Source organism: Ursus americanus, chromosome X (assembly GCF_024610735.1).
Source record: "Ursus americanus isolate L20-20 chromosome X, mUrsAme1.1.p, whole genome shotgun sequence".
Lineage (NCBI taxonomy): Eukaryota > Metazoa > Chordata > Mammalia > Carnivora > Ursidae > Ursus > Ursus americanus.
Genome location: NC_142164.1, coordinates 80,868,715 through 81,157,072, shown reverse-complemented (window position 1 = coordinate 81,157,072; position 288,358 = coordinate 80,868,715). Strand labels below are relative to the sequence as shown.

The window sequence follows — 288,358 nt, the reverse complement described above, 5'->3', positions numbered from 1 at the left end:
TCATCAGGACCCCAGTGATGTTATGCAGGTTCTTCATGCAGGAATCAATCAGATCAGACACAATTTCTTTGGTGTGTTTTAACAACACCCTCTTCAGGACCACACAGGCCGGAATCGGCTTCCCGGAGCTATGTATTTTCAAGGTCTTCATGACAGAGACCATCATGTCAGAAGCCACCTGATTGGCATAAACCATGAGCCCTTTGCTGATAGAATCTGCAAATTCTTTACTATCCCTTTGGCACATCTGTTTGTCCCCCACCTTGTTCTTGTTGGATAATTCACTATACAGAAAGGCTTTCCGGCCACCTTCCCTGCTCTCCTCCCCAGTGCCCCGCATTTCGGCCGAGGTCAATTCCACAGCATCATGGGCCATTTCAGAAGCAATCTTGCTCACAGCACTGCGGGGGCTGTTTTTCCCTTTGTCCCCAGGGGATGGGTAGAGAGAATGATGGAGGCATTTGCTTCCACCTTCCAACTTCTCCTTGATTTCCTTACGGGCCATCTGGATTACCAGGGAAGATAGTCGATTGACATAGAAGGAAAGGTCATCCATAGAACATTCACCATCAGGGGAAATCACTGCCCTCTGAGTGCTAGGAGATTTGGCTGGAGGAGTGGAAGGACTCTGGTTATTGTTGGTGTTTTTGGCTGCTGTCATTTCTAGATGCAGGCTTTGAGGTCCATTGGCCATATAATCTATGTTCAGTTGATCAGCGTAGACGCTGAAACAGTTCCCGGAGGGTAATTTGTGATATTCGCCTTCTGCGTCTCCTACTTTATGTTTACAGCTAGAGGCCGAGGGGCTCAGTGCATGTTGAAAACCCAAGGCATACTTCTGGAGATCATTAAGAAGCCAATTGAGGACACTTATGGGATCAGAGGGAGCTTGTTTGAAAAGGCACACAGATCCCTCGGTCTAAAAAAAGAAGAACACCTATCCATAAGAGTTTGGGTAGGGTACTTCTTTCCCTTATTTTATTTAGAAGATATATCTTCTAAACTGCATAGATTAGGGATTTGGTCTTTAGAATTTGCATAGGAACATAACATACAATTATCACCAATACACAGTCAAACACAAGTGGCAGCAGCAAAAGCTCAGAGTATATGCATTTGTGCACTTAACTATATATATTATCAATTTGTCAATTTCATCTGCATAAGTGTTCTTATCTCAATATGTGTCAAAAATGTATCCTTGTATCCATTGTGTGCATATGCCCATCAATACAGCAATTTGTAAGTGTGAACATCTCAATAGATGTGAGAATTTGTCAGTCTGTGTTGTGAAATGCGAAAATGTGCCTGCGTGTATGTGTGTGTATACGTGTATGTCAGTGTCCGTGTGTGAGTATGTGTAAGCATGTGTAATAATATGTTGACATCAATACTCATTGCCTACTGTATAGGCCAACATGTACATGTTAGTGTGTGCATTTTGTACATGTGTGAGATTGTAACCATAAGTGTGTGTATGTCAGTGTGTCTGAGAATATGCAAATAAGCAAGAGTCAATTGGAAATGATGCGCATGTATTTATGATATAAATCCAGTAGCATGTATCACACAGCTATAAATGCATTTATGTATATTAGAGCATACATTCACATATTAACATACATACTCATTAATAATAATTAATGTATGATATTTTAATAAATGTGTAGGTTAAAATATGAATTGTATGTGTAAATAGGTGATCGTATAATGATTGTGTAGTCTGTCAATACATTGGGTATCATCTATGTTATATTTATATGCTGTGCATGCTTGAGAATGTATGTCAGTATTGCACACACCCCGGCATCTGAGTTTGTGTGTGAGTATGCGAGTGGGGATGTTACTGCATTTGTGTCGATGTGTGTATCAGTGCATACAAACAAGAGTTAGTGACTTTGTGTTATTTTAAGTTTCTATGTGTGTGTATCAACATGGAGTATATTTGTAAGTGTGTATGCCTATACCTGAGTCTGTATGTTACTGTGTTTTGATCAAAGGTTGTGGGTGTGTGAGTAAGTGTTTATGCATGGTGTGCATGGATATATTTACGGTTGTTTATGTGTGTCATCTGTGCGCATGTCAAAGTGTCTGGCTGTATAACTGTATATCTTTGTGTATGTGCATAAGTCATTGTTTATGAATAGGCCAATATACCTAAGTTTGTTATATTAGTTCTTGTGTGTTTGTCAATGTCACGTGTAGCCAGACATGAGTATGTCTTTGCTTGTATAAATTACTTTTGTTAATGTATATAAATGTATGTATCGCTGTGTGTGTCACTTTGTATAGATCTGTATGCTTGTGACCGTGTGTGCCCATGTCTGGATATGTGTATATGTATTGTGCACATCTTCTACTCGGCGCTAAGTGTCATTGCATTCTTTGCCCCTTCCACTGCTTCATCTCCTGTCTTTTCACAGAATTCCTGGAAACGTGAGGTCATGAGAAGGTCAACTTTTTGTGAACGGGCTTGATACAATCAAGGAGATCTGCCTAGTGTGCAGGAAATATGGACTGCTCTTTTCAAAAATAAACACCAGGTATAATTTATCCCTTTCTTGAGACTCCAAAATGGAGTTGGCCACCCCTAACTGAACCCAAAACTACTTAGAGAATATTTTGTAACTGGCTTTTCCTTCCTTAGAGCCCACTCTCATTATTCCAAATGTGTCTGGGGCCAGAAATGATGTTTCTCATTATAACATGAGCCCAGGCAGATAGAACAAGAAATCTTTGACTCTTTTGCACTAAAGCAAAATATCCTGTTCCAATACCAGCCACTCCAGGCTTGTAGGACTGTGGGGGTGACTTCTCTTGTGCTCTAATGCCTACCCCAAATCAGGAGCCTAACAGATATAATTTAGAATACTTACACAAAGACAAAAGATTCTGTATGTGACAGTGGCATGCAAGTCTAATTGGTTCTAATTTTATGCTACTCAACAGCCTAGGTAATCTCTTAGACAACAGGGCAGGAACAAGGCAACTATAGTTCTCGGTCGTTGTGGATTCTCTCTGCTCCATATCCTCATTCTTCCCTTTTGGTCTCCGGGCAACAGGTCTATTACAAGCCAGCAAAGAACACTGCAAAGGATCTTGCTTATAAGCCCATATCTTGATTAGGATAAGAATAGCAAGGTTATCTTTGCAGTAGGCCCCTGAAATCAGGAAAGGGCATTCTGAGCCTCTGTGATTAGTGCCATTGTTAGATACCCGGGCATTGAACTTACCGTGACTCTCAACCTAGGACTGTGTTCTCTAGAATGTCATAGTGTTCAAATTTATGGGCTTATTTGACAATAGTTGTCTTACTATCTCTGAACCAGAGTCCTCAGACTCAGCTTTGGCCTCTGAGAATTAGAAAGGGTGAGCTCAGAGGCTAAGTATACCTTAGACTGGTCTTGCTTCTCGGTATCCTTGATCACAATAATCTCTTTTTCTTCCAGATTTCCCAAGTTTAAGTCACCTTCCAAACTGGAACCAGCAGCATCCTATGGAATTAAGGGGTAAGATTTTTATGAACAGTTAATTTTTGAGACTTCTTTAGGCCGCCCTCCTAGGCTACCACTTCAAAGTATGAATGTTATGTCCCCTATTATCCCTCTTCTTTCTGAAGGAGAGGTAGCACTGTGCTGCTAGCTAGTCTTTGAAGAATGATAGAGTTCCCACCGCAAATTACTACTCCCCTCTCCCCAGCCCCACTGAAGGTATTCACAAAGCTGTCAGTCTCAGGAACCATATCCCATTAGTCATCAAACTTTTGGACAGGGTTTTTTTTTTTAATTTCACTTTTCTGACATGCTATTTTCCATGCTTTAATTCTTTCAGCCTTACGAACAACTTAAGTGGCTTCTAAAATGAGATTTGGTGTCAAGAGTGACAGTAAATTCTGAACCAAGGATCCTGGGCTTCCAAGAACAATGGCTTTCCACTTGAGGCTCCTCCACCTTTCCGATCGCTGCCACAACCTTTCCCTTTCCTCATGCTGTCCCTGATAACCCTCTCAGCAGTTTCCCACCCTTTCCGAGTGAGGGGAGCAGAGAACACCCACCTTGCAATCTTTATCTTCCACATTCAGGGTGGACACGTCAACAAAGCATATCTGCATCAAATTAAGGAGAGTGAATTTAGAAAAACTCTAAAGACCGTAATTTCTTTCTGGGAGATGACAATACCTACCTTGTAGGGTTCTTGTGAGGACTGATTGAGATACTGCATGTAAAGCTTTTAGCAGAGTGCCTGTACATAGTAAGTACTCAATAAACGTTAATATGATTATTATGAGGCAGACAGAATCTTAGCGTTACTATATTTCCTAAGTGAGAATACCAGAGAGAGGCCCAAAGTATGATATCCACATTTATTGAGAAAACTGAGAAGAGAGGTGGCTTGCCTGACTAACAGAAACTCAAAGGTGGAATTTTCATTAGAAGTTGATTCCCTGGCTCTCAGTTTAGAGCCCTTTCTGCTATAGTGTTCCCAAAGTGTGGTATTTTTACTATTGATGATGTAGAATATTTTTGGTGGTATGTAAATAGATGTTTGTATTTAATAGGTGCATTTGTCGTTGTTTATTTGGAAAATACATCCTAAAATGTCAAATCTGTGGTTTTGCAGAAAATAATGCTTAGGGTGATGGTAATTTTTGAATGTATTTGAATTTTAAATATATTTGTTAAAACACTGCAAAAATACATATCAAGTAAATCATAGTATGAGTGGCACTTGAACATGATGAAAAATGTGAAGTACTATGCAAATCACTCAAAGTTCAGGAAACAGCATGAAGTATTTTGTCCTCCTGAGGGAGTCCCACTTTAGTGTAACTTACTGGTAGCTAGGTGACATTGTGACCTCAGAAGTGTTAGGTAATAGGGGCTGGTAACTAGGCAACCACCACTCCTCCCTCCCTGCAAGCTCCCCTGTAGGCCCCCCCCCCCCAGGTCCTTTACATCACATTTGGTCCTGCCTCTCCCTTAATTTGTCCTTGTGTGATGTATAAAGCACGCTGGTCCCTCACAGACCTCCTTGAGCTTGGTTGCTTGGAGACATCACAGTATTGCTCTCCATTAGTCTATCCTGGGCTCCAGGATATCTATACTCATACACCAATCGTTTCCACTCCTTGGTAGGGGTAATTTTGTATCTTACCACTTTCCGGTCCTGATCTTGCTGTCCTTTTGGGCTGTAGAGATCTACTTTGCACACGCCCCTGCGGCTGTGTAACCAGTCAATACCATCAGACATCTGTAAAGAGAAAGGAAAGAGAGAGAGAGAGAGAGAGAGGGAGAGAGAGAGGGAGAGAGATGGTTTTTAGAGACTGGCTGAGTTTGGATAAGAATCTCTGAAGGGCTTCCTGAAACCCATCTCCGTGTTTCAATCAGGTTTAGACTAGGGACTGATGGGGTGAGCAAAAGGGGAAGGACACTATGAAATGTTTGAACTTGATAATCAAAATTATCTTTTATCACAATCCATAGTCTCCTTAAATTAAACTCCTCACACTAAGTATTTGGAATCATGGAAATATCATATTAACTTGTAAGAAAACCAGTCAGGAAAAATGGCAGGCTGGGAAGCAAACTTAAAAGTCTAGAGACTCTGGGGATTAAATTTAATGATTTACTTCTACCCAAACTCCACTAAATCTCATTTGTCTCCACTTTTGTTTGCCTACTTGGGTACCTCAAAGAATAGAGCTCACCTCATCCTCTTTAACTGAATTTTAGTTAACTTCAGTTCAACCAGAGTCTTTCTCATTACATTAAAGAAAGAGAAGTTAGGTAAATAGCTCTAATACTTATTACCTAGGGCCATTGGAAAAGACTAGGGTCAATACCAGTACAGTGAATAAATAGCCATTTTTATCAAAACAACATACAAGATTCCAACATGCCGACTTCCTTCAGCCTCGGCCACCACCCCCGCCCCCTCCCGCCCCCCTCCCGCCCTGGCCACTTCACACCCTGGCCTGGAACTAAAAGTAAAAAAGAAATGGCAGAGCCACTGACTGATTTTTGCTATGTAAGACCTCAGATCTATGTTCAGGAAGATACAGTTAAGAGCTCAGTAGAATCGTTTCGGTTTCTGGGGCTTGAATTTGATTTCATTTTAAAATTTAACAAGAGAAGCCTTTTTGCTAAGTTATTAGAGGGCTGTTGAATTCCTTCCCCCAACTTCCTTCAAAATTGACACCCCTTTTAACCTCTAGCTCCCTCTGTCCCTCTGTCCCTTCTTCTATTCCCCCTCCCTCCCTCTCTTCTTTCTTCCTCCTCCCTCTCTCTCCCCCCCTTCCCTCCCTTTCCCCCTCTCTCCTCCCTCCCTCTCCCTTGCCCTCCTCTCTCCTTCCCTCCCTCTCCCTCTCCTTCTCCTTCTCCCTCTCCCTCTCCACTTTTTGATAACAGCTATTCTCTGGTGGTTATCTTTTCACACGATAATACTACATTTCTACCCTTTGCCCCCCCCCCATCTTTTTGGGTTCTCACTTAAATAATGTCTACATTTTCCTGAAAAAGTTTTAGGAAAGGGGTTCCCATACCCACTCAGAAGAGAGAGTTTCTTTTAAAAAAAAAAAGCTAGAGATGACTAACCTCTAAAAAAAGAAGGGGAGTCATAGAGGTCCCTCATATGATTTGGACACAGCCTCAGTCCAAATCCTAAAGAATTTAAAAAAATTAAAATTTGTGAACTCATTACCTTGATAATGAAGATATTTTAGACTTTTGGTTGAAATTGTGCCACCCAGAAGGGAGATGTGCCCCTTTAGATGGAACTGGGCAGTGCCAAGTTCTTGGGCACCTGCAGCTGGCTGCCACCCCCGTCAGCTGTTGGACGAGACTGATGGGCCAGGCTTTTCCCTGCTGCCTCTGACCCTGGGGTATGACAAGGGAGTTTGTTGAGTCACAATGCCTGAAACTAGCGACCTCAGCAAAGGCGTGGCAGTCTGGCAAACTCAGTAGCCCTTCACATCAGAAGCACATCAGGCTGTAGACTGTATAACCACCCTTTTCTGTTCTCTCTAGGAGGATATGCATATTTATTTCACATTTTGTCCAGATTACAATCCCTTGAGACCTCCTTTCTCTTTCCTCTTCTTGTTTCCAGAACAATCTAATCATATTAGTTACCAGTTTGGTGGGGGTCTGCATTTTTCACATACAGAATTACCACCAGCCTTTATGAATAAGACAGTATTAATTTTCCCATCTTAGCTTATTTCTCTTTGGGTTTCCCACTAGAGATTCGGAGTTATGTGGCAAGAGATATTTGGATTTATGTAGAGACAGAAAAAATGGTAAAGTCCTTTCTGGTTATCCTGAATAAAAGCAAAAATAGAAAGTTTCACATCACTATCAAGACACCCCCTTAGCTAGTCAAAAAGAAGTCAGAAGATGCTCCTACCTTTGTAGAATCAGAGTACGCTGTTTTGTAGGACCTTGGAATGATGGCTTTCTTGTTAATTGGGATACTGTGATGACCCTTCCAGTCTGACCCAAGATGTTGCTTCTTTGCTCAACCCTCCATACTCTCCTAAAGCCTTCACTGCCAGCTGGTACCAGAATTTCTACTTCATGACATCACTGTTTCTATAGAGAACAGTGACAACACAAAGTTGGGGGCTCCATTCTTAGGATTCTGGATGTGTAAGTGGTCTAGCAAGCTCTAACCTTCATCATGAGACATAATTATCCCAGAAAAAAGGCCAGTCTACTTGGGACAGGGTCAGCCTTTCACAGACTTTTTTAAGCTATGAAAGGACCTGAGCCCCACTTATTCTTTTTCATTATATGGCCAGTGCTGGATTGCTGGTGACTGTATTCTTTAGGGGATTATCCATTAGACTTTGAGATGCCTTCAGTTTTGACCCAGTTTGGAAACATTAGCCCCTCACCAAATAGCTTACACTGTGCCCAAGACTCGTCTTGTCTTCCCCCTGTCCTTTCTCCACATATTTCCACTTTAATCTCATGCATGTGAATAAATGCATCTGAATTAAAAATAAGTTGGAATGATCCCCTGAATAATAGAGTTTTGTATTCCTGGTCTACTTCAATTCCTTCTTTTCCTTGTTACCCCTGAGACTACATGTCTTAACCCTGCTGTACAATTTTGATCTTGTTAGTTCATGGCATCAAAGAGAAACAGAGCTAGACATTTGTTAAAAGTGGCAAGACAGATTGTATTCAATTGCAGCAAGGAAGAGAGTCTTCCTTTTTTTAAAGGATTTTATTAATTTATTTATTTGAGAGATAGAGTGAGACAGAGAGATTGAGAGAACAAGTGGGGAGAGGGGTAGAGGGAGAAGCAGACTCCCTGCGGAGCAGGGAGCCTGATGTGGGACTCGATCCCAGGACCCTGGGATCATGACACGAGCCAAAAGCAGATGCTTAACTGACTGAGCCACCCAGGAAGAGAATCTTTCAATGAACAGAGCTCAACTTCACTGAAATGAGAAGCAGAAGGCTTTTTAAATGCTGGGGTATGCTAAAGGGAAAAGTGCTGAGGGAAATGTGTACGTGTTTGTGTGTGTGTGTGTGTGTGTGTGTGTGTGTGTGTGTGTGGTTGGGGGGTGATCAGTGTGATTAGGGCAACTGTGTGGGCTAATTGGCACTTATCAAAGTTAGGCTCCTACCCTTTCCTAGAGATTAGGAGACAGGGGTTCTTCCTTCTTGATAATTACATTTCAAAGGGATGGCTCCCAGGTCCTTGAGAAAAACATTTCTGGGTTGTAGAAGATACATATCAAAGGAAGGGAGAAAGGATTTACAATGATAGGTTTTCTAAAGTAAATGTTCTAAGAAAAGGGAGGTCAGGGGCCTGTAATCAGGTTTTGGCTGAAACAAACAGTAAATTCTTCTGGCAGTGTTGAACTTTCCTAGGCAGGCCTCTTAAGGAGGCTGGGGTCACCATCCTAGGGACATGGCCTTGAGCTGATAGAAACTGTGTGTTTGTTCAAGTCTCTTAATGTAGGGAAAGGATGATATTGTTTGTGCCCAAAGTTGCAGTTCTATAGGCCAAGGTTGAGGCCTAGTTGAGAAGAAGTCTCAGAGGAGCCTGACTATATCAAATCATCATGTTGTATACCTTAAATACATATGAGTTTTATTAAAAGATGGCTTTTGGTCAAGGAGGGAGTCTTTGTCCGTGGTGATGAGCTAAAATCTATAGTACAAGACTTGTTTTTCCTGTATCACCTTTTTGTCAAGAACTTTTGATGATTAAAGAAAAAGCTGGAGCTCCTGGATCTGGCTCACGTCTGTAGAATAAGAAGCAAAAAAAAAAAAAAAAAAAAAAAAAAAAGAAAGCATGTATTTATTCTCCAAGCACAAGAACGTATATCCCTAAGATTAAAAAACAAAAAGCCTCTATGTCTCTCAGCCCAGAAGGGAACGACTATGATCTGGGCCTGGAAAATGTCTTACCAAATCCCCTGAATGACAAAAAGAGGACTATTATGGATGATTAGAGCCCTGTCCCATGTAGCCGCAATCCTGTCATCCTGGAGGCTAACCAGGAGCAAACAAGAGCAGCATTTGGATGGGAAACCAACAATGAAAACGTGAGGAGGCTCAGTCATAGCTTAAAGCATCTGCGAGGCTCAGTCATAGCTTATAGCATATCCTCTGCCTTTTCTTTCTCTTAAGCTGCAGAGAGTCTCAGACCAGCCTGTACTGACTAGAGGTGGGAACAGATGGGTGGGGGAGAAGGATGTTCACAGAGTCAAAAGAAGGAATATGCCATGTTAGTGTGTGTATATGTATGAAGTACTATGCACTTAGCCTTTAAGAGCCAAACATGGAGATGTTTAACATAGAAGCTTTGTCTTTTTTTGGAACCATTATCATCCATTTCCTAACTTTGTTTATTCTGCCCAAACATCTCTTCCACACGAACTTGTGAATAATTGTACAAATCAACACTTTAAATATGCTTTCCATTTACATTTGGTTTGAAAGAGCTATTAAGATAATAAAAATGGGACCTGTGTTTGTAATGTAATTGTTATGAATAATGGCAAAATGAAATTTAAGTGGACTGAACTATCAGCCTTCATGAAATCACTGTCTGCCTGTTAGTCTCACTAAATATCTTCCAGTCTCAGATTAGGCTGCCTAATTTAGTTTATGGGATGACACCATGACCATTTGGAAAATGCACAGTGATACCAGTGATTAACAGACATTATTTATTGTGGACCAAACAAATGGGAGCGCCCCTTCTTTTTTTCCCTGAATTATTTTCCAGACATGAAAATACACAATGTCATTTAGTGCAGCTTCATGCAACCATGCTAAAGTGAAAAATTAAATAGCTATTTTGAATATCTCGGCATTGGTGCTGCATAATTACTTCTGTCAAGCACTTATGTTATGTCTGTATTGTGTATATCTGTCTGGCCTTTTCTATAAGTGATTGAAGAAGTGGCGGGAGAAAATAAAGGACTTTAAAAATGCTATAAATATGCTCATTTTTTAATTCCAGAGGGAAGCTGTTAAAGAAAAGAGGACTCTTAGATAATGTTGGGCTTTCCTTTTGGGCAGAGGCTTAATTGGGTGGCTAAGGTCTGTTCTATTGCCTTGTTGTCGAAAATGACTTAATAGCTATTTGTGAAAGGTGGGCCTGGCTTGGCAGTGGCCATTTCTGGTCAGGCTCCTCCCTCTTATAATTGGGAAATTTCCCTCCCCTGATTTCCTAGAACATTTGCTTCTTGTCTGTCTAATTCATCTGACATTTAGTAGATCTGGCCTTGTAGAGTTAATTAACTTTTCCTATCCCTGGATCACCTGCGTCGAAAGCCTGGCGGGCGGTTTCTCCGTCTCTCATTGCATCCGCCGCCAATCCTGGGCGCACAGACGGGCTCAAGGAACAAATAAATGACGGTTTTCGGAATTTCAGGCAGCAAACAGTTCAGAAGCCCCGCAGTCCTGGCATCTGTAATAATATTTCAGGGGCAGCCTACTTCTGAGAGCACTACTTCCCACACTCAAGTGCGCCTCAGAACCACCTGGAGCACTTGCAGAAATCGTGGGGCTCCATCACAGAGGTTTGAATTCTGCGGGTCTGCAGTGGGGCCTGAACATTTGCCCGCTACTGTGTTCTTCGTGCATCATCTCATTTAAGTCTCACGGGGCCTTCGGAAACGGGTGCTGTTTTAATCCGGGCTTTTTCAATGGGGGCTGGATCACGGGGCGGGGGCGGTCCGGCCTGACGGGTCACTACCCACTTCCATCATTTTGCAGGTGGGTGTACGTGTGCGCGCGCAGAGAGTGGTACCCCTTCTCTCTCTTCGAGGCTCTGAAGAGAAATTTCCTGAGTAAAAGAAATGGCTAAGGGGTACCTACTCTGATCTTTTGGCCCCATCTGGTGGTTTTTGGTCTGACCGAGCAAAGCGCTGATCCGTTAGCTCCCTCTGCTGGTGAGAATGGTGGGGTCCGACGGCGGCCTCCGAGACCCATTTGCTCGGGCCCCTTTTTCCAGAGATCGTTGGCCTGAGGCGGTTGCTCTGAGGACGTTATTCTGAGACGGTTAGTCACTTCTTCGGGCCCTCGTCTGGGTTTTGTCTGGTTTTGTGTTTTGTTTTGTTTTGTTTGTGCTTCCTACTACTCGGGGGGAGTCCCTTTACAAAGCCGAGTGTTTGTGTCAGTCCGTCTATGGTTTGTTCGATGTGCGAGTTGATTTTCCAGGCGCTAAAAGAGCCTCTTGCTGTCGGTCTGAAGTACGTAGACGTATTTTGTGTCCGAGCTAGTGATGTAGCCCGGACGCTAGGCTATGAATCGCGCTTTTCCGCCTGTCAAAACAACAAACGTGTCTCGAATGTCGGACGAGAAGTACTTAAGTATAGAATTAACTGGCGACAAATTTTTTTAAAATTTATTTATTTGACAGAGAGGGAGAGCGAGAGCGCGCACGAGTGAGGGGGAAGGGCAGAGGGAGAGGGAGAAGCCGGCTCCTCCTAAACAGGGAGCCTGATGTGGGGCTTGAACCCAGGACCCTGGGATCATGATTTGAGCCCAAGGTAGACACTTGACGGACTGAGCCACCCAGGCGCGCCTGGCGACAAAGTTGTTAATCCTCTCCTCAGTTGGTATCTTGGTCAGTGAATGACCGTTTTAAGCCAAGACTCTTGGAGGACGGGAAGGGGATCTGGAAGCGGGAAGCCTTTCGAGTTCCCTCATAGCATTGGTAGGCATTACCCACCCCACCCCCCTACGCCCCCACCCCCCCACCCCCCAGCCCCGCGACTCTGTTAAGGATCCACCAGGTTTTAGGGACGTTAAAATGGGATGAAGACTGGTGTAGTCTTCAGCCTGGTCATGTCCTTGCCCCGTGGGGGTGTCAGGCTGAGACCTGTGCCTGTTGCTCTCAAATCAATAGGGTAAATGGAAGTCATGAGTCCACGTGGCCACTAGGAGGTCACAGCTGCTTGGAAAACGTGCTTCCCATACGGTAGGAGATCACCCTTTTACCGAAGCCTGTTTTGCCAAGGCATTCCTCAAATTAGAAGGGAAATTGGTGATTCCTCCCCCATAGAATCACTCCCCACCCTAAAAACCGCATTTTTGTGTGTGTGTGTGTTATATTTATTGATACATTTCCTTAAGAAAAGTTGTTTATAGGTTCAAGGAAAGCAGTGTCTGTTCTGTTTCATTGTGAGCTTTATCTTTCCAAATGCTTGGGGAGAAAGACTGTGTTTTACTGATTTTCATTTATCCTGCAAGGGATAGCACTAGGTTCAAGAATTGCCATGCTCAGAACCATATAGAAGTGCTTGGCCATACCCAAGAATGTTAAATCACCTTGGTCCAAACTGCCTGGCTTATTGCAGTACCTTCCTAACTGGTTCCACTGAGTCTTTTCTTGCTACTCTTAAACAGAATTTTTTTTAAAAGAACCAATATATTTTATTAGCTAGTTATTTTTAAAACAGCTTTTTTGAAATATAATTCAAATACATAAATCACCTATTTAAAGTGTACAACTCAATGCATCTTAGTATGTTTACAGAGTTGTGAAACTATCACTATAGTCAATTTTAGAAAGTTTTCATTACCAAAAATAGAAACCTCATACGCTTTAGCTATCACATCTGACTCCCCTAACCCTATACTTACCCAGCTTTAGGCAATCACTAATTTTCTTTCTGTCTCTATAGCTCTACTTATTTTGGACATTTCATAAAAATGTAATCATTTTGTATGTGGTCTTTTGTGACTGACTTCTTTCACTTAGCTTAACTTTTCCGGTATAGAGTTGTGACATGTGTGAAATGATGTTTATGAGGGACTCTCATTAGATACTTGGTGCCAAGGATTTTTACTGGAGGCTGGTCATGTAGGCACTCTCTGCCTAGTACATACCCAAACTCCAAAGTCCCAGGAGGAAATCTCGTGTTCACCGTAAGCCACATTGTTTGCACAGTTAAGGTGCAGTGAGCTACTTTTCTGGGTTACGGTGGTGGGAACTGTCCCCAAATCCAAGTTCCCAGATCCTAGCCAAGGGCCAGCCTTGCCTGCAGGATTTTTAGATGATAACATTTTCAGGTCGGCTATGTGAACTCTTCTCACACAGATTGTGATAGGGATTTAGTTGATTCTGTAGATCAATTTGAGGGGGATGCCATCTTAACAATATTAAGTATTTCAATTGATGAACATGGGATGTCTTTACATTTATTTAGGTCTTTAATTTTTCTTAATGATGTTTTGTGGTTTTCAGTGTACAAGTCTTATACTTCTTTTGTTAAATTTATTTCTAAGTATTTTATTCCTTTTGATGCCATAATAAGGGGAATTGTTTTCTTAATTTTATTTTCAGATAGTTCTTTGCAAGTCTATAGAAATACAATTGAGTTTTGTATGTTGGTTTTGTATCCTACACCTTGAGCTCATTTGTTAGCTCTAATAGTTTTCTTATTTTTGTGGATTCCTTAGCCTGTTAATATGGCAGATTATGTGGATTGACTTTTTGAACCAGCCTTGCATCCCTGTAATAAACCCCATTTGATCATGGTATATAATATTTTGCTAATATCTTGCTGAAGATTTCGCACCTCTTTTCATGAGGGAAGATTGGTATGTGGTTTTCCTTTTTTTTTGTAGTCTTTGTATGGTTTTGGTATCACGGAAGTGTTGTCATATGAGTTCGGAAGTGTTCCCTCCTCTTCTATTTTCTGGAAGAGATGGTACAGAATTGGTGTTAATTATTCTTTACACATTTAGTTTAATTCTCCGGTGAAATAATCTTGCCCTAGAAACTTTTTTTTAAGAACTTTAAAATTACAAATTGAATTTCTTTAAAACTATGGAGCTTTCAAATGATGTATTTCATATTGGGTGCATTATGGTAGTTTGTGATTTCTAAGGAATTTGTCCATTTCAATTAAGTTATCAAATTTATGTGTATAGAGCTCATAGTATTCCCTCATTATCCCTTGGATGTCAGTAAGGTTGCTGTGTTTTCTTTGTGGATTGACCCTTTTATCATTATGTAATATTCCTCTCTGTCTCTGGTAATTTACTTTGCTCTGAAGTTTACTTTATCTGATATTATTATAGCTACACTTGCTTTTTCTTTTTAAAAAATTTATTTGTTTTGCCAAATTTTCGATTTTTAGCTATTAAAATTTATCAAGGCTTTTGCTATCTTTAATTTTTTTGTCCTGTTTAGAAAAGTGTTTCCTTCTGAAGGTTATAAAACTATTCTTTTATATTTTGTCTAGTATTTCCATGGTTTCATTTTCACAATTAAATCTTGGATCCACCTGGAGTATATTTTCATGTAAAAGTAAAGTAGATGATAGCAGATCTTTTCTATCAGATTTTAATACAGGGATGTGGGGGGGGAGGAGAAAGCAGAGTTTATGAGAATGCTGTGTGCCTGGTAAGAGGGAAATATTGGAAAGTGATAGACTCAAAGGGCTATTTCCTCTTTTCTCCATGTTCTCTCAGTGCAACACAAAGGAGAGATTAAGTCAACTGGAGGTGTGAAGGTTGAGAGAAAAAACAAATTCAAAAATTTTTGGAAGTGTTCTTTTGCTCAATAACTTTGTTTTTTGAAAAGCTTGGAAGAAATAGGAAAAATGAAATGGCTTCTTTTGTAATTTTTATATTGCTGTTGTCTTGGTGGATAGAACTTTTCCTCTCCTGACTAAAGAGAGGCTTTCAGTCTTTTATTTACTACAGTACTGGAAGTCTTAACTTATAGAAATCAGACAAGGAAAAGAAATATAAGTCACCAAAATTGATAAAGAAGTAAAACTGTAATTATTTGCAGATGGCATGATACTATGTGTAGAAAACTCTAAAGACTCCACCAGAAAACTATTAGAACTAATAAATTTGGTAAGGTTGTAGGATACAAAATTAATGTACAGAAATCTGTGGCATTTCTATACACTAATAATGGAGTAACAGAGAAATTAAGGAAAACAATCCAATTTACACCAAAAAGAATAAAATACCTGGAATAAATTGAACCAAAGAGGTGAAAACCTATACTGTAAAAACTATAAAACATTGATAAAAAAACTGAAGACAACACAAACAAATGGAAAGATATATCATGATCATGGGTTGGAAGAATTAATATTGTTAAAATGTCCGGGGTGCCTGGGTGGCTCAGTTGGTTAAGTATCTGACTCTTGATTTTGGCTCAGGTCATGATCTCAGGGTTGTGAGATTGAGCCCTGTGTTGGGCTCTGCACTGAGCTTGGAGCCGGCTTGAGATTCTCTCTCTCCCTCTGCCCTTAACCCTGCTCATGCTCACTCTCTCTCTCAAAAAAAGATATTGTTAAAATGTCCATACCCACCCAAGCAATCTACAGATTCAATGCAATCCCTATCAAAATACCAACAACATTTTAATTTTTTTAATTAATTATTTTTTTATAATAATTTTTATTTTTAAATAATATTTTTATTATGTTAGTCACCATACAGTACATCCCTAGTTTTTGATGTAAAGTTCCATGATTCATTACTTGCGTGTAACACCCAGTGCACCATGCCATACGTTCCCTCCTTAATACCCATCACCAACAGCATTTTTAAAAGATTTTATTTATTTGACAGAGCGAGAGAGCACAAGCAGAGGGAGCAACAGAGGGGGAGGGAGAAGCAGGCTCCCCACTGAGCAGGGAGCCCGATGCAGGGCTCTATCCCAGGGTCCCAGGATCATGACCTAAGCTGAAGGCAGATACCCAACTGACTGAACCACCCAGGCACCCCACCAACAGCATTTTTTACAGAACTAGAATGAAGTCTTGAGGAAGAAAAACAAAGTTGGAGGTATCATACTCCCTGATTTCAAACTATACTACAAAGCTAGAGTAATCAAAATGGTATGGTACTGGCACAAAAATAGACACATAGATCAATGGAATAGGATAGAGAGCCCAGAAATAAACCCATGCTTATTTGGGCAATTAATCTATGACAAAGGAGGGAAGAATATACAATGGGGAAAAGACAGTCTTTTCAATAAATGGTATCAGAAAAATGGGACAGCTATATGCAAAAGAATGAAATGGGGCCCCTTTCTTACACCATATACAAAAATAAATTCAAAGTAGATTAAAGACCCAAATGTGAGACCTGAAACCATAGAATTCCTGAAAGAAAACATAGGCAGTAATATATTGGGTATCAGTCTTAGAAATATTTATGTTTCTTAGGCAAGGGAAACAAAAGCAAAAATGAACTATTGGGACTAAACCAAAATAGAAAAGGTTATACACAGTGAAAGAAACCATCAACAAAATGAAAAGGCAACCTACTGAATGGGAGAAAATATTTGCAAATGCTATGTTTGATAAACAGTTAATATCCAAAATATATAAAGAACTTCTGCAACCCCACACTAAAAAACCAAATAATCCAATGAAAAAATGGGCAGAGGACCTGAGTAGACATTTTTCCAATGAAGACATACAGATGGCCAACAGACACATGAGAAGATGCTGAACATCACTCATCATCAGGGAAAAGAAGGTTAAAACCACAATGAGATCTCACTTTGCAACCAGTCAGAATGGCTAGTATCAAACAAACAAACAAACAAACAAACAAAAAATGAGTATTGGCAAGAACGTGGAGAAAAGGGAACCCTCATGTGCCGTTTGTGGGAATGTAAATTGGTGCAACCACTGTGGAAAATAGTGTAGAGGTTCCTCAAAAAATTAAAAACAGAAATGTCATATTATCTATTCCATTACTATTTACCTAAAGTAAATTAAAACACTGAAGAGATATATATGCACCCCTATGTTTATTGCAGCATTATTTACAATAGACAAGAAATGGAAGCAACCTAAATGTCTACTGATAGATGAATAAAGAAGATTGTGTGTGTGTGTGTGTGTGTGTGTGTGTGTGTAACAGGATATTAGCTGTAAAAAAGAATGAGATCTTGCCATTTATGATAACATGAATGAATGTAGAGGGTGTTGTGCTAAGTGAAATAAGTCAGACAAAGAAAGATACCATATGATTTCACTTATATGTGGAATCTCAAAAACAAAACAAATGAACAAACAAAAAAACAGAAACAGACTCAAAGAAAGAAAAAATTGGTGGTTGTTGGAAGGACAGGATGGGTACAAGTAGGTGAAGGTACAAACTTCCAGTTTTAAAATTAAAAAGTCAGGGAAATTAAAAGTACAGCACAGGGAATATAGTCAATAATAGTATAACCATGTTGTGTGTTGACAAATGGTAACTACAGTTATCATGGTGATCATTGTGTAGTGTATAGAATTGTCAAATCACTCTTTGTACACCTGAAACCAAGATAACATTGTATGTCAACTATATTTGAATAGTAAAAATAATAGTGTATTTCTTCTTTAGTGCATCCCAGTGGGGCACTTGTCCACAGTGATTACCCTTAAAAGAAGATACTAATTTGCTTAGTTAACAAATATTTTTTAATCATTTATCAAAGAGGCAGGTAATGATTATGTGTTTGTCTCTGGAATCAGATTGCTTGGGTTTAAATCCCAGTCCAATAACTTACTAGCTGTGTGATCTTGGGCAAGTTACTAAACTTCTCTGTACTCCAAATTTCTCTTCTGTAAAGTGGGGATATTAACTCCTCTTTGTATTATTGTGAATCTCAGAACGTCATCAAACATATAGTAAGCAATTGATAAATGTGAACTATAATTAATGCTAATGACTGGAGATAGAGCACAATGAATATGGTCCATATAGTTTTGGGCCTTGTATTCTTTTTGTTTTTGTTTTTTTTATTGTACATTTTAATTTTTTTATTTTTAGAATTTTAAAAATTGTAATTAAAGTATAGTGACATATATTAGCTTTAGGTATATGACATAGTGATTCAACAATTACATAATACATCATAAAATGCTCACCACACTAAGTGTAGTTACCATCTGTCACCATACAAAATTATTTCCAATATTATTGACTATGTTCCCTAAGGTTTACTTTTCTTCCTTGTGACTTATTTATCTTATAACTGGAAGTTTTAGCCTCTTACTCTCCTTTATCTTCCCCCCACACACATGTAACTACTAGTTCATTCTCTTTATTTATGAGTCTGTTTGTTTTTTTTTTGTTTGTTCATCTGTTATGTTTCTTAGATTCCACATATAAGCGAAATCATAAGGTATTTGTCCTTCTCTGTAGGACTTATTTCATTTAGCATAATACTGTCTAGGTAAGAACCTTGCATTTTTGAGTGAGTAGATAGATTAAAAAATTACAAATAGCAATAATTACTCTAAAATAAATGTAAGGTGCTGAGATAGAGTATAAAGGAGTGGGAGGAGAATCCTACTTTATTTTTTTTAAAGATTTTATTTATTTATTTGAGAAAGAGAGACAACACAAGCAAGGGGAGTTTGAGAGGGAGAAGCAGGCTTCCTGCTGAGCAGGGAGCCCAATGTAGGGCTGGATCCCAGGACCCTGGTATCATGAACTGAGCCAAAGGCAGATACTTAATGGCTGAGCCACCCAGGCACCCCAGAGAATCCTACTTTAGATAACATGGTCAGGGAAGGCCTCTCTGAAGAGGGGGCATTTAAGCTGAGACTTGAAGCATCGGAAAAAAGCAAGTAATTTAAAGAATGGAGGGAAGAATGTTCCAGGCAGTGGGAACATCATGTGCAAAGATCCTGAGGAGAAGGATTTTATTATATTCAAAGCCTTGAAAGAAGACCATTATGGCTGGATTTAGTAATTGAGAAAGAGTGGTATGAGGTGAGGTTGATGATATAGGTAAGACCTTGTAGATCAGAGTGAGGAGTTTGGATATGAAGTTCTGTGGGAAACCCCCAAAGCATGAGAGAAAGATGATATAATTTTTGTTTTTTAAAAAAGATTGATCTTGTATTTATGTTAGAGAAGATCAAGATTGGAAAGGGGGAGAACAGCTTGGAGGCTCTTGACAGTGGTCCAGATGAGAGACTGTGGTGGCAGTGGAGGTGGAGAGAAGTGGATGGATGTAAGATATAGTTTTAAGGTAGAATTAATAGGACTTGCTGAAGGATTGGATATGGGAAGGTAAGGTGATGGAAGAGAGTTTGAATCAAGGATGATACCCAGGTTTCTGGCTTGATTAACAGGTTTGATGTGGTATCAATTTTTGAAATGGGAGATATTGGAAGAAGGATCAGGTTTGGTAAGCACTGTGAACATATTGAGTTTGAGGTGTCTATCAGACGTCCAAGTGGAGATGTGTCGTAGTCAGTTGGATTCATGAATCTGGAGTTCAGGGCCAGCTTTTAGATGATATTTAAAGTCGTGGATCTGGATGAGATAACCCAGGGAGATTAAAAAGAGAGGAGGGCCTGGGATCATGTGAATATTCCACCTTTAATGTAGGAGCTGTGAGATACTAAAAGGAGAATGGGCTGATAGTAAAGGCAGGGATGTAGTTTAGTGGTAGCTAGCTGCTTGTATATGCGGCAGGTCCTGGATTTTATCCTTGGTATCTCCATTTACTCTTTGCATCTTCAGAGGACAGGGCAGGGCTATTAATTCTTCAAGTCTTTTGTCAGTTACTCATATATAGTTTTTCTAGCTCCTGGAACAAAGCAGGTGCTCAATAACTGTTGGATGAATGAATGAGTGAATGAATGAGTGAGTGAAATGAATGAGACTATGTGAATTGTAATACCTGCTTTGCCACGAAGCAGGTTTGTGATATTGGGCTGTTAGAAAGCTACAATTTTCTTATCTGTAAAATGGCACTAATAAAAGTACCTATCTTTTTGGACAGGATTTAAAATAATAAAAATTTATAGCATTTAGCACAGAACTAGTGGTAAATGAATGCTAGCTACTATTAGCTCTACTGCGCTTTGGGTGCTTATCCATAAAATAGGGGCAATAATTTCTGCCCTGATTCCCTCACAAAGCGATTTGTGAAGCCAGCAGTAGTTAACATTTGCGTCTACAACGGGTTATTAATATTAATGTTTTAATTGGTCTGAATCTGCATTATGCAGCCACTCTTGCCCCCATCCTCCAGCAGGAGTATTTAAATAAAAACGCCTCTTTAAATTGACCCTGTACGCGGCTGGTCAGCCCTGCCGGGTTCGACCAATTGTACTCGAAACCACGCCCCAATGCGAGGTCTGTTAGCCGCAGAGTTCAATTTAAAAATACCCAGCCCCGCCCTTCCTTGCTAGGGGAGCACACGCCCCAACTGTGCACGCTGATTGGTCCCTGCTGGCCAATCACCACTGCGCTTCCTTCTGGGGCTGTAATTTTCAAAATTCGCTACTGGGCAGATTGGAGCGAGCACAGGCCAGGTTGAGAAGGACACAGGTCGCTACAACACGGAGCTCCGTTCATTTCCCGGGCCTCTCCTGGTCTAGGAGTGCGTCCATGATCTTTCCTGTTCTGCCCTCAATCTCGGTGTGAGGTAGGCGCCTTTGGGCTTATACTGCCCGCTCGAATGTCCGGCCCTGTCGCAAGCGGGTTGATGCTTGAGCACCACTCCAGCCCCTTGTTAACACGCTCTCTTCTCTCGCGGGCAAGCTAGGCATCCCTGCCATGAAACCTTTGTTTTGTTCTGCTTTCAGTCAGCAGTTTGTGCGAAGTTGGGCAGGGAGTGTGTTTTAGAGGGTGAGATGGCAAAAGAAATGAGACTGTGCCCTAGCTTTTAGATAGAGCGACCAGTACACATGCCTGAATCAGAGTACATTTACAAAACGTCTTTTCACAAGTGGAAGTGGAAGTGTGGAGGATCAATTTCATCCACAGGACGTATTTAAGTCATAGAGTGCTACTCGTGGGATGTCTTTTAAATTACAGGTTGGATGATATGAAGGAGGATGGAAACGTGTGCTCTCTCCCTTGTTACCGCTTTTATCTCCACTGGTTCTCTTCTAGCCCCTACTCCAACCGCTGCGGCTCTGGCTTTCCCACTGCTCTGTGCTTTGGTCCACTTGGGATCCTAGAATGTCAGAGGTCAAAGGACTCTAGAACAGTGCCTCTTAAACTTTGAAGTGCATACAAATCACCTGGGGATATTGTTAACTTGTACTTTCAGATTTGGAAGGTCTAGCTTGGGGCCTGGGATTTTAAATTGCTAACAAGCTCCCAGGTGATGCTAATGTTGCTGGTCTGTTGATCATGGTTTAAATAGCTAGGAGGCGCTGGTTCCATTGCCTCATTTTCTTAGGTGGGGAAACAAAGGCCTAGGGAGGGAAAAGGGACTTGCTTAGCATCATCCAGCCAGCCAGGGGCAGAGTCAGAGCTAGACCCTAGACATCCTCCCCAGCCCAGTGCTGCTTTCATGGACACCATACTGCATTCTCTCCCCAGTGTCTTGCTGTCTGTAACCTGCTTTTAGATACAAAATGAAGTTGCTGTTGTTTCCTGTAGACTGTCTTGATCTATAGTTTTGGAGTCTAAGCAGCTGGGCTTCTAAATGAGCCAGCTTGCCCCTCTTTGAAGAGGTTTTAGCCCCAGCCCTGGGATGCTCAGTGGGGTCTGAGCAGTGTGTATGTAGGGAAGATGGGAAGTCTGGAAAGTGGAAAGCATTCAAATTTTCTTGCCCAAGTAAGGCCCCATTCTGTAGGTGGTAGAAGTCAAGAATGTTCTTCTGAATGTCCCTTAGTGAAAGCTTGTTTTTAGTGGTGTCAATCCCCTCCCCCTTCCTAATGGTAGAGAAATTAGTTACTTGAGTCACTGTGTGTATCCCCCCAAAGGAATTGATTAGTGTTCGGGATAATGAAGGTGGTATATGAATATCATCTGAATAACCTTATTCTCGCTGAGGTTTAGTTACCCTGTGATGTCATCAGCTGAAAGTTTTCTAGCCTGTTGAGTCCAGTCTTTCCCCTTGAAAGATAAAAGTTTCAGAGCATGAGTCTTTGGTCATCCATAAAAAAAAATTGTCCAAGGTGTGAATAATAACAGCAGAGTAAGTGGTTTTCATACAGTGCAGTTAAGTGCGGGTGCACCCAATTTGGCTTTATTGCCGCTTGGCTGAGTTTGGAAAGATGAGATGGAAAATAGGTTTGGATTTGGCGGAAGGTGGGGGAAAGTAAGATGCACCACTTATTTTGAGGGCCTACTGTGGGTTAGGTTTTGCACATACAAATTTACTTTTGAGCCATATGATCCTTCTGCACGTAAATAGTGGTATTCCTCTATTACAAATGAGAAAATTAAGGCTCAGAGATGCTAAGTTGTCTGGTTTAGAAACCCAGTTGCTTCTTTAAAAAATCTGCTTCTTTAAAAAATCTGTCTCCTTACACTACCACTATACAGCCTTTCACTTTGGACCAAATTTTGACAAAATGTTTAATACTTTTTCATCCAAAATCAGCCTTTCTCCTTTCTTGAACCTTCCCCTCAAGCTGCAGTCTTCTCTGCTTCCCTTTCTTACCAGCCTGGCCCCAGCCTAGCATTCAGCCCCTTTCTAACTCCTCCCCAATACGGTCTTTATACTCCACACTCCAGACAACTGGGGTGTCCCTGCACCTGCTGTGCTCGACATGTTCAAGCCTCTGCCTGGGCTCAGGCTTTCTTTGCCGGGAAAGCGCCCCAGTCTACTTGGGAACCTCTCTGTAATTTAAGTCTAGATTATATATTACCTCTGCTATGAAGCCTTCTCCCACCCCTTTCCCCGACAAGATTATTGACTTTCCATTGTGTTTCTGTAGTACTTGGTATTTACTTTTATTGAATCATTCACACATTTTTATGCTACATTTAGATCTGTGCATGTGAGTACTTATAAGATGCATGATTTGTGTTAATATCTCCATTGCTGGAAATATTTGGTAGGGAATGGTAAACTTGTTGCATTGCCTTTAGGGTCTCACTTAGAGGAGCCTGTTCTTTGTCAAATGCATTTGAATTTGAAGATTGAATGTGGCTGAGGTTGGAAGGGAGGGGTCTCTTGTATATCCAAAACTGATTCCTCCTAATAATGCATTTGCTCATAAGACATGTAAGTGTATCCTAACTATTGAGGTCTCACAAAAAAGAACCTTAAGGAATGTAGAATGGGGCCCCCCACCGAGATGGAACAAAGATAGGACTCTCCCAAGGGCTGTAATGACGGTTAAATTTTTATGTCAAGTGATTTTCAATAAGTTAGTTCCTTCTATTGTTATCTCATCTTTTGCTTTTTATCCCCCCTCCCAGGTGTCTCTGGAACCGCATTACAGTTTCTTATTGAACACAGTCTTTGAATACTCTGGCCTAGCGTGCATACGTGTATGTGCAGTGTATTCTTGCATCTTCTCTGTAGCATCTTTGTAATTGCTGTGCCAGGACCCTGTGCCTTTTAAAGAACATTAACCCTTCCAGCTGGTTTCCATACTATATGATCTGTTATGTTCTTGATCATTTTTAATGCTAAACACTCATGTGACTTGTTCCCACCGTTCCCAGGCCTAAACTAGGTGGTCGGCCACAGTTCCAGTGCCCACAGAGGATGACAGGCACTGTGCTGGGCTTTTTAGATAGAATGTCTCGTTTAATTTGAACAGTGCCCTGCAGAGGTAGGTATACTTATCTCCATTTTACAGATGAGATAACGGAAGAGTTTGTCACTTCCCCAAGGTTAATTGTGGTAGAACTAAGACTTAAACACAGATCTGCCTAACTCAAAGTATATTTTCTTCTAGAGATGCTATAGAGAGACTGGGTATTCTCGGGAGTTTTTAGAGAATTCTGCGATGTTTCTGGTGAATGGTGTTTTGAAGAGTCCCCTTCTGATTACAGCCCTATCTGGATAGACACTGCCGAACCTGTGAGAAATGCCACTGCCACTACCATCCCGAACCTCCAAACCCGAGACTAAGAAATCGCAGTCTAGCAAAATTGTGCCTAGTGATCATGGCCAATCTGAAAAGGTTAGAGCAAGCTGTCTCTCCCAACAGTGTCTCGAGTAGCTTCTTCCTGTGTTGCCTCAGTCCCGATCCTCACCCCTAAATCTTTCTCAATATGTATTGTTTAATTTGAGAAATTGGGAAGGAGTGGTAGCCCTTGTAGTTTAAGAAGAACAGCAAATTAGAACTTGGGTTCTAAGTGTGAAGCCTCCTTTCCCATAAATGCATAGCTGAGATGAAGGGTGTCCTTCACAACCTTCAAAAGCAAACAATACTCACCTCTCGTTAATGATCATGTCTGTAATCTTAGTTTCTGGGAGATGCTAAAGTACCTTGCTGGGAGGCTGCTTAGTGCATCCTGGGCAGACTGTGAAGATTAGGTCAACAAATGTATTATGCTTTTTATAGCTATTAAATTTGAAGAAGGGGTCCATTTTGATGTTGTTGTTTTGACCTTGTGGATAGTTTGACACTGTCATTCCGAACCTGGGATGTTCTTTGTTCATCACCATACATATTTTAATTAGAGTTTTACTACACTGATGAATTGTCATTAAGGGAGTATTTCCTGGAGCAAACATCATTAGGCCAATTTAATTTCCTTGATTGGTTTTCTCTCAGCATAGATAAACATTTTCTAATCATTTTCATTTTTTGTTTTACTAAAATGATTTTCATGGAGGGGCTAAATGTTTTTTTAAATATAAATTTGGCAAGAAAGATTTGATACATTGATCAGATTTTTGTCTATCTCGAATTTGCTGATTAGAGTTCTGTCATAATAAGTTTTCTTTTGTGGCAGTTATTTTTCCAAATCCAGCTTTTTGGGGGCACATTTTGTAAATCTAAGTTTTATTGAGTTCAGTTTTACCTGTGAATTTTATTTGGGGCTGATTATTTCTACTGGTAATATTAAATGGATATTGGATAGCAGACTGACAGTTTATTTCTGAGCTAATTTGTGAGATTTGTGTAACCACCAAACATTTTATTTTTGCTAATTATTTCCACTAGGCTTATTTATCATGAACTAGATAAAAGACTAATAGTTTTCTGATTTCTTAGCTTAATCAATTAAAATATAGAAGTAATTCTTGCCTCTTTCAGGATTGCTCTGCTGTGCTAGATTGGTCTGTTGTACTATGAATCCAGTTCTCTAAACTTCTGATCACTTACTGTGTCATGTACTAACTATTCATGACGTAGATGAAGAACAGAGCAAATAGATGGTGTGACCCTAATGCTCTGCTTCACATTATAGCAACTCCCTGATATAAGTAGTGCAGGGTTCTCATTTCATAGAGGAAATTTGATACTTAGGAGGCTTTCACCAAAGAAAAACTGTTAGTGAGTAGAAGAGCCATACAGTGTGATTTACCCCTAACCTGTAGCCCCATAGAAATGGGGAGTTGGGTAAGGCATGCACAGATAAACAATACCTAGAAAGAAAGCCCCTTTGCTCCAAAATATTCACCTCTCCTCCTGTCTACTACCTCTCCTTCATAGACACTAACAGTTAGAGGTTAATATGGATTACCAAACTCCTTTCTTAAAACACAAAATTTGGGTCACCCAGGCACCTCTAAACAGACTTTTAAAAATATGTATTCTCTCATTTGATCCTCAAATAAAGTAGGTTATCATTCCAATTTTACTGATAAGCAAATTGAGGCTGAAAGAGTTAGCAATTTGTTCAAGGTCAACAGCTAGTAAAGAGGTGATCCTGGACGAGTATCTAGATATGTGTGTTATTGTCCTTATTGGGGATATCTTAAATACTTAACATAAGAGATACTTAAATATTTGTTAAATTCTTGAAGTGAAATTTGAGAGCATCCGTATTAAAGGAATGACTAGGAATGCAGGGTGGTGGTGGTGGTGGTTAATCTTGGATCAGATAACCATAAAGATGAGAGAACTAAGAGGGAAAACTAGCTTTACCAAGCTATTTTGCTCATTCTAGGGGTTACACTGAAAGTCATCATCCTAGTTTTGTCCCCATGATCAATGATTACCTCCTTCAGGGACTCTCTAAGCAGCAGTGAGTGCCAAAATTTCCTTTTGTTGTAGTTTATTGGGGTTTATTATATACATCTCCAGTTGCTTGGAGGTCCCTGAGCTCCAAAGATGACCCAAAGCCCCTGAAAAGTGTTCATGATTGGATGTACTCATTTACCTCTTTCACTTTTTTAGGAAGGGGAGAATTACCAAGCAAAGATCTCTTCATCTTCACCTAAGAGACGATGCAAAAAGAGATCAGCTTTTGAAGATCTCACCAATGTGAGTATGCTAGGCCAATCCCCTGCTGTGGTTTTGCATATGACTGAGATAACCTCTTCCTTAAGGGATCTTTCTGGATTACCAGACCCTGACCCTCTCTAGAATGTTGAGAGCCAGTTTTACTTGGAATCAATGATCCAATTTCAGAAGCTGCAGAAACTCTTCTGCTGGCACATAGCATCTGGATTAACTGGTTGAACTTTCTGGAAGCAGCAGACAGAGTGATTAACAGATATGAAATTGTAGATAAATATAAGAGCTACGGGATCTTGCATTTAGATTAAGTCCAGTTGTGGCTCAACTAGCTGCCTAGGCCTTGGAGGTAAGTATCTTGGTGGATTCATTGTAGTTCAAGGCAGTGTTTATCAATTCAAGCACTATGGGCATTTGGTGCAGTAGTTTTTCTATTGTGTAGGACTGTTCTCAGCCACAACCTTTCTGGCTCCTGGCGTTAAATTCCAGCAGCAACCTATTTGTAGTGACAATAAAAAATGCCCCCTGATGTACAGAACCATTGGGGATCACTGTTCCATGATCTGGTCTTCAACCGTGGAGACTGAGAAACTCAATTTTGATGAGAATTGTTGAGTTTACTCCCTTCTGGTATTATTTAGATACCAGCAAAACCCAGAATTGATAGTTAAACTGTTACTAATTGAATGTAGAATTGGGCCAAAGATAATCTTTGGTCTTAGAGAATAATAACTGGTGACTCCTGAGGGCTTACGAGGTGCCTGGCACTATTCTAAGCGCTTTTTCCTATATCAACTCCCTTAATCCTCATTTATTTCTATAAGGTAGATACCATAATTATGTCTACAGATCAGGACTTGCCCAATGTTGCTTTCGAAATCTGTTTCATCTAGAATACAGAGAACCCTGGTGAACTATTCCTGCCCTCCATGATAGAGTGTCCTCTGTAGCTACCAGAATACTTGTATCTACTAGATAATATTTTACCCCCTTGAGCAGGGTTGGTTAAGCATCGGCAAAGTTCTCTCCTTTGGATCTCTGCTCTTTAGATGCTGCTATGTGACCATCTTTGTACTAACATAGTCTTCCCCATACAGATTACAACATAAGTGATTAGGTTACAGCTTTCTGAATAATTTCAGATTTACTGTAGATTGGTTGAAAGAGACCCTTCCCACACAGACCTGTAAGGCTAGATTTGTTTCCTGACTTATTTAACCATGGATCTAGAAACTTGGCTGAAATAAGGTAGCCACACAAATTGGAAGCAGATGCAGCTCACGTTAGTGTAGCTTCCCTTGGCCCCCAGAGTCCCTGATGGAAGAACGGTGATATTGTATAAAGCAAGGTCTCACAGCATATGAGATAATTTCTTGCTATGTCTCAGTCCTTTTTTTTCATGAACTTTATATTGCCACTCATAAAGAACAAACACAAACTAACAGGAAATACATGCAGATATCATCCAGAGCCCTTCTGGTTCTCCAACTGAATGCAGTATCTGTTAGGCCACATCCGTATCCAGGGTGGAAGTGGGAGAAGCAAGGCATTTCTGAGCTGTAGCTCTGCTTCTAGCTTTCCAGAAACTCAGAAAGCCCAATTCCCTTTTGCATTCAAGTTTTGAAGATTCACTTTGGTAACCTTGAATGGTCTTTGGTGTTTTCCAGAGAAAGTTCCATCATTATGATGTGCCTAATCCATTCCTAGGATTGGGCATTTCTGCAGATGTCTGAGTTCATCTATTTGAGGGGTGAGGGCTCCTTTCTCTCTGAATTTTGGGGGTTCCCTATATGATTATTTGCTTCTTCCTGTCTGTATTCCTGTCAACATACTAAGTCTCCATGTTCACACATCTGTTTTTTTCCTCAGCATTCACCAGTGAGGTCCTGGCATGTCAAAAGAGTTGATCTGTTTTAATTAATCTGCTGTGTTTGTCTTCCCCTCGCCTTTATCATTCCAGCATGGGAAAGACTTTTGATGTGTAAGAGCTGGTCCTAAGCCAGTAGACAAGGAGATAGGGTCTATATTCATGTTTACCTAAGTGATTTTGTGTCAGTAGGACACAATTTTCTTATTTTTTTGGTGAAACAGTTGTAAGGAAATGCAGATTAAGGTCCCTTCCCCTGTGCTTAGTTAGATTTGAGAATATTAGTGCTTTGAACTTTCACATATGGCAAGTAGAGAATTTCACCCTGGGTGTTGGGATCTCTACCTCTCTCCTGCCAATAATGCAATTCTTTTCTTATTCTGAATCTCAGTTGCACATATAGGGAGTTTGTAAAACTTTAGGTAAGAAGTTAAAATGAAAACGGTGCCAAACTATTTGAGAAGTAGAGGTAGATGGCTTGAAGCCCTAAGAAAGAATTCCCTGTTGGATTGCAGTTGCTTATCATGATCTGATGATACAAAGGCGTATTTTTTAAATATTTCATTTGGAAATAATTTCAGGTTTACAGAAAGTTGCAAAAATAAAAAGTAGTACAAATAATATACATATACTTTTCACCTAGATTAGCCTATAGTTAACATTTTATCCCATTTGCTTACATATGTCATGGCTCTTTACTCCTAAGTACTTCAGTGTATATTTCCTCAGAGAAATTGTCATTTAAAAAAAAACCAGATTTATTTATTTATTTTAGAGAGAGAGAGAAATAGCATGAGTGTGAGCAGGGGGAGGGGCAAAAGGAGAGGGAGAGAGGGAATCTCAAGCAGACTCCCTGCTGAGCGTGGAGCCCCCTCTCAGGACCCTGAGATCATGACCTGAGCTGAAACAGAGTCAGATGCGCAACTGACTGAGCCACCCAGGCTCCCCAGAGAAATTGTCTTATATAACCACAGTACTGTTAACAACTTTATAAATTTACATTGATACAATATTTTTATGCAATCTATTATCTGTATTCCATTTTTTTTGTTTGACCGTATAAGGTCAATGTTATAAGTAGTTTTACCCTCCAGTAAAGGATACAGTGCAGTATCATTTACTTGTTTCTCTAGCTGCTTTTTAAAAATACACATATTTTTAAATTTAGATTCAATTAATTAACATATAATGTATTATTAGTTTCAGAGTCTCTAGCTGCTTTTAATCTGGAACATTTCCATAGCCTTTCTTTGTTTTTCACTGACATTACCATTTTTGAAGAATACAGTCCCACCTAACACCCTTTTAAAAATAGGACATTCCTCATTTTATGTTTGTCTGATATTTCCATGTGACTAGATTGATGTTATACATTCTTGGTTGGAATATTGTGTAGGTGATACTCTGTCCTTCTTAGGATATCACATTTGGAGGCACATGATGTCCATCTCTCCCTCACTGGTGATATTAAATTTTGATCACCCAGTCAAGATGTTATCTGGCTTCCCACTGTATAATTACTGTTTATTTTTTTCCTCTTGCAACTAATCATTGGTGTGTGGGACACACTCCTAAGAGCCTGCAAATAACCTCCTCTTCATCAAAATTTACCCTAGATTTAGCATTCATTGATGATTTTTGTCTAAACCAAATCTTTTATACGCATATACATATACATATATGTGTACTTATACATATACATACATCTATATACACAGATGCACACACAGGTATACATATACCTATATACTCAGATGTATATATATTTACACATACACCTATTTAAGAAATCGTGAATTTGCACAGCTCCTATTCCAATATACAGGGTTATCCCTTGCATTCCCCAATCCATATTTGTATGTTCCTTCTTCTACAATGAGGACATCAACACATTTACTCAGTACTATAACACATCTAAAAGGGTTTCAAAATTACTTCATCCATACCACCATAATAAACCTGTTAAAAAGAGTTCCAGATTTATTTGCAATATTCTCTGCCACCCCACAAACCCATCCTGACTGAGGATGTGTATGTTGAGGGTATATAGTCCAAAACTTTGTTTACTTGAATTAGTTGTTTCTTGTATTTTCTTCTGTTTTCTTTTTCCCTTAGTGTGATTATGGTATTTATTTGAAATATAATTAGGTTCAGTTTGTTTCACTTTAAAGGCATAACTTTTAAATTTATTTTTATTGATGTTATTCACAATCTCATGATCTCTTCTGTTTGATAGAATTAGTCATGGTTAGAGTCTATTTATTTATTTATTTTTGAAGATTTTATTTATTTATTTGACAGAGAGAGAGAGACAGCCAGCGAGAGAGGGAACACAAGCAGGGTGAGTGGGAGAGGAAGAGGCAGGCTCCCAGCAGAGGAGCCTGATGTGGGGCTCGATCCCAGAATGCTGGGATCACGCCCTGAGCCGAAGGCAGACGCTTAACGACTGAGCCACCCAGGCGCCCCATGGTTAAGAGTTTATGGTGGAGCTCCCCAGAGCCCCATGTTAAATAAATGTCCCCTCAATGATGAGATAGATGTATCACAGATAGTGTTGTGTTAGAGGCCTACCCTGAAAAGGTAGTTGATCTTGGTATAGCCAGGTAGCAAAGCCAGTTATATTACATTCCCCCCCCCCCCCCCGAATATCTTATGGAGTCAAAGTAGAATGTGGTATTAACAAAAAATCTTTTTGGGAATTTGCCAGGCAGTATAGGTGACATGGAGATCAGAATTACATTATGTGTATTTTGGAATCACTTAAGGCTGCTATTTGACTAATATGTAGCAGTACTACTATACTGCTAGCTTCCATTGTAATTGGTTGGCACCAGTGCCACACTGGTTGTGGGATGTTTTGATTATTACTCCTGGGAACACCCAAACAAGGTGTCCAAGGTGGGGATGTGGGTCAGAACTTTCCTAAAAGTGCTACCTATTATGTAATTTGTGGTTCTCTAGATTTCCTTGCTTCCTTCTTCCCCTGCCAACCCCACCCCCATGTTTTTTGCAGGCTTCTCAAACTCAACCTGCCCAGCTCAAGAAAGAAGCCAATAAAGAGTTTGTTAAAGATGTTTCCAAGAAGATAAAAGGGAGCACATCTGCTCTTGGATTAGCCAAAAACAATGAGATGAATATGGAAAGGTGAGTAAGGAGGAGACTCAGATGGCAGTGTTTTAGTTGGTAAAGGAGGGTATGTGACTTCCTTTGACCTCCTTTTGTCCCCCATTGAGAACATGTTTAGTGAGCCACAGTGGTGATTACCACATTAACCGCTGGGTGCTGAGGTGGGCCCAGCTGTGGTTGCTGAAGTGATATAGGCCTCTTCTCTCTCTTTCCATGGCGTGTGCATATTGAAAGAGCTGTTGTCATCGGGAAGTTTGCCAAAAGATCTTGTGCTCATCTTTTCTCTTTTTTAGTAATTCAGTCCCTGTTTGAGCTAGTCTGCTTAAGATTGTGGGGGCAACTTTTCAGGGGATGCTCAGTAGCTGGCTGATAGCTTGCCAGTCAACTTATCTCATTAGAAGCTTTTGGGAGAGGTTTGTCCCTTGTTACTGGAGAGAAATTATCTCTCTAGGCCAAAAACCTATGTTTTCCAGATGTTACAGGGAACTGTTCACAGGTTCTGCAAGTAGATACAAGTATTATCATTTGGGTTAGAAAAAGGATTTACCCGTAGGAAAACTATTATTAGAAGAAGAGTTAGAGAGTGGAATGAGTCCTTTCTATAGCCTCTCCTCATTCCGGTGGGAATTACTTTCAGGAAAGAAAAGAATAAATTAGCTAGATAGCTATAGTAGGCTTAAGCAGGGATGCCAAATGGTAAGAGAAAAAGGTTGGGGAATTCCAGAAAATTAACATGTTAGGTCCACAGGACACTCTTCTAATTACCTAACCAAAAGAAATCAAACCAGATTAGCATTTATCCCTACTTAGTTTCTTGCTGAAATGAAATTCCTGGGATTTCTCTGTGTATTTTGACTTTAATTCCCTGCATTATTTTCTTCTGAATTTCTTTTATAATTCTGACTTTAGCAGGGAAATCCTCACAAAATACCAGAAACATTCTTGCCTTCATTCAGGGTGCAGTGGAATGGACCTTAATAGCACTAGAACTAGTGGCTGACATTTATTGAGAACTCACTATAATCACACATTATTCTAAGTGGGTTTTTTTTGCGAACAGCTTTATTGAGATAAAATTTACATACCATACAATTCACCCATTTAATGTGTGTAGCTCACACATTATATACGGAAAGGTTTCAGTATATTTGAAGTTATGCAGCCATCACCACAATAAATTTTAGAACATTTTCAGAATCCAAAAAGAAAAAAAAAATAAGCCTGTATCTTTAGCTATCACCTCTCAATTCCCTCATCCTTCCCAGCTCTAGGCAATCACTAATCTACTTTCTGTTTCTATAGATTTGCCTATTCTGTGCATTTCATATAAATGGAATTATACAATGTGTGGTCTTATGTGTCTAGCCTTTTTCATTTCATATAGTGTTTTCAAGGTTCATCCATATTGTTTTAGGTATCAGTACTTCATTCCTTTTTTGCTGACCAATAATATTCCATTGTATGAATATACTGTCCTTTCTTTATCCATTTTTCACTTGGTGGACATTTGGATTGTTTCGACCTTTTGGTTATTGGGAATAGTGTGGCTATGAACATTTGTGTACAAGTTTTTGTTTGAACACCTATTTTTGATTATTTTGTGTGTATACCTAGGAATGTAATTGTTGGGTCATATGGTAATTCTGTGTTGAACTCAATGAGGAACTGCCAAACTATATTCCATAGTGATGGCACTATTTTACATTCCTACCAGCACTGTATGAGGGTTTCCAATTTTCTACATCCTTGTCAACCCTTACTATTTTTTTTATTATGGCCATTCTAATGGGTGTGAAGTGGTATGTCACTGTGCTTTAGATTTGCATTTTTCTTTTTTTAAGAAAATATTTATTTATTTGACAGAGAGAGAGAGAGCACAAGCAGGGGAAGTGGCAGGCAGAAGGAGAGGAAGAAGCAGGCTCCCAGCTGAGCAGGGAGCCCGATGTGGGCCTCGATCCCAGGACCCTGGGATCATGACCTGAGCTGAAGGCAGACACTTAACCGACTGAGCCACCCAGGCGCCCCTAGATTTGCATTTTTCTGATGACTAATGATGTTGAGCATCTTTCATGTGCTTATTGTCCACTTGTATACTTTTTTGGAGGAATGTCTATTCAGATCCTTTTCCCATTTAAAAAATTTAGTTGTTGAGCTTTTCATTATTAAGTTGTAAGAGTTCTTTATATTTTCTAGATACAAGTCTCTGATCAGATATGTAATTTGCAAATATTTTCATCTGTTCTGGGAGTTGTCTTTTCATTTTCTTGTTGGTATCACTTGAGGCACAAAAGTTTTTAATTTTGATGAAGTCTGGTTTATTTTTTCCTTTGTTGCTTACGCTTTTGGTGTCCAATCTAAGAGACCATTGCCAAATCTGAGGTTACAAAGATTTAAGATTTTCTTTGCAGACCTTAAAAGTTTTAGCTCTTAGGTTATTGATTCCTTTTGAGTTAATTTTTGTTGTTAGTGTGTGTTAGGGGTCTAACTTCATTGTTTTGCATGTAGATATCCAGTTGTCCCTGCACTATTTGTTAAAAAGACTAATCTTTCTCCACCTAATTATCTTGGCATCCTTGTCAAAAATCAAACGACTATAAATGCAAGTGTTGTTTTCTGAAGTCTCAATTTTATTCCATCGATCTACGTGTTTGCCGTTATGCCAGTACGACATTATCTTGATTGTTGTTGCTCTGTAGTGCATTTTGAAATTAGGAAGTGTGACTCCTCCAACTTTGTTCTTCTTTTTCAAGATTGTTTGGCTATTCTGGGTTCTTTGCAATTCCTTATAAATCTTAGAATCAGCTTGTCCGTTTCCACTAGTAAGCCAGCTGGGATTCTTACAGAAGTTGTCTTGAACCTGTAAATCAGTTTTCAGAGTATTACTATCTTAATACTAAGTCCTCCAACCCAAAATAATGGGATGTCTTTTCATTTATTTAGACCTTTAATTTCTTTTCTTTTTTTCTTTTTTTTTTAAAGATTTTATTTATTTATTTGACAGAGATAGAGACAGCCAGCGAGAGAGGGAACACAAGCAGGGGGAGTGAGAGAGGAAGAAGCAGGCTCATAGGGGAGGAGCCTGATGTGGGGCTCGATCCCATAACACCGGGATCACGCCCTGAGCCGAAGGCAGACGCTTAACCACTGTGCCACCCAGGTGCCCCTAGACCTTTAATTTCTTTCAACATTTTTGTAGTTTTCGGAATATAAGTTTTGTACTTCTTTTGTTAAATTTATTTCTAAGCATTTTATTCTTCTTGATGCTGTTGTAAATGGAATTTCCTAATTTCATTTTCATATTGTTCGTTGCAAGGATATAGAAATACATATGATTTTGGTTTATTGATCTTATATCACAGAACCTTGCTAAACTTGTATATTAGTTCTAATAGTTTTTGTGTGGATTCCTAGGATTTTCTATATGTAAATCATGTCATCTGCTAATACACATAGTTTTACTTCTTCCTTTTCAATCTGGAGGACTTTTATTTTATTTCTTGCCTAGTTGCCCTGTCTAAAACCTTTAGTACTAAGTAGAATAGTAGTGTCAAGAGTTGGACATCCTTGTCTTCTAAGAATTGGGTCAAAACCTTATTCTGGTTTTCCTAAGATTTGCCCAGTTTTAATATGGAGAGTCTTGCATCCCAGGAACCCTCTCAGTCACAGACAAAGACAGTTGGTCACTCTATCAAGGAAGTCTACTCTGATCACCCCACACCTATGGTATCATAGATACTCAATACCTATTTCCTATACTAATATTTCTTAAGAGATCGATTTGGAGAGGCAGACAGGAGTCAGATCACCAGGGCCTTGCAGATCATGGCAAAGAGTTTGGAATTTATTCAGAGAATAGAGGGTTTTTGTCCTAAAGCATCAGCAATGTTATATGAATTATATATTGCTACACTACAGATCTCCCACCCTCTAAAGAAGAGTTGGATATCCTTGTCTTTTCCCTGATCTTAGGGGGAAAGCATCAGTCTCTCACCATTAAGTATGATGTTAGCTTTGGGTTTCTCATAGATGCCCTTTATCAAGTTGAGGAATCTCCTTTCTATTCCTAGTTTATTGAGTGCTTTGTCATGAAAGGGTGTTGTATTTTGTCAAATGATTTTTCTGAATCTATTGAGATGATCACGTGGCTTTTGTTTTTTTATTCCATTAATATGGTTTGATACATGAATTGATTTTTGGATGTTAAACTAATCTTGTATTCCTGGGACAAACCCCACTTGGTCATGGTGTATAATACTTTTATGTGTTGCTGGATTTGGCTTGCTAGTATTCTGTGGAGGATTTTTGCACCTATATTTTTAAGAGATACCAGACTATAATTTTCTTGTGATATCCTTATTTTTGGTATCAGAGTAATATTGGCTTCATAGAATGAGTTGGTAACTGTTCTTATATCTCCTGTTTCTTGGGGTTGTTTAGGAGGAACTGGTAGTAATTCTTCTTTAGATGTTTGGTAGAATTCCCCAGCAACACCATCTTCTGGGCCTGGACTTTTCTTTGTGTGTAGTTTTTGTATTAATTCAGTGTTTTTGGTTGTTAGAGGTCTAACTCAGATTTTCTATTTTCTTTTTAAGTCCATTTTGGTAGTTTGTGTCTTCTTAGGATTTTGTCCATTTCATCTAAGTTACCTGATTTATTGGCATACAGTTAGTTTTGAACTCTTCTTTGTTTTACATGTTATTATTGCATATTAATTCATCTTCACAACAACCCTATGAAGGAGGTAATATGATCCCCACTGTATAGGTGAAAAAAGTGAAGCACAGACAGTTAACTTGCCCAAGGTTACCCAGCCAGTAAGTGGAGGAGCCAGGATTGGAATCCAGGTAGTCTAGCTCCAGAAGGCATACTCTTTATCATAACTAGATTATCTGAAGACTACTTTTAAAAGTTCTCATCAGAAGGCACCTGGAATCTATCTGGTCATGTGGAACAGCTCTAGGCACTTCCTTTTTAAAACAACAACAACACAGTGTTTTTAAAATTATATTCATAGAGTTGTACAGTCATCACCACTATCTAATTTTAGAACTTTTCAACACCCCCCAAAAAACCTGAACCCATTAGTAGCCCCTTTCCTTTCCCAGTCCCCCACTCTACCCCTCCTTCCCCACCCCTTTCCAGCCACAGGCAACCACCAGTCTACTTTCTTTTATGGATATACCTCTATGGGTATTTCTATTCTGGACATTTCATATAAATGGAATCATATGATATCTAGTTTTGGGGGCACTTACTCTTGTTCAGACTGATGATTGTATTTGCCTTCAATTCTCTCTTATTCTGATTTCAAGTCCTCCAGTGATTTGGTCACACTAGGTTAGTTACTAATTGGATCTGAAATCCTATTCAAAACAAAGCTTTGAATCTGACTCATGTGAAAAAATGTCTATTGTGGTCTTTTTATTTTCTCCATTGGGAAAGTATCTCATGAATAGATTAGGTTGAAGGGAATGTGGTTAGATACCACTAACATTAAGTACCAGCCCACCTTTCTCTTCTAAGCCTTCATAAGCGTCTCTCTTATAATTTTCTCATAAGCCTTTAAACAATATTGATTTCAGCCTGCATTTTACCACATGCCTGGTGCTGATAGACAAAGATAAATAAATGCGGCTCGTGAGGGAGACTTATATAAGAGCAGATAACTCATATAGTGTGGTATTAGAATAAAGACTTCATATATAAATAAAGGAAATAATTGATATATAGTAAAGCATAACATGGATTTTAGGGGACATTTTTCAGGAAAGTGTGAGAACCTAGGCCATGGAAACTACAGTGTGCTACTTAGTTGATTCACTATGGTACCTACTGATTTTTACCCTTTAATCTGTCTCTAGAGGTTGAATCCCTTTCTCCTTTTATAGCTTTGGTAAATATAGCAACAAAATGAGATGGTTGGTGAGGATTCTAGGAACTTCATTCTTCTTACTCAGGCGTTGTTTCCTTTACAGTTATAAGCTGGAACCCTCCCCAGTAGTAGTCTCTACTACCTTGGTACCAAATATTATGGAGAAACCACACATTCTGGAGGTATCTACCATCTCTAAAACAACCACTACTGAGGAGGTATCATTTTTCAAAAAACCATTAATTTTAAAAGAGGAACTCACTACTGAGGACACAAGCTTTTTCAAGAGGTCATTATCTTTAAAGAAGTCCACAAATCAGGGGGAGGTATCCCTCATGGAGAAGCCACCATCCTTACAGGAGGAGGCTGACAGCAATGATGAGTTTGTTGTAGAGCCAATGACTTTTGGGAAGAAGCATAAAACTGAGGAGGCAGCCATCACCAAAGGAACATTATCCTTAAAGAAGATGTGCACGTATCAGGGGGACTTGGCTTTGCAGGACATCACTGTTGAAGAGGATTCCTTCTTAATGGAGCCAACAAACTTTAGAAAGAAGCCTAAAACAGAGGAGGCAGCCCCCACCAAGAAAGTGTTATCTTTAAAGAAGAAGAATTATACCACTCAGGGAAAGGTGTCCCATGTGAAGAAACCACTAGGATTGCAGAAGACCACCTCTGAAGAGGAGTCCCTCATTAAGGAGCCACTGGCTTTCAAGAAGAAACCTACCAGCAAGGAGGCAATCTTCACCTTGAGACCATTATCTTTAACGAAGTGTACTACTAACGGGAAGATAGCTGACTTGAAAAAGCCATTAGAATTGCAGAAGGCCACCTCTGGAGAGAAGGCACTCATTAAGGAGCCATTGTCTTTTAAAAAGAAGCCTACCTCTAAGGAGGAGTCTCTCTTCCAGGAGCCATCTGCATTGCAAGAGAAGCACACCACTGATGGGAAGGTGGTCCTCTTGAAGAAGCCACAGGCATTGCAGGAGGAGAACGATAGTAAGGATAAATTTCTTATGGAGCCAATGTCCCTTAGGAAGAAACATACTACCAAGGAGACAGACCCCACCAAGAAGCCATTACCTGTAAAGAAGAAGAGTACCATTCAGGGGAAGATGTACCACTTGAAGAAGCCACTAGTATTGCATAAGACCACCTCTGGAGAGAAGTCATTCGTTAAGGAGCCATGGTCCTCTAAGAAGGACACAACTGAGGAGTCCCTTTTCCATGAGCCATCCATGTTGCAAGAGAAGCACACCACTCAGGAGGAGGTGTCCATCTCGAAGAAGGCCTTGACCTTTCAAAAGACTCTAACTGAGAAGGAGTCACTTTTAAAGGAGGCTTTGGCTTTTAAGAAGAAACGTACCATTGAGGAGGCAACCCCCACCAAGAAGCTATTATCTTTAAAGAAGAAAAAGTGTACTAGTCAGGGCGAGGTGTCCTGCTTGCAGAAGCCACTAGAATTGCAGGTCACCTCTGGAGAGAAGTCACTCATTAAGGAGCCATTGTCCTTTGAAAATAAGTCTACCACTGAGGAGGAATCTCTCTTCAAGGAATCACCTGTGTTGCAAGAGAAGCATACCACACAGGGGGAAGTGGCTCTTTTGAAGAATCCAGGGGCGTTGCAGGAGAATATCGATGGTGAAGATGAATTTCTTATAGAACCAGTTCCCTTTAGGAAGAAGGATACCACAGATGAGGCAGTCTCTACCAAGGAGCCTTTATCTTTAAAGAAGAAAAAGTGTGCCACTCAAATAATGATGTCCATCTGCCAAGAACTGTTGGACTTGCAGAATATGATTAGTAAAGATAAGGATTCCTTCCTTATGGAGCCAGGGTCACTTAGGAAGAAGTGTTCAACTGAGGAGGCAATCCTTACCAAGACACCGTTATCTTTAAAGAAAAAGCAAATCACTCGGGGGAAGATGTTCCTCTTAAAGAAGCCACTGGTCTCAGAGAAGACCACCCTTGAAGAAGAGTCACTCTTTAAGAATTTATTGCCCTTAAATAAAAAGTCTGTAACTGAAGGGGATATCCTCTTCCAGGATCCATCTGTACTGAAAGAGAAGCACACCACTCTGCAGGAGATGTCCCTCTCAACTAAGTCATTGGCCTTGCCAGAAAAGACCACCACTGAAGAAGAATCATATCATAAGGAACCATTGACCTTAGAAGAGAAGCCTACTACTGAGGAGGAATTCCTTTCTCAGGAGCCATTTTCATTGCATGTTAAACCTACCAACAAAGATGAGTCCCTCTTCTGGAAGGCTTTGGGCTTGCAGAAGAAGACTGATACCAAAGAGGAGTCCTTGAAGAAGCTGTTGGCTTTGCAGGAGAAATGCACTACTGAAGAGGAATCCCTTTTAAATAAACCATCGGTTCTGAAGGAGGAGCTCTCCACTGAGGTGGCAACAAGCATTGAGAAGCAATTACCTTCAAAGAAGAAACCCACTGCTCAGGGGGAGGTATTCGTCTTGAAGAAGCATTTGGCCTTGCAAGAGAATATCACCAATGAAGAGTCCCTTATTAAGCAACCACTGGCTTTTCAGAAGACCAGCATTGAGGAGACCATCCCAAGGGAGTCCTTGGCCTTGCAGGAGAATCCCACAGTTGAGGAAGAAGCTACCCTGAGCGGGCCCTTGGCCTTGCAGGAGAAGCCCAGCAGTGAGAAGGAGACCCTCTTCCAGGAGCCATTGTCCTTTCAGGAGAAACCTACCCTCAATGAGACATTCCATGTCAAAGAGACATTTGCCTTGAATGAGAAACCCACCACTGGGAAGGAGCTGTCCCTGAAGGAGCCATTGGCCTTGCAAGAGAATCCCACCCAAAAGGAACATAACTCTCGCAAAGATTTCTTCATCCTCCAAGTTGAAAACAGCTCACATGTGTTCAGCACTGCCCCCGAATCCAGAACAGGCATGTCCAGTGTGGGCGAGTTCAATAACACAAGCGAGTCCAGTGCTTGTGAATCCAGTTCTGATAAGCCTTCCTCACCTTGGGGCAAGAGGTCACAGAAGGAGGTATTCTGTTCTCTTTCTTCTTAAATTAGATTATGTGTTCTTTGTTGTCCTGTAGGTGGCTGCTAGCAAAGAGATATATATATATATTTTTTGCCTTCTTAAGCAATTGATCTGTATATAGTAAGCTATAGTACATCAGGTTGGCCTGTGGGATCTCTTGACTTTCCGACTGGCACAGAAATACACCCAAACAGTTAGAAAGAATTTATTCCAGGAATACCCACAAGGATCTGGAATATACTCTCTCTCTCTCTCTCTCTTTCTCTCTCTCTCTGTGTGTGTGTGTGTGTGTGTGTGTGTGTGTGTGTGTGTGGAAATTGCCTTTCTTATTAATTGCAATCTGCATTTCGGTGGACTCCAGTGAAAAGTGAGTAAGTTCCACAGAGGCATCTCACAAGGAAGATGGTGTTTAAGTTGAAAATTGGAAGGATGAAGGAATGGAATTTGGTAAGCAGGAGGAGAAATACCCCTCTTGTAGGCAAAAGAAACTGGGTAGAGATGTAGAAGGGAGGAAAAGGCTACCAAGAAAATGAATTGGGTTAGATCAAAGCACTGAGACAAAACAAGTGACCTAAGAAGATAAGTGATGTAAGTTGAAATAGTAAAATAAGAGTGTTTTTCCTGGAGAGTCTTGAGCTTACCTGTAAAAATGGTGCCTAGTTCCTAGGGCAGAGCAGGCATGTACAAGAAGGACTAAACATTTCTTGGTCACTTAGCAGTATGAGGATGGAAGGACCACAGAGTGCTCTGTTGTGGCCCAGAATATATGACGCTTGAGGAACCTTAGCAGAAGACGACAGTGGGAAGAAAGGAGTGCATCCTTTATGTGTATGTGCTAAGCCTTCCCTGGAATCTTTCTCCTCCTAATACCTTTTTGGTGATTTCCAAGCAGATAATCCCATTGGAGGATATTGACAAGAACCACAGTGATCCATTTTTCAACCCAATATATGCCAAGGATATCTTCAGTTACATGAAGGAGAGAGAGGTATGTAGGTGGCTGTTGGAGGGGAAGGATTTCTAGGTCTCATTTCCTCATCATTCCATCCTTCAAATGCAAGTTGAAAGGGATGGTAATAATGATTAAAATAATAACAGCAATAACTGGCATCTACTGGTAGCTTACTCTAAGTTAGACATTGGGGCTAAGGAGTTTATAGACATTATCTTGTTTAATTCTCCCAATAACTTCATGATGGTAGATACTATTATCTCCTTTTTATAGATTGGAGAAACTGCTCAGAATCACACAACTAGTATATGGTAGAGCTGGGATATGGGCTAAAAGTCTGATTACCTTGAAGACCTCTAATTGTTGAGGAGACAGTCTCAGACACAAAAATAATAGTCTTCTTCTGAGTGCCTGCTCTTAGAGATCTTTTCCCTTTTCTATGCAAGTTTCTGGCATCATATGTAAAATCACTCTCCAACCTGGTGACATTTTCTTCATCCTTTAAAATCAGCCAGTCTCCTTGACCACTAAAAATCATTGATTCCAAATTTTCTTCTCTCTCTCTCAACGGAACAGATGGGACCAAGGTTATCTATCAACTAAAAGTTTTAGCAGGCCATGCATAAGAGGGAGGATGAATATCTTGTCTTTTCTCTAGAGACATAATGTTTGATTAACTGACTCTAGATCCTTCACTTTTTCTACTATAGCTCGGAGGAAGTCAGGGATAACTTTGTTATACTACAAGTGTGGGCCTTAGCTCAGCAGTGTCAGTTTCACTTGGGATCTTGTTAGAAATGCAGAAACCTAGCCCCACCCAGACCTTCTAAATTAGAATGTGAATTTTAAAGATCCCCAGGTGGTATATGTGTTAAAGTTTGCCAAGCACTGCTCTACACAGCATGGCATTGTGCTTTAGATTGAATTGCAAAGAAGGGGCAGAACCTCTTTGGTATTCATCTATAGTCATAGGTGTATTCCTGCCCATATTCCATATTCCCCCTGGACTCCTCCATATCTGCTCTAACGCTTGAATATGATGTGCATTCATTTCCCAAGGATAACTAGGACTTGTCTGGAAAAGGAGACTTTGATCTGCCCCTATCTAATACAGCTGAAAATAATGAGTTAGAACTTATGAAGTTAATTATGTTGTTACAATTTCTTTTTCTGAGTTACCAGTTGCAAGTATTTTTTTTCCTAAGTTACAATTTTTGAACTATAAGAAGAGTTTATGGATTAATATTTCTTTTTTATTGCTGCCAGGAAAAGTTCATACTTAAAAAATACATGAACAGGCAGACTGACATCAGCAGTTGCATGAGGGCCATTCTTGTGGACTGGTTGGTAGAGGTGCAGGTAAGCCTGACAACTGCTGCTTTAAGGGGCTGCTCTTCTCTTTATTGATTATTCATTCAGTATCACCAGGTACCAAGCATGGTAAAAATTCTCTGGGTCTACAGAGCTGAGCCATGGTTCTTGCCTTCAGGGAGCTTATGATCTAGAGGGCAAGATAAGACATGCAGACAGAGAAGTACAATAAAAAGTAGAATACACTAGGTACTATAAGAATGTTATACATAAGATACTATGAGAACCCAGCAGAAGGAGAGACTATTTCTAGAAAAGGCAATGATGGTATGATAGTTTAATCATTCTCAAAATTTTGTAAAATTCTGTCTAGTGCTTTGGATAGGGGTCAGTGACAAAGTCTTTCAAGCTTAGGGTGAGATCGGTAATAGGGAGGACAGGATGGCAGACATGGCAGGACCAGACATGGCAGGTAGCTATTTGTCCAGGGTTGGATGTTGAGGGAATACTGCTATGAATACTTAATTATTTACACAAAGGAAGGAGAGTCTGGAACAGTACCTGGCACATAGTGGAGTATCAATAAATATTTGTCAAATGAATGGAATTGAATGGCTTGGTATGGAGTTTGCAAGAAAATACAAGGCATAGGCTATGCCCAGACGAGTCTTAACTATATTATTGGGAAGAAAAGGTAATAGAGTTTAATATCCTTTATTGAGTACTAGAGGAGTTGTTCAGGGTCACTTTAAAATAACAGACCAGGAAAATGTGGTAGACATGATATATTTGGATATCAGTAAAGCATGAAAATGCCTCTCATCTTATGAAACTAATGAAGAATAGTAAATTAGGTAAGAATAGAATTTGGCAGATGCCTGGGTGGCTTGGTCAGTTGTGTCCAACTCTTGGTTTTGGCTCAGGTCATGATCTCAGGGTGGTGAGGTGAAGCCCTGCGTTGGGCTCTGCGTTCAGCGGGGAGTCCACTTGAGATTCTCTCTCTCTCCTTTTCTCCCTGCCCCTCTCTCCCCCACCCTCTCAAATAAAATAAAATAAAATAAATCAATCTTTAAAAAAGTAGAATTTGGGTAGATCTTACATAAGTAAAACTGATCCCAAAGATTACTTTGTGTGTGTGTGTGTGTGTGTGTGTGTGTGTGTGTGTGTGTGTGTGTGAATTTATTTATTTATTTATTTATTTTTTGGATATATATATATGTGATTTTTTATTATGTTAGTCACCATACAGTACATCCCCAGTTTCCGATGTAAGGCTCAATGATTCATTAGTTGTGTATAACACCCAGTGCACCATGCAATACGTGCCCTCCTTACTACCCATCACTGGTCTATCCCATTCCCCCACCCCCCTCCCCTCTGAGGCCCTCAGTTTGTTTCTCATAGTCCATGGTCTCTCATGTTTCATTCCCCCTTCTGATTACCCCCCCTTTCTTTATCCCTTTCTTCCCCTACCGATCATCCTAGTTCTTATGTTCCATAGATGAGAGAAATCATATGATAGTTGTCTTTCTCTGCTTGACTCATTTCACTTAGCATTATCTCCTCCAGTGCCGTCCATGTTGTAGCAAATGTTGAGAACTCGTTCTTTCTGATAGCTGAGTAATATTCCATTGTATATATGGACCACAACTTCTTAATCCAGTCATCTGTTGAAGGACATCTCGGCTCCTTCCACGATTTAGCTATTGTGGACATTGCTGCTATGAACATTGGGGTGCATATGGCCCTTCTCTTCACTACGTCTGTATCTTTGGAGTAAACACCCAGTAGTGCAATGGCTGGATCATAGGGTAGCTCAATTTTTAACTTTTTAAGGGACCTCCACACTGTTTTCCAGAGTGGCTGTACCAACTTGCATTCCCACCAACAATGTAGGAGGGATCCCCTTTCTCCACATCCTCTCCAACAATTGTTGTCTCTTGCCTTGTCTATTTTTGCCATTCTAACTGGCGTAAGGTGGTATCTCAGTGTGGTTTTGATTTGAATTTCCTTGATGGCTAATGATTTTGAACATTTTTTCATGTGTCTGTTAGCCATTTGTATGTCTTCATTGGAAAAGTGTCTGTTCATATCTTCTGCCCATTTTTTGATTTGTTTATTTGTTTCTCGTGTATTGAGTTTGAGAAGTTCTTTGTAGATCTTGGATACCAGTCCTTTATCGGTAGTGTCATTTGCAAATATATTCTCCCATTCCGTGGGCTGCCTCTTAGTTTTTCTGACTGTTTCCTTGGCTGTACAGAAACTTTTAATCTTGATGAAGTCGCATACATTCATTTTATCTTTTGTTTCTCTTGCCTTTGGGGATGTATCATGAAAAAGGTTGCTTTGGCCGATGTCGTAGAGGTTGCTGCCTATGTTCTCCTCTAGAATTTTGATGGATTCCTGTCTCACATCGAGGTCTTTCATCCATTTGGAGTTTATTTTTGTGTATGGTGTGAGATAGTGGTCAAGTTTCATTCTTTTGCATGTAGTTGTCCAATTTTCCCAGCACCATTTATTGAAGAGACTGTCTTTTTCCCACCGGATGTTTTTTCCTGCTTTATCAAATATTAGTTGCCCAAAGAGCCGAGGGTCCATTTCTGGGCTCTCTATTCTGTTCCATTGGTCTATGTGTCTGTTTTTGTGCCAGGACCATGCTGTCTTTGTGATCACAGCTTTGTAGTACAGCTCGAAATCCGGCATCGTGATGCCCCCAGCTTTGTTTTTCCTTTTCAACAGTTCCTTGGAGATTCGGGGCCTTTTCTGTTTCCATACAAATTTAGGGACTGTTTGTTCCAGTTCTTTGAAAAATGTCCTCGGTATTTTGATCGGGATAGCATTGAAAGTGTAGATTGCTCTGGGTAACATGGACATTTTAACTATGTTAATTCTTCTGATCCATGAGCATGGAATATCTTTCCATCTTTTTATGTCTTCCTCAATGTCTTTCAAGAGTGATTTATAGTTTCTAGAATATAGGTCCTTTACATCTCTGGTTAAGTTAATTCCAAGGTAACGTATGGTTTTTGGTGCTATTGTAAATGGGATGGATTCCCTAATTTCTTTCTTCGGTCTCGTTATTCGTGTATAGAAATGCAACTGATTTCTGAGCATTGATTTTGTATCCCGCCACGTTACTGAATTGCTCTATAACTTCTAATAGTTTGGGAGTGGCTTCTTTTGGGTTTTCCATATAGAGTATCATGTCATCTGCGAAGAGAGACATTTTGACTTCTTCTTTGCCGATTTGAATACCTTTGATCCCTTTTTGTCGTCTGATTGCTGTTGCAAGGACTTCTAGTACTATGTTGAATAATAGTGGCGAGAGTGGGCATCCTTGTCGTGTTCCTGATCTTAAGGGAAAGGCTTCCAGCTTTTCCCCATTGAGAATAATATTTGCAGTAGGCTTTTCATAGATGGCTTTTATGAGATTGAGAAATGTACCTTCTATTCCTACACTCTGAAGGGTTTTAATCAGGAAAGGATGCTGTATTTTGTCAAATGCTTTTTCGGCATCGATTGAGAGGATCATATAGTTCCTGAGTCTTTTCTTGTTGATATGATGTATCACGCTGATTGATTTGCGAATATTGAACCACGCTTGCATCCCAGGTATGAAACCCACTTGATCGTGATGGATAATCCTTTTAATGTACTGTTGGATTCTATTAGCAAGGATCTTGTTGAGGATTTTGGCGTCCATATTCATTAGGGAAATCGGTCTGTAATTCTCCTTTTTGAGGGGGTCTTTGCCTGGTTTGGGGATCAAGGTAATATTGGCCTCATAGAATGAGTTTGGTAGGTTTCCTTCTGTTTCTATTTTTTGAAATAGCTTTAGGAGAATAGTATTATTTCTTCTTTGAATGTTTGGTAGAATTCCCCAGGAAAACCGTCCGGGCCTGGAGTTTTGTTATTTGGAAGGTTGTTTATCACTGACTGAATTTCTTCATGATTAATTGGCCTGTTTAAGAAATCAGTTTCTTCCTGTTTCAATCTTGGTAGTTTATAGGTTTCCAGGAAGGCCTCCATCTCTTCCAGATTGCTTAGTTTTTTGGCATATAGCTGTTGATAAAAATTTCTAATAATCCTTCCAATTTCAGTGGTGTTCGTCGTGACCTCTCCTTTTTCATTCATAATTTTAATAATCTGGGTCCTTTCTCTTTTCTTTTGGATAAGTCTTGCCAGTGGTCTGTCAATTTTATTGATTCTCTCAAAGAACCAGCTTCTAGTCCTGTTGATCTGCTCTACTGTACTTCTGGTTTCTGCTTGATTGATTTCAGCTCTAATTTTGGTCAACTGCTTCCTCGTGAGTGGATTAGGCCTGTCCCTCTGATGCTGTTCCAGCTTCTTGAGGTGAGAATATAAAAACTGCATTTTAGATTTTTCTATTCTTTTGAGTGAGGCTTGGATGGCTATGTATTTCCCCCTTAGGACTGCCTTTGCAGTATCCCATAGGTTTTGGACTGTTGTATTTTCATTCTCATTGGTCTCCATAAATTGTTTAATTTGATTTTTGATTTCCTGGTTTATTGAGTCATTCCTGAGCAGGATGATTCTTAGTCTCCAAGTGTTTGAGTTTGTTCCAAATTTTTCCTTGTGGTTGAGTTCCAATTTCAGAGCGTTGTGGTCTGAGAACATGCAGGGGATAATTTCAGTCTTTTGGTATTGGTTGAGACCTGTTTTGTGTCCCAGAACATGGTCTATTCTTGAGAATGTTCCATGGGCATTAGAATAGAATGAGTATTCTTTGGTTCTGGGGTGTAGTGTTCTCTATATATCTATGAGGTCCAACTTGTCGAGTATGGCATTCAAAGCCTTTGATTCTTTGCTTAGTTTTTGCCAGGGTGTTCTGTCTATTTCTGATAGTGGAGTGCTGAGGTCCCCTACTATTAATGTATTTTTATCTATATGTCTCTTTATTCTGGTTAAGAGTTGGCTTGTGTATCTTGCTGCTCCCCTGTTGGGGCATATATATTTATAATTGTCATATCCACTTGTTGACTACTTCCTTTAAGAATAATATAGTCCCCTTCTGCATCTCTAACTATAGTCTGTAGTTTAAAATCCAATTTCTCTGATATGAGAATTGCTGCCCCAGCTTTCTTTTGAGGTCCATTTGCGTGAAAGATGGTACTCCATCCCCTTACTCTCAGTCTGAATGCATCTTTGGGTTCGAAATGAGTCTCTTGTAGACAGCAAATGGATGGGTCATTTCTTTTTATCCAATCTGCAACCCTGTGGCATTTATGGGAAGGTTCAAACCATTCACATTAAGACTGAGTACTGAGAGAGATGATTTTAATGATGCCATGTTGCCCGTAAAGTCTTTGTTTGTATTGGCTGTGACTTTCTGTTCTGTATCACTCTTGGGGCCTTTTTACTTTTATAGAACCCCCCGTAATATCTCCTGTAGGGCTGGTTTCGTGGTTACGAAATTGGTTAATGACTGGCGATTCTGAAATGTCTTTATTTCTCCATCAATTCTGAATGATAGCCTTGCTGGATAAAGGATCCTTGGCTGCATGTTTTTCTCTGAAAGAGCTTTATTTTTTTTTTTTTTTTTAAAGATTTATTTATTTATTTATTTGACAGAGATAGAGACAGCCAGCGAGAGAGGGAACACAAGCAGGGGGAGTGGGAGAGGAAGAAGCAGGCTCACAGAGGAGGAGCCCGACGCGGGGCTCGAACCCGGAACGCCGGGATCACGCCCTGAGCCGAAGGCAGACGCTTTAACCGCTGTGCCACCCAGGCGCCCCTCTCTGAAAGAGCTTTAAATATGCTCCCCCAACCCTTTCTCTCATTCCAGGTCTGTGTAGACAAGTCTAACGTAATTCTGATGCCTTTGCCTTGGTACGTGAGAAATTTCTTTGCCCTGGCCGCTTTCAATACTGTATCCTTGGATCTAATATTTGCGAAATGCACTATGACGTGACGTGGCGTAGGTTTGTCGTGGTTGAGCTTGGGAGGGGTCCTCTCTGCCTCTTGGACACGAATGTTTGTTTCCCTTGCTAGATTAGGGAAGTTTTCAGCTACAATTTGTTCAAATATCTCTTCTAGACCTCTGTTTTTCTCCACCCCCTCGGGGATGCCGATGATTCTAACATTGGATCGTTTCATTGAGTCAGTAATCTCCCGTAACCTACATTCGTGGGCTTGGATTTTTTTAAGAGCAGCTTCTATTTTGGTTTTTTCCTCTATTAACCCATCCTCCAATTCACTAACCCGTTCCTCTGCTTCTGTGACCCTGGCCGTCAGAGCCTGTAGTTTTGCCTGCATTTGGCTCATAGAATTTTTAATTTCTGTCAGATTCGCTCTCATTTCTGTCCTTAGGGATTCTATATTCTCAGTAACCTTTTTGTTAATAGTTTTTTCAATTCTACTCATCATTTTGACCATCATTACTCTGAATTCCATTTCTGATACTTTGGTTACATCCACATCCATTATTTCTGTGGCAGAGGCCACAGACTCACTGTCTTCTTTTTGCTGGGGGAGGGGGGCTTCTCCTTCTTGTCATTCTGATGAGGAGAGGTTGCGGGGTTGTCCAGAGCCCAAATTATTGACTGGGTCCCAGGCTGTGCCCCTGTTTTTTAGGGATCTTAGGGATGTGGGCTTCTTCTTTAAAGATTTTATTTATTTATTTATGTGGCAGCCAACCGGCGAGAGAGGGAACAGAAGCAGGGGAGTGGGAGAGGAAGAAGCAGGCTCCCAGCGGAGGAGCCCGATGAGGGACTCCTTTCCGGAACGCCGGGATCAGGCCCTAAGCCGAAGACAGGCGCTCCATGACTGTGCCACCCATGCGCCCGGGTTGTGGGCTTCTTGATTTTTCAACCTGCCTTCTGTGTTCTGGGGGAGGGGCCTGCCGTGCCAATACTCAGGCAACCCTGTTTGGGTAGAGTCTCCGTGTCCCCTGCGAGGGGGGATGGGGATGGGCACTCTCTGAGCCGGTATTTCCAGGCTTTTGTTCTCTGGCGGCTTTCCCTGGCGGTTTGCTGTGCCTATTCTGAGCAGCAGTGGCCGAATTTCAGCCTCTGTCACAGAACAGAGGGATTGTGGCCCGTTCTCCACTGATGTTCTGGCCACTTTAACTCTGTTACTGTTGGTGCTGCTCAACCGTGCAGCGTCCCAGGATGTGCGCCCCACACCCGGCGTCCCAGCCCTCACTTCCAGGGCCGGCGCATCTCTGTCCTTTGTGTTTCTAACACCGCCAGCCGCCAGCCACCCCGCACGCGCTCCGAGAGCTCCTGGTCTCAGTCTGGATCCAGTGAGTGCACTGGGATTCCCGTGTTCCGCGAGATGCCTGGTGGCGCGCTTCCGGCTCACGGTCTCAGTCAGCTCTCTCGCGGGTGCCGACCGCGAGTCCGCCCGCTCCCCTGGGCAGGTGGCTACCGCTTCCCCGCGCCTGAACATGGCGTCTCCCTCCCCTTCCGTTTATCTTCCGATATCTGTGCACGGTTTCATGACTCCCCACTTCGTACCTCAATACTCTGCGCTGGAGATGTTCATTTGTAGAGATCCAGATGCATCTTCCTGCGTCTCAGGCTGGTTTCGTGGTTGTTTAGGCTGGTCTGGTACCTATCCAGCTCGACTCGGGGGACCGGCTGAAAAAGGTGTCTCCTACTCCTCCGCCATCTTAACTCCTCCTGATCCCAAAGATTACTGATCATTATTAATCTAGAAGGATATTTCTAGAAGATTGCCAGTGGACTTTGTTCTAATCAGCATTTTTATTAGTGGTGTAAATGAGAACAGAAAAGATATACTCATCAAATATTGCATGGCATGAGACTAGGAATGGGGATAGGAAATAAATGGGTATCAGAGATAAAATATCTCTACTAGCTGGAATGATGAACTGAATTTTTTTTAAAAAGCTTTTTTTTTTAAAGATTTTATATATTTATTTGAGAGAGAGTGAGAGCGTGAGAGAGAGATCAGAAGCAGGGGGAAGGGGTAGAGAGAGAAGCAGGCTCCCTTTGAGCAGGGAGCCCAATGCAGGGCTCAGTCCCAGGACCATGGATCATGACCTGAGCTGAAGTCAGAGGCTTAACCAACTGAGCTACCAAGGCACCCCACTTAAAAAAGCTTTTGTTGTTATTTTTATTGCACAAAAATTCACATTTGTTATAGCAAAGTAATTATAATTACCTGTGATCCCACAACTCACAAACACTGTTAATATTTGTGTGTGTACATGATTCCTCCACTTAAAGTGGTGGTCTTCTACTTTAAGGGTTCACCTCTAGTGCATGGATCATAGAATCACAGATGCCCAGGTCCCATCTCATACTATCAAATCAGAATTGTGGAGGTGTGGCCCAGGCATGCATATAGATATAGATATAGATATAGATAGATAGATATAGATAAATGTAGATATATGTAGATATAGATGTAGCTATATCTCTATATATTAGGTTTTTAAAATTTTTTAATTTATTTTATTCATCACAGTAAGTGTACTCTTTAATCCCCATCACCTATTTAACCCACCCCCTCTCCCACCTCCCCTCTGGTAACCATCAGTTTATTTTCTATAGTTAAGAGTCTGTTTCTTGATTTGTCTTTCTTTTTTTTCTTTACTCCTTTGTTTTGTTTCTTAAATTCCACATACTAAGATCATATGGTATTTGTCTTTCTCTGATGGACTTACTTCGCTTAGCATAATACTCTCTAACTCCATCCATGTTGTTGCAAATGGCAAGATTTCATTCTTTTTTATGGTGAGTAATATTACATTGTGTATATATACCACATCTTTATCCATTTGTCTATCAATGGACACTTGGGCTGCTTCCATAGTTTGGCTATTGTAAGTAATGCTGCAATAAACATAGGGGTGCATGTATACCTTTGAATTGGTGTTTTTGTATATTTTGGGTAAAGGGGCACATATATTTTTATAAAGCTCCACAAATGATGTTAATGTACACCTTTGGATAGAGAATCACAATTTTAGAAAACATATGTAGTGTTTTTATAACTTTAATTTTTGTGTATTTTTTAAAGATTTTATTTATCTAACAGAGAGAGAGGGCACAAGCAGGGGGAGCAGCAGAGGGAGAGGGAGAAGCAGGCTCCCCAGTGAGCAAAGAGCCTGACGCGGGGCTCGATCCCAGGACTCTGGGATGCTTAACTGACTGAGCTACCCAGACACCCCAAATTTTTATATTTTTAAATAAACAGTAAAGTGGACTGTGGACTTTTGGGTATATAGTTCCATGAAATTTTAACATTTGTTTTGAAATAAGATTCACAAGAAGTTGCAAATAACAGTATAGGGAAGTCCTGTGTACCTTTCACCTACTTTCTCCTGATGGTAACATTTCACATAACTATAATATAGTGTCATAATTAAGGTCCACGGGGGTTATTTAAATTTCATAAGTTTTACATGCATTTATTTGTTGTGTGTGTTTAGTCTATATAGTTTTATCAAACATAAAAATTTTGTAAGCACTGCCACCACAGTTGAGACACAGAACTGTTCTATTACCACAAGGATCCCTCATGTTACCCTTTTATAGCAACAGCCATCTTCCTCCCCTCACCTTCCTGTCCCTGGGAACTACTAATTTGTTCTTCATGTCAATAACTTTGTAATTTCATAAATGTTATATAAATGGAATCATACAATACATAACCTTTTGAGGTTGACTTTTATCATTCACCATAATTCCCTTGAGACCCACCTGTAGTGCATGAGTTCTGGTTGCTCTGTATCCTTGTCAGCACTTGGTATTAGTATTTTAAAATTTTAACCATCTAATAGGTGGGTAGAGGAATCTCACCATAGTTTTAATTTGCATTTCCTCAAGGGCTAATAATGTTGAACATCGTACTTACTTGTCATCCATATATCCTTTTTGGTGCAGTGTTTCAAGTCTTGCCCATTTCTTAAATGGGGTAGTTTCTTTTCGTTTTTTTTTCTTTAAATTCTGTTCAATTAGCCAACATATAGTATATTTTCTTTGTGTCAGGTTATTGAGAGTTCTTTACATATTCTGGATACAAATCCTGTGTTGGATATGTGATTTACAAATATATCCTACCAGTCTGTAGCCTTTTTATTCTCTTATTTGGGTCTTTCACAGAGTAAAAGTTTTTTTTTTGTTTTTTTTTTTTTTTCAAATTTTGATAGTTTAGTTTTTCAGTGTTTTGTGTTATGGATTGTGCTTTTTAAGAATTCTCTGCCTAAACCTAGGTCATGAATATTTTCTCTTATCTAAAAGTTTTATAGTTTTAACATTAAATCTGTAATCCATTTTGAGTTAATTTTTGTGTGGTATGAGGTTTTTGAGGTCAAAGTTCATTTTTTTTTTTGCATATGGATGTCCAATTGTTCTAACACCATTTGTGGGAAAATATACTTTTTTCCATTAAATTGCTTTTGCACCTTTGCCAAAAATCTGTTGACCTTATTTGTGTGGATCTATTTCTATACTTATTTCTATACTTTATTCTGTTTTATTGATCTCTGTCTGTCACTTTGCCAATATCACACTGTCTTTATTCCTGTACTTTTATAGTAAGTCTTAAAACTACGTGGTGTGATCCTTCCAACTCTATTCTTTTTTTTTTTTCAGAATTGTTTTAGTTATTCTAGTTCCTTTGCTTTTCTATATAAATTTTAGAATCAGTTCGTTTATATCTACAAAAAAATCCTGCTGAGAGTTTGATTGGAATTGTGTTACATCTTGTGCAGAAAAGAGTTAACAGTCCAAATACTGCTATCCTTAGAAAGTCTTCTTTGCAAAGTTGGCCCTTGTCTGGGCATCTGAGAAGCTGACTGGTAAACAGTTCCCTACACTACTATAAAACCCTCCCTTAATGATAACTGTGCCTAAACTCTTTGTATGAACGATGTAGTTTATTCTGAACACCTGATTTTCTTTTGTGAGTCTGAAATTTTGGTACATGCTAGGCAGAGAGTGTTTACATGATCAGCTCCCAATAAAATCATAGGCACTGAGTAATTAATGAGTTTCCCTGGTTGATAGCACTTTACATATATTGTCACATCTCATTCCTGGAGGAATTAAGTGCATCCTGAGCGACTGACTCTATTGGGATAAGACTCTTGAAAGCTTGTTTCTGGTTTTGGCAGGTTTTGCCCATGTTCTCATTTTCTTGATTTTTGCTTTCTGTCTTTTGTTATAATAAATCATAGCCGTGAGTTTGACTATATGCTGAGTCCTGTGACTAGGAATCACTGTACCTTAGGGTGGTCTTGGGGACCATCAACACAATTCATCTATAGGTGAATTTGAAAAGAATTAACATCTTTTCTGTGTTGAATCTTCCATACCAATTAATGTGGTATGTCTTTCATTTATTTCAGTTTTCTTTGATTTCTGTCTTTTTATCATATAGATTCTGTACATGTTTTGTTAGATTTATACCAAAATATTTTCTTTTCTTGGAGCTACTGTAAATGATATATTTTTAAAGATTTTATTTATTTGACAGAGAGAGAGATTGAGCACAAGCAGGGGGAGCGAGAGGGAGAAGCAGGCTCCCTGCCGAGAAGGGGGCCCGATGTGGGGCTTGATCTCAGGACTGATCATGACCTGAGCCAAAGGCAGCCACTCAACTGGCTGAGCCACCAGGCACACCAAATGATATTTTTTTAATTTAAATTCAATTATCCAGCATATAGTACATCATAGTTTTCAGATGTACTATAAATGATATTTTTAAAAATGTAGTTTTCCATTTATATACTACTAGTATGAAATACTGATATTTGTGTATTGCCCTTGGATTCTATGACCTTATTAAAACTTACTTATTCTTAGGAGTTCTTTTGTTGTTTTTATAGATTTCTTGAGATTTGCTACATAGACAATTACGTCATTTGCAAGTGGGGACAGTGTTATTTCTTTCTTTCCAATATGCGTGCTTTTAATTTCATTTTTGTGTTTCATTGCACTGCATAGGACATCTATTATGATGTTGAATAGCAACAGCGAGAGTGGACAACCTTGCTTTGATCTTAGGAAGAAAGCAGTTAGTCTTTCACCATTAGTATGACCTTAACTGTAGAGTTTTTGTAGACACCTTGATCAGGTTGAGAAATTTACTTTCCATTCCTGCTTTGCCGATGTATGTTTATCATGAATGGATGTTGAATTTTGTCAAATGCTTTTGTCCCTGCATCTGTTGATATAGTTTTGTTTTAGATTATTAAAGATAGATTATTATTATTATTAAAGGTAGATTATATTGATTGATTTTCAAATACTGAAGCAGCCTCATTCCTGGGGTAAACTCCACTTGGTCCCAGTGTGTTATTCTTTTTATATGTTGCTGGATTTTATTTGCTAGTATTTTGTTGAGGATTTTTCATCTGTGTTTATGATGGACATTGTAGTATTTTTTTTGTACTGTCTTTGGTTTTGGTATGAGAATGATGCTGACTTCATAAAATAATTTGAGAGTATCCCCCTCTTCTATTTTCTGGAAGAGATGTGTAGAATTAATGTTATTTATTCTTTAAATGTTCTCTAGAATTCACAAGTGAAGTTATTTGGGCCTCAATTTTTTTTCTTTTTCCTGAAGGATTTTAAGAATATTATTTCTTTTTTTAAAATTAATTATTTTCCTTATGTTCAGTTAACCAGTATATAGTACATCATAAGTTTTTGTTGTAGCATACAATGATTCATTAGTTGTATATAATTTCTTTAATGGTATAAGATTATTCAAGCTACCTATTTCATTTCAGGTGACTTTTGGTTTGTGGTTTGTGGTTTTCAAGAAATTGGTCCACATTCCCTTATTATTCACTCTTTCATCCCTGATATTTGGTAATTTGTGTCATCTTTTTGTTTATCAATCTTGCTAGAAGTTTATCAATTTTATTGATCTTCTCAAAGAATCAGGTTTTCATTTCATTCATTTTCTTACTGTTTTTCTGTTTTCAATTTTATTGGTAGCTGCTCCAATTTTTTACAGTTTCCTTTTGCTTTGGGTTTAATCTGCTCTTCTTTTTCTAGTTTCTTAAGGTAGAAGCTTAGGTTATTGATTTAAGACCCTTCTTCTTTTTTAACAAAAGCATTTAATGCTATAAATTTCTCCCTAAGCACTGCTTTAGCTGCATGCCACAAATTTTGGGAGACATTCTCTCTGATCCTTGGACTATTTAGAAGTTTGTCGTTTGATATCCAAGTGTTTGAGTATTGCTATTATTTTTCTTTTATCAATTTCTAGTTTAATTCCATTGTGGTCAAAGAAAACACTATTCATTATTTTAATTCTTTAAAATTTTAAAGGGTCTGTCTTGGTGAATGTTTCAGATGCACTTGAGAAAGTGTTCTATAAATGTCAGTTGGATCCAGTTGGTTAATGTTATTAATTTCTTCATTATCCTTGCTGTTTTTCTGTGTACTAATTCTGTTGCTGAGAAGAGTACTGAAATTTTCAATTATAATTGTGAATTTGTGTATTTTTTCAGTTTTGTCATTGTTTGTGTATTTTGAAAATCTGCTAGGAACATACACATTGAAGATTAGTTATATCCTCTTTATAGTTTTTTGTGACTTGTTTTTTTTCTCATGTAACAATGTTCATGTAATTGTGACATCTTTCCAGTTAAATTGACATATTTCTGTATCATTTATGTTGACTACATAGTGTTCTGTTCTTCAACTGTCATTATTTATCCAACGCCCTATTAATGGACATTTAGGTTATTTCTAAATTTTGCTCTTAGAAATAATCCTATAGTGAACATACATATGCTTCCATTGTTCATAATTGTACTTTTGTTTTTCTGTATTAAATTACTAGGAATAGAAGTTTTAGATCAAAGCAATGCACATTTAGAAGTTTTTTACATACAGGCACTGTCCTTCTGAAATAGTACATTGTACTTATACTAAAGAAAAGTGATTTTCTCATAACCTTACCAAAATAGTGTTATATTTTTTGCCATCTGATAAATGAAAAATTTTAATGTGTTTTTTTAAGGTGATGTACAGTAGCATTGGCATTTTAAGTAGTTAGGTCCGTCAGTTTTTTTCTTTATGGTTTTAAGATTTGTTTCTTGCTTAGAAAAGTCTTATCCAGTCATAATTGTATAAAAATGTCTCTGAATTTTTTCTAGAACATTTATAGTTTCATGTTCACATTTAAGTCTTTTTCTGGAATTTATTTTGATTTTGGTGTCAGCACCTTTATACCTTCCCCCAATGATTATCCAGTTATTCTAATACCATTTATTGGTTTTCATTATTCACTGGTTTAACATGGCATATTTTTTTTATTAGCGAAGTAAAGTTGACGTACGATGTTATATTAGTTTCAGATGTACAACATAGTGATTCAACAACTCCGTACATTACTCCATGCTCACCATAGTAAGTGGAGTTACCATCTATTGCCATACAGCGTTATGACAATATTATTGACTGTATTACCTGTGCTGTACTTCTCATCTGTGTGACTTACTTGTTTTATAACTGGGAGTTTGTCCCTCTTAATCTATAATCACATATACTTGGGTTTGTTTATGGTCTTTCCAATTCTCTTCTTTAGTACGTTTGTCTATTTTAATATCAGTAGTATGCTGTTTTTATTATTATGGTTTGTAACACATTTATTGCCTCTTTACTTATTTTACACAAAATATTCATGGCACATTAATTCTTGTAGGTGAGCTGTAGAATAGTTTTGTCAACTTTTCAAAAATAGCCTGTTGGGATTAATTCCAGGAGAATTCACAGATTTCACAATATCAAACTTTCCAAGCCAGTTATATCTGTTTAGTTACCAGGTCTTCTTTTATAATTTTGAGTTTTAAAAGATTCCCTTCATATTGGTCTCACTGACTTGAAAGGTTTTTCTTGGGTATTGAGGATTTTTTTTAATGTTATCCTTTTTTCTTTAATTTTTGAATTTATTCATATATTGAGAAAACAATATTTTTTCTGTGCTTATTTTGTATTCATCTACTTTGCTGAACTTAGTCACGGTTTATTTAATTTCCTCTTGAATTTGATTGCTTATACTTTATTTAGAAATTTTGCTTCTGTATTCACAAATAAGATTCCTTTGTAAGTTTTTGGTGCTGTCTTTATTAAGTTGTGGTACTAGGACTGTTGTAGCCTAACATAATTAGAAAAATTTTCCTATAGTACTAAGTTTAACACAGGAATTATTTTCCTTGGTGAACTGGCCTATGAATTTATTGATGCATGGTACCATTTATGTGTGTCATTCTTTGATGACTCTAATAGCATTGATGATTATTGGCCTACTAAGGATTTATTATTCTTCTGGAGTCATTTTTGTGCTTTTTATCTTCTTTAAAAATCATCCATTTTGTAGGTTTTTCACAGTTATTGTCATAGACTGTACATGGTATTCTTTTTTACTTCTTTGTAATTATTTCTTTTTTCATTTAAAATGTGTGTGATATGTTAGCTTGCTTTCATGTGTTTGTATACATGTGCGTACTGTCTTCAGTGTTCCTTGAAAAGTTTCATTCAGTTTTCTGGTCAAAGAACGAGCTCATGGATATATATGTATAACTTTTCCATTTAAAAAAATTTGGGGCGCCTGAGTGCCTTAGTTGTTAGGCGTCTGCCTTTGCCTCTCTCAGGTCACGATCCCAGGGTCCTGGGATCGAGCCCCACATCTGGCTCCCTGCTCAGCGGGGAGCCTGCTTCTCACTCTCCCGCTCCCTCTGCTTGTACACTCTTTCTCTCTCTTTCTGTCGAATAAATAAATGAAATCTTAAAAAAATTATTGACATCTGCTTTCATATTTGTTATTTTACTCTTAGTTTATTAACTTATTTTGTTCTTTTCCCTAGCTTCTTAAAATGCGTGCTTAGTCTATTTTAATTATTTGACTTCATAATAAAAGCTTTAAAAATATACATTTTCTTCTACATAACAGTTCTGATTACATCCCATTAATTTTGAAAGAGAGTTGTAGCTATCTTGTTTTTTTTCCTCAGTAATCTGTGATTGCAATTTTTATTTCCTCATTGACCTAGGTTTTGTTTTTTCTTTGAGAATAGTACTTACCATTTTTTTTCAAATGCCTTTCTTTTCTTTAGTTTGCTTGGTTTATCCTTTTATTGCCAATTTCTAGATTTATTGTACTGTGTGTTGAGAATGTGACCTGAATGATAATTTCTGTTTTTCTTAAGTTAATGAGATTTTCTTCATGGCTTCAGATATAATGGGTTTTTATAAATGATTCACTGATGTTTGTAGAAAGTAAGTATTCTCTATAGAATACAAAGATCATTATATCAATTAATTTTGACTTAATTATTATATAATTTATATGCTAATTTATTTTTCTGCTTATCACAGGTAAGAGCAAGGTGGTAACCATCCACAATCATTGTTTAGTTAATTTCTCCTGGCATTTCTTCACCTCCTCCATCTCACCTTAAACCCTCTGCCCCATACAATTTTTAACTACAAAATTAATATATATTTATAATATGTGTGTATGTATTCATATATATTTGTGTATATGTATATGAATAAAATCAGCCATTTTCTTTTTATTTCTCAGAGGTAACAACTATAAATAATTTAGTGTGTAACCTTCCAGATCCTTTTGTGTGTATGTTATCACTTTTATTAAGTTTTGACTACCCTTTCTTTAAAAATCTTAAATTTTATGAGTAATGCATGAATGTACACACATATAGGCATATATGCACATAAAAATGCAGCTTTTTAATGAGTGTAGGTTTTATGATATTTTTGTTATATGAATGAGCCATGTACACATTGCTCTGTATCTTGCTTTTTAAGAATGTCTTAGTATTCTTTCCATATAATAATAGATCTACCTTATTCTTTTAAAGTGTTGCATAATATTCTATTAGATGGATGTAGCCCATTATTTAATCAGCCTCTCTAGTGAACCTGGTCTATTAATTGCCTCTCAAGTACAGTGAGATAATTTGCACACTTTTAGTTTATTCCTGCTTCTACTTTTAGTCAAGATAACTGAGACTTTTAGCCATAATTATTGTTTAATACATTACCTTTCCTACAAATAATTATTTTTTACATTTCCAGATGTAGATATGTTTTCCTTAATTTTGTCCAGTATATTGTAAGTCCTTTCAGTCTGAAGATTCAATCTTTCTTTGGCTCAGAAAATTTTTTTGAAAGGTAACTTTTTATTACTTTTATGTTCAGAAAATTCAACAGCATACATTTAGCCCAGTTTGGTGGCCAGTTCTTAAGCCTTTGCCTTTTCTAACTTGGCAGTGCGAACCACCAACTTTAGACCCAGGATGTTGCCTCTCATTATACTCGTCATTGTAATTGGCTTAGCCAGAGCTTCTTTGTCTTCTGAGTTAGCCTGTGCGAAGGCGACAGCGGTGCAGGTCTTCTTGTGGACCAGACACCTCAGCCTGGCCTTCCCCTTGATAATGCAGTAGGGAACCCCTGTCTTCTGACACAGGGCAGGCAGGAAGACAACCAGCTCAGTGGGATCCACATTATGTGCAATCATTACCAGCTGAGCCTTCCTGTTTTCCACCAAGGTGGTGACGGTGTTAACCCCTGCCTGAAGGACAGGCAGCTTCTTAGTGGGGACATCCATTTTGCCAGCAGCTTTCTTCTCAGCCTGGGCCAACAATCTCTGCTTCTTCTCTTGCTTGGTCTCTGGTTTGTATTTGTGGGCTAGCTTAAGCAGTTAAGTAGCTCTTTGGTGGTCCAAGGCCTGGGTGAACTGGTTAATCACAGGAGGCACTTTTAGACATTTATAGTGAATAGCCCTTTGCCTCTGCAGCCTGATGTAGAGGGGCCATTTGACAAAGTGGGAGAGGTCCCTTTTGGGCTGGATGTCCTGTCCAATGCCAGAATTCTTGGACCTTCCCTGAAATGGGGGATTGACCACCTTCTTGGCTTCCTGTTCCTTCACAACAGCAGGGGTGGGGGCCACCATCTTTCCCTTAGCCTTCTTTCCTTTTGGCATCTTGGATGGCTAGAGGAGAGACTGGCTCAGAGAAATTTTTATCATTTATTATTTCTCTTTGGCCTCTTATCTCATCCTGAGTGTGTGTGTGTGTGTGTGTGTGTGTGCGCGCGCGCGCGCGTGTGCGTGTGTATCTCCAGAGTCTGTTCTTGTGTCTCAGATTTTCATCCATTATCTTCAACTCTCTGTTACCTCTCAGTTCTGGGAGAATTTCTTGAAGCAGCCTTTGAAATCATTGATTTGATTTTTGTCATAACTGAATGTACTATTCACTTCCTCTGTTACATTTTTTAATTAAGTAATTGCTTTTTCACCAGAAACCAGTCATTCTGGATCCCAGAGTGTTCTGTTTTCACAGATTCAGTGTCCTCTCAGATCTTGTTGAGAGTATACTTTTTAAGTTTATTTCAGTTCTTTGAAGTGAAAAGGTTTCATAAGTAGACACTTGCTCTGGTTTCTCAGAACATTTCTCCTTGAAAAATTACTTGTTCTTTTTCATATAAATGGGTAATTTTCTCCATTTATTCATCTTTGCAGAAGATGGTCTTTGAGTTTTGGAATTTGAGATAAATTTTGTCAAATTTGTCTCCTCCTTTGAGACTAAGAGTAATCTTTATATTTTCTATAGTTATTTATTTATTTATTTATTCATTTATTTATTATTTCCTTTTTGTTCCTTCTTACCCCTCCCCAGAAAAGGAACATAATCGTTTATGAAGAATTAGAAGGGTGTGCTCGCCAAGGGCAGTTGTGAGGGAGAGACCCTTGCTACAGTGCTGAAGGGCTTCTTTGTTGTAGCTGCTTGAATTATCTAGAGCACTGCTGCTTTTCTCTAACTGGCACAAAGTCAGGCTCCTCATCTGGAGCCTGATGCTGAGGGGACAGAAGACTGTATCATGTGAAGAATCGTTACAGGAAGTCAAGTTATGGTCTAGAATGGAAATTTATAGGAGACACGATAACTGTCTTCAGTAGCTGTAGGGCTGTCACAAGAACAAATAGACTTGCTCTATGTAGTCCCGAGTGGTAGAATTATGTTAGAAGAGTACTGTCTTACGTTCAAAGGAGGAGGATTGCTATCACTGATACTGCTGCTGATTCGAATATTTATTGACTCCAAATTTTCAAATGTTCATTCAGATATTACCCACACTTTAGATGTTAACCGTTTCATAACAACATGTTACATGGGTGGCCACGTGCCTATGAGAGCTACTGGAAAGAGGCTATGTAAGCATTGGCTTTGTCATTTACTCACAGAGGTATACATTCTCAGGGAACCGCCAGTTGCCATTCTAACTGTCTTTTTTTGGTAATTATTTGATCTCAGTTTCTTGATACTTAAGGTGGTAGTCCTTACCCTTTATCTGCATGAACTCTCTCCATCTCTTTCTTATGACATTCCTTTGGAAAATGTGGTAGGAAGAATAAAATGTTCACATCCTAATTCCCAGAATCTATGAATATGTTACTTTACGTGGCAAAAGGCAATAAAAATAGAATATGGAATTAAGATAGTAATCAACCAGATTTAAGATACAGTGATTATTCTGGATTATCCAAGTGGACCCAGTGTAATCACAAGTGTTCTTAAATGTGGAAGAGGGAGGCAGAGAGTAAGGCAGGGTGAGAAAGACTCTGCTGGTCATTGCTAGCCTTGAGGATGGAAGGGACCACAAACCAAGGAACGTGGGCAGCTTGTAGAAGTTAGAAGGGTTTTCTACTAGAACCTCTAGAAAGAAACACAGCCCTGTTAACACCTTGATTTTTTTTTTTAGCCCAGTGAGTCCCGTTTTGCATTTTTGACTTTGAGATCTGTGAGATAATGAATTTGTGTTGTTTTAAGCCACTAAGTGTGCGGTAACTTATTACATTGCAATAGGAAACTGATAAGGATGGATTTCTGAGAAAATCCAAGGCCATATCCCAGGAACAATAAGAAAAACTTCTTGGTATTTCTGTTATTCAGAAATTTAATGCATCTATTGCTGAACTGATGTATTCCGCCATCTTCTGATAACCATCCATTTTTCCAATGCTTCTTACTGGCCTACTTTTTGGACATCTAGGCTTCAGTCAATAAGAGTAGCCTACATAAAAGGAGGACCAAGGAAGTAAGCGAATGTTACCAGGAAGGTGATTTCTACTCAGTATAAGGAAGAATTTTCCGTTAAGACCGTTCAAAGAGAGATCAGGCTGTATTTGGAGGTTCTATAGCAGGAACTGAGCAATCACTGGGTGGAGACATTAAAGAGAAGATTCCTGCATTGGTTGAGGTGTTGGATTAGTGTAGATTTTATTGTTCTTGAATCTAAGAACCTAAGGGGTTGAGAGGAAGAAGCATCACTGAGGATCGGGTAGGACCCCTGGGTTCAGTGCAGATTGTGCCCACACAAGGTTTCTCGGCAAGACGAAAGTGGGCAGTGGAATCCAGCTCATACCGTTTGTCAAGCTGTACGTTTTGGCTGTGGAGCTGCTCTGCCTTGAGGCAGGGGGACCTTTTGCTAATTCATATAAAGGTATCATTTACTTGATAACATGGTGCCTGCAGGGCTGCATTCACCCAAAGATATCACTTTTTTTTTCTAATTTGCACAAAAATACCATATGGGCCAGAACTAACAGTGGTCTAGAGTTATAGGAGGTGGTTTCTTGGAATTGGTGAAGGCAAGCCAAGGACAGATTAGAGAAAAAAAGGAAAGGAGGATTATGCTGCTAATGCTTTAATCTCATTCTGGCTTCTCCAGTCCCTCAGCTCACTTCCAAACGGTTCTATTGGTACTTTCTCCCAATCCATATCTTCTAATGGCGTATCTAATTGGGAAGAGACACGAATGAATGAATAAACTAATAAATGGGTCTCTGTATTTTAGAGGTAAAGGAACATGATCTCTTTGGGGGAGTTCACTGTATAATGTAGTAGCAAGTGGGGAAATCAAGACTCTAAGTATTGGAGATCAGGGGGAGAGGGTGTGTTCATTCAGGGTGCTCCTAGAGAAGGCAGAGCATCTCTCTCTGACTTATGACTGGTCATCCCTCTAAATGTGTAGGGATGGATAATATCAGGGTCCTCAAAGGCACAGGAGATCTAACCAGACACCTAGCTGAAGCAGTTCCTGCATTCATAGCTGAGTCTTGGCTGGCCAGGTGTGGTAGTTCCACTGTCCTCACTGCCACAGACCAGGTAGTTAGATCTACTGGATGTGGCCTTGGTGTGGAACAGTATGGCAAATTCTTGTTTGTGTATTTCTCCAGATGACCTTTGAGATGAGTCATGAGACCCTGTACTTGGCAGTGAAACTGGTGGATCACTACCTTATGGAGGTAGTATGCAAGAGGGACAAGCTACAACTCCTTGGTTCCACTGCGTTTCTGATTGCAGCAAAATTTGAGGTGAGCCTGAGTTCATAGAGCCTGGAGAAAATTAATCAAGTTTCTATCCAAGGCATATATATATATATATTATATATATAATATATATATATAATATATGTATTTGTATGCATATATGAGTATATATGTATGTATATGTGTGTATGTATCATCTACATGTATACACACACATGCATTTACATTTGCATATATGTGCACGTGTGTGTGTGTGTGTTATTACATACATACACGCACAAATAATATTTCCTACCTTTTTTTGTCAGTCTTTCCTAGCAGGGACGCTGGTATTGGGTGGCAATGGTGGTATATTTGTTTCCTGGCGTCCACAGGGTTCTTTCATTTTTTCTTTGAAGATGTGTGTATGTGGGCATGTGCCTAGTTAAATACATTGTTCTTTGTAAATCTTCCTTCTGATCCATAATTCTCTGCCCACCCCACACTCTTTTTTTTCTTCCACCAACTTCGTCTCCACCTAGTGGAGTCTTGAACTGCATAGATAAGAAAGCAGTTCCACACCTGGGTGCTGGAGACATTTAAGAGAACATGGGTGGCCTGGTACAGATGGTAGCGAGTCTGGGTGAAAAAGTTATTTTTGAAGTAGCATTATAAGAGTAAGTAGCTGGCTTTTCTGTTCGCTTCTTTTCTCTTCTTTTCTTTTCTAAGATTTATCCATTCACCTTAGCCCGGAGGGAGGGGCAGAGGGAGAGGGTGAATCCGAAGCAGACTCCCCGCTGAGCAGGGCTTGACCCCAGGACCTGAGATCATGACCTGAGCTGAAATCGAGTCAGCCACTTAACTGACTGAGCCACCCAGGTGCACCGCTGGACTTTCTTTCATAACCATCATCCATCTAATTTCTCTGATTCTTTCCTCTTCCTCAGATGCTGATTTTGTTCAACTGTGATTTTTCCATAGATAGGCTACTTGTGTGAAACCTTAGGGTTTAGAAGCAGAGAGGTAGCAACTTTTACTGAATTCAAAGAGCTTTAGAACTGTGGGTTTGTTTTTGTGCTCCCTCATTTGCTCCCTCCCTGGCTTTATTCTTCACTTGCTTCTTGCCTCCCTTCCTCCTGTACTCCCTCACTCTCTTCCTAGATCCTTACCTCCCTCCCTCATTCCACTCGTCCCTCTTTTGCTTCTTACTTGCTTTCCTTTCTTGCAGCTCTTGCTTCACTTTCCTCCTTGCTTCACTTCCACCCTTGCTCCCTAACTCCCTTCCTTTTTCCAGCCTTTCTCTCAATCCGTCCCTCATCCCTCCCTTCATTCTTCCATCCCTGCCTTGTACACTCATTCACTACCAACTGGGTTTCCTCCCTGTATCACTCCTTCCCTCCCACCTTCCTGGTTCCCTCTCTTCCCTCCTCCCACCCTTCTTCCATCCTTCCTTCTGTGTCTCCTTTCCTGCCGCCTTCCCCCTCCCACCACCCTCCCTCACTCTGGACCATTCCATCCTCTTCCCTCCCACCTTCCTTCCCTCCCTTACTCCTTTCTTCCCTTTCTTTTCCCTTCCTTTGCTCTCTTCCCTCTGTCCCATCTCTCCTCAATCTGCACCTCATTCCTTTCATGCTGCACTCCCTCCCAGTCTTTTGCTTCCCTCTTCCATCCCCTCCCTCCTCCCTTTTCTGTTTGTTCCTTCTCTCCCTTCTTCACATGCTCCTTCCCTCTCTACCTCCCACTCTTGCTCCCTGGCACCCTGACTCCCTCTAATTCTAGCTGCCTCCCACCTTCCTTCTCTCATCTCCTTCTTCCCTTGCTTCTTCTCTTTCTTCCCCCTCCCTCCCTTGCTCCTTTCCTCACTATTTCCCTCTTGGGTTCACTTCCTTCCCTACTCACTTGCTCCCTGGTTCGCTTGTTCCCCCTCACTGTCTGCTGCCTCCAAGCTCCCCCTCTTGATTGTTGCCTCTCCTCTGGAGTGTTCATTTCCTCCCACCCACTATCACTTGCTCCCTTCTATCCTCTTTTCCTCTCTCTCTCTCTCCCTGGCTCTCTCCCTCCTACACACCTTCCCTGACTCACTTCCTCCCTCTGTCCCTTCCTTCCTCTCTTGCCTCCTCCTTCCCTTTCTCCCTTCCTCTTCTCTCATTGTCTTCCTTGCTTCCTCCTTTGCTGCTTCCCTCTTTGGCTCATTTCCTTCCCTGATCACATACACACTCCCTGGTTCATTCCTTGCTCTCCTTCCCTCTCCCCCTCCCTCCTCTTTCCTCCTCCTACTTAGGGCCATCCTTGTAGCTTAGCACAAGGTACTAAGTACTAAGGTACTAAGTCCTCCATGCCTTGGCCTCAAGAGGGTTAAAAAGAAGTTAGGGGTCCCTGGCCAACAGCAGAAGGAGGAGCAGAGTACAAAGAGGCACTTCCTAGCAAATCTGGGAACCAAGAGTACCCCTGTTCTGGTTATCAGTATGAAGGGTCCCCACTATGGTTTTTGGAGAAGGGGTGTCTTCCCCTCACAGGATTGAGAAGTATAGAAAGACTTTTGCAACGGGAGGTGTGGAGATGGTTTGAGAAGAGAAGAAAGGAAGGAACCACTGGCGAGTAGGGCAAAGGAATGGAGAGTTCCTTACCCTGGTGTTGCTGCTAGGTTGTTGTGTGAACTGGCGCAATTTGCTTCCTCTTTCTGTGCCTCAGTTTCCTTGTCTGCAAAACTAAAGGGTTGGTCTAGTCTGAGATCTCAAAATAGAAAGACAGAGAAAGGTGTGGGAAGGACGCTGGGGTGGGCAGTTAGATGCAGCTGGATAAAAGATTCGGGGATCTTCCTGCTTCCTAGTCCTCTCCCCAGAACTAAGGTTCACCCTGCAGAGGGAAGAACGTGTTAAGGTGATTCCTGGTTAGGGGTTCTTCTCACCCTTGGCCTGGTCTGGATCTTCCTGGTCTAGCCCCCCAAGCATATCCTCCCCACCTCTGCAGTCCTCAGTCTCTGCTTAGGCTCTCTCTGTGCCTGTCTGCCTGTCTCTCACTGCCTGCTACCCCAGTAGGGCCACCTCCCAAACATCCTTGTTCATTTCTTAGACTGGGAAACAAAGTGCTGGCTTATTTTCCATCTCTAGCTCCACTTTTTGTGGTCTTCTTTCTTCCCTTCCCCCAGAGCGGGACTTAGATTTCCCATTCCAGGCTTTCATTCATTAGAAGAGAGATCATTGCTATGGGTTCCTGTGCCATATTATGCCACTTTGAACAGTGTAAGAATCTACCCCACAGGGCCCGATTCTCTCTCCAGCGGTGCAGTTTTGGGGCAGATCTCTCCTATGTCTCTGATTTTGTTTTTCAGATGGACCGCTCAAATCAACCAGGAGTTTACTCTCAGAGCTACCCTTAAGGTTTATGCTGGGAAATGTTATTGTGTCCTATCTTTCACTTTTTCCCCCCACTGCCTTTTATCTCAAAGCAGAGAGGAGTGGGCTCTCTTTGCTTGGTTATGACTATCTCTCTTCTCCACCCATAGGAGTCCTGCCCACCTTGTGTGGATGACTTCCTATACATCTGTGATGATATTTATCAGCGAGATGAGATGCTCACCATGGAAATCAGCATCCTGCAAACTCTCAAATTTGACATCAACATTCCCATCGCCTATCATTTCCTGCGCAGATATGCTAGGGTAAGAGGGAGGAGGCACGTCCTCATTCTCCCACTACTGGGTCGGTCTCCTCCATACCCAGAGTGGCTGCTTGAATGGTAGGAAAAGGGAAAGGCAGTGGGGGGCAGGGGAATGTCTTCTTCAATCCACCCTCCTAGATTGACCATCTTTATGAAGTGGGGGGGGAACAAAATTGAAGATTTTCATGGTGTACCTTTATGTTTTCAAGTGAAGGCAGTATAGGGGAGGGGAAGAAGAGTCTTTGATCAGGAAGGGACATGTGGGAAGTTGGGGGGAGCTGGTAAAGTTCTCTTCCTTCATCTGAGTATCGGTTATAGGGGAGGTCACTTTATAATTATTTATTGTATTCTACAAGTACATGTGTGTACTTTCTCTATGTGTGTGTTTTAGTTTATAATTTTTAAAAAAGATTCGAACAAGGAAAGGGAAATTATTTTGGAGCGTGGGATATTTCTAGGGTGGAGCCAGGTGCAGAATTATAGTTGGAGGGCCTTGGCTCTTCAAAGGATAACCTGCAAAGAAAGGGGAGGTGGGGGAGGGTCCCACAAGGACTTGATAATTTGGTTAAAAACTCTAAAGGTAGCAAATCCCACTGGCCGATTTCAGAATCCCTGCCTGGAAGATTCTGTGATTTTGGGGGTAGGGTCTTTAGTGTGAGTCATGGTAGCAAAAGAGGTAAATTGTTCAGGCCCGAGAGCCGTTTAGGCCTGAAGTGGGGTAACTGGAGAGAGTGGGTACAGCGGGTCTTCTGCTAGGTGCTGCTTTTCTGAGTTGATTGCTGAGCCAGTCTTCTTGCTACCTTTAGTGTCTCCGTGCCAGCATGAAGACACTGACTTTGTCTCGCTTCATCTGTGAGATGACTCTGCAGGAATACGACTATGTCCAGGAGAGGGCTTCCAAGCTAGCTGCCGGCTCCTTCCTCCTGGCCCTCTATATGAAGAAGCTCGGACACTGGGTAAACACTTGCTGGGGGCACGGGTTAGAGATTTAAAAGCACAGAGTCAGCAACCTAAGTGTCCATTGGTGGATGAATGAATAAAGAAGATGTGGTGTGTATACACACACACACACACACACACACACAGACACACACACACACAGAGGAATGTTACTTAGCTATAAAAAAGAATAAAATCTTACCATTTGTGACAACATGGATGGACCTAGTCGATATTATACTAAGTGAAATAAGTCAGAAAAAGACAAATACTGTATTATTTCACTTATATGTGGGATCTAAAAAAACAAAACAGGGGGCACCTGGGTGGCTCAGTTGGTTAAGCATCTGCTTTCAGCTCAGGTCGTGATCCCAGGGTCCTGGGATCGAGCCCTGCAGTAAGCTTCTTGCTCAGCGGGGAGCCTGCTTCTCCATCTGCTGCTTCCCCAGCTTGTGCTCTCTCTCAGATAAATAAATAAAATCTTAAATTTAAAAAAAAACAAATATTTTCATAAATACAGAGAACAAACAAGTGAGGGGAGAGGGTGGAGGAAAGGGTGAAATAGGTGAAGGGGATTAAAAGGTACAAATTTCCAGTTACAAAATAAAGAAGTCAGGGGATGTAAAGTCCAGCATAGGGAGTATAGTCAATAACATTGTGATGACGTGTATGGTGACAGATGGTGATTACACTTATTATGGTGAGCATATTATAATGTATATGAACGTTGAATCACTATGCTATACACCTGAAACTAATGTAGTATTGTATGTCACCTATACTTCAATTAAAAGCAAGAAAACACAGGGTCAATTCAGGAGGAAGGTGTAAAGTAGGGTCATGGGAAACTCAGTGATAAAACTGCCATTTACCCATAGTTATAAATTCTTTGACATTGCAACGTGTTAGGAAACTGGCTCCTTAAAGGGTTTTTACAGCATTGGTTTTTAATTGTTTTATTTTTCTTAGTCACAGTACTCTTTATTCCAAAGAAAGCTTACTTGAAAACCCAATATTGTAAAACAGACTAATATGAAATAATTCTGGTTGCAGCAGGTGGTAGAATGGGCCCCCTTCTTACCTGACCCCATTCCACCCCTGCCCCTTGCAGTCCCCCCAGCAGGGTTGGTCCCTGCTCCCCCAAGAGAGCTCATTGGAACAGACTTTGAGAAGCACAGACCTAGAGTTGTGAAAGCAACTGTCCGTGTGTATAATGTGGGCTCAGAGGTATAGTATAGTGGTCTTCTCTGAAGAGGAAGGCCCCTAAAGCCTCCTTCCCCAGTACAAATAAAACTCACTCCTAAGCCCCTCCAACCTAGAAGTCCGGCAGCCACTACTGTTGACAAAACCTCTGTGTACTGAAAAAGACTGCTCTAAACAGTTGTGTGAACTTGGACAAGTCATACTAAAATTTCTTAGAATAGAGAAAGCATTCAGTAAATGGCAGTGAGGATGATGAAAAGGAAAAAAAATGGCTAGCATTTATTTAGTGCTTAGACAGTGATCTAAGCACTGTGTGTATTAACTCATTTAATCTTCACAAGATCAGTACTATCATCCCTACTTTATGGATAAAAAAAAAAACTCCCATGTTTTGCTAATGAGAGGCAGAGTTAGTCTTTGGGGATTAGGTGTAGCGTTCCAATTGTATACCTACTATATAATCAGAATTGATGTGGTCATAGTTTTGGAACTGTGGCCCTGGAGGCCCCATGCTGTGCCAGGCTTTGATCTTTAGATCCTGGGGAAATGTGGTAGGTTCTGAGGGAACAACTGAGGGACTCAGGGCAGCAAACTGCCTGTCAACCAGTATAGAAATAGTTCCGTGTTTTAACACTTGGCATAGTTGCACCGGTGAGTATCAGCGGCAGCCCTGATCTGAACTCAGGTGGTATGGCCCCACAGTCCTATGCTATGTATACTGCTTCTATGGATAAGAAAGTCTTCACAGAGGAGGTGACTTTTGAGTTGGGTCTTGAAAGATGAGTAGGAACCTGTGAGAGAAGACATTCCAGGTAGAGGGAATGATAACTGACCAGATGTGAAGGCAATGAGAAGAGAGTGATGTATTTGGGGCAGAATAAGGCACTTCCTATAGAGAGAGCAGAGGATATATTAATAGGGAGTGGTGAGAGATGAGACCAGAATGGTAGGGTGTAGTCTGACTGAGAGACCTTTGATGCCCAGTGGAGAGACCCACTTTATATCAAGGCATTGGAAGGTTTTGAGGCAGGGGAGCGACCTATTTCTCTGTGTGTTTTGGAAACAGCACTGGTTTCTTAGTATAGAAGGCGAATTAAATGAGAGATAGTATAAAAGTGGGAACACCAATGAGTAGGCTTTCATAATAGTCAAGATGAAGCACTGGGGCTCGAACTTGTGCAGTGACAATGGGGCCATTAATCTTATTTGACACACCCAGTATAATGTGTCACCCCATGTGTTACTCTCCTGCTCAGCATGCCAATGATTGCCCTTTACCTGTGGCAGTGGTTTCTAAGCAATAGTCAGTAGAGCCCCGGGATTCCTGTAGAAGCATCTCCCGGGCAATGTAAAAGGTAAAGGGACCCAAATTGGTGGGCTTGTTAGCTCTCACCCCCAATTCCAGGTGGATATTTGGGCTTCCAGATAAGATATTTGGAAAGAAAAAAAAAGTTCAGGGAAAGTAATTTAAGACACTTTTTAGAAAACCACTGCCTTATAGAATAAACCTTCTCTTCTTTATCTGTGGAGCTCCCACTTGACTTTCAACACCTACTGCAGGTATGCCCTCCTCTACAAAGCTTTCTGTGACTCTCCTGGCCAAAGTTCACGGGTCTTGCTGCTCTGTTTCTCCAGGGTCCCATTCTCACTTCCATATAGAGCTTCCCACACATTCTGTAATTCTCTGTGTGCACGGCTGTCTCCCCCACTACAAATGCCTTAGTCATCTTTGTATTCACAGCAGCCTACACAGGCCGTGGTAATATTAATACTAGCTAGCCTTGTTTGGGAACTTACGTTATGCTAGGCTCTGTTCCGTTGTGCATTGTGTGTATTAACTCACTCACTCCTATGATGCAGTTAGTGTAATGATCCCCATTTGGCATAGTGGGAAACCAGGGCACCAAGAAATTCATAACCGGCTCAAGTCCATGCTGTTGGTGGAGCTAAAATTTGAACCCAAGCCATTTGCCTCTGGAACCTTTGCTTTTAAACGCTCTGCTGTATCACTTCTGCCACATAATAGGCATCCTTAAAATTGAATGAGAAAATAAATGCATGGAATGATAGCTCTTAGAGCCAGAGAAGAGCAACTGCCTTAAATTCCTGTTTTCTGTTGACTTGGGATCTCAAGTTTGTTTTGAGGTTTGCCTGGCCATTGGCTCTTGACCTGAGAGTAAGTAAATTACAAAGTCAGTCATGTTCCTTAGATTCTTTCGTGGATTTCAGCTTACATGAACACCTACAATCAGGGCTAATATCCAACTGGTACATCTGGATAGCCGTACCATTAGTTTGCAGCTAGAACCTAGTCTTCTAGGAAGTACTCTATACTTATTGGTCAGTGTCTGTGCTGTATGAGTTTTTGAAATGTTTGACTATCTTCTCTGCCTATATCATGTATACAAAGTCTGGACTTGGGATAATAGAGATAGAGGAAGGGTCTGCTTCCTGTGGTAAAAGTCAATGTTCATGTTGCTTCTTCCAGGCTCCTGCCCTGGAGTATTACAGTGGCTACAAGACCTCTGATCTTCACCCCCTGGTCAAGCAGCTGAACACCCTGCTGACATTGCGTCCTTGCAACAAGCTCAAGACTGTGCATTCCAAGTATTCTCACCAGTAAGTACCAAGCTCCAGTTGAGGATGGGTTGGTGCTCAGCCATGGGGAGGCACAGACTAGCCTCACTCAAGGAAAAAGAAAGATTCAGTACTGTTCGCCTTAACTTTCTGCTCTAGGGTTAAACCAATATAGGGAACCAAGAGTCCTATGTCCCACTTATTCCATGGACCCTGTTTGCTTTGGCTTATTTTATGCTGAGCAGACCCCTCTTCCTTTCGCAGGGTCTTCTTTGAAGTCACTAAAATCCCCCCCTTGGATGTGTTGAAGATAGAGGAGATTTTGAACTACGGCTAAGTCTGAGGCTGAGGAGCTGGCACACTGGCGGTGGCCACCAGGGCCAGGCAGCCATTAAAATAAGCTGTTATTTATTCTGTCTTTGAATTTGTCTTTTGATCATTTTTCTTTGTTTTTTACTCTTTTGTTTGTCTTTTCTCAAATTGATAGTGTTGTAAATACTTAACTTCTTATGAAAGAAATTATAGTATTTGATTAGAAATTTAATAAAAAATTAATGTTTGTTGTTAAAAGGGCTCACGTCCCCTTTTATTGCTCAGGACCCCCATGCATAGCCCAGTTTTTCCCTGTGCCTCAAGGATCTAAGTTATCCAGTTTCCTTTTCTAGTTGGAGACTTTCTCTTCATGGGAAGAAGAATTGATTTATGGTGTATATTGAAGGATGAGTCTGCACAAGGAGGATCCTTGAGGGGTTGGTGCCCAGTTCAAAGAGAGCCCTACCAGACAGACAAGCCTTAGTGTTCAGATCTGGGGCAGCTGGGAGTGTGGACCAATATGCTTTGGTCCCTATTTCAGGTTGCTTGCTTTCTTTGTTTCTTCCTGGGTGACAAAAAGATGGGGAATTAGGATTTTAACCCCTATATAGCCCTACTTTCATAGTTAAGCAGCTTTCTAGAGTCTCAATTTGAAAAGCTGCTTGGAGTGGCATGCCAGAATCTCTTTTGGACCTTCTGTCAAGAGGAGAAATTTCCACCTGTGAAATCAGTGAGATGTCCCATGAATGCAGGCATCAACCATTTGCCCAGGTTCATTCATAAAGCCTTAAGGAGGTTCTACTCTCTCTCTCCCTATCCTACCTTTGGGGTGATGGGTACTGGTACAGCTATCTTAGTTGTTACCAGAGGAGCTGAATCTACTCTGTGCCAGTTGATGAAGAGCCACTGCCTCAATCCTGCCTTTGAGACCTCCACGACCTCCCCACAATCTAGCAACTGCAGTAAGTAATGTCTGTCGCAGCAGGAGACCTCTAGGATTCTATGCTAGTTCTGGGACTGGCAGCTGTTGTGATTGGTCTGCGCTCATTGGTAACTACTCGTCAAATGTTTTGAACATTAGTCCTGAGGGTGGAAATGTGGAGGGGACAATCGATGGAGAACTCTTGGGGAAAATACCTCCCCAGTTCTGGCCCCAGTTTCCCCATGCTAGTCTGGTCACATCACCTGTTATGGTTGGGGACAGGAGGGAGAGAACTCTGAGCCCTTAGATGTCTTAGTGCTTTCTTTCTCTCTGTGTCAGTTTCCCATTTCTCCTCCAAACTTGCTTTGCCTTGGTGACCAGACATCACTGGGTTCCCACCTGCCCCGTTCCATTACTTTGCAGGGTGACTAAAGGGTACAGCCAGAGGTCCAAATTGCTCGGCAGCGATTCAGCTTGCGTAGCCAACTTTGCATAAACCTGCTGAAAACACTAGGCTGGAATCCCTCTTGCAAATTCCAGCCTCACTGAAAGGAAATATCTTATACTTGCTTTTTAATTCTGGAGCTTCATCAGAGGGAAAAAATGAACTGATTTGATTATTCCACCCCCCCACCTTTTTTCAACTCTGCTCTTCTTTAGAAATGATCATGGAATCATCAATCATTTTTGTTGTCATTGTGCACGTCTCAAAATTTATTTTACACTTATCACTACTTGAAAATTAAGACAACTATTAGACCCGGACCTTGTGATTTAGTTCTTTATTAAAGAAGCACATCTAATTCTTTATCAAGAATATGTTTTTATATTTTGATGACTCTAGATCAGTATAATTGGTTTTCTTTGTAACCTTATGTATTTGTAACAGTTTTACTGAGATACAATCCACATATCATACAATTCACCCATTGTAGGAGGGAATGCAAGTTGGTACAGCCACTCTGGAAAACAGTGTGGAGGTCCCTTAAAAAGTTAAAAATTGAGCTACCCTATGACCCAGCCATTGCACTACTGAGCATTTACCCCAAAGATACAGACGTAGTGAAGAGAAGGGCCATATGCACCCCAATGTTCATAGCAGCATTGTCCACAATAGCTAAATCGTGGAAGGAGCCGAGATGCCCTTCAACAGATGACTGGATTAAGAAGATGGGGTCCATATATACAATGGAATATTACTCAGCTATCAGAAAGAACGAGTTCTCAACATTTGCTGCAACATGGACGGCACTGGAGGAGATAATGCTAAGTGAAATGAGTCAAGCAGAGACAGACAATTATCATATGATTTCTCTCATCTATGGAACATAAGAACTAGGATGATCGGTAGGGGAAGAAAGGGATAAAGAAAGGGGGGTAATCAGAAGGGGGAATGAAGCATGAGAGATTATGGACTCTGGGAAACAAACTGAGGGCTTCAGAGGGGAGGGGGTTGGGGGAATGGGATAGGCTGGTGATATTGCATGGTGCACTGGGTGTTATACGCAACTAATGAATCATCGAACTTTACATCAAAAACCAGGGATGTACTGTATGGTGACTAACATATAAAAAAACATTAAAAAAAGACACAGAAAAAAAATAAAGTGTACAATTCAGTAGTTTTCAGTATATTCATAGAGTTGTACATCTATAGCCATAAACTAATTCTGTTTTTTTTTAAGATTTTATTTCTTTATTTGACAGAGCACAAGCAGGGGGAGCAGCAGGCAGGAGGAGAGGGAAAAGCAGGCTCACCGAGCAGGGAGCCTGACACGGGGCTCGATCCCAGGACCTTGGGATCATGACCTGAGCTGAAGGCAGACGCTTAACTGACTGAGCCATCCAAGAACCCCATAATCTAATTTTGTAACATTTTCATCACCCCCAAAAGAAACCCCATACCCATTAGCAGTTAACACCAGTCCTACCCACTCTTCCACCCCCCAGCCCTTGGCAATCACTAATTTTTCTGTCTCTATAGATTTGCCTATTCTGGATGTTTCATATAAACTAAATCATACAATGTGTAGCCTTTTGTGTCTGGCTTCTTTCTTTTAGCATAATGTTTTCAAGGTTTATCCATGTTGTAGTAGGTGTCAGTACTTCATTTCCTTTTACTGCTGAATGATATTCCATTTTATGAATGTACTACATTTTGTTTAGGTACCAGTTGATGGAAATCTGTCCCCCCCTCCCAGTTTTTGGCTATTATGAGTAATTCTGCTATGAGCATTCATGAACAAGGTTTTGTGTGGACATATGTTTTCATTTCTCTTGTGAATATACTTTGGAGTGGAATTGCTGGATTATATACTATTTTACATCCCCATGAGCAGTATATGAGGGTTCCAATTTCTCTACGTTCTTTCTAACACTTGTTATTATCTATCTTTTTAATTAGAGCCATCCTAGTGGGTGTGACGTGGTATCTTATTATGGTTTTATTTTGCATTTTGTTGATGGTCAATGATATTGAGCATTTTTTGTGTGCTTATTTGCCATTTGTTTATCCTCTTTGGAGAGATGTCTATTCAAGTTCTTTGCCTATCTTTACTTGGGTTATTTGTGTCTTTATTACTGAGTGGTAAGAATTCTTCGTATATTCTGGATCATATATGATTTGCAAATATTTTCTCTGATTCTGTGGACTGTCTTTTCACAAGACAATCTTGATAGTGCTATTTGAAACATAAAAGTTTTTAATTTTGACGAAATCAAATTTATCCATTTTTTAAAAAATATTTTTGCTTTTGTGTCACATCTAAGAAACCGGTTATTGCCTAGTCCAGGGTCATGAAGATTTATCCCCATGTTTTCTTCTAGGAGTTATATAGTTTTCCTCTTACATTTAAGTCTTAAATCTATTTTGAATTAATTTTTATATATGGTGAGATGTAGGTGTCCAACTTCATTTTTTTACATGTGGATATCCAGTTGCTCTAGCACCATTTTTGGAAAAGACTAATGCTTTCTTCATTTAATTATCTTGGCACCTTGTTGACTAAGTGTGAGAGCTTATTTCTGGGCTCTCAATTGTATTCTGTTTACCTATATGTTTATCCTTATGCCGCTACCACACCATCTTGATTATTGTAGCTTTCTAGTAAGTTTTGAAATCAGGAAATTGTGAGTTCTCCCACTTTGCTTCTCTTTTTCAAGATTGTTTTGGCTATGCATTTCTTTTTTTTTTAAGATTTTATTTATTTATTTGACAGAGATAGAGACAGCCAGCGAGAGAGGGAACACAAGCAGGGGGAGTGGGAGAGGAAGAAGCAGGCTCATAGCGGAGGAGCCTGATGTGGGGCTCGATTCCATAACGCCAGGATCACGCCCTGAGCCGAAGGCAGACGCTTAACCGCTGTGCCACCCAGGCGCCCCCTTGGCTATGCATTTCTAAATGAATTTTCGCATCAGCTTGTCAATTTCTGAAAAGCTGGGATTTTCATAGAGATTGGATTGAATTTGTAGGCCAGTTTAAGGAGTATTACCATCTTAACCATATTACATCTTCTTATCTATGAACATGTATTTTATGCTAGTCTCAGCCTGTCGATAACCACTGTTGTGGCTGGACCTGCTCTGATCCTTGTGGTTCTTATTACGATTGCAAGAGGCCCTTAGCAGTAACCATCAGGAAACTCTAAAAGAGACAAGGTTTATTACTTACAAGTTCTGGAAATTACACAGCACATGTAGAGGTACACAGCAAGGTCTAAGTGTGGTGGGGGAAGAGGGAGAGGGAAAGGGAGAGTCCTTACACAGGCCTAGGGTTCTGCTTCTATTGAGGTTGAGGGTGGGAACCTAGGATTTTGTGGGCTCATTCTATATTGGTGAATTTAAAACCTAAAAGCAATAATTTAAAGTATGGGAAGAGAAAAAAAAAACAGTATGGGAAGAGAAAAAAAACAATTGGCCCAAATGATCAGTTATCAAAATCAACCAAGGATAGATGGGGGGGGGGACTAGCAATGTGTTTAAGTCAGGCACTTGCATTATGAAAAACAAAACAAAACGACAACAACCCAACTGTTAGGGATTGCATTACAACATGGTATGTCTTTTATTTAGGTCTTTAATTCTTTTCAACAATGTTTTTATAGTTATCAAAGTATAAGCTTATATTTCTATTGTTACATTTATTCCTAAGTATTTTTTTAATGGAGCCATCAGTCTTGATCACTTTCAATTTCTTTTTTTTTTTTTTTTTTTTTTTTTTTTTTTTTTATTAATAATGATTTTTTATTATATTATGTTAGTCACCATACAGTACATCCCCGGTTTTCGATGTAAGGCTCGATGATTCATTAGTTGTGTATAACACCCAGTGCACCATGCAATATGTGCCCTCCTTACTACCCATCACCGGTCTATCCCATTCCCCCACCCCCCTCCCCTCTGTAGCCCTCAGTTTGTTTCTCATAGTCCATAGTCTCTCATGTTTCATTCCCCCTTCTGATTACCCCCCCTTTCTTTATCCCTTTCTTCCCCTACTGATCATTCTAGTTCTTATGTTCCATAGATGAGAGAAATCATATGATAGTTGTCTTTCTCTGCTTGACTTATTTCACTAAGCATTATCTCCTCCAGTGCCGTCCATGTTGTAGCAAATGTTGAGAACTCATTCTTTCTGATTGCTGAGTAATATTCCATTGTATATATGGACCACAACTTCTTAATCCAGTCATCTGTTGAAGGGCATCTCGGCTCCTTCCACGATTTAGCTATTGTGGACAATGCTGCTATGAACATTGGGGTGCATATGGCCCTTCTCTTCACTACGTCTGTATCTTTGGGGTAAACACCCAGTAGTGCAATGGCTGGATCATAGGGTAGCTCAATTTTTAACTTTTTAAGGGACCTCCACACGGTTTTCCAGAGTGGCTGTACCAACTTGCATTCCCACCAACAATGTAGGAGGGATCCCCTTTCTCCACATCCTCTCCAACAATTGTTGTTTCTTGCCTTGTCTATTTTTGCCATTCTAACTGGCGTAAGGTGGTATCTCAGTGTGGTTTTGATTTGAATTTCCTTGATGGCTAATGATTTTGAACATTTTTTCATGTGTCTGTTAGCCATTTGTATGTCTTCATTGGAAAAGTGTCTGTTCATATCTTCTGCCCATTTTTTGATTTGTTTATTTGTTTCTCGTGTATTGAGTTTGAGAAGTTCTTTGTAGATCTTGGATACCAGTCCTTTATCTGTAGTGTCATTTGCAAATATATTCTCCCATTCCGTGGGCTGCCTCTTAGTTTTTCTGACTGTTTCCTTGGATGTGCAGAAACTTTTAATCTTGATGAAGTCCCATAAATTCATTTTATCTTTTGTTTCTTTTGCCTTTGGGGATGTGTCATGAAAAAGGTTGCTTAGGCTGATGTCGTAGAGGTTGCTGCCTATGTTCTCCTCTAGAATTTTGATGGATTCCTGTCTCACATCGAGGTCTTTCATCCATTTGGAGTTTATTTTTGTGTATGGTGTGAGATAGTGGTCAAGTTTCATTCTTTTGCACGTAGCTGTCCAATTTTCCCAGCACCATTTATTGAAGAGACTGTCTTTTTCCCACCGGATGTTTTTTCCTGCTTTATCAAATATTAGTTGCCCAAAGAGCTGAGGGTCCATTTCTGGGCTCTCTATTCTGTTCCATTGGTCTATGTGTCTGTTTTTGTGCCAGTACCATGCTGTCTTTGTGATCACAGCTTTGTAGTACAGCTCGAAATCCGGCATTGTGATGCCCCCAGCTTTGTTTTTCCTTTTCAACAGTTCCTTGGAGATTCGGGGTCTTTTCTGGTTCCATACAAATTTAAGGACTATTTGTTCCAGTTCTTTGAAAAACGTTCTCGGTATTTTGATCGGGATAGCATTGAAAGTGTAGATTGCTCTGGGTAGCATGGACATTTTAACTATGTTAATTCTTCCGATCCATGAGCATGGAATATCTTTCCATCTTTTTATGTCTTCCTCAATGTCTTTTAAGAGTGATTTATAGTTTCTAGAATAAAGGTCCTTTACATCTCTGGTTAAGTTAATTCCAAGGTAACGTATGGTTTTTGGTGCTATTGTAAATGGGATGGATTCCCTGATTTCTCTTTCTTCGTTCTCGTTATTCGTGTACAGAAATGCAACTGATTTCTGAGCATTGATTTTGTATCCCGCCACGTTACTGAATTGCTCTATAACTTCTAATAGTTTGGGAGTGGCTTCTTTTGGGTTTTCCATATAGAGTATCATGTCGTCTGCGAAGAGAGACATTTTGACTTCTTCTTTGCCGATTTGAATACCTTTGATCCCTTTTTGTTGTCTGATTGCTGTTGCAAGGACTTCTAGTACTATGTTGAATAATAGTGGCGAGAGTGGGCATCCTTGTCGTGTTCCTGATCTTAAGGGAAAGGCTTCCAGCTTTTCCCCATTGAGAATAATATTTGCAGTAGGCTTTTCATAGATGGCTTTTATGAGATTGAGAAATGTACCTTCTATTCCTACACTCTGAAGGGTTTTAATCAGGAAAGGATGCTGTATTTTGTCAAATGCTTTTTCGGCATCGATTGAGAGGATCATATGGTTCTTGAGTCTTTTCTTGTTGATATGATGTATCACGCTGATTGATTTGCGAATATTGAACCACGCTTGCATCCCAGGTATGAATCCCACTTGATCGTGGTGGATAATCCTTTTAATGAACTGTTGGATTCTATTAGCAAGTATCTTGTTGAGGATTTTGGCGTCCATATTCATTAGGGAAATCGGTCTGTAATTCTCCTTTTTGAGGGGGTCTTTGCCTGGTTTGGGGATCAATGTAATATTGGCCTCATAGAATGAGTTTGGTAGCTTTCCTTCTGTTTCTATTTTTTGAAAAAGCTTTAGGAGAATAGGTATTATTTCTTCTTTGAATGTTTGGTAGAATTCCCCAGGAAAACCGTCCGGGCCTGGAGTTTTGTTATTTGGAAGGTTGTTTATCACTGACTCAATTTCTTCATAATTAATTGGCCTGTTTAAGAAATCAATTTCTTCCGGTTTCAATCTTGGTAGTTTATAGGTTTCCAGGAAGGATTCCATCTCTTCCAGATTGCTTAGTTTATTGGCATATAGCTGTTGATAAAAATTTCTAATAATCCTTCCAATTTCAATGGTGTTCGTCGTGACCTCTCCTTTTTCATTCATAATTTTAATAATCTGGGTCCTTTCTCTTTTCTTTTGGATAAGTCTTGCCAGTGGTCTGTCAATTTTATTGATTCTCTCCAAGAACCAGCTTCTAGTCCTGTTGATCTGCTCTACTGTACTTCTGGTTTCTGCTTGATTGATTTCAGCTTTAATTTTGGTCAACTGCTTCCTTGTGCGTGGATTAGGCCTGTCCCTCTGTTGCTGTTCCAGCTTCTTGAGGTGAGAATATAAAAACTGCATTTTAGATTTTTCTATTCTTTTGAGTGAGGCTTGGATGGCTATGTATTTCCCCCTTAGGACTGCCTTTGCAGTATCCCATAGGTTTTGGACTGTTGTATTTTCATTCTCATTGGTCTCCATAATTTGTTTAATTTGATTTTTGATTTCCTGGTTTATCGAGTCATTCCTGAGCAGGATGGTTCTTAGTCTCCAAGTGTTTGAGTTTCTTCCAAATTTTTCCTTGTGGTTGAGTTCCAATTTCAGAGCGTTGTGGTCTGAGAATATGCAGGGGATAATTTCAATCTTTTGGTATCGGCTGAGACCTGTTTTGTGTCCCAGAACATGGTCTATTCTTGAAAATGTTCCATGGGCATTAGAATAGAATGAGTATTCTTTGGTTCTGGGGTGTAGTGTTCTATATATATCTAAGAGGTCCAACTCGTCGAGTATGGCATTCAAAGCCTTTGATTCTTTGCTTAGTTTTTGCCAGGGTGTTCTGTCTATTTCTGAGAGTGGAGTGTTGAGGTCCCCTACTATTAATGTATTTTTATCTATATGTCTCTTTATTCTGGTTAAGAGTTGCCTTGTGTATCTTGCTGCTCCCCTGTTGGGGGCATATATATTTATAATTGTCATATCCACTTGTTGAATACTTCCTTTAAGAATAATATAGTGCCCTTCTGCATCTCTAACTATAGTCTGTAGTTTAAAATCCAATTTATCTGATATGAGAATTGCTACCCCAGCTTTCTTTTGAGGTCCATTTGCGTGAAAGATGGTACTCCATCCCCTTACTCTCAGTCTGAATGCATCTTTGGGTTCGAAATGAGTCTCTTGTAGACAGCAAATGGATGGGTCATTTCTTTTTATCCAATCTGCAACCCTGTGGCGTTTGAAACCAGAATTTAAACCATTAATGTTCAGGCTGAGTACTGAGAGATATGCTTTTAATTCTGCCATGTTGTCAGTAAAGTCTTTGTTTGTATTGGCTGTGACTTTCTGTTTTGTATCACTCTTGGGGCCTTTTTACTTTTATAGAACCCCCCGTAATACCTCCTGGAGGGCTGGTTTCGTGGTTACGAAATTGGCTAGTGACTGTCGATTCTGAAATGTCTTTATTTCTCCATCAATTCTGAATGACAGCCTTGCTGGATAAAGGATCCTTGGTTGCATGTTTTTCTCTGAAAGAGCTTTAAAAATGCTCCCCCAACCCTTTCTCTCATTCCAGGTCTGTGTAGACAGGTCTGATGTAATTCTGATGCCTTTGCCTTGGTACGTGAGAAATTTCTTTGCCCTGGCCGCTTTCAATACTGTATCCTTGGATCTCATATTTGCGAGTTGCACTATGACGTGACGTGGTGTAGGTCTGTCATGGTTGAGCTTGGGAGGGGTCCTCTCTGCCTCTTGGACACGAATTTTTGTTTCCCTTGCTAGATTAGGGAAGTTTTCAGCTACAATTTGTTCAAATATCTCTTCTAGACCTCTGTTTTTCTCCACCCCCTCGGGGATGCCGATGATTCTAACATTGGATCGTTTCGTTGAGTCAGTAATCTCCCGTAGCCAACATTCGTGGGCGTGGATTTTTTTAAGACCATCTTCTATTTTTAATTTTTCCTCTATTAACCCATCCTCCAATTCACTAACCCTTTCCTCCGCTTCCGTGACCCTGGCCGTCAGAGCCTCTAGTTTTGCCTGCATTTGGCTCATAGAATTTTTAATTTCTGTCAAATTCGCTCTCATTTCCGCCCTTAGGGATTGTATATTCTCAGTAATATTTTCCTGAATACTTTTTTCAAGTCTACTCATTATCTTGACCATTGTTACTCTGAATTCCATTTCTGATAATTTGGTTACATCCATATCCGTTACTTCTGTGGCAGAGGCCCCTGACTCACTGTCCTTTCTTTGCTGGGGGGGGCTTCTCCTTCTTGTCATTCTGATGAAGAGAGGTTGCGGGGTTTCCAGAGCCCAAAATTATTGACTGGGTCCCAGGCCGTGCCCCTTGTTTTATAGGGATCTTAGAGATGTGGGCTTCTTCTTTAAAGATTTTATTTATTTACTTATCTGAGAGAGGGAGACAGTCAGCAAGAACGAAACAGAAGCAGGGGAGTGAGAGAGGAAGAAGCAGGCTCCCAGCGGAGGAGCCCGATGAGGGACTCCTTTCCGGAACGCTGGGATCACGCCCTAAGCTGAAGGCAGGCGCTCAATGACTGCGCCACCCAGGCGCCTGGGTTGTGGGCTTCTTGATTTTTCAGCCTGCCTTCTGTGTTCTGGGGGAGGGGCCTGCCGCGCCGATACTCAGGCAACCCTGTTTGGGTAGAGTCTCCGTGCCCCTGCGAGGGAGGATGGGGATGGGCACTCTCTGAGCCGGTATTTCCAGGCTTTTGTTCTCTGGCGGCTTTCCCTGGCGGCCGGCTATGCCTCTTCTGAGGGTCAGAGCAGCAGAGGCTGCATTGTCGCAGAACAGAGGGATTGCGGCCCGTTCTCCACTGATGTTCTGGCCACTTTAACTCTGTTACTGTTGGTGCTGCTCAACCCTGCAGCGTCCCGGGATGTGCGCCCCACACCCGGGGTCCCTGCCCTCACTTCCAGGGCCGGCGCGTCTCTGTCCTTTGTGTTTCTAATGCCGCCAGCCACCGGCCGCCCCGTCTCTGTCCTTTGTGTTTCTAATGCCGCCAGCCACCGGCCGCCCCGCGCGCTCCCGGGTCTCCCGGTCTCAGTCTATGCCCGGTGAGCACACCTCGATTCCGGAGTTTCGTGAGAAGCCTGGTGGCGCGCGCACCCGGTTCAGGGTCTCAGTCTGCTGTTTCGCGGGTGCCGACCGCGAGTCCGCCCGCTCCCCCGTGCAGGTGGCCCGCCAGCCGCCAGCCGCCCCGCGCGCGCTCCGGGAGTTCCCGGTCTCAGTCTGGATCCCGTGAGCACACCGGGATTCCGGTGTTCCGGGAGATGCCTGGTGGCGCGCGCGTTCACGGCTCACCGGTCTCAGTCCGCTCTCTCGCGGGTACCCTCTGTGTGTCTTCCCGCTCCCCCGTGCAGGTGGCTGCCGCTTCCCGGCGCCCAAACACGGCGGCTCCCTCCCCCTTCCGTTTATCTTCCGATATCCGTGCACGGTTTACAGCTCCCCTCTTGGTACCTCAATACTCAGCGCTGGAGATGTTCATTTGTAGAGATCCAGATGCATCATCCTGCGTCTCAGGCTGATTCCGTGGTTATTTAGGCTGGTCTGGTACCTATCCAGCTCGACTCAGGGGACCGGCTGAAAAAGGGGTCCCCTGCTCCTCCGCCATCTTAACTCATTTCCGATCACTTTCAATTTCTTGCTTACATGTTTTGATTATGGCCTTACAAAAGGGTGACCTCATAAAGTCTTGCCAGCTTTATGTCCTAACTATTTTTGAATTGACATTTTCATCATAATGTCTACTACCGCTGCCCAGGTTTGAGATCTTATCTTTTGTGTGGATTACTTTATAGGACTTTCCTAACTGGTGTCCCTATCTTCAATTTTGTTCCCTTCAAATTCGCCCTCCATACAATGACCAGAATGATTTATTTAGAGTTCAATTCTTGATTACAATCCTGGGTAAGATGGTTAAACACCTGCTACTCTTTGTCTCTCACTGAACACAATCATAAAATCTGGACAGAGTGCATGGCACAGCTATTTGAGAATTCTGAAAAATAAGCAGCTTAAGGCAGATTGGAGAACACGAAAATTTGAGGAACCAGCAAACCAGTGGAGTTTCCCACTCTTTCTCCCCCCTCTCAAATTCTCCAACCTGAACTTAATGTAGCCGAAAACCTGGAAGTGAGCACTGTAGTACAGACAGAGAACTCCAGGAGAGTTCTCTAGTTCTGGCTTGAAAAGTGAGGGGGACAGAAATCCCCCATTTTTTTCTTTATTTCTCTCTTCTCTCACATCCCAGTCACAGACAATTATGCAGTGGCAGCAACTGTAGTGGCAATGGTAACCTTCAGGAAACAATAATCTTAGAGAGATGACCCTTAATTATTATTTGATGGAGCTGTGGCCATAGTGAGTAGAGCCATGCACTGTTGCTTTTTTATATCTGTTCTTCCCGTTTGTCTTCAGAGGTAGTACAATTCCAGAAGTGAACAATTTCTGACCACAGGTCTGAAAGGGAGTCCGAGGAATTGGATAGTACTGGCGAGAGGTCGCAGCTCAGGAAAGTGACCTCAAAGTTTTTTTAGAGATTTTTTTATTTAATAATATTTTTTATTATGTTAGTCACCATACAGTACACCCCTAGTTTTTGATGAGTAGTGATTTTTTTCTAAACAACACTCCATCATTTTTTTAAATTTTATTTTTTTTATTTTAGGAAAAGATAGAGCACGAGTGGGGGAAGGGGGAGAAGAAGAGGGAGAGAGAGAGATTGAGAATCCCAAGCAGACTCTGCACTGAACGTGGAGCCTGACACAGGGCTTGATCCCAGGACCCTGAGATCATGACCTGGGCCAAAATCAAGAGTTAGGTGCTTAACCAACTGAGCCACGCAGGTGCCCCTCAAAGTTTTTTTTATGAGGGTATGTGCCACTAACCTGTGTCTGAGTTGATCAGATCCTAATTAGCATACCAAAGATTTTGAGAACTGAGTTAACAGACATCCATCTAGGTTCCAGACTGATCACTTAGTGACAGACATACCCTAGGCAGATCTGAAAAACACTGCAAAGGCTTTGAAAACTGAGCTGACATTGGACCATAAGCCCACAGAAGGCTGGTGGGAATGTGAGGACTGAACCTGATCAGATTGACTGCTAAGGCAAAAATATGTTTTCCATACAATTTAAGCAAGTCCTAAAGTTTATGATGTCATATTCAAAATATCCAGGAGATATTCTGGAATTAACAGGCATACAAAGAACCATGAGCATCTCAACTTGCATGGCAAAAGACAACATATCAATTACAAGAGGATATGGATATTGCAATTATCTGACAAAGACTTTAAATCAGCTACTATTAAAAAAGCAAACAATTGCAAACACTCTTGGAACAAATGTTAAGATACAGTCTCATCCAATAAATGAAAGATATAAATAAGTAGGGGCGCCTGGGTGGCTCAGTCGTTAAGCATCTGCCTTTGGCTCAGGGCATGATCCCAGAGTCCTGGGATCGAGCCCCACATCAGGCTCCTCTGCTGGGAGCCTGCTTCTTCCTCTCCCACTCCCCATGCTTGTGTTCCCTCTCTCGCTGGCTGTCTCTATCTCTGTCAAATAAATAAATAAAATCTTTTAAAAAAAGATATAAAGAAGTAGAAATCAAGTGGAAACTTCGGAATTGAAAAATACAGTAACAAATTTAGAAAAAAAACCCCTCACAGATAGATGTAATAGCAGAAATGAGATGTCAGAGGAGACAGTAAACTTCAAGATAGATAAATAAAAATTATGCAGTATAGGAACACCTGGGTGGCTCAGTCAGTTAAGTGTCTGCCTTCAGCTCAGGTCATGATCCGAGGGTTCTGGGATTGAGCTGTGTCGGGCTCCGTGCTCAGCAGGGGAGTCTGCTTCTCCCTCTCTCTCTCTCCCCCTGCTCGTACATTCTCTCTCTCTCTCTCTCCCGCTCTCTCTGTCAAATAAATAAAATCTTTTTAAAAAATTATGCAATATAAACAACAGAGTGAAAAAAGGTTAGCCTAAGGGACATGTGGGGAAGTTTAATAAGTCTATCAGTTGTGCCATTGAGGTCTCAGAGGAGAAAGACAGAAGTGCTGAAAAAAATCTTTGAAGAAGTAGTGGCTGAAAAATTGCAATTTTTGGTGAAAGACACCAACCTACAGGTTCAAGAAAATGGGTAAATTCCAACTAGGATAAACCGAAAGAAACCCATACATCATAATTAAACTGATGAAAAATAAAGACAAAAGCATCTTGAAAGCATCCAGAGAGAAACGATGCATAATATAGGGGAACAATGATTTGAATGGCTGCAGATTTTTCATCAGAAACTCTAGATCAGAGGGAAGCAATACAAAGTTTTTCAAATATTGAAAAATTTGTCAATCCAGGATTCAATATCCAACAAAAAATATCCTTTAAGAATGAAGATAAAATTTAAAACACAATTTCAGATGAAGGAAAACTAAGAAAATTCATAGTAAGCAGACCTGCTGATATTGCTAAAGGACTTTCTTCATACAGAAATGAAATTTTACCAGAAGGGAAATTGGATCATTAGGAATTTAAAAAACAACAGAAGTGGTAAATATAATAGACTGTTTTTTTCCTTTGAGTTTTGATTGAAAGTAAAACAACATTTTCTGATGGGATTTTCAGTGTATGTAGATGTAATACATAAGACAATAGCATAAAGTGAAGAAGATGGAGGACCCAATATGCTGGTAAGGATTTTGCATTGCAATTGAAGTGGTAAAATATTGATTCTAAGTAGAATGTGAAAGGTATGTATTTTGTAATCTCTAGAGCAACTACTAAAAGTTATACAAAGAGATGTCAGAGTCACAATCGACATGCTAAAATGAGATACTAAAAATTTTTCAAATCTAAAGGAAGGCAAGAAAAGGGAAACAGGAATAAAAACCACAGAGACCAAACAGAAAACAAATAGTAAAATGACAAATCTCAATCCAGTCATATCAGTAATTATACTAAATGGTCTAAATAATCAGTTAAAAGATTGTCAGAATGGATTAAAAAACAAGACCCAACCATATGCCACCTACAGAAACTAACTTCAAAAATAATTACATAGCTAGGTTAAAAGCAAAAGCATGAAAACAGATACCATTCAAAAACTAATCAAAAGAGAGTTGGAATGGCTATATTAACATCAAAGTTGACTTCAGAGCAAAGAAATTGCCAAGGATAAACAGGAATATTATATATTAATAAAAATGTCAATTCATGAGAAGACATGAGAAGACAATCCAAACTATGTTTATACCTAATAACAAATTCAAAATACAAGAGGCAAAAATTGACATAGCTGAAGGAAGAAATGGACAAATATACAATTATAGCTTCAGTAATTGATGGAAAATGGCAGACAAAACCAGAAAGGATATTTGAACAACATCATCAATCCACTGACTCCAAATGACATTTATGGAATACTCCACACAATGACAGCAGGAATACACCTTCTCAAGTGCACATGGAACATTCACCAAGACAGACCGTATCCTAGGTAATAAAAGAAGCCTTTTAAAAAAAGTTTTTATTTAAATTCCACTTAGTTAACACGCAGTGAAATATTAGTTTCAGGTGTATAATATAGTGATTCATCAATTCCATGTCACCTGGTACCAATCACAAAGTGCACTCCTTATCCCTATCACCTATTTAACCCATCCACCCACCCACCTTCCTTCTGGTAACTATGAATTGGTTTCTATAGTTAAGAGTCTGTTCATCAGAGGTATTGCCCTATAGTTCTTTTTTTTAATGGAGGCTTAATCTGGTTTTGGTATCAAGTTTAGTGCTGGCCTCATAGAATGAATTTGGAGTTTTCCTTCCTTTTCTATTTTTTGAAATAGTTTGAGAAGAATAGGTATTAACTCTTCTTTAAATATTTGCTAGAATTTGCCTGTGAAGCCACCTAGTCCTGGACTTTTCTTTGTTGGGAGTTGTTTTGTTTTTTAGAGAGAGAGAGAGAAAGAGAGAAAGAGCACAAACAGGGAGAGCAGCAGAGGGAGAGGGAGAAGCAGGATCTCCGCTGAGCCAGGGAGCCTGATGCAGGGTTCAATCCCAGAACCCTGGGATCATGACCCGAGCTTAACTGAGTGAGCCACCCAGGTGCCCCTGTTGGGAGTTTTTTGATTACTGATCCAGTTTCTTTGCAGGCTATTGGTCCATTCAAATTTTCTATTTCTCCTGTTTCAGTTTGGGTAGGTTATATGTTTGTAGGAAATTACCCATTTCTTCTAGGTTGTCCAATTTGCTGACATACAGTTTTTCATAATACTCTCTTAGGATTGTTTGTATTTCTGTGGTGTTGGTTGCTATTTCTCCTCTCTCATTTGTGATTTTATTCTTTTGGGTCCTTTCTCTTTTCTTTTTGATAAGTCTGGCTAGAGGTTTATCAATTTTATTAATTTTTTCAAAGAACCACCTCCTAGTTTCATTGATTTGTTCTATTGTTTTTTAAGCCTCTATATCATTTATTTTTGCTCTAATCTTTATTATTTCCTCCCTTCTGCTGGCTTTAGGCTTCATTTATTGTTCTTTTTCTAGCTCCTTTAGGTGTAAGGTTAGGTTGTTTATTTGAGATTTTTCTTGCTTCTGGAGGTAGGCCTGTATTGCTATATACTTCCCTCTTAGAACCACTTTTGCTACATCCTAAAGGTTTCTGATCACTGTGTTTTCATTCTTATTTGTTTCCATGTATTTTTTTTAACTTTTTCTTTGATATCCTGGTTGTTTAGTAGCATGTCATTTAATCTCCATGTATCTGTGGTCTTTTCAGATTTTTTCCTGTGGTTGACTTCTGGTTTCATAGCATTGTGGTCAGAAAAGGTGCATGGAATGACTTTAATCTTGAATTTGTTGAGGCCTGTTTTGTGGCCTAATATGTGATCTGTTTTGGAGAATGTTTTATATACCCTTGAGAAAAATATATTCTGCTGTTTTAGGATGGAATGTTCTGAATAGCTCTGTTAAGTCCATCTGTTCCCATGTGTCATTCAAAGCCATTGTTTCTTTGTTTATTTTCTGTTATTTATTTAATTATTCAAGGTTTTTATTTTGGATACCAAATTAAATCTCTTGGTAACCTAAACTCTCACAGACTATTTAAATATTAACCTATATTCAGGTCTAATGTCTATTCATGGAATTTTATATTATTTTTTATTATGTTCAACTAGCTAATATATAGTATATCATTAGTTTTTGAGATGATCTGTCCATTGATGTAAGTGGGGTATTAAAGTCCCCTACTATTATTGTATTATTATAGATTATTTCCATTATGTTTGTTATTGTTTTATGTATTTGGGTACTCCCATTTGGGATATATAAATATTTATAATTGCTTTATCTTCTTGTTGGGTTGTCCCCTTTGTGATTATATAGTGCTCTTCTTGGGGCGCCTGGGTGGCACAGCGGTTAAGCGTCTGCCTTCGGCTCAGGGCGTGATCCCGGCGTTATGGGATCGAGCCCCACATCAGGCTCCTCTGCTATGAGCCTGCTTCCTCCTCTCCCACTCCCCCTGCTTGTGTTCCCTCTCTCGCTGGCTGTCTCTATCTCTGTCGAATAAATAAATAAAAAAAAATCTTTAAAAAAAAATGATTATATAGTGCTCTTCTTTGTCTCTTGTTACAGTCTTTGTTTTAAAGTCTAGTTTGTCTGATATAAGTATTGCTACTTCAGCTTTCTTTTGGCATCCATTTGCATGACAAATGTTTCTTCATCCCCTCACTTTTAATCTGCAGGTGTCTTTAGATCTAAAATGAGTCTCTTCTAGGCAGCATATGGATGGGTCTTTTTTTTTAATCCATTCTGACACTCTGTGTCTTTTGATTGGACTCTTTAGTGCATTTACATTCAAAGTAATTATTGATAGATATGTATTTATTGTCCTTTTATTACTGGTTTTGTCATTGTTTCCGGAGATTTTCTCTGGTCCTTCTGTCTTTCATGTTTTGCCGATTTTCTTTAGTGATACATTGGGATTTCTTTCTCTGTATTCTTTGTGTATTTATTGTTAGTTTTTGATTTGTGGTTACCATTAGGTTTGTATATAACCTCTTCCGCATATAGCAGTCTATATTAAGTTGATAATCCTTGAGTTTGAACCCATTCTTTACTCCTCTTCACACGTTTAGGTATATGGTGTCATATTTTACATCCTTTTATTTTGTGAGTTCCTTGACTGCTTTTTTATAGAAATATTCATTTTCACTGCTTTTGTGTTTCCTACATTTATACTGTCACTTTTGGTCTCTCCTTTCCACTCAGAGTCCCTTTAGTATTTTTTGCAGGGCTGGTTTATTGGTCACAAACTCTAGTTTCTGTTTGGGAAACTCTTTATCTCTCCTTCTGTTCTGAATGATAGTCTTGCTGGATGGAGTATTCTTGGCTGCAGAGTTATCCCACTCAGCACTTTGAATATATCATGTCTTGCAAATTTCTGTTGAAAAGTCTCCTGCAAACCTCTGGGTTTTCCCTTGTAAGTTACTGACCTCTTTTTTCTTGCTGCTTTTAAGATTTTTTTCACTATATTTTGCAAATTTAATTACAGTAAGTTTTGGTGTGGGTCTGCTTTTGTTGATTTTGATGGGGGCTCACTGTGCCTCCTGCATCTGGAAAAGAAGCCTTATGCAATTAAAAATAATTGGGGGGCATGTGGGTGGCTCAGTTGGTTAAGTGTCTGACTCTTGATTTCAGCTCAGGTCATGATCTCAGGGTCCTGAGATCGAGCCCCACATCAGGCTCTACACTTAGCACAGAGTCTACTTGAGATTCTCTCTCTCCCTCTTCCTTTGTCTGTCCCCCTGCTCGCATACATGCTCTCTCTCTATAAATAAATAAAATCTTTAAAGGAAATAATTGAAATCATATGAAATGTGTTATCTGACCACAGTGGAATTAAACTAGAAATCAGTACCAGGAAAATAATAGTAAAATCTTCAAACACTTGGAAATTAAATAATACAGTTCTAAATAATCCATGGGTCAAAGAGATGTCCAAGAGTAATTAGGAATATCTTGTTTACAATGAAAGTTAAAATACAGTATCAAAATTGGTTGAATACAATAAAAAGCAGTGGGGGAAATTTATAGCATTAAATGGTCATAATAGAAAACAAGAAAGATCTGACATGAATAACTTAAGCTTTCTTCTTAAACTAGAAAAAGAACACAATAAGTCAAGCAGAAGGAAAGAAATATTAACAATAATCAATGAAATTGAAAACAAAAAAAATGGAGAAAATCAATGAAACCCAAAACTGGTTCTTTGAAAAGATCACTAAAATTAATAAATTTCTAGTTCAGCTAAACAAAGAAAAATGAGAGAAGATTCATATTACCAATATCAGGAATGATCACTACAGAACTTACATTTATTAAAAGGTTATTAAAGAATACTAAAAACAACTCTATGAATATAAATGTGACAACTTAGATGAAATGGACCAATTTTCTGAAAACCACAAACTACCAATGTCATCCAAGATAAAGTAGATAATCCAAGTAGTTCTATAACTAATATAGAAATTTAATTCATAGTTAAAAGCCTTCCCCAAAAGAAATCTCCATTATCAGATGTTTTCATTGGCAAATTCTACCAAACATGTAAAGAAGAATTAACATATAAATTCCACACAATCTCTTACAGAAATTAGAAAAGGTGGGGCACCTGGGTGGCTCAGTCAAACAGCTGTCTTTGGCTCGGGTCATGATCCCAGAGTCCTTTTGTAGATTGAGATTTTCCCAGAGCCCCGTGTGGTCTCCCTGCTCAGCAGGGGTCTGTTTCTCCCTCTGCCCCTTCCCCCTGCTCATGTTCTCTCTCTCTCTCTCTCAAATAAATAAAATCTTTAAAAAAAGAAAATAGAAAAGGGAACACTTTTCAACTCATTCTATGAGGCTAGCTTTACCCTGATACCAAAAATAAAGACAGTATATATATAAAAAAAAAGAAAATTACAGATCAGTATCCCTCATAAGCATAGACTCAAAGATCTTAACAAATCCAACCCAGAAGTAATATACCACAAACAAGTAAGGTTCATCCTGGGAATACAAGGCTGTTTTAATCTTTGAAAATCAGTGTGATCAACCATATTAAGAGTTTAAAGAAGAAAAATCACGTATCAATTGATATGGAAAAGATATTTGACAAAATTTAACAACTCAGAATAGATGGAAACTTTCTCAACCTGATAAAGGTTGGCTCCAAAAACCTACATGTAATGTATTTAATGGTGAAAGATTGAATATGTTCCTCTTAAAATTAGGAACAAGTCAAGGATGTTCACTTTTACCAGTCCTATTCAACATTATACTGGAAATTTTAAGCAGTGCAATGAGACAAGAAAAAAGTAAAAAGAAGGCAGATTGGAAAGGAAAAAATAAAATTGACTCTTTTTGCAGATAGCATGATTATGTGTGTAGAAAATCTCAATCTACAAAAAAACAGAACTAATATTTTGGTTAGCAAAGTCACAGAACACAAGACCAGCATACAAAAATCACATTTCTGTATTCTGGCAATGAACAAGGAAATTACAGCTTTAAAATGCCATTTACAATAGTTCCTAAAAATGACATGCTTAGGGATAAATCTAGTAAAACATTTACAAAATCTATGTGGTGGAAGATACAGAATGCTGATGAAAGAAATCATATAAATTGATAGGCATCATGTTCATGGAATGGAAGTGTCAATTTAGTAAAGATGACACTTCCTAAATTGGTCTGTAGATTTAACTCAATACCAAAGTCCTAGCAGGATTTCTTTTTGTAAATATAGATAAACTGATTGTAAAATTTACATGGACAAATGAGCTAGAATAGCTAAGATAATTTTGAAAAAGAATAAAGAAGGAATCATACCACCTGATTTAAAGACTTACTATAAAACTATAGTAATGAATATGGTATGTTACTGGGGAAGAAGAGAAAGAACAGTGTAATGAATAGAGATCCAGAAACAGACCCACACAATTATGGCTGTAGGTGTAAAAGCAATTCAGTGATAAAAGTAGTCTTTTCAATACATGGTGTTGGAACAATTGGACATCCATGTGGTAAGGAATGAACCTTCATCTAAACCTCATACATTAAACAAAAATTAACTCAAAGTGGGTTGTGTATCTAAAATTAACAAATAAAACCATAAAACCTTGAGAATTCAACACAAAATCTTTATGCCCTGGGGTTAAATTGGATTTTCTGAGCAGTAGCACTATTGGCATTTTAGGCTGGATAAATAATTCTTTGTTGCGGGAATTTTCCTGTGCATTGTAGGATATTTAGAAGTTTCTCTGGCCTTTACCCGTTAAATACCAGTAGCATCCCATGCCCATGCTGTGGCAACTAAAATTGTGCTTAGACAATTGCCCAGTTTCCCTGGGGGCCAACTTACCCCTGGTTGAGAACTACTGAGTTAGTTAGAGGAAAAGTTGTTAGATATGACACTAAAGGCATAATACATAGAAGAAAAAAATGAATTGTCCTTTCTATAAAAATGTAAAATTTTCCCCCTGAAAGATATTGTTGGGAGAATGAGAAGACAAACTATGGACTGGTGAAAGATATTTGTAAATCATTTATCTGACAAAGAACTTGGATGCAGAATATATAAAGAATTCTGAAAACGAGTAAATGAAAAACACAATTACAAATACAGGGAAAAGAATTTGAACAGACACTTAACCAAAGAGGATTTAAGTATGACAAATAAGCACATAAAAAGATTTTTAACGTCATCTATGATGAGGTGTCACTAAACATCTCTCAGAATGGCTAAAATAAAAATTACTAAATTCCAAGAGCTGGTGAGGATGTGGAGCAAGTGAAACTCTCAAGCATTGCTGGTTTGGATGCAAAATGGTACAGACACTCTGAAAAATAGTTTGGAAATTTCTTTTTAAATGAAACATGCATTCTGATATAACCCAGCAATCCCACTCCTGGGTATTTATCCTAGAGAAGTGAATACTATAACATGTATATTAATGTTTATAACAGCTCTATGCATAATTGCCCCAAACTGGAAACAACCTAAAGGTCCTTTGATTGGTAAGTAGCTAAAATAAACAAACTGGTAGATACATACAGTGGAATACTTTCAGCAATGAGAAGGACCAAACTGTTGATTCACATGACAACTTGAGAGAATCTGAAAGGCTTTATGCTGAGTTTAATAAGCTTATCTCAAAATGTTACATGTTCTATGAACATTCTTGAAAGGACTAAACTGTAGGGATGGAAAATAGTTCAGAGGTTAGAGTTAGGGTTAAGGAATGTCTTTTTTTAATAATAATTTTTTATTATATTATGTTAACCACCATACAGTACATCCCTAGTTTTTGATGTAAAGTTCCATGATTCATTAGTTGCGTATAACACCCAGTGCTCCATGCAATACGTGCCCTCCTTACTACCCATCACCAGTCTATCTCATCCCCCCATCCCCCTCCCCTCTGAAGCCCTCAGTTTGTTTCCCAGAGTCCATAGTCTCTCATGGTTCATTTCCCCTTCTGTCTTTAAGTCAGGAATGATACAAGAAATTTATTGGGGCAGTGGAAACTGTTCTGTATCCTGACAGTAGTAATGGTTACACAAATGTCTATATGTGTTAAAATTCACTGAATTGTACACCAAAAGAAAAAAAAAGCAATTTTGCTGTATAATGATGAACAAAAAAACTGAGACAAATTGAATCCTGATGGTAATTCACTAGCCTACAGGATCAGTCTAAGCATCTTAACATGAATTACAGGGCCCACTCTGGTGGTGGTTCCTCAGCAACAGGCTGGTTCCTTCATAACGCCTACGAATGTCGTTTTTATGTGGGTAGTAGACTAAAACGTGGTCCTGAAGGTCACAACTTTTTTGTCTTTAAGTAAGAGACAGTTTTTAATATTGGAAAGTCAAGGATTTAGATCTGAGTTCTCACCCTGGTGTAGCATTTTGTGGAATCCTGGTCTAATACAGTCTCAATGGCCTACCTATGAAATGTGACTAATAATCACCCCACACTCCTTCCCACCTGAGACCCTTTTGGAATGGAGAGGAGTTATGCGATATATGTCTAAGGGGGGCAGATTTTATTGTCAAATGTTTTTTAAGGTTCCTTTTGCATTTATGCATCTGTTTAGCAGTCTGGTCTGTACTCCTCTACCTCATTTCACCTCTCCAGTAACTAATTCATTTCCTTGAAATCAGGATCCTGCAGAGAATGGAATTCTAGCACAATTACAGTGGTGGGTATTTCCCCACAGGGTTGTCTCGAGTTGAGCCAGGTTTTAGAACTTTTTCTCATGGCTCTTTCAGTGTTACAATCATCCTGGTGGAGATTCTTGGCTTGTGCTGCTGCTGTCCTCTTCACCTGCTATCTCTGTGTGCGTGTGACTTGTTTAGAGTTTGGATGACCACCCAAGTGCACCCCCCATTTTCATTACTGTCCAGCTCCCCCCACGCTGAGGTAAATAATGAGACACCGGTGTTGGTTACATTTATCCATTTATTAAAATATTTCAAGAAGCAAAACTTTATTAACTTTGAGGACTGGTGTTCCATTTGGGGGGGGAGGAGGAATAGGCACACTTTATAGACCTTTTCTTTCTGCTTTTTTCTATTACCCCTAACTACCCTAGTTTCCTCCCCCAACCAGACCCTGGCCCTGCTGTTTATTTGCAGGGACCTCTGAGGAAACAAAAAACACAGAAGAGGAAACAACATGGATTACAGATTAGCAAGTAGACAAATGCAATTCCATAAACCGTATAGCCAGTCAAGGTTCTTTACAGGATGGAATGGTGTTCATGGTTTTGGTTGCTTTGGTATTAGTTTCTACCTCTTATGAAGCTCAAATTCTTCTACTTGTGTCCTGAGGGGAGATGAAGTTGACCCCAACTGTTTTTTCTGATCAACCTATAACCTAAGTTATTAAGTTGAAAATGTCTTCCTTATTCTTCCCCTGCCCTTTTGGACACAGCACAGGGCCTTTTGGGAGTGGGAACTGAAAGCTGCTGACCTCCTGTAGTATTGATACCAGAAGCAGTTGATGGCAGTCCAAATCTCTTGGTATTCTCTTTCCCCACTATTCTTCCGGCCAGGAATTGCCCACTCACTCAATCCCTCAGAAAGTACTACCAAAGATGCAACCAAACCCCAGAACTTTGACTCTTAATGGCATCTCTGAACATAATTAAGATGGGTATTTGGTGTCTGGTCCCAACACCTGAGCAACTGTATTACTGCAAGTAGTAAAAGATGAAGTTCTAAAAGCAGCTTATGCTTCTGGAGGCTCAGCCAACTCCCTTGAGAAAGAGATCACCACTTCTTGCAAGACAGCAAGCTGTCTTCCTTTTTGGGACTCAACTGGTAATTAGGCAATTTAGTAGGTAACTGAGTGATTTAGTAAGCCACGCCTGCTCTTGGGTCTCATCAGCTAAATCCATCCTGCTCCATGAGTTGACCTCAACCCCCAATCCTAGTGGTTTCATTCAATATCGTTTTGACTCAGGGTGAGAGGACAGGATGGGTGAAAGGGAATCCAGATAGTACCACAGAGCAACAGGAGCATTACAATACACAACGACATATAGTAAGTCAGCAAAGTAAGCACAAGAGATGGAACCCTATTACAGTTCACTATCATCGGTGATAAAAATAATGACAAGACACAGCCTTGCTTAGGCACAGCCAAGATAAAGCCACCCTCTCCAGGACTTCCTTCTGTTTCTTAAAATTTGCTCTTTTGGAAATTTTACAAAAGGCTCTTCTGAGACAAAAACGTAACTTGGTTCCCTAACTCCGTGAGTGACTGTGTGTGCAGTGTTAATGCGTGTCGCCACGGAGGAGCCAAGTCAGGCTGCAACGGTGACCTTGCTGTTTTGACCTAATACCTCCTCCTGGGAAGAAAGAGCGATGCAGAGAAAGCCAAAGACACAACAACAGTACACTTCCCACTCAAATACGTATAATAAGTTCACATATTTCTGATGCTTAAATAAATTTTAAATGTTTTCTCTCGTCTTTTTCCATGAACTTTCTTCTCTAGTTATAGAACTAGGACTTTTTTGTTTGTTTGGCACAGCAATCAGACGTATGGGGACTATCCCCTTGTTAGTATTTTTCTCCTCACCCCTGCAGAGGTGGAACACAGGTGGCTGGTTTCAGTGGGCTAGGCTGGTGGAGTTCCAGAGTTGAGAACCAGTGCTTGGAGTCTCGATTGTGCACCTAGATGAACCAGCCATTGGACTGAGTCAGGTAATTGAGCACGCTAAGTTTGTCTAAGAAGTGGGGAGAGGCCAGTTTTCTGGCTTTCTCTTGATAAGTGGAAAGGGACACTTACGAAAAGTATGAGTTGAAGGGGGTGGGGTGGGAATTCAAGGCAGACCAGAGAGAAAGTCTCTGACACTGGCATTTGATTAGATTTGCCTGACTGGGTGCAGGCATTCAAAAAATGTGAATTGGGATTTGGGGCAATTTTGGCCTAGTTTGTTTCCATGAGAAATTTGGAAGAACCATGGGAAAAGCAGAGGCTTTTAGCCTCCATTTTCCGAGGCCCATGTTCTTTCTGATCACTCTGAATGCCCCTCTGTACTCAAGGGAAAGGAGCAAGATGGGAGATTCCAAGGTGATTTGGGGACTGACCCAACAGCCTGTCCAGAAGACTCAGGCCAAGATGGAGCTTGTGGGGAAGGGCCTAGGCTGTGACTTGTCAGGCATTCCCTAGCTCAGGCATCTAAGTCACAGAGCTCAAGGCCTGGTTGCTCCATATAGTCTTCACTGGAGAAGTGGACAGCACAGTTTGGGGCAGTTGCTGATGTAAAGCCCAGGACAAATAGAGCAAAAAAGGCAGCATGCCAGCTTAGCCCCCTTCTCTAGGGCGTTGGTGTTTTTGTTCCCCCTTCCGTGGCCTGGCTCAGAATTTTACGGGGGGGAGGGTGTCAGAATCAGCTGGGCTATAGGTAGATCCCAGCCACTTCTAAGACGCTGAAAATGCACCAAAAGATTAGAAGCTCCACCAAGAACTAGGGCAGTTGGTAGAGGCATGTGTGTGTGTGTGTGTGTGTGTGTGTGTAGGGAGTGGGGGATAGGATCAGGGTGGGGAGGGATTCCTGGGTTAGCACAATAAATTATAGGGTCACTTAGAGGTCGAGTTGTATTTTCAGTTCTTAAAAAGAAAAAAATATATATATACATCTTTATGTCTCTGTACACAATCTATACTGCAGCACAGCGGCAAACATTTAGTTAAAAAATCCAGCGAGAGCGCGGGCAAACACTCCATGGAGGCATGCAGGCTAGGGTCAAGGCAGTAGCAGGGGATCCTGTATGGTTGCCATAGAGGTGAGCTCCAATCAATGGGCCCACCCAGCCACCAGAGCACCACCTGGACATGTGCAACGACATACATGCACACACGGAAAAACACAAAGGGTTTGCAGAGAAAGCAGTCACCATGTCTACGAGAAAAGATTTCACATGGTCATCGTAACAGGCAAGTGGACAAGCCCCCAGGACCTAGTTCTCATCTTAATAAGCCAAGTAGAAGAGACCTCCTGAAGTTACAAGTTCCAACTGGCAGGGATTGGGGGAGAAACAACCAAGCCTGGCTGTCCTCGCCCCTCTCCTTATCTCCCTGAGAGTATTTCTTTCTTTCGTTCATTCCCTAGCATCAACAGTTTCTCTGCTCATCAGAGAAGACTGTCCCCAAATTCCCTGAAGAGGTGAACTTTCTTGAATCCTTTGTCGATTCCAGGCCATTCACAATGAGCTTATCCCAATTAAGTACTGTAGTTGCTCAAGATGCACAGAGAAGGAGAACTGAACAAAACAACTCGGAACAAGAATCTTTGGCCAATGAGAAAAGGTAAACCTCTAAGGAGACCTGATTGAGTCCAGAAAAAGTAGATTAGTGTAAAGAATTGGAGGATCTTTCTTGGTGGTGCTCATGTTTGTTCTGAAATAATTTAGCCTATATTGAGGTTTTCAGAGTTTCGTAGTGGAATTCCAAACATTGTGAGTTCTCCTTCCAGCTTTTAAGGACTACAGTTGAAACCTGGATGATGTTGGAGGATCATCATCTTTTGCTTCATCTTCACGATTTCTGTGATGCCACAAACGTCCTTTAGAGAAAAAACAAGTATAGAGATAATGTTAGCGCATCGCCAGACACCCACATGTACGGACCCTAGAGAGAGCCAACAAAGAGTCTATTGGGAGACAGACTGGTTTCTTCCTATTGTACCAACCATCTCTCAGTCATCTGAGAATAGCAGCTGACACCATGTGAGCCAAACACAAATGGAGTGAGTTCTCCATGGACTTGCTACTGACCCCTTCAGAGTCTTCTGAAAGACTTTCAAACACCATGGTCTCCCAACTGGAAGATTCTTAGGAAATCAAACAGTTGGACCAAACCTGAGAAAACATAGCTTGAGCCAAGAAATTCTCTCTTGGCATCTGTGCAAATTCTCATTTCCTCAGAAACAAACAGCCACCCTCCATCCCTTTTCCCCCATGTCCACTACTGGTGTATCTCTCAAGCTTTCAGGTTATCTAGGCCCAAAATGTAGTAGAGACAATTGATATCAGAATTGGCATAACTGACAACGCTAGGAGAACCTTCTTTTGAGCTCCACTGACATATCAGTAATGCTTAAGTCCAATTCCAAAGAAGGGATGGAACCAAAATTCAAATAACGAAACATAGAAAACTTGCATTTCCAGGGATTTACCGGTAAGGAATAACAGTGTTTAGGTAGGTCATAGAGACTATTCTTCACCCTGTAGGTGCTTAGCACTGATATCCCAACCCATCTCAAACAATACTGCTTTCTGGAGCACAACCGGAAGCTTGTAGCAGTATTTGACTGGGAGGGTGATCTAAGCATGACTATTTTGCCATACTTCATCAACCAAGGACATGAACGGGTCAAGCAGAAGAGTGACTGCCTGTTCTCATTTTTCTCTTCAGCTATCTGTGTCACAGAGACCACATAGCATGGTTCCTTCTCAGGTTCTTCCCAGTGTCCATATCACTTTTTTTTTTAAAGATTTTATTTATTTATGTGACAGAGAGACAGCCAGCGAGAGAGGGAACACAGCAGGCGAGTGAGAGGGGAAGAAGCAGGCTCCCAGCAGAGGAGCCTGATGTGGGACTCGATCCCGGAACGCCGGGATCACACCCTGAGCCGAAGGCAGACGCTTTAACGACTGCGCTACCCAGGCGCCCCTCCATATCACTTTTTAACTCATGCTTTGTCTAAGAGGCTGCTTGGCATTGTCTAAGATTGGCTCCCAGCCCGTCTCCTCCTCCATCACCACCATATCCGCGAACATTTGTCAGGGGAGCTCTAGGTCCCTGGGAGGTACCCGGGCTGCTGGGGAAGTCTTCATAACCCCTATGCCTGTGGAGGGGGGACACTTACCAATAAAACCCTGGACTCCTTGGCCTGATTTAGGCTTGTCTTCTTCTTCTAGCTTCTTCTTCCCCAATTTGGGGAACTTAACTTTCAATCTCATGCTTCTACTGTCAGTGTCTGAAGAGCTTTCCTGGGAAACCACAGCAAAAGGAAGGTCAAAATTAGTTGCCTAACATTCAGAAACAATCCCTAGAGGCCTGGCAAGTTGGTGAACATAAAGCAGAGATTTCTGTCTATCCAAGTGTGGGAGACAAGTCCCATGCTCTAGAAAGGCAAATGATGTTTACCAAGATCCTACTCTGTGCCAGGCGCCTTGCTAAATACTTGAATAACTGCTTTCAGATAAGCTCCCAAATGACTTTGCAAAGGGGCTATGATCGTCCCTAATTTAGAAATGAGGAAGCGATGGCTTGGAGGGGTACAATATTTTGCCTGCGGCCACGTGGCTAGGGATTGGAAGGGTGAGATTGCTAGGACCACTGCCACCTCACATTGCACCTCTGCTTGAATTAGAAAAAAGCATCCCTTCTTTCAGGCATATGGTTTGATGAGCTATGACACGCTTCCTCGGCCAAGTACCTTCATATGGGGAAGGGCCTGCCTCACAGGCCCCCTGCTCCCCTGTCTGGGATGCAGAGAGGGTTCTCCACACACAGCCCTTAGTTGTGAATGTGGGCTCTCTGCTGTACAGATCTTGCAGGCTCTTTCATTCCAGCTTAGCTCCCAGCCCTCTCCCTCCTGCTAGAGTGTGCTTATCTCACCACCATAATTTCCAGGTTGACATTGTTGCCAGAAAGTCCAGCCACACACAATCCAAGAAACTTAGGGATTTTTATCTTTACAAGATATTTACACCTCCAATCCTCTCCATTAGAGAAAGAGTATAAGCCTGTCCTCCTCCTCTTCCTGATCTGACTCTCCAAAAATGACAGCATCCCCACAGCTAGACTGTAGCCACTGCTGCCATGTTTGGTTTTCTTTTAAGCCACGCACCTGCTAAGGGAAGGCACTGAGCCTGCTATCCTCCCAGAGTTGGGGGGGGGAGGACAGAAAGCAGCAGAGAGAGCTGTTTTCACCACCCATATGGCCCAGGCACCAACCATTTAGAACAGATGTTGGCTGCAAACAACTGGTATTGGTCATAAGGGAATGTACCAGATGAAATCCAGTTCCTAGTAGCAGGTATTGGGCAGGGAGGGGGAATTGTCACCAGAGAACAGCATAGAGAAAACCAATCTTGCATTCTTTCCCAATCATCTCCTGCCACAGAGCAGCTCTTCTTTCTGGTTATTTTCCCATGGTCATCTAGCTTTTCAATGTGCTTTCTTCCATGTCCCATCTGCTTACAATGAGGAGATGGAAGGAGGGGGCTCCTTCAAGCTCAAGCCGAAAGCCACTACTGGACACTGTCTGCTACATCAGCCACTGGGTCCTGGCCCACACTGGAAGGAACCAAGGAAGAAGCCCTCTTCCTCTTTATTTCCTAATCCCCAGTTAACACACCTCTGGAACAAGGATGGAATTCATCCAGTCAATCTCAGATAGCTTTTCAAACTCCTTATTCATGGCTTCCAGGGCAGTTCGCAGTGTGGCCTCATCCTCAGCATTTCTTAGCTGGTAAAGACAAGAAAAAGAGTGAGTATAGTGAGTATCCAATGCCTAACACCCCGCCTTCACAAACTCGGGCTCTCTCCCACGCTCCTAGTCCCTGCTAGTGACCATGAGACCACAGGGTGACAACTTGTATCTCCTTTGGCCATGGGATCAGTGGAAAGCATAGCTAGCTAGCTCTTTACTTTCTCAAGAGGGAGATCCAGGAAACAGCCATATTGTGGTGATTTCCTTGGGGCTGGGCATGTTCACCTTCTGGCAAGCAGAGAGGCCCTTTGACCAGTATTGATTAACACTTGAGTTATACCCCTACAGCTTAGGGTCCAGAACAAGGGTCTTACCCCTGACCCTTAAGTCCCGGAGACATCTAAGTGTCCCCCTAAATAACAGCTACCAATTTCTGGTACATGCTGTATGCCAGGCGTTGTGCCTACATGATATCATTCTATCTTCCCAATAACTTTATAACACCTTGTGAGGTACTATTCTCATTTTATAGCTAAGAAAACAGATTCAAAGAAGTTTGGTGCTCAAGATCACATGGCTAGACAGAAACTCAGATCTGTTTAACTCTATAGCCCATCCTATATCCTACACTGCCCAGGAAGGATATGTGAGGTGGTCAGATGCTGGGAGAATCTTTATTACACGGTTACCATAATTTAAAGGCTCCTTTGTGAAGCAAGGAGAAGGCTAGAGAGAGATTGGCTCAAATTTTCCCTTTCTGGCAAAGAGGGTCTGCCTCCCCAAGCTGTGCTTTCATTATTTACTCCTTCCTTCCTTCCTTCCTTCCTTCCTTCCTTCCTTCCTTCCTTCCTTCCTTCCTTCCTTCCTTCCTTCCTTCCGATTTTGTCAGAGAGAGAGAGAGCGAGCAAGCACAAGCAGAGGAAGCAGGGGGAGCAGCAGGCAGAGGGAGAAGCAGGCTCCCCGCCAAGCAAGGAGCCCGATGTGGGGCTCGATCCCAGGACCCTGGGATCATGACCTGAGCCGAAGGCAGACTTATTTATTTATTTATTTATTTATTTATTTATTTATTTATTTGACAGCGAGAGAGGGAACACAAGCAGGGGGAGTGGGAGAGGAAGAAGCAGGCTCCCAGCCGGCAAGCCTGATGTGGGGCTCGATCCCAGGACTCCAGGATCACGCCCTGAGTCGAAGGCAGACGCTTAACGACTGAGCCACCCTGGCGCCCCCCCCAAACTGTGCTTTAGCCCCTAGCTAGTCTCTCTTTGTAATTTAGAAATGTGATCCAGATGGCTTGTCCCACAGGTTCAGGAAACAAAGCTTAAGCATTCCCTAATAATCCCCAGAACCCACAGGATGAACTTTGCACAGTCCATGGAAGAGTTAAAATGAATTCTTCTGGGACCATCTTCAACTCAGAAGAACCAAGTCCTAGATGAGCAACATAGCTGAGATAGTTCATGTTGCATGAAATTGTGAGCTGGGAGAACAGATGCATGTTGGTATCATCAGCCCTGCTATACTTTCCAGCCCACCTAACTTGGCCTCACCTCTCCTCACTGTCATATGCTTTACTTTCAATCTGGCACTTATGTGGCTTCTAGCTGGGCATGCGCCACTTGATGCTCCAGCCATAAATGGAGCCTTGCCAACTGTCACAAATGGATGGCAGGTGAATAGGTGGGGGATGCAGTTGGAGATTATGGTCAGTCAGAACAGGATATGAAAGAGAAACGAGTCAGTGCTGACAACTAATCTTTTGCTTTGCAACTAATGAGTTAGGACAGTACAGAGTAGCCTGGATGCACAGGACATGTGTGTGCACATGGCAGCAGGATGGAGGATAGCAGGTGTCAGGTAGAAATGGCTATCACTTCAAGGTAAGGGAGAAAGGGGCGGGAGCCCATAGGAGCATACTTACCAGCAATGCTCAAAAAGGGTTTGGTAGTCAAACCCAAAGCCACAGAGGAGAAAGAAGGATTTGGGGCTTTGGAAAATGATTTCTAATCATAATAGGAGAAGAACAAAATGTCTTCCTAATGACTTCCTATTTAGCATCCAGAGACTTAGGCTCTGAAAAATTCTAGTGGTGGGTTTGAGTCTCATGCTCTATTCTCCTATCCCTCCGGCTCTACTGGGTACCTTGTCCAGGAATCTCTGAGGTAAATGTGTGAACTGACTCAGGGGACTTTGTTGTTTATTTCTTGGTTTCTGTTCTAACGCATCACTGGCCATAGCATAAGTGAGGTTGCCAAATAAAGGAAGTGGGAGTTACTGGGTGGGATTTCCTGCATCATAAATCTACACCCCTCTGCCAACACTGAGCTGCTTACTGCCCTCCTTCTTCAACGGGAAGAATAACAACACCAGAATGAAATCAGCTTTATTTCCATGCTACCTCTGACATAGACCTTCTGGAAATACATGATCATTCTTAGCTGCTGCCTCCCCCTGGTCTTACCTGGTTGTGTGTCTGTGTGTGTGTGGGGGGGGGTCCTTATCAGGTCCTTAACCTGTATTAAGTGTGGTATATGCTTAATTTGGGTTGTTGGCCGGCACAAACCAATTTTCATGCCATGAACTTCAAGAAAGCCTGAGTGCCAATGAAAGGCCAAGCTCCCGTATTTTCTGCTGCTCAGACTGCAAGGCCATTGAGCTCTGCCTATATATAGAAGGTACTTCTGTTGTTGTTGTTTAAGGCTGAAAGATTCTAGCTTGGGGCTCAGATGCTGGGACAGCCTGGCCTGATTGCCTTAGTCACTCTGCCACCTGTGCAGTGTGCCAATTAGATGTGCAAATGGGAAAGGGGAAGTGGATGCACTTCTTGCAATATCAACTCAGAAGCCCCTCTTCAAATAAACCTTAATTAGATGAGAGGCAAGAACAGCACCTGCCTCAGGGCTTTAGCAGCCAACCCAAAAGTGGGGTGGTCATGATCAGTTGACTCATCAGAGCACACTCATCAAGTGTGCCTATGGGCTTTGCATTATGAGAAACATTCAACTATCCTTGTAGCTCAAAAATGGAGCTTCAGTCCATTTTCCCCAACACTAATAAAATCTACCATCTATCAGGCTGCTAGTAGGTGCCGGGCCAGCTATGCACTTTAGATACAATAGCTAATTTAATTCTCACAACAACCTGGAGAGGTAGAGATTACAATTACTATTTTATGGATAGGGAAACCAAGACCCAGAGATGTGAGGTTACTTCACACAGCCAGTGTTATGGATTCAATTGGGTGCCCCCCCACCCAGAAAGATATGTTGAAATCCTAGCCCCTGGTATCTCAGAATATGACCTTATTTGGAAATGGCATCATTACAGATGAAGTCATACTGGAGTAGTGCAGGCCCCTGGTCCAGTATGACTGGTGTCCTTATAAGGAGATGGTCATGTGAAGGCAGAGAGACACAAGGAGAATCCACATGAAGACGGAGGACTGGAGTAATGCGTCTACAAGCCAAGGAACACCAAAGATTGCCGGCAAGTCACCAGAAGCTAGGAAAGGGCAAGGAAGGATTTGCCTACAGGTTTCAGGGGCAAATGGCCCTGCTGACATGTTGATTTCAGCTTTTAGCCTCTAAAACTGTGAGATAATGAATTCCTGTTGTTTTCCGTTACCCAGGTTTCAGTACTTCAGTACGGCAGCCTTAAGAAATGAATCCAGTTAGTGAGTGGCCAATCGGGGATTTGAACCTCGTGCTTCCCGCTAGTCTATATCGTCTTCCCACATGGTGACAAAGGTATATGGAAACTTGGGCGATATAGAGCAGCTCAAAAGAGTTCACCCGTTTCTACTGAACTTGTGTTAAAGTATGACGAGAACACCCTACTTTTGATTGGCCTGGTCTGGCCTCAGGGGACATTTGCCAAAAGAGAGGGAGAGACTTTTCTTCAAGGATACGGTAGTCACTATGGATTAGCATCACCTGTGAATTGATACAATCAATGACAACCCTGGGCGAGTATGACACAGCAGGGACTGCCGGATGAGCACCTGCCAAAATGTTCCTACGTGTCTCCCAACACCCTAGATCCAAGCATAGACCGTGACCCTCTTCAGATGGAATACTTTGCCCTCCCTCGTTCCAACCCCCTCCACTCACCAAGTTTTCATCCAGGAAAGCTTTGGTGTCATCGTAGAGCCCTTTAAGACTAAATGTAACATCTACTGCATCATTTCTGCTTAGAGTCTGAGAGAAGAAAGGAAAAGAAAGGCAGGGAAAGGACAAAGACAGAGGAGTTGTTGGTTAGTAAGCATGCAGCTGGCTTCTCTGTAGGAAGGTAGGAGCAGGCTAGTAGGATGTGGCCATAGGTGAAAAAGTAATATTCAAATTCAGCACAGCTAGGACAGCATGGACATCAACCAATCAGAACTGACATAACCAGAGCCGTCAACTACTGGTACAGATTGGTCTGTCCTACGAGGCGGTGCGGCACACCTTGGACTTGGCGCCATTGATTGACTGCTGTGGATACGGTGAAGTAGGAACTAGGTGAACCGGAGAGTACATCTGACGCTGCTTGTTGCTGCTACACTAAAACCCCCCTTTCCCACGGTAGCGGGTTAGGCCCAACCATCTCCTCCCCAAACTCCAGGCTTTGAGCTCCAGGCCTCCACCAACGAAGCCTGGTTGAAAATAAATAGGCAACCCACATTTTTGGAGGCCTTGATCCTATATGTGGCCCTTTTGTATTGTTTGCCAAGCACTAAAGTTCCCTTTTAAAAAGAATCACTTAAATCTTCTGGCAGCGGGTAAAGTCGTTGGATGGCACATTTAGCATCAAGTATCCTAATCTGGACCTTTCCCTCAAGAAGGAAACCGAGGCAGCCTGGAGCTCAGGTTTCAATGACAGACATCACCTTAACAGGTTATACACAGATCCAATTGGGATGAGGAGGTGCCAATGCCAAGTTTCTCTCTATCCATTGGCTATTTCTCCCATGAGGCCATTGTGGTTGATAGCTATCAGGAAGAGGGCTAGCTCTCAGGCTGACGGAATCTGCCACGGAATTTCCCCAGTAGCCACTTGGCACCTGTAACAAGTCAAGGAATACCTCTACTTCCCCTCTACTCTGTCGATCAGTTTCCTGCCATATCATTTGCCCAGTTTCCCTGCCCAGCCTCTAGCTCACTTTTCTCCACTTTCATCCCCCTTCCTATTTGCTTGGACACTTTTTCTTCATCTGCCCTTTCCTTTCTTACCTCATTGGGAATGCAGGATCCTGCACCTGCCTCATTGCCACTGCCTTGGCTGTAAAATACGTCATTCAGGATGTTAGCACTGGCATTCACAGAATCCATGAGAACAGACACGTGCTGGTGGAGCTTGCTCAGGTCGGTAAGTCTGTAATAAAGCAAGAACAGATAAATGGGTCTGGAAATTTTAAAAAGCCTCTGGCCCGGGGTGCTGGTGAAGGTTGAGATGAAGGTAGAAATGAGAGCCCTGGTACGTGGGTTGGGTAACTAACTGTGCCAGAAGATGTTTCTGATCTTCTCTAGGCACTTGGCTTTGTCCATCCTTATGTCACCTGAATTAGATACTGGGTACTGTGGGAGAGTGGGAGGCCAGGCTAGAGAAGGGAAGCTGACTTCCAGAACTCTGAGGTCCTCTTGATACTTAAGGGCAAGGATAAATATTCTTAGTCCTCCTGGGTCTGGGGCATCAGGAGATCAAATTTCATTCTGGGGCTAAAGGAAGAGGTTAAAGCTGGCGTATTGCTGAGCACAAAGACTATTTCCTGCTGGAATCGTCAGGGTCCCTGTCAATCTTCAGAGCTCTGGGAAAGACTCCTTTCTGAGGCCAGGTTCCCCAGCAGCCAGGTCTTCTCCCTATCTGTTCTAGGGATTCCCAGCCCTGTATCTGGGCCAGTCCACTTACCTGCTGATGAAGTTCTCTGCAAGCCGAGCTAAGTGCTGCATCTGGGCATACTCCTCGTCAGAGAGGCTATCCTGAGATTCCTGGGAGTCCAGCTGGGGTTGAGAGGCAGCTTGAATTTCGCTGTGCTTGCTTTCCCACGTTTTCATTGAGTTCTCAAAGTCCTGAAAATGAAGATGGTGGCAGATCCCGATGATCACTATAGCTAAGAAGGTACAGGACAGATCTGTTTGCGAGTCTGATATTTGTGGGGATAGTGGGTAAAGGAGAAAGAGGACCCCATCCATTCTTCTATACACTCATCTACAAACCTCCACATGTAGCCTTCATTTTATTCACTGTCCCTTTCCTACTAGGCACTGTTAACTTTTGTTGTTGTTACTGTGCTGTGTCTTGGGACCCCATGCTTCTGTCAGATAGATGTTCACTTTCTAGAAGCTTCTATATGAGGGTGTCATAATCATAAGACAGTGGAGCACCTTTCATGCTCCTTTCTTTGCTATATGTTATGACGGATTTTAGAGCCAGACATATCTAGTTTAATTTTGAATCGTGCTTCCGTCGTTTACTGGTTGTGTGATACTTAACCTCTCACGTTTTCACTTTCCTCACCTGTAAAATAGGAGTAAGAGTATCTACCTCATAAGACTGTTGGGAGAGAATACATGTGCCCAGCACAAAGTAGGCAGTTTGTAAACTAGACTTCCCCTCCCTTTTCTATGGCTATTTCTATGGATGGAAGAAAGCCTCCAGGTACTGAACATCTGGTCAATAATGGCTTCTTTCTAGTTTCAGATGGTTTGACTGAAGTGAAGCATTTGCTAATGCAGCATCTTCAATCTTAGAGGAACTTAGAGACCATATTCAATGAAGAATCTCTTGTTGAAGAAGATATCTCCATAGCTACTTGAGGCCCTTAGTTCTCTTTAGTTCTCTGTGCAGAGGAGGGAGAGGAACAACTCTGTCCAAAACCAAAGGAGGGAGTTCCTTATCTCACTGTCTTGGACAGTGGTTTGCAAATGTCAGTATATGACAGAATGTCTCAGAGAGCTTATTTACAAATGCAATTCCCAGGAACTACCCATCCCCATTCTGATTCAGTGGGTCTGGTGTGGGGCCTAGGAAGATGCATTTCTAATAAGCCCCCAAGATGACTCTGATATAAGTGGCATGCAGACCTCCCTTTGAGGAATTCTGCCTGACTGGAAGTATTCAATACTCAAGTGACAGCTTTAGAGGAGACAATATAGGAGAAAGGTGAGACCTTCCTTTCTTACCTGATCTCTTGTTAACATTTGGGCAGCATTCTTGTATCTAATCTTGATAAGGCCTGGCCTCTGAATCCAGGCCTCTCCATCCACCTGTACTGGGATACCTTCTTCACCATCAATGGTTATCATCACCTCACGGCACTGCCAGAGAAGAAGAGGGAGGATGGGGAGAAAAATGAGGCCACTCTACAGATCAATCTGATAATCCCACAGTAATGGCCTTAATGTGTATCTGAAGCAGGACTGGCAAGAATGTGAATCAGATTAGCTCAGGGAAAAACACCTGTTTCCTCTGGCCTTTTTGCTCCTTTTGGTCCCTATGACCTCTGTCTCCAACCTTAGCCAGCACCTTACCACCCACCAGATAACCTCCCTCCACGGTGGCACTCTTAACACCCAGTTATTTTGTGGGATTATTCCACATTCTAGGTTGTAGCCTCAAAACCCAGCCTTTTCTGGTGCCCACCCAACCCTTGCCTACCTGGGCGATGCGATGATGATGCAGGTTAATGATACGGGACATTGCCATTTGTATGGAACCAAAGATAGCCACGACCTCCAGCTTCCCATCATCTATTGCAGGAGCCTCATATTCCTGGGGAGGAAAAACTGTGTCACATATCCCACCCTTGAGAAACCCATATGCTGTGAAGACTCCTGGTCAGAATTTTTCTAGCTCATGAAGAGTGGAAAAACTACATATTACAAAGGGAAAGATGAGGTCAGGAAGCCAATCTGGGAAAAGGGCACTGAGATCACAATTCTTAGCCCCTTCTAAGATCACAACTCTTAGTTGGTTCCTCCTTGTTCTCTCTAGCATCATAAATCCCCAAGGCCAGTCCCATTGGCCTCATGACCTTCCTGGGTCAGCTCAGAGGAAAGGAGTCATGGCCAATTTCCCAGGAGGTTTTACTGACAGAACTCCTTGGAGAAAAGAGAAACCTTTCAAGGATCTTTCAGGCCTGAGGAGTAGAAAATTCAAAGTCCAGGTAACACCTAAGAATTGATCTGATCCTGAGGCCTTTGGTTGATTCTTGTGCTCTGGGATGGTAATTGCCTTAAAAAAACTTGATCACATAGCTGAGCTAATAAAGGTTCCCAGCCTATCTCCTACTCCCCCATTGTCTACTTCCTACACCAGTCAGTCCAGCTACCCTTTTTGAGAGACTTAGAGGGGCCACGCCTTTTTCCTTGCCTGTTCCCTGTTCCATACTCACTGTGGTTGCTGTGCTGCTTCCCCAAAAGTTGACACCTCCAGCATAGCTGGTAATGTTGAGCACTACAATGCCTTGCAGGTTTGGCAAGGAGACAGCTTCTCCATCACACTGAAAGAAAAGAGTAGTTCTCATTGGTTGGTCCTTCAGATACCCATGTGGAGGGACATTTACAGAGATGGGGAAGGGCTCTGTCTTCTCTTCATGCTACCATTTTCTTATCCATAAAATGGAAACCTACCTTTATGCCTTCCTCCCATGAGCTGCAAGGGAGGATCAGAGTTAAAGCTTGGGAAGAACCAAAGATATAGGGAAAAGTTGATTCCCAAAGTAATGAGATTTCCTTTCTCCATGTCCAGGACATGTTGCCCTCTTTTCCACTCACCTCCAGGTGTACTCGTTCTTCTAGTTTCCTGTAAGAGCGCTGGAAAAGTTCCTTGCTTCCCAGAAGGCCATACCACATCTTGTTCTTAAGGCGGCTACTATAGGGAGGTAAGGGTAGAGAAAGATAGTCAGAGGGTGAATAATATAAACGAGTGAAGAAAAGCAAGAGGAGACAACACCTTATTCCTCAAATGCCTTCCTTTTAAAAAAAAGTTTTTTAAAAAAATTCCAGTGTAATTAACATACACTATTATATTAGTTTCAGGTGTACAATAAAGTGATTTAAAAATTCTATACATTACTCGGTGCTCATCATGACAAGTGTACTCATTAATCCCCATCACCTATTATACTCATCCCCCAACCACCTCCACCCCCCCCCCGGTAATCATCAGTTTGTTCTCTGTACTTGAGTCTGTTTTTTGGTTTTCCTATTTTCTATTCATTCATTTGTTTTGTTTCTTAAATTCCACATATGAGTGAAATCATATGGTATTTTTCTTTCACTGACTGACTTATTTCACTTAGTATTATACCCGTTAGATCCAACCATGTTGTTGCAAATGGCAAGATTTCATTATTTCTATAGCTGAGTAATATTCCATTGTATAGATATACCACATCTTTATCCATTCATCCAAGAATGGACACTTGAGTTTCTTCCATATCTTGGCTATTGTAAATTATGTTGCAATAAACATAGGGGTACATGTATATTTTCAAATTAGTGTTTTCATTTTCTTTGGGTAAATAGCCAGAGTGGAATTACTAGATTATATGGTAATTCTATTTTTAATTTTTTTGAGGAAACTCCATATTGTTTTCCACAGTGGTTTCGCCAGTTTGCCTTCCCAACAGTGAAAGAGGGTTCCTTTTTCTCCACATCCTTGCCAACACTTGTCGTTTCTTGTGTTTTTGATTGTAGCCTTCTGATAAGTGTGAGGCGATATCTCATTGATGTTTTGATTTGTATTTCCCTGATGATTAGTGATATTGAGCATCTTTTCATGTATCTGTTGACCATCTGTATGTGTTCTTTGGAGAAATGTCTGTTCACATTTTCTGCCCATTTTCACTGGATTATTTGTTTTTCTGGCACTGAGCTGCATAAATTCTTTATATTTTGGATACTAACCCCTTATTGGATATATCATTTGCAAATATCTTCTCCCATTGAGTAGGTTGTCTTTTTGTTTTGCTGATTGTTGCCTTTGTTGTGCAAAAGCTTTTTATTTTGATGTAGTCTCAATAGTTTATTTTTGCTTTTGTTTCCCCTGCCAGAGGAGACATATCTGGAAAAATATTGCTACAGCCTATGTCAGAGAAATTACTGCCTGTGCTCTCTTCTAGGATATTTATGGTTTCATCTCACACTTAGGTCCTTAATCCATTTTGAGTTTATTTTTATGTATGGTGTAAGAAAGTGGTCCACTTTCATTCTTTTGCATGTAGCTGTTCAGTTTTCCCAACATCATTTTTTGAAGAGACTTTTCCTATTGCATATTCATGCCTCCTTTGTTGTAGATTAATTGGCTATATAATCATGGGTTTATTTCTGGGCTCTCTATTCTTTTCTATTGATCTATGTGTCTATATTTGTGCTAGTACCATCTTCAAGTGCCTTCTTATAGAGAGGAGTCATGTCAAATGGTAACTGGACGCAAGAGGGGATGCTAGGATAATGTAACTGGTATCCCTATGCAAACACCTACTGAAATGGGATCCAGGGCCCTCTGGAAGCCTCAGCATCACCTCAATTTACTGCTTTTCCTTGATGCTGATATGAGCTCAGACTTGGAGGGCACAGGCTATAATCAGAAAGCAATATTTATAAAAAAAAACTGTGACCATACTGGTTTATACACACCAGCTAGTCTGGCAAGTGCTATTCCAGGAGCATAAAATTTCTGCTGCTTGGGATCAATTTCATTTGGAACATATGACTCTTATACTGCAACATATTTGAAGCGTAACTTTTCTGGCAAAGTGGAGGGATTTTCCAAGACCTGTATATTAAACCAGTGCCATAGAATAGAGCTAAGCTTACTAGGCAGATTGTAGAGGAGGAGCCAGTGGAGAGAATATGGGACAGGCAAAGGATGTCAGGAGACTTGGGGTGGAGGTGGGAGGGAGAGGGTTCTACTGACTGCAAGATCTCTGATAAAAACAAGCAGGGGCTTACAATCATTATAAATGTTGGATAGAGTTTACTATGAATTTTTTTTTTTACTATTTTAGTACCTTTCACTGGTATTAAATCAGATGTATGTATATTTTAATAAGTACAGTACATAATCATTCTCGTGTTATTCTTGTACAGTATTCCAGACCTTAAGCTTTTATACCTGATTATGATTTGGGAGCCTAAAAAAAGTAATAGAAGTGTTAGATTTTATAGTTACTATTATTCCATGTACTGTATAATGAGAAATATTCTTCCATTGCACAAGTTTCCTTTTGGTAGTCAGCAAGGTCATTTAGAAGTATGACCATGAAACTCAGTTTACTTCCCAAAATTCTTCACTCACTCACTCTTTCTTTTTTATTTCTTTCTTTAAATTTTTTTTATTTAAACACAATTTAATTAACATATACTGTATTATTAGCTTCAGGGGTAGAATTCAGTGATTCATCAGTTGCATACAACACCCAGTGCTCATTACTTCAAGTGCCCTCCTTAATGCCCATCATTCAGTTACCCCATCCCCCTACCTACCTCCCCTCCAGCAACCCTCAGTTTGTTCCCTATAGCTAAGACTCTCTTACAGTTTGTCTCCCTCTCTGTTTTTAAACAGAGCAACCCTATGACCTAGCAATTGGACTTCTAGGGTATTTATCCAAAGGATACAAACATACTAATCTGAAGGGGCGACATGCACACCAATGTTTATAGCAGCCATGTCCACAAAAGCCAAAATATGGAAAGAGCCCAGATGTTCATCAACAGAAGAATGGATAAAGAAGATGTGGGGTGTGTGTATACACACACACACACACACACACACACACACACACACAAAATGGAATATTACTCAGCTATCAAAAAGAATGAAATCTTGCCATTTTCAATGACATGAATGGAACTAGAGGGTATTATGCTAAGCAAAATTAGTCAGAGAAAGATAAAAACCATATGATTTCACTCATATATGGAATTTAAGAAACAAAACAGATGAACATAGGGAAAGGGAAGGAAAAATAAAATAAGATGAATACTACGAGCTTTTAAAAGAGCCACAATGAGTCACTACAAGACATGAGTTTTGAAATGTAAGAAGGCTAGCATAAAATTATTTGGACTCTTGTTTGAAACCATTAGTTCTCTGGGCACTTTAGTTTCCTCATCTATAAAAATAGGAGTTTAGTTATATGGAAATTCAAAATACCTAGAACAACCAAAACAATTCTGAAAAAGAACAAAGTTGGAGGACTTTCATCTTCCAATTTCAAAAATTACTATAAAGCTACAGTTATCAAGACAGTGTGAAAATAGACATACAGAATAATGGAACAGAAGTGAGAGTCTAGAAAAAATCCTTACATTTCTTATCAACTGATTTTTGACAAAGGTGCCAATACAATTCCTTGGGGGAAAGGATAGCTTCAAAACTGGTGTTGTGCTAATTGGATCTTCACATGCAAAAAGACGTAGACCCTTGCCTCACACCATACACAAAAACAAGTCAAAGCAGATCATAGACTTAAATGTAAGAGCAAAAACAGCACAAATTTTAGAAGAAAAATTAGGAGCAAATTTTTGATACCTTAGGTTAGGTGAAACTGTTTAGATATGTCATCAAAAGCACGGTCCATAAAAGAAAACAATTGATCAATTGGAATTCATCAAAATTCAAGACTTTTTTTTTATTTCAAAAGACACCATTAAGAAAATTAAAAGACAGACAACAACAAAAAAAGACAAGCAACTGAATGAAATCTTGTCATTTGCAACAATATGGATGGACCCAAGAAGTATTATGCTAAGTGAAATAAGTCAGACAGAGAAAGACAAATACTGTATAATTTCACTTATATGTGGAATCTAAAAACAAAACAAAACAGAAAAAGATTCATAAATACAGAGCACAAACTGGTGGTTGCCAGAGGGGACGTGGGTGGGGAGATGAGCAAAATAGATAAAGGGGATTAACAGGTACAAACGTCAAGTTATAATATAAATAAGTCACAGAGATAAAATCTACAGCATAGGGAATGGAGTCAGTAATATTTTAATAATATTGTATGGTGACAGATGGTAACCACACTTATCTTGGTGAGCATTGAGCAATGTCTAGAATTGTTGAATCAATATGTTGTACACCTAAAACTAATATAAGATTATATGTCAATTATACTTCAATAATTAAAAAAATAAATACATAAAGTAGAAAGAAAAATCACCCTGCAATTGAATCCCTATGAAATAATCATTGGTAACATTGTTTTATGACTATTAACCTTTTTCTATGTACATCTATGCATACCTATTTAAAAATTTACTATAAAAAGAGTCATAAAAAAGACAAGCAATTGGAAAATAATATTTGCAAAACACATATCTGATAAAGTACTTGTTCCTCAGCCCAGGTCTGCTCTGAGAGGTTCTGGTGGCCGGTGGCAGGGGTGGTGGTGCGGTGCATGCTTTTTTTACTTGTAGTTTCAAATTACAAGAACTCTGAGGCTGCCTTAGGGTGTATCTATAGTACAGAAGTACTAAAATGTGCTAAGCAACCTAACACCAGATGGGGTAAAATCAGTGGATCCAGGGGAACCAGGTTAGGAACACCAAGAAGGAGCAGGGCAATCTTTGGTAATTTGTAGCCTTGCCAAGCTAAAACAGACTTAAGCCGCTACTAGGACCTGGTCAAGCTCTCACAGACAGAACAAAGGTAGAGAATTTGCTGAGTCAAGTCAGTGTAATCTGTTTTCAATAACAGTAATTCCACGAACTGTGTTACACAGCAGTCTGTAGGTCTCAGCTGTGCAGGCAGCTCCAAGGTCAGGACGCCAGTGTAGAGCCATCACAGATCAGGTCAACATTTGGAGCAAGCCATCCCACTAGGCTAATGTTGGAACCAACGTGTTTCACTTTCAAAGAACCTCTTTCTTTCTCTTGTCTGAAAGGTAGGGATGTAGGAATATATGTGTATATTGTGATTGTGTGTTTGCATGTGTTTGCCTGTAGGGAGGGGAGTTTCTTTTCCTTACTTGTATTGTCCTGGGTGTTCATCTCTTCTGGTGTTGAATTCCAGAGAAATTTTAGCATCCAGTCCAATTCCAAAATAGTTGTTCATGACACACCTTTCTTTGAAGCGTCTGAAATCAGCCAAAGGAAAGAAGAGGACAGACATTGGTGTAGGCAAGAAGTGCCATTATCAGTAGGCTGGAGACTTTATCTGCATGATTGAAAACCATGGAGGGAGGGCCTCCCCTACACTGGGCACGAGACTTTATGTCTGCGACACGCACATATAGATGTCCTGTTGTGTTAACAACTAGCTTGTTTGCTTTAAAAGAGGGCACCCAGCCACGTGGGAGGATTCAGTGGGGTTGGAACTCATAATAAAGAAATCATCTTTGGAGGCCCTTAGATAGGAGTGGCCAATATTTTCTTCACATATAATAAAGGGAAATAGTAATTGACTTATTCCCATAAAGAACATTTAAGTATCTCAGATAAAAATGTATGATGAAAGCAAAGTCTGCTCTACTGTTTTCAGAGATGTCCGAACTCCTTTGTAGCCCTTTCACATCCAAGGGCAAAGTGACCACACATTTGAGGGAACAGACTGATACAAGAGGGTAGACGTGTACACAACCAAAAAAGCCAGGCAGGTTTCTGATTCTTCTGCATCCATCTTGGGTGTCAGCATCAAAACCTGTAGTGTGCTGGAGCCCGTTAGTACCAGCTCATATAAGCTGATTATGCCTATTATGTCCCAATTCTGCATTCAATGGAATTATATCAGTAACTTGAAATAGGTCATGGCAGGAGGGTTTGTACCAGGAATAAATCAGGACTTTATTCCCCCAGAGAGCAGGTTGTTAAACATTTGGCAACCTACCACTGATCAAAACTCATAAGGTAGGTCCATGAGACTTCAGACACGAGTGTAAGCCAACGGTGGAGTGGAGGGGAGTGGGGGTTGGAGATCGGAATAAGCGAGAAGCTGCAGTTAACTGAAATAATTGCCAGCTGTGTCCTTCTTTTGAGAAACTGAAAACGAGTACAGTTGAGCTACTCAATCATAGATAATTTTTTTATTCATTACTAAACTGATCCCACATGCTCAGATGAGATTTGCCTCCCTCAACTGCAGTCTGGAGACTGGGGTTTCTTGAGGTGATGTCCAAACTGATCTTCTTAATGGAACTCAAAATGAGTGAATGTGGTGGAACCTGGCTGCTAGGAATATTTTAAAGACGCAAGGTTAATGAAAGAGATGCCCTTAAATTTTCTCTCTAGTCCCCTAAATGCTCATTTATTTTTTTGTACCTCCAGTTATTTACTGTTAAAAGCAACAGTGGAAAAACAGACCCTTTGAAATAACAGCTAACATTTATTAAGTATTTATAATAAGAATAACAATAATTACTGTTTTTTATTTTATTTTTATTTTTTATTTTGGTATTTTATTTTTGAAAATTTTTATTATGCTATGTTAGTCACCATAAAACAATAATTACTGTTAACACGGATAGCACTTAATTATGGGTGCTGAACACTGTTCAATGCAAGTACTATGCGTATATAAGCGGAATAAACACAAGAAACATATGTGACTAATTCTACAATTATCTTCATTTTATAATGAGAAAACTAAGGCTCAGATTGGTTGAATTACTTTTGTAAGTTAACACAACTAGGAAGTGGAGTCAGGATTTGACTCTGGATATTCTTAGATTATTCTTTTTTTTTTAAGATTTTATTTATTTATTTGACACAGAGAGATAGCCAGCGAGAGAGGGAACACAAGCAGGGGGAGTGGGAGAGGAAGAAGCAGGCTCCCAGCGGAGGAGCCTGATGTGGGGCTCGATCCCAGGACTCCGGGATCACGCCCTGAGCCGAAGGCAGACGCTTAATGATTGCGCCACCCAGGCGCCCCTAGATTATTCTTTTAACCAGAGAAAGAAGGAAGTTATAAAATGGTGGTTAGAGCTGAATACTTACATGGTTTCAGGTGTAAAATGTAAGTGCTCCAAATTGAGGTTATCTAGGTCTTCACTTCTGAGAGAAGATATAGAAGACAAAGTGCCACGACGAGAACCTAGACACAAAAGACATCACCTTGGTATCAGATACAAACAAGAAAGCCCCTCCCCTCACTTGCATTTCACCCTATTTTCTATGTGGGACCAGGGTCAAACCCAATGACTTTTTCTTAGATTATAATCAAGGATCTCAATCCAAAGAGAGATTATCTAAGATGGACAGGGACTTCCTCTGAGAGAACAGGAAGACTGGGATGCTTGCTTGCTGGCAGTGAAAGCAGCTTCAAATCTTGGGTTTCATCAGGCCAGCCTTTTCAAAGTACCTAATGAGGTCATTACTTCTGGATGTTCGCATGGGATCATACACTGTGAAGTTTCTGGGAGAGAGGGAGGGATATCTACTGCAGAGTAGGATTATGGCTAAAGAAAGATGCATGAGAATACATCCTTATTCTCTGGGAGCTAGAAGACAGTGATGAAGGCTAGAATAAGAAAAGGAAAGAAAGATCCTTACGGTGTCTTGGGCTCATCTGGCTAATATCTTCTGAGTCATCTTCCAGGAAGAAAGTTGAAGTAAAGTTCTTAACTGATATTGTCTGTCGGCTTTGCTCATCCAGAACTATGGAGGAAAAGTGGAAAGAAAAAAGGAAGGAAGGAGGGAGGGAGAAAGCAAAGTAGGAAGAAAATAAGGGAGGGAAGGAGGAAGGGAAAAAGGAAGGTAGGAAGGAAGGAAGGGTGGGAGGGAAGCAGGAAGGAAGGGAGGAAGGGAAGGAGGAAGGGAGAAAGGAAGGTAGGAAAGGAGGGAGGAAGAGAAGGAGGGAAGGAGAGAGAGAGAGAAAAGAAGGGGGGTGAGGGAGGGAGGAAGGAAGGAAGAAAGGAAGGAGGATTGTTATATTTGTTGAGCACTTCTTAAGCATCTGTTTCATTTAGTTAATGCCAGTCAGTGCGTGGGTAGACAGTAGAGACCCCCAGTTGACTATCTCCTCTCCTCCACAATGCTGTTTGTAGTCTTAGCTTTCTTACAATGTTGCCCCCATGTCTCTTCATATCCATGGCTGAGCTTTCTTTTTACTGGTTCCTCTTTTTCTGTCACCCAGTAAATGTTGTGTGAGTACAAGCTCAGGGCCTGGGACAGGGGAGCAAGGTGGGAAACCCTTTGTTCTTCTGTCTCCATTATCACCTCTTCGTTAATTCATTTACTCACATGACTTTTTTTTCCCCCAGACTTGAGCCTCTAGGACCATGCCATCCTTTCATTCAAATGTTTCATCCATTCCAAGAACATTTGAGTCTCCTTCCTTTCACTAGCTTATATATTGTGTAGCTCAGGTGCTCGACCTGTGCCAAAGCTCATAGGTTCAATCCCTGTCCCACTAGGGGTGCCTTTCTCTGTCCCATGGCCACGAGCTGCACCTAGAAATCTAACTTATGTGTTGATGGAGCAGGCTGAGGGTTAGTTGTAATAAGATTATGGCTACATCTCCACTACTTGGAACCTAACTACAGAAATAGAGGCAAATTGGTTGTTTACTACATTCACAGTGCAGAATGGAGATTTCCCTTCTTTCTGGGAAACTTGGCTGAGGCTATATTAAAGGTACCAAGGCAGGAGAAGGTACCTGGCTAAAAGTCAGAGGCCAGCCAAAGGGACTTCCTTGCTCAATTCCAATAGTCCAGGTAGAGCACACTTGGTCTTACACCATTTTCTGATCTGTTTTTCAAAGAAGCATTATGGGGAAGAAGTGGGAGCCAAAATGTTAAATTAAGAAGTTGGAGGAGTTGAAAGAGTTTTCATTCTGAGTTGGAAGCTCGCAGATGTCAGGAGTCGTGGGAAATGGCAATCAATGCCAGAGATCCCAGGACCACTCTCAGAGCCCTTGCACCTGATTAATACTGTGTAAGACATGCAGAGATGAACATTCTTTTCTTTCTAAAATAGTCACAGGCTTGGTGGTTGGAAGGAACTAGAACAGGTGGGAAAAATTTCCATGGCTGATGGTGGAAGTTGACAGAGCTTTGGGCCAGGCCACTTAGGAGCTGTAATTGTTTAGGATGAGTATTAGTTCTAAAAATAAATGAGTAGCAAGAATTGAGTGCCTGGGAGGTAGGAGGAGCCAAAGAGACAGCTTACTAGGACTGAGGCTTTTCAAATCAGCAGTCTGAGGACTGACTTTGGATGCTATATGAATGCAGAATCTAGTCAAGTTTTGGTAGTGGAGCCAAAGTAGACCCAGAGTGAGGGAGATTAGTAATCCATCCACTGGAACCTTCTCTTTCCCTTACCTCAATCACCACAACTCTGGGCCCCTTACCTTGTTCAACTTGGAATATGATGAGCTTCAAGGATTTCTGGAGATTCTGAGCCTTTGTGGCCAGCTCCAACTTGCACTTGGCTATGTGGTCTATTTGAGGGACAAAGGGCTTTCCATCCACCTTGCCATCGTCTGCAGATACTGTAGCACTTTTCTCAACTGCTGCCTCCTCGTCCAGGATATCAATCAGGACACTGAGCTTGTCATACATTATGTCACTCTGTGTAAGGGTGAAGGGGACAAGGCGTTGTTATGAGGGACCAGTACTTGAAAGGACAGAATGAGGAGCTGGGTGGTATGGGAGAGTTAAGGAGGGGTGGTAGTTGGCCAGGAACCCTGAGCAAAGAAAGCTGCATCTGAGGAAATATAAGGTTAGGGAAAGAAGTACTTGGTAGATGTGATGAGATAACCAAAGGGTGTTAAGGTATCAAACAGACATCATTTGTTTCGGAGCAGCTGCAGGCATCAATAGATGTTGCCAAATTTTTCTCCTGTCAGACTGGCCTGTGAAACGACATGTAACATGGCAAACTCGAGGAAAGATAAACCTTTCTGGATTGGCGTTCTCATGGGCATGCTCCTATGGTTGTGGGTGTGCCTCTGCGTGTGTGCCTAGTGTCTGCCTTTGTACGTGTGTATATTTGGGGAATGCACTGAGTGATTGTGGCTTGATTTCCAGCTCCATTACTGAATACTTTGTGACCTGAGGCAAGTTACTTTACCTCTGTGTGCTTTTATATTCTAGGGAAGTTGTGAAGATTAAAGAAATTAATGCATTAAAAATCCTTAAACATTTCCTGGCACCGGTAAGTGCTATAGAGGTGTTAGTGATGGTTGTTGCCATTGTTGTTATAGAAGTTAATGTGGGTATATTTCTAGCATGTATTTGTATGTATTTTCATGCATGTTCTGGTATACAACCATATGCATACATGCTCGGTGTACACTTGTGTCTAGTGTGGACAGGTGCTTGGTATATGCTTAGGTACACGGGACGTGTGTTAGCCTGCATAATGCCATTCTTCCTTTGATGAAAGATGGACATGTTTTTTTTAAAGATTTTTTATTTATTTATTTGACAGAGATAGAGACAGCCAGCGAGAGAGGGAACACAAGCAGGGGGAGTGGGAGAGGAAGAAGCAGGCTCCCAGCGGAGGAGCCTGATGTGGGACTCGATCCTGGAACACCGGGATCATGCCCTGAGCCAAAGGCAGACGCCTAATGACTGCGCTACCCAGGCACCCCGAAAGATGGAAATGTGATGAGGTTGGACTTTTCCCATAATGGAGGCTTATCAGACTTCCCTTCCTTTTATGATTCCCAGTGAAAGGTACATTTGATTTTATTAAAAAGGGGGCCCTGGGACTTCCTGGAAGATGGCAGATCAGGAGGAGCCTAAGCTTACCTCATCCCATGGATACACCTAGATAACAGCCACATTGGTGTAAATGACCCTGAAGATGACCCGGAGACTGGCAAAACATACTATTCACAGTTAATCCTAGAGAAGAGGCCACCCTGACAGGGGTAGGAAGGGCAGGGACATGATTGGGAACCAAACTGACCTGCAAGACTGTATACAGGAGGGAGGGACCCCACAGGTACAGAGAAGGGAGAGGAGAAGACACCACACCAGTCACCTCAGGCATGGGGGATCCACACTGGGAAGACAAATCCCTGTAACATTTGGCTTTGAAAACCAGAGGGACTTAACTTTGCAAGTTCCTACAATCAGTGAGTCTCAACACCAGGAACTTTAAAAGTCAGTGGGCCTAGCTCTGGAAGAGCTAGAAGGCAGTAGGAAACTGAGTTTCTGCCCTTAAAGAAACAAAAAACAAACAACCCTACTGAGATACAGCATAGAAGCAGCAGTTTGAAAAACACTTGGTACATACGGGAAGGAGATTAATTTACTATCTCAGAATGTGTGCTGGAAGGGCAGGGATCCTTAGGAGATTTCTCCAAGAACAAAAGAGCTGGGAGGTGCCATTTCCTACCACCCCTGCTCCCAGCCTAGATACACAGACACCTGTGGGAACCAACAGGAATACTTCCACCTAGCTTGCTAACAGCACACCCCACCCCCATGCACTCCTGTGGACCCACCCCTTTCAACCCATCTTCAGCAGCTCCCCAAAGCAGCTACAGGTCCCCTCCCCCAGAGATTAGCACACACCTTGCTAACACCGGGCACCCTGCCCCCTGCATTTTCCTGAAGACCCACCCCATCCAACATATCACTCCAAAGTGAATTCTGCCCTGGAGAGAGGAAAAGATAACCATGTACACAAGTTCAACTACAGCCCCAGCAGTGGGCCGGGGGCAGACATCTGCTCTCACTGGAGGCCCCACCCACCAATTAAAGCATCTCAGGGGGCAACACAGGGAGAGCATCCTGCAGTTTGGTGTCAGCTCTGACAAAGGCCTGGTCTGACGGACCTCAAGCCTAGTGTGGCCCCAAACTGGCCCATTAACAACACAGGGATGAAACACTGCCCACAACAGGTGAAGAGAGCCATTGCAGATGACTGGACTGAAGGCAAATACAGCTCAGCCACAATAGCAGGGCACACACAACACATATAGGAGACACCCCTGAAGTACCAGATTCTGGGGAGTAGGGAACATTGCACTACAGGACACTATGGGACCTCTTCTTCATAAGGCCACTACTTTCAAGAGCAGGCAGTGTAGATGATTTTCCTAACACATAGAAACAGATACAGAGAGTTAGAAAAAATGACACAGAGGAATATGTCCAAATTAAAGAACAGATAAAATCACAGTGAGAGAGCTAAACAAAACAGAGCTAAAAATACAACTGATAGAAAATTTAAAGTAGGGGAGAAGAAAAGATGGCGGAGGAGTATGGGACCCCTTTTTCAGCTGGTCCCATGAGTCGAGCTGGATAGGTACCAGACCATCCTGAACACCCATGGAATCAGCCTGAGACACAGGAAAGTACATCTGGATCTCTACAAACGAACATCTCCAGCGCTGAGTATTGAGGTACGAAGCGGGAAGCTGTGAATCTGTGCAGATATTGGAAGATAAATGGAAGGGGGAGGGAGCCTCCACGCTCGGGCGTGGGGAAGCAGTAGCCACCTGCACTGAGGAGCGGGCCGGACTCGCGGACTGGCACCCGCAAGAAAGCAGACTGAGACCATGAGCCTGGGAACGCACGCAACCAGTCTGAAAACTGGAGCTCAGGAGCGCTCACTGGAACTGGACTAAAATTGGGAGTGAGCAGACGTCCAAATTGAAAACTGGAGCTCCCAGAGCGCACACTCGAACTAGACTGAAACCAAGAGCCTGGGAGCGCGAGACTAGACTGAAAACCGGCACTCTGGAGTGTGCGTGAAACACACTGAAACAGGGAGCTCAGGAGCACACGCGGGAAACGGGGGTGGCTAGCGGTGTTAGAAGCACAAAGGACAGGGACATGCCAGCCCTGAAAGTGAGGGCTGGGAGAGCGGCTGTGGGGCGCACAACCCAGGATGCTGCAGGGTTTGTAGCAGCACCAACAGAAACAGAGTTAATGTGGCCGAGAGGGCTCAGTGGAGAGGGGACTATGATCTCTCTGTTCTGAGACAGAGGCTGGGATATGGCCACTGCTGCTCTGACTCTCAGAAGAGGTACAGCAAACCACCAGGGACAGCCACCAGAGAACAAAAGCCTGAAAATACCAGCTCATATTGTGCCCATCCCCATCCCCCTTTGCAGGGGACCGGGCGACTCTACCCAAACAGGGTTGCCTGAGTATCAGCGTGGCAGGCCCCTCTCCCAGAAGGCAGGCTGAAAAATCAAGAAGCTCACAACTCTAAGGTCCCTATAAAACAAGCGCACACTGCCTGGGTCCTGGTCAATAATTTGGGCTCTGGGCATCCCTGCAATCTCTCCTCATCAGAATGACGAGGAGGAGAAATCCCCCCAGCAAAGAAAAGATAATGAGTCTGTGGCCTCTGCCACAGAAATGATGGATATGGATAGAACCAAATTGTCAGAAATGGAGTTCAGAGTAACAATGGTCAAGATGATGTGTAGGCTTGAAAAAAATATTAACAAAAATATTAACGAGAATATAGAATCTCTAAGGGTGGATATGAGAGCAAATCTGGCAGAAATTAAAAATGCTATGAATCAAATGCAGTCTAAACTAGACGCTCTGACAGCCAGGGTAAATGAGGCAGAAGAACAAATTAGTGAATTGGAGGATGGGAGGATAGAAGAGAAAGTTAAAACAGAAACTTGGCTCAAAAAATCCAATCTCAAGAATGTAGATTACGGGAGATTACTGACTCAATGAAACGTTCCAATATCAGAATCCTTGGCATCCCTGAGGGGGTGGAGAAAGAGAGAGGTCTAGAAGAGATATTTGAACAAATTGTAGCTGAAAACTTCCCTAATCTGGAAAAGGAAACAAGCATTCATGTCCAAGAGGCAGAGAGGACCCCTCCCAAGGTCAATCACAGCAAAACTACGCCACATCACGTCATAGTGCAATTCGCAAATATTAGATCCAAGGATACAGTATTGAAAGCAGCCAGGATGAAGAAATTCCTTACATACACAGGTAAAAATATCAGAATAACGTCAGACCTGTCTACAGAGACCTGGCAAGATAGGAAGGGTTGGCAGGGTACTCTCAAAGCTCTATCCGAGAAGAACATGCAGTCAAGGATCCTTTATCCAGCAAGGCTGTCATTCAGAATTGATGGAGAGATAAGGACATTCCAGGATCGGCAGAAACTGACCAAATTCATAACCACCAAACCAGCCCTACAGAAGATATTAAGGGGGTTCTATAAAGTAAAAAGGCCCCAAGAGTGATACAGAACAGAAATTTACAATCTATAGAAACAAAGGCTTCACAGGCAACATGACATCATTAAAATCATATCTCTCAATAATCACTCTCAATGTGAATCACCTAAATGCTCCCATAAAACACCACAGGGATGCAGATTGGATAAAAAGACATGACCCATCCATTTGTTGTCTACAAGAGACTCATTTTGAACCTAAAGATACATCCAGACTGAAAGTGAAGGGATGGAAGACCATTTTTCATGCTAATGCACCTCAAAAGAAAGCTGGGGTAGCAATTCTCATATCAGACACATTAGATTTTAAACTAAAGACTGTAGTTAGAAACACAGAAGGACACTATATTATTCTTAAAGGATGTCTCCAACAAGTGGATATGACAATTGTAAATATCTATGCCCCCAACAGGGGAGCAGCAAGGTACACAAGCTGACTCTTAACCAGAATAAAGAGACAGATAGGTAATAATACGTTAATAGTAGGGGACCTCAACAGTCCACTCTCAGCAATAGACAGATCACCTAAGCAGAAAATCAACAAAGAAACAAGAGCTTTGAATGACATACTGAACCAGATGGACCTCATGGATATATACAGAACACTACACCCCAGAACAACAGAATACTCATTCTTTTTGAATGCACATGAAAACTTCTCCAGAATAGACTATATACTGGGTCACAAAACAGGTCTCAACCGATAGCAAAAGACTGAGATTATTCACTACATATTCTCAGACCACAATACTTTGAAACTGGAACTCAATCGCAAGGAAAAATTTGGAAGAAACTCAAACACTTGGCAACTAAGAACCATCCTGCTCAAGAATGATTGGGTAAACCAGGAAATTAACAATCAGTTTAAACAATTTTTGAAGACCAATGAAAATGAAAACACATCGGTCCAAAACCTGTGGGACACTGCAAAGGCGGTCCTAAGGGGAAAATACACAGCCATCCAAGCCTCACTCAAAAGAACAGAAAAATTAAATGCAGTTTTTATATTGTCACCTCATGAAGCTGGAGCTGGAACAGAACAGGCCTAACCCACGCGTGAGAAGGCAGGTGATCAAGATTAGAGTGGAGATAAAAGAATTAGAAACCAGGAGCACAGTAAAGCAGAGCAACAGAACGGGAAGTCGGTTCTTTGAAAGAATAAAAAGAATGATAAGCCACTGGCCAGACTTATTCAAAAGAATAGAGAAAGGACCCAAATTAATAAAATTACAAATGAAAGGGGGGAGATCACGACCAACACCAATGAAATAAAAAGGATCATTAGAAACTTTTATCAACAGCTTTATGCCAATAAATTAAACAACCTGGAAGAAATGGATGCCTTCCTGGAAACCTATAAACTACCAAGACTGAAACAGGAAGAAACTGATTATTTAAAGAGACTGAATATTTATGAAGAGATTGAAGCAGTCATCAGAAACCTCCCCAAAAACAAGAGTCCAGGGCCTGACGGATTCCCCAGGGAATTCTACCAAACATTCAAAGAAGAAATAATACTTAGTCTCCTGAAGCTGTTTCAAAAAATAGAAACAGAAGGAAAACTACCAAACTCATTCTATGAGGCCAGTATTACCTTGATCCCCAAACCAGGTAAAGACCCCATCAAAAAGGAGAATTACAGACCGATATCCCTGATGAATATGGATGCCAAAATTCTCAACAAGATCCTAGCTAATAGGATCCAACAGTACATTAAAAGGATTATCCATCACAACCAAGTGGGATTCAACCCTGGGATGCAAGGGTGGTTGAACATTCGCAACTCGATCAGTGTGATAGATCATATCAACAATAAAAGAGTCAAGAACCATATGAGCCTCTCAATAGATGCAGAAAAAGCATTTGACAAAATACAACTTCCTTTCCTGATTAAAACACTTCAGAGTGCAGGGATAGAGGGTACATTCCTCAAGTTCATAAAAACCATCTGTGAAAAGCCTACAGTGAATATCATTCTTAGCGGGGAAAAGTTGGGGGCCTTTCCCTTAAGATCAGGAACACAACAAGGATGCCCACTCTTGCCATTATTATTCAACACAGTACTAGAAGTCCTTGCAACAGCAATCAGACAACAAAAAGGGATAAAAAGTATCCAAATTGGCAAAGAAGAAGTCAAACTGTCTCTCTTCGCAGATGTCACGATATGCTATATGGAAAACACAAAAGACTCCACCCCCAAACTCCTAGAAGTTATAGAGCAATTCAGTAATGTGGCGGGATACAAAATCAATGTTCAGAAATCAGTTGCATTTCTCTACATTAACAATGAGACTGAAGAAAGAGAAATTAGGGAATCCATTCCATTTACAATAGCACCAAAAATCATTTGTTATCTCAGAATTAACTTAAACAGAGTCGTAAGTGATCTGTATTCTAGAAACTACAAATCACTCTTGAAAGACATTGAAGAAGACACAAAAAGATGGAAAATAGTCCACGCTCATGGATGAGAAGAATAAACATAGTTAAAATGTCTATGCTACCCAGAGCAATCTACACTTTCAATGCCATCCCAATCAAAATACCAATGACATTTTGCAAAGAACTGGAACAAACAACCCTTTAATTTGCGTAGAACCAGAAAAGGCCCCGAATTGCCAAAGAACTGTTGAAAAGGAAAAACAAAGCTGGGGCATCACGTTGCCGGATTTCAAGCTATACTGCAAAGCTGTGATCACAAAGACAACATGGTACTGCCACAAAAACAGACACATAGACCAATAGAACAGAATAGAGAACCCAGAAATGGACCCTTGGCTCTTTGGGCAACTAATCTTTGACAAAGCAGGAAAAAAAAAAAAACAAGTGGAAAAAAGACAGTCTCTTCAATAAATGGTGCTGGGAAAATTGGACTGCTATATGCAGAAGAATGAAACTTGACTACTTTCTCACACCATACACAATGATAAGCTCCAAATGGATGAAAGACCTCGATGTGAGATAGGCATCCATCAAAATCCTAGAGGAGAACATCGTCTGCAACCTCTTTGACATTGGCCACAGCAACTTTTTTCATGACACATCTCCAAAGGCAAGAGAAACAAAAGAAAAAATGAACTTGTGGGACTTCATCAAGATCAAAACTTCTGCACAGCCAAAGAAACAGTCAAAAAAATGAAGGGGCAGCCCACGGAATGGGAGAAGATATTTGCAAATGACACTACAGATAAAAGACTGGTATCCAAGATCTTCAAGGAACTTCTCAAACTCAATACACAAAAAACAAATAAACAAATCATAAAATGGGCAGAAGATATGAACAGATACTTTTCCAATGAAGACATACAAATGGCTAACAGACACATGAAAAAATGTTGAAAACCATTAGCCATCAGGGAAATTCAAGTCAAAACCACCTTGAGATACCATCTTAACATCTTTAAATGGTTAGAACGGCAAAAATTGACAAGGCAGGAAACAACAAATGTTGGAGAGGATGCAGAGAAAGGGGAAACCTCTTACACTGTTGGTGGGAATGCAAGTTGTTACAGCCACTTTGGAAAACAGTGTGGAGGTCCTTTAAAAAGTTAAAAATTGAGCTACCCCATGATCCAGCAATTGTGCTAGTGGGTATTTACCCCAAAGATACAGAGGTAGTGAAGAGAAGGGCCGTATGCACCCCAATGTTCATAGCAGCATTGTCCACAATAGCTAAATTGTGGAAGAAGCCAAGATGCCCTTCAACAGATGACTGGGTTAAGAAGATGTGGTCCATATAGACAATGGAATATTACTCAGCCATCAGAAAGGACGATTGCACATTTGCAGCAACATGGACGGGACTAGAGGAGATAATGCTAAGTGAAATAAGTCAAGCAGAGAAAGACAATTATCATATGGTTTCACTCATTTATTGAACATAGGAAAGAGGAAGATCGGTAGGAGAAGAAAGGAAGAATGAAGGAGGGGGTAAGCAGAAGGGGGAATGAACCATGAGAGACTATGGATTCTGGGAAACCATCTGAGGGCTTCAGAGGGGAGGGGGTGGGGGATTGGGATAGGCCGGTGATGGGTATTAAGGAGGGCACGTATTGCATGATGCACTGGGTGTTATACACAAACAGTGAATCATAGAACACTACATCAAAAACTAGGGATGTACTGTATGGTGACTAACATAACATAATAAATTATTATAAAAAAAGGAAATTTACAGTAATGGTCATAAGGATAATCACTGGACTTGAGAAATGAGTGGAGGACCTCAGTGAGACCCTCAACAAAGAGATAGAAAATATAAAAGAGATCCAATTGGAGATGAAAAATTCATAACTGAAATTAAAAATACACTAGAGGGAGGGGCACCTGGGTGGCTCAGCGGTTAAGCGTCTTCCTTCAACTCAGGTCATGATCCCAGTGTCCTGGCATCGAGCCCTGCATCGGGCTCCCTGCTCAGCGGGAAGGCTGCTTCTCCCTCTCACATTCCCCTTGCTTGTGTTCCCTCTCTTGCTGTCTCCCTCTGTCAAATAAATAAATAAAATCTTAAAAAAATAAAAAAAATAAAAATACACTAGAGGGAATAAATAAACTAGAGGAAGCAGAACAGATCAGTGACCTGGAGGACAGAGTAATGGAAAACAGTCAAGCTGAACAGGGGAAAGAAAAAAGAGTAATAAAAAATGAGAATAGATTACGGGAACTCAGTGACACCATCAAGCATAACACTGTTCACATTATATGGATCCCAGAAGGAGAAGAGACAGAAAAGAGGGCAGAAAATTTATTTAAAGAAATCATAGCTGAAAACATTCCTTAAACTGGGGAAGGAAACAGAAATCCTGATCTAGGAGGCACAGAGAGCCCCCAACAAAATTAACCCAAGGAAGTCCACACCAAGACACATAGTTATTAAAATGCAAAAAGTAGTGACAAAGAGAATTTTAAAAGCAGCAGGAGAAAACAGTTACATAGAAGAAAAAAAATCCATTTTTCAGCAGAAACTTTGCAAGCCAGAAGGGACAGCCATAAGACATTCAAAGTGGTGAAAAAAAACCCCTGCAGTCAAGAATACACTATCTAGCAAGGCTGTTGTTCAGGATAGAAGGAAAGATAGTTTTCCAAAGAGAAGTTAAAAGAATTCATCACCACTCAACCAGCCTTACAAGAAATGTTCCAGAAGACTCTTTGAGTGGAAAAGAAAAACCATAAGTAGGAGTAAGAGAAGTAGAAAGCACAGAAGCAGTAAAATTAAGTATATCTATAAAAATCAGTTAAGGGATTTACAAAAAGAAACAATGTAAGGTATGACACCATATACCTAAAATGTGGAGTGGGAGAGGGTAAAAATTTAGTGCTCTCGGAATGGGTTCAAACTTCAGTGACCATCAGCTTAATATAGACTGCTACATGCAGAAGAGTTATATACAAAGGTAATGGTAACCACAAATCAAAAACTGAGAGTGGATATGCAAAAATAAAGAAAAAGGATCCAAGTATATCACTAAAGAAAGTCAGCAAACGATGAGAGAAGAGAGCAAGAGAAGAAAGGAACAGAAAAGTACAAAAACAACCATAAAATAAGTAACAAAATGGTATTACATCCATACCTTTCAATAATTACTTTGAATGTAAATGGACTCAAAGGACATAGGGTGAAAGTGGGTAAAAAAGCACGACCCATCTATATGCTGCATACAAGAGACTCATTTCAGACCTATAGACACATGCAGATTGAAAGTTAAGGAATGAAAAACCATTTATCATGCCAATAGAAGTGAAAAGAAAGCTAGGGTAGCAATTCTTATATTGGACAAAATAGACTTCAAAACAAAGACTCTGACAAGAGCCAAAGAAAGACACTATATAATCATAAAAGGAACAATCCAACAGGAAGGTGTAATAATTGTAAATATTTATGCACCCAACACGGGAGCACCCAAATACATAAAGGAGCTATTAAAAAACATAAAGGAAGATTTATTTACAAGATGGCAGAGGAGTAGGAGAAAATTTCGTCTGGTCCCAGGAATTCAGCTAGATAGCTGTCAAATCATTCTGAACCCCTGTGGACTCAACTGGAGATCAAAGAAAATAGCTGCAACTCAGCAAATAGAAAAGTGACCACTTCCTGCAAGGTAGGAGGTGTGGAGAAGTGAATCCGAGGTGATATATGGGAAGATAAACCACGGGGAGAGGGAGCCCCCGTAAGCAGGCTACTGGCAAGTGATATAACAGTGGAGCATAAATTGGAACTTTTAGAAGTCTGCCCCAGTGAGGGACGTTGCTCAGGTGGCTAGGTGGGGGGGGGGGGGCGGAACCCTAGCTGGGACAGTGTGGTCTCAGGATCCTTGGGGTCACAGGGAGACCAGGGGTGCTTGAGTGCAACAGAGCTCCCAGGCATCGGAGCGGGAAGCTGGCTGCAAAGAGTGAGCTCAGGAATGGGCTCTCAGCTTGGGGTTGCCATAAACCAGGAACTGCAGCACAGTCGGGCAACAGCTCTCTGAGCAGGGGCGCAACAAGCGCAGAGCTGGTGAGACTCCCCTTCCTCCCCCGGGAGTAATGGTGCCGGAGTGCGCTGCAGGAGTCTGCATGGTTTAGAGACTCGAATTGGGGTTGTGTGCCTGAGATAGAAATGCTCAGTCACAGGCTGGGTGAGAGAGACAGGGGTGATTGACTGCTATTCTCTGAGGGCTCACTGAGTAGTGGGAGTGGGGCCCCAAGCTTTTCAGCTTTTCAGTCGTGGGCTGGAGATTGGGAAGTCACCATTTTTATTCTCATTCTCTAAAGCTGTACAGAAAGCCTTCAGGGAGGAAAAGCCGCATAGAGCAAACTTGACCAGATTACTTAGCCTGGCCCCTGGCCAGGGCGGTACAATTCACCTGGGGCAAAGACAGTTGAGAATCAACACAACAGGCCCCTCCCTCAGAAGATCAGCAAGAACATCCACCCAAGACCAAGTTTACCAAACTGCAAAACTCCAGGGCTAGGGGAATACAGCACATAGAATTCATGGCTTTTTCCCCATAATTCTTTAGTCTTTCAACTTTAATTCTTTAAAAAATTTTTTTTCTTTCTTTTTTCAACCAATTTATTTTATCAACTTTTAAATTCTTTTTTAATTTTCATTTTTACAGTTACATTCTATCCCTTCATTGATTTAATCTTATTTTTGTATATATATCTATATCTATATCTATATCTATATCTATATATATATCTATATCTATATCTATATCTATCTATCTATCTATCTATCTATCTATATATATATATATATATATATATATATATATCTTTACAATTTTGGGATGCAGTTTCTTCTAACAGACTAAAATACACCCAAAATCTAGTCTATGGCTCTGTTCTATTCACCTGTCTGATCATATTCTCTTTATTGTTCTTTTCTTCTTCTTTTTTTGTTTTTTTTATTTGTTTTTTTTTGTTTTGTTTAAGTCTTTTTAAATTTTCATCTTTACAATTACTTTCTATCTTTCAATGTATTTATTTTTATTTTTGTATATATAAGTTTTTCTTTCTTTACAATTTTGGGATGTAGTTTCTTCTAACAAACTGACCAGTATACACTCAGGAAATAGTGTATTGCTCTGTTCTGCTCACCTGTCTGTTTATATTCCTTCCTTTTTTTGTTGCTTTTTTTCCCTTTTTTGTTTTTACTTGCCTTTTAATTTCCATTTTTACAGTTACATTCTATCCTTTCATTGTATTTAATTTTATATTTGTACATATATGTTTTTCTTTCTTTACAATTTTGGGATCTAGTTTTCTAAAACAGACCAAAAAAACACACAGAATCCAGTGTATTGCTCTATTCTGCCACCTGTCTTATTATATTATCTTTTATTTTTCCCTGGTTTCGGGTCTCTTATGATTTGCTTACTGTGTATTTCTCTGTTGTTGTTGTTGCCATTTTAGTATTTTGTTCTCATATTTGTCTATTTTTTTCTGGACAGAATGACAAGACAGAAAAACTCACCTCAAAAAAGAGAACAAGAGGCAGTACTGAGTGCCAGGGGCCTAATCAGTATGGACATAAGTAAGATGTCAGAACTAGAGTTCAGAATAACGGTTATACAGAAACTAGCTGGCTTGAAGAAAGTATAGAAGACACTAGAGAATCCCTTTCTAGAGAAATAAACGAACTAAAATCTAACCAAGTTGAAATCATAAAGGGTATTAACAAGATGCAATAAAAAATGGAGGTTCTAACTGCGAGGATAAATGAGGCAGAAGAGGGAATTAGTGATAGAGAAGACCAAATGATGGAGAATGAAGAAGTTGAAAAAAGAGAGATAAACAACTACTGGATCATGAGGGGAGAATTTGAGAGATAAGTGATATCATAAAGTGAAACAATATTAGAATAATTGGGATCCCAGAAGAAGAGGAAAGAGAGAGGGGCAGAAGGTATATTGGGGCATATTATAGCAGAGAACTTCCCTAATCTGGGGAAGGAAACAAGCATCAAAATCCAGGAGGCACAGAGAGCCCCCCTCAAAATTCATAAAAAATATGTCAACACCCCAACATATAATAGGAAACTTGTAAATCTCAGAGACAAAGAGAAAATCCTGAAAGCTGCTTGGGACAAGAGGTCTGTAACCTACAAGGGTAGAAACTAGATTGGCAGCAGACCTATCCACAGAGACCTGGCAGGCCAGAAAGGACTGGCATGGTATATTCAGGGTACTCAATGAGAAAAATATGGAACCAAGAATACTTTATCCATCTAGGATGTCATTCAAAATAGAAGGAGTGATAAAAAGCTTTCAGGACAAAAAGAAACTAAAAGAATTTGTGATCACCAAACCAGCCCTATAAGAAATGTTGAAAGGGATCCTATCCTTTAAGCAAAGAGAGCCCCAAAGTAACATAGACTGAAAGGAACAGAGACAATATACAGTAACAGACACTTTACAGGCAATACAATGGCACTAAATTCACATCTTTCAATAGTTACTCTGGATGTAAATAGGCTAAACGCCCCATTCAAAAGACACAGGGTATCAGATTAGATAAAAAAGCAAGGCCCATTGATATGCTGTCTCCAAGAGACTCATTTTAGACCCAAAGACACCTTCAGATTTAAAGGGAGGGGATGGAAAACCAAACAATTTATCATGCTAATGGACATCAAAAGATAGCTGGGGTGGCAATCTTTATATCAGACAAATTATATTTTAAACCAAAGATTGGAATAAGAGATGAGGAAGGACACTATATAGTAATGAAAGAGTTTATCTAACAGGAAGATCTAACAATTGTAAATATTTATGCCCCTAACATGGGAATAGCCAATTACATAAGCCAATTAATAGCAAAATCAAAGAAACACATTGTAATAATACAATAATACCAGGGGACTTTAACCACCACCCCTCATTGCAATGGATAGATCATTTAAGCAGAAGATCAACAAGGAAGCAAGGGCTTTGAGTGACAAACTGGACCAGATGGACTTCACAGATATATTCAGAACATTCCATCCTAAAGCAACAGAATACACATTCTTCCCAAATACATATGGAAAATTCTGCAGAATAGATAACATACTGGGTCACAAGATAGGTCTCAACTTGTACCAAAAGATTGGGATAATTCCCTGCATATTTTCAGACCATTTTGAAACTGGAACTCAATCCCAAGAGGAAATTTCGAAAGAGCTAAAGAGCATCCTACTAAAGAATGAATGGGTCAAGCAGGAAATTAAAGAATTTTAAAAATTCATGGAAACAAATGAAAATGAAAACACAATTGTTCAATTCTTTGAGATGCAGCTAAGGCAGTCCTAAGAGAGAAGTATATAGCAATACAAGCCTTTCTCAAGAAACAAGAAAGGTCTCAAATATACAACCTAACCTTACACCTAAAGGAGGTGGAGAAAGAACAGCAAACAAAGCCTAAAACCAGCAGGAGAAGAGAAATAATAAAGATTAAAGCAGAAATCAATAAAATATAAACCAAAAGAACAGTAGAACAGATCAACAAAACTAGGAGCTGGTCCTTTGAAAGAATTAAAAGATTGATAAACTTCTGGCCAGACTTATCAAAAAGAAAAGAGAAAGGACCCACATAAATAAACTCATAAATGAAAGAGGAGAGATCACAACCAACACCGAAGAAATACAAACTATTATATGAACATATTATGAGCAACTATATGCCAACAAATTAGGCAATCTGGATGTGTTCCTAGAGACACATAAAATACCAAAACTGAAACAGGAAGAAATAGAAAAGCTGAACAGAACCATAACCAGCAAAGAAATTGAAGCAGTAATAAAAAATGTCCCAACATATAAGAGCCCAGGGCCAGATGGCTTCCCAGGGGAATTCTACCAAACATTTAAAGAAGAATTAACACCTGTTCTTCTGAAGCTGTTTCAAAAAATGGAAATGTAAGGAACACTTCCAAACTCTTTTTATGAGGTTAGCATTACCTTGATCCTCAAACCAGGTAAAGACCCAACCAAAAAGGAGAATTACAGACCAATATCCCTGATGATGGATGCCAAAATACTCATCCAAATACTAGCCAATAGAATACAACAATACATTAAAAGGATTATTCACCACAACCAAATGGGATTTATTCCTGGGCTGCAAGGTGGTTCGACATCCAAAAATCAAACAATGTGATACATTACATAAATAAAAGAAAGGAAAAAAGCCATATGATCCATTCAATAGATGGAGAAAAAGCATTTGACAAAGTGTAGCATCCTTTCTTGATTAAAGCTCTTCATACTGTAGGGATAGAGGAAACATACCTCAATATCATAAAAGCCATCTATGAAAAGCCCACAGTGAATATCACTATCAATGTGGAAAAACTGAGAGCTTTTCCTCTAAGGTCAGGAACACGGCAGGGTATCTACTATCACCACTGTTGTTCAACACAGTACTAGAAGTCCTAGCCTCAGCAATCAGACAACAAAAAGAAATAAAAGGCATCTGAATTGGCAAAGAAGTCAAACTCTCACTCTTTGCAGATGACATGATACTCTATGTGAAAACCCAAGACTCCACCCAAAATTGCTAGAACTCATACAGGAATTCAGCAAGATGGCAGGATATAAAATCAATGCACAGAAATCAGTTGCATTTCTATACACTAACAATGTCACTGAAGAAAGAAAAATTAAGGAATCAATCCCATTTACTGTTGCACCAAAAACAATAAGATACCTAGAAATAAACCTAACCAAAGAGGTAAAGGGTCTGTACTCTAAAAACTACAGAAGACTTATGAAAAAAATTGTGAATACACAAGGAAATGGAAAAACATTTTGTGCTCGTGGATTGGTAGAATAAATATTGTTAAAATGTCTATGCTACCCAGAGCAATCTATATGTTCAATTCAATCCCTATCAAAATACCATTGACATTTTTCACAGAGCTGGAACAAACAATCCCAAAGTTTGTATGGAACCAGAAAAGACCTTGAATAGGTAGCGGAATGTTGAAAAAGAAAACCAAAGCTAGTGGCATCACAATGCCTGACTTCAGGCTCTATTACAAAGTTGTGATCATCAAGACAGAATGGTACTGGCATAAAAACAGACACATAGATCAATGGAACAGAATAGACAACCCAGAAATGGACCTTCAACTTTATGGTCAACTAATCTTTGATGAAGCAGGAAAGAATATCCAGTGGAAAAAAGACAGTGGGTCTTGGGAAAATTGGACAGCCACATGCAGAAGAATGAAACTGGACTATATTCTTACACCATACATAAAAATAGACTCAAAATGGGTGAAAGACCTAAATGTGAGACAGGAATCCACCAAAATCCTAGAAGAGAACGCTGACAGCAACCTCTTTGGCCTCAGCCACAGCAGTCTTGCTGGACACGTCTCCAAAGGTAAGGGAAACAAAGGTAAAAATGAACTATTGGTATTTCATCAAGACAAAAACTTTTTGCACAGCAAAGGAAACAGTCGACAAAACCAAAAGACACAAAAGACACCCTACAGAATGGAGAAGATATTTGCAAATGACATAACAGATAAAGGGCTAGTGTCCAAAATCTATAACGAACTTATCAAACTCATCACCCAAAGAACAAACAATCCGATCAAGACATGGGCAGAAGACACGAACAGACATTTCTCCAAAGGAAACATCCAAATGGCCAACAGACACGTGAAAAAATGCTCAACATCACTTGACATCAGGGAAATACGAATCAAAACCACAATGAGATACCACCTCACACCAGTCAGAATGGCTACAATTAACAAGTCAGGAAATTACAGATATTGGTGAGGATGTGGAGAAAGGGGAACCCTCTTACACTGTTGGTGGGAATGCCAACTGGTGCAGCCACTCTGGAAAATAGTATGGAGTTTCCCCAAAAAGTTGAAAATGGAACTATCCTATGACCCAGCAATTGCACTACTAGGTATTTACCCCAAAGATACAAATGTAGTGATCCAAAGGGGCACCTGCACCCCAATGTTTATAACAGGAAAGTCCACAATAGCCAAACTATGGAAAGAGCCCAGATGTCCATCTATAGATGAATGGATAAAGAAGATGTGGCATATATATATTCTATGGAATATCACACAGCCATCAAAAAATGAAATCTTGCCATTTGCAATGACATAGATGGAACTAGAGGGTATTATGCTAAGCAAAATAAGTCCATCAAGAAAAAAACGATTATATGATCTCACTGATACGTAGAATTTAAGCAACAAAACAGAGGATTATAGGGGAAGAGAGGAAAAAATAAATGAAGAGGAAACCAGAGAGGGAGAAAAACCATAAGAGACTCTTAATCATAGGAAACAAACAGGGTTGCTAGAGGGGATGGGAGTGGAGGGATGGGGTAACTGAGTATGGACATTAAGGAAGGTATGTGATGTAATGAGCACTGGGTATATATAAGACTGATGAATCACAGACCTGTACCTCTGAAACCAATAATGCATTATATTTAAGTTAATTGAATTGAAAGAAGTATAATGCAAAAAAAGAAAAAAGAAAACTATGTAAATCAGCAAGGTATACATTTGGTTGCAAATAACAGAAACCATCCATTCGTGGCTTAAATAGAGGTATATCTGTATCGTACAGCCAAATGCTTTACCTCTTTGAAAAAATAAATTGTGAATAAATGAAAAAAAAACATAAAGGAAGTAATTTATAGTGATACAGTAATAGCAGGTATTTTAACACCTCACTTACATCAATGGATAAGTCATCCAAGAGAAGATTAACAAAGAAACTGTGGCTTAAATGACAGTTTGGACCAGATGGCTCTAACAGATATATTTAGAATATTCTGTCCCAAAATAGTGGAATACACATTATTTTCAAGTGCATATGGAATATGCTCCAGATAGATCACATGTTAGGCCATGAAATAAGTCTTCATAAAATAAAAATGATTGAAGTCATATCATGCATCTTTTCTGACACAATGTTATGAAACTAGAAATCAACCACTGGACAAAATCAGGAAAGAAAACAAATACAAGGAGGCTAAATAGCATGCCACTAAACAATGAATAGGTGAGGGGACATAAAAAAAATACATGGTGGGGCACCTGGATGGCTCAGTGAGTTAAGCATCTGCCTTCAGATCAGGTCATGATCTCAGAGTCTTGGGATGGAGCCCCACATCGGGCTCCCTGCTCAATGGGGGGCCTGCTTCTCCCTCTCCCTCTCCCTCTGTGCACATGCTCTCTCTCTCGCTATCTCTCTCTCTATCTCTATCTCTCTCAAATGAACCAATAAAATCTTTAAAAAATACTTGGAGACAAATTAAAATGAACACACAAAATCCTTAATCTTTGGTATGCAGCAAAAGCTGTTCTAAGAGGGAAGTTTATAGCAATATGGGCCTACCTCAGGAAGCAAGAGAAGTCTCAAATCCCAAAAATCTCAAAAACCTAACCTTACATCTAAAGGAGATAGAAGAAAGAAAACAACCAAATCCAAAAACAGTACAAGGAAGAAAATAATAAAAATTGGAGCAGAATAAATGAAATAGAAACTAAACAATCAATAGAACAGATCAATGAAACCAGGAGCTGGTTCTTTGAAAAGATAAACAAAATTGATAAACCTTTAACCAGACTCATCAAAAAAAAAAAAAAAGAGAGAGAGAGAGAGGAACAAAATAAACAAAATCAGAAATGAAAGAGGAGAAATAACAAGTGATAACACAGAAATAGGATTATGGGAGAATATTATGAAAAATTATATGCCAACAAATTGGACAACCTAGAAGAAATGGATAATTCCTAGAAACAAATCACCTTCCTTAACTGAACTAGGAAGAAATAGAAAATTCGAACAAACTGATTACCAGTAATGAAATTGAATCAGTAATTAAGAATTTCCCAACAAACAAAAGTCCAGGTCCAGCTGGCTTCATAGGTGAATTCCACGAAACATTTACAGGAGTTAAAACCCTTTCTTCTTAACTATTCCAAAAAACATAAGAGGAAGGAAAGCTTCCAAATTCATTCTATAAGGCCAGCATTAATCTGATAACAAACCAGATAAAAACAATATAAAAAAGAGAACTACAGGCCAATATGTCTTATGAACATAGATGCAAAAATCTTCAACAAAATATTAGCAAACTGAATCCAACAATACATTAAAAAAATCATTTACCACAATCAAGTAGGATTTATTCCTTGGATGCAAGGGCAATTCAATATTTGCAAATTAATCAATGTGATACATCATATCAACAATAGAAAGGATAAAAACCATGGGATCATTTCAACAGATATAGAAAAAGCATCTAACAAAGTACACATTCATTTACGATAAAAACCCTTAACAAAGCGGATTTAGACGGAACATACCTCAACATAATAAAGGCCATATATGAAAAGCCCACAGTCAATATCACAGTAAATGGTGAAAAACAGAGCTTTTTGCCTAAGATCAAGAGTAAGACAAGGATGCCCACTCTCACCACTTCTATTCAGCATAGTACTGGAAGTCCTAGCCACGGCAATCAGACAACAGAAAGCAGTAAAAGGAATCCAAATCACTAAGGAAGAAGTAAAACTTTCACTATCTGCAGATGAAATGATACTGTATGTAGAAAACCTTAAAAACTCCACCAAAAAACGACTAGGGCTGATAAATGAATTCAGTAAAGTCACAGGATACAAAATCTTCTAAAGAAATCTGTACACTAATAAGGAAGTAGCAGAAAGAGAAATTAAGAAAACAATCTTATTTACAATTACACCAAAATTAATAAAATAAACTTAACGGAGGCAGTGCAAGATCTGTACTCTGAATACTACAAAACACTGATGAATGAAATTAAAGATGATACAAATGGAAAGATATTCCATGTCCATGGATTTGGAAAATAAATATTGTTAAAATGTCCACACTACACAAAGCAATATACAGTTTTATTGCAATACCTATCAAATTACCAGCAGCATTTTTCACAGAACCAGAACATATAATCGTAAATTTGTATGGAATGACAAAAGACTCTGAATAGCCAAAGCAATCATGAGAAAGTAGAACAAAACTGGAGGTATTACAATCCCAGACTTCAAGATGTACTACAAAGCTGTAGTAATCAAAACAGTATGGTACTGGAACAAAACTCGACACATAGATCAATAGAACAGAATAGAGAGCCCGGAAATAAACCCACAAACATATCTCAACATAATAAAGGTCATTTATTTAAAAAAACCACAGCTAACATCATTCTTAGGGGGGAAAACTGAGAGCCTTTCCTCTATAGTCAGAAACAAGACAAGGGTGTCCCCTCTTACCACTTTTATTCAACATAGGTACTGGAAGTCCTAGCCACAGCAGTCAGACAACACAAAGAAATAAAAGGCATCCAAATGGTCAAGGAAGAAGTCAAACCTTCACTATTTGAAGTTGACATGATACTATATATAGAAAACCAGAAAGACACCACCAAAAAACTGCTAGTACTGGTAAACCAATTCAGTAAAGTCGTAGGATACAAAATCAATGTTCAGAAATATGTTGCATTTCTATACACCAATAATGAAGTGACAGAAAGAGAAATTAAGGAATTAATCCCATTTACAATTGCACCCAAAATAATAAGATACTTAGGAATAAACCTAACCACAGAAGTGAAAAACCTGTACTCTGAAAACTGTAAAACACTGATGAAAGAAACTGAAGGTGACACAAAGAAATGGAAAGACATTCCATGCTCATGGATTGGAAGAACAAATATTGTTAAAATGTCTATACTACCCAAAGCAATCTATACACCTAATGTAACCCTTATCAAATTACCATCAGTATTTTTCACAGAACTGGAACAAAAAATCCTAAAATGTGTATGGAACCACAAAAGACCCAGAATAGCCAAAGCAATCTCAAGAAAGAAAAGCAGGGGTGCCTGGGTGGCACAGCAGTTAAGTGTCTGCCTTCGGCTCAGGGTGTGATCCCGGCGTTATGGGATCGAGCCCCACATCAGGCTCCTCCGCTATGAGCCTGCTTCTTCCTCTCCCACTCGCCCTGCTTGTGTTCCCTCTCTTGCTGGCTGTCTCTATCTCTGTCGAATAAATAAATAAAATCTTAAAAAAAAAAGATAGAAAAGCAAAGCCGGAGGCACCATAATTCCAGACTTTAAGTCATATGACAAAGCTGTAGTAACTAATGAATTGGTAAACACTACATCAAAAATTAATGATGTACTATATGCTGACTAATTGAACACAATAATTTTAAAAAATAATAAAAACAAAAATGTGATTCACTAGGAAAAAAAAATAAAACAGAAAAAAAACCAAAGCTGTAGTAATCAAAACAGTATGATACTGGTACAAAAATAGACACAGATCAGTGGAACAGAATAGAAAACCCAGAAGTAAACCCATAATTATATGGTCAGTTAATCTTCAAGAAAGCAGGAAAGAATATTCAATGGGAAAAAGACTGTCTCTTCAACAAAGTGTGTTAGGAAAACTGGACAGTAACATGCAAAAGAAAGAACCTGGACCACTTTCTTAGGCCATACACAAAAACAAATTCAAAATGGATGAAAGACCTAAATGTGAGAAATGAATCCTAAAAATTCCTAGAAGAGAGCACAGGTAGTAACTTGTCTAGACATCAGCCGTAGCAACTTTTTTCTAGTTAGATCCCCTTAGATAAGGGAAAGAAAAGCAAAAATAAAATACCGGGACTACATCGAAACAAAAAGCTCTGCACAATGAAGGAAGTAATCAACAAAAGTAAAAGGCTACCTATGGAATGGGAGAAGATATTTGCAATGGCATGTCTGATAAAGGGTTAGTATCCAAAATATATAAAGAACTGATACAACTCAACACCTAAAAACCCAATTTAAAAATGGGCAGAAAACATGAATAGGCATTTCTCCAAAAAAGACATCCAGATGGCCAACAGACACTTGAAAAGATGCTCAATATCACTCATCATCAGGGAAATGCAAATCAAAACCACAATGAGCTATCACCTTACACCTGTCAGAATGGCTAAAATCAACAACACAAGAAACAACAGATGTTGGCGAGGATGTGGGGAAAGGGGAACACTCTTGCACTGTTGGTGGGAACGCAAACTGGTGGGCCACTCTGGAAAACAGTATGGAGGGTCCTCAAAAAAGTAAAAATAGAGTTACCATAGGATCCAGTAATTCCGCTACTGCTATTTACCCAAAGAAAATGAAAATACTGATTTGAAAAGATACATGCACCCTTATGTTTATCACAGCATTATTTACAATAGCCAAGTGTCTATCCATGTATAAGTGGATAAAGAAGATGTGTTATAAACATACAATGGAATATTACTCAACCATAAAAAATAATGAAATCTTGCCATTTACAGCAACATGGATGGATCTAGAGGGTATAATACTAAGTGAAATAAGTCAGTCAGAGAAAGACAAATACCACGTGATTTCACTCTTATGTGGAATTTAAGAAACAAAACGAATGAGCAAAGAAAAAATAGGCAAACCAAAAAACAGACTCTTAAGTATAGAGAACAAACTGATGGTTACCAGAGGGGAGGTGGTTGGAGGATGAGTGAAATAGGTGAAGGGGATTAAGACTACACTTATCATGATGAGCACTGAATAATGTATAGAATTGTTGAATCACTACATTGTACACCTGAAACTAATATAATAGTGTACATTAATTATACTGGAATTAAAATAATAAATTAAAAAATAAAAAATAAAAAGGAGACCCTGGCTCCACAAAACACAAAAGATAAAAAGAATGGAAACTTACTTTCAAAATCACAGATTCTATAGCTGTGTTGTTCTGCTTTATCCGACTCCAGGCCTTTACAATATCCACCACAAAATCTTCGACTGCTGAGCACAGGAATCTGCAAAGATAAGATAGATGGGACAATGTGATATGGACCATGAGATTCAGAACCCTTCTCTCTTATGAAGTCCACCTTGTACCTTCTCTTTCTTTCTGTCTTTCTTTCCTGATCTGTCTTCTCTCCTTCTCCTTCTTCTCTCCTCTCCCTTTATTTTTCCATTTCTTCATGTACATATTGTCAAATACATGAGTACCTAAGAGAGTTTAACTAGCATTTCTTAGCCCTAAATTCAGAATTTCCAGAAAAGAAAATTCAGTTGATCCAACTTGAGTCAGGTTTTCACCCTGGGTCAAATCAGCTATGGTTTAAGGGCCCATATAATTTAACACAAACATAATGACTTTGAGAGGACTGTCCTTGGTGGGGGGAGTGTTTATCAAAGGAGAATATGGAAGACTCATCAGGAACCATCCAACTGTCCCAGGAGGAATGAATGACCCACATATTTGGATGGGCAGAATGTGTTGTTTAGGTTATGAGAAGGGAGCTGTCATCAGTTCTATAGAGACCTTTCCCAACATCAGATGGAAAGCAAGGTGTCCCTACTGTAGAGAGTTATGTTATGCTCTTGAATAGTGTGGAATGTTGTTTCCCTTCTGTAATCCTTCTTCCAAATCTCTGGCTTGTAATTTTGTCTTGTTGGAATTGCAGGAGCCCTCACCTCAATCTCATCTATTCTTTCCTAAACTTTCCATTCAGGAGGTCTGAGTCAGGAGAAATTTGATACTTTCCTTGGCTTCAATACCCTAAGCTATCAAAATGAGCTCCTTCTCTGACTGAGGAACAGCGCATGAAGGGAAAACAACATCCCAGTTTGAGAGCCAAAGGAAGACTGACCTGGTTGCAATGATCATCTCTGTGGGGTACTTCGCCTTCAGGATTTTGTTCAGCTCAGTGGTTGCAGATTCTAGATGTTGGATGGCAGCAGCCTGGGGGGAAAAGGAGTGTTCAGCCCTGGAATCTTAGGACTGGGACACAGTCTGCTGCCCATCCTTATCCCCTCGTTATTTCCTACTTACTCTACCAACAACTCAACTGCCTCTCTGAAAATAATCACAATCAAAGAATTCTTGTTGAAGAGCCCCATAGATACTCTTAGATCTGTGGTCATTTTTAAAAAAAGAGATGTGTATTGTTTGCTCTCATTTAAATAATCCTCAAAAACTCATGGAGGTAACTTTTTGTTCCATATTTCAAATGAAAAATCTCATATTGCATAGCTAGTAAATAATAGATCTGGGATTTGAACCCATATCTTTTCAATACCAGAGTGTTACCTCTTACTATAATAATATTAGTAATAATAATAGCATTCACTTATATAGTACTTACTATGTACCAGGCTCTGTTCTACACTATATATAAATATTTTCTTATGTAATCCTTATAATAACCCCATTTCACAGAACAGCAAACTGAGGCACAGAAAAGGGGTAGCTGATAAGTGGCAGAGCCAGGATTTGATTCCAGGTAGTCTGGCTCTTGAGTCTGTATTCTTTTTTTTCCCCCTAGGCTTCTTGCCCAATGTGGGGCTTGAACTCATGACCCTGAGATTGAGAGTCACATGTTCTACCAACTGAGCCAGCCAGGTGCCCCAAGTCTGTATTTTTTTTTAAATATTTAATTTATTTATTTGACAGAGACAGTCAGCGAGAGAGGGAACACAGAGGAAGAAGCAGGCTCCCAGCGGAGGAGTCTGATGTGGGACTCGATCCCAGGACTCTGGGATCACGCCCTGAGCCAAAGGCAGACGCTTAACGACTGCACCACCCAGGCGCCCCCCGAGTCTGTATTTTTAACTACAGCTTCTACTCCTCCCTCTCCCATCACCTCCTACATTCAAACATCCACCAAGTCCTGATGATTCTATCCCTCCCATATGTCTTAAATATGCCCACTTCTCCTTATCCCTGTTACCACTTCACCAGTCCAAATCACCATCATCTTTTGCCTAGACAATTGCAGCATCTCCTCTCTTTTCTCCTTGCCTCTAATCTTTATTCTTTCAATTATTTTTCCACGTATCATAGAACTCTTCTGCTTAAAACCCTTCTATTAGATAGCAGAATCTATCTATTAGATAGCAGAATGGATAGATGGAGAGATACGTGATAAAGCAAGTATAGTGAAATGTTAATGGTAGACTCTACCATTATATACGTGTGTGTGTGTTTGCATACTTATTGGCATTATATATCTCAAGCTTTAATATAATGCCTAATAATATGTACTGTGATATACATATAGTAGATGGCCAATAAAATGTCATTTATATTGAAATAAGCCTTATGTCTTTGAGAGTTACATCCTGTAGGCTAGACTCCTAACTAACTCCACTATTGAGTTCAAGAAGCTAGTATGTTTCAGTGTTCCAGTTTCAAGATGGCAGAGGAGCAGGAGACCTAAAGTTCGTCTGGTCCCAGGAATTCAGCTAGAGAGCAACCAAACCGTTCTGAATACCTATGAACGCAACTGGAGAATGAAGAAAAGAGTAGCAGAAACTCTAGGAACAGAAAAGCGACCACTTTCTGCAAGGAGGAGAAAAGATGGCGGAGGAGTAGGGGACCCCTTTTTCATCTGGTCCCCTGAGTCGAGCTGGATATGTACCAAACCATCCTGAAAACCCACAGAATCAGCCTGAGATGCAGGAAGATACATCTGGATCTCTACAAATGGACATCTCCAGTGCTGAGTATTGAGGTACGAAGCAGGGAGCCATGAATCTGTGCACAGATATCGGAAGATAAACGGAAGAGGGAGGGAGCCGACACACTCGGGCGCTGGGAAGCAGTAGCCACCTGTACTGGGGAGCGGGCAGACTCGCGGACCGGCACCCGTGAGAGAGCAGACTGAGACCTTGAGCCTGGGAATGCGTAGGACCAGACTGAAAACCAGAGCTCTGGGGCGCTCATTGGAACTGGACTAAAACCAAGAGCTCAGGAGCGCGCACGTCCAAACTGAAAACCGGAGCTGCTGAGCGCACACTTGAACCAGAATGAAAACTGGAGCTCCGGAGCATGAACAAACCACACTGAAAGAGGGAGCTCGGGAGTGCGCGCAGGAACTGGGGGCAGCTGACGGTGTTAGAAGCACAAAGGACAGAGACGTGCCAGCCCTGGAAGTGAGGGCTGGGAGAGTGGCTGTGGGGCGCACAACCCGGGACACTGCAGGGTTTTTAGCAGCACTGACAGAAACAGAGTTAAAGTAGCCCAGAGAGTTCAGTGGAGAGCAGACTGTGATCTCTCTGTTCTGCGACAAGAGGCTACGATACGGCCTCTGCTGCTCTGACTCTCAGAAGAGTCACAGAAAACCGCCAGGGAAAGCCGCCAGAGAACAAAAGCCTGGAAATACCAGCTCACATTGTGCCCATCCCCATCCCATCCCCCCTTGCAGGGGACAGGGCGACTCTACCCAAACAGGGTTGCCTGAGTATCAGCGTGGCATGCCCCTCCCCCAGAAGGCAGGCTGAAAAATCGAGAAGCCCACATCCCAAAGGTCCCTATAAAACAAGTGTACGCTGTCTGGGTCCTGGTCAATAATTTGGGCTCTGGGCATCCCTGCAACCTCTCCTCATCAGAATGATGATGAGGAGAAATCCCCCCCAGCAAAGAAAAGATAATGAGTCTGTGGCCTCTGCCACAGAAATGATGGATATGGATACAACCAAATTGTCAGATATGGAGTTCAGAGTAACAATGGTCAAGATGATGTGTAGGCTTGAAAAAAATATTAACGAGAATATAGAATCTTTAAGGGCAGAAATGAGAGCAAATCTGGCAGAAATTAAAAATGCTATGAATCAAATGCAGTCTAAACTAGATCCTCTGATGGCCAGGGTAAATGAGGCAGAAGAACAAATTAGTGAATTGGAGGATGGGAGGATAGAAGAGAAAGTTAAAACAGAAACTTGGTTCAAAAAAATCCAATCTCAGGAATGTAGATTACGGGAGATTACTGAATCAATGAAACGTTCCAAGTCAGAATCATCGGCGTCCCCGAAGGGGTGGAGAAAGAGAGAGGTCTAGAAGACATATTTGAACAAATTGTAGCTGAAAACTTCCCTAATCTGGCAAAGGAAACAAGCATTCATGTCCAAGAGACAGAGAGGACCCCTCCCAAGGTTAATCACAGCAAAACTACACCACATCACGTCATAGTGCAATTCGCAAATATTAGATCCAAGGATACAGTATTGAAAGCAGCCAGGATGAAGAAATTCCTTACATACAGAGGTAAAAATATCAGAATAACGTCAGACCTGGCTACAGAGACCTGGCAAGATAGGAAGGGTTGGCAGGGTACTCTCAAAGCTCTATCCGAGAAGAACGTGCAGCCAAGGATCCTTTATCCAGCAAGGCTGTCATTCAGAATTGATGGAAAGATAAGGACATTCCAGGATCGGCAGAAACTGACCAAATTCATAACCACCAAACCAGCCCTACAGAAGATATTAAGGGGGTTCTATAAAGTAAAAAGGCCCCAAGAGTGATACAGAACAGAAATTTACAATCTATAGAAACAAAGGCTTCACAGGCAACATGACATCATTAAAATCATATCTCTCAATAATCACTCTCAATGTGAATCACCTAAATGCTCCCATAAAACACCACAGGGATGCAGATTGGATAAAAAGACATGACCCATCCATTTGTTGTCTACAAGAGACTCATTTTGAACCTAAAGATACATCCAGACTGAAAGTGAAGGGATGGAAGACCATTTTTCATGCTAATGCACCTCAAAAGAAAGCTGGGGTAGCAATTCTCATATCAGACATATTAGATTTTAAACTAAAGACTGTTGTTAGAGATACAGAAGGACACTATATTATTCTTAATGGATGTATCGAACAAGTGGATATGACAATTGTAAATATCTATGCCCCCAACAGGGGAGCAGCAAGATACACAAGCCGACACTTAACCAGAATAAAGAGACATATAGATAACAATACGTTAATAGTAGGGGACCTCAACAGTCCACTCTCAGCAATAGACAGATCACCTAAGCAGAAAATCAACAAAGAAACAAGAGCTTTGAATGACATACTGAACCAGATTGACCTCATAGATATATACAGAACAATACACCCCAGAACAACAGAATACTCATTCTTTTTGAATGCACATGAAACTTCTCCAGAATAGACCATATACTGGGTCACAAAACAGGTCTCAACCGATAGCAAAAGACTGAGATTATTCCCTGCATATTCTCAGACCACAATACTTTGAAACTGGAACTCAATCGCAAGGAAAAATTTGGAAGAAACTCAAACACTTGGCAACTAAGAACCATCCTGCTCAAGAATGATTGGGTAAACCAGGAAATTAACAATCAGTTTAAACAATTTTTGGAGACCAATGAAAATGAAAACACATCGGTCCAAAACCTGTGGGACACTGCAAAGGCGGTCCTAAGGGGAAAATACACAGCCATCCAAGCCTCACTCAAAAGAACAGAAAAATCTAAAATGCAGTTTTATATTCTCACCTCATGAAGCTGGAGCTGGAACAGAAGAACAGGCCTAACCCACGCGTGAGAAGGCAGGTGATCAAGATTAGAGTGGAGATCAAAGAATTAGAAACCAGGAGCACAGTAAAGCAGAGCAACAGAACGGGAAGTCGGTTCTTTGAAAGAATAAAAAGAACGATAAGCCACTGGCCAGACTTATTCAAAAGAATAGAGAAAGGACCCAAATTAATAAAATTATAAATTAAAGGAGGGAGATCACGACCAACACCAATGAAATAAGAAGGAACATTAGAAACTTTACCAACAGCTTTATGCCAATAAATTAAACAACCTGGAAGAAATGGATGCCTTCTTGGAAACCTATAAACTACCAAGACTGAAACAGGAAGGATTTGATTATAGAAACAGGCCGATTAATTATGAAGAGATTGAACCAGTGATCAAAAACCTCCCCAAAAACAAAGAGTCCAGGGCCTGATGGATTCCCCGGGGAATTCTACCAAACATTCAAAGAAGAAATAATACCTATTCTCCTGAAGCTGACTCAAAAAATAGAAACAGAAGGAAAGCTACCAAACTCATTCTATGAGGCCAGTATTACCTTGATCCCCAAACCAGGCAAAGATCCCATCAAAAAGGAGAATTACAGACCAACATCCCTGATGAATATGGACGCTAAGCTTCTCAACAAGATCCTAGCTAATAGGATCCAACAGTACATTAAAAGGATTATCCATCACAATGAAGTGGGGATTCAACCCTGGGATGCAAGGGTGGTTGAACATTCGCAAATTGATCAGTGTGATAGATCATATCAACAGGAAAAGAGTCAAGAACCATATGATCCTCTCAATAGATGCAGAGAAAGTATTTGACAAAATACAGCATCTTTTCCTGATTAAAACACTTTAGAGTGCAGGGATAGAGGGTACATTCCTCAATTTCATAAAAACCATCTATGAAAAGCCTACAGCGAATATCATTCTTAACGGGGAAAAGCTGGGAGCCTTTCCCTTAAGATCAGGAACACGACAAGGATGCCCCCTCTTGCCATTATTTTTCAGCATAGTACTAGAAGTCCTTGCAACAGCAATCAGACAACAAAAAGGGATAAAAGGCATCCAAATTGGCAGAGAAGAAGTGAAACTGTTCGTCTTCACAGATGACATGATACTCTATATAGAAAACCCAAGAGACTCCACCCCAAACTACTAGAACTTACAGAGCAATTCAGTAATATGGCGGGATACAAATCAATCATCAGAAATCAGTTGCATTTCTAGATTCAGCTCAGGAGTTAAGATGGCGGAGGAGTAGGAGACACCGTTTTCAGCCGGTCCCCTGAGTCAAGCTGGATAGGTACCAGACCAGCCTAAACAACCACGGAACCAGCCTGAGACGCAGGAAGATGCGTCTGGATCTCTACAAATGAACATCTCCAGTGCTGAGTATTGAGGTACAAAGCGGGGAGCCGTGAAACCGCGCACAGATATCGGAAGATAAACGGAAGGGGGAAGGAGCTGTCGCGTTCGGGCGACGGGAAGCGGTAGCCACCTGCACGGGGGAGCGGACGGGCTTGCGGACGGCACCTGCAAAACAGCAGACTGAGACCGTGAGCCGGGAGCGCGCGCCACCAGGCTTCTCACGGAACTCCGGAATCCCGGTGTGCTCACCGGGCATAGACTGAGACCCGGAGATCCGGGAGCGCGTGGGGGCGGCTGGCGGCTGGCGGTGTTAGAAACACAAAGGACAGAGACGCGCCGGCCCTGGAAGTGAGGGCTGGGACGCCGGGTGTGGGGCGCACATCCCGGGACGCTACAGGGTTGAGCAGCACCAACAGTAACAGAGTTAAAGTGGCCAGAACATTAGTGGAGAATGGGCCGCAATCCCTCTGTTCTGTGACAGAGGCTGAAATTCGGCCGCTGCTGCTCTGACTCTCAGAAGAGGCACAGCAAACCGCCAGGGAAAGCCGCCAGAGAACAAAAGCCTGGAAATACCGGCTCAGAGAGTGCCCATCCCCATCCCCCCTCGCAGGGGACACGGAGACTCTAACCAAACAGGGTTGCCTGAGTATCGGCGCAGCAGGCCCCTCCCCCAGAACACAGAAGGCAGGCTGAAAAATCAAGAAGCCCACAACTGGGGCGCCTGGGTGGCGCAGTCATTGAGCGCCTGTCTTCGGCTTAGGGCGTGATCCCGGCGTTCTGGAAAGGAGTCCCTCATCCGACGCCTCCGCTGGGAACCTGCTTCTTCCTCTCCCACTCCCCTGCTTCTGTTCCGTCTCTCGCTGGTTGGCTGCCACATAAATAAATAAATAAAATCTTTAAAGAAGAAGCCCACATCCCTAAGATCCCTATAAAACAAGGGGCACGGCCTGGGACCCAGTCAATAATTTGGGCTCTGGACAACCCCGCAACCTCTCCTCATCAGAATGACAAGAAGGAGAAGCCCCCCCACCCAGCAAAGAAAAGACAGTGAGTCTGTGGCCTCTGCCACAGAAATAATGGATATGGATGTAACCAAAGTATCAGAAATGGAATTCAGAGTAATGATGGTCAAAATGATGAGTAGAATTGACAAAACTATTAACAAAAAGGTTACTGAGAATATAGAATGCTTAAGGACAGAAATGAGAGCGAATCTGATAGAAATTAAAAATTCTATGAGCCAAATGCAGGCAAAACTAGAGGCTCTGATGGCCAGGGTCACCGGAACAGAGGAACGTATTAGTGAATTGGAGGATGGGTTAATAGAGGAAAAAACCAAAATAGAAGCTGGTCTTAAAAAAATCCACGCCCACGAATGTAGGTTACGGGAGATTACTGACTCAATGAAACGATCCAATGTCAGAATCATTGGCATCCCCGAGGGGGTGGAGAAAAACGGAGGTCTAGAACAGATATTTGAACAAATTGTAGCTGAAAACTTCCCTAATCTAGCGAGGGAAACAAACATTCATGTCCAAGAGGCAGAGAGGACCCCTCCCAAGCTCAACCACGACAAACCTATGCCACGTCATGTCATAGTGCAATTCACAAATATTAGATGCAAGGATACAGTATTGAAAGCGGCCAGGGCAAAGAAATTTCTCACGTACCAAGGCAAAGGCATCAGAATTACGTCAGACTTGTCTACACAGACCTGGAATGAGAGAAAGGGTTGGGGGGGCATTTTAAAACTCTTTCAGAGAAAAACATGCAGCCAAGGATCCTTTATCCAGCAAGGCTATCATTCAGAATTGATGGAGAAATAAAGACATTCCAGAATCGCCAGTCATTAACCAATTTCGTAACCACGAAACCAGCCCTACGGGAGATATTAAGGGGGGTTCTATAAAGGTAAAAAGGCCCCAAGAGTGATACAGAACAGAAAGTCACAACCGATACAAACAAAGACTTTACTGGCAATATGGCATCATTAAAATTCTATGTCTCAGTTCTTAGTGTCAGTGTAAATGGTTTAAACGCTCCCACGAACGCCACAGGGTTGCAGATTGGATAAAAAGAAATGACCCATCCATTTGCTGTCTACAAGAGACTCATTTCGAACCCAAAGATGCATTCAGACTGAGAGTAAGGGGATGGAGTACCATCTTTCACGCAAATGGACCTCAAAAGAGAGCTGGGGTAGCAATTCTCATATCAGATAGACTGGATTTTAAATTAGAGACTATAGTTAGAGAAACAGAAGGGCACTATATTATTCTTAAAGGAATTATTCAACAAGTGGATATGACAATTATAAATATATATGCCCCCAACAGGGGAGCAGCAAGATACACAAGCCAACTCTTAACCAGAATAAAGAGACATATAGATAAAAATACATTAATAGTAGGGGATGTCAACACTCCACTATCAGAAATAGACAGAACACCCTGGCAAAGACTAAGCAAAGAATCAAAGGCTTTGAATGCCATACTCGACGAGTTGGACCTCATAGATATATATAGAACACTACACCCCAGAACCAAAGAATACTCATTGTATTCTAATGCCCACGGAACATTCTCAAGAATAGACCATGTTCTGGGACACAAAACAGGTCTCAACCAATACCAAAAGATTGAAATTATCCCCTGCATATTCTCAGACCACAACGCTCTGAAATTGGAACTCAACCACAAGGAAAAATTTGGAAGAAACTCAAACACTTGGTGACTAAGAACCATCCTGCTCAGGAATGACTCGATAAACCAGGAAATCAAAAATCAACTTAAACAATTTATGGAGACCAACGAGAATGAAAACACAACGGTCCAAAACCTATGGGATACTGCAAAGGCAGTCCTAAGGGGGAAATACATAGCCATCCAAGCCTCACTCAAAAGAACAGAAATCAATGAATTAGAAACCAGAAGCTCAGTAGAGCAAATCAACAGGACTAGAAGCTGGTTCTTTGAGAGAATCAAGAAAATTGACAGACCACTGGCAAGACTTATCCAAGAGAAAAGAGAAAGGACCCAAATTATTAAAAATATGAATGAAAAAGGAGAGGTCATGACCAACACCAATGAAATTGGAAGGATTATTAGAAACTATTATCAACAGCTATATGCCAAAAGACTAAGCAATCTGGAAGAGATGGAGGCCTTCCTGGAAACCTATAAACTACCAAGACTGAAACAGGAAGAAATTGATTTCTTAAACAGGCCAATTAATTATGAAGAGATTGAGTCAGTGATAAACAACCTTCCAAATAACAAAACTCCAGGCCCGGATGGTTTTCCTGGGGAATTCTACCAAACATTCAAAGAAGAAATAATACCTATTCTCCTAAAGCTATTTCAAAAAATAGAAACAGAAGGAAAGCTACCAAACTCATTCTATGAGGCCAATATTACCTTGATCCCCAAACCAGGCAAAGACCCCCTCAAAAAGGAGAATTACAGACCGATCTCCCTAATGAATATGGACGCCAAAATCCTCAACAAGGTACTTGCTAATAGAATCCAACAGTACATTAAAAGGATTATCCATCATGATCAAGTGGGATACATACCTGGGATGCAAGGGTGGTTCAACATTCGCAAATCGATCAGCGTGATACATCATATCAACAAGAAAAGACTCAGAAACCATATGATCCTCTCAATTGATGCAGAAAAAGCATTTGACAAAATACAGCATCCTTTCCTGATTAAAACCCTTCAGAGTGTAGGAATAGAGGGTACATTTCTCAATCTCATAAAAGCCATCTATGAAAAGCCTACTGCAAATATTATTCTCAATGGGGAAAAGCTGGAAGCCTTTCCATTAGGATCAGGAACACGACAAGGATGCCCACTCTCGCCACTATTATTCAACATAGTACTAGAAGTCCTTGCAACAGCAATCAGACAACAAAAAGTGATCAAAGGTATCCAAATCGGCAGAGAAGAAATCAAAACGTCTCTCTTCACAGATGACATGATACTCTATATGGAAAACCCAAAAGAGTCCACTCCCAAACTATTAGAAGTTATAGAGCAATTCAGTAATGTGGCAGGATACAAAATCAATACTCAGAAATCAGTTGCATTTCTATACATGAATAACGAGACTGAAGAAAGAGAAATTAGGGAATCCATCCCATTTACAATAGCACCAAAAACCATACATTACCTTGGAATTCACTTAACCAGAGACATAAAGGACCTATATTCTAGAAACCATTATTCACTCTTGAAAGACATTGAGGAAGACATAAAAAGATGGAAAATATTCCATGCTCATGGATCGGAAGAATTAACATAGTTAAAATGTCCATGCTACCCAGAGCAATCTATACTTTCAATGCTGTCCCGATCAAAATACCAAGGACATTTTTTCAAAGAACTGGAACAAGTAGTCCTGAAATTTGTATGGAAACAGAAAAGGCCCTGAATCTCCAAGGAACTGTTGAAAAGGAAAAACAAAGCTGGGTGCATCACAATGCTGGATTTCGAGCTGTACTACAAAGCTGTGATCACAAAGACAGCATGGTACTGGCACAAAAACAGACACATAGACCAATGGAACAGAATAGAGAACCCAGAAATGGACCCTCGGCTCTTTGGGCAACTAATCTTTGATAAAGCAGGATAAAACATCCGGTGGGAAAAAGACAGTCTCTTCAATAAATGGTGCTGGGAAAATTGGACAGCTACATGCAAAAGAATGAAACTTGACCACTCTCTCACACCACACACAAAAATAAACTCCAAATGGATGAAAGACCTTGATGTGAGACAAGAATCCATCAAAATTCTAGAGGAGAACACAGGCAGCAACCTCTATGACATCGGCCAAAGCAACCTTTTTCATAACATATCCCCAAAGGCAAGTGAAACAAAAGATAAAATGAACTTATGGAACTTCATCAAGATAAAAAGCTTCTGCACAGCCAAGGAAACAGTCAAAAAAACTAAGAGGCAGTGCACGGAATGGGAGAATATATTTGCAAATGACACTACAGATAAAGGACTGGTATCCAAGATCTACAAAGAACTTCTCAAACTCAATACACGAGAAGCAAATAAACAAATCAAAAAATGGGCAGAAGATATGAACAGACACTTTTCCAATGAAGCCATACAAATGGCTAACAGACACATGAAAAAATGTTCAAAATCATTAGCCATCAGGGAAATTCAAATCAAAACCACACTGAGATACCAACTTATGCCAGTTAGAATGGCAAAAATTGACAAGGCAGGAAACAACAAATGTTGGAGAGGGTGTGGGTAAAGGGGATTCCTCTTACACTGTTGGTGGGAATGCAAGTTGGTACAGCCACTCTGGAAAATAGTGTGGAGGTCCCTTAAAAAGTTAAAAATTGAGCTACCCTATGATCCAGCAATTGCAGCACTGGGTGTTTACCCCAAAGATACAGACGTAGTGAAGAGAAGGGCCATATGCACCCCAATGTTCATAGCAGCATTGTCCACAATAGCTAAATTGTGGAAGGAGCTGAGATGCCCTTCAACAGATGACTGGATTAAGAAGTTGTGGTCCATATATACAATGGAATATTACTCAGCTCAGAAAGAACGAATTTTCAACATTTGCTGCAACATGGACGGCACTGGAGGAGATAATGCTAAGTGAAATAAGTCAAGCAGAGAAAGACAACTATCATATGATTTCTCTCATCTATGGAACATAAGAACTAGGAAGATTGGTAGGGGAAGAAAGGGATAAAGAAAGGGGGGGTAATCAGAAGGGGGAATGAAACATGAGAGACTATGTACTATGAGAAACAAACTGAGGGCCTCACAGGGGAGGGGGGTGGGGAAATGGGATAGACCGGTGATGGGTATTAAGGAGGGCATGTATTGCATGGTGCACTGGGTGTTATACGCAACTAATGAATCATCGAGCTTTACATCAAAAAACCGGGGATGTACTGTATGGTGACTAACATAATATAATAAAAAATCATTAATTAAAAAAAAAGAAATCAGTTACATTTCTATACACGAACAATGAGACTTAAGAAAGAGAAATTAGGGAATCCATTCCATTTACAATAGCACCAAAAATCATACGTTGTCTCAGAATTAACCAGAGACGTAAAGGATCTATATTCTAGAAACTATGAATCACTCTTGAAAGACATTGAAGAAGACACAAAAAGATGGAAAAATATTCCATGCTCATGGATCGGAAGAATAAACATTGTTAAAATGTCTATGCTACCCAGAGCAATCTACACTTTCAATGCCATCCTGATCAAAATACCAATGACATTTTGCAAGAACTGAAACAAACAGCCCTTAAATTTGTATGGAAACAGAAAAGGCCCCGAATCTCCAAGGAACTGTTCAAAAGGAAAAACAAAGCTGGGGGCATCACAATGCCGGATTTCAAGCTGTACTACAAAGCTGTGATCACAAAGACAGCATGGTACTGGCACAAAAACAGACACACAGACCAATGGAACAGAATAGAGAGCCCAGAAATGGACCCTCGGCTCTTTGGGCAACTAATCTTTGACAAAGCAGGAAAAAACATCCAGTGGAAAAAAGACAGTCTCTTCAATAAATGGTCATGGGAAAATTGGACAGCTACATGCAAAAGAATGAAACTTGACCACTCTCTCACACCATACACAAAAATAAACTCCAAATGGATGAAAGACCTCGATGTGAGACAGGCATCCATCAAAATCCTAGAGGAGAACATAGGCTGCAACCTCTTTGACATTGGCCACAGCAATTTTTTCATGACACATCTCCAAAAACAAGAGAAACAAAAGACAAAATGAACTTGTGGGACTTCATCAAGATCAAAAGCTTCTGCACAGCCAAGGAAACAGTCAAAAAAACGAAGAGGCAGCCCACGGAATGGGAGAAGATATTTGCAAATGACACTACAGATAAAAGACTGGTATCCAAGATCTACAAAGAACTTCTGAAACTCAATACACCAGAAACAAATAATCAAATCAAAAAAATGGGCAGAAGATATGAACAGATACTTTTCCAATGAAGACCTACAAATGGCTAACAGACACATGAAAAAATGTTCAAAATCATTAGCCATCAGGGAAATTCAAATCAAAACCACCTTGAGGTATCACCTTACACCAGTTAGAATGGCAAAAATTGACAAGGCAGGAAACAACAAATGTTGGAGAGGGTGTGGGTAAAGGGGATTCCTCTTACACTGTTGGTGGGAATGCAAGTTGTTCCAGCCACTTTGGAAAACAGTGTGGAGGTCCCTTTAAAAGTTAAAAATTGAGCTACCCTATGATCCAGCAATTGCACTACTGGGTGTTTACCCCAAAGATACAGACGTAGTGAAGAGAAGGGCCATATGCACCCCAATGTTTATAGCAGCATTGTCCACAATAGCTAAATTGTGGAAGGGCCGAGATGCCCTTCAACAGATGACTGGATTAAGAAGATGTGGTCCATATATACAATGGAATATTACTCAGCCATCAGAAAGAACAGTTACGCAACATTTGCAGCAACACGGATGGGACTGGAGGAGATTAGTCTAAGTGAAATAAGTCAAGCAGAGAAAGACAATTATCATATGGTTTCACTCATTTATGGAACATAAGAAACAGGAAGATTGGTAGGAGAAGGAAGGGAAGAATGAAGGGGGGTATACAGAAGGGGGAATGAACCATGAGAGACTGTGGACTCTGGGAAACAAACTGAGGGCTTCAGAGGGGAGAGGGGTGGGGGATTGGGATAGGCCAGTGGTGGGTATTAAGGAGGACACATATTGCATTCTGCCCTGGGTGTTATACGCAAATAATGAATCATGGAACATTGCACAAAAACTGAGGATGTACTGTATGGTGACTAATATAACAAAATAGAAATTATAAAAAAATAAATTAATTAATTTTAAAAAAAGAGGCTAGTATGTTTGAAAATTCTCATAATAACATAAGAAAAAAATCGTTCTATAATTCTCATTAGGATAAAAGCCCAAACTTCCTACCGTGGATTACTGGGTTCTTCCTGGCCTGGCCCCTGATTGCTTTTCCAGCCTCATCTTTAGTCATTCTCCCTGCATTTCTCCTCCCTGACCCCTATGCCTTAGCCATTAATAAATGTATGTGAATATTCCATTCTGTTCTGTGAATATTCTATGCTCTGTCTTGCCTTTGGAACAACACGCACTATTCAGTCTGTCTGGAACAGGCCTCCTGTTTCTTAATATTCTGATTAATTCCCTCTGGTCCTTCAATCTCTTCTGAAATGGCGCTTCTGAGAAGCTTTCCTTGATTTCCCCCAGACTGGGTTTGGTACACCTGCTGGGTGTTCACACCCCTGTCTACTTCCTTATATACTAACACTCATAGTACTTTATTAAAATTATTGTTCCTATTACTAGACTATGAACTCCATGACAGCATGAACTGTGTCATTCTTTTCTACCCACTGATACATAAGAACAGCTCCTAGAACAGCTCCTAGAACCTCACACATAGGAGGTAATCCATAAATATTTTCCACACATATTTTGAATGAATGAAGAAGTACATGGCTGAATGAATTATATCCCCAATGCCTAACACAGCTCCTAGTCAAAGCTGCTGATTGACATGTCTGCAGTCCTCACTGATCTCATCCTCATTGAGCCCATGGACAATACAAAAGCTTCTCTCTGGGTTTTGCCTATTATTTCACTGTGTACTAAAGGTGTTGGCCTGAATTACAGCTGGGCAGTAGTTACCTCAAATCGGGGTATATCCATTTCAACTTGTCCTCTTATCAATGGGGTTTGTCTGGGAGTCTCACGGATCATCACACTCCATCTGAAATGAAGGTCAAAGACAGATATTTAAGGCCCTGTTTCATCACAGGCTGTCATCAATGCTTCACATGTGAAGAAAAAGGTCAGAATGTTTATGTGGTGGGGGAAGATGAGCTGTAGAAATGCCCACACTATCTCAGGTCACCTGATCTCAAAATATATTACAAGTGGGGCCTCTGCCTCGTGACTTTTCGAGGCCAGTGTGATGGAAAGAATTCCATCATAGGGTCAGAGGGCAGTGCTTCTCAACCAGAGAAGGAACTATCAAGATCACCGCAGGTGCTTTTGTAAAATACATATGCCAGGGCCCTACCCAAGATGTACTGAATAAGAGTCTTTGTGGTGGGCTCAGCATGGTACCTTGAAAAAACTTCCCAGAATATCCTTATGGGCAGCCATAAATCAAATACTATGACCCAGCATTGACCTTATCTTTTCTCAGGAGATAGGATGGCAATACTCATTCTTCTCTAGAGCAGAGACAATCTAGGCCAATTGTTTCTGAACCCTAATTTTTTTTGAGTTTCTTTGAAAAACTGATGAAGCTATAGAATGGTTTCTATACTACTCTGGAATAGAATAGAAAGATAGAAATACTTCCAAGTAAAAAATATGCTTACCTAGATAATTAGCTATGCAATTTGAAGGAGGTTTACAGAACCCTTAAAATTTACTTGTGAGCCTCCTGATTTAGGATCTTTTAAGTTTGAAGAGGGGCTTTAGTGATGTCTAAAGGACACATGGTAGACCCTGAATTCCTAATAGACAAGGCCCCCTAAAACTGCCCTGCACTGAAACCAGAAAGGAATGAGGCTCTGTGAGGGAGGTTAGAAGATTCACGGTTGAGATGATGTAACTGAGAGTAATTGATATGGGACTGGAATGGGCACAATGACCAGATCTTTCAGCCACTCACCTGTCTAGAATCCTCACACTAGCCTGCTCCACTCTGTTAAGGATGGTCACAGGTGACTTGTTTTTGTTCCAGAATGCACCCCAGCCTAGGACACGGGCCAGATCGTTGCCGGTTCCAAGTGGGATGACTGCCAACTGACACTGCAAGAACAAAACCCGGCACCATTTTCAGTCAGTCCTACCAAGATCCACCCATAAAAGAACCCAGAAGGTGCTCCTTGGGAAAAATAGTGGTCTCAAAGCCAGTGGCAATAAGAGACTTCTGATTTTAGGAAGTGTAATAGGAAGATATGTGATGCTGAGTGAGCTTTTTCCTAAAAGTTTGGTCCCACTCAGTACAGGGAAAAGTTGGAATATGCTAATATTTATAGCCATGCTTATGAAAGAGAAGTATAGCCACAAACTTCTATCAAGGCTTGGCCAAGGAGATAAGGTGCCTCGGGAGATAAAGCTACTAGAATCAGAAGAGCAGGGAGCTATCTAGGGAGGGGGGAAAGTAAGAGGAAGGTTTCTTCTACTTTTGAGACTCAGGGAAGAAAATCAGTGGTCTCAGGAAGGGAAGGAAATTGGGGGCTGAATGTGGTCTGAAGCCACTTCTTTTTGCTTGCTCTCCTTCCCTTCAAATCTTTGCTCTGGGGCCTGGGGAATAAAGCACTGCTCATTCTTTCTGCTAACACCCTCATTTCTCCTTCACACAGAAAATGGTTTAGGTGAGGAAGCTTAGATTGGGAATCTGCCTGTCAGGTTGACTATGAAACCAGTGGAAAACATGTGTGTTATAGATAAGGAGAGTGAAGACCAGGGACATTTTGGGACGAGCAGCTCTATACCCCCAGTCTCTCTAGCAATGGCTGAATGGAGTCAGCTAGGAACTCACCCTTTCATGTAATCCAAAGGCATCAATCAGCGATAAGACCCAGCTCACGCTGCCGTCTCCACCACAAACCACAATGCGAAAACGAGCAAAATTCTTGAACATGCATAGCCTGAAAGAAAGAAGGGAAAGGGCATCATTTCATGAGTTGCTAGGTTTTACAACTTTTTTCTATACTGTGTCAGGAGCTAAGGACTACTGCTTCTGCATCCTGCTAACAGGCTACCGGCCTTCTTTCACTTAGCTCCTATCTCTCTGTGTACCTAACATCACAGGCAATGCTCCCGTAGGCAATCCTGGGGATGAGGCCTTGCTTCAGCCCACACTCTTCTATGCCTACCCTTGCTCTGGAAGCTACTAGTAACCTAGCAAAACCCACTTGCTGAGGCCCAAGAAGAATGGCTTGTACAGTGGCCAGTGGCTTCAAGGAAACCAGAGCTGAACAAGTAAAACAGGTCCATAAGTAAAATAGGTCTATAGGGAAGATACATCTACTTGGCCCCAGGAAAGAATGAGGGATAGGAAAGGTGAACAGAAATACCCATTTGCCTCTTCCTCTGAGGTCAGGAGACATAGTTAGACTTCTTCCAACCAGGAAAGGTGGAACAAATCTAAGAGCAGGACGTGGGCTTGAAGGGATTTCTGGTAGAGGGCTAAAAATCCTCCAACTAGCCAACCCCAAATGCTTTGAAGTTATGTGTCTGCATCCTGACTTGAGAAAATATATCTTTCCTGCCCTGGTACTATAACTGATTCCAGGAAACCTATCCTAGTCTAGAATGTACAGCGTGAAGAATCCCTTCTATACTCAACTATATCCCTTAGCTCATGCTTACCCGGCTTCAGGTCCACCCTTCGACAGGTCAAAAACTTGAGATGGGTTAAGGTATTGTTTGAATTTTCGGAGGAAGACGATCCCTTGGTGATCGCCGCTTTTAGAGTTGATGAAGATGAGAAGGGGACATGAACAGGCTGATGACCAATCGAGGTTCCAGAAGTCTGAAGATACTACTAATTGGCCTGATACATGCACACAACAAAAAGAAAAGGAGAAAAAAAAAAGGGGGCCGTTGAGATGGAAATAAGACACGACTTGACATCACATTGTGCATAGACTTTAAAAAAACAGCTTTCTTGAAGTATAATTGATAAAGAACTGCACATATTTAATACATACAATTTAATGAGTTTAGATATAGGCAAACACACATGATACAATCACCACAAGCAAAGCAAAAAGACATATCCAACAACTCTCAGACTTTCCTTATGCTCCAGTCTCCTGAAACTGAGTAGCAGGGGGGAATTCAGAACATAACCCAAAAGGGCTTTTATTAAATGTCTGCCCAGCTGTTGCCAGGCTAACAACATTTGCTGAGCAATTACTGTATGCCAATCATCATGCTAGATACTGCTAGGGGTGTAGTCCCTGCCCCCAAGCTGAGGGAACAGACTCATACACGGTAGTACGTTGAAACACAAAGATTAAAGAAATTGGTGCCACAGTGAAGGATTAATAAAACACTGTGGGGAAACTGAAGAAGGAGAGGGTTGAGAGCCCAAGGATCAGAATACCAATTAGTTCTCTCTTTGCCTGGGATAGTTCAGTTCTCACAGTGAGAAGATACCAGGTAAGGAGAGAGGAGGGGGGAAAGGTTGTCTTTTAGCCAGGAGCTAATGACAGAACATATCAACATGGGAGGAAGGAGGGAGCTTTAATTACTCCTCTAAGGCTCTGGCAGAGCAATCCCCGTTATCACACCAACTTTCAGGGGAAATAAGACTATAGGGAATTTGTCTGAACAAGAGAGACTTTTAATAATTCCTAACTCTGAAGTTCCCTATAGGGAAGTGGAGTTATAGCAGTCTAAATTGCCAATGCCTGCCAGCTCCTGCTGAGTCTTAGTGCCTGTTGGCAGGGAGACAGGCAGTGAGCAAAGGCCCCTTAGGAGATGGTAGACAAATCATGAGCCCCTAAAGTCTGAGCTTGTGACTTGCCAGGGATACCCCAGCAAAAATAAATGTAAAGGGCAAAAGGCATGTGGCCCACTCCTGAATTGTGTGGAGCGCAGGGAGGGAGGAGAGTTTAGTTGTCCCATTTGTTGTAACCTGAGTGAAAGGGAGCCTGGAGGAATACTGCTGACATGAGCAGATTTCATGGTTGTTTTGTCTGGAAAAACCTAAAGCAGGCTTCTTCTCACTGGCCAGTAGATCTTGAAGGCATCCTTAGCCACTTAGCCAGTCAAGCACCAAATTTTCAGGGCTTGCTAGGACTCACAGCTACAAGGGGAGTCTGCTATGTCCCTTCAGTAGCATAGCTTGGAAGTCGTTACTCTCCCTGAACACATTATCCAAAGGTAGTACCCTTCCCAACATTTGTTTTGCAATAGGAAATATGTTGACACAAAGGTAGTTAATATTTTATTCATTCATTCATTCATTCATTCATTCAACAAATATGTATTGAGGGCATTCTCTGTGCTTGTCCTTCTTATGTTCTGAGAATACAGTGGTGGGCAAGATAGAAATAGTTTCTGTTCTTGTGGAACTTACATTCTAATGGTGGGAGGTACAAGATAACAAAGAAATATAGAAAACAATATGATATGAAGAAAAAGAAGTCAGGGAAACAAGATGGAGACTAAAGGGGTGTTATTTTAGACAAGGTGGTCAGAGACAGCTTCTCCAGGAGGTGACATTTGAATGAAACTTGAATGAAGTAGAAAAAAAAAGTGAACAATGCAGATATCAGGGGGAAGAATTTTGGGGGCAGAAGAAAGAATAAGTGCTAAGACCCAGAGAAGGGAGACTGTCTGGGGTGTCTGAGGACTACTAAACAGAATGGCATGACTTGTGTAGTGAGTGAGGGGAAGAGTGGCAGAAAGGAGGTCAGAGAGATGACAGGAACCATATAAAATGACAACAAGATGTGAGGAAGCAGTTTAAAAATAAGGGTGAGACTGTTTAGTATGGTAAAAAACATTAGGGGTCAGGTCATAAGATATATGAAGAAAATCATCAAAAAAGGGAGTATCTTTTTATTTTCATTTTAATTAATTAATTAATTTTAGAGAGAGAGTGCATGTGCACACATATGGTGGGGGGGTGTGATTGTGGGGGAGGAGCAGAGGGAGAGGGAGAGAGAGAATCTTAAGTAGGCTCCATGCCCAGCACGGAGCCCCATCTCACAACCCAGAGATCATGACCTGAGCCAAAATCAAGAGTCAGACACTTAACCTACTGAGCCACCTTAGGCGCCCCTGAAAAAGGTAGTATTGTTTTATGTGCTTGCTCCTCATCCAACCAACAATGTAAGCCCCAACTCATGGCCTGGCTTCAGGCTTACCTCTCCTTTGTTTGAGAAGCTGATTCTGCTCTGTGCTTCCTTTCCTTATTCAGCAACCTTCTGCTAACACCCTCCAGGTGATCATGTGACTTTGGGTATGTACTCCAATGAAAGGATTTATGGAAACAGGTTCCTCCCAATATCTAGTGGAACTGTTAGCTATGCTTAGAAGCAAGGACTCCCCATGCCAGAGGTCCTGGAATAGACCTGTCTATGCCCAGTGATTTTTACCACAATGGGTTAGTCCCTTTCTAAAGGTGAGGCAGCAGTAGCACTGAGACCAACTACCATGAGCAAGTTGGGCCTCCATTTCCTTATCTGCAAAGTGGGCCATTCAAAAAACTAACTTGCTTCCCAGTGTTGAGATGAAAATGAGCTAGGTGTTACATTGATGAGAAAAGGAAATATAAATTGTTTCTTAAAGGTGAAAAGATGACCAAACTCACTCATAAATAAGAAAGATACTAATTAAAACCAGGCCACGGTAAACATCTTTTTCTTATCTAGAGATTGGCAAAAATAAAAAAATGAATGATACACTTGATCGAGGAAGAAATGGAAAATATGAACTCTCACTGAGGGTGGAAGTGCAAAGTGACACAAGCCCTATGGGGGGCAATTTGACAGCATCTATGAAAATTACAAATGCCTATGCATTATGACCCAACAATTACACTTCTGGAAATTTTTCCTATGGATGTATATGCAAAATGACCTGTAAGAGATTGTTCATTGAAGCATTGTTGCAATAACAAGAGACTGAAAACTACCAAATTAGAGGACTTCTCAAATAAATTATGGTATATATCCATATAATGGGATATCTTGTAGCTGTAAAAAGGAATGAGGAAGCAAGCTTTTGTTGATACAAAAAGATCTCCAAAATATACTGTGAAAGAGGAAGAAAAAGCAAGGTTCAGAGGAATGTGTATAGTGTTAAAAAGGGGAGGGATAAGAATATATGTTTATATTTACTATACAGGAAGAAATACTAGAAGCTATTCAATATACTAATGGCAGTAATCAACTTTTTGTGAGTGGGGATGGGATGGGGCTATGGGAGATTGAGAAGATTGAAAGGATAGTGAGTTTTTTTTGCTAAACGTGTGTGTTTGTGTTTCTATTTTAAAAAATTTGAATCATGTGAATATATTAACGAGTCAAAAATTAAATTAAGAAATAGGAAAAAATTATGCTAATGCTATCTATAAATTAAATAGCCATGAGGTTGTAGCTGAAATCATTTGTAGATCCGTTTGGCAACTTGGAGCATGGGCTGCCTTCTGCACTGCACTTCTACAACAGAATGCAGCTGTGTGCCACAGCTGGTTGCCCTCCAGATTTATTCACTAACCTACAGCAAACATCTTAACTTCTCTGGATGTTCATTTCTCCATATGTACAATAGCATCATGTTGCAATGATTAATAAAATAATCCAGGATGGGGGTGGAAAACTGAGATAAAGAGAAAATTGTATAATTAAGGCAACTCAAACTTCATTGTCAAACCTAATTTGGTCACAGATGGGAAGAAAACAAGAAGCAGCGCTGGCAGAAAGCTATTCCTAGGAGAAGACAAAGGCAACCCCATCAAGCATTTCCCCCAGAGTTAGAGAACATCTGAATTTGAGCAAGGCCAAAGAGTGAAATATCCCTGTGGGGGTCTACAGTTTTCATTAGGCTAGAAGACTAGTGATTTAATTTTGTTGTCCTTTGGGACTATGTTTCTTGATATTCAGGCCCTTTACATATTATCACTTATCCTCCCAATACACAGTTATCATCCCCATTTACAGATGTGGAAAGTGAAGCTCAGAGAACATAAGTGACTTACCCAAAGTCACCTAGTGACAAAAACTCATGGTTGCCTGGCCTTTGTTTTTTCCTTTATACCATGTTGTTTCTATGTCTCATCATTCTTTAAAAAAAACACACACACAAAACTAAAGGAAACATCCCTCTCCTTTGCTCCTGTTTTATCTGTTCTAACATATCTAGACCTTCCGAGAGAAGACTCTATAGGAAGTTTACTCTTGCTGCATTGATTTCATTTCTGCCTCCTTTCTGTGCAACCTCCTGCAATTAGTTGACAGTCCTAACATTTTCTGATCTCCAAGTGTTTCCAAGTGTCACTCTTTTGGTAAGGTAGCGTATGCTACCTTAATCTATCAATTGTCGTACTATATCAATTTCCTGGGTCAACGATAACCATAAACTCTGGAAATGCTCCTATCCTGAATCTCTTTGTAGCCTTTCAACACCTTATGAATAGAACTCTCAATAAATCACTAGTGTTTAGGAATTGACAAAGCAGCAGCAGAGCATGTTGGGGCAATGATCATGCTAGTTTCAGATTTGGAGTCAACCTTGGTGTAAGTTTCCATTCTAAAAATAACATGACCTGGGCCTTTATGTAGTTCTTCTTTGCCCACCTTGATGCAACCAAACTTATTTTATAGATTATCTAGTGTCTGAAAATCATGAACAAGCTGGAATCAAAAGTCTGATAATTCAGAAACAATTGGGACAAAGCCTACAGAGAACATGCCCACATACATATACACCATAAGCATCAACAGTCATTATCCCAAAGCTCTAAAAAGAAACATGAGCTGTCTCTACATATATGCACATTCTTACTCCCCCAAAACGTTTGACTGGTTGAGAATAATAATTTAATTAAAAATTTCCCCAGTCTTAACACCTTCCCTCCCTCCCCAATGAAATACATTCTGAGGTTAAAGTTTATGTACTCACCATCCCCTTGAGGGTCGCTGAGGGCAGTGGGAGGAATGACTGATGTTCGATGACTTCCAAACCAGCATTCCTTGGAAAACCGTCTCCGGCAGTCGTCATGCACCTGAAACGACAAGAGAAGAACAGAGAAAAAAAGGAAGGGGGAGAGAAAAAGATACAATTGATTAGTCCTGAGTTCCAGTTCCAAGATTTGAGTCCCCAGTGTTAAAATCTCCCTTTCTGAGATTTGGTGCCATACACATTCCCCTGTCTCAAACTGGACACACCCTTTCCAACTTCAGCCTGCCCTACCCTGAAGGTGACCTCTGAACTCTGTTCCTTTCAAAGGTAGCTTTCAGAAGATACCCATCATAGGCATTAAGAAGACAGTAGTCCCAGGGCACAATCTTAGTGGCCTACGGAATAGGGAGCTTACTTGCATTTTAAGAGTACTAATCCTGTTAATATGCTATTAACACTTCAATCCTTACAACAACTCTGTATGGTAGGGAACACATTATTAGGTTCATTTTAGAAATGAGGATACCAAAGGTCAGAGAGGTGAAAAATCTTGGTCAAACAGCTGGGAAGTGGCAGAGCTGAGATTATGTTGCTTTCCCCACAAGTGGTCATATTTCCCAAATTTCTGATATTTTTAAGTACAATTTCCTAGACAATTGTACAGTTCTTAGAGGACATGAACCCGGCTTGATTATGCAAAAGCAATTCAAAGAGAGCCAGAGGACAACCAGAGTCTTCTTTTTTTAAATTGAGATATAATTGACATATAACATTGTATCAGTTCCAGGTGTATGACATCATGATTTGATATTTGTATATATTGCAAAATGATCACCACAGTAAGTGTAGTTAATATCTGTCACCTTACATAATTACAGTTTTTTCTTGTGATGAGAAATTTTAAGGTCGATACTCTTAGCAACTTACAAATAGGCAAAACAGCATTATTAACTGTAGTTACCATGTTGTTCATTATATCCTGATGACTAATTTATTTTAGAACTGGAAGTTTGTATCTTCTGACCACCTTCACCTATTTTGCCCATCTCCCCCTCCCCCAATATACATGAGCTCATTTTTCTTAGATTCCACATATCCGTGAGATCATATAGTATTTCTCATTCTCTGACTCATTTTATGTAGCATAATGCCTATAAGGTCCATCCATGTTGTTGCAATTGGCAAGATTTTTTTCATTTTTAGGGCTGAATAATATTCCATTGCATATACATCTACCACATTTCTTCATCCATTCATCCGTCAGTGGACGCGTAAGTTGTTTCCATATCTTGACGATTATAAATGGTGCTGCGGTGAACATGGGAGTGCCTATATGTTTTTGAGTTGTGTTTTCATTTTTTTTCAGATAAATACACAGAAGTTGAATTGCTAGGTCAAATGGTAGTTTTATTTTTAATTTTTGAAGGAAACTCTACTGCTTTCAACAGTGGCTGCACCAATTTACATTCCTGCCAGCAGTGCACGAGGTTTCCTTTTCTTCATATCCTCATCAACATTTATTTCTTCTCTTTTTGGTAATAGCTATTCTGACAGGTGTGAGGTGGTATCTCATTGTGGTTTTGGTTTTCATTTCCCTGGTGATCAGTGATGTTGAAAACCTTTTCATATACCTGCGGGCCATCTGTATGTTTTCCTTAGAAAAGGATCTATTCAGATCCTCTGCCCATTTTCTAATTGGATTGATTGTTTGTTTGCTTTTTGCTATTGAGTTGTGTGACTTCTTTATATATTTTGGATATTTACCCTTATCATATATATGATTTATAAATATTTTCTTTCATTCAGTTGGCTGCCTTTTCCTTTTGTTGGTGGGTCCTCTGCTCTGCAGAAGCTTTGCATTATTTTTTTTCCAAATTTTTATTTAAATTCTAGTTAATTAAAATATAGTGTAATATTGGTCTCAGGAGTAGAATTTAGTGATTCAGCAATTACATATAACACCCACTGCTCATCATAACAAGTGCCCACCTTAATACCCATCACCCATTTAACCCATCCTCCACCCACCTCCTTCCATCAACCCTCAGTTTGTTCTCTATCATTAAGAGACTTATGGCTTGCCTCCCTCTCTTGTTTCTTTTCCCTTCCCATATATTCATCTGTATTGTTTCATAAATTCCACATATGAGTGAAATCATATGGTGTTTGTCTTTCTCTGACTAATTCGCTTAGCATAGTACACTATAGCTGCATCCACATCATGGCAAATGGCAAGATTTCATTCTTTTTGATGGCTGAGTAATATTCCTTTGTATATATATAACACTTCTTTTTTATCCATTCATCAGTCAATGGACACTTGGGCTCTTTCCAATGTTTGGCTATTGCGGACAATGCTGCTATAAACATGCAGGTGCATGTACCCCTTCAAATCTGTACTTTTGTATCCTTTGGGTAAATACCTAGTACTGCAATTACTGGGTTGTAGTGTAGTTCTATTTTTAACTTTTTGAGGAACCTCCATACTATTTTCCAGAGTGGCTGCACCAGTTTGCATTCAGAGGGCTCCCCTTTCTCAGCATCCTCACCAACACCTGTAGTTTCTTGTATTGATAATTTTAGCCATTCTGACAGGTGTGAGGTGGTATCTCATTGTGGTTTGGATTTATATTTCCCTGATGATGAGTGATGTTGAGCATCTCTTCATGTGTCTGTTGGCCATCTGGATGTCTTCTTTGGGAGATTACCTATTCATGTCTTCTGCCCATTTCTTAACAGGATTATTTGTTCTCTGGGGGTTGAGTCTAATAAGTTCTTTATACGTTTTGGATATTAACCCATTATAAGATATGTCATTTGCAAATATCTTCTCCCATTCTGTAGGCTGCCTTTTAGTTATTATGATTGTTGCCTTCAATGTGTGGAATCTTTTTATCTTAATAAAGTCCCAATAGTTCATTTTTGCTTTTGTTTCCTGTACCTCTGGCAGTGTGTCTAGCAAGAATTTGCTACAGCCAAGGTCAAAGAGGTTGCTGCCTGTGTTCTCCTCTAGGACTGTGATGGTTTCCTGTCTCACATTTAGGTCTTTCATTCATTTTGATTTTATTTTTGTGTATGGTATAAGTGATCCAGTTTCATTTTTTTGCATGTTGCTCTCCGGTTTTCCCAACACTATTTGTTGAAGAGACTGTCTGTTTTCCATTGGATATTCCTTCCTGATTTGTTGAAGATTAGTTGATCACATAGTTGTGGGTACATTTCTGGGTTCTCTGTTCTATTCCCTGGATCCATGTGTCTGTTTTTGGGCCAGTACCATACTGTCTTGATGACTATAGCTTTGTAATATAGTTTGAAGTTCGGAATGGTGATGCCTCCAGATTTGTTTTTCTTTTTCAAGATTGCTTTGGCTATTTGGGGTCTTTTCTGGTTCTGCACAAATTTCAGGGTTTTTTTTCCAGCTTTGTGAAAAATGCTGTTGGTATTTTGATAGGGATTGCATTAAATGTGTAGATTGCTTTGGGTAGTATAGACAATGTTTGTTATTCTAATCCATGAGCATGGAATGTTTTTTTTCCATTTCTTTGTGTCCTCCTCAATTACTTTCATAAGTGTTCTAAGGTTTTCAGAGTATAGGTCTTTTACCTCATTGGTTAGGTTTATTCCTAGGTATCTTATTGTTTTTGGTGCAATTATAAATGGGATCAAATCCATGGTTTCTTTTTCTGCTACTTCATTATTTGTATATAGAAACACAACAGATTTCTGTAAATTGACTTTATATCCTGCAACTTTGCTGAATTCATGTTTTAGTAATTTTTTGGTGGAATCATTCAGGTTTTCTATATAGAGTATTATGTCTGCAAATAGTGAAAGTTTAACATCTTCCTTGCCATTTCAGATGCCTTTTATTTCTTTTTGTTGTCTGATTGCTGAGGCTAAGACTTCCAGTCTATGTTAAATAGTAATGGCGAGAGTTGACATCCCTGTCTTGTTCCTGACTGTACAGGAAAAGCTTTCAGTTTTTCACGATTGAGGATTATATTTGCTGTGGGTCTTTCCTATAAGGCACTTATGATGTTGAGATATGTTCCATCTATATCTTTTTTACTGAGGGTTTTTATCAATTTAAACAATTTCTGGAGACCAATGACAATGAAAACACAATGGTCCAAAACCTATGGGACACTGCAAAGGCGGTCCTAAGGGGAAAATGCATAGGCATCCAAGCCTCACTCAAAAGAATAGAAAAATCTAAAATGCAATTATTATATTCTCACCTCATGAAGCTGGAGCTGGAACAGAAGAACAAGCCTAACCCATGCATGAGAAGGCAGGTGATCAAGATTAGAGCAGAGATCAATGAATTAGAAACCAGGAGCACAGTAGAGCAGATCAACAGAATGGGAAGTCGGTTCTTTGAAAGAATAAATAAGATCGATAAGCCACTGGCCAGACTTATTCAAAAGAATAGAGAAAGGACTAAATTAATAAAATTATGAATGAAAGGGGAGAGGTCACAACCAAAACCAATGAAATAGGAAGGATCATTAGAGACTTTTATCAACAGCTTTATGCCAATAAATTAAACAACCTGGAAGAAATGGATGCCTTCCTGGAAACCTATAAACTACCAAGACTGAAACAGGAAGAATTTGATTATAGAAACAGACTGATTAATTATGAAGAGATTGAAGCAGTGATCAAAAACCTCCCCCAAAACAAGACTCCAGGGCCTGATGGATTCCCCGGGGAATTCTACCAAACATTAAAAGAAGAAATAATACCTATTCTCCTGAAGCTGACTCATAAAATAGAAACAGAAGGAAAACTACCAAAGTCATTCTATGAGGCCAGTATTACCTTGATCCCCAAACCAGGCAATGATCCCATCAAAAAGGAGAATTACAGACTGATATCCCTGATGAATATAGATGCTAAGCTTCTCAACAAGATCCTAGCTAATAGGATCCAACAGTACATTAAAAGGATTATTCATCACAACCAAGTGGGTTTCAACCCTGGGATGCAAGGGTGGTTGAATATTCACAAATTGATCAGTGTGATAGATCATATCAACAAGAAAAGAGTCAAGAACCATATGATCCTCTCAATAGATGCAGAAAAAGCATTTGACAAAATACAGCATCTTTTCCTGATTAAAACACTTCAGAGTGTAGGGATAAAGGGTACATTCCTCAATTTCATAAAAACCATCTACGAAAAGCCTACATCAAATATCATTCTCAATGGGGAAAAGCTGGAAGCCTTTCCCTTATGATCAGGAACACGACAAGGATGCCCACTCTCACCATTATTATTCACCATAGTAGTAGAAGTCCTTGCAACAGCAATCAGACAACAAAAAAGGATAAAAGGCATCCAAATTGGCAAAGAAGAAGTCAAACTGTCTCTCTTAGCAGATGACATGATACTCTATACGGATAACCCAAAAGACTCCACTCCCAAACTCCTAGAAGTTATGGAGCAATTCAGTAATGTGGCAGGATACAAAATCAATGCTCAGAAATCAGTTGCATTTCTATACACAAACAATGAGACCGAAGAAAGAGAAATTAGGGAATCCATTCCATTTACAATAGCACCAAAACTCATATTTTATCTTGGAATTAACTTAACCAGAGACATAAGTGATCTATATTCTAGAAATTACAAATCACTCTTGAAAGACATTGAAGAAGACACAAAAAGATGGAAAAATATCCCACGCTCATGGATCGGAAGAATAAACATAGTTAAAATGTCTATGCGGGGCACCTGGGTGGCGCAGTCGTTAAGCATCTGCCTTCGGCTCAGGGCGTGATCCCGGCGTTCTGGGATCGAGTCCCACATCAGGCTCCTCCACTGGGAGCCTGCTTCTTCCTCTCCCACTCCCCCTGCTTGTGTTCCCTCTCTCGCTGGCTGTCTCTGTCAAATAAATAAAATCTTAAAAAAAAAATGTCTATGCTACCCAGAGCAATCTACACTTTCAATGCCATCCTGATCAAAATACCAATGACATTTTGCAAAGAACTGGAACAAACAGCACTTAAATTTGTGTGGAACCAGAAAAGGCCCTGAATCGCCAAGGAAATGTTGAAAAGCTGGGGGCATCACGTTGCTGGATTTCAAGCTGTACTACAAAGCTGTGATCACAAAGACAGCATGGTACTAGCACAAAAACAGACACATAGATCAATGGAACAGAATAGAGAACCCAGAAATGGACCCTCGGCTCTTTGGGCAACTAATCTTTGACAAAGCAGGAAAAAACATCCAGTGGAAAAAAGACAGTCTCTTCAATAAGTGGTGCTGGGAAAATTGGACTGCTATATGCACAAGAATGAAACTTGACCACTCTCTCACACCATACACAAAGATAAACTCCAAATGGATGAAAGACCTCGATGTGAGATAGGCATCCATCAAAATCCTAGAGGAGAACATAGGCTGCAACCTCTTTGACATCGACCACAGCAACTTTTTTCATGACACATCTCCAAAAACAAGAGAAACAAAAGATAAAATGAACTTGTGGGACTTCATCAAGATCAAAAGCTTCTGCACAGCCAAGGAAACAGTCAAAAAAACTAAGAGGTAGCCCACGGAATGGGAGAAGATATTTGCAAATGACACTACAGATAAAAGACTGGTATCCAAGATCTACAAAGAGCTTCTCAAACTCAATACACCAGAAACAAATAAACAGATCAAAAAATGGGCAGAAGATATGAACAGACACTTTTCCAATGAAGACCTACAAATGGCTAACAGACATATGAAAAAATGTTCAACATCATTAGTCATCAGGGACATTCAAATCAAAACCACATTGAGATACCACCTTATGCCAGTTAGAATGGCAAAAATTGACAAGGCAGGAAACAACAAATGTTGGAGAGGATGTGGAGAAAGGGGATCCCTTCTACATTGTTGGTGGGAATGCAAGTTGGTATAGCCACTTTGGAAAACAGTGTGGAGGTCCCTTTAAAAGTTAAAAATTGAGCTACCCTATGATCCAGGAATTGCACTAGTGGGTATTTACCCCCAAAGATACAGACGTAGTGAAGAGAAGGGCCATATGCACCCCAATGTTCATAGCAGCATTGTCCACAATAGCTAAATTGTGGAAGGAGCGGAGATGACCTTCAACAGATGACTGGATTAAGAAGATGTGGTCCATATATACAATGGAATATTACTCAACCATCAAAAAGAACTATTTCTCAACATTTGCTGCAACATGGACGGGACTGGAGGAGATAATGCTAAGCCAAATAAGTCAAGCAGAGAAAGACAATTATCATATAGTTTCACTCATTTATGGAACATAAGAAGTAGGAAGATTGGTAGGAGAAGGAAGGGAAGATTGAAACGGGGGTAAACAGAAGGGGGAATGAACCATGAGAGACCATGGACTCTGGGAAACAAACTGAGGGCTTCAGGGGGGATGGGGGAATGGGATAGGCTGGTGATGGGTATTAAGGAGGGCACTGGGTGTTATACGCAAGTAATGAATCATGCAACTTTACATCAAAAACTAGGGATGTACTCTATGGTGACTAACATAAAATAATAAAAAATATTTTAAAGAAAGAAAAGAATGAGTGCTGTATTTTGTCGAAGGCTTTTTCTGCACCTATTGAGAGGATCATATGATTCTTATCCTTTCTTTTTTTAATGTGGTGTATCAATGTTGATTGATTTGCAGATATTTAACCACCCTTGCAGCCCAGGAGTAAATCCCTTTTGATTGTGGTGAATAATTCTTTTAATATACTGTTAGATTTGATTTAGTAGTATCTTGTTGAGAATTTTTGCATCCATGTTCATCAGTTATATTGGCCTGTGGTTCTCTTTCTCAGTGGGGTCTTTGGTTTTGAAATCAGGGTAATGTTGGCCCCGTGGAATGAGTTTGGAAATTTTCCTTACTTTTGCATTTTTTGGAACAGTTTGAGAAGACTAGGTATTAACTCTTTTTTAAATGTCTGATCGAATTCCCCTGGGAAGCCTCTGGCCCCTGAACTTTTGTTTGTTGGGAGATTTTTGATGACTGATTTGATTTCTTTGCTGGTTGTGGGTCTATTCAAATTTTCTATTTCATTCTGTTTCAGTTTTGGTAGTTTGTATGTTTTTAGGAATTTGTCCATTTCTTATAGGTTGCCCAGTTTATTGGCATATAATTTTTCATAATATTCTCTTAAGATTAATTGGATTTCTGGGGTGTTGGTTGTGGTCTCTCCTCTTTCATTCATGATTTTATTTATTTGGGTCCTTTCTCTTTGGGATAAGTCTGGCTGCAGGTTTATCAACTTCATTAATTCTTTCACAGAACCAGCTCTTAGTTTCATTGATCTGTTCTACATTTTTGTTTCTATATTGTTTATTTCTACTCTAATCTTAATTATTTCTCTTTTTCTGCTGGCCTTAGACTTTATTTGCTGTTCCTTTTCTACTTCCTTTAGGTGTGAGGTTAGGTTGTGTGTTTGAGACTTTTCTTGCTTCTTGAGGTAGGCCTATATTGCAATATACTTCCCTCTTAGGACTACCTTTGTTACATCCCAAATGTTTTGGACTGTTATGTTTTCATTTTCATTTGCTTCCATGTGTCTTTTTATTTCTTCTTTAATTTCCTGGTTAACGCACTCATGCTTCAGTAGGATGATCTTTAATCTCCATGTATTTGTGGTCTTTCCAAATTTTTTCTTGTGGTTAACTTCAAGTTTCATAGCATTGTGGTCAGAAAATATGCATGGTATGATCTCCATCTTTTTGTACTTGTTGAGGACTGGTTTGTGACCCAGTATGTGATCTGTTTTGGAGAATGTTCCATGTGCACTCAAAAAGAATGTGTATTCTGCTGCTTTAGTATGAAATGTTCTGAATATACCTGTTAAGTCCATCCACTCCAGCATGGAGTTTCCTTATTGATTTTCTGTTTAGATGATCTGTCCATTGCTATAAGTGGAGTGTTAATGTCCCCTACTGTTACTGCACTATTATCCATGAGTTTCTTTATGTTTGTTATTAATTGATTTATATATTTGGGTGCTCCCAAGTTGGGGGCATAAATTCTTACAATTGTTAGAGCTTCTTGATGAATAGACCCCTTAATTATGATATAATGCCCTTCTTCATCTCCTGTTACTCTTTGGTTTAAAATCTCATTTTTCTGATATAAGTATGGCTACTCTGGCTTTCTTTTGATGTCTATTAGCATGATAGTTGGTTCTCCATCCCCTCACTTTAAATCTGCAGGTGTTTTTAAGTCTAAAATGAGTCTCTTGTAGACAGCATATGGATGGGTCTTGCTTTTTTATCCATTCTGATGCTTTATGTTTTTTGATTGGAACATGTAGTCCATTTACTTTCAGAGTGACTATTGTTAAATATGGATTTAGTGCCATTGCATTACCTGTGAAGTTGGTGTTTCTGGTGATGTTCTCTGTTCCTTTCTAGTCTTTGTTGCTTTTGGTATTTTTCTCCCTACTCAAAAAGTCCCCTTTAATATTTCTTGCAGGGCTGGTTTAGTGGTCACGAACTCCTTTATTTTTTGTTTGCTTGGGAAACTCTTTATCTCTCCTTCTATTCTGAATGACAGCCTTGCTGGATAAAGTGTTCTGGCTGCATATTTTTTTCCATTCAGCATGTTGAATATATCCTGCCACTACCTTCTGGCCTGCCATTCTGTGGACAGATCTGCTGTGACCTGATCTGTCTTCCCTTGTAGGTTAAGGACTTTTTTTCCTTGATGGTTTCAGGATTCTTTCCTTTTCTGTGTATTTTGTTAATTTGACTATGATATGTCTTGGTGATGGCGGGGTTTTGCTGTATTTAATGGGAGCTCTCTGTGCTTCTTGGATTTCGATGTCTGTTTCCTTTCCCAGATTAGGGAAGTTTTTAGCTATAATTTGCTCAAATAAACCTTCTGCTCCATTTTCTTTCTCTTCTTCCTGGACTCCTATGGTATGAACATTATTATGCTTTAAGGAGACACTGAGTTCCCTAGGTCTACATTTGTGATCTAATACCTTTGTTTCCCTCTTTTTTCAGCTTTGTTATTTTCCATAATGTTATCTTCCATATCACTAATTTGTTCCTCTGCTTCATCCATCTTCATTGTCATTGTATTCAGTCAGTTTTGCCTCTCAGTTATAGCATTATTTAATTTGGCCCGACTAGTCCTTAGTTCTTTTATCTCTGCAGTAAGGGATTTCTTCCCTACTTTTCTCAAGCCCAGCTAGCATCCTTATGATTATTATTTTAATCCTAGTTCAGACATCTTACTTGTATCTGTATTGATTAAATCCCTGGCCGTGACTTCTTCCTGTTCTTTCTTTTGTGGTGAATTCCTCCATCTTGTCATTTTGTCTGGATCACTGTTTTTTGTTGGGAAAGCCTGTTATATTCCTGCTCCTGAGAGTAATGGCTATATTAAGAAGAGGTCCAAGAAAAGAGACCAAAAAAAGGAAGCTAGATCCTAGGTATGTTTTGGTCTGCTGGTTAAAAGAAGCTAGATCCAAAAAAAGGAAGCTGGATCCTATTTCCCCTAGAGCTGAAGCTGTGCAGCACTCTATGGCCAGTAGACTTGGTGCATGCGAAGATTTGTGCTGGTCTTCTGAGGGTGGGGCCTGGTGCAATATGTCTCAGGCCCACTTGCCCTAGTGGAGATGCACCTGCAGGATGCAGGGAGGAAGGGCTTGTTGTAAGTGGCCCCAGCCTCCACTAGGTGGTGCTGTTTTGCTCACTGAGGTGGTCGGTGCTGATTGGGGCGGGGCGGGGCGGGGCGGGGCGGGGGTGGGGGGATGGCCTTGCCCTGCTCTCTCCTACCTGGAGTGAAAAGTTCGCACCCACCACTCTTCAGGAAGCCCTCACAGAAGAGCAAACAATCACCCCTCTTGTGTCCCCCAACTTCCACCAGATTCCTGCCTTCACCCTGTTTGCATCTAGGCTGTCTGCCTGCCAGGTGGCGCAGTACTCCTGTGTTTTATCTCAGGGGTTCAGCTGGATTTCAAATCTTCAAATTTTAGAGATCTGTGTGGCACGGATCTGCACTGATCCTCTGGGGGGAGGGTCTTACTGTGCTGTAGCCAGTGCCATTTTGTCTAGGAAATTAGTTGCGAAACTGAGCAGCAGTTTGGGGTTTATGGTAAAGCACAACCAAAACCTGGCACCAAGGATTGCTGTCCTCAGCTTGTGTCTCTGTTCCTATGCTAGTGAATGGGGCAGCTCAGTGTTGCCCCCTGGATCTTTTGTCCCTGGAGAAGCCATGCCACCTCTCCCAAATGCACTCCAAGCAGGGGAACTGTTTCTCCCTGAGTGACCCAGGTGATCCTCAGACCACGCTGCCCACTCCCTGATCCCTGTCCTCCTTCCCCACTGGAGCACCACCAAGCCCACCAGACATGACACTGGTGATGGTGTGGACCTCCAAAGCTTCAGACTTTGTGCTCTGCCACTTAAAAAAACTTGCGGAGTTCAGCCTCTCCTCTTTTCCCAGTCAGTGGTTTTGGGGAAGAATTTTTCTTGTGCAACTCCCCGCACACGTTTTCACTCTTTCTGTCTCTCTTTCTCTCTCACTCCTTTCTCTGTGATCAGGGCTTCCTCCTCTTTACAGCACCCATAGTTCCTTTCTCCCCCAAATCAACTCTCCTCAGCTCCTCCCTTCCATAATATGCTCATTTTGCTACCTCTACTTGTGCAGTTTTGCTCTCTCAGTCCTCAGACTGATTTCTTGGGTGTTCGAAATGATTTGACATTTATCTAGCTGTGTTTGAGGGATGAGGCAATCTTAGGATTCCCCTACTCCTCCGTCATAATTTCTTCATTGTAACTCCTCTGCAAAAGCTTTTTAGTAATTTCACTTGTTTATTTTTTCCATTGTTGTCTTTACTTTTGGTGTCAAATCCAAAAAACCATGGCATGTCTGATATCAAGAAACTTACCGCCTATGTTTTCTTTTAAGAGTTTTATGGTTTCAGGTCTTACATTCAAGTCTTGAATCCATTTGAGTTATTTTTTGTGCGTGGTATAAGATACTGGTCCAGTTTCATTCTTTTTTGCGTGTGGCTGTTCACTTTTTCCAGCACCATTTATTGAAGAGTCTCCTTTCCCCATTGTATATTCTTGGCTCCTTTGCCAATCAATTGAGAAGATATGCATGGGTTTATTTCTGTGCTCTTTTGTTCCATTGATCTATGTGCCTGTCTTTATGCTAATACCATACTGTTTTTATTACTATGACTTTGTAATACAGTTTTAAATCATGGAGTATGATGCCTCCTGCTTTGTTCTTCTTACTCAGGATTGTGTTGCTTATTTGGGGTCTATCGTGGTTCCATACAAATTTTGGGATTGTTCTATTTCTGTGAAAAATACCATTGGAATTTTTAAAAAGTATTTTATTTATTTATTTATTTATTTATTTATTTATTTATTTATTTATTTATTTAGAGCGTGTAAGCATGCTTGTGCGTGAGTTTGGGGAAGGGGCAGAGGGGGAGTGAGAAAAAGAAAATGCCAAGCAGACTCCACGATGAGTATGGAGCCTGATATGGGGCTCAATCTCATGACCCTGAGGTTATGACCTGAGCTGAAATCAAGAGTCAGATGTTTACCTGAGCCACCCAGTCACCCCCCCATTGGAATTTTGATAGAGATTGCGTTGAATCTGTAGCTTGCATTGGGCAGTATAGACATTTTAACAATATTAATTCTTCCAATCCATGAGCACAGAATATTTTTCCATTTATTTGTGACTTATTTAATTTCTTTCATCAATATCTTATAGTTTTCAGAGTATAGGTCTTTCATCTCCTTGGTTAAATTTATTCCTAGGTATTTTATTCTTTTTGAAACAATTATAAATGAGATTGTTGTCTTAATTTCTCTTTCTGATAGTTTATTAGTAAATAACAATGCAACAGATTTTTGTATATTAATTTTTAATCTTGAAACTTTCCTGAATTCATTAGTTCTAACAGTTTTTTGTAAACTCTTTAGGGTCTTCTGTATATAATATGTCATCTGCAAATAGTGACAGATTTACTTCTTCATCTATGATTTGGATGCTTTAAAGAATTTATTATTGAAGTATTATTGACATGCAATGTTATATTAGTTTCAGGTGTATAACATATTGATCCAACAATTCTATACATTACTTAATGTTCACCATGATTAGTGTAGTCACAATACAATGTTACTATAATATTATTGTCTCTATTCCCTATGCTATACTTTTCAACTCTGTGACTTATTTCTTTTATACCTGGATGACTTTCTCTCTTTCTTTTCCCTTTCTTTCTTTCTTTCTTTCTTTCTTTCTTTCTTTCTTTCTTTCTTTCTTTCTTCCTTTCTTTCTTTCTTCCTTCCTTCCTTCCTTCCTTCCTTCCTTCCTTCCTTCCTTCCTTCCTTCCTTCCTTTCCTTTTTATGTTATGTTAGTCACCATACAATACTTCATTAGTTTTTGATGTAGTGTTCCATGCTTCATTGTTTGCATATAACACCCAGTGCTCATTGCAATATGTGCCCTCCTTAATACCCATCACCATGCTAACACATCCCCCATCCCCTCCCCTCTGAAACCCTCAGTTTGGGTCCCAGAGTCCATAGTCTGTCATGGTTCATCTCCCTCTCTGATTCCCCCCATCATTTTTTCCTTCCTTCTCCTAATGTCCTCCATGCTATTCCTTATGTTCCACATATAAGTGAAGCCATATGATAATGGCCTTTCTCTGCTTGACTTATTTCACTTAGCATAATCCCTTCCAGTTCCATCCATATCGATGCAAATGGTGGGTATTCATCTTTTCTGATGGCTGAGCAATATTCCATTAATATATATGGACCATATCTTCTTTATTCATTCGTCAGTTGAAGGGCATCTTAGCTCCTTCCACAGTTTGGCTGTTGTGAACATTGCTGTTATGAACATTGGAGTGAATGTGCCCCTTCTTTTCACTACATCCGTACCTTTGGGGTAAATACCTAGCAGTGCAATTGCTGGGTCATAGGGTAGCTCTATTTTTAACTTTTTGAGGAACTTCCATTCTGTTTTCCAAAGTGGCTGTACGAACTTGCATTCTCACCAACAGTGTAAGAGCATTCCCCTTTCTCCACATCCTCTCCAACATTTGTTGTTTCCTGCCTTATTACTTTTTGCCATTTGAACTGGTATAAGGTGGTATCTCAATGTGGTTTTGATTTGAATATCCCTGATGGCTAATGATGTTGCACATTTTTTCATGTGTCTGTTAGCTATTCATATGTCTTCTTTGGAGAAGTGTCTGTTCATGTCGTCTGCCCATTTTTTGACTTGATTGTTTTTTGGGTGTTGAGTTTGAGAAGTTCTTTATAGATCTTGGATACCAGCCCTTTATCTGTAATGTCATTTGTAAAAATCTCTCCTTCCGTGGGTTGCCTCTTTGTTTTGTTGACTGCTTCCTTTGCTGTGCAAAAGCTTTTTATCTTGATGAAGTCCCACAAGTTCATTTTTTCTTTTGTTTACCTTGCCTTTTGGGACTTGTCTTGAAAGAAGTTGCTGTGGCCAGTATCAAAGAGGTTATTGCCTATGTTCTTCTCTAGGATGTTGATGGATTCTTGTCTCACATTGAGGTCTTTCATCCATTTAGAGTTTATCATTGTGTATGGTGTAAGAGAATGGTCAAGTTTCTTTCTTCTGTATATAGATGTCCAATTTTCCCAGCACCATTTATTGAAGAGACTGTCTTTTTTCTATTGGATATTTTTTCCTGCTTTGTTGACAATTATTCTACCATAAAGTTCAGGGTCTATATCTGGGCTCTCTATTCTGTTCCATTGATCTGTGTGTCTGTTTTTGTGCCAGTACCATGCTGTCTTGGTGATCACAGATTTGTAGTATAGCTTGAAATCTGGCAACGTGATGCCCCCAGCTTTGTTTTTCTTTTTCAACATTTCCTTGGCGATTCAGGGTTTTTTCTGGTTCCATACAAATTTAAGGGCTGTTTGTTCCAGCTCTTTGAAAAATGCCATTGGTATTTTGATCAGGATGGCGTTGAAAGTATAGATTGCTCTGGGCAGCACAGACATTTTAATGATGTTTATTCTTCCAATCTATGAGCATGGAATGTTTTTCCATCTCTTTGTATCTTCTTCAATTTCTTTCATAAGTGTTCTGTAGTTTCTAGAGTATAGATCCTTTACCTCCTTGGTTAGGTTTATTCCAAGGCATCTTATGGTTTTTGGTGCTATTGTAAATGGAAATGATCTCTAATTTCTCTTTCTACAGTTACATTGTTGGGGTATAGAAAAGCAACTGATTTCTGTGCACTGATTTTGTATCTTGCCACATTACTGAATTGTTGTATGAGTTCTAGAAATTTGGGGGTGGAGTCGTTTGGGTTTTCCACATAAAGTATCATGTCATCTGCAATAAGAGAGAGAGTTTGACTCCTTCTTTCCCAATTTGAATACCTTTTATTTCTTTTTGTTGTCTCTTTGCTTATGCTAGGTCTTCTAGTACTATGTTGAACAATAATGGTGAGAATGGGCATCCTTGTTGTGTTCCTGATCTTAAGGGATAAGCTTTTCCTAATTGAGAATGATATTTGCTGTGGGCTTTTCATAGATGGTTTTTATGAAATTGAGGAATCTTCCCTTTATCCCTACACTCTGAAGAGTTTTAATCTGGAAAGAATGCTGTATTTTGTCAAATGCTTTTTCTGCATCAATTGAAAGGATCATATGGTTCTTGTCTCTTATTAATGTGTTCTATCGCAACGATTGATTTGAGAATGCTGAACCACACTTGCATCCCAGGAATAAATCCCACCTGTTCGTGGTGGATAATATTTTTAATGTACTGTTGGATCCTATTGACTAGGATCTTGTTGAGAATTTTGGCATCTATATTCGTCAGGGATATCGGTCTGTAATTCTCCTTTTTGATGGGGTCTTTGCCTGGTTTTGGGATCAAGGTAATGCTGGCCTCATAGAATGCGTTTGGAAGTCTTCCTTCTGTTTCTATTTTTTTTTTGTTTTTATTTATTTATTTAGAAGGTTTTATTTACTTATTTGTTTATTTATTTTAGAGAGAGAGTGCAAGTAGGGGGAGGGGCAGAGGGACAGGGAGAAGGAAGAAGCAGACTCCCCACTAAGCATGGAGCCTGACACAGAGCCTGACCCTGGGCCTACCACGGAGCCTGAGTCAGGGCTCAATCTCACGATGCTGAGATCATGACCTGAGCGAAAATCAAGAGTCAGAAGCCTAACCGACCGAGCCACCCAGGTGCCCCAATGAAGATTTTAGTTTTAAGTAATTTCCACACCCATCATGGGGCTCGAACTTATTTTTTTTTAATGATTTTATTATTATTATTATTATTATATTATGTTAGTCACCATACAGTACATCCCCGGTTTCCGATGTAAGGCTCGATGATTCATTAGTTGTGTATAACACCCAGTGCACCATGCAATACGTGCCCTCCTTACTACCCATCACCGGTCTATCCCATTCCCCCACCCCCCTCCCCTCTGAAGTCCTCAGTTTGTTTCTCATAGTCCATAGTCTCTCATGTTTCATTCCCCCTTCTGATTACCCCCCCTTTCTTTATCCCTCTCTTCCCCTACCGATCATCCTAGTTCTTATGTTCCATAGATGAGAGAAATCATATGATAGTTGTCTTTCTCTGCTTGACTTATTTCACTTAGCATTATCTCCTCCAGTGCCGTCCATGTTGTAGCAAATGTTGAGAACTCATTCTTTCTGATAGCTGAGTAATATTCCATCGTATATATGGACCACAACTTCTTAATCCAGTCATCTGTTGAAGGGTATCTCGGCTCCTTCCACAATTTAGCTATTGTGGACATTGCTGCTATGAACATTGGGGTGCATATGGCCCTTCTCTTCACTACGTCTGTATCTTTGGGGTAAATACCCAGTAGTGCAATGGCTGGGTCATAGGGTAGCTCAATTTTTAACTTTTTAAGGGACCTCCACACTGTTTTCCAGAGTGGCTGTACCAACTTGCATTCCCACCAACAATGTAGGAGGGATCCCCTTTCTCCACATCCTCTCCAACAATTGTTGTTTCTTGCCTTGTCTATTTTTGCCATTCTAACTGGCGTAAGGTGGTATCTCAGTGTGGTTTTGATTTGAATTTCCTTGATGGCTAATGATTTTGAACATTTTTTCATGTGTCTGTTAGCCATTTGTATGTCTTCATTGGAAAAGTGTCTGTTCATATCTTCTGCCCATTTTTTGATTTGTTTATTTGTTTCTCGTGTATTGAGTTTGAGAAGTTCTTTGTAGATCTTGGATACCAGTCCTTTATCGGTAGTGTCATTTGCAAATATATTCTCCCATTCCGTGGGCTGCCTCTTAGTTTTTCTGACTGTTTCCTTGGATGTGCAGAAACTTTTAATCTTGATGAAGTCCCATAAGTTCATCTTATCTTTTGTTTCTCTTGCCTTTGGGGATGTGTCATGAAAAAGGTTGCTTTGGCCGATGTCGTAGAGGTTGTTGCCTATGTTCTCCTCTAGAATTTTGATGGATTCCTGTCTCACATCGAGGTCTTTCATCCATTTGGAGTTTATTTTTGTGTATGGTGTGAGATAGTGGTCAAGTTTCATTCTCTTGCATGTAGCTGTCCAATTTTCCCAGCACCACTTATTGAAGAGACTGTCTTTTTCCCACCGGATGTTTTTTCCTGCTTTATCAAATATTAGTTGCCCAAAGAGCCGAGGGTCCATTTCTGGGCTCTCTATTCTGTTCCATTGGTCTATGTGTCTGTTTTTGTGCCAGTACCATGCTGTCTTTGTGATCACAGCTTTGTAGTACAGCTCGAAATCCGGCACTGTGATGCCCCCAGCTTTGTTTTTCCTTTTCAACAGTTCCTTGGAGATTCGGGGCCTTTTCTGTTTCCATACAAATTTAAGGACTGTTTGTTCCAGTTCTTTGAAAAATGTCCTTGGTATTTTGATCGGGATAGCATTGAAAGTGTAGATTGCTCTGGGTAGCATGGACATTTTAACTATGTTAATTCTTCCGATCCATGAGCATGGAATATCTTTCCATCTTTTTATGTCTTCCTCAATGTCTTTCAAGAGTGATTTATAGTTTCTAGAATATAGGTCCTTTACGTCTCTGGTTAAGTTAATTCCAAGGTAACGTATGGTTTTTGGTGCTATTGTAAATGGGATGGATTCCCTAATTTCTCTTTCTTCAGTCTCGTTATTCGTGTATAGAAATGCAACTGATTTCTGAGCATTTATTTTGTATCCTACCACGTTACTGAATTGCTCTATAACTTCTAATAGTTTGGGAGTGGCTTCTTTTGGGTTTTCCATATAGAGTATCATGTCATCTGCGAAGAGAGACATTTTGACTTCTTCTTTGCCAATTTGAATACCTTTGATTCCTTTTTGTCGTCTGATTGCTGTTGCAAGGACTTCTAGTACTATGTTGAATAATAGTGGCGAGAGTGGGCATCCTTGTCGAGTTCCTGATCTTAAGGGAAAGGCTTCCAGCTTTTCCCCATTGAGAATAATATTTGCAGTAGGCTTTTCATAGATGGCTTTTATGAGATTGAGAAATGTACCTTCTATTCCTACACTCTGAAGGGTTTTAATCAGGAAAGGATGCTGTATTTTGTCAAATGCTTTTTCGGCATCGATTGAGAGGATCATATGGTTCCTGAGTCTTTTCTTGTTGATATGATGTATCACGCTGATTGATTTGCGAATATTGAACCACGCTTGCATCCCAGGTATGAATCCTACTTGATCGTGGTGGATAATCCTTTTAATGAACTGTTGGATTCTATTAGCAAGTATCTTGTTGAGGATTTTGGCGTCCATATTCATTAGGGAAATCGGTCTGTAATTCTCCTTTTTGAGGGGGTCTTTGCCTGGTTTGGGGATCAAGGTAATATTGGCCTCATAGAATGAGTTTGGTAGCTTTCCTTCTGTTTCTATTTTTTGAAATAGCTTTAGGAGAATAGGTATTATTTCTTCTTTGAATGTTTTTTTTTTAAATGATTTTTTATTATATTATGTTAGTCACCATACAGTACATCCCCGGTTTCCAATGTAAGGCTCAATGATTCATTAGTTGTGTGTAACACCCAGTGCACCATGCAATACGTGCCCTCCTTACTACCCATCACCGGTCTATCCCATTCCCCCACCCCCGTCCCCTCTGAAGTCCTCAGTTTGTTTCTCATAGTCCATAGTCTCTCATGTTTCATTCCCCCTTCTGATTACCCCCCTTTCTTTATCCCTTTCTTCCCCTACCGATCATCCTAGTTCTTATGTTCCATAGATGAGAGAAATCATATGATAGTTGTCTTTCTCTGCTTGACTTATTTCACTAAGCATTATCTCCTCCAGTGCTGTCCATGTTGTAGCAAATGTTGAGAACTCGTTCTTTCTGATAGCTGAGTAATATTCCATCGTATATATGGACCACAACTTCTTAATCCAGTCATCTGTTGAAGGGCATCTCGGCTCCTTCCACAATTTAGCTATTGTGGACATTGCTGCTATGAACATTGGGGTGCATATGGCCCTTCTCTTCACTACGTCTGTATCTTTGGGGTAAATACCCAGTAGTGCAATGGTTGGATCATAGGGTAGCTCAATTTTTAACTTTTTAAGGGACCTCCACACTGTTTTCCAGAGTGGCTGTACCAACTTGCATTCCCACCAACAATGTAGGAGGGATCCCCTTTCTCCACATCCTCTCCAACAATTGTTGTTTCTTGCCTTGTCTATTTTTGCCATTCTAACTGGCGTAAGGTGGTATCTCAGTGTGGTTTTGATTTGAATTTCCTTGATGGCTAATGATTTTGAACATTTTTTCATGTGTCTGTTAGCCATTTGTATGTCTTCATTGGAAAAGTGTCTGTTCATATCTTCTGCCCATTTTTTGATTTGTTTATTTGTTTCTCGTGTATTGAGTTTGAGAAGTTCTTTGTAGATCTTGGATACCAGTCCTTTATCTGTAGTGTCATTTGCAAATATATTCTCCCATTCCGTGGGCTGCCTCTTAGTTTTTCTGACTGTTTCCTTGGATGTGCAGAAACTTTTAATCTTGATGAAGTCCCATAAGTTCATTTTATCTTTTGTTTCTCTTGCCTTTGGGGATGTGTCATGAAAAAGGTTGCTTTGGCCGATGTCGTAGAGGTTGTTGCCTATGTTCTCCTCTAGAATTTTGATGGATTCCTGTCTCACGTCGAGGTCTTTCATCCATTTGGAGTTTATTTTTGAGTATGGTGTGAGATAGTGGTCAAGTTTCATTCTCTTGCATGTAGCTGTCCAATTTTCCCAGCACCATTTATTGAAGAGACTGTCTTTTTCCCACCGGATGTTTTTTCCTGCTTTATCAAATATTAGTTGCCCAAAGAGCCGAGGGTCCATTTCTGGGCTCTCTATTCTGTTCCATTGGTCTATGTGTCTGTTTTTGTGCCAGTACCATGCTGTCTTTGTGATCACAGCTTTGTAGTACAGCTCGAAATCCGGCATTGTGATGCCCCCAGCTTTGTTTTTCCTTTTCAACAGTTCCTTGGAGATTCGGGGCCTTTTCTGTTTCCATACAAATTTAAGGACTGTTTGTTCCAGTTCTTTGAAAAATGTCCTTGGTATTTTGATCGGGATAGCATTGAAAGTGTAGATTGCTCTGGGTAGCATGGACATTTTAACTATGTTAATTCTTCCGATCCATGAGCATGGAATATCTTTCCATCTTTTTATGTCTTCCTCAATGTCTTTCAAGAGTGATTTATAGTTTCTAGAATATAGGTCCTTTACGTCTCTGGTTAAGTTAATTCCAAGGTAACGTATGGTTTTTGGTGCTATTGTAAATGGGATGGATTCCCTAATTTCTCTTTCTTCGGTCTCGTTATTCGTGTATAGAAATGCAACTGATTTCTGAGCATTTATTTTGTATCCTGCCACGTTACTGAATTGCTATATAACTTCTAATAGTTTGGGGGTGGATTCTTTTGGGTTTTCCATATAGAGTATCATGTCATCTGCAAAGAGAGACATTTTGACTTCTTCTTTGCCAATTTGAATACCTTTGATCCCTTTTTGTCGTCTGATTGCTGTTGCAAGGACTTCTAGTACTATGTTGAATAATAGTGGCGAGAGTGGGCATCCTTGTCGAGTTCCTGATCTTAAGGGAAAGGCTTCCAGCTTTTCCCCATTGAGAATAATATTTGCAGTAGGCTTTTCATAGATGGCTTTTATGAGATTGAGAAATGTACCTTCTATTCCTACACTCTGAAGGGTTTTAATCAGGAAAGGATGCTGTATTTTGTCAAATGCTTTTTCGGCATCGATTGAGAGGATCATATGGTTCCTGAGTCTTTTCTTGTTGATATGATGTATCACGCTGATTGATTTGCAAATATTGAACCACGCTTGCATCCCAGGTATGAATCCCACTTGATCGTGATGGATAATCCTTTTAATGTACTGTTTGATTCTATTAGCAAGTATCTTGTTGAGGATTTTGGCATCCATATTCATTAGGGATATCCGTCTGTAATTCTCCTTTTTGATGGGGTCTTTGCCTGGTTTGGGGATCAAGGTAATATTGGCCTCATAGAATGAGTTTGGTAGCTTTCCTTCTGTTTCTATTTTTTGAAATAGCTTTAGGAGAATAGGTATTATTTCTTCTTTGAATGTTTGGTAGAATTCCCCAGGAAAACCGTCCGGGCCTGGAGTTTTGTTATTTGGAAGGTTGTTTATCACTGACTCAATTTCTTCATAATTAATTGGTCTGTTTAAGGAATCAATTTCTTCCTGTTTCAATCTTGGTGGTTTATAGGTTTCCAGGAAGGATTCCATCTCTTCCAGATTGCTTAGTTTATTGGCATATAGCTGTTGATAAAAATTTCTAATAATCCTTCCAATTTCAATGGTGCTCGTCGTGACCTCTCCTTTTTCATTCATAATTTTAATAATCTGGGTCCTTTCTCTTTTCTTTTGGATAAGTCTTGCCAGTGGTCTGTCAATTTTATTGATTCTCTCTAAGAACCAGCTTCTAGTCCTGTTGATCTGCTCTACTGTACTTCTGGTTTCTGCTTGATTGATTTCAGCTCTAATTTTGGTCAACTGCTTCCTCGTGCGTGGATTAGGCCTGTCCCTCTGTTGCTGTTCCAGCTTCTTGAGGTGAGAATATAAAAACTGCATTTTAGATTTTTCTATTCTTTTGAGTGAGGCTTGGATGGCTATGTATTTCCCCCTTAGGACTGCCTTTGCAGTATCCCATAGGTTTTGGACTGTTGTATTTTCATTCTCATTGGTCTCCATAAATTGTTTAATTTGATTTTTGATTTCCTGGTTTATCGAGTCATTCCTAAGCAGGATGGTTCTTAGTCTCCAAGTGTTTGAGTTTCTTCCAAATTTTTCCTTGTGGTTGAGTTCCAATTTCAGAGCGTTGTGGTCTGAGAATATGCAGGGGATAATTTCAATCTTTTGGTATTGGTTGAGACCTGTTTTGTGTCCCAGAACATGGTCTATTCTTGAGAATGTTCCATGGGCATTAGAATAGAATGAGTATTCTTTGGTTCTGGGGTGTAGTGTTCTATATATATCTATGAGGTCCAACTCGTCGAGTATGGCATTCAAAGCCTTTGATTCTTTGCTTAGTTTTTGCCAGGGTGTTCTGTCTATTTCTGATAGTGGAGTGTTGAGGTCCCCTACTATTAATGTATTTTTATTTATATGTCTCTTTATTCTGGTTAAGAGTTGGCTTGTGTATCTTGCTGCTCCCCTGTTGGGGGCATATATATTTATAATTGTCATATCCACTTGTTGAATACTTCCCTTAAGAATAATATAGTGCCCTTCTGCATCTCTAACTATAGTCTGTAGTTTAAAATCCAATTTATCTGATATGAGAATTGCTACCCCAGCTTTCTTTTGAGGTCCATTTGCGTGAAAGATGGTACTCCATCCCCTTACTCTCAGTCTGAATGCATCTTTGGGTTTGAAATGAGTCTCTTGTAGACAGCAAATGGATGGGTCATTTCTTTTTATCCAATCTGCAACCTTGTGGCGTTTTATGCGATGGTTCAAACCATTTACATTAAGACTGATTACTGAGAGATATGATTTTAATGTTGCCATGTTGCCAGTAAAGTCTTTGTTTGTATTGGCTGTGACTTTCTGTTCTGTATCACTCTTGGGGCCTTTTTACTTTTATAGAACCCCCCGTAATATCTCCTGTAGGGCTGGTTTCGTGGTTACAAAATTGGTTAGTGACTGGTGATTCTGAAATGTCTTTATTTCTCCATCAATTCTGAATGACAGCCTTGCTGGATAAAGGATCCTTGGCTGCATGTTTTTCTCTGAAAGAGCTTTAAATATGCTCCCCCAACCCTTTCTCTCATTCCAGGTCTGTGTAGACAGGTCTGACGTAATTCTGATGCTTTTGCCTTGGTATGTGAGAAATTTCTTTGCCCTGGCCGCTTTCAATACTGTATCCTTGCATCTAATATTTGCGAATTGCACTATGACGTGACGTGGCGTAGGTTTGTCATGGTTGAGCTTGGGAGGGGTCCTCTCTGCCTCTTGGACACGAATGTTTGTTTCCCTTGCTAGATTAGGGAAGTTTTCAGCTACAATTTGTTCAAATATCTCTTCTAGACCTCCGTTTTTCTCCACCCCCTCGGGGATGCCGATGATTCTAACATTGGATCGTTTCATTGAGTCAGTAATCTCCCGTAACCTACATTCGTGGGCGTGGATTTTTTTAAGACCATCTTCTATTTTCATTTTTTCCTCTATTAACCCATCCTCCAATTCACTAACCCGTTCCTCTGCTTCTGCGACCCTGGCCGTCAGAGCCTCTAGTTTTGCCTGCATTTGGCTCATAGAATTTTTAATTTCTGTCAGATTCGCTCTCATTTCTGTCCTTAGGGATTCTATATTCTCAGTAACCTTTTCGTTAATAGTTTTTTCAATTCTACTCATCATTTTGACCATCGTTACTCTGAATTCCATTTCTGATCATTTGGTTACATCCATATCCATTATTTCTGTGGCAGAGGCAATAGACTCACTGTCTTTTCTTTGCTGGGGAGGGCTTCTCCTTCTTGTCATTCTGATGAGGAGAAGTTGCGGGGTTGTCCAGAGCCCAAATTATTGACTGGGTCCCAGGCCGTGCCCCTTGTTTTATAGGGATCTTAGGGATGTGGGCTTCTTCTTTAAAGATTTTATTTATTTATTTATGTGGCAGCCAACCAGCGAGAGAGGGAACAGAAGCATGGGAGTGGGAGAGGAAGAAGCAGGCTCCCAGCGGAGGAGCCCGATGAGGGACTCCTTTCCGGAACGGAACGCCGGGATCACGCCCTAAGCCGAAGGCAGGCGCTCAATGACTGCACCACCCAGGCGCCTCGGGTTGTGGGCTTCTTGGTTTTTCAGCCTGCCTTCTGGGGGAGGGGCCTGCCGTGCCGATACTCAGGCAACCCTGTTTGGGTAGAGTCTCCGCATCCCCTGCGAGGGGGGATGGGGATGGGCACTCTCTGAGCCGGTATTTCCAGGCTTTTGTTCTCTGGCGGCTTTCCCTGGCGGTTTGCTGTGCCTCTTCTGAGAGTCAGAGCAGCAGCGGCCGAATTTCAGCCTCTGTCACAGAACAGAGGGATTGCGGCCCGTTCTCTACTAATGTTCTGGCCACTTTAACTCTGTTTCTGTTGGTGCTGCTCAACCCTGCAGCGTCCCGGGATGTGCGCCCCACACCCGGCGTCCCAGCCCTCACTTCCAGGGTCGGCGCGTCTCTGTCCTTTGTGTTTCTAAAGCCGCCAGCCGCCCCGCGCGCGCTCCCGGATCTCCCGGTCTCAGTCTGGATCCAGTAAGCGCACCGGGATTCCGGGGTTCCGCGAGATGCCTGGTGGCGCGCGCACCCGGCTCACGGTCTCAGTCTGCTGTTTTGCGGGTGCCCCGCCCGCTCTCCCGTGCAAGTGGCTACTGCTTCCCGGCGCCCGAACACGGCGGCTCCCTCCCCCTTCCGTTTATCTTCCGATATCTGTGCACAGTTTCATGGCTCCCCGCTTCGTACCTCAATACTCAGCGCTGGAGATATTCATTTGTAGAGATCCAGATGCGTCTTCCTGCGTCTCAGGCTGGTTCCGTGGTTGTTTAGGCTGGTCTGGTACCTATCCAGCTCGACTCGGAGGACCGGCTGAAAACGGTGTCTCCTACTCCTCCACCATCTTAACTCCGAAAAACTCCTGTTTCTATTTTTTGAAACAGCTTCAGGAGAATAGGTATTATTTCTTCTTTAAATGTTTTGCAGAATTCCCCTGGGAATTCATCGGGCCATGGACTCTTGTTTTTTGGGAGGTTTTTGATTACTGCTTCAATTTCGTTACTGGTTATTGGTCTATTCAGATTGTCAGTTTCTTCCTGTTTCAGTCTTGGTAGTTTATAGGTTTCCAGGAAGGCATCCATTTCTTCCACATTGCTTAATTTATTGGCATATAGTTGCTGATAATAATATCTAATAATTGTTTCTATTTCTTTGGTGTTATTCATGATCTCTCCACTTTTGTTCATAATTTTATTAATTTGGGCCCTTTCTCTCTTCTTTTGGATAAATCTGGCCAGTGCTTTATTGATCTTATTAATTCTTTCAAAGAACCAATTTCTAGTTTCATTGATCTTCTCTACTGTATTTCTGGTTTCTAATTCGTTGATTTCTGCTCCAGTCTTTATTATTTCTCTTCTCTTGCTTGGTTTAGGTTTTATTTGTTGTTCTTTTTCCAGTTCCTTAAGGTTAGCTTGTATATTTGGGATTTTTCTACTTTTTTGAGTGAGGCTTAGATGGCTATGTATTTCCCCCTTAGGACTGCCTTTGCAGTATCCTATAGATTTTGGACTGATGTGTTTTCATTCTCATTGGTTTCCATGAATTGTTTAAGTTCTTTAATTTCCTGGTTGACCCAAACATTCTTTAGCAGGATGGTCTATAGCTTCCAAGTGTTTGAATTCCTTCCAAATGTTTTCTTGTGATTGAGTTCCAGTTTCAAAGCACTGTGGTCTGAAAATATGCAGGGAATAATCTCAATCTTTTGGTATCGGTTGAGACCTGATTCATGACCCAGTATGTAGTCTATTCTGAAGAAAGTTCCATGTGCATTTGAGAAGAATGTTTATGCTGTTGTTTTAGGGTAGAATGTTCTGTATATATCTATGAAGTCCATCTGGTCCAGTGTGTCATTCAAAGTTCTTTTTTCTTTGTTGATCTTATGCTTAGATGATCTGTCTATTGCTGAGAGTGGAGTGTTGAGGTCTCCTACTATTAAAGTATTATTATCAATATGTTTCTTTATTTTGGTTAACAGTTGGCTTATGTAGCTGGCTGTTCCCATGTTGGGGGCATAGATATTTACAATTGTTAGATATTTTTGTTGGATAGACACTTTAAAAATGATATAGTGTCCTTCTGTATCTCTTACTACAGTCTTTAGCTTAAAATCTAATTTGTCTGATATGAGAATTGCTACCCCAGCTTTCTTTTGACGTCCATTGGCATGAAAAATTGTTCTCCATCCCCTCACTTTCAGTCTGGAGGTATCTTTAGGTTCAAATTGAGTCTCTTGTAGACAGCATATAGATGGGTCATGTCTTTTTATCCAATCTGCAACCCTGTGCTGTTTCATGGGAGCATTTAGGCTGAGAGTGATTATTGAAAGATATGATTTTATTCCCATTATGTTGCCTGTGAAGTCCTTGTTTCTATAGATTGTCTCTGTAAATTCCTGGTCTATATTACTCTTGGGTTCTTTCTTCTTTTATAGAATCCCCCTTAATATTTCTTGCGGGGCCAGCTTGGTGGTCACATGTTCTTTCAGTTTCTGCTGGTCACGGACACTTCTTGTCTCTCCATCCATTCTGAATGACAGCCTTGCTGGATAAAATATCCTTGGCTGGATGTTCTTCTCATTTAGTACCCTGAATATATCTTGCCAGTCCTTTCTGGCATTCCAGGTCTCTGTGGACAGGTCTGACGTTATTCTGATGTTCCTCCCTCTGTGCGTAAGAAATCTCTTCCTTCTATCTGTTTTCAAGACCTTTCCTTGGATCTAACATTTGCAAATTGTACTATTATATGTCAGGGAGTTAGTCTGTTCTCATTGATCTTGGGAGGGGTCCTCTCTGCCTCTTGGACACAAATGCTTTTTTCCTTCCCCAGATTGGGGAAGTTCTCAGCTATGATTTGCTCAAATATATCTTCTAGACACCTCTCTCTCTCCCCCCTCAGGGATCCCAATAATTCTGACATTGGAATGTTTCATGGAGTCATTAGTCTCTCTCAGCCTGAGCTCTTGGGCTTTAATCTGTTTTTCCCAGGCCTCCTCGGTTTCCTTCTTTTCTATCATCTTATCTTCTAACTCACTAATTCACTTACCTCATTACCTTGGCAGTCAGAGTAATTCATAGCATTTTTATGTTCAGCCTGATTAGATCTCATTTCTGCCCTTAGAGATTCTATATTGTCGCTAATATTTTTTTCAGGCCTAGATATCGACTTCATAATTGTTACTCTGAAGTCTATTTCTGACGTCTTAATTATATCCATATCCATTAGGTCTGTGGCAGAGGCCACAGTCTTTGATTCTTTTCTTTGTTGGGGGTTCCCCCACTTAGTCATTCTGTTGGGGGAGGTGGTTGAGAGAATGTACAGAGTCCAGAATATTAACGAGGACCCAAGATGCACCTATTTTATAGGGACCTTAGGGCTGTCAGCCTCTTGTTCTTTCAGCCTGTCTTCTGGGGGAGGGGCCTGCTGTGCTGTTACTCAGGCAACCCTGCTTGGGCAGAGTTGCCCTGTCCCCTGTGGGGGGGGTTGTCTCAGTGAAAACCGGTTTTTTGGGCTTTTGTTCTCTGGTGGCTTTCCCTGGCGGCTTTCTGCATCTCTTCTGAGAGTCAGAGCAGAAGTGACCACAATCAAACCTCTGTCTCAGAACAGAGAAATTGCAGTCTGCTCATCACTGAGCTCTCCAGGCGACACAGTCTCCATTTCTGTCTGTGCTTCTAAAAACTACATCCTCCCCGGTTGTAGCACCACAGAGCAACACACCCAGAGGTGCACCCCAAGGCTGGGGTCGTCTCTTCCCTTTGTGTTTCTAAAACTGCAAGCCACCCCCAGTTCGTGTGTGTGCATTTGCAGCTCCTGGATCCTGGCAGGAGGCTGGACTAAAGTCCTTTCCCCGCAGCTAAGGGTCTGCGAGTCTGTGCCCTGTCCCAAACACGAGACGCTTTTGCGCTCCAGTTTTATTTCATGTTCCTGGCACCAGCTTATGGTGGCTCCTCCCCCTTCTGTTTATCTTCCAATATCTGCCCTCAGAATCTCAGCTCCATGCTTCATACCTCGGGATAGGTGATGTTTTCTGCTTGTAGAGATCCAGATATATATTCTTACATCTTAGGCTGATTTCATGGGTGTTCAGAATGGTTTGGTTGATATCCAGTTAAATTCAGGGGACCAGTTGAAATAGGGTCCCTACTCCACCATCTTTCCTCATCCTCTTTTGTTTCTTTTTTCTTCCTGCCCCCAGGGTTTCTAATACTATGTTGAATAAAAGCAGGGTGAGTGAGCATCCTTGTCTTGTTCCTTATCTTAGAGAAAAAGCTGAAAGCTTTTCACCATTGAGTATGATGTTAGCTCTGGGCTTGTCATATATGGCTTTTTATGTTGAAGTGTATTTTCTCTATACCCACTTTGTTGAGAGTTCTTATCATAAATAGATGTTGAATCCTGTCAAGTGATTTTCTGCATCTATTGAAATGATCATATAATTTTTATTCTTCATTTTGTGAATGTGGTATATTACATCAATTGGTTTGTGCATATTGAGCCAGGCTTGCACCCCTGGAATAAATCCCACTTGATTACAGTGTATGATCCTTTTAATGTACTGTTGAATTTGGCTTGTTAATACTCCGTTGAGGATTTTTGCATCTATGTTCATCAGAGTTATTGGCCTGTAAACTTTTTTCTTGTGACATCCTTGTCTGGTCTTGATATCAGGGTGATGTTGGCCTCATAGAAAGAGTTTGGAAGTGTTCCTTCTTCTATTTTTTGAAAGAGTTTGAGAAGGATTGGTATTATTTTTTAATGTTTGATAGAATTTACTAATGAATGTGTTTGGTCCTGGACATTTGTTTGTTGGAAGGTTTTTGTTTTAAGATTTTATTTACTTATTTGATAGGAAGAGAGAGAGAGAGAGAGAGAGGAGAACACAAGGAGGGGGAATGGCAGAGGGGGAGGGAGAAGCAGACTCCCTGCTGAGCAGAGCCCGACACAGGGCTTGATCCCAGGACCCCGGGATCATGACCTGAGCCGAAGGCAAACACCCAACAGACTGAGTCATCCAGGTACCCCTGTTGGGAGGTTTTTGATTATTGATTCAGTTTCCCTACTAGTAATCTGTCTGTTCAGATTTTCTCTTTCTTTATGATTCAGTCTTTGTGGTTTCATGTTTCTAGTAATTTATCCATTTCTTCTAGGTTTCCAATTCGTTGGTGTATAGTTGTTCATGGTACCCTCTTATGATCCTTTGTATTTCTGTGTTATCAGTTGTAATATCTCCTCATTCATTTCTGATTTTATTTATTTGAGACTTCTCTTTGTTTTCAGGGTGAGCGTAGCTAAAGGTTTGTCAGTTTTATTTATCTTTTAAAATAATCACCTCTTAGCTTCATTGATCTATTGTCTTTTTAGTCTCAATTGCATTTATTGCTGCTCTAATCTTAGCTATTTCCTTACTTTTACTAACTTTGGGCTTCACTTGTTCTTATTCTATTTCTTTGAAGTGTAAAGTTAGGTTGTTCATTTGAGGTTTTCTTATTTCTTCAGTTTTTTTTATTATGTTCAATTAACCAACATATAGTACCTCATTAGTTTTTGATCTAGTGTTCAATGATTCATCGGTTGTGTATAACCCCCAGTGCTCATCACAACAGGTTTTTATCAGTATGAACCTTCCTCCTAGAACTGCTTTTGCTGTGTCCCTTAAACTTTTTTCTTTTTTAAATTAAAGTATAATTAACTTACAATGTTATATTAGTTTTGGGTGTACAATATAATGAATTAACAATTCTATACATTAATCAGTGCTCATTAGGAAAAGTATACTCTTAATCCCGTCCACCTATTGCACCCATACCCCCACCCACCTCTGCTCTGGCAACCACTCATTTGTTTTCTGTATTTAAGAGTCTGTTTGTCATTTTTTGTTTGTTCATTTGCTTTGTTTCTTAAATACCACATATGGTGAAATCACATGGTATTTGCCTTTGTCTGACTTATTTTTTTAAGTAGGCTCCACACCCAGCATGGAGACCAACATGGAGCTTGAACACCCAACCCTGAGATCAAGACCTGAGCTGAGATCAAGAGTTGGACACTTAACTGAGTCACCCAGTCACCCTGTCTGATCTATTTTATTTAGTGTTATACCCTCTAGATCCATCCATGTTGTTGCAAATGGCAAGATTAAATTGTTTTTTATGATGTCTACATCTATCTGTCTATCTATACATCTATCTATCGTCTATGTATATTTGCATCCTTTGAATGAGCGACACTTGATTATGGTGAATGATTTTTTTATAGTATTCTTAGATTCAGTTTGATAATATTTTGTGGGGGATTTTTGTATCTGTGTTCATCAAGGATATTGACCTATAGTTTTTTTTTTTAAGGTCTTTGTCTAGTTTTGGTAATGAGGGTAATACTGGCCTCATAGGATGAATTCAAAAGCTTTACATCCTCTTTTGTTTTTTTGGATAGTTTGAGAAGAATAGATTATAACTCTTCTGTAAATGTTTGGTAGAATTCATCTGTGAAGCCAGCTGGTCCTGAACTTTTGTTTGTTGGGAGTTTTTTGATTACTGATTCAATTTCATTGCTAGTAAATGGTCTGTCCAAATTTTCTATTTCTTCTTGATTCAGTTTTGGAAGGCTATATGTTTCTAGGAATTTATCTATCTCTTCTAGGTTGTCCAATTTATTGGCATATAATTCTTCATAATATTCTCTTATATATTCATTTTTATTTGCCTCTGTGTACTTTGTGATGTCCTCTTTCATTTCTTCATTGACCCTTCATTGTTCAGTAGCAGGTTATTTAACCTCCTTGTATTTGTGTTCTTTCCACATTTTTTCTTGTGATTGATTTCTAGTTTCATACCATTGTGGTTGGAAGGCATACATAATATGGTTTCAATCTTTTTGAGTTTATTGAGACTTGTTTTGTGGCCTCACATGTAATATATTCTGGATAATGTTCCATGTGCACTTGAAAAGATTGTATATTCTCCTGTTTTTTGGATGAAATGTGCTAAATATATCTATTAGATTGATCTGGTCCAATGTATCATTCAAAGCCACTATTTCTTTGTCTATTTTTTGTCTGGATGATGTATCCATTGATATAAGTGGGGTGCTAACATCCCCTACTATTATTTTATCACTATCAATTTCTTCCTTTATTTCTGTTAATGGTGACACTATGTATTTAGGTGCTCCCATATTGGGTGCACAAATATTTATAGTTGTTATATCCTCCTGTAGGTTTTTTCTCCCTTTCTCATTATGTAGTGTCCTTCTTTGCCCTTGTTAGTCTTTGTTGTAATGTCTATTTTGTCTGACATAAGTATTACTACGCCAGCTTCCTTTTTGTTTCCATTTGCATGATAAATATTTTCCCATCCCTTCACTTCCAATTTGTATGTCATTAGGTCTGAAGAGAGTCTCTTGTAGGCAACATACAGATTTGTCTTACTTTCTTATCCATTCAGTCCCTCTATGCCTTAAATAAAGCATTTAGTTCATTTATATTAAAAGTAATTATTGATAGGTATGTACTTATTGCCATTTGTCACTTATTTTATGGTTGTTTTTGTAGTTCTTCACTGTTCTTTTCTTTTCTTGCTCTTGTGCCTTATGTTTTGATGGCTTTGTTTAGTGATATGCTTGGATTCCTTTGTGTTTATTTCTTGTGTATCTATTACAGATTTTTGATTTGTGGTTACCATTAGGTTTGTAACATCTTATGCATCTAGCAGTCTATATTAAGCTGATGGTTGCTTAAGTTTGAGCTCATTAAAAGCACTAAGTTTTTACTCTTCCCTTCACATGTATTATGGATGTCATACTTTATATCCTTTTATTTTGTGAATCCCTTGACTGATTTTTATAGAGATAATTGATTTTACTGTTTTTATGCTTTAACCTCCATAATTGTTCTCTAAGTGATGAATTTACTATTCTTATTATATGCTTGCAGTTACCTGTGAAATTTTTTCTTTTTATAATTTTCTTACTCATGATTATGGCCTTTTCTTTTCTTTTTTTTTAAATATTTTATTTGTTTATTTGACACAGAGAGAGAGAGACAGTGAGAGAGGGAACATAAGCAGGGGGAGTGGGAAAGGGAGAAGCAGGCTGCCTGTGGAGCAAGGGATCCTGATGCGGGGCTCGATCCCAGGACCCTGGGATCATGACCTGAGCCAAAGACAGATGCTTAACAACTGAGCCACCCAGGCGTCCTGGCCTTTTCTTTTCTTTAACATTTTTTTGTAAGAATGGCTTAATGGTGATGAACTTTTTTAGATTTTTTTTTTTTTTTTGGTCTGGGAAAATCTTTATCTCTCATGTTCTGAATGACAGCCCTACTGGGTAAAGTATTTTTGGTTGTAGGATTTTTCCTTTCAGTAGTTTGAGTGTATCATGCCAGTCTCTTCCACCCTGCAAAGTTTCTTCTGAAAAGTCAGCTGATAGCCTTATGGTATTTCCCTTGTATAAAACTATTTTTCTTGTTGCTTTTAAAATTCTTTCTTAATCACTAGTTTTTCCTATTTTAATTATTATGTGTCTTAGTGTGGACTTATTTGGGCTGATTTTGTTGGGGGCTGTCTGTGCTACCCGGATCTGGATCTTTATTTCCTTCCCCAGATTAAGGAAGTTTTCAGCCATTATTTCTTAAATACATTTTCTGCCTCCTCTCTCTTTTCCTTCTGGGATCCCTATAATGTGAATGTTATTATGCTTGATGATCACAAATTTCCCTTAACCTATTCTCATTTATTATTATTCTTTTTTGTTTTTGCTCTTTAGCTTGGTTGCTTTCAATTACCATGTCTTCCAGGTTGTTAATCTGTTCTTCTGTCTCCTCTAATCTATTATTGATTCCCTCTAGTTTATTTTTAATTTCAATTATTTTGTTCTTTATCTGCAATTGGTTCTTTTTTATATTTTCTATATCTTTGCTGAAGGTCCCACTGAGATCCTCCAGTCTTTTCTCAACTCCAGTAAGTATCTTTATGACAATTACTTTGTATTCTTTATCAGGTATATTGCTTATCTTTGTTTCATTTAACTCTTTTGCTGTGTTTTTTTCCTGTTCTTTCATTTGGGACATATTCCTCTGTCTCCTCATTTTGTCTAACTCTTTGTGTTTGTTTCTGTGTATTAGATAAGTCAGTTACATCCCCTGATCTTCAAAGTAGTTGTTCTATGAAAAATCTTATGGTGCCCTATAGCACAGTGTCTCCTGTTCACCAGAACCAGGCACTTCAGTGGGGCCTCCTATGTGGGTTGTGTCTGCCCTTCTTTTGTGGCTGAGCCTTGTTTGCCTTCAATCCAGTTGGTACAATGGTCTGCTTTGCTTGTTGTGGGCAAACTAGGCAGGATTTTGTCCCTGTGCTGTTAAGAAGCCAATGTGGGGCTGCCACAGGCTTGTAATTGGGAAGTGTTGACAATCAGACCAGATACCTGCCCTCAGCTCATCTACCAGGGCTGCAGTCACACTGATTCGCAGGACGCTTTCCCTGCATTGTCTCCTGGGCAAGGCCTGCAGTCAGACCAGATGCCTGCTCCCAGTCTCTGTCAGGACTTCAGTTACACTGATCAGCAAGATACCCTCTCTGCACTGCCAACTATAAGGGTTGACTGCTGGGACTGTGGGTGTACTGGTGTGTGTGGTTATATTCAACTCTTGCCAAGGTAGGAGTCACTTTGGAGTGGGTGTTTGTCCATGCTGGAGCTGCTTGCAGGATGAGATTTAGCAGGAGCTGCTTTGGAAGGACTATTGGCTGGTTGAATGGGGCAGATACACAGAAGAATGGGGGTAGGGTGCACAGTGTTAGTAAGCTAGGTGGAGAGTGTTCTTGCTGGTTCCTGCAGGTGTCCAACTATCTGGGCTGGGGGTGGGTGGGAGAGAAATGGCACCTTCCAGCTCTTTTGTTCTTTGAGAATTCTCCTAAAGATCCCTGCCCTTCCAGCACATGTTCTGGGATTAGTAAATAAATCTCCTTCACTTATATGCCAGGTGCTTCTCAAACTGCTGCTTCTATGCTGTATCTTGGCTGGGTTATTTATTATGCTGTCTCTTTAACATCAGGGACCTTGTTTCCTATCACCCTCTGATTCTCCTGGGGCTAAACCCACTGATTTCTAAAGTACTCAGAATTAAGCCCTGCTGATTGTAAAAGCTCATGAAGTTAAGCCCCATTGGTTTTCAAAGCCAAATGTTATGGGAACTTGTCTTCCCAGTTTCAGGTCCCCTGTGCCTGGGATGCCTGGTGGTGGGGTCTAATCCTCTTAACTTCTCTGTACTTGAGGTTTCTCTTCCAACTGTGGTTAGTCTAACCAAGGGTTTGGTTCCCACCTGTGTCTCTGCCCCTCTTACCCTTTTCATTGTGGCCTTCTCTCTACAATTAACTGTGGAAGGTCTCTTCTGCCAGACTTTGGGTCATTTTATGAATTAGTTGCCCTGATGTGGCTGTTATCTCAGAGTGTCTGTGGAATAAAGTGAGCTCAGGATCCTCCTACAGCACCATTGTCTCAGAATTCTGCATCCCATAAATTTTGGTATGCAGTATTTCCATTTTCATTTGTCTCAAGGTATTTTTTGATTTCTCTTTTGATTTCTTCTTTGACCCATTGGTTGTTCAGTAACATGTTTAATATCCACATATTTGTGGTTTTTCCAGGTTTCTTCCTGTAACTGGTTACTGATTTCATACCATTGTGGTCAGAAAAGATGCTTTATATTATGTCAATCTTTTAAAATTTATTAAGACTGTTTTGTTGTCTAACATGATCTATCCTGGAGAATGTTCTATGTGTATTTGAGGAGAATGTATATTCTGTTGCTTTTGGATGAAATGTTCTGTATATATCATCTATTAAATCCACCTCCTGTAATGTGTCATTTAATGCCAATGTTTCTGTATTAATCTTCTGCCTGGATAATCTATCTGTTGATTACAGTGGAGTATTTAAATCCCTTAATATTGTGTTGCTGTGTATTTCTCCCTTAGGTGCTCCTTTGTTGGTGCATAGATATTTACAAATGTTATATTCTCTTGTTGGATTGTCCCCTTTATCATTACATAATGACCTTCTTTATCTCTTATTACAGTCTTTGTTTTAAAGTCTATTTTGTCTGATATAAGTATAACTATGCCTCCTTTTTTTTGGTTTCCATTTGCATGGAATATCTTTTTCTATCCATTCACTTTCATTATGTGTGTATCATTATATCTGAAGTGTGTCTTTTATAGGCAGGATATAACTGGGTCTTATTTTTTTATCCATTCAATCACTCTATGTCTTTTGATTTGAGAATGTAGTTCACTTATATTTAAGGTAATTATTGATAGGTATGTAATTGCTGTTTTGAATTTTTTTTTTTTTTGCCATTTTGTAGTTCCTCTGTTTCTTTCTTCTCTTGCTCTCTTCCTTTGTGATTTGAAGATTTTCTGTAGTGGTATATGTAGATTCCTTTCTCCTTATCTTTTGTGTATCTGCTAAGGTTATTGCTTTGTGGTTACCATGAGGCTTACATATAACGACTTTTGTAACAGTCTAAGTTGATAACAATTTAAGTTTGACTGCATTATAAAGCTGTATATTTTACTCCCTTCCCGTGTTTTATGTGTTTGATATCATAATTTACATCTTTTTATGTCATGTATCACCTATCAAATTACAGTTATAGTTGTTTTTACTACTTTTGTCTTTTAACCTTCATACTAGCTTTATAAGTGATTAATTCACCACATTTACACTGTTAGATTGTTCTGAATTTTACAATATATTTACCCTTACCAGTGAGATTTATATTTTTCATATGTTTTCCTTTTACTAATTAGTGCCCTTTAATTTCAGCTTAAAGAAGTCCCTTTAATCTTTCTTTCTTTTTTTCTTTCTTTCTTTTTTTCTTTCTTTCTTTCTTTCTTTCTTTCTTTCTTTCTTTCTTTCTTCTTCTTCTTCTTCCTTCCTTTCTTTCTTTCTTTCTTTCTTTCTTTCTTTCTTTCTTTCTTTCTTTCTTTCTTTCTTTCTTTCTTTCTTTCTTTCTTTCTTTCTTTCTTTCTTTCTTTCTTTCATGCCAGGAGGGGCAGAGGGAGAGGGAGAGAGAAAATCTCAAGCACGCTCCATACCCAGCACAGAGCCTGACACGGGGCTTGATCTCACAACCCTGAGATCATGACCTGAGGTGAAATCAAGAGTCAGACACTCCACAATAGCCAAAATATTGAAAGAGCCCAGATGATTCAGATAAAGAAGGTGTGGTGTGGTGTGTGTGTGTATGTATGTATGTATGTATATATATACATACATACAATATATACATACATACACAGGCACTCACACTCACACTCACACTGGAATATTACTCAGCCATCAAAAAGAATGAAATCTTGTCATTTGCAAGGACATGGATGGAACTAGAGGGTATTATGCTAAGCCAAATAAGTCAGTAAGAGAAAGACAAATACCATAGGATTTCACTCATATATGGAATTTAAGAAACAAAACAGATGAACATAGGGGAAGGGAAGGAAAAATAAAATAAGATGAAAACAGAGAGGGAAGCAAACCATAAGAGACTCTTAATTCTAGGAAACAAACTGAGGGTTGCTGGAGGGGAGGTTGGTGGGGGAAAGCGGTAATTGGGTGATGGGCATTAAGGAGGGCACTTGATGTAATGAGCACTGGCTGTTATATGCAATGGATGAATCACTAAATTCTACCTCTGAAACTAACAATAATAAAAAAAGAGTTAGTCACTTAATCAACTGAACCACCCAGGTGTCCCTCCTTTAACATTTCTTATAAGGCCAGTATAGTGATAATGAACTTGTTTAGCTTTTCTTTGAAAAACTCTTTATCTCTCCTTCAATTCTGATTGACACTGCTGTGTAGGGTATTGTTCGGAAGTTTTTTTCTTTCAGCATTTTGAATATATTGTTCCACTCACTTCTGGCCTGCAAATTTTCTGCTGAAAAATCTGCTATAGTCTCATGAAAACATTACAAGTTGTTTTCCTCTTCTTGCTTTTTAACATTCTCTTCTTGTCTTTAACTTCTGATAATAATGTGTCTTTATATGGGTCTCTTTGATTCATCTTGTTTGCAACTCTCTGGGCTTCCTGTATCTGTATGTCTGTTTCTTTCTCCAGGTTAGGAACGTTTTCAGCCATTATTTCTTCAAATAAGTTTTCTGCCTCTTCTCTATCTTCTCCTTCTGGGACCGTATAAAGAGAATGTTGGTTCACTTGATGTTGTCTCATAGTCTCTTCAGCTATCTTCATGTTTGTTCATTCTTTTTTTTCTTTTTGCTGCTCTGAGTTCTACTGTCCTGTCTTTGAATTCACTGATCTTTCCTTTTGCTTCATCTAGTCTATGTTGAATCCCTCTAGTGTATTTTTCAGTTCAGTTATTGTATTCTTCAGTTCTGTGACTTCTATTTGCTATTTTCTTATATTTTCTTTCTTTTATTATTGAGGTATAATCAACATACAACTTTATATTAGTTTCAGGTGTACAGCATAATAATTTGGTATTTAAATACATGGTGATATAATCATCACAATAAGTCTAGTTAACATCTGTCACCATACATAGTTACAGAATCTTTCTTTTGATGAGAACTTTTAAGACCTACTCTCTCAGCAACTTTTCAATATGTAACGTAGTATTATTAACTATGGTCATCATATTGTACATTACATCCCATGACTTATTTATTTCAGAACTGGAAGTTTATTATAAACTCGCCTTTACCCATTTCACCCAATGCCCACTTTGGCAACTACCAATCTATTCTCTGTATCTATGAGTTTGGTGTTTTGTTTTGTTTTTAAAGATTCCACATATAAGTGAGATCATATGGCACTTGTCTTTCTCTGATTTATTTCACTTAGCAAAATGCCCTCCAAGTCCATTCATGTTGTTGCAAATGGCAAGATTTTATTTTTTATTGCTGAATAATATTCCACTATTATATATATCACATTTTCTTTATTCATTCATCTGTCAATGGATACTTCAGTTGTTTCCATATCTTGACTATTGTAAATAACAATCTGATGCAATTGGGTGCATAGATTTTTTTCAAGTTAGTGTTTTCATTTTCTTTGGATAAATACCCAGAAGTGTATTCACACATTTGTTTTTGCTTTTGTTTCCTTTGCTTTTGGTATCAAATACAAAAAAATCACAGCCAAGACAAATGCCAAATATCTTACTGCTCATGCTACCTTCTAGGAGTTTTATGGTTTCAGGTCTTATGTTCAAGTCTTTAATCTATTTTGAGTTAATATTTTTGAGTGGTGTAAAATAGTGGTCTGGTTTCATTATTTTGCATGTGGCTGTCCAGTTTTCTCAACACCATTTATTGAAGAGACTGTCCTTTCCCCATTGTATATTCTTGGCTCCTCTGTCATAAATTAATTGACCATATATGCATGGATTTATTTCTGGGTTCTGTATTCCGTTCCATTGACCTATGTGTCTGTTTTTCTGCCAGTACCATACCATTTTGATTACTATAGATTTGTAGTATAGTTTGAAATCAGGGCACATGATGTCTCCCACTTCCTTTTCCTTTCTCAAGATTGCTTTGGCTATTTGGGGTCTCTTATGGTTCCATACAAAATTTGGTATTACTTGTTCTGTGAAAAATGCCATTGGAATTTTGATGGAGAGTGCATTAAATCTGTATATTACATTGGGCAGTATGGACATTTTAACAACATTAATTTTTCCAGCTTGTGAGCACAGAATATTTTTCCATTTGTTTCTTCTTCATTTTTATATTTTCTATCTCTTTGTTGAAGTTCTCACTGTGTTCTTCCATTCTTCTCCTGAGCTTGGTGAGCATCTTTATGGCCACTATTTTGAACTCTTTTTTTAAAAGAAGATTTTATTTATTCATTTGAGAGGGAGAGAAAACAACAGGAGCAGGGGGAGGGGCAGAGGGACAAGCAGACTCCCCACTGAGTACGGAGCCCGACGTGGGGCTCAATCCCAGGACCCCAGGATCAAGACCTGAGCCAAAGGCAGAAGCTTAACCAACTGAACTGCCCAGGTGCCCCTATTTTGAACTCTTTATCAGATAAATAACCCTTCTACATTCCATGAAGGACTTTTTTCTGAGGTGTAGTCTTGTTCTTTTATTTAGAATATATTGTTCTGTTTCTTCATTTTCCTTAACTCTCTGCATTGATTTCTATCATTTGAATATCTATCTTTATCAGCCTTGAGTGTGTGGCCTTGTGGAGGAGATGGAACTTATTATTCATCCCTGTCTTAGCTCTTGGTTTTCTCTCAAATCTTTGTGATTGTCTGAATAGTCTATTTTATTTCAAGTGACTCCCAGTAATTGAGGGTGTGCCAAAAACATGTCAGTGTCCCAAAGGGGAGGATTTCAATCAGCACATAGTACAGGTGATTAGAAGCCAGACCCTTAAACAGCTTTTAAAGTATGCAAATATATATAGTTCTGTGGGACTGCAGGCATACGTCTCGCCACCAGAGCTGGGAGACTTAGAGATGTTCCCTGCATGGCAGTTGCAGATATTGGTGTGCTAGACAAGTGTGCAAGCTCCTTTTTCGGTGGTACTGACAACATGGAGCAAGTCAGAGGGAGAGTGCAAATGGCATCCCCTGGCTTTCATCCTCAGAGAGCACCTCAGAGAGCATGTCCTTGATGTGTGCCAAACCCGAAGCATGCCCTTCAGGCTGGAATTCCAGGACAAACAAATAGGCCTCTTTTCAGCCTGCTGTCTGTGGTGTGCCCTGTTTATGGTAGTTGGCCAGGAACCCTCTTTCCATTTGTTATAGTCCCATAAGACCCAGGAATGCAAGCCCTGCTGGCCAGCAAAGCCAGGCAAAAAAGGGGCATCACCTGGGCAGCAGCTGCAAAAAGATGCCAGCATACCAGATGCATGTAAAAGTTCCCCTCTTGGAGATACTGGCACTCTGGAGTGTGGCAGAAGGAGAGCACCAAGATAGTGTCTATCCTCCTAGGTCTCTAAAAAGTATCACAGTGGGCCCTTAGATGTGTGTTTAATTAGAAGCCTGCCCTTCAGGCCATAATTATGAAGATAAGCTGAGTCCTCTTTTACAGTAATGCTGCATTCCTCAGATTGTTGCCCCCTGCTGTACCCTGGGTGTGGTAGCTAGGTAAGAACTCTTTCTCTGCTAGTTAGAGTTCTTGGGACCTACAGTCACTGGCCACTAGATCCGTGTGATCTAGAGGTGTCCGCTGGGGACAGCTGCAAAAATTGGGGTGCCTGATGAAGGTACAAGCTCTTTTTCAGGAGAAATTGATGGAGCAAGGTAGAGGGACCCAGAGTCTTTTAAAAAGAAGCTCATACTTGAGTTTCTTCTTGTGTAGAACAATCAGTTTGACCGGAACATCTAAAAGCTAAAGTTTCTCAACATTGGCACTATTGATACTTTGGGCCAGATAGTTATTTTGTGCTGTCTTGTGCATTATAGGAGGTTTAGCAGAATCCCAGGCCTCTACTTACTATAAGCCCATAACACACCCTCTCTCCCCAAGTTGTAACAATCAAAAACGTCTCCAGATATTGTCAAATATTTCCTGTGGGTTGGGCAAAATCACCCCCAGTTAAGAACTACTGGTTTAGAAGCATGGTAGTATTGCAGTTAAGAATATGATTTTTGCAGAACTATGTATGAATCAAGACTCTTTTTGCTTACTGGCTGCATGACCTTGAGCAAATCACTTCATTTTTCTGAACCTCACTTTTCTCAGCTATAAGTGGGGACAATGAGGCCTATTTTAGGGTTGTTGTAAGGATTAAATGAGATCATGTACACAAACACTCAATACATTGTGGCAATAGTAATATGTTAATATTATTAACCATTATTAATTAACAAAGATTTTAAGTTCCCAGGAAATACTGAAAGAGGAAGGGAGAAGGTTTCTTAAGGATAGACTCAGAACTTAGTTTTTTTTAATTGCCCATACTGTCATAACAGAGTTCAGCTTCTCCCATTTGCTAGTACACCTTGCCAATTAAGAACCATTAAAGATGAGAGTCAAGTCTTTCTCTCCAAGACCCATAGCCAGGTCTGGAAAGGCAAGATACTGAGCTCTATACTATGTAAGCTGCATAATCTATTTTGGGGTAAGGGTCTCTGAGATTTCTATCTATGTGTAGGCACATAGCTTAACTCCACCCCATCTCTAAAAATCAAGTTCTCTAAGTATCAAAGAGATAAGAAGAGTCTTACCGTAGAATTACACCAGAGACACCGGAAATCTTGAAGTCTTTGGTAACTGCCACAGTTCTCATGACATACTGCACATTGAGAACTGACAGATATGTTTCCTTCTACCCACTGATGAGGCATAGTCTTCTGAAGGGTAAAAAAAAGAAAAAAGAAAAGAGGTAGAAGTTAGAGATATAAGGAGAGAAAGGTCCGGCTGGAGTAACTATACTACCTCATGGAAGACATTAAGTAACCCCAACAAATTTCTTCATGGTCTTGCCCTCCCCACTCCAATGCTAGCAAGTGATGACAGCTGGAAGTAGGGGGCTTTCATTCTTCTAGATTGGTTGAACTGTAAGCCTAGGGAGGATATCTACTTGGGTTGTATGGAGACAGGAAGAAGTCTTCCTTGCCCTGTGTATCCTGACTACAGGAGAGATGGGAAAGAGTGGCTGTAGGAGAAGATGGTTGGTACTCACTACTTCATCAGCGGGCATGAGGAGGTCATCAGTGATAGACAAAGTATTCCATTTGCAATCTTTGCTTGCTCTCAAAGCACATAATTTGTGAGACTTCACTTTGCACACTATGAAAAAAGGAAGAAAAGATGGATGTGAATCTGGTGACGATGAAGATTCTAAGGCCCTTCCCTAAGCTTCTCGGAAAGTACTTAGATGCATCTAAATAGTTCTGACCCACCTCCAAAGGCCTATTTCTCATATTATCTAGCTCCTGTTTATTCTTACTGGCTAAATTATCTACTATCTGGCTTGAATGGAAACTGATGGCAAGAATGAGGTGATTTCTGTTATTCCAGCTCTTGTGACCATGTTGTCCAATCCTCTCAGATCCAACCCTCCATTTAATTCATGAGAATTTCTTCTCATGCCAGCTTCTTCCTATCTCTCTTCTTCAGTCTGTTAAGTGTCAGAATTAATCTTATATTAGAGTCAATGACCTAGTACGAGTCAATGACACTAAAGCCACACGAGCCTTCATCCCTATCTCCACCCACTGGGCTCCATTTCCTAAAATAATCAGAAAGGTACCTTCACAGATGATAACATTTCTAGATAAGGCAGGAATGCTTTCTCGACAGACATTGCAGTGCTGGGTCCGGGGGCTGTGACTGGAGTACCAATAGTGCATTCCAACAAGGAAAGGGTTGTTTTCTGCTGCAGGTATCTAAAATAAGTAAAAGAGAAGAGAGAATAGAGAGTTAATCATAGAGACATATTAGGGAAGAACAGAAAACCTGCTTCTAAGTCTGAAATGGCCAGTTAGGTATCAGAGCATCTGAAGAGGAAGACTGAATATTGGAGCCAATACCTAACAAATCTCCCACCTCCAGTTTTTCCCCAGTGGTTTTGGAAAGAGCAAAAGAATAGGGAGGTAGGTCCTACAATTGGAGCTGGAGACAGGAGGAATGATCTCTATACTGCTTGACCAAACCACTGTATTGATTTAGTCTAAATTAGTTCTGTTAGCCTTGAGCGTGGTTCTCTTTGAGTAGTCAGCTAAAGGAGGTGGTTAGTTGGACATACAGTGATAATCTAAGTCATCTGGCCGGGCAAGAAAGGGAGGAGGCAGACTTTGGGCTAAGGAATGCTTTAACTATCTCCTGGAGATACACATTCCCCTTCCTGGTCTTACCACTGCCAGGTAAGCAGAGTAGTGCATTACCTGGACAACAGTTTCATCTCAGGGGCTTCTTGCCCAAACATTTTTTTTTTTCTGAATGCTACACTCTGACTACCTATAGCAGTTTCCTGGTTAATCAATGTAATTCATTCAAAATTCATTAAACAAAATATTTACTGAGTAACTACTATGTGCTTAGCATCTTTTAAGGCATTGGAGCTATATGAACAAGACAAAGTCCTTGCCTTCATGAAATGATATCCTGTTTGGTGTCTTATTTCATGGTATTGAATTTGACATTTACTGTTAACCCGCCTGTAAATACTGCATTTGTGTATTACAGCCTGACTCTTCATGACTGTGGGGAAGGCAGAAGGTATATCAGCAACTAGTTTGGGGGTTGAAAGGAGAAAGGAAGGGGTGGGCACCACAACACCCAAGTTTGTTCTGGGTGTGCATTCCATGGGACTTTTCCACTTTTTCTCTAATTCCTGTGAATGTCTGATTTTTTTCCTTTCTGCCTTCCTCTTGAGAGTAGACCTAGGTGTACACATTTAGCTTTTTATTCTTGACGATAAGTAATGGGTTATATTTATATAATATAATGGGTAGGGTGTGTAAAGGTATAACAAAACTTTAAAAAGAACTATATGTTCTCCCTGATGCCCTCTGATAGTGGTCCATTAGAGAGAGAGAGGTACTGAGGGTTCTAGCACATTAAGTATTCAGCCTTGATCAATTTACAGAAATTAGGGGCACCTGGGTGGCTCAGTCATTAAGCGGCTGCCTTTGGCTCAGGGCGTGATCCCAGAGTCCCAGGATTGAGCCCCACATCAGGCTCCTCCGCTGGGAGCCTGCTTCTTTCTCTCTCACTCCCCCTGCCTGTATTCCCTCTCTCGCTGGCTGTCTCTCTGTCAAATAAATAAATAAATAAAATCTTTAAAAAAAATTTACAGAAATTAGCCATCTAAACCATAGCCTACACATGGCACTCTCTGTTCCATCCTTCCCCCTTCTGGCATTCTGGCTATGTGCTAAGCTGTGGCTGGATTGATCAGGAAGGTTCCAGAAAGAAAAGCTATTTTGATGAGCTAAAGGCTCACCTGATCTGGGATCACTTTGTGATTGCAATGTTTCTTGCATGCTTAGACCCTGACAAAGCTCCAAGAAGATCAGAGTAGATGGTGAAGAGTCCTGAGGAAGTGACATAATCTTGGTTTTGGCAGTCTGAGCTCCCAGCACCTTTCTACTTCCCAAGCCACTAAATTATAACTCTACAAGTATGTTCCTTCCTTTCAACATCCTTCCCTCCTCCAATAGTTACTAAGAGCCAACCTTGTGTCATCTATGAAGCTAGACACTGGAGACATAGAGATAAATGATCCAAACTTCTTGCCACAGGAAGCTCATAGTCTAGTGGAGGAGAAAACTTCCTAAACATATCATTTCATTACAAAGTGACAAGTGAGCTCTCCTAGAATGTGCAAGTTTCAGTCCATTCCAGAACTATGAAGCAAAAAGTTACCAGAATTTGAAGATTTGGAAAATTATTAGCCTACATATATTGCAAAACATGAGAAAATGTGCTTTGGAGAGAGCACTAAGAGTGTGGCTGAACAAACTTCTGCTGGAGGGATTAGATGTATGACACATGGATCCAATAAACTATCTCAGCAGAAACATTGCCAGCTTGGACTGAAGGGTCAGACATGGGACCAAATGAAGAAAGACTGTCAGACTTTGGGGATTCTACAAGCAGAAAACAGGCTGGTAGAGTTACTTGGCTGTGAACATGTGTTATTCTTCAACAAAATGGAAGAATGCCTCTAAGGGGGCTCAGAGGTCAGCAGGGATGCTGAGGGTGGTACAGAAGCCAGAGATGCTGCCCCTGCCACCACAGATCCAAAAAGTGGTGGCCTGGAGGTGAGGTCACTGTATTCCTGGATCCAGAAGGTAGGGCCACTTCCTTGGTTGGGGGGGCTCCCACCCCTGCGAACTTCAGAGAATGGGGCCAGAGGAAAGAATATCAAGCCACCAGAGAATTATTCTGAGGCCTGGAAACCTAATGGAATATGCTCTACTGGGCTGTCAGCTTGCTTTAGACCACCAACCCTCTTATTCCTTCAATTTCTTCTCTTTCAGAATGGGAATGTCTATCCTATGCCTGTCACAGCATTGTATTTTGCAGGTGGATAACTTGTTTTCTAGGTTTTACAAGTTCACGAATAGAGAGGAGCTTTTCCCTAAGATGGACCATACAAAAAGTCTCTTCCATACTTGATTTAGATTATTTAGAAGGTCAGATTGTGAGCTAAGAATTAATGCTGGAATGGGTTAAGTCTTTGGGGGATGTCAAGATAGGGTGGATGTATTTTGCATGTAGGAAGGCCATGAGTTTTGGGGGTGTGGGCGGAGGATAGACTGTTCTTCCTTCAAAATATGTTCAAGTCCTATTCACCAGTACCTGTGAATGTGGCCTTATTTGGAAATAGGGTCTTTGGAGATATAGTAGATTTAAAAAGAGGTCATACTGAATTAGACCACAGATAGCCCTAATCCAATGACTGGTGTCCTTATAAGAAGAGGAAAGTTTGGACACAGCTACACACAGAGAGAACAACACCATGTGAAGACACAGAGCATGAAGACACAGGGGGGACAACCATGTGATGATGGAGCCAGGGATTGGAGTAATGTTTTTAACATGTCAAGGAATGTCTGCAATCACCAGAAGCTAAGAAGAGGCAAAGAAGGATCCTCCCCTAAAGCCTTCAGAGAGAGCATGGTTCTGCTGACACTTTGGTTTTGGATTTCTAGGCTACAGAACTGTGAGAGAATAAGTTTCTGTTGTTTTAATTCACTCAGTTTATGGTAATTTGCTGTGGCAGTCCTAGGAAACTAATATAATATATCATTACAGGCTTTTCTAGTGGTTGACACAGATTAAAATCCATTTTGAAGACAGATGAAAAACTGGCATGTATACAAACCACTGATCTCTGAATGAAGACAGTTTGACTTAAGTTTCTTTCAGTGTGTGGTTGCTGGGTTTTGTGCTTGATTTTTATCCCCTCTAAAATATTTAGGTGAATACATTCATGCAGAGACCATCACTCCAATCATACTCTGATGTTTTAGGGCAACTAAGGCTATTTCCTCCATCTCCTGAATCCTTCTCAGCATAATCCAGAACGCAGATAGGTACAGTAATTATCTTTCTACTAGTTAAAGAAGATCTTGTTAGTCTAGGCATTTTGTAAACTCTACTGCACTATCCAAATGTGAGAACTTAACAACATGAAGTATCTGCAAAGTGCATGAGTCTCAGATGAAACATCCCATAAGGCACAAAATCTTCTAAAGATGCATTTTCTTAAGGGAATCTTGTTTAGGACGGCTTATGTGATGCAAGGCTATGTTTAGATATAACAGAATCACTGGTTTTGCTGTAACTTAAACTCAACTGCTTTGTTATATCAAGGTTTAGTAACTACAAAATGTTAGGGCCTCCTGGGTTGGCCATTAGTAAGGTAACCATATCATCCAAATCAGGACACTTTAAGAGTGAAAGGGGGAAGCTATTAGTAATTACACAACAAGTGTAAATATGTTCATCCTGAGCAAATCATTAGCTGTGAAAACACTATGCATGAGCTAGAGTATCATTTGGCCAACTTGAATCTATTTGTTGCTCTACACAATCTAGTTGTCTGGCTTAGAGCCACTAGTTGTGTGTCAGATTACTGCATGCATAATCACAAGTGGTGGGGACTAGAAGAGAGAATGAAGATAATTAGTCAGAATTTAAGATGTTCTTCCAAGAGCATGGATTAAGAGTTAGGAGATCTGAAATCTCAATTCTGCAACAACAAACTATGACTTTAGGCAAGGCAACTGAACTCCTCTGAGTTTCAGTTTTCTCATCTGCTTAATTAAATCTTAGAATCATAAGCTTCTCAAATTGAAAGGAATGTTAGATTTCATCTAGTCTACCCACCAGAAAAAAACTAATTTTCTTTTTAAAGTGAACTGTAAAAACTCAGGTGAATTTGACAATTTAAAGTTATATATATTTAATTTAATTTGATGATCTGATAAACATATATAAATGTACACACATACATATAGTGAAATAATCACCCAAAGCCAAACTAATTAACATATCCATCACCTCAGATAGTTACCACTCTCTTTCTTTCTATGTGCGTGTGTATTGAGAACACTTAAGATCTTCCCTCTTTGCAAATTTTAGTTTACAATGAATGATTATTACTTATAGGCACATTGTTGTACATTAGATCTCAGAACTTATTCATCCTGCATAACTGAAACTTTGTACCCCTTAACCAACATCTCCTCATTTCCTCCTCTTCTAGCACTTGGTAACCACCATTTACTCTCTGCTTCTTTAAGTTTGACTATTTTTTAAAAAGATTTTATATATTTATTTGAGAGAGAGAGGGATTGAGACAGCATGAGCAGGGGAGAGGGGCAGAAGGAGAGGGAGAAGCAGAATCCCTGGTGAGCAGGGAGCCTGATGCGGGGCTCAATCCCAGGACCCCAGGATCATAACCTGAGCCAAAGGCAGACGCTTAACCAACTGAGCCACTCAGGCATGCCAAGTTTGACTATTTTAGATTCCACATATAAGTGAGATCATGCAGTATTTGTCTGTGTCGGGCTTATTTAGTTTAACATAATATCCTCCAGGTTCATCCATGTTGTTGCAACCGGCAGAATTTCCTCCTTTTAATTTTTTTAAGATTTATTTATTTATTTTAGAGAGAGTACAGTGGGGAGGAGTAGAGGGAGAGGGAGAGAGAGTCTTAAGGTCTCACGACCCTGAGATCACTATGTGAGCTGAAACCAAGAGTTTGATGCTTAACTGACTGCACCACCCAGGCACCCCTCATTTTCCTCCTTTTTGAAGGCTGAACAATATTCCATTGTGTATGTGTATGTATGTATGTGTATATATGTGCGCGTGTATGTATATATATATCATATATACATATGTATATATGTATATCCATTCATCCATTGGGGGACATTTAGGTTGTTTCCATATCTTGGCTATTGTAAATAATGCTGAAATAAATATGGGAGTGCTGATACCTCTTTGAGATCTCAATTTCATTTCCTTTGGATAAATACCCAGAAGCGGGAATGCTGGGACATAAGATAGTTCTATTTTAAAATATTTGAGGAATGTTCATACTGTTTTCCATAGCGACTGCACCAATTCACATTCTCACCAACAGTGCACAAGGGTTCACTTTTCTCCCTATCCTCACCCACATTTGTTATCTTTTGTCTTTTTGATAATAGCCACTCTGAGTTGAGATGATATATTACTGTGGTTTTTAAAAAAAATTTCCAGTATAGTTAACATACAGTGTTATATTAGTTTCAGTTGTACAATATAGTGATTCAACAATTCTGTACATCACCTGGAGCTCATCATGACAAGTGCAATTCTTAATGCCCATCATGGGGATAGATAAAATAGGTAAAATATCATTGTGGTTTTGATTTACATTAGTGATGATTAGTGATGTTGAGTACTTTTTCATGTACTTGTTAGCCATTTTTATGTCTTTGGAAAAATGTCTATACATGACCTTTGCTTTTTTTAAATCAGATTTTTTGGGGGGGGGTATTGAGTTGTAGGCATGACTTATCTATTTTGGATATTATCAGATATATGGTTTGCAAATATTTTCTCCCATTCCTTAGGTTATCTTTTCACTGTTGATTGTTTTCTTTCTATGCAGAAGCTTTTTAGTCTGATGTAATCCCATTTATTTATTTTTACTTTTTTGCTTGTTGTTTTGGTGTCATAGTAGCTTTATAGGTTTCTAGTAGTTTTATAGGTTCAGGTCTTATGTTTAAGTCTTTAATTCAGTTTGAGTTGATTTTTGTATATGGTGTGAGATAAGGGTCCAATTTCATTTTTCTGCATACAGATATCCAATTTTCCCAGCACCATTTATTGAAGAGACTATCCTCCTATTTTGTGTTCTTGGCACACTCGTCAAAGATCAAATGACTGTAGAAGCATGGGTTTATTTATGTGCTATTTAGTTTCATTGGTCTATATGTCTGCTTTTATGCCAATACAATACTGTTTTGATTACTATAACTTCAGAATATGTTTTTTAAAGATTTTATATACTTATTTGAGAAAGACTGCACAAGTTGGGAGAGGGGACGAGGGAGAGGGAGAAGCAGACTTCCCTCTGAGCAGGGAGCCTGATGCAGGGCTCAATCCGAGGACCTGAGCTGAAGGCAGATGCTTAACCAACTGAGCCACCCAGGCACCCCTAACTTTGTAATATATTTTGATGTTAGGAAATGCAATGCCTCTAGTTTTGTTCCTCTTGCTCCTGATTACTTTGGCTATTTTCAGATCTTTGGTGGTTCTATACAAATTTTAGAATTTTTTTCTATTTCTGTAAGGAATGCCATTGGAATTTTGATCAGGATTGCACTGAATCTATAGATCACTTTGTATGAACATTTCCATAGTGTTAATTATTACAATCCATGAATATGGGAGATCTATCAATTTATCTATGTCTTCTTCAATTTCCTTCATCAATGTTTCATAATGTTCAGTGTACAACTCTTTCACCTCTTTGGTTAAGCTTATTCCCAAGTATTTTATTCTTTTTTTAAAAAGATTTTATTTATTTATTTATTTGACAGAGACAGCCAGTGAGAGAGGGAACACAAGCACGAGGAGTGGGAGAGGAAGAAGCAGGCTCCCAGCGGAGGAGCCTGACGTGGGGCTCGATCCCAGAACGCTGGGATCACGCCCTGAGCCGAAGGCAGACGCTTAACAACTGCACCACCCAGGCGCCCCCAAGTATTTTATTCTTTTTGTTGTTATTGTGAATAGGTTTTTTTTTCTTAATTTCTTCTTCAAATAGTTCATTTATGTATAGAAATCTGATTGATTGTTGTATGTTGATTTTACATCCTACAACTTTACAGAATTCATTCATTAATTCTAACAATTTTGTTGAGGCTTCAAGTGCCCATCTATAGATGAATGGATAAAGAAGATGTGTGTGGAGATATATATATAGATATAGATAGATATAGATATAGATATAGATATATACACACACATATACATATACACAAACATACACACAAAAACCACAATGATATTTTACCTATTTTATCTATCCCCATGATGGGCATTAAGAATTGCACTTGTCATGATGAGCACTAGGTGATGTACAGAATTGTTGAATCACTATATTGTACACCTGAAACTAATATAACACTCTGTGTTAACTATACTGGAATTTTTTTTTAAAAACCACAGTAATATATCATCTCAACTCAGAGTGGCTATTATCAAAAAGACAAAAGATAACAAATGTGGGTGAGGATAGGGAGAAAAGTGAACCCTTGTGCACTGTTGGTGAGAATGTGAATTGGTGCAGTCGCTATGGAAAACAGTATGAACATTCCTCAAATATTTTAAAATAGAACTATCTTATGTCCCAGCATTCCTGCTTCTGGGTATATATCCAAAGGAAATGAAATTGAGATCTCAAAGAGGTATCAGCACTCCCATATTTATTTCAGCATTATTTACAATAGCCAAGATATGGAAACAACCTAAATGTCCCTCAATGGATAAATGAATAAAGAAAATGTGACACACACACACACACACACACACACACACACACACACACACGTATATATGTATATGATACACACACACAATGGAATATTATTCAGCCATAAAAAAGAATGAAATCTTGCCATTTGCAACAACAAGGATGGAGCTAAAGAGTATAATGCTAAGCAAAATAAGTCAGTCAAGGAAAACAAATACCATATGACTTCACTCATATGTGGAATTTATTAAACAAAACAAGCAAATGAAAAAAGAGAGATCAAGAAATAGACTCTTGGGGCGCCTGGGTGGCACAGCGGTTAAGCGTCTGCCTTCGGCTCAGGGCGTGATCCCAGCGTTGTGGGATCGAGCCCCACATCAGGCTCCTCCGCTATGAGCCTGCTTCTTCCTCTCCCACTCCCCCTGCTTGTGTTCCCTCTCTCACTGGCTGTCTCTATCTCTGTCGAATAAATAAAAAATCTTTTTTTTTAAAAAAGAAATAGACTCTTAACTATAGAGAACAAATTGATGGTTACCAGAGGGGAGGGGAAATGGGTCAAATAGGTGATGGGGATTAAGGAGGGCACTTGTCATAATGGGCACGGGGTGATGTATGAAAGTGTTGAATCACTATATTGTACACCTGAAATATAACACCATAATTTAACTACACTGGAATTAAAATTAAAACTTTATAAAAAATTTTGTTGAGGTTGTCGGTTTTCCTATATATATGATTGTGTCATCTGTAAACAGAGACATTTTTACTTTTTTCTTTCTAATTTGAATGCTTTTTATTTCTTTTTCTTGACTAATTACATTGGCATGGATTTCCAGTACTATGTTGAAAAAAGGTGGTGAGAGTAGGCATCTTTGCCTTGTACCAGATCTTAGAAAGCAAACTTTCCATTTTTGTCATTGATTATGTTGTTAGCTATGGGCTTTTCATTGTCTTAAGGCAATAAATATGGGCCTTTATTGTCTTAAGGCAAGACCCTTCTATTTCTATTTTGTTGAAAGTTTTGGTGAATGAGTGTTGAACTTTGTCAAATGCTTTTTCCAAATTATTGAGATGATCATGGGGTTTTTTTCTTTCATTTTGTTAATGTATAAGAATTCATAAGAAGTAGGAAGATCAGTAGGAGAAGAGAGGGAAGAAGAAGGGGGGGTAAACAGAAGGGGAAATGAACCATGAGAGACTATGGACTCTGGGAAACAAACCGAGGGCTTAAGGGGGGGGAGGGGAATGGGATAGGCTGGTGATGGGTATTGAGGAGGGCATGTATTACATGGTGCACTGGGTGTTATACGCAAGTAATGAATCATGGAACTTTACATCAAAAACTAGGGATGTACTGTATGGTGACTAACATAATATAATAAAAAATATTATTATAAAAAAAATGAAACAATGCAGGGTGTAAAAGGTAAACAGTGAGACTCAACTATCCTTAATCTCACCCCGGAGGATCCATTTTTATCAACCTGAGGTATATTCTGCCACCAGTTTTTCTATGCACATATAAACACACGCATATATACACATTCAAATGCAGTGATTTTCTTTTTACAAGTCAGACAATATATATTGGTTGCAAATTTGCTTTTTTGACTCAACAATATAGAATGTCAGCATATGAATATCTTCCTGATTTAATGGCTACATAGTATTTCATATCATGAGTATACCACAATTTATGTAACAGTTTTCCAGGCAATGATATGTAAAAATCATAAATTTGGGACAAATAAATTAAATAAAACAAAAAAAAAAAACCCAAAAAAGAAACTTGTGTATAAGAAAAAAAAGAATGATCAATTTATCTATTTTGTACCATTCTTGCATTTCTGGGATAAATCCCTCTTGGTTATAATGTATGATCGTTTTAATGTACTGCTGAATTCAGTTTGTTAGTATTTTCCTAGGAATTTGTGCATTCATGTTCATCAGGGATACTGGCTTGTGTTTTTCTTTTCTTGTAGTGTCTTTACCTGGTTTTGGTGTCAGTATCTGGTTTAGTATCTAAACTCTGGAAGAGTTTAGAAAGGATTGGTATTAATTTTTCTTTGAATGGTAGAATTCACCCATGAAGCCATCATGTCCTGGGCTTTTCTTTTCTTTTCTTTTTTTTTTGTTCCTGGGCTTTTCTTCATTGGGAGATTGGTGATTACTGATTCAGTCTCCTTATTTGTTATTGGTCTATTCAGGTTTTCTATTTCTTCCTGATTCAGTTTTAGTAGTTTGTATGTTTCTAGGAATTTACCCATTTCTTTTAGGTTGTCTAGTTTGTTTACAATAGTTTCTTGTGATCCTTTTTATTTCTGAGGCATCTGTTGTAATGTCTATTCTTTCATTTCTGGTTTTATTTATTTGAATCTTCTCTCTTTTTTTCTTAGTTGGTCTAGCTAAGGATTTGTCAATTTTGTTCATCTTTTCAAAAAGATCACCTCTTTGTTTTGTTGGCTTTTTATATTTTTTCTCTATTTGATTTAGTTGTCTAATCTTTATTATTTCTTTACTTCTGCTAAATTTGGGCTTAGTTTGTTGTTTTTCTAGCTCCTTGAGGTGTAAATTTAGGTTTCTTACTTGACGTCTTTCTTTTCTAGTGGAGGCACTTATTGCCATAAACTTCCCTCTTGTAACTGCTTTTGCTACATGCCTAAGTTTTGGTATACTATATTTTCATTTTTGTTTTTCTCAAGATACTTTAAAATTTCTTTTGGATTTCCTCTTTGACTCAATGGTTTTTCAAAAGGATACTGTTTAGGGGCACCTAGCTGCTTCAGTCAGAAGAGCATGTGAAGCTTGATCTTGGGGTTGTGAGTTTGAGCCCCATGTTGGGTGTAGAAAGTACTTAAATGTATAAATAAAGACATTTTAAAAAAATGTACTATTTAGTTTTCATTTATTCATGAATTTCCCCATTTTCTTGGTGTTATTTATTTCTATTTCATTCCATTATGGTCAGAAGAGATACTTGGAATGATTTCTATATTCTTAAATTTCTTAAGACTTGTTTTGTGGCATAATATACTATCAGTGCTGGAGGATGTTCCATGCACTCTTGAAAAAAATGTGTCTTCTGCTGCTGTTGGGTGGAAATTTCTGTATATGTCAGTTAAGTCCATTTGGTCAATAGTGTTATTCAAGTCAACTGTTTATTGATGTTTTGTCTGCATGTTCTATACATTACTGTAGGTACAGTATTGTAGTTCCCTACAATTATTGTATTGATACCAATTTCTGCTTTCAGATCTGTCATTATTTGCTTTATATATTTAGGTACTCTGATGTTGGGTACATATATTTTTATAATTGTTATATTTTCCTGTTGAATTGACCCTTTTATCATTATATGATACCCTTCTTTGTCTCTAAAAACAGTTTTAGTCTTAAAAGTCTATTTTGTCTGATATAAGTATAGCCACCCTGCTTTCTTTTGATTATAATTTGGATGAAATACCTGTTTTGATCCCTTCACTTTTGGCCCATAATTTCTTTATTTTTTTATTTAAGTTCAATTTGCCAACAAATATTTCATCGTTAGTTTTTGATGTAGTGTTCAATGATTCGTTAGTTGTGTATAACACCCAGTGCTCATCACATCATGTGCTCTCCTTAATGCCCATCTAAACTGAGTCTCTTGTAGACAGCATATTTTTGGATCTTATTTCTTATGCATTCAGCCAGTCCATGTCTTTCATTGAAGTTTTTTTTAAATTCTAGTTAGTTAACATACTGTGTAATATTAATTTCAGGTGTACAATATAGTGATTCAACACTTCCATACAACACTCGGGACTCATTACAAGTGCACTCCTTAATACCTACCACCTATTTAACCCATCCCCTTACCCACTTCCCCGCTGGTAACCATCAGTTTGTTCTCTATAGTTAAGAGTCTGTTTCTTAGTTTGCCTCTCTCTCTTTTCCCCAGTGGTCATTTATGTTGTTTCTTAAATTCCATGTATGAGTGAAATCATATGCTGTTTGTCTTTCTCTGACTGACTTATGGGGAATCCTCCTGCACTGTTGGTGGAAATACAAATTTGTGTAGCCACTCTGGAAAACAGTATAGAGGTTCCTCAAAAAGTTAAAAATAGAACTACCCTATGATCCAGCAATTGCACTACTAGGTATTTACCCAAAAAATACAAAAATACTAATTCAAAGGGGTACATGCACCCCAATGTTTATAGCAATATTACCTACAATAGCCAAGATATGGGAACAGCCCATGTTCATTGACTGATGAATGGATAAAGAAGAAATGGTATTTATATATACAATGGAGTATTACTCAGCCATAAAAAAGAATGAAATCTTGCCATTTGCAATGACATGGATGAAGCTAGAGTATTACACTCCTTGTCTTTTGATTGATGAAGTTAATCCATTTATATTTAAAGCAATTATTGATAAGTGAAGATTCATTATTACCATTTTGGTATTTGTTTTCTGTATGTCTTTCAGCTGTTTTGACCTTGTCTTCTTCTCTTGTTGTCTTCCTTTATTATTAATGATCATTTTTTTGTAGTGATTTGCTTTGGTTTTCTTCTCTTTATCTTTTGTGAATCTATTATAGTTGTTTTGGGGGGGCGGTAGCTCAAGGCTTGTATAAAATATCTCATGTTATAATCTTCTATTTTGAATTGTTAACAGTTTAACTTCAATAGCATACAAAAACATTATACTGTTACTCCCCCCAACACATACACTTTGTTCTTGTAGGCAGAGTTTGCTTATTTTTATATTGTGTACCCATTAACAAAGTTTTACCTACTAACTTTTATTTTAGGGTTGTAAGTAATTTATCCACTACATAAATTAATGCATAAATTACCAGTATTATAGTAATCCTCATACATCTATATATTTACATTTATTTGTGAGATTTATGCTTTCATAATGTTTATTGTGTTTATATTTAAATTGGAAGAACTCTTCGAAACCTTTCTTGTAAAGCATGTGTAGTGGTGACAAACTCCTTCAGTTTGTGTTTATTTGGGAAAGACTTTATCTCTCTTTCATTTTATTTTATTTTTTAAAAGATTTATTCATTTATTTATTTGAGAGAGAGAGAGTGAGTGAGCAAGCATGGGGAGAGGGGCAGAGGGAAAGACAGAGAAAATCCCAAGCAGACTCCATATGAAGCACAGATCCTAACACAGGGCTTAATCCTGGGGACCCTGAGATCATGACCTGAGCCAAAACCAAGAGTTGGACACTTAACAGACTGGGCCACCTAGGCACCCCTCTCCTTCATTTTAAAGGATAATTTTACTAGACATAGTATTTCTGTATGTAAGTTTTTTTCTTTCAGTACTTTGATTACATAATCTCACCCTTTCTTGGTGGGCAAGATATCTGTTGAGAACACTGCTTATAGTCCTATTAGGGTTCCCTTATTGCTGCTTTCAAAATTTTCTTTGCTCTTGACTTTTAACAATTTGATTTTGTCTTCATGTAGTCTTCTTTGGGTTGATCTTGTATGAAGATTTTTGAGCTTCATGAATCTGGATTTCCATCTTCCTCCCAAGATTTGGGGAGTTTTCAACCATTATTTCTTTAAATAGCTTTCTGCCCCTTTCTCTTCTTCTTGGACTCCCATAATGCATATATTTGTTTGCTTTCCTCCATGCTTTTTCATTCTTTTTTCTTCTCTGACTGATTTAAAATGACCTATTTGTAAATTCTTTCTTCTGTTTGATCAAGTCTTCTGTTAAAGCTCCCTGCTGCATTTTTTCATTCCATTTATTGTATTCTTCAGCACCAGAATTTGTTTGGCTCTTTCTTAATGATTTCTATCTTTTTGTTGAGCTTCTAATTTTGTTCAAATATTGATTTCCTGATTTTATTGAATAGTCCATCTGTGCTCTCTTGTAGTTCACTGAACTTCCTTAAAACAATTATTTTGAATTCTCTTTCAGGAAGTTCATAGATCTCTATTTCTTTGATGTCAATTACTGGAAAACTATTGTTAATTCTTTGATGGTGTTCTGTTTTCTTGATTTTTTTATGCTTTTGGTACCCTTGTGTTGATGTCTGCACATGTGATGGAGCAGTCACCTCTTCCAGACTCTAGACTCATTTTGGGGATAAAGACTTTTACCTAGGTAGGTGTGAGAGTACTAATTTGGGTTGGATATGGCAGCTCTGGCTCTAGACCGTGTAGCAGCAATTCCTGCTTCAGGGAGGGCACAGCAGCAAAGTCTCTGTGGAGCTCCATCAACTGAGGCCAGTGTTGGCAAAGATTGCAGGGGACCTCATTGGCCAAGGCTGTGGGCTTCCATAGTGGTGGTAAGGGCTGTTGGGCAGCTTGGTGGTGAGGGCTGCTTGGTCCTCCAGTTCTCCTTTTCCTCCACAAGGGAAGTCATTTCTAAGAGGATCCTTCTTATTGCTACGTCCAGTGTGTAGACACACATGTGGTTGTAATGGTACCAGGATTAGGGGCACAAACACATTTGCAGTGGCAGTGGTGTTGATATCTTGGGTTTGGGCACCTGTATAGTGGCTTGGCACTGGGGTTGGAGTTCAGGGTCATCCAGAAAAATTGTGGTATCTGGGATTGGGACACAGGTACCTTTATCATAGTGCGTGAGGTGTGTGAGGCATGATTGTGTGAGGCATGATTGTGTGCTGTGGTGTGTGAGGCATGATTGTGTGCTGTGGAGCCATGGAGTTGGGGTCCAGGATGTGTGTATGGTTACAGAAATGGAGGTTGTGACTCTGGTGGGAGGAGCAGGATGCAGTGGTAGGTGGCAGCTTTGGTGGGGTGCATGCAGTGGCACTTTCCCAGTGGGGGCACAGTGGTGGCAGCTTTTTCAGGGAAGTTGCTATAGCAGCTCTTTGGGGGTGGGGGGTCCACAGCAGCATAGGTTCCAGTCAGCTGTGATTGATTTGATTTAGCATTAATGAAGTCTGTAGAGCATCTCCATGGTGAAAGCTGCATTTGCCCACAGCACTGATGAAGACTGTTGGAATCCTCCTGCTCTCCTTCTCCCATTTGGAGGGAGGTCAGGCTGAGGGGATTCTTTTTGGCCCCAAGCTCTTCCAGACTGGAGGATGGGGCAATGCAAGTAAGCTGCTTACTATGCTCTTCTACATGGCCACTCTGTCTCTGTGCTCCATAGAGTTTCTGCAGCTTCTTTATTATATTCTGGAGCTCTCTCAGAGCTCTTCTAGTTGGCATGTAGCTGTTTATTTAATGTTTTTGATGTTTTTGTGGGGAGGGGATGAGCATTGAGACCACCGAGTCCACCATCTTGCTAATGTCACTATGAAAAATTAATTTTCTATATAACATTCTCAGAAGCAGTTGCTTAAATAGTTTGCTTTAAATGTTTCCAATAACAGGCAGCTTTCTACCTCAAGAGGCAGCAGATGCCATTCTTATAGCACACACTGAATGTTAGAATGTTATTCTACTAGGCCAAAGACCAGAAAAACTTTCTAAAATTTAGACCTTTAGGAACATTGAATGGACTCTTTAAAAAATGTTTTTTATTGGGGTGCCTGGGTGGCTCAGTCAGTTAAGTGCTGCCTTCGGCTTGGGTCATGATCCCAGGGCCCTGGGATTGAGCCCCACATCAGGCTTCCTCACTCAGTGGGGAGTCTGCTTCTCCGTCTGCCCCTCACCCTGCTCATGATCTCATTTTCTCTCCCTCTCATCCTCTCTCAAATAAATAAAATCTTATTTTTTAAAATTTATTTAAGTCATCTCTACACCCAACATGGGGCTTGAACTCATGACCTGGAGATCAAGACCTGAGCAGAGGTCAAGAGTTGGACACTTAACTGACTGAGCCACCCAGGTGCCCCAGAATTGACTCTTTTGTAAGAAACTTAGTTCTCCATCTTTGGAAGCATTTAAATAAAGGTTGCATGACTTGATCTAAAGATGCTTTAGCATTTAGAATCTGGAGTCTAGATGAGCCTTAAGGTCTATTCCTATTCCCATAGTCAATGGATCCATGACAATTCATTAGAAAGAGCTAACCTTTTAATCTAATCTTCTAAGTAGCTCTTTATTTCCGACTTTCTCCTTCCTATTCTTTCTTTAAATCTCCTAGGCTCAAACCTTTTATCTGCTTATGACTCCTCTCTCTCCTTTGCTTCTTTCATGTATTTAGATTTCCCCACCTCCATCTCAGTATCTACTATTTGTCCTCCCTTTCTATTTTCATTCTGGAGCTTAATTTTGTCTTGTCTGAATTAATCTCTAGCTTCCTCTATGATCTTCTGCTTCCAGTTTTTCCCTCATCTAATCCAGGTTGTATCTCTAAAGTATCCCTTTGATAAACTCTCTTTCTTTTCTAATCCATCTTTAAATTAAACTTTGATATACTACAGTTCTTCACCACTCTTTATCCTGGCATTGATAATCCTCTACAATCAAGCTCAGGCAACCTCTCCAGATATTTCTTAAACTAACTTTGCCAAACTCTTCTGGTCAAATGGAGTTCCCCTTTCACTCTATTGCAAAAAGCTTCTCTTTTTCTGTTACTCAGCTTTTGCTTATATTAATTCCCCTGTTTAGGATTTCCACCTACCCCTAATTCCCTGTCACCAATAAAATCCTATTCATCTTTCAAGGTCAGTCTCAAATCTATCCTCTATTAACGCTTTCCAGAGAACTCCATCCCATATTTTTGTCTCCTGAACTCCTATACCACTTTACTGTCTGTTTCATTCATCTGGCAAACAATCATGCCCTGTCTTGTAAGATGTCTGAAAACTATTATTTATCTCAAATACTGTCATTTAACTGTTTCCTTTGTGTATATATTGTCTTCCCAACTACCTAAAATCTCATTGCAGCCAGGAGCCAAAGCCACACCGCCTTTTCAACTCTCTATGGAACAGAACTGGGGGCCTAGTAAGGGCTCATTCTTTAATGTGTACTGCCTATATTCTAGTAGGTTATACAATTACCTTATAGTGACTTTAATAGACCACTAAGTCCATAATTAATTTTCCTTCACCCTGTATCGGCATTGGTGGTGACAGAGAATAGAAGAGACCATTAGAGATAAGGTATATATGAGAGAAAGCATATTTGACTCTTTAAGACTCATGCAAGATGAATTGCTAAGATGCTTGTGCTGTGACATTTCACTATCAGCTAAAAGTGTTCCTTAATAGATTTAGGTCCCTGGAGCAGCTTCACAGAGGTTGTGATTGCAACCTGAAACACGATTCTTCCGAGAGTAAACAGGCAGATTATTTTTTTCCTTTCTAGTTTATGCTAGGTAGTCAATACCTAGATGTTTAATTCAGTTGAATCAGGAATAGCACATCAATGCTCTGATGGTTTTCTCTAGAAGCTTTTGCATTTCTAGACTAATAACTGAAATTAAAAATATCATATGTAAACTTTTACATCAAATTGAAAGTGTGTGTTTCATGAGAAGTGCTCCAGTTTGGATAGAGATAAACCAAGGGAAGGAAAGGGATTGGCCCATAGGGATGAAAATAGAAGAGGAGCATGGAAATCACAACTTTTTGTAGCTACCACTAATGCTGTGCCATAGTGGGCTTAATGGGAGTGAAGGGGAGGAATGGGATGAGTTTCTCTATTAGGAAAGAAAGAAGAAAACAACAAAGGAGTAAAATGATGAAAGCATTTCATATAAAGACCATCATCAGATTCTAAGCAAGAATCTCTCCTTTATGCATAGACAACATAGGACTGGGAGAGGTCTTATTGATATGTGGGAAGATATCTAGGCCCCAGGTAAGTCAACTTGTCATGTACTCATAATCCATGAATAGCAGAGTATATCACTATGAAAATAAGTGGTCAAAAGCCTGAGAAGTCCTAGAGAAATGAGAACACATGATTTTTTTCTATAGCATTGTTTTTGCTTATAAAACCCATTATTGGAATATTACTCAGCCATCAGAAAGAACGATTACACAACATTTGTAGCAATCATGGACGGGACTGGAGGAGATTATGCTAAGTGAAATAAGTCAAGCAGAGAAAGACAATTATCATATGGTTTCACTCATTTATGGAACATAAGAAACAGCAGGGAGATCGGTAGGAGAAGGAAGGGAAGAATGAAGCGGGCGGTAAACAGAAGGGGGAATGAACCAGGAGAGACTAAGGACTCTGGGAAACAACCTGAGGGCTTCAGAGGGGAGGGGGTGGGGGATTGGGATAGACTGGTGATGAGTATTAAGGAGGGCACATATTGCATGGTGCACTGGGTGTTATACGCAAATAATGAATCATGGAACACTACATAAAAAACTTTAAAAAATATAAATAAATAAAATAAAACCCATTATTATCACTGCTCCATCCCAAATGCCTATAATAATTCTCTACCCTTTGCTTGTTACTTAAAATATCAGCTTCTTTTTTAAGGGTGGATTCATTTTCCCTTTATCTCCAAGACCTGCACAGCAGAATTTTGCTTTAGGATGAACCATGTGTCATTCTCTCTCTAAACCCTGGCTCCATGACTACCCTCAGATTCATTTATTTATTCAACAAATATTTATTGCATCTCTACTATGTGCCAGACACTGATATAAGAAAACAAAGGACAAAAATCTCTCCCCTCTTGAAGCTTACATAACTTCTAACTATGGAAGGGCTTCAGAAGAGTGGATCAAGTGCGTAGCCCAGAGTTTGAATGGTGTACCATTTGTTGCAGGACCGGTATTACTAAGGAGAAAAAGAACTTTGCTAAGCTTTGGAGAGGACTGCTCCTTGATCTTCCTCCTACATTTCTTTTGTGGTGGATGGTAAACAGAAAGGCAAAATGACATAGTGTTTAAGAACATAAGCTTTAGAGTCACACAGCCTGGGTCCAAATCCTGCCTTTGCTACTGAGTAGTTATTTCATTGCTATGGAGTAATTATTTCATCTTTGTTTCCTTCTCCTTTGTGAACCTCAGTTTCCTTAACTGTTACTATAGTTACTCAGCAGACCCAGGTCTAAACTGTTGATTGCAGATTTGTTAACATAAGAACATCTAAGTTAGCTGCTCCCATACATCTTTTTTTTTATAATTTTTATTTTGTTATATTAGTCACCATACAGTACAGCCCCAGCTTTTGATGCAATGTTCCATGATTCATTATTTGCATATAACACCCAGTGCACCATGCAGTATGTGCCCTCCTTAATACCCATCACCGGCCTATCCCAATCCCCCAACCCCTCCCCTCTGAGGCCCTCAGGTTGTTTCCCAGAGTCCACAGTCTCTCATGGTTCATTCCCCCTTCTGTTTACCCCCTCTTCATTCTTCCCTTCCTTCTTCTACCGATCTCCCTGCTATTTCTTATGTTCCATAAATGAGTGAAACCATATGTTCATAGCAGCATTGTCCACAACAGCTAAATTGTGGAAGGAGCCGAGATGCCCTTCAACAGATGACTGGATTAAGAAGATGTGGTTCATATATACACTGGAATAGTACTCAGCCATCAGAAAGAACGATCACACAACATTTGTAGCAACATGGATGGGACTGGAAGAGATTATGCTAAATGAAATAAGTCAAGCAGAGAAAGACAGTGCTCCCATACATCTTGAGGGCCTCATCCATTGGGCATACAGTAACATCTACATATCAAGTAAATGTGTACAGAATTATCTAAACCACATACTTACCAAGGTCATGTCTAAGTGAATTCCTCCTTTTTATAATTATATCCATCTATAATTCCTCACCACGTGGTCTCTACTTCCATCTTATTATTTCCCTGTTTGAAAGGTGGCTTAACTAATGCAATCAATTAAGTGTTTACTTCTGAAAGTTGTGTGAATTCTCTACTATTTCCCTTACCTTACGAATTTCTCCCTGTTGGACAGTTTTAATGACGTTAATCCATTCTTCCATGTCTTTCCGGTTGGGTGCAGCCAGGGTAACTTTTCGTTGTGGTGTGATCACCTAAACAAAAAGTCACATTATTAGCTGGCTCACATTCCACAACTTTGCCCCCAAACAGAGCCTGTGAACTCTTCAAGGACTAGACAGGTCTACCAAGCCACTTCTTAAATGTAAGACAGAAATTTCCAGAGCCACTTAAATGTAAGACAGAAATTCTAGGATACCTACCCAAAATAATAATAATGATAATAGTAATAAATAACACTTACAGCATTTACTATGTGCCAGGCACTGCTATATTATACTTTATGTATAATATTTATTTCAATCTTCATTATGACCCCATGAGATGGGCATTATTATTTTTCTCATTTCATAGTCAGGAAAGGCAAGGCAAAGGGAACTTAATGAATTTCCCAGGGCCACCTAGCAGGTAGAAAGCTGAGCCAGAATTAAAATCTAGATTTTTTGGCTCCAGAATACATGTTCTTAAACACTAAGCTACGCACCATCTATTACTCCAATGAGGTTGTCTGAAAATCTTACTCACTTACTGTTGCTTTGTCTACTTAAAAACGGTAAAAGGGTATATGCTTCAGCAGGGTCTGCCTCTTTCTGTTTGAGGGGAGAGTGAAAATAGTGAAGAGTCTAAAAATCCAGTTTCTTTCTTGCATATAGTCAAGGACAACTTGAAGAGAATCTGACCATTGTGTCTCTTAATCCTGGTTGGTGTATGAACCCTGGCAGTAATAATGAGAAAGCCATGTTGAGGCTCTAGCAGAGGTAGACTATGGTCAGGACTTGGTCTTTTCCCAGAAGGCAGGAGGGACACAGATGGCTACAGCATCAGTGATTGTTTCAATGGTCCTACTTGCCTTTACTATGAGCCCCCCAAATCTTGGAACTAGAACTCACTACACCAACAAACAATTTTCTTCTCATTTTGCATGTAGCACAGCATGATTCTGTGATAGATGGGAATAGAATCTAGAGGGAATTATGATAACAGCCACACCTTTGGTCCAAACCCATTCGTGTGTGGGGCTCATCAATGGTGCCTCTGTGTTTTAATTAGGCTAAGGGGCATTCTAGTCCTTGGGACTTCTTTGTAGAATGAAGATGAAAAACATTAGCCTATATGCTCATCACCCAAAGGTTGAGATTTTTGTGACTGGGTCAACAGAACTCTCAACTTTACCCTAGGTCCGTGTGATTTAATGAGAGAGAGAAATGATAGTAGGGTCTCCTTCTTATATCCTACTGCTTTCCTTTTAAAAGAGAATGGAATGTGCACCAGCCACAGAAGTGGGGTATTGGACCTCTACCTCTTTAGTCTGCTAAGTATCACCCTCCTGAAGAGGAACCCCTGTCTCCATAACCTACCATTGAGCTGGGAGAAGACAGATCTAGAGGGAGATGGGAAGGAGAATTCCTGAGCCAATAGACTTGCTATTTTTCAGTGAGCTTTCTGGTCTGGATTCACTTGAATAAGCAAAGACTTATGACATTTCAGCAGTGCCAAACCCTTGAATGCATCCCTTGAAAATCCTCTGTTTTCTTTGAGGCGCTCTCATCAATAATATCAGCATAAGGTAACTTTCACTTTAGATTTAGGTTCTTATCCACCTCATCAAAGGAGGGAGTGTCACATAGCTTGATTATCTTGATATGTTCTATGTTCACCAGGAGGATTGATTTTTTGTAATACTCACTCTCCCCACCACCCAGAAATCAGCTCAGCTTTATATCAGAGAATAGAGAATAAGGAACATCACTTCTCCCTCTCTCTCACTGGGTTGGTAGAAAATGTTTACATGAATAATCTTCAGCACTCATTTGCAATACTACTTGAAGTGGATTTCCACACATACTTTGGGATCAAAGGAGACTTGGGAAACCTGAACTCCAAAGAGGCAACACATGGGTATGGCAACCCCTCTACCCAGCTAGCTCACACCCCTACCCATTCGGTCATTTCCAATATTACTTACACAAAAACTATGGCAAAGATTTTTACAGCTGCTTTCTGCCAAGGCGACCTGAGACAGATCAATTGTTTCAAAGTGTGCAAACTGGAAAGAGATAAGAGGGAGAAGGAAAAAAACATCTGGTTAATAATGTTAAGAGACACTAAAATGTAAACACACACACACACACAAATAGGCATTTTTGGCAGTCATGAACCAATCATTTGTCTGACTTAAGTGCTAGGATTTATTTAGCATCATGATTTTTGTTGATATATCATGTGACATACAAAAACCAAACCAAACTAAAACAAAACACAACTCTTCCTAAAACTCTTATGTGGATTTACCGGAAGGCTTAGGTGGTTCAGAAATATTCAAAACTAAGGGTTTATGCTGGAGAAGATAATGGGATATGGTCTAGCTAAGGGCCTACTGGAGCAGATAGGAGTTATTAGCTCCTATTTTATCAGCTGGCAGCTTTTGACTTTGTTGCTAGTCCTATCCAGTTTGAGGCCTGTGTCTCCTTATATGTTGGCTATAATAGCTAATATCCAGCCAGCAGCAAGAAAAGCGGTACTATGAATACAGAGAGGGCTGGCTTCACTGGTATGCAGGCTGTGCGTTCATACAAGGCCCCATGTGCTTAGTTTAATGCTCTGCTGTTACAATCTTGACATTTTTAATAATATCATCTTTGAACAAGTTTTGGAAATGAAGCACAATGGGACAATTGTTCATGAACATAAGCAGAGGAGATATGCACGATCTGCATATCCACCCCATGTCCCGTCCTCCATTTGCATTCATAATGCCCATTAGTATAGAATTCCAGTGGACCCATGATGTGTGGGAGTTCAATGAGACTCAAAGCAAGTACAAGGTAAGCATGTTACATCTATGATTAAGTAAGGGAGCTTATAACCCTGAGAATCCACACTTTCTGTAGGAACTAGAACTTGCCTCAAACACAGAAAAAAGCAATAGTGTTCTAAGAAATATGAACAACCAAGGCACCCTATTGTGTTCTTTCTTACTTATGTTACTTCCCTATATTGGCCCATAATTTATGCTGAAAATGATAACATTGAAGAAAAGGGAAAGATAGAGCAGCCCATAATTCCTTTTCCTTCTAGTCAGGGTGTTGGTGGAATGTATAAGTTCAAGATGTGAAATAAAAACAATTGAGCTGGTTTTGTATACTGGTGAGAACAAAATACATATGTGTGTATGAGCTACTAAATACGAATTATATAATTTTGGTGGTTTTTCATATGAGTTAAATGCTTTTATATTTGCTTTTAAAACTGGCATCATTTACATCGAAAACCGGGGATGTACTGTATGGTGACTAACATAATATAATAAAAAATCATTATTAAAAAAAAATAAAATAAAATAAAACTGGCATCATATAATATATAGATGAATGGCAAAAATGCTAATAATTTAAAATTTTATTTTTTCTTAGAATGACATTAAACAACAAATAAAAGATGCTATGACTAATCATTTCATTATATTTTAATGTCTTTAATGACATTTTTTCCTTGCTTTTTTAAATAAGGGGCCCTGCATTTTCATTTTGTACTGGGCACCACAAATTGTGTAGTTGGTTCTGATGTAGAAGCTAATTGAGGAATCTATAAAAGGTAAGGGAGAGAGAATAGGGAAGGGAGAGCAAAGTGTCCCCCATTTGGCCCAAAAGGACAAGTTAAAGGAAAAATAGAAGATCTCAACTTCTACCTTGATGTTTGCCAATATGGCTTTACCTATTAGCCTATTTTCCCTCACAAAACATTCCCTGGCAACCCCAACCCACTCACCCAAATGACAAGATTATATAGATATTCTACAGAATAAGTATTCTATATATCCTATATATTTTCTTACCGCGGGATGGTGTGCAAAACAGAGCCTTTGTCCTCGAACCAGAAAATACCTAAGTTTCCATCTCTTGAAGGAATTACAGTTCTTCAGCAGAGGTCCTTCCTTCAGTATTTTCTGAAAGATAAAAGCATAATGTTGAGTAATTAGATGAATTTGCAAGACCATATCACTTGTTCTCTCAGTTAAGAATATCAGGTATTTGGAAGGCTCTATCTCTGTCACATATCTGAGAAATGGCCTGAAAGCCAGACAAAAAAACAAGGAAGTTAGTTCAGTCAGAAAAGGAGTTGGTTAACCTTGGAAAATACATTCAGGATGATATAGGCTCTAAGTTCCTTAGGATATTTGGCCCAAGAACCATGGAGAATATCTCCACTGGTGGTAGGGGGTGGGGGGAGGGACATAAACACAAAAATATAATAACAACATTCCTAGGAGAGGATAATTAATAGGGGAAAAGGCTGCCTTCAACAATGGCAGGTTTTCTGGAAGGCCCCAGGTTGTAGCTCTAGACCATTCCTATCAGTTTTAGAAATGTTCCTTTTAGAATATTAAGGTGGATCACATCCCTTCCCTGCTCATGAGACTCCAATAGCTTCCTAACATTTTAAAAACCAAATCCAAAGTCTTTACCATGACCTTTAAGAGATTTATGATCTGGTGACAGAGAGAAAAAGGTACCGAAAAGGACTACCTTCTGATTATTTTCTTTATGTGTCTCATAGTCTGGTCACTTTTTCGCTTACTTATTGAACAGACTGACTCTAACCAAGCATAGAATCTATTTACTATTTTTACCTTGAGGAAGTTCCTAGTTGCATTTATAGGATATGAGCCAACATACAAGATTGCCATTTGGGAGAAATATTCACATCCACAAAGCTGGAACCAAACCCATACTGAATGGACAAAGAGCCAGAGTTGGTTTAAGTCACCAAACCAAGGCTCTACCATGAACTCCATCCATAATCTAAATTAGAATTCACCACTGAGTGGTTGTAGAAGTGTTTTGCTTGGCCTACCTAGTGTTTTCCCATTTTTAATTGGTTGATAGTATTTAAAAGACAGAAGATTTCATAGAAAATTCAAGTTTCCTGTTTCCTAACAAACAAACAAACCAAAAAACACAACAGAAAATATGGTAACAATGTGAACCTATATTCTCACATGGCAACAATCTGCTGGACCAGAGTAGCAGCTGCTCCCTTCAGATTGGGGTGTCTGACTCTACCCGGCATTTGAACTTGGGACCCTGATCTAAGCAATGCTTTGCTACCCCTGTTCTCCCAAATATACACACATCTATTACACTCTTTGTTCAATTCTCTAACCAATAAGATAGTATTAATAGAACCTCTGTATGTCAATTGTAAAGTCAGTTCATGAGGAAAGTTCATCTGAGTCCTCTTGATAATTTATGGGAGTTTCAAGGTTATTATAATACCCTTGAGATGCTTACAAAAGAATGGTGTGAAAGATTCAAGACAAAGTGAACAGTAAGATCTTGTGGGAAGGGGAAAGCTGGCAGGTAGAGTGAGAAATTATATTTAAATTGTTGAAACTGAGTCACCAATGAGAAAACAACTTTTCTAAGCATTGCAGTTCCATCAGTCTTTCCTTTCTCTGGTCTGGTGGCTTACAGTATATACTTTCAATGATGGTATTTAATTTTCTGTATCCTAACTTCCTCACCTCTGTGCCATATATTCTTCCACACTAAGTCTTCATGATACCTAAGCAGTCATATTATCCCTTTCTGCTAAAGACTAAAGTTCAAAATTTTTAACTGCTCCAACCACTGAAGCCACGGCCATTATTTCTGCCCCTTTCTCAAGTTATTCTACTCTGTCGATTATTAAATGCTTCTCATACTGTTCTTATTTTTGTCATATACAGTGTTCCCTGTAATAGCTCATTTTACAGTTTTGGGGTGGATACTTTCCCCTTCCCTCCATTTTCAGTTTAGAGCTTCCCTTCACCTCTTTAAAGCCTCCCTTAACTTCAACTTTCTTCTCACTGCTACTGCCATACCTAGCTCTCTTCTCTTTCTGTTCCTTTCAGGGATGGCATGATGGGATGAGGTAGCAATGAGAAATGAGGAGGGGGATTTGTTCCTCCAGAAGATTCTCAGAACTCTGGGCTTTCTGGCCTTCAGAAAATTCTCAGACCCTGGTGATTTGGAACATTGAAATAAGTAGAATTCAGCCTCTTCTCCCTAGCTGCTTCCTTCCATCAACTCTTAGTAATAATCACTCTTTAATTCCCCTTCCTGGTACTAAAGAAATGTTCTCTTTTCTTTTCTTACCTGTGCCTTGCTAATTAATGACATCCTGTTATCCATCCAAGGACACAGTGAACTGATTAATTGATTAATTAATTAATCTATTAATCTGAGAACACAACAAGTCATCGAAACCTTCATTTCTCATTCCATGAACCTAGCATTTGTCATAGCCAAGAAAAAGGGGGAAAAAAGACTTTGTGGTACATGTATCATTGGATAGAGTGCTTCATTCATATTCTCTGAGCTTCTACTATGGACGACTCCACATTTGGCAGGGTGCTTTGGGGTAGCTGAAGAAATTGCAGGCACATTCCCTGCCTCAAAGATGAGGATAGTGGGAGTAGAGGAGGAGGGACTGATAATTCATGTAGAGAGACACAAAGTTATGTGGGCTCGGGGAATTATTTGAAAGAGCCTTGGAGGCTTCATGCTTATTGCTCCAAATGTTTACCTTCTGATTCAAATGAGGGGTTCCACCAAGACAGTGGCTATCTACTCATATATCCTGTCATTGGGTACACCAGCCAAATCACAATGATCACCTCTCTGTCCCATAGTATTAAACTGGTCACTTTGAATGCACAGCTTTAAGTACAGTGCTATCTAGTCTAGATCCATAGAAGGCTGGATGGTAACAAAAGGCTCATCAAGACCTAGTAGGGGAACTGGAGAAACCAAGATCTGTTGCTACTAAATTCTGGGTGATTATTATGACTGAATGCTGACCAGTGTTACCAGCTCATTCCATTTTTCAAGACAAGCTGGCAATATAAGCTAAAATCTGTGTGAAGTTTTGTAAATTTGAAATGCTAGCAACTAAGTTGCTAACTAGTAAGTTTTTAAAAAAATTGTGAGTGCCAAACAAAACATGTATTCAGGCCAAAGTCCACCCAGAGCAACCAGTCTGTAATTTCTGAACTATAACTATTGTCACTTTCTCTAGAGGACAAAGTGAATTAAGTGGTGGGTATTTCTAGTGTCAGAGGAGATTGCAGTGTATGAATTTAGTTTGTGAGTTAGGATCCTGCGTATGAGATATATATTACCATGTTGGGAGCAGATAAATGTTGATGTGATTTATGTATAGTAGGTAGGAAAGTTAGAAGGCCATAAAAGAGTTTCTTAAGTTCTAAACACAGACTCTATATCATCAACTCTGAACTTCTATAAATATCAAAATCTGGGTTGGAAAAAGGTGAAGTTCCTGCAGTTCCTTTCCTTTTCAACTCTGTCCACCTTTGGGAGAAACTTACCTATTAACCCAATCCCCCTGTTTTTAAATAAACCACTTTTTATTTAAAACTTAATAACCCGCCCCAATTTGAACAAGCAGAAGCTAAAAATCACTCAATCAACAGGTTGTCTCAAGTCAATAAAACATGTGCATGCAAACAAACCTTTACCTCAAGGCCTCTAAACCTAACAAGGATGTGAGACAAAAACTGGAAGGAACACACACACACACACACACACACACACACACACACCCTGCAAAGGGAGGCTTTGGAAGAAGAGCCCTTGTATCCCATGAGAGGATTTGTACACTGTTTCCCAGTTCCTGGCAGCTTGCAGATAACATCATCTCATTATCCTCCACCACAACCATGCAGTGGTACCTCCAATTTCCAGAAGGTTAATCTGAGGCTTGGGTGTTTTCTGTTGCTTTGCTCGAGCAACCACAATTACAAAATGCTGGTGGGCTCTATGCTCTTTCCACCATTCTGCCCGTGACAAGAAAATGGGGAGTAACTGATTAATTAGTATGCACACCACAGAGTGAACACACTAATCTCCAAAACTTTGTCCTGAAGACAAGATCATAGATATCTAAGAATTCAAAGCTGTTCTGTGAATAGCTCTGAATACTCAGTACTAAAACTGTTAATGAGCTTCCCTCTAAGAGGCAAATGGTAATCCATAGTGGGCAAGAGGGGAGTTCTCCTGTCTTTTTAAAAGTGTCCAGGATTGACTAGAAGAGTAATGAGAATTCACATGAATACAGCACTTTGGATTGATGAAGTGCTTTTACTTTTGTTATTGAATCTTCTCAGCAGCTCTTTGAAGTAGATAGTGAAGGCATCTAACTCAATTCTGCCCTATGAAAGATAACCTGAACTTCAGTTTAAGTGGCTTGTCCATATATTTTTATTTCTAAGACATTATCGAGATGCTTGAAATTTTTCCTCTCAAATAAGATTGTCAATGTTTGTTTTGCATTTCTGAGATTTTGCAGCGTCTTGGGGTGAAAATATTTGTCAGAATAATGCATCTCTAATGTTACTATGAAAGGCAATGAGAAGTAGGATTCCATATGTGAAATTTTTCTTGGTGGCCACCGTTACAGGCATACAACTATTTCATAAAATGGAGCACACCCGTAATCCTTTTGGTTCAAGCTGCCACACTTCTGTGGCAATGTTTTGATGCTGCAGATAGGGAGAAGTTAGGAAGGGTCATAGGATCCTTGTACATACTGAAATGCCATGTGACCCACCTGATGCTTCTTTCTTTTTTTTTTTTTTTAAGATTTTATGTATTTATTTGACAGAGATAGAGACAGCCAACGAGAGAGGGAACACAAGCAGGGGGAGTGGGAGAGGAAGAAGCAGGCTTCCAGCAGAGGAGCCCGATGTGGGGCTCGATCCCAGAACGCCGGGATCATGCCCTGAGCCGAACGCAGACGCTTAACGACTGAGCAACCCAGGCGCCCCCCACCTGATGCTTCTTAAACCAGAACATACTGCAGGTAAGCCTCCTACTCCTTCCTGCCAGTTCTATCTGACATTAAAACAGAAACACTGCAGTGTCTACTCTTAAACTCTCAAGGTTGGCTGTTCTGTAGTGGGAGTGAGTGTGGTGTTGAGTTCAGGTACCACAGAGATGGATCAGCTTCATTCAAATCCAAGAATGCAGGACTTATCAAAGCATAGGTAATTCAGGTTCACACAAAATGTCTTTGCCTAAACTGTAGCAGCCCTTGCAGAGGAAGCTAGCGCTTTGGAAAGCTCTGCTTCAGTTTCCTTTCAGGTCTTCTTTGATAAGCCAATCTCCATTATTCCCAGAAACTCTTGCATCCTGGCACAGATGATCTCTCTCCTTGATGCTCCACAACTCAGCATGTACAAATTAATTGCCAGCAGTGAGGGTAAGCATTTCCCTTGCCCCATATTTATTAAATATCTTCTATAAAATATCTCAACAGGGTCTATAAAGCAGCCCAGTGTCCTATATATAATTAACACCTGCCTGCTGCTTAATTGAGAAAGGGCAAGTACAGCTGCTGCTGTGACCTTTTTATATGCTCCTCCCAAAGCTGTGACTATCTGCTACGTCTGTTTTTCTGTGGCTCAGTGGGTTTTTGATGGGTGAGGCTTTACGCTTTTTTTTTTACTCTTTCCTAGAAAAAGGAGCTCTTATTACATAGCCAAATTGAATTCCACCCCCAGCCAATCAAAGAGTAGGCAAGCATCATGACACGTACCACTACCTGTTATTAGCTGGCTGCTCTTCTGTTTTACTTTCTCATGCTGATCTTGGGACGGAGGTGGATTAAGTTGGGGGATGAGTAGGTTATCACTCTTCAAGTGAGAACTGGACTCCTACTATGAGCACAGCTGGGGAAGCTAGTTTCATCTCTATGGCTCCTTCAGTCTAAAAACCTGGAACATCTCTTCTCTTTGCTTTGGGGGTGGAGGTGATGGGAAGAAAGCCATTTCCCAAAATGGCCTGCCAAAGTTGATTCAGAGCAACAATGTTTGATTTGGTTAAAATGCAACTCTGGGTGCTTTAGGCTTTAAACAAGGCCAGACCTGATGTTTCACTGAAAGCTTTACATTCCCCAGAGTCCTGTTGACATGGCAGGAGTCAGACAGACTGGCTCCAGCATTTACTAGCTGTGTGACCTTGGGCAAATCACTTAACCTCTCTGAGCTTCAATTTCCTTGTCTTGTTAGATGAGGCTATCTCACAGAACATGTGCCTGCCACTCTATAAGTGTGAGTCCCTTCTGGATGGTGGAGGCAGGGGCTTGTGCCACAGTTTTGTTCACCCCACTATGGGGAGATTTCCTCTTGGCACTAGCAACCCTGGCTGGCTACAGGCTGCAGCAGAAGAAGGTAAAGGTGATCAATTGTCCCAGTTTTCAATTGCTAAAACCAGGAGAGTCATGGGAAAACCAAGATCTGTTGGTCACCCTAACACTGAGGAGTCAGATCTTTCTACTGCTCAGGTCTGCAGGGACTATAGCTGGAAATCCCTCACACCACTTCCTGTGCTGAGGAAGAACTGTAGGTGATCATCCATGTCCCTGTTCTCTATTAGTGAAATAAAATAAAGTTGAGAATGGTGCTATATTTTTTTCTGAGTAGCCAAAAACCTTAACCAGCTCCTCACATACCATTCAAAAGATATTTTACACACATGCACAAACATACATACACATATTATTTTGCATTCACGTATACAGTGTTATGTTTCTCATTTTCTATGCCTAATTTATCATGGAGTCCTTTCAACATTAGTACATATGGAGCTGCCTCATTTCTTTTTATAACTGCATAGCATTCCACTATATGGATGTAATGTGATTTACTTAAATAGTCTCCTGTTGGTGGAAGTGGTTTAAAATCTTATTCTATTACAAACAACACTGCAGTGACTTTCTGTATATACATGTCATTTTGCACTGGTGTGAGTACATTGATAAGATAAATATCAAGTGTTGGTAACTTTAAAATTAGTCTACTAGGACCATAAAGCCTAAACACATATGTCTTCTCAAATCTCTCTGCTCTCTCTCCCTTTCCTTTTTCAATTATTGGAGTTTCCTAGGAAGGGTAAGGACCACTAATTGCTTGGGGGTTGGGGAGGAGGTGAGTAATTTGGACCCAGGCTGACAAAGTGCAGAAAACAGTAACCTGGCTCTTGATAATTGCCCTGGGACCAGCAGCAGCCAGGAAGGGGGAAGAGCTCAGCTGAGCCCTCCCAGACCTACACGCAGATTTGAATGCTGGTTTTGCTGCATTCAACTGTGCAGACTTGAACATGCTATTTCACTGCTGTAAGGAACCAACAACTTAGCTGAGGGTGGGGATATGAAGATGGGGTGTATGTAGTTCAAAGTCTGTGCTCTTGCCACAAAATTGCCTTTTAATTTTCAGAGCTAACCTTGACCTTAGCAATGACTAATCTTCTCCCTCCTTACCCTGTTAGAGATGATGAAAATAAGGCCCTAAGAGGGACTGTACTTACGCAAGTCCAACAGAAAATTAGTGGCAGGACCAGGACTGGGGCTTCAGGCCACTCTATTTTAGTAGTGTGGGGAATCTTCATTGACTTTAGTGGGAGCGAAGGTGCCCTATAACCACAGCCATTGAGTTTGTTCTGTATTGGAAGTGCCTCCTGGAACACGCGCATAGTTTTGGGGGCTCTAGCAGGATAACATGGAAAGGGATGCTAGGAGACCAGCAGGGAGATAGCTTGACTCTAAGAGCTGGATCAAGAGGAAAGGTTGGATCAGAGTTTTGGAAGTTTGGGGAGAAAAGTGGCTTATGGTAAGGCAGAAGGTTGGCCTTCCTCTGCAAATGCAGGGAAGACTAAAGGTGTCGACTAGGGAAAAGATTGTTTTTGAGCCTTGGGAGAACCAAAAGCTTAGAAGCAGGAAATCCAGTGAAAGGAATGGTGTGAGTGGGAGCTTAGTGGAAGACTCCTGTTGCTACAGCACAGTTGCTAATGGTTAGAAAAGGAAGTTCAGTGATCACACAAGGTCCCTAAATGAAAGATATCAGAGAATTTTGTACCCTGGTCTTCAAGTTAACCAAGATCACAGAGACCAGGGCACAGATTATCTACTGCCACCAACTTATAAGGAATGACTGCTTCCCCCCCACAAAAAAAGGAATGACCACTTCCAACTGCCTTATTCTCTACCCTCTCACCTGACCATCAGCTACCAAAGATGGATATGTTCTTCTGTGGGTGTTTCTTCTTGGGGACACACCTCCCCTGCTGCTTCCACTCTGGGATCCCACCACCAAGCCACATGATATCCTAACCACCTCCTATGAGACCAGTGGTTCCTGTTCTGACTCTGGTGATGTCCTCATTGAAGCAGCCAAGGCAGTGATTTCTTCTCTAAGTTTCTCTTCAACCATCCCCCTCCAGAGAAGGAGAGCTGTTTTTGGCTGACAAATACCTGCTATTAGCCCTTGGTTTACATGCATTATCTCATTTAATGCCCACAGTAACAGTCCTGTAAGGGAGGTGGGGAAGTTGAGGCTTAGAGAGAGGTTAAGTGACTAGTTCAAGTCATAGTAACCTGGGTCTATTTGACTCTACTGCCTGTCCCCTCCAAATACCAAGCATCTACAAGATGGTCACCATGTTCTTGCTTGGGTGTCAGGCCTAACCTGGGAATCACTTTAGTCCACGTCTTCACCCAATAGGGGCCATTATTTCACCCAATAAGAAAAGCCATGGGTTGGTAATGTCTGCAGATTCCCCACTAATTTAGCTGGAGTAGACCATGTACAGCAAATGATTCACAAATGGGGAGAAAAAAATCACAATCCTTTGGAGAGGTGCCTGAAATATCATAATTCTAAATTTTGCATATTTCTATACTTTGTAACAACATGCTATACCATACCTAGAAGCTCTTAAAGCTGGGGACTTTAGCCTTTAGAGGTATTTTAAAATGCTTGCAACCTAGTGCCAAAGGAACCTTGCAAACATACAACTATGTAGCTCATTTGGCTACAACTCACTCAAAGAACAAAGCACTGAAGACTCAATAGATGCTTTCCGTGCTTTGCTCTTTATTAAAAATACCTGTCTCTTTCCAGTCATGGCTTCAAATGTCTCTCATAATGTGGGTGTGATAAGCCCATATTACCTAACCATGTAGTTGGGGAGTTGGGCAGATTGCCTTATTGGCAAACTGGCCCCATGTAGACAGCTATCTGAAGGCATGCACAGGACCTAAGAATACATTTACTAGAAGGTCGTCTTGGGGGGCGCCTGGGTAGCGCAGTCATTAAGCATCTGCCTTCGGCTCTGGGCGTGATCCTGGCATTATGGGATCGAGCCGCACATCGGGCTCCTCTGCTGGGAGCCTGCTTCTTCCTCTCCCACTCCCCCTGCTTGTGTTCCCTCTCTCGCTGGCTGTCTCTCTCTCTCTCAAATAAATAAATAAATAAAATCTTTAAAAAATAAGATAATTGTTTCTTAAAAGAAAAAAAGAAGGTCGTCTTGGGATGAAGTGGTTAGATAATAGAGGGGATGTGTGAGCTTTCATTTCTATTTTTTCTCAGCTTTATAAAGTGATGTTGACAAAAATCATGAGGTTGGTAGACAGAAATGGATGCTAGAACCAGTTGGTTCTGCTTGCTTCTTACAGCAGTAGTGGTCTAGGGAAGATGAAATTCATTAATTCATTAGTGCTTCTGTGCGTGGGGGAATGGGAGGCATGTGTGCATGTTGGGTATGTGTGTGTGTGTGTGTGTGCGCGCGCCTTGTCCACTTTGCCCCACCAGTGATAGGTGAGAGCAGGAAAAAGGACTTCAGGGGTGGGATTGACTTCGGGGTAGGGTAAGAGACAGATCCATGGGAGACTTCATCCAGCCCCAAACCTGTGGATACCTTAGCTGCCTCTGAGCAGAGGACTCTGGCTGAGCAAAATTGCCTCACCTGGAGGCAATGGTAATTTGAAAGCCTACCAAACATGGAGGGAGACGGGAGGGGAGAGCTGTGATTTGAGGAGACACTAATTTGTCAAGGAAGATATTATGTTGTGGGCTTTGGTTCCAGAGGAATTCCTGGCCAGGTAACAAAGCTGAAAAGCTGTGCCGAAGAAGGCCACAAGGGACAAGATTCCTTAGCAGTGGTGGTAGTAGTAGTAGTAATAATAATAATAATAATAATGGTAATAATAATGTGAATTGCTAACAGTTGGTGAGCCTTTACTATGTGGGAAGCACTGTAAAATCATGTTACATGGGTTATCTCATTTGATCCCAGCAACAACCCTAAAAGGTAGGTGCTGTAACAATCCTTGTTTTATAGATGGAGAAAACGGGGCTTGGGCAAATTTCCCTAGTAGGTTAATAAATGGCAGAGATAAACATCTCTCTTGGAGTTTTACAGGACATGGAAAACCAGTTATTCCCTCAGTGAAAGAAAAGAAACAGTTTAAATCACAGGTCCCTTTGCAAGTTATACCCTATTCTATGTCATTTGACAAAAGGAGACAGGATATGGGGGGAGATTCGTGGTGTGAATCACAGCTATTCTGTTCAGTTTTGGTTTTGTTTTTAATATGAAATGCTGAAGTAATTAAGGTAATAATAATTGTTTAATTTACACAGCACTTTATCAGCTATAAAGATCTTGAAGATTCTCATTTGACTTTGAAGACAACCCTGAGGTAGGCGAGGTAGATAATACTACTGGCTGTTTTCCAATGAAGAACACTGTGACCCAAGGAAGGAAGTAAGTACCTTGCCCAAGGTCACTATGTGGTAAACTAGCCTCCTAACTTCCAGTACAAGGCTCTTTTCACTGTATCTCTACATTTTCTGTTTTTGGTGTTATTTGATATAATTTTAATTAGTCGTCTGTATTTTCAAAGTCTAATTTCCCCTTCTCATCCCTTTTCTTCCATCCTGCAGTGTAACTCTCTACCGTCACCTGGGCCCAAGGGGAAATTCGTCTCCGACCTGAACAGCTCCTGGTAGCAATAATTAAAAAATTAACTTGGCCATACAACTACCACACAAAAACATTCTATAAGGATCTTACTAGAAAAGAGCGCCGCTGTTACTTCTGCCTCCTCCTCCCAGGAGCCACTTGCCACAGCCTGTTCAGATGCTTTACCCTACGACTTCCCAGTACCCTTCTCATAGTTTTGGACCTTCGTTTATTTCCCTGTTGAAACACCAACCAGATCTGCATCCCTTTCCAACTTCTCCCTGCAGACAAACATCTGGTAAAACTACACCCCCATCTCTAACCAGGCTATATTTAAGGGATTAAGACTGCTCAACTTCTAAATGGCTACTAACTACAGTAATCAAATTCTAACACCCACTGGCCAGGGCTTAGAGCAAGGCTGACTGTTACCATCTGGATTTTGTGCTGCTCAACTCTTGATAGCCTATCCAGAAAAGTACAAATGCACTAAGGGAGAGGGAAAGTGAGAGAGAAAGGCTGAGATCAGTGGTCTTATAACTCAAGCTGGCAGGCCTGGAAAGGGTGAGGAAGAGAGGGATAGAAAAGAAATAAGAATAAGATGAGCGTGTTATATTGGAGGAGCGGCTGGGGATGGCAGCGATCATTCAAGGACTTGTACATGACAAAAGATGCTTGTTTTCCCACCAATGATGCATAGGATTCTCACTGGTCTTGGAGCCATCTCTTAGCCACCATTTCATTAGCTCTGAGATTGTGTCCTAATCAATGTGTGCAGCTCTCTGCTCAGAGTTGCTGGGGAGAATGCAGCACTGACTAAAATGGGAAGAGAAGGGTTATTTGCTAAGATCTGGGGGACAGCTAGACCTGAATCCCACAAAAAATAAACAGTAGGCAAAATTGTCCTCTGGGAGGGTGAGGGGACTGACCTTTAATTGGAAACAGGGCCTAACAAACCAGATTGCTTAAGAAAGGGGAGGAGCAGGGGAAGTGGCGGGGGGAGTCCAGTGTGAAACAGACTAATAGCAATAAACAAATACCAAAATTGATACACAGAGAAATGTGAAGACACAGCTAATCCCTCTTGCCCCTTCATCTCTTCATACATATCATAAAAAGTAATGTACTTGTTAAATCTGTAGGTTGCTTTGGGTGGTATGGACATTTTAACAATATTTGCTTTCCCAATCCATGAGCATGGAATATCATTTCCATTTGGTTGTGTTGTCTTCAATCACATTCATCAGTGTTTTTTAGTTTCAGTGTACAGGTCTTTTACCTTTTTGGTTGAGTTTATTCCTAAGTATCTTATTACAGACACAATTCTGATATCCACACCTTTTCTGAAGTGTCCATTCTGGCTTGGCATCCTGCTAGTCATATTATATACATTAGTACTAATATAACAGAACTTCCAGGTAAGTATTACTGGCTTCATATTACAGATAAGGCACTGAAACTCAGAATGGTCAACAACTTCTCGAAGATCAAACATATTTACAAACGGGATGACTGTCAACCCAAATCTGTCTGATTCCAAAGCCTAGACACATTTCTACTCATTATACTGTACGCATTGCCTCTCTTTCCTGGAAAGTAAGGGTTGATTTGAGGTGAGAGAGAGTATAGTTTCCAAAACCACAAGAGATCTGAATGATCCAGGTTGGGAGTTTTCAGAGAAACATTTGTACATAGGAGTGATATGGGCAACAATATAGCACCTGGGAGAGACAGTGGGCATAATGGACTCTGAATTCCATGGAGTTTGGACTCCATCAGTAACCTGCTATGTGAGCAAGTCATGTCACTTCCCCAAGCTGTCATATCTTTGCCGGGAACTGCCGATAAAGACGCTAACATTTGGCATTGTTTCATCATGGGAAGACCAAGACATAAGAGACAAAACTATTAATATTGCTCAGGTCTGTTGCCATAAAGTAGCCTCCCACCAAATTAAAGATGGCAAGGATAGCTCCTGGACTCAGGAATAGAAATTATTTCAAAACTGAGGAGGTCAGAAAGGCAACAAACCGCAGCACAAAACTCTTGGTAAATCACAAATAAGGCTGAGTTGTAACTGACCAGCACGGTGCCCAGAGTGCCACAACTTACCCATGGTATGTACTTGATGAATGTATATAAAGTGAAATTGAGTGCAGGAAAAAGACACCTGGAGAGAACAACGAGAAAGGGTATTCTTGAATGTTCCTATTAATTGGCTCCTAAAAGCCACTTGTTACTGTAGGAAACACGTGAAGATTTTTACATTTTCAAACACATATTTAGGCAAAAGCCAATTAAGTATACTAAAAAGGAGTATAGATTTTGGAGTCAGATAAACCTGGATTTGAAACTTGCTCTGTCACTTATTAGGTGTGTGTCCTTGGGCATGGAATTTAACTTATAAACCTCAGCATTTTCATTTGCAAAAACTCATATAATGACATTGAGCTCTTAATAAAGATCAAGAGAATACAGGAAAGTGCTACGTATAAATTCAATACTTATTTCTTCTTTCCTTCTACGGATGTGGTGGTAATATTTTTTGATCCCTAAATTGGAACACAAGGCTTAACACTTAACAAAGTGTAAGTATATATGTGGTTGCAACAGGATACCGGGGGTTCAATTTGAAATCAGTGTTTTGCCCCAAATTTGACAGCATCATTTACATACTAATATTACAAACCCAGTGGGTCTTTACTACCAGAGGTTAGGGTACTATTCATTTTTAAAGATCAGTCCATGTGAGCACACACACAGACTCTCTCCCTCCCATGAGTAACAGAGCAGGGATCACTGGGAAAGGAAACAAAGCCTATAAATAGAAAATCAAACTTAAGCCTGTAAAGGAATTTGTGCCTGCTGTCCCCATACAGATACTCATAGTGCTGGGACTTTTGAACTTCTCCCCCTGCCAGAAGACAACCTAGAGAATCAGAAGAGCTTCTGATTATAGGGATGAAGATTTAAGGTAAGTTAAGAGAAATGTTCTACTCAAGTCTGGAAGAGAAACCAGTGTGGAAACAAGTGGTGATTAGAACAGCTAGGATTAGTGAACCCAAGTGTTTATCTCTTTAAATTTAGCCCATAGACATTTCACATCTAATCTTCTCTAATGTTTACATTGAAACAGCAAGGCAATTTTTGAAGGACCAAAAGGATGACTGAGTTGAAAACATCCTCTTCTGTCATATTCCATTAACCACAACTATGGGAAATACAGTTTCAAGAGCTGCTATAATCTGCCATAACTAAGGTACCTCCATTTACCTGGTGGCAATCTATTCTGAGAGCATATTCTAATTCCAAGCCAATTATGTAGAAAGAAATGACTAGCTTTTAGAGGTCTGACCTTGTAAACTCAAAACTAGTTATATGATATAAAGGTAAGTATCACAAGACCATTTCCCACAGAACAAACAACTGAAAACAGAGTGTCATCACACCAACTAGCACCACCTATGGCTTTACTGGACAGTAAAGTCTACAGCTAGCTACATAACAACTTCTGCCAACCTAAAGCAAAAATTCGAATCCCTACTTTGCCATTTATGTGTCTTGGGCTTTCAAGGGAAGTCTAAATGTACAATTATGGAAACCAACAAATGCATCTTCTCATTTTATCTGTGTACCTTTCAAAAGCTTAAGATGGTTAGAGTGGACATCATAGTCAATAAACCCATCTCCTTGTTCATGGCTATATACTTGTAACTATATACTTAAGCTATCCCCTCCAAATGGCTCTTCTTTACTTTTCTTAAAAGTTTCTTCTCCTCCTTTTAACCTGGATGCAGAGAAAGGAAAATTTTGTTCTACTTAACTTTCAATTCTACAGGAGCAACTAGAGATTTGCTCAACCACCATGAGACGAGTGGAAAACTAAGAGCACTTTTAATGCTGAGAAGTGAGTGTAGAGTAGGCAGAGATTGCCCATGCCAATGAACTCTCTCTGGTTATTGTAGAGAAATCAGCTATAAGAAAACACTCTGTCTACCTATAACCTCTGTGCTTTTCCTGATGGGTGGAACTTCTACTGTGACATTCCCAACTGATGGGCTTTTTATGATTTCTCCAGGTCTTTCTCACCTGGAAGCACGGTAAGACTTTTCCAGGCTCATTATTCACTGATGTTTTAAAATCACATGGTTTTTAGCCAGGAGTAGCACCTAACATAATGAAAAATAACAAGGGAAATATAACCTGAAAACTTCATAAACCTTGAATAAATATGAAAGGGGACAATCTTACTGACCCCCAAATATGTAGAGTATATGCACATACCATCTTCTCATTCAAGGACTCAGAGGTGGATTGGGACGCTCTTTGGTCTATCTCAATTTCCTAATTGAATCCCACGTATACAAGACCTTAAAAATGCATGTTCAGAGGTAAGAGGACATGTTGATGACAGCTTGAAACAAGGGTGGGTATATGGATATTTGGATAAAAGAAGGTGGTTCTGGAGTGAGTGGATAGAATCAAAGAGAAAAATGGTAGAGGAAAAGATGTCAGTGAAGGGTATCAGGAAGACAGAATTCAGTGTGTAAAACCTTTTACTGTATGAGGAAAAAAACATCAAGCATACATTTTCAATGAAGCTTACAATATTTTCTACACTCTGCCTGATTTATCCTTTCAGCATCCTACAAAGGCAATGAGGATGTAGGATATCATCTTCATAACTCATTGCTTCAACAGGTACACTTAGAGTGCTTTTCCTTCTCCAAGTTTAGGTGTGATGAAATGTCATATTTTCTCAATACCATTTAAGAACATCAAAGTGTTTTACAGATTCTGTTCAGTTTATATTACTGCCACTTACATGTGCTTTTTTTTTCAGAATATGTATGTAGGTATGTATCAGCTTAGGTATAAACCTTTTGGGAAGTAAATAAATACAATCATACCATTTTCCTGGGCTAAAGTGTTTTCAGGGTCTCACAAAGACAATTTAACAAAGGATCTTGAGAAAGTCCATTGATAACTTTCTTTATTCTCTTCTTGAGTTCTCAAGTCTAATGCAATCTACAGCCCTAAGAAAGGCTTCTTTTTTTTAATAAAGATTTTATTTATTTATGTGACAGAGAGACAGCCAGCGAGAGAGGGAACACAGCAGGGGAGTGGGAGAGGAAGAAGCAGGCTCCCAGCAGAGGAGCCCGATGTGGGGCTCGATCCCAGAATGCCAGGATCACGCCCTGAGCCGAAGGCAGATGGTTAACGACTGCGCTACCCAGGAGCCCCCTAAGAAAGGCTTCTTGAATCAAAATGCTTAATTAATTTCCTCAAGGGTAAATGTCACAAGACCATCTCACCACATAACAAACAACCTAAAGCAACTAAACGCTAAGAAACATGTGAAATACATATTTTTCAAGTCTCAAGGCAGTCATTCTGCCTTAGTTGGGTACTTTGCTTGAATCAAAGATGAGATGTCATCTATTTTCTGATTGGAATATGGAGTTACTGGGCTTATATAACCATATTTCAGCGAAAGTATAAAACACACTCTAAAAGCCAAATATAAATATATTTTGATTAGTCATGCCACAACTGAGGAACAATTATTATAAAATCCTAAACGAAACCCTATGAAATTTGTCAATTACAGCTTAACGGTGGCCTGTAAAACTCTGGTTTTAGCTGTGTTCAGGTACCTCCCATTTTCACCATCATATCCCTACACTAGAGAATTAATATCTTTTTACATTATAGGCTGTGCTTTTTAAAATATAGCATGCTATGTTTAGGCACAAAAAGATAGAAAATTATTTTTAATACACAAAATAAAGAAATTAAGTATGCCCTACATAGAAAACAAAATATATAGCATCCAAAAAATGTTACTCTTGTTTTTTTTAGACATTTAAAAAGTTTTTTGAAATAATTATAAATTCATAGGAAGGTTCAAAGAAATGTACAAGGAGGTCCTGTGCACCCTTCACCCACCCTCCCCCATGTTACCAGCTTGCATAATTATAGCACAATATCAAAAGCAGGAAACTGACGTTGGTACAATCCATAAAGCTTATTTGGATTTCACCAGTTACACATAAACTCAGTGTGTGTGTGTGTGTGTGTGTGTGTGTGTGTGTGTGTGTGTGTGGCTCTGTGCAATTTTATCACAGGTATAGCTTTGAGTAAACATCATGACAATCAACATATTGAACTGTACCATCACTACAAGACTCCCTCATGCTACTCCTTTATAGCCACTGCCTCTGCCCCTCCCATCCCTAGCCACTGGCATCCACAAATCTGTTCTGTTTCTATAATTTGTTATTTCACAATTGTTACATAAATGGAATTATTCAGAATGTATCCTTTTGAGATTAGCTTTTTAGACTCAGGATAATTTCCTTGAGGTTCATCAAAGTTATATTGCTGAATAGTATTCCATGGTATGCATGTACCGTGATTCGTTTAAGCATTCATCCATTGAAGGACATTTGGGTAGTTTACAGTGTTTGGATATTATGAATAAAATTCTGTGAATATATGTGTACACATTTCTACCTGAAAATAAATTTTTACTTCTCTGGAATCTGTGCCCAAGAGTGCAATTGATGGGTTGTATGGTAAATCTATTTTTAGTTTGAAAGGAAACTTCCAAACTATTTTTCAGAGTGCCGGTACCATTTTCCATTCCCATCAACAATATATGAGTGATCTAGTGTCTTTATATCCTCTCTAGCATTTGGTGGTATCACTAATTTTTTATTTTAGCCATTCTAATACACATGTAGTAACATCTCATTGTGGTCTTCATTTGCAATTTCCTAGTGGCTAATGATATTGAATATTTTTTCATGTACTTATTTGCCATCTGTATATTCTCTTAGATGAAATGTCTGTCTATGTTTTTTGCCCATTTTCTAATTATATTTTTTTGGTTTTTAAATACTTCGATTTTAGAGTTCTTTATATATTCTAGAAACAAGTCCTTTGTTGGAAATGTGATTTGAAAATATTTTCTCCCAGTCTATAATTTCCCTTTCTATCCTCTTAATTAAGTCAAAGAGCAAAAGTTTTACATTTTAATGAAATCCGGTTTATCAATTTTTACTTTTATGAATCATGCTTTTGGTACCATATTGTTATATGCCTATTATATAACACCTTTGGAGAAATATTCCCCGTGAAGTTCTTTCTGCTATCTTTTATACCTTTGGAGGCTTTTACGTGTGTGCACCTGACTGGCCTAACTAGAAGAATTTGAACTTATTGCTTGGCATAATTACGAATGTATATGTACTACTATGGAATCTATAGAAATATAGCTCCTAGTGCTGAGTATAATGCTACAAAAATATATTATCTAGGGGAGTTTATTTATTATCTCTAATGTGAACAGGGTAAAAAAAATAGCTCATAAAGTTACAACTCCTCTTCAAATTATACTGTCTTCTATTTAGAAAAGCTAAATAGGGAAGCATGACTAGTATATATACAATGTTATATAAATCTGTGAAATTTATACCTTGAAAATTATGTGGTCATATGCAGGCAAAAAATCTAAAGTCTAAAATTCTTTAGCTCCTAGGAGAAACAGTATATGGTTTTACAGAAATTGAGATTTGAGGCCACTGTACAACAGATGCTTGACATACCTACCTTAGTAAGATAACATGAATGAATTTCAGTAAAATGGAACTCACAGCAGGACACTGGTTTTAGGTGTTCCATATAAGGACCATCAGAGTCCATGAGTTTATATTGCCAACCACTGACTTGTCATTATCCGTCCTTAAAACTTAACCTGGCTTGAGGTTGAGCTAGATTTCTGATACCTTGACTTAGTTTGTACCACTATTTGACCAATACCAGTTATTTGCACAATAACCCTTTAAGATCAGGGAAAACAGAGAGTCCAAGTGACTTGCCTGGATTCCTGGTGGTAAATTCTCTCAGAGTCAGGAATGAACGGGCAGTAACCCAGCTTTCTGTATTCTTTTCGGAAATTCCTCAGGACATAAATGCTGCTTTCTTCCAAAAGAGTGACTTAAAGGTGATCTAAAAATAACTTAAGTACTGAACAAACCACCTCTGCCCCAGTCTACCCCCAGATAAACATGGTAGAAAGTTTATTTGAAACCCTTAAGCAAAAACATCAGCAAAGATCCTTTGACCCTCGCTTAAATGCAATATAAATAGATCTCCAGCCACCTGGACAACTCAAGTGCAAGAGCTATTTGTGTGGCATTTGCAAACATTGAAAGAGAAATTAGGCATCTGGCAGGGACTATGTCCTTATTTGTTGTTCTTTTTAACCTTTTACCAAACCTCCTTTCTCTTCTATCATCCCATCCCCAGTACCTCCATCTTACAGGCTCTAGCCCAAATATCTTTTCCTAGATCCCAAATGTCTAATCTGAAATTGGGCTATTTGATCTTCTGAGAACTTCCCAAAGAGTTCTGATTTGAATTAGTCCTTTTTGTAATCAGCCTGGTCTGCTTGGGGACATCTGGGGGTGGGAAATGTTTTCTAAACAAATTGTTCTAATAATTCTCCTGAGAATGCCCCTCATAGGACTTGACTAAAAAGTACAATGCTGGACTCCTACACAGAAACACTAACTCCCACTGGTAGGAAGAGAAACGCACATACAGCAGCAGGGGCAAATCCATATGAATGTGTGTAAGTATACAGTGAGCCACAAATGGACACAATACACAGAGGAGATGAAGTAGGGGATGGTGAGCTTCCAAATATATTCTCCTGTTCTTCTTATGGTCTGTAAAGTCTGTATAACTATCAAGGGTTCATAATTAACATTGGATGACCAGCATCCCTTAATAGTGGTGACTCAAAAGATCAGGCACCTACTATGAGACACTGTGAAAGGTGCCCCAACAGTGAACCGAACTGTATGCCAACAAAAGCTAAGGGCTCCGTCCTGCTCCCTGACCTGGAATTCCCCTTGTAGGATTCCCTAGGAATAATGGTCTTCACTATCCCAGAGGGACTGCAGGGAACTGTGAAGTTGGGAGGAATGGGGAGGTGCCTCTGTATTCACACCATGGCAAAATAATTGTCAGGATATTAGAATTAACTGAGTGGTATCTTTACCAATAGTGAGTCTTAGGTCCTTTTCTTCTAGAGCAGAGGCAGGGTAAGGTGAAGGTCATTGTTGTCAGCCTACAGCCTCAACAACCTGCCAACACTAGTTTGGTTTCTCTTTAAGAATATCAACTTCCTTCTTGAGGGCAAGAAGTCCAAGCTCTGGAGTATGACTAGCATGCTAAAACACATGATGACACCAAAATTCAAGAACCATGTACCCCTCAGGATGGCAGCCCAGGTAGTCATCAGAAGGGAGATAGAGGAAGTAACAGCATCTGATATTTACTCACTTAGAGCTTGCTTTCCTTCCACTTTCTCCTTCCTCAAGCAGAAGCAAGGAAAGGCCTGCCCAAAGGTGATGAAATCCCCAAATGCCCCACCAGTAGTCATCCCACAAAGAAAGTGTCTGCTGTGGTGGAAGCCTCAATTAAAACAGTTAAGACAGAGTTCAATAGCAATAGGACTAGAAGACAGTGAGGAGAGAGAAGGCTGACTGCTACTTTGTTCTCCTTTCCTCCCTCCACCCCAGAGTTAAAAAGAAGCCACATGCAGAGAACAGATACACTTTGCCTCTGAGCAAAGAATGCAATGGGTCATACACATATCCCGATTACCAGGCTTCTTATAAAGAAAAGCTAATAATAAAGCACTCTGGCCTTAAGATCTGACCTGGTTCACAACCACCCCAGTGCTACCATTAATGTTATTGGTATGATGCCTGTCCTTGCTCAGACACACGTAGAGTGCAGAAAGATTCAACAGCTCCTACAGTGAATTAAAGCTTTCATGCCTGACTTCTCCAGCTACACTACACTTTTCCCATAAAACTCCCTCTGGCAGCCAAGAGTCAGGTCCTAGGATTGACTTTAGCCTAGAAAGAATGACTAGGTTTATATGGTGTTTTTTCTTTTCTTTTTCTTCCTCCATTCCCTAAATCCTAGAAATGTGTATATGGACTTCTGATTTTTGGACTTGAAAAACATGGAGAATTGTGTCCTTCATGCTGTGATGTGGTACAGGTGTGAGTGATGACGAATCATGTATACACATGGCTGTCAATAATTAGTGTGGGAAAACTCTCTAAACACATGGAGTATCCACCTCATGGCAGATGTTTTGCATACATTTGCAGCAAGATTAGATTTGGCTCAGTATGTAAAAAGATATTCTGCTTCTGAGAGCTCCTGATGAGGAACATACACTCTCATGTTCTAGAAATCCAAGGCCAAGTCACGCTATGTTTCAGAGTGTTTTGGAAGCTTCTTTTTATCCTCTAGGCTTCTGATGACCTCATCTCATTGTATACTGGTTGTTGAGTTTCCAGCTTTCATTTATAATCCACACAGTGCCAACACAGGTTAAGTGAAGGTATGTTGGAAACTCAGATGTTGCTGCCCTGACTTTTTGATGCTGCCCACCTTTGGGCTTTAAGTGGCAGATTTCCACTGACTGTCATCCACGCACAGAACTTGATCCTGTTGCAGGATGACACATAAAAGGGATTAGCTTTATGCTTCCCAGAAGTGCAGTGCTGCCTCTGTACTGCCATTTATAATCATTTGCCTGTCTTCTGAGGTGTGTGCTTAGCAAACACAACCATTTAACCACAGCAGTATCTAAATGACTTTCCCTGAAATTCAAAGGTTATTTTTAAACTACTGAGTTTAAGAATTTCCCAGAGGGCAAGAGACATGCTCTGCCATGAACCTCCTCCATGAAATCTCAAGTCTACTTGGCACTCAAAATTAAATACCCAAATATGTCTTCATTTCACCTAATGATGGAGAGTTGGTTATACATGATGTCGTCCATTACAAGGAGCCTTAGGATCTTAGAGACCTTGTCAAAGCAGCCAAACTCAATGTCAGAGCTCAAGTCTCTTAATAGTAACAAATGTTGTTGTAGTATCAGTGCATAAACAGAATAGCCTTATTCCCTCCACGTCTTCTCATGGCTAGAAATCCATGTATCAGACATGTGCCTGAGGCAGAGATTGTGTCTGCCATGTTTGCTATTCTATAACATCAAATTACAAGGTAATACAAGGAAAATATAGTTGTCAGTATTCCTTGGTAGCAGCTTCAGAACAATTCTTATCAAAAGGGGTGAGGGAAAGGCAACACAAAATGATTTTCTTCTCTTTCTTTTTTTAAATTTTCTTCTCTTCCTAGGTGAAAAAAAAATGATAAAGGGGGCTTTGAGATCTAATGGCATTTATCTAGTCCTCCATCTGAAGGGAAAAATCCTATGTAGGTATTGAATTAGTACTTCTACTATCTACTTAAAAAAGTCTCCCCAAGAGAGCCTCCAAGTCAAAAGAGCCTCTTTCAGGGCATATGTTTCTGTAGCGACATCTTTAAAAGTTGGCATAAAGTTAACAGTAGACTTTGCAAGTTCTCATTCTTTGATCATGAAAGTTCATCATCATTCTTGATGATTGAAGGAAGATCACTCAAGTGTTATCGACATTCTTGCTAGAGGCCAGCAAAAATTAAATTGGTGCCAATTCTATGTGCCCTGGAGAGATACATACATACGGTTCTTGGAGGAGACATGTGAGCAGTCTCTGCGCAGTAAGATTCGTTGCACATCAGCAGCACTTGAGATAGACTAGGCACTTCCAGAAGCCACTGGGCAGCGTGTGCTCTGTTTTCTTGTTGCTTCTGTAAGTGATATTGGGCATCAAGATCCCGCCCTTGAATCATCTGTGCATCCTACTGTCAATGCCTCTGGGTTTCTGCCAGTTACGCTTAATTTTGCCATATTGGTCTGACTGGTGCTGGATAAACTACTTGGTCCTCTTTTTAACAATTTTGAGCTATACAAGGGTTCTGAGGTGGCTATAATACCGAATAGGGCATGGCTGCCACCTCTGCAGGTAGTGGCAAGGAAAACCACAGTTACCATTTTTTAAAGAACCAACTAAGTGCCAGGCACTGTACTAAACACTGGATATGCCACTGATCCTTAGAACAACCCTACAAGGTGGGAATTATTAGTCTCATGTGTGAAATGAGAAAAGTGAGACTCAGAGAGGTGAGCCCAAGGGTCTTTGCCCAAGGTCACAGAGCTAAGAAACGACAGAGCTGGGATTTCAACTCAAATGTGTCTGACTTTGAAGCCCACTATATTATACTGCAATTCTCATGGTTAGTCTCACACCATCCCCTCTGCAGGTAGAAGCAGTTCTTAATAACTCCATTTTATACACAGGGACATTAAGGCATGGGACAGAGAAGTATTATACTAGGATCTAAAATATTTTCTCTTCCACATAATCCAGACTTCAAAGGGAGGAAATGAAATTAGGGAATTACCCTTCTTCACTGGGCTTGTACTATAGAAAAATCTCCACCCAGGGATATCAATCTTAGTGACTTATGACCCTGCAGGAGGTGGGAGGCAAGATGATCCAGCTAGCAGTGGCAACACCACGTTGTGGCAGAGGTGAAAGTGGAACACAGACCTGAGCTACACCTATTAAAAAACAGTAGCTTTAACCGTGTCTGCATACACTTTACTTGTTTTTAACAAATTCCATTTTGTATCAATGTCACAGTCATTTTGAAGCCGTATAAAGTGCTTTACAGAACTTATAAGGCTTTGAAATACTTTTGAGCCTAGAATTTTAAAGTGCTTCCCAGATATTCTATGATGGGAAATATCCTTATTTACAAATGGATAAATAAAAAGTGAGAGGTTAAAGGATTTACCTCAAATCACAAAGGTACAGCTAGGAATAGAATCAGCCTCTTAAATCTCAATTCTGGGGCCAAATGACTAGACTGGTGCGTTTTTAATCTCTTAAGAATTGCAGAACCTTCTGAGACTTCTGACCTCAGGAAGTCTCCAATTATTTACATAATGAATCATCATTATAAACATCTAAAGCATTTTGCAGCATTAAAAAAAACAACAACAACCATTACGACCACCTTAAAACCTTGTCTCATCTTAAGCCTGTGGATTTGGTTGGCTTTAACGAAGGTAATTAGTCCTGAAATGAAGGCAGGTGGCCCCCATTATCCCACTTTGTTTAGAGGAATCTAGATCAATTCTGGGCTCAAGAGGGCTGCTTTGAAAATCTTGTACTAACTAGCCTCCACGGATTAGGGATTGGTTTTGGGGTCAGGAGCCTTGGGCTTGAATCTTGACTCCAATCCTTAGTAGTCAAGTATCCTTTAGCCTTGGTTTTCTCATTTGCACAATGGGGATAAAACCAATATCATACACAGGGTTGGGGTTAGAATCCAAGGACATAGGACATGGGAAATGCGGAAGCATTTTAGAAAGTTGTGGAGTATAATACAAACATCAAGTGGTAGTCTAGAAAGACCACTACTTTTTTTTTTAAGATTTTATTTATTTATTTGACAGAGAGAGAGACAGCCAGCGAGAGAGGGAACACAAGCAGGGGGAGTGGGAGAGGAAGAAGCAGGCTCCCAGCGGAAGAGCCTGATGTGGGGCTCGATCCCATAGCACCAGGATCACGCCCTGAGCCAAAGGCAGATGCTCAACAACCGAGCCACCCAGGCGCCCCAGAAAGACCACTACTTTTTATGTCTATAACATGAATGATTGGGAAAGGTCTCTGGGAGCTGTCTGAAATTTTAGAATTATAAGCATACAGAGAAAGTTGGTTAGGAATAGTGTTCCTTACATGCACAACAAGGTCATCCAAAGGCATGCCAAACATGCATATACAGTAGCAAAACTGAGACTAGAAGATGCTCTTAAATATTGAAGATCGAATATAGGTGCTGCTTACTATAGAAACAGACCCTGTATGAAATTCATGGGGGGAATCATTTCCCTTCTCAGATCGGAGTATCTCTGAACATCAGGCAGGAGCCTGTACTCTCATGTTAGAGAAAGATGGTACATAGAAGTCGGTAGTCCAGGAATAAAATAAAAGCATCCTGGACCCTTGGATGTTACCGAGAAAGAATCCAGACAGAGTTTGAGAAAAGGGTGAGTTGCAAAGTAGAAAGAAAATCAGAAATTATTAACCTCCCATGCTTCTCTCTTAATGATTTCCCTTCCTCCTTACTCACTACCCCCCCAAATCAGTTGTTCTACCCCCATTTTCTGCCAGTTCTGCATTTCTGCCTGCATCCCTGAAGCTCCTCTGGTCTCCAAAAACACTGGTGTTTTCTCACCTCAGTGCCTTTGCTCACACTGTTTTGCTTGCCCAGAATTACCTCCTTATCACTCCTCCTGGTACTTCCCCCCAAATAAGAAAAAGTTTAACTCATCTCTGAACCCAAGTCTACCCCATTCTGCCAGGCTCCAATCACTTCTTATCTCCTTTGAACTCAGAGTTTCTCTTGTATTAAAATGAGTATCATTTTCTCCTTGGGATTGCAGTTATTTGTATACTTGGTCTTATTTCCTTTGCTTGGCTATAATTTCCTTCAGGTAAATTACAGTTATCAGCACAGTGCCTGACACAGAATAGGTACTCAATAAATGATTTTAGATGAATGAATGATCATCATCACTTGCAATAATCAGGCACCATCATCTCTCACCTGGATTTTTACAACAGCCTAATCTCCCTGCCTCCTATCTTGTTCTCTTCCAATCTATCCTTCCTACTGTCACAATACATGTCTTAGAAAAATTTCTTTCATTATGTTACTCTCCTATTGAACAACCTTAAATAATGTCCTGCTGTACAGAATAGAGACCAAATCCCTCTGCCTTTCTCTAAAGCTCTTTGATATCAGTCAAATAGGGTCCCTGCTGCTTCCAAGTCTGTGTATGCTGCTCCCAGATCTAAATTCAATTGATCTCACCTCCATCAGGAAGCCTTCCCAAATGAATCCATCCTTTATTGTTCCTCTTTTATAATTCTATAGCATTATTCTCTGTACTACACATGTTGAAATATAATCATATCTTTCCTTGTATTGTTATGTACCTGTCCCCAGTATACATGTTTTGTTTCCCAAATAAGATCGCAGACTTCATATCTACCTTTGTTTTTTCCACACCAACTAGCAAAGAGCTGGGGACCCACTAGGACTTCAGCTCACACTTTCAAACGTTTATCAATTTCTTCTCTAATTATTCTGTCTGGTATTCCATGTGTCTCCTCCATTGTCTGGAGCCATTTTAAGTGGCTTATTCTTTACTTCATTCCCAAAAGACAAAGTTTACCTGGTAAGAATAGTTTTCTTTAAGAAAGTCCCCATCTCCTGTCAACATATTCACAGCAAATCTTATAATACCTTAAGATGTCTTGGTTTACTCTCTTTGGAGATCTTTTGTATCATTATACATATAAGACTGCTTTGTGGTTCTTGTTATTTCAAGTTATTAAGTGCGTACTATGTGCAAAGAGCTTTAAAATAGAATCTTTGATGTAGAGGACAATATATTCTTCTTCTTATATTAACATAAGAGAAATGTTCTCATGCGTCTCCCTTAATAACTAGGTAACTATTAACCTTTCTTAATGGTTTCCCCCAAACACAGTATATTCCGAAGCTTACAAATAAAGACTTGGGTAATGAGAGAAGAGCTACTTGCATTCAGTCTGAGGACAACACATTAACAATATTCCCTCTCCTCAAAACCATTCAGAGGATTTTCACCAACAAAGAGAAAATAGCCAAAGGAGAGGACAGAGAAGTCGTTGAAAAAAATTATTCAGGATCAACACTTTAAAAGAAAATGTTCCTTTAAAAAAGTACACATTCTCTTATTTCTCCTTTCTCTTCCAATACTTTGATTTCTACATCAGTATTTTTTTCTCTGCCTATTTTCCCAAACAGAATTTGTCCGTATTTGTTTCTCTTACATTATCTGGTTCTATTAATTTCATTTCATTGTTTTCCATCCAGGGGCAGGGCAACAGTCCTCTAACCCTTAAGTTCTTCCCTTTCTGTAATCATTGTCTTGAGCACAGGCCTCACCAACATCTCAAACTCAAATTCTCCAAAACTAACCTCATAATCTTCCTCTAGCTACTACCTAAGCCTGTTCTTGTCACTGTATTCTCTATAATTCTAACTCCAGACACGTAAGTTCAGAGTTGTCTTCTACTCATCTTTCCCCCATCATCCACACCCAATCAGTTACAAACCGAATCCTATTAGCATCTCCTATTTCTTCCCATACTGGTTGCCTTAGGACCTCAACATCTCTTGCCTAGACTGGTGTCCCATCCTCTAGAGTCTTCCTATCTAACCCATCCTATATATTGATAGAGTTTTCTAAAATCTAAACCTAGTCATGTTACTCTCAATCAAAAACCTTCCACAGTTCTCCACTGTTAATGGAATAGAACACATATTCCTTCACCTGGCATTCAAGGTCTTCTGCATTTTAGCTTCCACCTAGCTTCTCCAGCCTTTCCTCCTGATGCACTAAAAGTACCTACCATGTCTAGTCTTTGTGGGATTCTCAGAGCATTGCCCTTTCCACCTCTTCCATGTTTATGCTTAGGATATTCCCTCTGCCTTTTGTCTCCTTTTTCATGTTTGCCTATCAAAGTCCTACTTAATCTTCAGACACAGTTCAGATGTAACCTCCTTCAAACAACCTTCCAAGATGGAGTGGCTTCCTTTATCTACTTAGCACAGTTCTTTGTCACTAGTAAGCCCTTAGAAAGGTTTGTTGAATTGAACTCACATAAAAGCATGTAAACTTTGGGGAACTCATAGCCTGCAGGAGTGAGGCATGCTGAAAATAGATTAAATAGGAAAAATGGGCAAGAGGTTGGCACCAAAGCAAGCAGCTAGAGCCTCCTCATTTATATGCTTTAATGTCCAGCTAAATCTGTGTGTGTGTATGTGTGTGTGTGTGTGTGTGTGTGTGTGTGTGTGTGTGTGTGTACCTATCTACCAGGCTGTTTGGCTATTGGAGTATATATACTTGGGTATGTTCCTGGGAGTAAAGGTACCAGTGTGCATCTGTGGAGGTATGCCTGGCTATGCCTGTGCCCCTGTAAATTCCTTTTTCAAACCCCTGTTGCAGGTTTCTGTTTTAAAATGATGCTCAGGTAAATTGTGTTATGGAATAAAATATGTACTTTTGGAAATCAGTTCTGAGCATATGGCTTATAAGCTTCTAGGGAGTCGCTAAAGGGACATGGTATTTAAATGCAAGGAATTAGTAGCAGGATCAGGCCATAGCACACCATTGGGCACATCAGGAAAAGGCACCACTTACTAAAAGTATTTTACTTCCATTTGTCAGAAATTGTCATAATATACCAATTTCGTTAGCACAAGGCACTTGACTGCCATCTGCAGGAAAATTGTTAGAAGAAATATGTATATCTATGATGGCTTTCTTTGTGAAAGGTGTCCCCTTAGACATGGCAGCCTTGTAGAGTGTACGAACTGTACAACTTTATGTGGTGATCATTCCCAGTTGCTTTTCTAGAAAAGATAGAAGTTGTTTATCTTATTTAAGGGAAAAGTTGTTCCTTCTGTTTGGAAAGAAGATGGCTGTTAAGAATTTCCTGTGTCTAAGTAGACTCCATATTCTCTTTCCTGATCAAACCATTTTCAAGACCAGTGTGCTGATCTGATCACAGGCATTGGTAAAACAAGTTAAAGCTTTTCCTGCAATTAGCGGAAAGCTATTTGGGATAAAATTTGGACTGCCAAAATTTTATAAAGGAGTTCAGCCACAATTTATTGAATGGCAGACAGCATGTTAGGCCCTAAGGGCCTTATTCTTATAGCCCTAATGGGTACACAAGCTGATAATCTCAGTATAGATGGCCATTGAGAAGCAGAAGTTTGTGTAGGGTGCTATGGGAGCCCAGAGGAAGGGCATCTAGCCCAGACACGGTACCAGTGAAGACTTGCTGGAGGAGACTGCTGAGCTGAGCTGAGTCAGCAGCACATTACTGGCTTCATTTAAGAGACACAAAAGCTAAGCCACCGAAAGATTAAGCAATTTACCCCATATTGCACAGCTATGTAGAGTGAAATTATGACTAGAACCAATGTGAAGTAACTCCCAATCTAAGAGAGTCCAAACTATTGAACCCCCGGTTACACAGTACTATTTGGATTTTTTTCGAGAAATTTTATTGGAATTATTATTTTATTTGAGAAAGTCCCATACTTACATGCCTCGCAGACACACACATTATGATATAAGAAAAATGAAGGCACACCAAAATAACCCAAGCCTCAGCCTTCTAGGACAGTTAATTAACACCTATACCACAATCCCGGCAACCTTTAGTTCCTCATTTTGTGGTTGCTGCAGCTTGCCACAGGAAAATGTATCGCATGAAAATGAGGCATCAGCTCAACTTCCTTGGATACCAACTTTAAGAGGCCTGAGTCATTCAAATCATTCCCCAAAGTCTTTCAAGCACCAAAGGCAGCAAACAAAAATACTGCTAATTAAATGTGTAATTGGGGTTTATTATAACTAGATATATTAGTTTAAAGTCTCATTCACCACTGCATTGAATTGGTTTTGTCTTGTTTTTATTTGAGCTTAATTGTCCTGTTTTATATGTGTTTAATTTTGTAGGATACTTCATACCCTTTCTGGATACAGGCAGAGTGCAAATTTTAAATAAATAATAACAATAGACTAAATTTATGTAGAATTGACTCTTTTATGTGCTGCATGTACACTTTATAGTACACTAGGGCCCCTTACAAAATCAATGTGTATGGTACATTTATGCCCATTTTATAGGACTTGGAATAATTTTGCTGGTTTAAATTATTACAGAAGCTTACAGTTATACATTAGCTTTTACTACATATTTTTAGTTATACCTACCATTTACTTGGTATAGTGTCCTTGGTCAAGAACACAATCCCCCATAATAAAAATGTTCCTATAAGCAAAGACAGTGCACATTATGACAACCCACTTTATGAAGCCTGTTGTAACACATTCCGGGGGGGGGGAGGGAGGAACTCTCTGGAATGGCTATGTTTCCAGGAGACTATTATGAATTTCTGGAATATTTTAGGCCAAATTTTAAACTCTGACTTGCTTCTTTTCCCTATTCAATGTGTTCCTACATCGCCAGCACCCTTGCTAAGCAGCCAGTAATAAACAGGGAGCGCAGATTCGCTTTCCTCTTAGCTTCAAATAAACAATTAGAAATGTACATCAGTTACAAACCCATTTTAGCATAGAAAAAGACTAATGAAATACTTCTTGTATTTGCATTAAATATTAGGCTTTCATTTAAGATTTCACTGAGAAAATATTAAAAAGATTCTAGTGTAGAAAGTTAAACTTATTAGGTCAGCTGCTCCCCGAAGGCCCTTTTCAGGAAATGCCATGGGTCTACAACACTGAAGATAAAAGATTTCACTGGATTCCCATCAACTTCTTACTTTTGCTGTAGAAAACTCTGTGATATCAAATAGGAAAAAATATCATAGAGAAAGCAGACCAGCCACTTAACAAAAGTGCAAAGAACGCCCAAAACAGTAGAGAAAGGACACTAGATAATATAATTCTCTTCTTCCACTTTTAGCTTTAGTAGTTTAATTTGGAATTTTGCATACAAAGAAATTGAAAGTTTTTAATTATATGCCCCGTCAACCAATCCTCTGCTTTAGTCATGTTATTTTACTAATCAACAGCCCTCCAATGGCTGTATATCATCAGTTGGATGATATACACAATTTTGTCAGTTGCCTTCAAAGTTTCAATAGGACTTTGTCCACTTTATTTTCCGCATTATTTCAATCTGTACTCTATGATTCTATTCGAGTGGCCATTTTCTTTCTAACTCCATATACCATACAAGGGCCTCACTCTTCTGTCTGTAGGCCTTCGCCTGCCCAATTCAGGGATAACCTCTCTTCTACCTGATAGTGTCAGTGTTTAATTTAATTCTGATTTTCTCTGGGTTTGAGGAGGATATATTGGGAACAATATATCCCACTTACCTCAAATAACTTTATATTTTTTCCCCTAAATTTCTTCTGTCAAAGTGAATTTGCTATTAGGCAGTCCCTCATATCCGAATGTAATCCACCTCTGAAAACTTGTTGGATAGTGGGTTTTGGTTAGTGGGAAAATTTCTTCCATTATTCTACATTGGAAAAGCAATAATGCATCCCATTTCATCTTAAAAACCCCAACCAATTTCCTCAAATACCACCAGTAAAGTACTCTAAAATACCCATGTAACAATCCTCCAAATACGTATCATATTGTAAAGCATTTTATATACCAATTACATAATTATTGAACACTTAATGACCTAATTAACAGATATGTTTATGTGTCCTTCACAATGATGCCTTACTATACTGGTTACAAAACAAACCAAAAAAAAAAAAAAACACCCAAACAAACAAACAAAGCAAGCAAGGTTTCAAGCTGCCTGGGAATGTCTGTGTTTGTTTTTCCACCATGAGAAGATGAGATGGAAGAACTCTTAAAAAAATTAGTGTTGATGATGGGTGATGGAAAGGCAAAGTAAGGCTTTTCCAGGTATTTCTAGGAAGACAACTCACTAGTGAAAAGTGATATACTAAGAAAACCATGAAGTGAGCCACCAAATGGATGCTTTGATTCCACGTGAAACCAAAAAACAAAACAAAACAAAACAAAACAAAACAAAACAAAACCCGTCCTGGTGATCTAGTCACCAAGTTGAGTAAATTAAAGAAAAGAGACAAGGACAATGCCAAAATTATCATTTTAATTTAGTCAGTCTTAACAGTCAAGCAGAGTAAGGTGAGGGTGTGAGAAAGGGACAGCAGTATCCAAATTCTGAGTAAGAGAATAGTTATGTTCTACTCAAGCCTGGCAGGAGGGAAACTATCACAGTAAGCATTAATTGAGGTTAGTGAGAAGGGCAAAAACTTGTTAATTTTCTGAAATCAATAATCTTGTTCTGTACCCTCATTTACTTGCCTCTTTGCTGTTTATGCTGAGCTGTTTTAATAAAGCTACATCAAATTTCTCTTTTATACTGCAAGGGACATGCGCGGTGATGTGAATAAAGCATGAAATAGTATGTTCAAGGGACATAATAAAGGCAAATGACACTTACTGAGGGAAAATTAGCAATCAAGCTAAGCAGGGACTACTGTTGGGGGGGGGTTCAGAGGATCCTGCTGTGAGGCTGGAGCCAGCTTCACAGAGTGAAGAGTGAAGTGAGAGTGGGGGACTCAGTTGACAGAGCCCAGGTAAATAAAAAACTTTCCTGGTTTCAAGTGTCTCTACTCATAGCCAAGGAGATTAACAATTTTGGTTTTTCTCAGCAGGTACCTTTCATTTCCTGCCTCAAACTGCAAAATCCCAGAAGAGAACAGGTAGAGACATTAGCTGCAGGAGAAGGCAAAGGAATGAACATCCAAGATTCTGGAAGTTCTTGGTTGAGCACCTCAAGCAAGCAGCGCTTCCATCCCCCTCCAATTCCTGGAGGCAGAAGCAGGCTTATGCCCCATACCCACTGCCTCTTGATTTAGAAGAATTCTGCAAAGCTCTGGGTTGGAGAATCACGCTTATCTCTCAGAATCCCCCAGTAACCTGTGCCTTGCCCGGTGCTAGGAGGAAAACAAGGGGGTGGGAATCGCCATCCTCAGGGTCTGAAATCTTTTACAATCTCTTTAAAGAAAAAGGCTTAAGCAGCAAATGCCTGTAATGCTTTGGAAGATGAAAATCTCCAAGTATTACAGAGGAGGAAGAAGACTCTGATCTTACCCAATACCACATTACACTTGCCTTTTAAATTACTAATTCAACCTTGGTTGGATCGTATACAGTTTATTAACTCTCTCAATTTTCTACCACATTTGGTTAATGAAAGCTGAATGAATATTCTATCCCCTTATAATTGCTGATAATGTCCTCAAACAAAAGTATTTCCCTTCTGGGTAGGAGGGACCCTAGCGAGCATGGTTGGTAACTGTGTGTTAAAGAGACAAAACCATTAGTACATTTTTGCATATGGTTAAAAGTGACCCAACAGAGTCTCAGAAATTTAGATTTAGATTTTCCTTTTGGGAATTTAACAGTGGGAAAAGGGTGGATTTTGCTCCTGGGTCTCCTGCTTCAGGTCCAAATCACTAAAGCTAGTTGGACAAATGAAATCTGGATGTCTAAGAAAGTGCACTTAGTAAAGGTGAGATCAAACGGCCAAGTGTATATGTAAAAATGTATATACTCTCATTGCTTTACATTGCAAATACATCTCTGAACAGTTAGGTTTCCAGCATGTGTTCAATCAGATCATACAGGCAGGCATTTGACTAGATAAACTTAAGCTAAAATTAAGAGTTGTTTCCTAAATCCAATGTAAAACAACGCACATGATTTAATAATTAAATGGGGGAGGTAATGGGTAGGGGAGAGCCTGAGACACAATTGTACATTCCTTTAAAGTCTTAACTACTGTAGATTATAAATGTATATAAGCATCTTTCTAAGAAAATGAATGGAAAAAAAAAACCAACAAAATATTCATTATCTCTTGATACTCAATCTTGAGTGGTGGGGTGCTGCATAAATTTTATTTACTTTTTGGAAGCATTTTTTATTTCCTACTTTCTCTGAAATTAAGATACATATACTTTCTTTTATTACACTACATTTTTATTTAAGAAGAGGTATGCTGAGACAAATATTTAAGTGAATGTGTCAGCAAAGCATCTAGTAAAACAAATCATTGTCCCCTGTATATCTGTTTGGTAATTGGGTGTCTCGTTTACCAGTTTGTTTAGAGGAAGTCTCATCTCTGTGATTTTGCCCACCGTGGAATCTTCAGTGCTAAGCACATAGGATGTAAACAGTTACTCAATTTAATTTTTAAATAAGTAAATGAATTAAAAACGTTGGAAAACATTAATTGAGTCTTAGTCTCTGCTTATAAATCTGACTTGCAAATTTTATAACTTTATAACTCCAGAGAACAGACATTAAAGAGAGCACATGATTAGACAACCACCTTGAGAAACCCATTATTGAATTGTCTAAGGGTCCTTCTCAGTTAGGTAGGTGTGTGTCTAATTTGGAAGTTAATAGAGCGTCATTGCTTTAGAGTTTATCATCAACTCTTGAGTTACTATAGTGTTAGAGGGGAACGAAGAGGCAGCTAATCCCCCAAATAATTTCTGTTTGGTTTGGAAATGTGGTGTATGATTTTCCCCCAGAAGGTTTACTTTCCTAATTGTTTTCCATGGGCAGGGTTTGCCATTCCGGAGTGCACAGCCTGACTGACTGATGGGGAAGGTAACCAGAAATGGGCTGGAGCTGGGGCAGAGGGAAATCAGCCTGGGATTAAACATTTACTACCCTTCAGCCTCAGGTTCTGAATTTAAGGTTCATTGGCACGGTTCTAGAAAGATATTACCTTTTCTTTGTATTACACTTCCTAGGAAGTCTTTAGAGTGGGGTAGGTGTAGAGCGCACTTTTTCTTAAAAGACAGGCTTTTCTCTCCCCACTTTTTTTTTAAATAGCCTTAGGGGAATAAAGTTAATGAGGTTGTTGAGATTGTGGCCAACTTGCCTTAGGTTAGGAGAATTTCTTTTCCTCTTACCATTGTTTTCTGGCTTTGTTTCCCTCATGGATGTGGAGACAAATAAAGTAGATTGATTTTAGTGAAATTGAAGACATCTCTTCTGATGGAAGGAATTTTCCTTTAAAAAAATGTCTGGGGGAAATGATCCCTTGCTTTTGGTGGGGTTGTGGAAGCAAATCTCCTTAGGTTTGGAGGATTTCCATTTAGAAAAAATTCAGGTTTTGTGCGGCAAAACTATAAGGGCCACTGGATTTAGTGAGGTTGGGGGCCCTCCTGGTGGGGTAGAGGGGATTTCCTTTCTTTCATTCTCTTTAAAATAAGTAATTAACTTGGAAGAAATGAGATTGAGAGCGTCTTTCTATAAAAGAATTTCTTTTTCTTTTATTTCATTTAAAAAAATACTTGAAGGCTGGAAGATAAATTAGGTCCCTGGGTTTGGGTGAGATTGGGTGCATCTCCCCTTGAAGAAGTTCTGAAAAGATTTTGTGGGGGATTTTTTTTTCTCCTTTTTGTGAGAGGTAGAGTGGATTGCTCATCAGGAAAAATATGCATTATCGTCAATAAAGGATTGGTGCACCTTCCCTGAGAAGAACTTTCTTTTAAAAATTGTCCCTTAGCTTATTTTCTTCTGCCTCTCATTCCCTCCTTCCCTTCCTCTCTACCCTCTTCTTTTCCTCCCCCTCTCTCCCTCCCCTTCCAACTCCCTTTCTCTCACCCCTTTGCTCTCTCCCTTCCCTTTTTTGTTTCGAGAAAAATGTTCAGGGACTTTGGTGAGTTTGGGGCATCTTCATTCCCTAAAAAGGAGGTTTCTCTTTGAAAATATCCTTTTCATTTTTCCCTTCTTTCTCCCTAATCCTAAATGCATTTTCTTGTTTTGAGAAAAAAGGGGCTGTTGAGGCTGGGGACATCTTGGTTTTGTTTCTGTTTCTCTCTCTTTCTATTTATGCTTCCAATTTTTAAATTTCCTATATTAAGAATCAAGCTTTGGGGTTTGAATAAATTCAGATCATCTCCCACTAGAAGGATTTCCTTTTATTTTTTCTTCTTTAAATAATTTGCATTTGTTTTTGCTGTATCTTGACAGAAAAGTTCATGTGTCTGTGAGGCTGGAGCACTTCTCTTTAAGAGGATTTTGTTTTCATTTCATTGATATTATCCCCTCCACCAACAGACATGCCTTTCCATTATTGATTTTCTTTTAAATCTTAAAAATAATGTACTTTGAGAATAAGGTTCATGTGTTTGGTGAGGATGGGGCATGTCCGCTGACAGGGGAGGGATTTATTTCTTTTATTTCTCTTTTTCTCCTTTTCTGGGAATTAAAAATTCAGGGTGTTTGGTAAGATCAGGGACCCTGTCCTTTAATGTTTCTTTCTTTTTGTTAAAACATTTGTGTGTTTCTGGGATGGAAGGATTGGTAAGTTTCATGGACTTTGATGATTTTGAAAGTATCTGTCCATACAAAGATTTCTTTTTTGTTTATTTTTCCCAGAGAAAAAATTGCGGGGGGGGGGGTGAATAAAGGTTATTTTCCTTGGTGAGATTGGAGGCCCTGCCCTTAAGAGGATCTCTCTGTCTTTTGGTTCCTTTTTAAAAATGTCTTTTTTCTTTATGCATTCATTTATTCCTTTGTTTATTTGTGGGAAGACAGTAGGTTCATTATCTTGCAGTTGGAGGAGTGATCTCTTTCTTTTACTTATTTTTAAAAATTTGGAAATAATTCACATACCACAAAATTCACCATTTTCAAGTGTACAAAGTCAGTGTTTTTTAGCGTATTCATAGGGTTGTGCAACCATCACCACTATCTAATTTCAGAACATTTTTATCATCTTTCAAAGAAACCCTGTACCTTTTAGTCATCACCCACACTTCCCCCTACCCTCTTCCCCTAAGCCCCAGGCTACCACTAATCAACTTTCAGTCTCTAAGGATTTGCTTATTCTGGACATTTCATGTAATTGGAAGAAATAATGTTAGGAAGATTTGGTGACACTCCCCTTTGGGAGATTTATTTTTGCCCCCATAATTTTTGTAAAAGATTGGGTATGAGCAGTGGGGTGCGCATAAAGTTTATAAATTTCATGAATTTTTTAAGGTTAGAAATACTGTTTACCTCGAGGTGATTTCTCTCTTTCCCTCTTTAATTTTTCTCTTGGGGACTTAAGTTGCATGGGTTTTGATGAGGGTGAGGAACATCTCCCTTTAGAATTTCTTTCTTTTTTTCTTAAAATAATTTTTAGGGGAGACATAAGTTTCTTTATCTTGGGTCACTGGTCCTTTTTTTTTAATTTGTAAATTTGTTTTTCTATTTTGAGAATAAGGTTTATTTGCTTTGGTGAGGGTGGGGCATCTCCCTTTAGGAATGGATGCTTTCTTTTTTTAATCCTTAAAATTATTTTTTTCCACTGAGGGAATTACAGTCAGCAGTCTTTGGAGAGGTTGGGCACCCTATCCCTAGCAGAATTTCTATTTATTTTCTTTCCAAAAAAAGGTTTTCTTTGGGAGTAATAGGTTCAGGGTCTTGCGCCTCTGCCTCTTATCCTTCCTTCTCAGACTCCTGTTCTAGGATGGTCCCCGCTGGGAGCATCAGACTTGGAACAACAATTGCTGCTTTGAAAAAAATCCAGGCTGAGGGAATATCAGCTTAAAGATTGTTCTTAGACAAATGAGGATCCTGTATGTCACAGAAAGCCCTATGTTGGATATTTTTTTCAAGAATCCACATTAGATAAATTAATAGTTATATCCTAGTGGGTGCCAAGTTTTTGCCTTCTCCCACCCTGCTGCCTTTGTCAGGGGAATAAGAGTTAATAATGCAGAGGAAAGCATTCTGCAAACTGTAAAGTGCCATACTAGCAGAAGGGATTATATAATCCTTATTATAATATCCCTGAATGGTTTCCTGCTCTCTATGGATTTTCCCCTTTTCCTTGGAAGCACTTTGGGCAATGGATCAGCCTTTCATTTTGGGCTGCAGATGTGCAGAAGCCCCGGTCAGAGATTTTTTTTTAAGATTTTATTTATTTATTTGACAGAGATAGAGACAGCCAGCGAGAGAGGGAACACAAGCAGGGGGAGTGGGAGAGGAAGAAACAGGCTCATAGAAGAGGAGCCTGATGTGGGGCTCAATCCCCTAACGCCGGGATCACGCCCTGAGCCGAAGGCAGACGCCTTAACCGCTGTGCCACCCAGGCACCCCTCGGTCAGAGATTTTAATAAACACGTAAGAATTCTTTTCTCAGAAAAGAAAGACAACTGACCAAATATCTCATTATCTTTTCTAGAACATACTGCTGCAAATGCTCAGGAGCTCTCAGATTATACCAAACAAATCAGATGGTTTCATCAAAACCTGACAAGGAGGGAGGAAAGTACCTAAGAGGAAAGAAAGTAATTTCATCCTGACCTTCAACAGGTTAAACATTCGATTCTACAATCCCAAAGCTGTTTATAGTCACTGCAGATATTCTGTTCACTTAGGAAAAAAAAAATTATTACCCCTGAAACCAACAACATCATCATTAGTCTGCTGCTGCTGGGACTGCAGGGGATAAGGATACTTTCCAAACCATTTTTTTAATTGTTGGTAATTTGCTTCTTAATTATGGTTCTAACATCCATTCTGAAAAGGGAGAGATTGACTGCATTTCCTTAAGAGCTGTATATCCAGGCTATTTAAATAAGCATTTACTTCTCACTCTGAAATCAATGAGAACACATTTTTATTCTTTCACAGCGGCAGTCTCTTCGTGGTCCTTGCTGGGAATGGAATTGATAGGTTTCAAGCTTCAGCAAGTGTTTACTGAGCAAAAACAGGGAGGGCTGAATTGTACTAAGCACTGAGAAGGAGAGAGAGTATCTACCTTTGCGAAGCTCAGAAATAAGTAAAACGATAAAGTATTCGGGCAAGAATTACCAGATATCATATAAACAAATGCTTGCAACTTTGCTAGAAAGTGTGTGCAAAAAATACCAGAAAACTGCTCTGTTATGGTTTGGGGTGTAATGGTAAATGGCAATTGATCTCTTATCACACACCCCCTATTCCAGAAATAAAGGCCACACAAGTGTATTTCTTTTCAGATTTTTCATCAATCACCTGTATGGTGTGATTATAATTTCGAAGCTAGTCAAACCCAATTAATAAAAACATGGACTATTTTTCTTCAACCATAAGTGAGGAGAGGGAATCAAATATAGTACACTTCATGTAAGCCCCACTCCCCCCAAGCAAGTCATAGCATTGTTAAAGAACCAATTCACACATCCTTACTTACACTTGCTGCCACCAGGTGGGAGACCATGGCTCATTTCCTGGAAATCAAAACATTTTAGAAAGGAAGGAAATAAACAGGTTTGGTTCACAAGACTGTGTTATCCTGGTATCTATTTGGAAAGACAATATGAGCCCCCTTTTCTCAGTCTCTACCCTCATGATGGGCATTGATTTACAACCAACAGGTTCTGAAACCTGAAAAGAGAGCAGACTACACACTGAAAGATGTTGATTTTTTTCTTTTTCTTTTTCTTTTTTACTGTAATATCAGTCAGCAAAAATTATCTGGGAGAAACTTGCAGTCACATTCACTTTGTTTTACTCATTCATTCCTTTGACTTATCAGGCTAGTTTCATGCTACTGGTACTGACTGTGCCTTGCCACGTAGGATTTCATTGTATGATAAGAGCTGTATTTTGTTAGGATCTGAGATTGTGTGTGTGTGTGTGTGTGTGTGTGTGTGTGTGTTTCCCCAAGCTTGCCTCAAGGAGGCAGTGTCTGAGTACAACACCTCCCCAGCTAAGATGGCAACCTGTTTGCCTTGAATGTTAAGATGCGAGTCAGCTGGCTGTGGGTGCTGTTTGCCTGAGGTTGCAGCAGAGAACGGTCCTATCACTGAAGATCAGATGTTCCCATAGGCACAAGAAAGCAATTGCATAGCAACACCTAGGGTATTGGAAAGGGGTTTGGCTCCCAGCAATCTGAGCATTTACCCAGATCCTTTGCATTCTTAGAAATCATCTAGAACCACTGATAGGTTCCTCTGCATGGCCCTTTTAGCGGATGGTCAGGGTTCTTAACGCCATTCTAAAAGATAAAGGGCTGAACAAATGATTAACTCTACGGAAGGCAAAGTCAAACCTTGGGGGGTCCTGGTCCCCTGCCAGGGCTGACAAATGCCTACTGGTCAGCCGGCCAGCACGTCTGAGAGGGCGCTCTGTAGAGGAAGCTAACCTGATTCCCCTTACCTTGATCCTCCTTATCTGTCTGGCAACAGACATTTTCCTGTCAAGCTCACGGGACATGCTTTCCCACTGTCACAGGGCTCATCCCCGGAGCTCCTGGCCTCCAGTCAGTCTTCCAGGGGCCAAAGAGGCCATATATTTGCCAGACATCCTGGTAATTAACTCTCCAGGTGTCAGTTTCTGAGCCATGTTCCCCAAATCTCACTTAAGAAGGCCATAGCTCATGTGGTCCCTGCCAGGCTCCCTCCCACTGGCTTCATTGCAAACTCTTTCAAAAAGACCAGAGCACACACCAGGTTAAGGTGATCTCCGGTGTCTAGCTGCACTGCCCCTTCCTTTCCTGAGATCACTGAAGGGAAGGGTTGCTGCAGGGAGGGGGAGATACACCCCCTGGTGAGAGCCCCCTTGTTGAATTAAAAACAACAACAACAACAACAACAACAACAACAACAACAACAACAACTTGTCTTAGTTTCCTACAGTCCTGTTTTATTTATTTTTAAACCTCTGCACTTTTTTCCCCTGTGAAACTTTTTGCTTTAGGCTTCTTCTTATTCAGTCATTTATCATTGCAGTTATTTTGCAAACTCAAGCCTCCCTACTCATAACTCAGGGAGCAACCAGCGCTTGCATTTCCGTTTCGTGATGCCAAGTTCTGCCCCCTTCGCCTACATTCTACAAGTGTGCGGTCCGCAGCAGAAGGATTCCAGAGCCCTGTCCCTAAGCTCTGCTAGGCAGAAGGATGGGCAGGTATTGGTGTGGTGTGTTGTTTGTTTATTTCTGTGTTTTGTTTCGTGTTTTTTTTTTCTGCAGGGGAAGCTAAATCAAGGTGTATCTATGCATTATCATTGTATTCACAGTCTCGTGGAACGAAGTTTATAGGGGAAAGGAAGAGTAGGGGGAGTAGAAAGAAAGCAAGAAAGACAAACAGACTCCTGCTGAAGAACCAACGGGGTTTCAGGGGGTCCAAGGCAAACACAGAAAACCTCCTTCCTCCCTCCTCCCACCTCCCCCCTGGGCGGGTGCGCCAGGATCCTCGACTGTCTTCTCCAGGCAAAGCGCAACATTTAGGAAGGCATCTCTGAAGACTGGAAGAGACGAGGATTTCCTTTCACACGCTCTCAAATACCAACTCCTATTTTGGAGTCTCTAAACCCGGACTCCTGCACCATTCCGACTGGCCCCGGTGCGGGATGTCAGTCTCCCGCTCTTGACGCGGCCCATCATCCTGTCACAGTGTTTGCACCTACCTGCCGGGAAATCCTGCAGACAGATGGAATGGTGGCTTCGACACACGCATGCTCTCCCCCTCCTCCCCAGCGAACCCTGCCCTTCCCCTGCACTGCGCGTGGGCGCCGCCCATCCCCTCGTCCCCACCCGGAGTACCAGCTCCCAGCAGCCGACAGAGGCGCCGGGCACCTCCTTGGAGCGCTGCCAGTTGCGTCCCCGCTGATGACCCCCTCCCCAGTGTCAGGGAGGGGGCCAAGCTGAAGGCTGCGGCTCCGCAGCTTGGGCCTCTGCGGCAGTGACCATGGCTAAGAGGTGTGTCCCACTCCCCATCCCCACCACTCAGTCCCATCCCCGTGTCCCCAGGGCCTGCCCCAAATACTTCTCGAGGTCTCTTGCGCTCCCCGGGGACGTCTTCCTCCTCTTTTTCAAGATACAGGCACTCCCTGCTCTGCCACTTCTCCCCATGGGGAAAACTGCTCCCACTCCCAACCTGTGCAGTCACCCTGTTTCTAGCCCCAACAGCCCACTCTCTCTTCCACATGTTGCTTCCCGCCTCCCAACCATTTCCCACTCCCCCGGGCTCCTCCATCCCCGCATCTCTCCGCGCATCTTTGCCAGTCGGTGGCAGCCAAATGGGATGCTTAGGGTACCCAGAGTCCCAGGAGCTTGATAGCCATCTGGCCTCTTTTTGCTTCTTTTCCCCCACACGCCCCAGGGGGTCTTTTTCTTACCTTTATACCGGAGAACGGCACTGGTGTTCGGGGCGATGATGAGGTCTTTAGACCCCTCTCCGGAGCCACCACCGGACACTGCAATAGACGTGGTGCTGGGCTCGGCTCCGTATGGGACTTTGGAGCCGGCTCAGGGCAGGACTCTATGGCTGGTTCTGGGGCTGGTTCTGGGGCCGGCTCGGGGGCCGGTTCTGTGGCTGGTACTGGCACCGGCTCGGGGGCCGGTTCTGTGGCTGGTTCTGTGGCTGGTTCTGTGGCTGGTTCCGGAACCGGCTCGGGGGCCGGTTCCGTGGCTGGTTCTGAGATCGGTTCTTTGTCGAGATCTGTGGCTGGTTCTGAAGCCGGCTCTGGGGCCGGTTCTGTATCTGGTTGTGGGACCGTTTCTGTGTCGAGTTCTGTGGCTGGTTCTGGTGTCGCCTTCGGACGGGGTCCTGGAGCAGGCTCTGGACTGAACTGCGGTGCCGGTTCTGGTGAAGGCGCGTGGAGCAGCTCAGGAGCCCGCGGCGGCGACGGCGGCGGCGGCCACGGCGGCGGCGGCTCTGGAGACTCCACGGGCTGCTCTCCATCCTGAGGCGGGGCAGTGCCCTGGGCCGCGGCAGCTCCGCGGTCCATGGCTGCACACCGCCTCAGGTCTGGGCAGCTTGCGCCCCTGAGCTTGGAGGGCTAAAGTACCCTCGGGCGCCCCGCCCACTCCTGTTCGACTACCTCTTGCAGGGTGCCAAACTTTCCCCCGCCCCGCTCCATGGCTGGCTCCGCTCTGAGGTCTAAGCCAGGGGCGCTCAGCGTCTCCCAGTGCTGGAACACGCCCCTCGGTGAGCGCACACCTCTTCGTAAGCAGCCACGGGCCCGATGGGCGGGAAGCAGAGGGGCTTGCGAACGCGGACTGGACAGAGCGCTTGATGACCTCCTAGCGACGTGCGGGAGGGGAGGGGGGGGAGACAAAAAAAGGGGAGGGGGGAATGGAGCGCCGGGGGGGGGGCTGTTGGAGCCCAGCCGTTTAACCCTTTGGTGACATGAATGCAAAAACAACAACAACAACAACAACAAAAAACCTGGAGAACTTGAGGGTCTTTGCAACCCCCCAACCACTCAGCTGTGAGCTGCGGCTCCTCACAGCTTGCATTCTGTGTCTGCTCTCTCACCTCAGCAGCAGGTGAGCCTAGCTTCGGACCAACCTCCTGCCCCCCCATCTCCAAGACTCAGTGGGCAAGTAATCCTCTTTTCTAACCCGGGGAAAGAAATTAAGCGGTACGGCGTTGGGGTATGTGCGCGCGCGTGCGCGTGCGTGTGTTCAGTCCTCTGGATTGAAGTACAATTTGCGCCCCCGCCTCAGTTTTTGCATTTTTGAGCTTCGCCGGATCTGAGGGTTTTGCCGTTGAGTACGGGGCTTGGGGTGCTTCGGGAAAGGTGTGTAATGAGAAAGGGCTGGAGCCCTGGCTTTCCGCAGCGCGCAGATACAGCCCCTAGAGCAAGGCAAGAGTTTCCCATGGAAGCGGCGGCTAGGCTGCGCGCTCTGGAGAGAAGGCTGCCCTGGTCTCCGCGGCGGTTCGGGAGTCCGCCCGGCTCGCCCTGGCCATGGGAGACTGCCTTTTGCTTTTAGCTGGACTTCCCAGGCATCAGCAGGACTTTTTACTGAACTTGTTAATGGGTGTGTGTGTGTGTGTGTGTGCGCGCGCGCGCGTGTGTGTGTATCTTGGGCTGGGGGAAATTCACTGCACCACCCACACCTTTTTCACCTCCTGATACCTCAATAGCACTCTGACGTTAGGATGGAAGATTCTCTTGAGAAGAGTACAGCCGGTCCCTGCCGCAGCACCCTTCCCACCTCATCGGGAGACTTCAGATCTCTCGACTGTTAGTCACGTACACATACATACAAACCATCATCTCAGTCAGACCTAGACTTCAGACGCCAATATACTGCAAAACTGCAATTAAAAATTGAGAAGACCACCCGTTAAGCCACTGCTGTGTGAGGATGGGGGAAGTACCTATAAACCTAATTTGAAATATGACAAGTGAATTTATCTCTGACACACATAATACTGCAGTTGTGGATGGCAGCCCTCCTTCTGCAGCCCCTCCTCTCACCCTCTCCTCCCAGACCATATCCTCCACTAATCCCTCTTCTTTTGCCAAATGACACTGACCCACCCAGAATTTTCTAGAACCTGCCACATTTTTCTGTTCCCTACACCACGTCCCATTAGTAAATAATACAGCAGAAGACAGTCTCACCTAGCCCCCCCCCCCACCTCCAAAGACCAGAATCTCTGATGAGATCTGCATTTCCCAGATCCTCACTGCTGCATCACAGCCTAAGCCCACCCTTCTGGAGAAGGGGTTACACTCCTTGGCAGTTACTGAACTAGTGCCAGGACCATCCCTAACCTCTGGGGCTGGGGAAACCCAGGGGAGGCGAGCCCTATCAAGTCTCTCACTGATGGCAGGCCTCCTTCCAGTAAATACACACAAAGAGTCCATCTTTTTCACCCTCCTTGGGCTTTTTCTCTTCTCTTCATCCCACATGTAAGCAGCCAAGCTGCTTTTAACCCTGAGTTCAGGACTGAAACGTGCAGATGTCAGATCTGACCAGCCAGTATACTTGGAGCTCACGTCTCAGGCTTTCAGACTTTGGTGAAATCTCTGTCCTTAGAAGGGGCCAATATCTCACATTTAAATCTTCTTTTCACCAAACCCTGGCATATAATTACAAGGTAGAAGAGTCACTGATCAGGATGGCCTCTTGGGTTAGAGAGCAATAGGGTGGGGTTTGGGATAGATCGGGTGTCATCAAGCAGGACACCACCAGGGGACAAGTTGGAGCTATTGCTTTATGTATGTTCATTGATACTCTTGTCTATAATTTTATACTTAATCACAAGGAGTCCAAAATTTATGATGTAAACTCTTGCTGCAAGGTCAGTTTGAGGGTGAATGCTTAAATAGCTGTTTGTGCATGGGTTTTGCGCCATTAGGGTGGGTTATATACTGCCTGGGTTTAATTATGATTAATTTAATTTTTTAAGACATTTCTCAGTACATCACAAACTGCCTTATTGCTTTCTGTTATAGTAAGGTTTTGTTTTGCTTTTTAGTCTCTCCTCAGCCCAACACCACCATGGGGGGGTGGTTAGAGTTCATTGGTGTCTGACTTGGGGCAACACCATTGCTATATCTTATCTATACCTTCCTCTCCCCCATAGTCTGCTAGTCTCTTAACAGAGAAAGCTTTACTGAGATGCTTGTGTGTTTTACTCAAAACCTAACCCGGGGCTGAGGTTCTAGTAAGGATTCAGGAGATGTCTGTTAAGTGGGTGATTCATTGCAGGTTACCAGTTAGGGTGTCTTTTTTCCCCTGCATTGCTTTTTAGCAGTATTTGATATTTCAAATGATTGATGATCTCTTAAGAGGCTCTTTTCTAATTGAACAATACTGATATAAAGGCGAAGAGCTGCATAAGAATAAGAACGATGACCATTTCCACAGAGGTTTGAGTGGACATGGTTCTGGAAGTCCCAGGGCAGACATGGTCCCTAACGTGGGACTTTAGGGCATATTACATAAGTTACCCAACTGGGCTAGATGAAGGATAGACCAGAAGAGTGGGCTCAACTTTTTGAATGCGTAAGGTGCTACCTCATCCCCCTGCCTCACATTTGTCCTGATTCCACCCAAAATAAAGCTCATCCAAGCCAGCACAGAGATCCTTTGATTTCAGGCGTACTAGGAATTCTGGAGAGGTAAAGGTGAGAAAACTTGAGAAATGTGACAAAATTAAAGCTTTTATTTCTCCTTTTTTTTCCATTTTCTTTTCATTCATTGAATGAGAGAGTGACACTGCAAAGCTAGAGTGGAAGCCGTTTTTTGCCTTGACCAACAGCTTCAATTTCCCTCCCTGTCCCCCTTTAGAGCAATTTAGGAAAGAAATAGGCGCTTCTCCTGAGTTTTAGTTGTTGCCAACCTCCCCCATTCTTGCCACTTTGGCAATGTGCAAAGCCAAAATAGCAACCTTTATAATATTCTACCAAATAAAATAAAAAGATGGGATGAAGAACAGCATTTACAGAGAAGGTAGCGGAGTCTGACAATTAATTTAGATGGGATTAACACGCAAACCTGTTATCCTTTGCTTGCTCTAGTCTCCTACGATTTAATCGATACAGGACTGGGAGTTAAAAAGTTAATACCTTGCATTCATATAATGCCTTTTGATTTTTAAAGCACTTTCACATATATTATCTCACTTCAGCCTCACAATAAATGTGTGAGGCAAAGCAAGTCTGGACTTCCATCCCACACTCCCACCCCCCAACCTTTTACAGATGAGAAAACACAAGTCCAGTGAGATTAAGTGATACGTCTTAGGTCACAGAGATAATTAATGGTGGAACGGACATTTAGAACTTGTGTCACTCAACTCCCCGCCCAGAGAGACCAGAGCTAGGACTGAGTTGGGGGTTGCAAGACAGGGGCTGTGTAAACCCTCTCTATTGCAAAGTGGGAAGTCTGTCTTAATGCACTTCTGTTTCTCAAGCCTGTAAGAGGAGCAGTGATTCTTACATTTTTACCTCGAGTTTTCTCAGCTCTTGTTCTCTCTCTCTCTGGATGGTAGTTAATGATCTGTAACCAAGTTCACTATAGGAGGTCCCTGTTTAAAGGAACCTTTTTGAATATGTATGTGATATAATAATCCACCCTGGGTGTACTCATTTTATTGGTTTTGTTTTTTATATTTTCTTGAAGTGCAGCACTCCACGGTTAAGATGTATTTACTGCCCATCTGAGGTATATACAGCCCTTTTAGGTGCCATGGGGAAGGAGAAGAGAGGGCAGAAATACTAGACACAATCCCTTCCCTCAAGAATTATTAGAACTTGGTGGTTGAGACAAACCAAATACAGGTGAAAAACAATCCAAACACAGATGTTAGTTTATGATCACGACACCACACTGCACTTGTGTGTGGGGTTGGGATCATGGGGACAAAGTGTAACAATGTGGAAAGGAAATTGCAAAGGGAGTCAGGAAATCTGGCTTGAGATTAAGTTGCTACCGCTAAACTCACAGACCTATACAAATCACTTAATATTTTGGGGCCTTAAGTTTTCTCATCTGAAAAATGGGGGGGGGGTGAAGTTTAACTTGATCAGTGAGCTTTAAAGTCTGTTTTAGCACAAAACATCAGTGATACTGTGAGTGGATCAGGTAAAGCTTCTTAGAAGGGGGTATATCTTGAAATGGGTCTTAAATGACGCAGTTCATGTGAATCTGCAAAGAGGAAGTGAAAAGACATTACAAAGAAGTAGAGGAGCAAGAATTGCAACCTGGTAGTGAGAATATGCCAGGCTGATTGAGGTAGACAGATCATACCAAGGATTGATGAGAGAGAAAGTGAGAGCAGAGTAAGTGGTAAAAAGAAGGGGAGATGTAGAAGGCTTCGAATGCCAGACTGAAGGGTTTGAACATTTGATTTTAAAGGTAATCGAGAGCCAATGAAGATTGTTTGAGTATGGGGGTGACATGGTAGAACCAACAGGTGAGAAAAATTTTCCTTGATGATATACTAGGTTCTAGAATCATCTACAAATCTACGTTGTCCCCCTTGAGCTGGTATCCAGTTAATTCAGGCTCATTTGTGAAATCATGATTTTTTCTTGATTTTTGCTGCAACCTCTAGTTTTGGGTCTGCATTGCCAAGGCTGCTGGCCCAACCTGCTTAACCACCTGCCTATACATTTGGATTCAGTCCATAATGGGTCATTTGGCTTCCATGGACTCAACATGCTAATGCAATTCCTAATTTGAAATTCTAACTGATGATGAATGAACAGTGGAATGGAGGAGATGAGAGAAAGTTCTTAGGCAGGCTGGAGTGAGATGGTTGTAGACCTGAAAGCAGATTAAGAGATTGAGGACAATTTGAGGAAGGATAAGAAAATGGATCTTTGCAGAATCTTTGACTTACTATGGCTTAGATATGGGGGAAAGTTGATGAGAAACAGCCATCCAGTTTGAACTGCCAAGTATCTAAACTGAGCTGGGATTAATAAGAGAAAACAGATTGCTTTAAGGCCACAGAGAAAGAAGTGAATGTGGTGTGACAGGTCACAGGTGTGTGGGAGGGGGTAGGGTGGAGGTAGGAGAGTGTGTAGAGCTGATGGGATTCCTGAGGTGATGGTGTTTAGAAAGACTGAAAAAAATTCTGTCTTAGAACCCTCATGGTGTGATGTCAATAATGGAAGCGGGCAGACAACTGCAATGCTCATTCTCAATATTTGAATGTGTGTGTGTGTGTGTGTGTGTGTCCTTATTCAGAAGCACAAAAGGATTATTTTAGTAAGAATCGTTGTTGCACAAAATTACTTTACTACCTCGCCAGTCTCCACAAACACTTCTTTCTGGCACTAACCCCAAGTGGGATAGGGAGCAGGGGAATGATGGATGAGGGAGAAACAGGTAGGGAAAGGAAATTAAAAAAAAAAAAAAGAAAGAGGTTGGTGGGCAGAATTGCTGTGATGAGAAGAGTTGGGGAGGAAGGTAACTTTCCTTTCCCCTGAAGAATCACTTACTGTGTTCTCAGAGACCCCTTTATTCTTCCCCTGTTTCTCCTCCCTTACTGAGATTTAGCTCTAACCGTACAGTTCTTTGGCTCTGTGATAGGAAGGAATTTCAAGGAAGAGTCTTTACACAATTGAAGGGACTTGCCCAGACAGGTGTCACTTGTCTTGTATGGAGATTAAAGCATTAAACAGTCCTTTCCAGGACCTCCCTGTCATCATTCACCTTTTAGTTTTAAGTCCCTAATATCTAGTTGTAATCTTTGGGGGTCACTGCCATTTCTGTTAGGTCTTATTCCCTTTAACCACACTCCATATGCCAGAATGAGGCTGACTTCTCTCTCCTTTTTTTCTCTGAGCTTCACAGGTCTCTGCAATAACAAGGCCCTTTCCCAACTGGGCTTCCGAGCCTTAACTTGACCCTAGGAGCAAAATTGCAGCTGCCTGATCATTGTTTCTACCTAAGGTTTCTTGGGATTGTTTCATTCATTCATTCCACAAGTAATTATTGAACATCTACTATGTGCTAGGCCCTTGTTTGAATGCTGGGAATTCACCAGTAAGTAAGACAGACACCATCTCTACTCAAATAGCATTTATGGGATAGGAGCTGGGAGAAATACAGACATTAAACAAATGAATACATAAACAAAATAATGTTTTAGACAATGAGAAATGTGAAGAAGAAAACAAAACAGGATGATGTGATAGAAACTGCCCAGAGGACTACTTTGGTCAATATATTTATTCATCTCTTTAATCCTGTAACATATCCAAAATAGTTTGCAATTACTTCATCAACACTACTATCAACAAACCTACTGAAAGTTCAGTATTTTTTTTCCCACCGACTTTTTTTGGGAAAGTTTTCAATCCTACAGAAAAGTTGCAAGAATAATACAGTGAACACATATATTCTTCATTAATATTAACCAACTGTTAACATTTTGCCACATTTGCTTGATATCTATAACTCTTCTCTCTCTCTTTCTCTCTCTTTCTCTGGCTGAAACATTTGAAAGTTAGTTGCAGACATCACGACACTCCACCCATAAGCACTTTAGCATCTCTGTCATAAGAACAAAAGCATTCTTGTATATACACAATATAATTATCACACTCAGGAGGTTTAACAATGATACATTAATATTATCTAATATACAACACGTATTGAAATTTCTCCAATTGTCCCAATAATGCTCCGTATAACTTTTTAAAAATATAGAGGGTTAAAACATAGATTGCATTTAGTTGTTCTTGCCTCTTTAGTCTCCTTTAAACTAGAATAGTCCCCAGCTTCTATCTGTTTTTCTTGACATTGACACTTTTAAAGTGTACGGGTAAGTTACTTTCAGAACTGTCCCCCAATTTGGGTTTGTCTGATTGTGGAAGACATCTCCATAGAGGCAGCTTTCAGCTGAGTCCTGAACGAAAAGAAGGATTAAACCATGTGAAGATCTGCGGAGAGTGATTCCAGGCAGAGAGAACAGCAAGCACAAAGTCTTTGAGATGGGGACAAGGTTGTTATGTATGAAGAAGAGAAAGTAGACCAGTGGCTGGAGCCTAGAAATGCGGAGAGGCACGGGTGGGGGAGAAGTAGGAGGCGAAGTAGAAATAGCCAGGATTCAGATCATGATGAGCCATATAAGTCAGGGGAGAGTTAGGATTTGATTCTAATTGCAGTGGTAAACCACTAGGAGTTTTAAGCAATTTGGTGACATGATCTGATTTAAATTTTCTTTTAAAAGCAGTTTTTATTTTCTAATTTTTTTTAACTTTATATGCAGTTTAAAGAAACAAATAGTTATTTATGACAGCTGTCACCCCCCCATTATCAGGTCACCAGAGGCAGCTGCTTTGAACTCCTTTAGCTCAATAGCATGCTTATAAAGCCAATTTATAATTTTCAGACTGAGTATTCTATGGAAGAGAAGAGTTTAGCTCCTTATCACCATTAGGCCCCATGTACACACAAACACAAACTTCCCATTTTACCACTCTGCCAGTACAATTATGTTGTAATTTTGATTACATCAATATTCAGTGTTTATATTATTATTATATTATGTGAAATCCTATTCACAGTTGAGTTATAGCATACTATGATTACTTTTCCTTTCTTGCACATCTGTGTTTTTAATGGAGCTGATAATTATCTTATTTATTCAATTTCCTATTTTTCTATATACTTAACATTACTTCATCTATAACCTCTTCCCCAACTGACTAACTCTTCTCTCACTGTGTGAAGATTGATAGCATTGAAAGCATTGGCTCTTCTATCAATTTCATCTTCTGGGAGACATCCTTCTGAATTGCTTTGGCATGGCCTAATTGTTCTTTTGATCTGTGGCACTGCTCTCATCCTGCCATATCTCTAATAATTTTGAAGACATTTCTTCATTGGCTTTTGGCTCCTAACTTTTGAGAAGACTGAAACTATTTTGATTCCTGATCTCTTGTAAGTTACTTTTAAAAATTTTTCTTCTCTAGAAGTTGTTAGGTTCTTTGTTTTGCCCTTATGTGTGCAATGTCACATTGATACACCCTGGTGCATGTCTATTTTCTTCCATTGTACTGGGCGTTCTGTGGGCTCCTTAAATCTTAGAACTGTCTTTTAATCCTGGGAAGTTTTCTTGAATTATTTATTTCATCTTATTCTCTCCAGTTTTTTTTTTTTTTACCTTCCCCTCCACCCCCCAGAACTCATATTATTCTTATGTTGGACTTCCTGGACTGATCCTGTAATTTACTTATATTTTATCTTCTATTTCCCTTTGCTTTGTCTGTTTATCTGTTTGCTCTCTTCCTGAGATATTTCTTCAGTTTTATCTTCCAACCCTTTTGCAATACTGCAATGCAATTCTGACACTAACTACCTGGAGTTAGCATAAACCTCACTGGTTAAGTGCATAGTTCCCAAAAAGATTGCCCTCATTTCAGATGCCAGCCACAAATTCAGGGGTCTCCGAGACACTCACATTTCTTCCCTACTGGCTACAAATTCAGAGGTTCCCATGACTCCCTCAGGTTTTGTTAGTCTCTAAAAGGACTGATAGAACTCAGGAAAGTTCTATGCTTCCTATTACACTTTCATTACAAAGGCTGCAAATCAAGACTAGCCTAGCCAAATGAAGAGATCTGTAGAGTGAGTTCTGGGAGGTTATCAAATGTGGAGCTTCCATGTCCTACCAGCCCCCCGCCCCCACCAATGGAGTCAGGATGCACTTTCCTGGTACATCACCACATTCACCATCCAGGAAGCTCACCTGAGCCTTGGTGTCCAGAGATTTCTTTTTGTATATGTGTGGCTTTATTATTAGACATGATCGAATCATTGACCATGTGTTTGAACTCAATCTCCACCTCCCTCCTTCTCCTCAGAGATAAAGTCGAGCTGATACCACCTGGCTCAAAGCCCTAACACTCATGGTTAGTCTTTCCAGTCTTTTCAGCATGGCCAGCCCCCACCCTGAAACTACCTAGGAGCCCACCATGAATCACTTCAGTAGCATAAATTCAAACATGGTTCCAGGGGCCTGTCATGAATAGCAAAGACAATTCTATCACTCAAGAAATTCCAAGGGTGTAGAAGCTCCATCCCTGGAGCCTGGGATGAAGACCAGACAAATTCTTTATTACACAACTCTTTCTGATAAGAATTTCAAAGAATTTTTAAGAGTAATTTTGTCTTCTTTAGGTCTCCTATTTTAAAAAAATATCACCTTTTTCTTGTTTAGAGGATGCAATATCTTCTCTAATCTCTTTGATATTAATGGTTATTTTTCATCTCTCTGTTTCTTTTAAGTTTTTGGTTTATTTGTTTGTTTAGATCTCTATCTTTGATATTATGGGCTTTCCTCAGATACCTCCTCATCCTTGGCTATCTGCTCATGTTTATAAGTAGGTTCCTAAAAAGCTGTTTAGAAAATCAGAGTGCTTAGTGAGACACTAGTTTTCTATTGCTCTGTAACAAATTACCACAAAGTTTGTGACTTAAAACATCACACATCGATTATCTCATAGTTTCTATGCATCAGGAGTTCAAGCTTGGCATAGCTGGGCCTTCTGCACAGGATGAATCAAGGTGTTGTTTAGGATGCATTCTTATCTGAGGATTTGACTGGGGAATCATTCGCTTCAAGCCCATTCAGGTTTTTGGCAAGATTTATACTTTTGCGGCCATATGACTGAGGGCCCTGGTTTTTTGCTAGAGCTGTTGGCCAGAGGCCACCCACTGTTCCTTAAAGGTACTGGCAGTTCCTTGCCATGTGGGATTCTTCAGCATGGCTTCTTATTTCATCAAACCCACAAGAAGAGACCCTGGCTCCAGTCCGCTAGGGCAGAACCTTATATAATATAACTTGATCATGGGAGTATATCCCATTACCTTTGCTATATTCTGTTGGTTAGAAGCAAGTCACAGGTCCCAACAACATTCCAGGGGAGAGAATCACACAAAGGCATGAACACCAGGAGGTGTGACTTGTTGAGGATCACTTTAGGGTTTGTCTACTACAACAGGGCTTTACTACAAGATGATCTGGTTGGCTTATTTCATTGAACAACCTGTTATGCAAATATCTTTAAGTCTTTTTGGTGTTTTTTTTTTTTTGTATTACCAAAGAAGAATATTCCAATACCCTGCCTGGAGGCTGTTAAATCTGATTGCCAGAATTCTGACAAGAGGGGTAAGGGGCTAGGAGTCTCAACAATCAATAGGTAAACTTCTTAATTCTTCTGTTTTTCATATAGTACCTCTGCCTCAACTGTGTTTAATGTTTCCCCAATCCAGAGACCTTTCTTTTTACTCTCTCCAGAGAATAAACCTCACATATTCTGATGGGAAGGAGGGCAGAGATAATCACCCAATTGTGCGAAGCTGGAGATGGGATATTGGGATCTAACTGGTTAATAAAATTTTAAGCATATTCTCCTTTTCAGCCTCAATTTCACCTCCACTTCCAGAAGTACTGGTACCACCAATTGCTGAACCTTTGGAAGTTCTTTGTTGTGAATTGTTTTGCTTATCAACTTTTCCCACTGCCCGTTTTGGGATTCAATTTCCCCAGGTCTGCTAAGTCAGTTACCCTTGTATTTCTATTTTCTAGCTTCAAAAATTGTATTGTTATCATCATCTCTCCTGAAAATGATCATTTTAGTGAGGTTTGCCAAAGTAGTGGAGGTAAATGCATGTGTTTAAATTGTCACGGTCAATGGGATGTCATGATTTACATGTTAAGAAGATTACACTGACCTTTTTGTGAAGAATAGACCATCAGGGAGGAATAAGAGAAGTTGGGAGAACAGTTAGGTAGACAGTCAATGGATAGTTACATGAAGAAATAAATAGAGGTTGGTGGTAGATTGAAAGTGAGGGGCAGAGACAAAGAGGGAGATATCACTGATGATTCCTAAGTTTGTGTAGAGGGATGGATGGTGCATTTCATTGATCTCTTGATTCACTGTTTCTCAGGTTATCGTCCAGGACTGCTATCAACTCACTTGTCTCCCCTCACTATAATTGCTGTTGTGACAAAACTAACTCAGGGAAAACCTAACATTGACAAGAACACAATTACCATAATAAGGAAACCATAATTTAACCACCACCACCAGCAACAACAGCAATGATAACAACAGGTTCCATTTATGGATTGATTACTATAAGCCAGGGTCCATGCTAAACACTTTCCATATATTATTTCATTTAATGTCCCCAACAGCCTTGGGAGGTAGATACTCATCTGTAGTTCATTACCATTGAATCCTCCAAGTGAATACTTTCCAAATCAATCAAGTTCTGGGGAGGATAGTTTCACTACAAATTGTGTCAGGGTCTCTAGAAATGATAGAAGGACACATTATATCAGCCATT

General features: G+C 40.3%; 3 protein-coding genes and 1 pseudogene across 5 annotated transcripts in view; 1 reads left to right on the top strand and 3 right to left on the bottom strand.

The window, feature by feature from the left end:
- Window positions 1-5,250, bottom strand: part of AKAP4 (A-kinase anchoring protein 4) — a 7,659-nt gene extending 2,409 nt beyond the window's left edge. The window contains exons 1-4 of the mRNA XM_045786669.2: window positions 5,155-5,250; window positions 4,055-4,105; window positions 3,393-3,494; window positions 1-919 (exon numbers count right to left, since the gene is read on the bottom strand). The exon at window positions 1-919 is cut by the window's left edge and continues 1,220 nt beyond it. Of these exons, the coding sequence (XP_045642625.2) occupies window positions 1-919; window positions 3,393-3,494; window positions 4,055-4,105; window positions 5,155-5,250 (1,168 nt within the window). The remainder of the gene's footprint in view (window positions 920-3,392; window positions 3,495-4,054; window positions 4,106-5,154) is intronic.
- Window positions 5,251-20,761: 15,511 nt separating this feature from the next.
- On the top strand, window positions 20,762-72,887 carry CCNB3 (cyclin B3). 2 transcript variants are annotated; one of them, XM_045786703.2, is made up of 12 exons: window positions 20,762-20,895; window positions 24,216-24,346; window positions 26,516-26,602; window positions 31,456-31,586; window positions 37,544-40,460; window positions 41,353-41,448; window positions 42,679-42,771; window positions 63,937-64,074; window positions 67,514-67,669; window positions 68,475-68,624; window positions 72,299-72,429; window positions 72,652-72,886. In XM_045786703.2, exons 2-12 carry the CDS (start codon window positions 24,251-24,253, stop codon window positions 72,722-72,724), a joined length of 4,068 nt encoding a protein of 1,355 aa, XP_045642659.1. In that variant the 5' UTR covers window positions 20,762-20,895; window positions 24,216-24,250; the 3' UTR covers window positions 72,725-72,886. The 2 variants fall into 2 exon arrangements, with proteins under 2 accessions (XP_045642659.1, XP_045642688.1); XM_045786732.2 differs by lacking the exon at window positions 24,216-24,346 and having other exon boundaries at window positions 72,652-72,887.
- On the bottom strand, window positions 59,917-60,824 carry LOC123785072 (large ribosomal subunit protein eL8 pseudogene; annotated as a pseudogene).
- Window positions 72,888-98,748: 25,861 nt separating the features above from the next.
- On the bottom strand, window positions 98,749-276,641 carry DGKK (diacylglycerol kinase kappa). 2 transcript variants are annotated; one of them, XM_087859607.1, is made up of 28 exons: window positions 275,920-276,641; window positions 234,204-234,314; window positions 232,335-232,415; window positions 230,299-230,403; window positions 210,262-210,397; window positions 209,692-209,798; window positions 209,234-209,359; window positions 167,713-167,815; window positions 162,445-162,628; window positions 161,612-161,720; window positions 160,736-160,875; window positions 159,739-159,820; window positions 144,944-145,035; window positions 144,004-144,103; window positions 120,943-121,162; window positions 119,145-119,249; window positions 118,590-118,686; window positions 116,627-116,734; window positions 111,420-111,516; window positions 111,038-111,145; window positions 110,302-110,415; window positions 109,827-109,961; window positions 108,553-108,713; window positions 107,877-108,018; window positions 106,776-106,862; window positions 102,595-102,705; window positions 101,098-101,221; window positions 98,749-99,792 (listed from the first exon to the last, which is right to left on the bottom strand). In XM_087859607.1, exons 1-28 carry the CDS (start codon window positions 276,529-276,531, stop codon window positions 99,713-99,715), a joined length of 3,777 nt encoding a protein of 1,258 aa, XP_087715733.1. In that variant the 5' UTR covers window positions 276,532-276,641; the 3' UTR covers window positions 98,749-99,712. The 2 variants fall into 2 exon arrangements, with proteins under 2 accessions (XP_087715733.1, XP_045642711.2); XM_045786755.2 differs by having other exon boundaries at window positions 209,234-209,356.
- Between the last annotated feature and the right edge of the window lie 11,717 nt (window positions 276,642-288,358).

What these genes read in the sequence shown, in the direction of transcription:
- DGKK (XM_087859607.1), bottom strand. Translation starts at nt 276,531, where the DNA reads ATGGACCGCGGAGCTGCCGCGGCCCAGGGCACTGCCCCGCCTCAGGAT. An exon ending in AAATGTTATCATCTGTGAAG is followed by an intron (nt 209,799 to 210,261) that starts GTACCTTTCTGA and finishes CTTTTTTCATAG; the next exon opens with TGTGCAAAGTGAAGTCTCAC. An exon ending in ATCATCATCGCATCGCCCAG is followed by an intron (nt 109,962 to 110,301) that starts GTAGGCAAGGGT and finishes CTTCTCTGGCAG; the next exon opens with TGCCGTGAGGTGATGATAAC.
- CCNB3 (XM_045786703.2), top strand. Translation starts at nt 24,251, where the DNA reads ATGCCACTGCCACTACCATCCCGAACCTCCAAACCCGAGACTAAGAAA. An exon ending in AATGAGATGAATATGGAAAG is followed by an intron (nt 31,587 to 37,543) that starts GTGAGTAAGGAG and finishes TTTCCTTTACAG; the next exon opens with TTATAAGCTGGAACCCTCCC. An exon ending in GTTACATGAAGGAGAGAGAG is followed by an intron (nt 41,449 to 42,678) that starts GTATGTAGGTGG and finishes TATTGCTGCCAG; the next exon opens with GAAAAGTTCATACTTAAAAA.